Here is a 284,215-nt window from a genome sequence, read left to right on the forward strand (position 1 = left end):
GGGACTTGTCCTGTCTTGCACTTGTGCCTGATGCTCTTCCTGCCACAGGGATGTGCTGTTGGCCACTAACAACATGGAATCATTGATCCACCAGGGTTGGAAAAGACCTCCAAGATCACTGAGTCCAACCACCAACCCAGCACTGTCATGTTCACCGCTAAAACACGGCCCCAAGTGCCACACCCACACATTCATTGAACAACTCCAGGGATGGTGACTCCACCACTGCCCTGGGCAGCCTGTTCCAACGCCTGACCACCCTTTCCATGAAGAAATGTTCCCATTTTCCAGCTTAAACTGCTGTTTCCTTTCATTCTCTCTCTTGTTATTTGGGAGCAGAGCTCGACCCCCGCCCCAGCTCCCCCCTCCTGTCAGGGGGTTGCAGAGCCAGAAGGTCCCCCCTGAGTCTCCTTTTCTCCAGGTTGAGCTTCCCCAGCTCCCTCAGCTGTTCCTGCTGCTCCAGCCCCTTCCCAAGCTCCGTTCCCTTCTCTGGACATGCTCCAGCCCCTCAATGTCCTTCTTGTTGTGAGAGACCCAAAACTGAACTGTGAGGTGCCTCAGCAGTGCCCAGCACAGGGACAGGCACTGCCCTGGCCCTGCTGCCACACAATGGCTGGTACAGCCCAGGGGCCACTGGCCTTCTTGCCCACCTGGGCACACCTGGGCTCATGTTCAGCCACCATCAACCAGCACCTCCAAGTCCTTTTCTGCCCAGGCAGGTTTCCAGACCCTTTTCCCCAAGCCTGGAGCATTGCCTGGGGTTGTTGTGACCTGGATCCCCTGTTTCACCTGCCTTGGCCTTGAGTGGGCACAGGAAGGGAGAAGAAAATGCACCTGTGGCTTTGCAGTTGCAGGTGCTCCTGTCCCCAGTGCAGGGCTGCCCAGGATGACGCCCTTTCCCTCAGCATCTTCACTCACACCCGGGGACATTTGCAAACAGACACCCTGCCCAAAACACCCAGAAAGATTCCCACACATTCCTGTGGTTAAACATCACACACCCTTTCCTGTACACTGAGATGGTCACAGGCCTGAGTCCAGTTGGAATGTCCCAGCTTATGTTCATGTGGCTCTGCCCACAGGAGTGAGCTTCTGTATCTCCACTGAAGTGCTACAACATCCTTGGTGTGACCACCACTCCTGTAGAAATCCATGGAGCCAAGACCACATCGTTCTCTGCTCTTTTCACAGTTTCCTCCTCGTGACCTGGAGAAAAAAAGGACCCCAGGGATCCCAAGCAGGGCCTGGGATCAGGCGTGGGGCCATTTTTTAGCACATCAGGCTTTTGGTAAACCCAGGTAAGGGATCTTGCTCGTGGCAGATGGGCTCCTGAAAAGCCGTGGGAAAACCCCTGGACTGAAGAAGACAGATTTTCTGAGAGACACAGGGCATTTTCAGCCTTTGATGATACCAGTCGATAACTACAATGGTCATCAAACAGACAACTAAAGTGTGGACACTTCAGTGCTCAGCTTTGTTTTTATGGCATCCAAACACAGTCCCCTCAGCACATTCCCACCTCTTTTTTATGTTCTGCAGGCATCTCCAGCTGGCCTGTTGTGCATTTTGGGGGGTTGTCAGCCATTAAAGCCGTGTCAGAAGCGGGAAGCCATTTTAGAAGCATTTGTTTGGCAAAAGAGTCATTTGCCACCACCTTTCCCCTTTTAAATGGCTTCCACGGAGCCGACCAGAGCCTGGTAAGACACAGATTTGAAGCCACCTCCCAGAAGAGGTGAGGGGAGCAGGGGGTGTTTAGCTGTAGAACACGGGCTTGCGGAGCACACGCACCACATTGTAGGTGTTCAGCCCCGGGGCGTCAAAGCCAGGAGACAAACCCTTGCGGTCAAAGGGGTAGAAGTTAAAGAGCTGCCCATTTTGGGTCTCCAGGGAGATGGAGGCAGAGCCCAGGTGCAGGACACACGGGAACTCCTTGTCAAAAACAACTTGGAATACACGATCCTCCAGGTGGTGGAGTTTGATTGTCCGATACTTCTCAGGGATTAGTTCTTCTACGTGAGGCCCAAACTGCTGCATGATCAGCACCCCACCAATGCCAACTTTGATCTCATAGAAAGTCAGGTTGGAGTAGGTGTAGTAGCCAACATAAGGGATGGGGTTTGGAGGGGGGACCACGCTCTTCTCTGCCTCCCTGAAAGCCGTCTCCATGGCCGGAATGAGATACTCATAAGTCTGAGTCACAACATCCCCACCCTGAGGCCTGGGCCCTGACATGAGCACGATGAAGCTCAGGTGGAGCTTGGGGATTAGAGAGAAGGTGGCCGAGTAGCCATCGAGGTCCCCATCCTTCCTGATGACGTCGTAGCCCAGCTGCTCGTTGATCTCCCAGGGCGTGCCGGTCTTGTTGGCAAAGTAGTCGCTGGAGCACTTGAGCAGCGGGGTCAGCATGGTCTTCACCGTGTCGGGCTCCAGGAGCCGGCGGTGGTAGGTGCCCAAGAAGACCATGGCCAGCTTGGCCAGGTCAGCAGCCGTGGAGTACATCTGCCCCGAGGGTCTGTACCAGCCCAGGTCGTAGAGCGGGGCGGGCTGGCGGCTGCTGTAGAAGCCCACGGCCATCTGGGAGCGGATGGGCGGCGTGAGGTCGAACCCCGTGTCCTCCATGCCCAGGCGGTCCAGGATGTGCTCCGAGATCCAGCGCTGGTACTGCCCGTCGGCCCCGTGCTCGGCCAGCACGTGGGCCAGCAGGGAGAAGGCCAGGTTGCTGTAGTGGCACCTGGGAAGGAGGGAGAATATCTCGGGATCAGCTTTACCCGGTGTGGATGGGACAAAATGGGGGCTGTGGCTGTTTGTTTAGGGGGGGTTCACATTTTAGGGAATGATGTGCTAAAGAGAGGGGAGAGATGAAGGAGACCTCCTCACTCTCTACAACTCCCTGACAGGAGGGGGGACCCAGGTGGGGGTTGGTCTCTTTTCCCAGGTAACCATCAGCAAGACAAGAGGGCTGGGTCTTCAGCTGTGCCAGGGGAGGGTTAGGTTGGATATTAGGAAGAATTTCTTTGCAGAGAGGGTGCTCAGCCATTGGAATGGGCTGCCCAGGGAAGGGGTGGATTCTCCATCCCTGGAGATTTTTAAAAAGAGACTGGATGTGGCATCAGTGCCATGGGCTGGGAACCACAGCAGAAGTGGATCAGGGTTTGGACTTGATGATCTCAGAGGTTCCCTTCCAACCCAGCTGATTCTATGATTCTGTGAGAGACAGGGATACAGTGTGGATGTGGATATGAAAAAATAGTGGCTATGTGTCATTTAGGGAAGATTCACATTTTATGGAATGACATGGTAAAAAAAGATGAAGGAGAGACAGGGATACAACATGGATATGGATATGGGTATGAAAAAAACAATGGCTGTGACTCTTATTCAGGGGAAGAAGCACATTTTGTGGAATCACATGCTTAAAAGAGAGGAGAGATGAAGGAGAGACAGAGGAAAAACTCTGTGTTGTTTCCTTGTTGTTAAATCAAGAAAGAGAAATATTTTACAGCAACATCAGCAGAGTTGTAGAACTCTGATGGACAGAAAGACCTGGGGATGGAACAGGAGCACTCCTGTATATTTACATACCTTGACTTATTGTTTATAACAGCTCACAAAGAACACATCCATTCTTTTTAAGAGCAAATGGAGAGTTCCAGGTGTTTGCTGAGAGGTCTCAAAATCCCAGGCAAACCTCTTTGGGGATTGACTCTAGTTATAATCACTTAACCACCTAAGCAACCTTAAGATGGTAAAAGCACTTAAAGAGCACTTAAAAGCCCACAAAGCAGCAACCAGCACTGTGGAGGCATTAAAGAAGTGCTTCAGTCTTTAATATCCATCAAGTGATTTAAGTCTTTGTGCCTGAATGGAGTTTAATGGCATGAAGACATGAATGAGCAAGTTTTTTTAAACACATTTTCAAAATTAATTGAATTTTCAGCTTGGTTGTTTGGTTGGTTTTTTTTCAACTGTGGTTTTTTTTTCAACTGTTGTTTTTTTTCATCTGACTGAGGCCTGTTTAGGTCATAAATTTGGTACCACTTCAACCTTTTCCAGCCCATCTGGCTGAATAAAAGCATGATGAGCATATGTATTTATTACCCTAAGAATAAATACATTCTGGATCTAAAATTTGATGTCTGAAATGAAGCTGATCTTCAACATAGAAAAATATATTAAAATGTCTGCGTCAATAAATGGGAACTTCCCTTGGGAAGTATGTCCAGGAACAGGGAGAAAGTTAAAACTATCAACATGAAGTTGATATTCATTAAGTTATTAAGATGTTATGAGACTATGAGGGGATGTCCCCGTGTATCTTCGTGGGGAGCACAATATAAAGATACCAATAAAGATATAAAAATATCAAAGAAAATTATGGTGTTAAAGTCTTAAAATCCTTTAAGGAATATCTGTTGTAGACTCCTACATGGTATGAGAGAGAATTAACAGAAGTGAAGGAACCTCTGAGCTTTCCTCCTCCATGGCCATGGTAGATCCTCAGCCATCCTGGGCAAATTATTTCAGGATTTCACTCTGCAGACTTGGAAAAAATTTTGCCAAGTCATTTGTAATCCTTTCTCTCACCTGGTGTTCACTGGATGCTGTTTAAGGAAGTGTGGAAGTGTCCAAGGTTGGATGGAGCTTGAAGCAATCTGGTCTAGTGGAAGGGGGGTGGAACAGGATGATCTTTAAGGTCCCTTCCAACCCAAACCATTCTGGGATTCTGTGATTCTATGATATTTTTGAGTGTTTGCAACTCAGGTAATGGACTTTTAACAGGCCACAGAAATTATAAAAAGCATTCACAGACCTTATAGATAATTTAGAGACATACAAGTGACCACAGACACGATTTTAACTGAAATCTGTGATGTTTTAAACTGTTTAAATTAACATTTCCACTGTAGAAAACCTGCATTTAAGGCTTATTGGACCCAACTATGGCAGTTTAACTTGCCTCATCTAGACTTAAAAAATGAAAACCAGATTTACAGAATATTCTGAGTTGGAAGGGACCCACAAAGGTCATCAAGTCACTTCCAGCCTCAGACAGGTGTGTGGGGAGGTGGCTGAAGCTCCCTTTGGGAATGTTTATCCACTGGCCATGGAGGCTGCAGGTGGGGCTAAGAGTGAAGAACACACTCCTAAAAGCTCCTAAAATTAATCCATCTGATCTACTAAAGAGAGGAGAGATGAGGATACAATGTGGTTATGGATATGACAAAATAGTGGCTATGCCTCTTATTTAGGGGAAAATTCACATTTTGTGGAATGACATGGTAAAGAGAGGGGAGGGATGAAGGAGAGACAGGGATACAGTGTGAATATGGATGTGGATGTGACTGAAAGCTCCTAAATTAATCCATCTGACCTGGTTCCTGGATCAGCCACCAGCACATCATCCTTCAGGAGAGCCAGGGCGTCCTGCGTGGTGCCCTTCCACAGCAGGCTGGTGGATCTCAGCCTCCTGGGCAGACCTGTGCCAGGGAGAAGAGATTAATTCCAGAGAAAGCATGGAAATGCTGGGTCTGGTGAGGAGGGAACAGAAGCTGAGGCAGTTCCAAAGTGGAAGCAGCAACGAGGGACTCGAGTGCTTTGCAGACACAAGGACCTGTTCCCACCACACTGCAGGACCCCCCAGCCTGGGTGATGTGAGTCCTGCCCAGCATGAACTCGGGGTGCTACAGCTCAGTGAAAAGACCTCCATGAATGATCCATAACCTCCTGTACCCCCAGGGGTGATTTGGCTTGTTGGGTCTTGGGGAAATCCCTGCCCCCATTCCCATGGGACTCTATTCCCGTGACCACAAAGGGGTGTGACAGCCCCTATGACCAGAATTTCACTCTTCACATCTCACTTTGGAGGGCCTGTACTTCTCCAACTGGCTCCAAGTTTGGCCTAAAGTATTTTTGTCTTCCCCCTGGCCCATCTTTAGCAACATTTATTCAAGGGTTCTGAATGTAGGAAAAACCAAAATTCTTTTTACTGAATGTAGAAAATTCTAAGTTTTTTTAAACTTTTAGTTCCACACTGAGTATGGATTCCCTAAAATCTTTTGGCCAGTAGTTTTTAAATTGCCTCAGCTCCTCTGAACAGATTCTGTGGCTCTCCATGTCCAGAACTTGGATTATACCCAGAGTGGAGTCCTTGTGGCTGTTTCCAGCTCACTCTGATGTAGAAGTGAGGAGGAAATTGGGAAGTGTTTGTGACAGAAAAGCAACTTGTACTAGTCTGCTCAGTGATCATGGGCTTAATCATAGAACTATGGAATTGTTAATGTTGGAAAATCCCTCTAAGATGGAGTCCAACCATCAGCCCAGCACCAATCACCACCATGTCCACCACTAAACCACGTCCTCAGTGCCCCACCCAAACGTTGTTTGAACACTTCCAGGGATGGGGACTCCCCCACTGCCCTGGCCACCCTCTTCCAATGTTTTTCCAACCTTCCTGTGAAAATCCTTTTCCTAAAATCCGGTCTAAACCTTCCTTGGTGCAATGTGAGGGCTTTTCCTCTCCTCCTGAATCCTGGTAAAGCTGAAGGAGGCCCCACCCTTTTGGAGCAGCAACTCTTGCTTTTCTCGGTTGGCCTGACCTTGGGATCTGAGCTGGAATGAGAGCACTGTTTGTGCTCCTGGGCTGTGGTTGTTTGTGCAGCTGAATGACCAGGTAAGTGATGCACTGATCATCTTCCAGCTCCTCCAGCTCCTTCGTTTTCTACTTGCTGCAAAAGACAACGTTGGACCGCTGGGAGAGTTCCCCAGAGTCCTGACAGCAGTGCAATATCTCTCCTGAGGTTCATTAGGAATGATAAACCAGAGGATGTGTGAGCATAATATAACCCACAGCCATTGATTTATAGCCCACGGGCTGCTAATTGATGTGACAAGCACACTGTTAATAATTTACAATCTCATCCCATTCTGTCATTCAGATGTGTTTGAAAATCCTGGGCTTAACAAGCTGGAGCTTTCCCCCAGCAATGTGCTGAGTGCTGAGGAGAAAAACCTTTGGAGTTCCTTTTGTAATATGCAATGGAGAAGAGCCCAGATAATGAGAATCTATTAGAGATCACTTTCCACTGGAAGAATTCAGATGAAAACCACTTTACAATGTGTCATGCAGCGGCTTTGATCCTGGTGCCAAGCAGAACCTATTCCTTTTTGGGGTTTTGACAGACAGCAAATGTAATGTGGGACCTCAACATTCAATTGATTTTCAGTTGGGATTTTGAAACTGTGCTTTTGCTTCTACTAAATTGTCAGGGTCTGAGGCAGTTGGTGTGTCCTGCTGGTGCAGTCTGGGAAATTTGGGCCAAATTCTAAAAAAAAAAAAAAAAGGCATAGGAGCACAAAAGGAGCTGAGCAAGGGCACAAATCCAGGCAGTGATGGAAGCAATGGTGGGGCTGCACAGCACAAGCGACCAGGTGCACTTTTGACATGTGCTTCTCACAACATTTCTAGGGTGCACTTCACACCTCACTGGGTGACAGGAGCAGCCAGAGCAGCTCCAGATACTCCCGAGAGTCAGAGGGGACCAGGCAGGGTGGGTAATTCCTGGGGACAACATGTGGGTAGAGCCAGACCCTGCCTGCAGGGAAAGGGGCTGGGCAGGGATGTGGCCATTGGGTTGTTTGTGGGTTTGTTTCCAGATTTCATCCCCATCATTCCATTTCTGGGGAGCCCTTATTTTGATATTGGTTTGCTTCAGGGGATGCTGTGCCCCATCCTGCAATTTGCCTACCTGCTGTTTTGATCTTGGCTCCTAATTTTAGGGCATTTATTCCAACCTGGAATAGTGCAGAGGCTACAGAGATTAACCAAAATGCCACAAAAGATACCAGCACAGTCTCTTTGACCATTTTAAATTTTGGAATCTCTCAATCAAGTATTAGCAGCTTTATTTCGGAGAAAGGTTAAAGTTCTGAGTCCTGTGAGCTCCTTCTACCTTAATGTAACAGTTACCCAGTTCTGAAGCAGCAGCACATTAATACTTCTCTGCCAACAAGTGCAGAGCCATGAATAGCTCAGGAATCCCAGCTCAGGAGCCACACTGGCAGCTAAATTTAGCTCATCAGTCAAGGTCTTTCTATTCAAAGCAAAGAGGTTTGGTGCCTCTTTGACCTCCAGCTCTACATCTCAGAAAAAACAGAGCACTCTGGGCTGGAGCACAAGGCACTGTTATGCAATAAGAGCCTGGTTTCAGGATATTTCAGGAATAAGGTGGTGGGATGCACCAGGAATAAAATATTGTGGGGTGTTGGGATGTTTGGGGAATAAAATACTAGGGTGTGGTGGTAACATAATGATGGGATAAAATATGACAGGAATAAAATATTGGGATATGTGACAGGTAGAACCTTGTGATATGATGGAACTTAATGTTGGGATATGATGGGATTTAATGTTGGGAACATGCTGTGAATAAAGAATTGGGATATGTGAGGAACAGGACACTGGGAATGAAATGCTGGTGTGTGTGTTAAATCCAACCCTGGGATACCTGTGGTACCAAACTGTAAGGAATCTGAATCACTTTCCAGGGGAAAAACAACTCCCCAGTCCACAGGGCAGGTGGCCTGGAACAAGGGTTTCCTTCTAGCACTCCGGGAAGCTGCTCCCAGGAATCCTGCTGACCTCTGGGAAGGGCACAGGGCAGGGTCCATACTGGGAAACACCTTCTCAGCAGCCTTTTGTACCCCTGGAACTTAGGCTGTGGGCTCTGAGGTGGCCTAGAGCAGGGCTGTCTCACCTGAGAGCTGACTGGCCATCCTGCGCAGGGTGACGGGCGATGGCTTCGGTGGCATCGAGCCCTTCTCCAAGAACACCAGCCCATCTGCTGTGTATCTCTGCTCTGAGTCCTTCAGCCTTCCCAGGGGGTTCTTGATAACAAAGTTCTGGGCGTAACGCTCCAAGGGGTCATCCAGAGACGTGACCTTGCCTTCCTCCCACATCTTGTACAGCATAATGGTGGGGAAGATCTTGGAGACGCTGGCAATTCTGTGAACGGACAAACATGTGGAGAAATTAAACTTTAGGAAGCTCATGAATCAAGAGGAAAGATGGTACATGAGATCACTGTAGCTTCCATGGCACCAAGGCTGACAGAGCTCAAGGAGTGCTTGATCATCCAAGATGATCCTTTGGGGCACAGAGTGTGACTCCAAGGGATGGGCCTGTGCAGGGCTGAGGGTTGGACTGGATGATCCTTTTGGGTCCCTTCAAACTCAGTATATTCTCTGAGTCTGTGACACCTTTGCCTGTTCTGAAGGGAAGGGTTAAAATATAGGTAAGAAGCTTGAATTAATATCCTTAAATCTGAACCTTTATCAACCAACAACCTCTGTGCTCAGCAGTGCAGTGGCTGCAGATCTTTTCCTAGTCACTTAGTATTCATAAAATTACCTATTTTGTAAATGATTGGTCAGTAAATACCACAAAGGAAGGGCAGGCACTGATCTCTGCTCTGTGAGGACCAGGGACAGGGCACCAGGGAATGACCTGGAGTTGGGTCAGGGCAGGTTTAGGTTCTCAGGAAAAGGATCTCAGGAAAAGGTTCTTCCCCCAGAGGGTGGTTGGCACTGCCCAGGCTCCCCAGGGCAGTGGGCACAGCCCCAAGGCTGCCAGAGCTCCAGGAGGGTTTGGCTGATCCTCTGGGGCACAGGGGGTGACTCTTGGGGATGGTCCTCTGCAGGGCTGAGGGTTGGACTGGATGCTCCTGGTGGGTCCCTCCCAGCTCAGCACATTCTCTGATTTCGGCGACAAAAACTTACTGGTAGTTTATTGGAATTTTACGGTTAAAATCACAGACTTACAGAAGCCTTTAGGGTGGAAAAGACCTCTGAGATCATCGAGCCTCACCATTTACCCGGGGCCACCTCTAAACCTCGTCCCCAAATGCCAGATTGGCACATTTGGAGCTGCCTCCAGCCCGTCCCTGTGGCGTAACCGGGCAGCGCGTTCGGCTGTTAACCGAGAGGTTGGTGGTTCGAGCCCACCCAGGGACGTGGATCCTGATTCCAGGGGTTGGAACTACACCTTTAATGTTGGAACTTACACCTTTAATGTCCCTTCCAACCCAAACCATCTAATGGTTTTCTGGTAGAAAAATAGCAGCAGGTCATTTTACCTGTTGTTACAGGTGGGTAAGAAACAGAGGATCTGACACTTTCCAAAACTGTCTATTCTGAGAACAAAATTGACAGTCAGAGTGCAGCCCACGTGTTTCATAGATAACACAGGTAGAATTCACTGAAAATAGATCTTTAAATGAAATTCCTTATATTTTTTTTTGTTTTAGCACACACTAAGAGCTTGATTCTATATTCACCTGAAAAATAACAGCCAATATGACACTGGGAGGATGAATAAGTGTACAGGTCTATTTTATGTGTAGTAGAAACTCTCCCCAAACCCCAGTTTTTTCCTAGGCTGAAATTTATATTATTATTGTTATTATTGTTATTATTATTATTGCTTTAATTAATATTTTAACCCTCTGGCCCTGTCTCCTCTCTGTTCTCTTTTTTCAGTATCTGTGGCAGTTCTCAATCTTCAGATTTGTACCCTAGGCCTCCTCAAAATATGGAGCCACTCCTCTGATAGTTTTCAGGCTCTTCAGGATGGTAATTCAAAATATTATCAGATCGAATTAAGGAAAAAAAATCAATAAATACATCCTAAGTAACTCATTAAACCACCAGCAAGTGATAATTGCTGAAGTACCATCTCACAAAGTTTCAAGAGAGGTTCCTGCTCCCTGCAGGAGCCACGTGAGAGTGGCTCCATTTCCTGACTCCCTGCCTGTACCAGGGTTACACCCATCTGCCTTTTCCTGGCCCTCTGCCTGTGCCAGGGCTCTCACCTGTAAATGGTGTATTCGTTGGGCACAGCTGAGGAGGGGTCGGAGATGTTCTTCTTCCCAAAGTTTCCTGTCCAGAGCACTGTGTCGTTGTAGATGACGATGGCAGACATGGCTGGCAGCCCTGAGTTGTGCATCTTCTGCCTGAGCATCAAATCCACCTGGAGAACGAGGAGAGATCGGGAATTCCCAAATGAAAACTCTTGGAATGCATCCGGCCTGTACCAGACCACCAGCCTTCCTCACTCCTGAGCACTCCAGAGGGGTTCTGTGAAATGTATTTTGTCAAAAGAAAATGTTTTAACTGTTTAACAGTTTCTTAGAATTGCTTATGTTGAATTATCCAGTGTCTTCCTTTTGGTCTACATGTCAAAGAACATGTTGCTCATCCTTCTAATATTTAAGATTAAAACCAAATACCAACATGCAATAACTGTAAATGCTTCCTTTTTAAATTGTACCCTGCACATCTGTTCTCTGCACTAGTATTTTAGGGTCAAAGATGTACAAGAAGACGACTTTTCAAATATCCCATGGGACTTTTCACTCCATGAAACACCTTTGAGCTCAGGCTCCTGTTAAACTGCGACCTGAGAAACAACAGCAACCAAAGGGCTGTGACTGCCCTTTGCTGCCTGTTGTGCCAGGGCTGTGGAGGTCTCACCATCCAGCTGTGCTCCACCCACCTCCTGCAGGCAGAACACATTGATCTTGCCCTTTGGTGGCTTTTTCAAAGCTGTGTCATCACCTTGCATATGTTCTCATTTGGTTGAGATGTAAGAAATTCCTTTCCAGGCCCAGTATTTGAGGCAAGGAAGGCCAAGCTGAGCCATGTCCTCAGGGTCTCTTCCCTGGGTAGACTGGTGAGATGCACTGACAGCAGTGGAAACATCCAACCTGTGCCAAGTCCTTCTGTCAGAGGTTCTTTGCCCTCTGCTCCTCAGGTACCAGTGGCCCATCTGGGAGCACCAGCAACTCCTGACAATGGAGTGGTCTCCAGGGACCATGGAGAGGGACTTTTTATAAGGCCATGCAGTGATAGGACCGGGGGAATGGCCTTAAGCTGAAGGAGGCAAGGTTAGATGGGAATCCTTCCCTGTGAGGGTGAGGAGGCCCTGGCCCAGGTTGCCTGGAGAAGCTGTGGCTGCCCCATCACAAGGCCAGGTTGGACATGGCTTGGAGCAATCTGGGCTAGTGGAAGGTGTCCCTACCCATGGCAGGGGGTGGGATGAGTTGGTCTTTAAGGTCCCTGCCAACCCAAACCATTCTGGAATTCTATGATTCATTCAACAATCATGGTCCACCTTAGGGTTTTCTTAGAGAGTGACAAATAGACCTGCCTGGACCTGCAGAAAGTTGACAGAAGTATGTGATGCTCTTCAAGACTTGAGTGTCATTGACTCTGATACTTTGGATTTGGTCACTAGCAAAGCTCTTCTGAGGAAAACATGGACCTTTCTGCTAAACAGAACTATTTACCATTAGAAGAGAAATCTTTCCTCAATCCTCATACACGAGTGAAGGTCACTCTCCCATTTCAAGCTGCCATGGGCTGGGAAAAGGTCCTCCCCTGTGTGCAATATAACAGCATCTGGCACTGCCCAGATTCCCAGTTCCAAGTGCTGGCCTGGCACTGGATGATGACTTGTCTCAGGTACTGCAAGACCTTCAGTGTGTGTTTGTGTCCACAGGCTTAGGCAGAACCTGAGGGCCTCTGAAAATACACTTTTAAGGTGCTCATTCCTAAGCCCCCTTCAAACACCTGTGTCTTCCATTGTTGAAGTTCCCTGTGCCTTATTCAGGCTGCAAAATGGGAATGTTTTCACCAGCCTCTTCAGAGAAGTGCTTGGATACTTCATTTCCCAAGAGTGCAAAAGAGGAGACTGGATGACTCTGTGGTGGACACTCAATGTTCTGCACATCCCTCACCTCTCTGACTAATCCTAATTGAACAGCAAAACACTCTGCAGTAACCCCAGAGACAGGCAGAGACTTCCTAAGAGTGGATGTGAAGTGCTGGGAATTGAAATTCCGTGTGGATGTAGCTCTGTGTGTGCAGGAGAACAGCCCTGAGCACTCCCACCCACACCTGGCCTGAGAGCTGGTCCTGGGCTCCCAGCAACAAAACCTGGGGGCTCTGCTGGCTGCTCCTGGGAAAGCACCTGCTCAGTGCCTTAAGGTCAATCAGATGGGAAGGATTATGAGAGAAGTAGCATAAAATAAAATAGGAAAGCCATTTTTTTGTTGTAAATTCACTCGCATCATGAATGTTTAGTCAGTGCTGAATTCCTGCTACTTGTGAGAAAGAAAAAATGGAAGGGAATGGGATAAGGGGTATAGAAAATCAGGAGTGTCCTGTCCTGATGGTCCAGACAGTCCAGGCAGTGCTGCAGTGTTTCCCAGAGCCTGTCAGAAGTTCAGTCAGTGCTGAAATGTCAAAGACACTTTATGACTCCCAGGGAATCCTGATGTGACATCACACCAAGGGAATATTGATGGAACATCACATCAGGGGTGTCCCAATGGTACATCATCCAATCTCCTCTTTTGCACCCTTGGGAAATGAAGTATCCAAGCACTTCTCTGAAGAGGCTGGTGAAAACATTCCCATTTTGCAGCCTGAATAAGGCACAGGGAACTTCAACATGGAAGACACAGGTGTTTGAAGGGGGCTTAGGAATGAGCACCTTAAAAGTGTATCTTCATTCAGATGCAGGTCTTCTACCTCTTTCCCTTCCCCTCCACTCCCTCCCTTGTACCTACAAGTAGCTTTGTACTTCTTAAACATGGGGAAAGCCAGCAAAGCAAGAAAACAAGGAATTGGCAGTCACTTATAAAAAGGAACTAGTTACACAAATCAACTACTTTCCAGGATACATAATAGACCAGATGCCAGGAGCCATCATTTTGTGCTGATAAAAGCTCACCAGACCTTCCAATGGACAAGTGATCATGTTTCTCCATCACAACTTGCCCTGTGGGTGAGAGAACTGCTTGTTAACCTGTCCTGAATGTTCACTGAAGGAGTTTCATACACCCATTTCTGGGTTCACGTGTTCTCCACCTCCTCTATTCCCCACATCCTTCCCAGAGATGCTCAGGGGCAAAATACCCATTCCCCCCTCTACCCCTGCAGGAGAGCAGCCATGAGCTGTGCCTCCTTCTGTTCCCTTATCCCCCCAGACCTTCTCCAAGGCATCCTTCAGGATGGGGATGGGGTGGTCCAGCGGCACCGGCTCAGGGTAGCGGGGACACATCTGCACAGCTTCTGATCTCACTTCCATCACAGAGGGGCCTGGAAAACATTGCAGGGGGAGCACAAGTGACTTCAACAGGCACACCAACAAGGTTTAATCTCACCCACCAGTCACCATGAGATTTCTAGTGCTGTCCAAAGCTGAAGGACACTTCTGCACTGGAAAGGGATAATCCTGAGTTGTGTTTGTCTCACACAGAATAGGACTTGCAGGACCACCATGTTCTGTTATCACTTATTCCAACATAGGATGGACTTCAATTGACTCTTAAACCTGGAAGAGTAAAGGACTGGGACTACAGTCCCACCTGACAGTGGGTTTAACCCCCATGGAAGTGCCCTGCCCATGTCTGGAGGAAAGTCTGAGTTGGGGTTCAGGAGAACAGTGTTGGCCCTTGCATTTTGTAACCTCAGAAATGGGTATTGAAGTGTGAGTGTCCCCTGAGCTCCAGCACTGTCACAACAGCTGAAAGGTTGCACACCTGTGTTAGTTGTCCCCTGAATTCCCTGCATCCTGCCTGTGCCACAGAAACAGATGGAATTTTTGTGGTGAGCAAAGCTCTTTAAACTCACTGAGAGATGGGAACTGTCTCACTTGGAGGTACTATTTTTCCAGCTGATCCCAAGGTGTTCATAAACACAGCTCCTCTGCCCTGTGAGCTGCAAACAGATGCTTCTCTGTGTTCTTGCTTAGTAGGTGAACATGAAGCATCAGAACTAGAGATGAGGGGAGAAATGACACTAGGAAACCTTGGAGATGCATGGTATGGACACACAGGGAGCCCACAGGCAGCCTGGTACTCTGTGACAAAAATGTAGGGTCTGAAATGTTTTCCAGACCTTGGTCTGTGAAATACCTCTGAATTCACCATGAATTTTAGGTCACCTTTGGGCTACTTAAAACTCTGATTTAATCCTTTAATATTTAATCCTTGCACATACAGTGCTTTGAGACTATTGGTTGAGTTTTCTATAATCAATAGGCAATGGAGCTGCTCCAAGGGCTGGAGCCCCTCTGCTCTGGAGACAGACTGGGAGAGCTGGGGGGATTCACCTGGAGAAGGGAAATTCCAGGGAGACCTGAGAGCCCCTTCCAGTGCCTAAAGGGGCTCCAAAAGAACTGGGGAGGGACTCGGGACAAGGGATGGGGTGACAGGACAAGGGGGAGTGGATTCAGACTGCCAGAAGGCAGAAATAGATGGGATATTGGGAAGGAAATGTTGGCTGTGAGGGTGGGGAGGCCCTGGCACAGGTTGCCCAGAGAAGCTGTGGCTGTCCCATTCCTGGAAGTGTCCAAGGCCAGGTTGGACAGGGCTTGGAGCAACCTGGGCTAGTGGAAGGTGTCCCTGCCCATGGTAGGGGGTGGGACTGGATGGGTTTTAAGGTTCCTTCCAACCCAAACCAGTCTGGGATTCTATGATTCTACAAATTCAAGTGTGAACCAGGGGCTTAAGCCAGTTCAAAGGTCTAAGATTAGGGGAACAGCAAAGGAAGCACTTAGCAAGGTGTAAAAGAAACCTGTTCTAAGCTGGAGTGACTTTTACAACACAGAAAAGGTAAAGAATGTAAAATCAAATGTCTCCTCGGTGTATCAGTTAACCAAAGATGAGCAGCAGAAGTAATGGGGCTTCTCTGGACACCAGCAGAGTTATGTGGTCCTCCATCAATCCAGTGTTCATCTCCTCTGTGTCCTTGCACCAGCAAGGAGGAAGAAATTTATGTGTTATCTGGAGAAATGTGTGTGTTTGGGGAAATGCTCTTTGGGGGGAAATGGGGAGAAAGGGTTTTATTAGTGTCCCAGATTTCTGTGCCAGACTATGAGCAAGGTTCAGGTAGAGTACTCACCGGGCTCCACCTTGGGGAGGCTGTACTGCCACAGGAAGCAGCCTGTCATTGCCACAGACAGCAGGAAGAGGAAGACAACCAACACATGGATCCACTTCACCTCCATGGCAGTGAGTTTGAGGAAGCTCCGGCTGCTGGGAGCCTTCTGCGAGCAGAAAAGGGGTCAGAGAGAGAGAAAACACCTCTCCTGCACTTCAGCTGGTGAGAGAGGCCCCATGCACCAGAGAAGAAAGCTGCTGAAGGGACATGGATGGATTTGAGCCCCCTGGTCCAGTGGAAGGTGTCCCTACCCATGGCAGGGGTGGAACAAGATGAGTCTTAAGGTCCTTTCCAACCCAAACCAGTCTGGGATTCTGGAATAATTTCAGCACCAGAGCTGGGCATACCAGCCTGGGTTGGGATAACCCAGAACCAGAGATGACTTCTTGCCTTTCAGTGGGGTTTGTAATCCTTACCTTGTGGGTTCTTGTAGAAGAACACAACCACTCCTCCTGCCTTCCCCCTCCCTGCAGGTTAACACCCAGCAGACAGGATTCTCAGATACTGCTCTCAGTTCCACCCTTCTCAACCATCAGGACTTATTCCTGGATATCTTTCCAGTCCCTTTTTTTCCAGAGTCAGCATCTGTTCATGGCAGCCACCAGCCAGATCATCTGAGCAGATCCAGCTTTTCTAGATGAATGATGGAATTTTTTCCCCATTTGCTGCCCTCACCCTTCCATGTTGTGCCTGTAAATCCCATCCTATCACACACCATCTGTAAGTTTGGCGTTTACAGATGCCACGTTTTGGGAGACTGGCTGATATTTTGAGTGTGTGCAGCTCTCACAACACTGGAGACCATCCAGGTTGGGAATAGAACTAGATAAATGTTGAAGAAAAACAAGGAACAGATGACAAACGAGGAGGTGCCTGAGCCTGGGCTGTGCTCCTTCACTGCCTGCAGGAGGTCAGGAGGGTGCTTTTGAAAGTTTGGCAATTAATGATACAAAACATATGGGCTGCCATTTGCATCCAATATGGTCCACATTCCAAAGCTGTTTCAGGTTGTCTGGACTCACTTGTAGGATAGACAGATTGAAATATTCCCTTTAGATTTCCACATGGCCCTTTTCCCTTTTTTTTTTTGAGATACAGGAGGGTTCAGGCAAAAGCTTCTGCAAATCAGGTGAGCCTTGTCAGTCCCAACCAGGGAATTTCAGACTCCCACACGGCTCTGTGGCTCAGGAAGGATCCAGTTGATTTTTCCAGCCCCTGAGGAAACTCTAGGTTGCACTTCCTGCACAATAACAGGAACATATCACAGTTCTTTCTAAAGCTTTTCAGCCTGTTCAGACATTCCCACGGGAATTTCTGAAGGCAGGTTCTTCCATTACACGATTAAAACTTCAAGGGTGGCTTAAGAGCACACAGGTACCTGCAACCCACCCCAACCTGAGCCTGCCAGAGCACACGAGGTCCATATTCCACTCTGTGATGTTCTTCTAAACAGGGCAATGCCATTTTAGCACCAAACCCATTTTTGTTTGGGTGTCCCAACCTCCTGAAGTGCCTCAGTAGGTAGGAGATCACACTGCCCCAGGAGGAGCCTGTGTGTTGAGATCTCTTTAATCCCCCATCCTGTTATTGTTCAGTGTAGGCTGAAGGATGTCACCTAGAGCTGTTTTCCTGCAGCAAGGAGTGCCACAGGGCCCTCTTTGCCCTGCAGTGTTCATGGGATGACTTTTTTTGGGTTCAGTCCCATCGGAATAACGTGTTTCCCCCACTTATTTTCTCTGTTTTTCTGCCTCTTCCCTTGTTTCACTGAGAAACCCTGATTTCTGAGTCCTTCAGAGCAGAGTGAAGGGAAATACATTTTCTGGTATATTCCTCATCTCACAGATTCCAGACTCCCTGGATCACTAACTGAGGATCCAAAGATACCAACACTGAGCTCATCCTTTACTTCAAAGATCCTTCAGTCCTTCCCCTTTACCTCTTGTGGATCATGAGTGCCCTGAATGGCTCTTTTTTATTTTCTGCCCTATAATTTAGTAGGAATGCAAAGAAACCCTGACAATGCCATGGACTAGAGACATGGATCTGTAGCCAGTTGTAGTTGGCTTCCCATCAAACCCCACAGAACACAGCAGAAAAACTCCCAGAAGAAAGAAAGAAAAAAAAATGGAATAGCAAAAGCTATATAATATATATATATTTTACATATATCACAGATATACAATTAAGGTACTATATACATAGGAACACAGAAACCCCAAACTGCTCCCAAAAGGGAAAGAGGGGAAGGGAAAAGGAAAAAAAGGGACAAAAAGGGACAGAAACAAAACAGGCATGCACAAGTGAAAAACCCAGTAACCAGCAAAATAAAGAACTGGCAATAAAGAACTACTTCCCTTGAGAAAAGCAGGACAGCCAGACTTGGCCCAGCACTCTCCCCTCAGGGACCTACTGTTCCCAAACCTACTGTTCCCAAACCTCTCTGGAAGAGAGAGAAGAGAAGAGAAGAGAAGAGAAGAGAAGAGAAGAGAAGAGAAGAGAAGAGAAGAGAAGAGAAGAGAAGAGAAGAGAAGAGAAGAGAAGAGAAGAGAAGAGAAGAGAAGAGAAGAGAAGAGAAGAGAAGAGAAGAGAAGAGAAGAGAAGAGAAGAGAAGAGAAGAGAAGAGAAGAGAGGTCTCTCTGACCACCTTATATATAACTCAGTTTGTGTAAAGGAATAGCATGGAACACTTCTTGGTCACTTCCCAAGTTCCTTCCTGGTTACGAGCTGGTCTCCAGGAAGGTCTAGACTGAAACTATGTCAGGATCTCTCCTTTATTGATGGGACACCAGATATCCAAAAGTGTGAGAAATATTCATCCCTCTCAGGAGATGCTCTACCCTCTAAACCACCTTTCAGAAAAAACACTACTGTTTCCCAGTACCTGGGGGAGTGTGAGGGAAGCAGATGGATAAATCCCTATAAACAGACTCCTCACACCTCCCACTCCAGGGCCTGTCTGGTCTCACCTCCTTCTCGGCTGGTTTTATGTCGCTCAGTGACCGTCTCTGCTCACACACAAACACAGCCGGGCAGAGGGGGGCGAGGGGGGGCTTCCAAGCACTTAAACACATGCAAATAAATGCTAATACATGCAGAACAAGCTCACACGGCTCCCCAGGGGGGTAGGTTGTCAGCATGACACGTTTTTCCCCCCCTGAGCTTTGAAAAATTAGGATGGGGAGGGGTAAATATTTGGGATTCCCGTGGGCCACCCAGGTGTGCTGCCCACCCACCGTGGGCCATTCGGTCCAGGAACATCCCAACGCTGGTCAGGGAGAGGCAGAAGACCCCCAGCCCCCTCACATACCAGCAGCAGGAGTGTCTCAGTCCCAAAGGCTGTTGTTGTCCCACGTCCAGGGGTGTGAGGAGCACAACGACCCTACTCCTCCCGGGGCAGGGGGGAGCGCGGAGTCCCACCATCCCCGAAATTCAGCCGCAGCTCACCGCGGGTGCTGCTTCCCAAAAGTCCCGCTCCGAGTCTCCCCGTCCATTGGAGCCATCCAAGCCCTCCCGATGGTGCTGCCCAACACCCCCCCGGGCAGGGGGATTAAGGGACGGGGCGGGGGAATGGGGACGTGGGACCCAGAACGGCGTCGGCACTCAGGAAAAGTGCCCGAGGGATTGGATGGTGGATGTTAATTCTCCCTAATGCTTCTGTGCCATGTGTGTGAATCACGGCTGAAACCAAGAGGGCTTCACCATCTATTTATAGCGCTTTCATCTCCTCCTGACACCGGAGCACGAGGCGATTAAGCGGCAGAGGGACAGTCCCCGAGAGGCTCCGGGGCCAGGCTGCTCGGGGAAGGGGAGGTGGGAGATAAACCCGTAGTTCAGGCACTCTCTGGGCTTAATCCTGAGCAGCCTCCTGGAGTTTCCCCGCAGTGACAGACAAGGGAGTCATTCCCAGCTCACCAGACACAACTGGGATTTCTTTCCCTTTAACTCTGGAGGATGGTGGAGGGTTGTGGTCTGTAGGAGGGGAGCCTTACCCGCAGCTGTAACCCTTCCATGGCTGCTCAGGACTCTCTTCTCATCCCCCCGTGCTGCCTGTTTGCACAAATAAAAGGCTCATAAACCCCTGTAATGAAGAGAACCCAACAGTTAGTGCAGGAAAAAAGCAGAGTCAGAGCAAGGAGGGAAGTCCAGGGTAACAAAGCCCAGCTCAGGTCAGCAGAACAGCAGGGAGGGACTGGTTTTGGATGGGGAGATGGGGGTTGGAATGATGTGATTTTCCAGCCCAAATCACAGTAACCATGTGAGGTAGATCCCCAGTAACACCTTCCATGTCTCTCCCTCTGGTTTGGCAGCACCTTGTGTTTACCCTCAAAGAACCACTTGACTCTTTGGGTGATTTGAGGGCCATTCCCAGCTCTCTAAGGGCTCAGCTTCAGAAATTGTCCCTTCCTTCCCCCTTCAAAGAACCACTTGGACTCCTGGACTCCCTTAGGGCCATTCCCATCTCCCTGAGGGCACTGCCCAGTCCCCTCAGGCTGTACGGTGTGGTACAGACTTCTCACTTCCCAGGGCCATCCTCACCCCAACTCCAAACACAAGGAACTGGAGCTTGGAGACCTTCAGGACTCAGGACATTTTCACTGTACCTGCTCCACATGGTCCTTCCAGCCCCCCCTCTCCCTCTTCTCAGCCAACAACACCCCCCTTACACTTGGGACTCACAGACACAGCCAAGGAACTGTGTGACAGGTTTGGAAGTGCCAAGATAATGGCACTACCACCACCTTTCCCATGAAACCTCCCTCATCTTGCTACCTGACAGAGGCAGTTCAGTCACCAACCCTCCCTAAAAAAGAGCTCTTACCAGCCTTGCTGCTCCCTTCTGGCTTCCAGCTGATGAATTTGGGGCTGTCCTGCAGCTGCAGATGTCGAGAGCAGATGAAGCACTAATCCAACAGCCTCTCTGAGCACAGATTAATCAGCCAGGCCTCACCCCTCTGCAGCATCTGGCCAGGGATGCAGCCAGAGGAAGGATTGCTGGTGATTTCCTGGCTCCAGCAGCACAGCAGAGTTGAAAATGGGGAGCTGGGGGGCTGGGATGTGGGTGTCCATAACACCCTGTGAGCTGGAAATGTCAACCATGGGCTGTCACAGCATGGGAGATACACCAGAAATGCTCCCCAAAGAGGAGGGCATGGCCATGCCCTCACTTAGGCACCCAGTCCAGGGGGATTACACAGCTCAGTGCCATCCTATGGCCTTCCTCAGATCTTGCCAGGTACAGGTACCCTACTCATACCACCCCTTCATTTCAGCATCTCCAGGAGTGGCCCAGAATCTGAGAGTGCCCAAAACACTCTGGTGGAGCCTGTGCCCCTGAGCTGTGCCCAGATTTTGGTGAGTGGGGGCTGCAGATGACCTCCTCACTAATTAGAGTAGATCAAGCTCCTCGTAGGTTTGCTGCTCCTCATTTCTGGGAACTCCCAACATTCCCTATTATGGTCCTGTGCCCAATTATCCCATAATCCCAATAATCCATTTGTCCTGGGAACACAGTCTTTAGCTGATGTGTAAAGTGAATCTGTGCTGGTCAAACATCCTTCAAAGGTCTGCCAGGGCTCCCTCTCTAGTTGTAAATGGTTAATCTTCTCCTCAGGAAATATTCCTGTGCTTTCTTGACGGACTTGCTGCGCCAAAGATTTCTCTCCAATTTTGTGTTACCTCAGTCAAGGGCACCTCTTTCTCTGTGCTGGCTCTATTTCCCATCATTTTCAGGTACTAAGAGGGATTTGAATCCTATTCCACGTGTGCCTTGTGCTGATCAGGCAAATTGCAGCAGGAGAGGGACTCAACCCCACCCCAACATAGAGAAGGACTTAAACCCACTACAGGATTTTCACCAAATCTGCTCATGGAATTTTAACACTCGCCCTTCAGTGCCTCCCATTCCAAAAGGTCCCATGTGAACTCACACATTGCTGGCAATGGATGTTTGCAGATCCAGTGGTGGTGGTTTGGGGTCACCAAACTGTTAAAGAAATTTCTTCTCCCTCGGCTTCCTGCAGCAGAGTCTCAGATAGCCCATTCCAGGGGAAAAAAAATTAATGTTTGAGTGCTCCAGCAATAGAAACAACTTGACCTGGTGCCTTCAAACAGGGACCGGAGCAAAGAGATCCCTGGATTTTCTGCCCTTACAGTCTCTGCAGGTGCTCTTCACACACCTCTTGGTCCAATGGGGATTTTTGGTCTGGAGTCTTCTAATACCTTCTTGGATTCCCTCCCTGTGTCCACACAGATATTGACTTCTCTTATCTTATGGATCTGCAGCTTTGCTGGTGGCTGGAGCCTTCTTGTCTCCTGCTCTGTGCTAGTAGAGCATGGGAAATCCAAACGTCCCTGATTTAGGGTAAGCACTACTTAGCAACAACCCAAACACCAGTGTGTTCTCAGCATTACTCTCACACTGCATCCAAGACACAGCCTGCACCAGCTACCAGAAAAATTACTGAGGAAATAACTGTATTCCAGCCAAAGGCACATCTGAGTGAAAGTTCAGAGCTTGTGACCTCAGGCTTCAGCAAATCCAGCTACTCATGCTCAGCAAGGAAAGCCAAGAAAGCAGCCTGGTAAATCACACAGTGGTGTAACTCTAAGTGACTTATTCTTATTTAAAACTTACTTATTAAGCCAAGCAAGTAATATTTCTCAACCCTCTCCTTGCACTGGCTCAGTGTCCCAGTTTAGAGAAACCTCAGAACATGGCAGAAGGGGTGGGAAGAAGATATTGTGGTTCTCTGGGCAGCCTCTCCCTCCTGGGCTGCTCCCTCAGAGCATCCCCCTGTCCCAGGGAGCCTCAGCCAGGAAGGAACAGAGCAGTTCTCCTCCCTGCTGCCCCCTTCAAATGGGTTCTGCACAGCAGGGACTGCACACAAAGGATTTTGTGTTTCATAACAGCAAAGTGACACAGCTCAGGCTGCAGAGGTCAATCCATGACAGAATCAGAGAATATGCTGAGGTGGAAGGGACCTACAAGGATCAACCAGTCCAACCCTCAGCCATAAGACCATTTCCAAGAGTCACATCATGTGCCCCAGGGGATCATCCAAACACTCCTTGAGCTCTGGCAGCTTTGGTTCTGTGCCCACTGCTTGGGGGAGCCTGTTCAGTGCCCAACCACCCTCTGGGGAAAGAACCTTTTAAGGAAAACTCTCCCCTTTTTAAGAAAAAGCTTTCCCCAGCACTGTTCTTCAATATCTCTGCCTTGAAGGGTATTCCTGCCATTTTCCTGCCACAGGCAGGAGAAAAAGGTGCACCTGGAAGTCTTCAGGAAGGTCCCAGCTGCTGCCCAGCCACTGGTTGGGAGCAGATCCCTGCACAGGGAACACACCAAGGTTTGGTTTTTCTGGCTGGAGGTAACTGAGTGGATTTTTGTGCTCAGAGCTGTGTGGGCTCCTGGACTGGGAGGAAAAGCACCTCAAATGAAACAGTCTGAGAGGATGGATAAGGTACAGGTGTTTAAGCAGTGAAAGAAGGAATTAGGAAGTGACCAGGGCTGGCTCTGGGATGAAAGGTGCAGGAGAACACCTGAGACATGTCCCAGGGACAGGGCTCAGCTGCACTGTCACCTCCTTGCTGGGCTGGCAGTGACAAAGGGGGGAGGGAAGGCAATTGGCAGCTCTAATTGCCCCCCCTCCACCTCTGAACCAGCTCGAGGTGAGGGGGGTTCTCCCCCTTCCCCAGCCCCACATTGCACAGCTGAGCCAGTTCTCTGTTGTCCTCCTGGGTGTCCTTTGTGTGCTGTCAGGCCCCACTGTCAGCCTTTGTGTCCCAGTCCCAGCTGGTTCCTTTAATTGCTGGGTTTGTGTGGTTGAAGGGAGCTTTGAAAGTCCAAAGATGGAGCTGAGAGCCAAAGGGGCTCTGGCTGCACGTTTCTGTAGCCAGGATTGCTCCCAGCAGGGTGGGCTTGGATGGCAAGGGAGGGGGTGGCCACTGGCATTGCCCAGCTCAGGAATTCAGGAAGCAAATGAGAAGCCTCATTTGAGAGGAAATATTCCATATTGGAGACAGCTGGGACATATTTAGGTTTCTCCAAGATAAGTAGCACAGTAGCACATGGTTTTACTCTTTTGTTTGACATGTCATTAGCCCACGAGCCCAGGATTTGGGGTTTTATGGAAAAAAGGTTTAACAACAGATTGGTGATATAGAAATAATACATATATATTATCTGTGTACATAAATAGGATTTATATCATATATACATGATTTATATAGATACATATTGATACTCTCAGGCACAGGGTGTGACTCTTGGGGAAGGTTCTGTGCAGGGCTGAGGGTTGGACAGGATGATCCTTGTGGGTCCCTTCCAACTCAGCATCTTCTGTGATATCTATCTGTGATATCTGTGATATCTGTGATAAATATATAAACACTACATCCCAGTATGGGATATGCTGCACTATGTTCCATGAGGATTTGTCAGGGCTCTGAGGGCACCAATGGCCTGGGTCACCCTCACCTGGAGCCTCCTCCTTCCTGCCCTCCCTGTTGGCCCAAAGGGCTCCATTTGAGCTCAAGACTGAGCCTTTAGTCCTCACTTGAGATTTGCTGTAAGTCTGCTGGTCCCAGCCTAGCTGGGCCCGTTCCCTGGCTGGTTGGCAGGGGTGGGAGTGGGAGGCTTAGACAGAATTTTTTTAAAAGCCCTGTTGTTGAGTTCACAAGGTGTAGTAAGGATTCCTTAGAATTCTAAACCCCTTCTCAGAAGGAGTCTGGGTGTGGCTGTATCCAATCTTAGCCTTGGATTATGCCAACAGCTCAAATTTAAGGAATTATAGAATTGCCATTGAACCATTTTTGTTTTAATGATTGGTAAAATGAGAATAATCATATAAAAAGAATCATTTATTTATACAAATGATCAGACAAAAGATCTTAATCAGAATTATTTACTACACAATATAAAGGCTAAGACTACCAGTGGTATAGTATAAGATAGGCTGGTGCACTACATTGAAGAAATTATTGAAGCAATTATATAAAGTTGGCGAAAAGGAATAATTTTTTAAGTAGAGATTTGATGTAACTCACCCAGACTGAGGCTTGTGGGGAGATCTCTGCTCTCAGCCTCAAGGAGTGACCCCCCCCCCCCCCCAAGAAGGGTTCTGTTGGAAGAACCTGCCTGTGTAAAAGGGGACTGGGATTTTGTGGTATAAAGTGACAGTCACAAATTTTCCAGGCCACCTACAAACTTATCTGTCAAATCCTGCTTCAAAAGCATGGTGTGTATTCAAAGTCTGGTGAACCAGGATGGTTTTAGTATAATTAACACCAAGATAACACTCTGGGCCAGCAGTTGAACTCACATGATGCCTGCACAGTGTGCATTCTCTAGTAGAATTTACACTCTCCTGCCACACTGACCACGGACTCTGCTGATCCTGACCCTGACACGTGGATCTCAGGAGAAGGTTCTTCCCCCAGAGGGTGGCTGGGCACTGAACAGTCTCCCCAGAGCAGTGGGCAGTTTTTTTTTCATGGACTAGGTGAAGATAAGGGAATCTTCTGGGCTTTTTGGGAATTGAAAGGTGCATATCTTCCTTACAAACAAAGATGGGAAACCCAATTTCAATGACAGGGTTCATTTCACCTGATTTCCAATAGAGACTTTTGGTACCTTGTGCCTGTAGTTATTCACTTTCAAGTTGAAGTTTTCCTGTGTGTCCCAGTAAAGAATCATGGAGTCCTGGGGTGATTTGGGTTGGAAGGGACCTTAAAGACCATCTCATTTCATCCCTGCCATGGGCAGGGAAACCTTCCACTAGCCCAGGTTGCTCCAACCTGGCCTTGGACACTTCAAGGGATGGGGCAGCCACAGCTTCTCTGGGCAACCTGTGCCCATCTCTGCAGTCCTTTCCCTGCACACCCAGCCTGGCTCTGTCCTCTCTGCAGCCCCTCAGGCACTGGAAGGTGCTATGAAATCCCCCTCAGCCTTGGCTCCTCCCTGTGCTCCAGCTCCAACCATCTCAGTGACCCTCCTCTGGATCCATCAGGGTTCACCAATATCCCCAGGCACCTCAAACTCTGCCACCAGAGCACCCATCCCTTTCTGGGCACCTCAAAGTGCCATCAGAGCACCCATCCCTCCCCAGGGACCCCAAACTCTGCCACCAACACACCCATCCCTCTCCAGGCCCCCCAAACTGTGCCACAGGCACACCCATCTCTCCTGAGGCACCCCAAACTGCCATCAGAGCACCCAACTCTCTCCAGGGATCCAGAACTGTCACCAGAGCACTCATCCCTTCCAGGGCATCCCAAACTCTGCTATCAGAGCACCCATCCCTCCCCAGGCACCCTAAACTCTGCCACCAACACATATATCCCTTGCCAGGCACCCCAAACTCTGCCACTGGAGCACCCATCCCTTCCAGGGCACCCCAAACTCTACCACCAGAGCACCCATCCCTTTCTGGGCACCCCAAACTCTGCCACAGGCACACTCATCCCTCCCCAGGGACCCCAAACTCTGCCACAGGCACACTCATCCCTCCCCAGGGACCCCAAACTCTGCCATGAGCACACTCATCCCTCCTCAGGGACCCCAAACTGTGCCATCAGTGCATCCCCAGCCCAGAGCCTGAACAGGGTAAAGGAGGACGATGCTCTGAGCAGCACCAACGGCCTCAGAAGCACCAGCAGCACCACTTGCCTGCTTGCAGTGCCCAGACTGGGAGGTGTGGGTGCCCTGTTGCCCAAGGAGGTGCCCCAGGAAGCCCCCCTGCAGCCTGGCCCTGCCTGCTGTGGGCTGAGGCAGCAGCGACCTGCTCTGCCCTGCCTCGGGGTACTTAAAATAGGTCAGCAGCAGGTGCCTGGCTGAAATTACCCTTCATTTTCTTGTGAGGGAGCTGCAGAGAGGTCCTTCCCTGTGGATAACAGCGGGGATTGCCAGGGACAATGGAATGATTTGAATCCAGCAGTTTTTGTTAACTCCTCATGCTCCGTGTGCCTGTGTTAGCTCAGCCCTGCCCTGGAGCGTCACCAGCTGGGTCAGGGGGATGTCACTGCTCCTAAATGTGCACAGAAACGTGTCTCAGACAGCCCTGGGCACCACAGGGGTACAAACACATCACTGGGGGGTCAGTGTGATGCACAAAGTCCCTTTCTGTGCCCTCCAATCACTGCAGAATGGGGGGGTCTGGAACAGCAAAGTGCCAGTTTAGCCCTGGCATCGAAATCTCTCCATTTCTGGAGGTAAACACGGAACAGAACACAGAGAGCAGCACACAGAGAACAGAACACAGAGAACAGAGCACAGATCTTCATGTGACACCAGGTGCAAGTGGACTTTGGTTGTGTCAGAGAGGGAAGGGCATGAGTTGAACATCAGGGTGTGGACACAGGGCAGAGCAGGACCCCAGGGATGGAGTAGGGATGGAGCTGTGACAAAATGAAGTCTGATGGTGGGTGAACATGAGGGCAGGGATGTCTCAGTGGGAGAAAAGAGCAGGGTTGGGGATGAGCCCAGAGCTGGAACAGCATGGGGTGCCAGGGGTTCAGAAGGACAGAAGGACATTAAATCACAATAGCGGGAATGAAAGAGGACTGACTTGTCCTTATCCCCTGAGTTCTGGTGGTAAATCTACCTTCTCATTTTTCCAGCGTCCAGCAGACCCTCAGGAGGAGCAGGGTTGACACACAGAAGCATTTTAATGTCTATGGCTGAGGATAAACAAGGCCCACAGTGACTGTGCAGGGCCAGTGCAGAGCAGCCCAGCTTGGACTGGAAGCAGGGCCAGGGGGTGACAGTGTCTCCAGCCCAGGTGGCCCCAGTGCCAGAGCAGATCATGAGAACAGCTGTGCTTAGACAATCCACCACCAGGACACTCCAGACCCCAGTAGTTAACCCAGGAGGCAGAGAGGAAAGAGGATGGACAAGGACAGTTCACCCAGTTCAGCAGCTCCTGCCACTAAAAAGGGGAGGCATCCTCTCCTCTTGTTCCTCTTCCCACCTCCCCCAAGTCTTTCTTGACCCCAGTCCCTGTCCCCCCACTATCTCCTGTACTTGTCAACCTTTCTGCAAAGAGGTTCAGCTCCCCCCAGCACCTCCGAGGTGTCTGCTGAGCACCTCTGGAGCAGCAGAAGGTAAGGTAAGACCTCCCCCTTGTGCTGAGCTGTCACATCACCACAGATTTACAGCTGCAGCCTCAGACAAACACTGCAGGTGGGAAACCAGTAAAGGAATGTTTTAGTAAAGGAATTAGTCTTGCAGAATCCAGAGAAGAAAATTCCTTTTGCTTCAACAGGTAGGACAAACTTACTCAGGTCCTGTTACAGTGCAGGGCAGACACTGTCCCTCATCTGATGAGCTGTGCTTGGGTTTTCCCTGTTGTTTTTTTTTCCCATAGGATGTCCTTCAGGGTGGAAGGGACCACGGGAAGTGATTTGGTCCAAACTGCTACTCAACCAGGATCAGCTCTGAAGTCACACTAGACTACTTATGGCTTCTTCCTGTAAGGTCTTGGAAACCCCCAAAGTCTTCTGGACAATGTGGTGGATTCTTGGGGTTGTGCTGTTGGCCAGGAGTTGTACTCAAGGATCCTTGTGGGTCCCTTCCAGCTCAGGGCATTCCATGACTTTATGAACTGGGTGTGTGTCAGCAGCTCTTTGGAAGGTTCCTTAAGGAAGAAGAATTGCTGGATGAGGTAACCAGTGACTGCTGTTCCCCTTGGTTTCAGGTTTAGGGACACCACTGAAAATCTCAGCTTGTCCAGGTGTTTGAATGTGCTAATTGAACCCTGCAAACAGTGGCATCACTTGGCTCCAAAGCCAGGAACTATGTGCCCCCCACTGCCCCATGTTCATCCCTCTAAACACTGGGGAAACTGAGGCACAGAGGACAGGAGGACACACCCTGCTCCCACCGTGGCTTGAGAGTGGCTCAGCAGCCCAGGGACAGGGACTGGTTTTCTTCCTCCATCTTGCCATGGGGACAAGCAGGGTGTGTGCCCAGAAATCTCTGGAAGCAGGATGCAGGTGGCACAAACATTTATTAAAAATGAGGAAAGCCTCTGAGCAGCTGTTCTACCCCAGGATGGTCAAGCAGCAGGACTGAGACCCTGGGATACCTCCCACAGCTCCTAAAAAATCTTGGGCAAGGAATAGCTGGCACTTCTGAGCCAGCCTTGGCTCTGTTTGGGCTGCTCCCTGAGCTTCAGCATAGCCTGTTTAAGGCCAGGTTGGACAGGGCTTGGAGAAACCTGGGCTAGTGGAAGGTGTCCCTGCCCATGGCAGGGGGTGGAACAGGAGGAGCTTTCAACCCTTTCAACCCAAACCAGACCATCATTCTGTGATTAATGAGACTATCCTGATTAATGGCAATTATGGTCCTTTCCATTTTTTTTTTTTTTTACCATTTCCCCTTCCCCTGGGCATTTGCTCTGCCTGTGGCACATGGGAAGGAGACAAGGCCAGAACTCAGGCTGGCTGAGGGATGAGATGTTGAATGAAGAGCTGAGCTCCTCTGCAGCCTCTCAGAAGGTGCCACTGACAAGGCTGGGCTGTCCTTGCACCCTTAGCAGGGCTGTCCCCCCCTCTACAAGGATAATCAGGGTGTTAATCCCACCTCCAAACCCTCAGGAACAGCATCTGGAGTGTCAGTGAGGCTCTTCCTAATTCTTGTGCCTCACCAGTCTAACAGGGAAGGTGTGTGAGCTCAAAACATGTAAAACCAGATGCACATTATTCCTTTATTTGTGGAGCTTTTAAATGCATGACAATATACTTAATAAAAATATAGCCTTAAAAATATAATATATATAGGGCCATATAAAAATATAACCCTAAAAATGTGCTTTCTATTTTATAGAATCACAGAATCATTAAGGTTTGAAAAGACCTCCAAAGTCATTGAGTTCAACATTCAACTATAACTATAAATCTTGGCTTCTGCCCTGTGCTACTCCCAAAACTCTACAGATGAGCATCCCAACAGGCAAGGATGGGATGGTGGGAGGAATCAGGAAGATGTTCAGATGGTCACTCAGCCTTCAGAGCTGGGTGTTGGTTCTGACACTGCCCGAGCAGATGCCTCCTGGTGGAGTCATTGGTGTCCTCAGATGAGTAGCTTTATCATTTTAATACTTTGTTTTCCCAGGACAATTCATACCAAAAAAGCTTCAAAAATAATTCATGAGGAAGAAAAGAACTCCACACAAAACACCCTCAAAATTCACAATATTACAAGGAAAGGAGAGGATTAATCCAACTGTTTGGATGTCACATGCAAGGACCACTGGTCTCAGGAGATAACGATGAAGCCCACAGTGAAGAACACTCATAAATGTTTCATTCTGAGAGAATATTTAAAAAGAAGTGCTCTGGAAAGAAAAGCAAAGAATAAATAACTCCCAGCATTTCTTTCTGTGGGTGTAGGGAACGATGCTGACAAACAGAAGAGGGGAGTCCTGAAATACAGGGAGTGCAAAATACAGGGAAACCTGAGTGGGAGCTCTGCAAACACAGACACTTCAGAGAGGGGCTTGGAGGAGCCAAAATTTGGAACATTTCTGCTCACCCAGTGAAATTCTACTGCCCAGTGGTAAAATTATTGGAGGAAGGAGGACAATGACCAAGAAATTCAACTGCCTGTGTCAGTCCCAACTTGTTCCTCTGCCCAGGGGACCTGGTGCTCCTGTGCTGCCTGTGGGCAAGGTGAGGACATGTTGTTGGTCTTGGAGGGAGAAAAGGGAGCAGAAACACAGCCCTGACCTTCTCTGTGTCAGTGCAGCCCCTGTCCCAGGGCTGGGGATCCTCTGCAAGGTCCACAAGATTTATATTGTCACTTCTAACCTCCTCCTCAGGCTCCGCTCTGTCACTACTGCCACAGACTCTGGGAACTTGCCAAGAGACTCATGGTATGTGCTGATTTTCATGTGAATTTGCATGAATTTGCATACATCTCCCTCTCAGTTTGCATTCATTCCTTGTGATGCCTTTAAGAACAAGTAAAACATTGTCTGCTCTGAATGAGTCGAATTTTCTACTTCAATTTTCTCTTTTGCTGATACACAGATTGTGAAAAATTCAGCTACTGGCTGATTTTTTTTTTTCTCCTTTTCTACTGCTTTTCCCACCTCCCTTCCACCCTGAGATACCACATTGTTCTATTATTTTTATTTTACATTATATGAACTTTGTTATAAAGATGATTCCCTCAGTTCTCCACAAAACAGGCAAACTATGGCACTGACTGTCCCATTTGCACAGCACTGATGGTTCACAGGCTAATTTTAAGATGCTATTTCACTTTTCATTTCCTTCCCTGTGTAGTGTCTGAAATTTGCTTGGTGAGAACTCCGGGTCAGTAAAATTCCACACAATCAAATATTGAAGAAATATTATCCCAGGAGTTGCTGTGCTGTGCGGGATCACGGACTGGGAGTGTCCTGCATGGGGCACTGTGGGGATGTTTTGGGAAGTGTGGTGACTGTGGGACCCGGTGGGAGATCCAACCTCCCTGAACCCTTGTTGTTTCTTGGGCTTCATCCTCCAAGTATCTGTGGGCTGTGGTCTCCAGCCCCTCAGCACCTTCTTTGTCTGACAGCACAAACCAGCTCCTCCTCCCTGCCCTGGGGCCACATTTCTGACCCCTCAGCCACCTCTGCCAGACCTCCTGCGTCCCTTTTTGCCATCCCCTCCTCATTCTGGGTGGAGGGAGGGGGTTTGGGGGATGGACAAGCAGCGGGTGTCCAAGCACTGAGCTGAGGGATTGGTAACTCACAGCCCAGTTTGTGGTTTCCCTGCTTTACCATGAGAGTGCACTGTTGACTTATGTTCCATTTGTCCTCCTGGTCCTTCCCAGCAGGCCGAGCCATTGCTTCCCAGGCTACAGGGATGACAGGTTATCCTGTCCTCCTCCAGAGCAGCTGATCTGGGAGGCTGCTGGAGGCTCAGGCCTGCAGTTTGTTGAGGTCCCCCTGCACTGAAGCTCTGCCATTCACGTGCCAGCTGCTCCTTCATGTCTAGTGCTGGCTACAAAAGTGGTGAGGCTGCATCTGAATCATCACCCAGAAAGCACATGGAGATGTTGAACTACATGGAGATACATGGAGATTCATGGAGATATTGAAATACCCTGATTGTTACCCCAAATCAGTCAGACTTCTGTCTGACTGTACCCACTGGTCACCACCACCCTTCCACATGGATGGTCCATTGCTGAGCCTTCAGCTCCAGGTTTTTTGCTTTATTAGCTCAGTGGTGTCCAGGCTGTGCAGGGCAGGGTCAGGTTGGATCTCAGGAAAAGGTTCTTCCCCCAGAGGGTGGTTGGCACTGCCCAGGCTCCCCAGGGCAGTGGGCACAGCCCCAAGGCTGCCAGAGCTCCAGGAGGGTTTGGACAACGCTCTGAGGGACAGGGTGGGATTGTTGGGGTGTCTGTGCAGGGTCAGGGGTCGGACTTTGATGATTCTTGTGGGTCCCTTCCAGCTCAGGATATTCCATGATTTTACATGCTATGATTCCATATCTTTCCTGAAACTGGCCTTCCATTCTAACCCCCTCCTGCTGCCTCCAGTGCCTCCCATCCCACTGCTTCCCTTTGACTTTAGCTGGATGCACCTCTTGGCTTGAGTTTGACTCTTCCCACCCTGGGATCACTGAAAATGGTCTGTGGCTCTGGGCTCACTGCCTTTTCCTGTGATTTGGGATTCTTTGTCCTGGCAGGAGGTGGTTTGACCAGAATTCCCCTTCCTTCCTGGGTGCCCCCAGGTCAAGTCAGCTTTGGGGAGGTGTCTGGGGTGCATGGCTGAAGTTTGGGAAGCTGGAATCCATTCCCATGTGGGTCTGTTCTCCCTGGTGAGGCATCATCCCAGTTCTTTGCCATCTCAGTGCAGGGCAGGGTGTCCTTACATCCATTCACATGTGTCAGGGAAAAGGCAGGAACCTTTCCAAAGGTACTTGGCCTATCCATGACAACCAGTAAGATGGAAAATCTACTTCAGTGACCAGGAAGGGACAGTTTATAGTCAGTGGGACAGAGATGGGGATATTTTCAACTTTCCCCCCTTATATAACGTTGTTGTGCTTTTCCTGATTTTTTGGAGACAGTCCTTCCCTGGTTTTTAAGTTCCAGGTGAAATACATCATTATTTGTACCTGTTAAGTGTAAAGCATGAATCCAATCAAGTACCTGAAATCTATAACCAAATTCCTGAGGAAAACCTGAAGATTGCTCCAAGCTTGGCATATAAACAGATGCCACCAGAAGAAGGTGATGCTCTCTGAGACAGGAGCTCCTTCTGGTGTAGAGAACTTGGCACAGGGAATTCTGTGAAAGGTGTCACGTAGGGAGCTCAGACTCTGAGAGAATCCAAGTTGTTCTGTTGCCACAGAGGGAGGATGGATTGGGGATGATCCTGAAGGATGTAAAGCTGGAAGAGGAGCTCTTTAGCCAACTCCCATGGGGGGAGTGTACACGTCTGTAATGGAGAAGTGAGGAGAATATTCTGCAAATCAGCATTCATTACTCTCACCCTCCTTTATGGGGTAAGAACCAAACAAGGGGAACAGTTTTACTGACAGCACTGACACAGCCCAAAGTACAGCCAGGACTTGGTGCTCAGCAACACCTCCCTGTGTGCTAAGAAATATCTTTGACTTTATTTAAACCAACTGAGTAGGAAGAAAAGTGGAGAAATTTCTGTAGCAGGTAAATACAACTCTAGCTAACTACTCAAGTTTTAGCCACAGACAATATTTAACAGCTGTTTAGGGTCAGTTTTTTGAGTTATAGCTTTTAATTAGCAATTTGCTTTGCTGTTTTTAAAACTCCAGGAGGGCAAACTGTTAATGTGACCTGCATCCAAGACAGAAAAGATTATTTACAGCCCTACTCACTCCTCAAAATCATTCCTCCTTCTTCTCTGGAATCAGACTTTTTGGGATTTGGCCTTTTTTTTTCCTATTTAACTTGCAGAATTGCTCAGGTTATCAGTGATTTGATGTCTTTCCTTGTGCATCTCACAGTGAAGGGTTAAACCAGCCTGGGAGTGTGCAGGGGACGTGCTTGACTTTCATTACTGGTTGTGGCACATAAGACGGAGAACCCAGCATGTCCTCTTTAAAGGAAAATTGTGTTCCTCCTCCTGCTTTAAGTGTGTCAGCAAACCAGTTGTGAAAGATGCAATTTACTGAGTCTTTCAAAAGCCTTTGCCAAAGTTCCTCACTAAAGTCACTGAGGACCAAAAGCATCTTAGGAAACACCACTGTATGACAAACTCCAGCCAGGCAGCACCTGGAGGTCTTTTACAATGTAAATGATTCCATGTTTCTGTGAAACACCACCATCCCTGGTATCCATCCTGCCCTGGCTCACGGAATTGTCTTCAGGTGAGCACAGACTCGCTAAAAGGACCTGACAGAGAACAGCAAAAGAGAAAAGTGTTGCTTGTACAAAACCCACTGGCTCAGGTGACTCGTCAGGAAACCTGTCCCCCAGCAGCTTTGGCAGCCAAACACCACAGTGTCTGTGCCACTTATCCTCCTGTTATCCCAGCAAATGCACCAGATCCACCAGAGGCCCGAGACAAGGAAACATGAGCAACAGAAATAAATCTCACTTAAGACTTACTGAGGGTGAAGCAAGAAAAAAATCTAAAGCAAAAGATCAGACTGCAATAAATGTTGACTCCTGGGTCAAAACTACTGCCCAAAACCCCTCTTTTCCTTGAAAATCAGGAGCATCCAGGGAGAGGTTGTACAGCAGCTGAGACCCTTTCCAAATGCAGCATAGAAAGGGTGTCAGGTGCTGAGTCCTTACAATCCCTCCCTGGATGCTCTGGATTGGTGTGAAAAAAGGAGTTTTGGACATTAATTTATTGCAGTGTTCCCCACCTGGGCACACATTTCCTGGTGTTTGTAATGTGCATGTGGGGATGCAGGTGGGCAGAACGAGCTTCCCTGGGAATTAAATTAAATCAAATCAAATCCTTTACTGATTCCTTACAGTTTCTCATGGAGTTTACAGCAGTCAGTCAGTGCTGGGCTCCTTCCTCAGGACAGAGCTTTTCTCCTGCCTTCCTGCAAAGGCTCCTTGGGGCTGCTTTGCATTGGCTTTGGAGACATTTCCTGCACAAAGGACTCTGTCCCTCTCCCCTGAACCACCCGTGCCTGTTCCAGCATGCATGAGAATCTGCAGGAAGATGTATTTCTGCAGCTGTTTGCCGTGCAAAGCGAGGGGTGAGCAGCCCCAGAGCCTCCCAGGGGGTTAGGAAAAGGCCAGGCTGTCTGGGCTGCACAGCCCTGACAGCACAGGGAGGAGCACTCAGTCCCCAGGGGAAAAATAAACCCTCCTGCTTCCCAACTCCTCTGTGCCTTTCTTTGCCTGCAGACAGCAGATCTCTGATGGGAGAGATGAGAGGGAAGGACCTGGGGAGCAAGGAGAGAGGCAGAGGGCTTGGGAAGGGGGGGAAACGCTGCCAAAAATCTGTGTCTGCAGGCAGCAGGAGGGAGCAGTTGAGACCTGAGCACAACACATCATTTTCTATGATAAGTTGGCAGATCATCAATCACAGATTTCCCTTCCCTTCCCTTCCCTTCCCTTCCCTTCCCTTCCCTTCCCTTCCCTTCCCTTCCCTTCCCTTCCCTTCCCTTCCCTTCCCTTCCCTTCCCTCCCCTTCCCTCCCCTTCCCTCCCCTTCCCTCCCCAGACCTGGTGGTGTTTACCTGCACTTCCCAAAGCTCCTGCAGGGCTCAGTTCCTCAGAGTCCTTAGGCTGCTCACCCCAGGGTGCCCTCAGCACAGGCTGCACAGTGTCCACCACTGCAGAAAACCTGCCCTTGGCATTCCATGATGGCTTGGAATTCCACAAGGATCCACATGACTGCTCCTCTGTGCCCTCGAGCACATGGATTTGGACATTTGGACTCTCCTTCCTGCAAGATCCTGTGTGTTTTACACCTGTGGAAAGGACGTGGGACCTGTTAATGGGAGGAAAAGTCAACAGCAGCAGGGATGTGGTTAAATTATGAGTCAAATCCACGTTTGATTCCTGCTCTCCTCTGCCTTCCTTCAGCCTCAGGGCCAGAGGGACCCATGAGTCAATGTAGCTCAGCTTTGGACAAGCACAAACTGTTGCAAATGGCACACCCAGAGGCTCCAACTGTGCCTCCTCTTCTCCAGAGAGCAAATTCCTGGGCACCACAGATGGTAACAGGAACACATCAACATAAAACCAGCAGCCAAGGCCTCCTCAGAGCAGGGCAGCACTGAGAGAGACCTTCCTAGCTGAACCCAAAGGCAAGAGACAGTCTAGGAGGAGCTGACATGGCAAATACCTTCATTAGACCAGCATGGTTTGAAGGTACCATAGAGTCATGGAATCACATGGTTTGGGTTGGAAGGGACATTAAAACATCTCATTCCCACCCCCTGCCGTGGGCAGGGACACCTTCCACCAGCCCAGGTTGCTCCAAGCCCTGTCCAACCTGGCCTTGGACACTTCCAGAGATGGGGCAGCCACAGCTTCTCTGGGCAACCTGTGCCAGGGCCTGCCCACCCTCACAGCCAAGAATTCCTTCCCAATATCTCATCTAACCTGCCCTCTGGCAGTGGGAAGCCATTCCCTGTGTCCTGTCATTCCACCCCTTGTCCTGAGTCCCTCCCCAGTTCTGTTGGAGCCCCTTTAGGCACTGGAAGGGGCTCTAAGGTCTCCCTGGAGCTTTCTCTTCTCCAAGCCCAGCTCTCCCAGCCTTTCCTCATAGGAGAGGTGCTCCAGCCTTCACCTCACCTTCCCTGCCTCCCTCCTGCACTGCAGTTACTCCTTACTTATGGAGTAACCCCAGAAACCAGAACAAGGTGCCCAGTGCTCTGTGAAAGAGAAAGAAGGTGCTGACCAAAGCCCCAAACACATCCTTCATTGGGAGTGGTGGGAATTAACACAGCTGAGCCCCAGTCATCCCAGTTTCACCACTGAATCCTCCCACAATTGTGCAGAGCATGGAGGAGGGTGGAGGAGACAACCAGAGAATGTCAGTAGTGTCAGTCTGGCTGCACCTTGTGAGGGAATGTCACGTGGAATGTCCCCCCTCATGGCCCAGGTTGCCCAGAGAAGCTGTGGCTGCCCCATCCCTGGAAGTGTCCAAGGCCAGGTTGGACAAGGCTTGGAGCAACCTGGGATAGTGGAAGGTGTCCCTGCCCGTGGAGGGGATGGAACTGGATGAATTTTAATGTCCTTTCCAACCCAAACCATTCTGTGATTCCATGATTTTGTGATTTTGTACTTCAGCACAAAATACATCTTTTCTCCTTGCTGGGTGCTGCCTTTGGCACCTGGAGATGGTCGATCCCAGTTGGTCACCAACTGCTCCCCCAGCTCAATGGGAGCCAACACTGACTGTGCTGAGCTTCACCTGGTGTGGGAAAGCACTGGCTTTACCTGTCACATGGAGTCTGGGGCTTTCACCTTGGATTGAGGGATCTGGGAACTGCGTTTTCAGGATGGGTCAGAAAGACCACCTCAGCCTTTCCCACTGACTCAGATGCTCCTTGTTGTGAAACACTTCACTCTTGCCCAAAACTGCAGCCCCAGCCAAGATGATCATGCAAGAGCCAGGGAAGGCAACGAGGGGGAAACAGGGCGTAAATGAGTTTGTCTGAACAAGTTCCCAGCCCAAATCCCGAGCCCTCAGTTTAGTACCAGTGAAAAATAAAAGACACAATTTCCTGCAGAGGTGAAGGTGATGGTGAGAGGTGCTGTGCTCACCAGCTCGGTGAGATCTGCAGCAGGGAGGACAAATCCCTCGAGGGTGGGAGGAGAATGGCCAACAGATCAAATTTCAGCAGTTAGCAAAGACCAGGAGGCTCAGAACAAGGACCTGCAGTTTGGAACAGGTAAATATCTCCCCCTGCCATCACTGCTGCCAGGAGGGCTCAGCCACAGGGACCAGAGGCCAAAAATAATTTCTGTTTTCAGCAATAAAGTGCTTAGTGCTGAGGAAGGAGCTGCATCCACCCCCACGTGGCCTTCCCCCAGTGCCCAAGTGGGCCAGCTGATGGATATATTTTTTCCCAGCCAGCCCAGAAAAGCTGCTCAAAAACATTTTGATGTGTCCTCAATCCCTTTTGGAGTGAGTCAATGAGGACCCTGGGTCAGCTGTGGGAATTTTAACAGCACCACTGATGGCAGCAGAGGGGCTGGAGCCTCCACCATCTCCATGGATCTGCCACTGCTCTTCCTGACCCTTTCTGCTTCATTGTCAACCTGCACTGTCTTCCACAGGAACAGCTTTACTTTGAGATTCCCTTCCTCCTGCACAGGCCCTTTTAAACCTTTATTTAACCCTAAATACTCTTCCAGACCCCACTGTGCTTCTTATATCACCTGGTGTATACCTGTCTTGCATAAATACTAATATTCATCACAGAGCTTAGAAGTGCATTATGGTTTAATAAAACCTGTCTCAGCCAAGGGAAAAGATTTAGGCAGGAATCAGCTCACTCAGCAGAGGAAACTGTTCTCCTAACACACTCATCAAGCCATTTCCCAGAGGAAACCAGTTCCAAAGGCACACTGGCAAACAGCAGGCTGAGACAAAGGTAGATCAATTTGCTGGATGAATTGCACAATGCAGACAGCAGGATGACATAATTCTGGGTTTTCTTCTCGTGACAGGTGAATTTAGGACCCGGGGCACCTTAGAACATACAAAATCATTTGTTAAGGAAGTCAAGTTTTATCCTGGTTTACTGAGTCCTAAAGAGCAAGGGCAAAAGGGAATGGATTGGGTGTCAGATGTCTCAGAACTGCAAGGGGTTAATACATTTATAAGCACACTCTCTGCAAGGTACTCAGTCTCAGGTACCTCACAAATAATTCAACACAGAGCCTGGAGCTGCCCAACACATTCGAGTCCCCAGGGAAGCACTGAAGGATGAGAGTGTGGGGGGAATAATGATCTCACAGGGAACATGATGGAACTGGGGGAGCTGGGAAGCAGGGATTTTGCCAGCACTGGATTTCAGACCCTCTCCTTTGGTAGTTTGTAAACTGGTAATCAATATTAATGCTTCCTGGAGCTTTCTGTGGGTGGAGAGGCTGCTGAACCATCAGAGCTCCCTGTGGTCCTTCTCATGGCACAGTGTGAAGATCCTGGCTCTGCTTGGCTCATGCAGAGCCAGAGACTTCTCATAACTAAATGACTGTTTGTTGGTGAAGCTCATGAAAATACTGTATTTGGCACTGATTGTTTCTTTGGTTTTACATTTACAAGGAGTAAAAGGAACAGATTCATTGCCTGGAGAAGTTGTGACTGCTCCATCCCTGGAAGTGTCCCAGGCCAGGTTGGATGGGGCTTGGAGTAACCTGGGTTAGTGGAAGATATCCCTGCCCATAGCAGGGGGTGGAATGAGATGAGTTTTAGGGTTCCTTCCCACTCAACCCTTTCTATGATCCTGTGATTCTGTAATTACCTTATTTCCAGCCTTGTTGTCTCTCACATAATCAAATTGTAAGGTAAAGTCACTGCCAGAGTGAAGTTCTGAATAAGTGCCTGAAAATCAGGCACTTAACAAATTTCCCTTGTGGATTCCTGCTCCTGCTCTACCAGTGAAATATTCTATCCCTTCACCTTGAATATTGGGGAGGTTTTGGGCACCACAATATGAGGAAGACAGTGTCCAAATGAGGCAACAAAGATGGGGAAGGGCCTGTAAGGGAAGCCATGTGAGGACACTGAGGGTGCTTGGTGTGTTCAGCTGGAGGAAACAGAGGGGAGACCTGATTGCAGTCACAAATTCCTGGGGAAGGGCAGAGGAGGAGAAGGCCCTGAGCTCTGCTCTGGGGGGACCAGGGACAGGACCCCAGGGAATGGCCTGGAGTTGGGTCAGGGCAGGGTCAGGTTGGTTCTCAGGAAAAGGTCTTTCCCCCAGAGGCTTCCACCTCACCCCCCAAAGCTGCCAGCTGTGTGTTCTGGGTATCCATTAGCACCAAGGTGATGGGGATAAGTGGGAACAACAGCAGGATAAAAACGTGGCAGCAAAGCATCCCCAGGAGCCCCAGCCCAGGGACAGGGAAGTTCAAAAGTTCAGGAGCAGGGCTGACAGGGAAACGTGTTGGAAAATAAAGACCTTAATTACAGTGACCACGTGTGACCCTGTCATTGTCGGGACTCAGTGGCTGAGGTGCCACACTGAGCTGGGGTGGTGCCTGCGCCAGAAGCCCTGTCAGCAGGGATGGAGCAGGAGGAGCAGCACTGACAGGGCTGCAGGGCACAGCTCTGCACTAAAACCAGTTATTTGGGGCTCAAAGCTCCCCGGGTCTGTCTGTAGGGGCAGAGGGACCAGCAGGGGCTGTGCATGGGAGTGTCTCAGGGAAATCACAGAATCACAGGATATGCTGAGCTGGAAGGGAGGGATCATCCAATCCAACCCTCAGCCCTGCCCAGGGGCACAGGGGATGGGGATGGGCCTGTGCAGGGTTGAACTGGATGATCCTCGTGGGCCCCTTCCAGCACAACATATTCTGGGGTTCTCTGACTGCCAGAAGAAGCAAAGCCCAGCAGCTCCCTCTGCCTTCCACGCACACCGGGAGCCCCATCCTGCTTCCTGCCCGGGAATTCGCGGAGTGAGGAGGGGAGGTGACTCCCGAAGCTCCCTGCTCCTCACCCTTGGGTGTGCATGGCACTGGTGCCACCCAGCCCTTCCTCCAGCTCCTGCCTGGATTGAGACTGGCTTGCACAGAGCCGGCCTGACACTGAGCATCAGCAAAGCCACGTCTGGACGTGGCACCTCCGTGTGATTGTGACAGCCCTGGCTCCGTGGGACAGGTCCCACTCTCCCCTTTCATCAGGACGTGCCTGGGTCAGGGCTGTTTCTCACTGCTCAGGTTTTCAAAGGCTCCACATCAAAGCCAGCCCGTGGGTTCCTCAGCTTCTTTCATATTGCCCACAATGACCTTGTTAAATCACAGGAACCTTTGTGGCTTTTCTCCTTTCTTTTCTTTTCTTTTCTTTCTTTCTTTCTCTATTATTTTTTTTTTAATAATCTTTTCATTTGGGGAGAATTGATAAGGGAAAGTAGTTGTTGAGGGAAGGACATTTCTTCCATACCATTTTTATAAGTGTCTTGCTTATCAAAGCACTGGAAAAAAAGCATCAAGGAAAATGCAAGCAGGTGGATGAAATGCTTTCTTTATATATAAATACATAAAAAAAAATGTAGTTTTGGAGATGTGCCTTTGATTTTCTCATTCTTCTCCTGTTTGCCCCCACTTTGAGTCTACAAATCTGCAGCTGGGGAACCGACCAGAATCCCGTGGAATATCCCTTTCAGTTTTCTTGCCTTCAACTCCCACCTCACAGGCTCAGAGAAAACAGTTAAACCCCAAATTCCCATTTTTGTCCTGGGTCCCCCTGAGCCCACAGGAACCTGATGTAGCTCCAAGAAGGCCAAACTATCCAGGGACTCACACTCCTGGTGTGAAAGGTGTGAGTAATTCAGGCCAAACGGGGCATGTTGTGTTCTGTTGAGTCATCTGGGTGTCTGTCAGTAAATCCTGTCAGCCCCCTCCCACCCACAACAACCCAACCCATCTTCTCCAGGTACCATCTGCTTCCAGGCAGCTCTCTTTGGAATTTGCCATCCTTTTTTCACCTCCTCTGAAATTTCCTCCTTCCTGACATGAAACTGGGAGCTTCTCCAAGCTGTTCCTACCACTGCACCTTCCACCACCCCAAGTTTCCAGTCCAGACTTATCTGACCTGTGAATCCATCCCTATCTTTCCTTACACCACCACTATGTAGCTGCTTTAAAAGCTCCTCCCCTGCTGTTGAGTCCCCCCAAATGTTTACAGACAGTGATCTGATCTCCTCCAGACCATCATTTTTCTTCTGGGTGATGTCTTCCAGTCTGCTCCCCTGGCAGTTAGTCCTGCTCCTGGGACAGCCATCCTAAGGAATGTCTCTTGGGTGGGAGATGCAGTAGGATGGACTCCTGATGGACTAGACAGGTATCCTCACCAGCACTGGTGAGAGCTATGGACAGTTTGAGGGCACTCTGGTACAAGTGGGATGTCAAAAAAGCCTGCAGAGTCTGGTGAGGGCCCTGGGTCTCTTTAACCTGGCTGGGGAAGGTCTGCAGCAAAGGTGGGGTCAAAAATCTCTGGCCCTGGAGATTTTCAAAACTGGACTGGACAAGGTCATGAGAAACCACAGAATCATAGAAAGGCTTGGGTTGGAAGGGACCTTAAAGTTCATCCCATCCCACCCCCTGCCATGGGCAGGGACACCTTCCACTAGCCCAGGTTGCTCCAAGCCCTTTCCAACCTGGCCTTGGACACTTCCAGGGATGAGGCAGCCACTGCTTCTTTGGGGAATGTGCTATGACTTTGGTTAGCCCTGGGGACAGATCAGGAGGTTAGAGGTCCCCAGAGGGGTTTTCCACCTTCCTGTGGCTCCAAGAAAGCAAAAGCCAAGGTGCAGGACAGACTGCTCTCCTCAACCCCTGCAGGTGCATCCTCACAGCTCTTCCTCACAGCTGCTTCACCCAGAGTGTGTCTGACTGGGGGTGGAACACAACACTGCTCCAGAGGCTCCTGGTTCATTCCATGTGCATGTCCCTGGGCTGGCAGGAATGGGAGGATTGCACCAGTCTTGGTCATTTCTCGTACAAGTTCAGCCAAATGAAAGCACCAGGTGATCTCCCTCTGGGAGCATGATCCCCAAATTTCCTCTCCTGATGGCTTCCAGCTGTTCCTGCCAAGGTTCCTGTGCCAGCAGGAACTGCCATATCATGCAGGGACCATCCCTAATCCTGCCTACACACCACACCTCTGCCAGGGGCTCAGCCTGACCCTGTTTTTCTACCTTACAAAGAAGGCCGTGCTGGAAAAAACATTCATGTCTTCCTCTGGTTCCAGCTGGCAGGCCTTTGTAGGAGTGAAGTCCTAGAGAAGGAGCAGATGGAATGAAGAGCAGAGGTTGGAAGGGGAGTGACAAAAATGTGCTGTTTCTGTGCCACCTCAGATCAGTTTTTGGGTCTGTGTGCACAAAAACAGCTGCTGGGAGTTTGGGGCTGTGTTACCAGGGTGGGTGGGTGAAGGGTCTGGGTTTAAAATCAAATATCTCCCAAGCAGTGAGGCACTGCTGGATGGAGTGCTGGGAGCAGAACAGTGTCCAGAAGCTTGCAGGGAGTGGGAAGGGTGTTATGGTCTCTTCTCCTCATCCCGCCATCCCAAAGAACACACCAATGTTCTCCTCTGCAGGAACACAGCCCCTCACTCTCCCAGGCAGCCCCAGAGACTGGCCTGGATCCAGGATGGCTCTGTTTGCTCATATAAGCCCTTGAGTGATTGCTCAAACCTTATCTTGGCCAGGGATCAAGCCCTGTGACAGCTCATCCCAGTCTCCGAATCCCATCACAGGTCAAACCAGTCCAGGCAGAGACACCTCAGCCTCAACAACCTGCTCAACCCCTGCCATAAAACCTGACATGATCTCCTCCCGATGATCTGGTGGTGTCAGAGAAGATAAAGTGTCCTCAGATGAACACAAACTATTTCAAAGGTAATGAATCACAAGAGAAGGGCTCGGCAAGAATATCCCAGCCCTCCCAGCCCTTCCCTTCTCCAAGGGAGAAACAAAGCACTGTTCCCCTGTCCTGCTTGTGGCTGTTGTGGTCCCAGAGCTGCTGCCATTCCAGGGGTCTGACATGGGGTCTGCACCCACCCTCTGGGTGTGGTTACAGTGCCCCTGGTATTTCCTCAGCCCTGCAAGTGCTGATCCACAGGGTCCATCCCCAGTCTGCCATGGACAGCACAGAGCCAGGACAGGCACTTTCCCATCCTGAGGGTCCCTGAAGAGCCTACAAGAGCTGGAGAGGGACTTGGGACAAGGGCTTGGAGGGACAGGACAAGAGGGAATGGCTTCCCACTGCCAGAGGGTAGGGTTAGGTGGGATATTGGGAAGGAATTCTTGGCTGTGAGGGTCATGAGGCCCTGGCACAGGTTGCCCAGAGAAGCTGTGGCTGCCTCATCTCTGAAAGTGTCCAAGGCCAGGTTGGAAAGGGCTTGGAGCAACCTGGGCTAGTGGAAGGTGTCCCTGCCCATGGCAGGGGGTGGAATGGGATAATTTTTAAGGTCCCTCCAATCCCAACCATTCCATGATTCTCTGTTTCTATGACCCAGCACCTCAGGGAAAGTGAGTTGTGTGGGGTGGGATTCACAGGAGCCACATGGTGAGTGTGGGGATGGCACAATCTGCCAGTGATTGGCACAAACACATCTGAAATTCGTGTTTGCCTGGATTTATGACATCCTGCTGAAGCTGGAGCTCATGGGTGCCAGGGGCTGGCTCTGGGGCTCACTAAAGCTTAGCTGGAGGTGTGGCAGCACCACTGCCCTGTAGAAATGCCCAGTGGGTAGAAATGTGAAAAACCACCAAAAAGCTGCTTGAGATCCCCAAATCCAGAGCTGTCCTTCCTCAGGACAGCACCCCAGCTCCTAGGAGGGTGCTGTGATGGGGCTTGGTGGGGAGCAGAGCTGCCCTGCAAGTGCTTTGCTGTCAGACTGGGGAATTCACAGATGCAGGAGGATACAGGAAAACAACCCTGGGATGGGTGAAATACGAGCAAAATCCAGCATGGCTTGAAACCTTTGAGAAGCAGAGAGAAGAGGAAATGGCAGGGGGCTGGCAGAGCATGGGAGGGTGGAGGGGGGCTGCCTTTGAGGGAAGCTCATGTATAATTCCCTTCTCCAGAGCTGGAAAACAGCCTTCATCCTGGTCTCCCCTGCTGGTGAAGCAGACACAGCCACAGAGCAGAGGAGGCTCTCCTGCCCTCGGACACCTTCCTGGGGAGAGCACTATCAAAAGCAGGGGGTTTTTGTAGGGCTCAAATAGCATTTCCCATGAAAAAGGTTTCCTTGATTATTTCCCAGCTAACCTCCAAACTTTGCAGCAGCCCAAACATCACAGGAGGAGACAGAGGATGTGAGGACAGCACAGGGCAGTCCCATGTCCTCGATGCTGAGCTGAAATTGTTCCTCTCCCAGCACTGGTCCTCTCACCACTGCTGTGGCCAAGCAGGGCCGGGGCACTCATGAGTCCTTGTGAACCATCAAACATCCTTCACCCAGGGGCCTCCCTCTGATCCTGCTCCATCTGCCACCCAGCTGTGGATAACTCGTGCAGTGTGGACAACACAGGAATGTTTTGTGCTATTCTTTTGGCCATGGTGCCTCAGTTTCCCAATTTCTTCTGTGCTGAGAAACACCTTTCTGCTCCAGGAGATAAAAAGAAATGGTTTTTTGGCACACAGGTCTCCAAAGAAGGCACAGTCAGAAGTGGTGCTTGGCATCGGTACTGTGCTCCAAACCAGGGAACAGAAAACAGGGAACAGAGACTCTCCCCTGCCTTTCAGAGAATCATGGAATCATTTAGGTTGGAAAAGTCCTCGGAGATCTTCGAGTCCAACCATTCCCCCAGCACTGCCAGGGCCACCACTAAACCGTGTCCCCAGGTGTCACATCCACATGTTTTTGGAACACTTCCAGGGGTGGTAAATCCACCACCTCCCTGGGCAGCCCCTTTCAACGCCTGACCACCCTTTCCATGAAGGAATTTTCCCCAATATCCAATCTAAACCTGCCCTGGCACTACTTGAGGCCATTTCCTTGTCCCAGGAATGACTCCTGCCCTGGGCATCCAGAGGGAACCAAACCCAGGAACCAATTCTGCCTTAGGCATCCAGATGGAACCAAACCCAGGAACCAGTTCTGCCTTAGGCATCCAGAGGGAACCAAAAACAGGAACCAATTCTGCCTTAGGCATCCAGAGGGAACCAAAAACAGGAACCAATCCTACCCTGAGCATCCAGAGGGAACCAAGCCCTGGGCATCCAGAAGGAATCAAACCCAGGAACCAATCCTGCTCTGGGCATCCAGAGGGAACCAAGCCCTGGGCATCCAGAAGGAATCAAACCCAGGAACCACTCCTGCTCTGGGCATCCAGAGGGAACCAAAGCCCCAGAGCAGCACCAGCCCAGCCCCGTGTGTCTCTCCTGGCTGCCAGGACACCTGCAAGCACAGCCATGCAGGAAATCCATGTGTGCCCCTGGCGTGCCCCGATGCCCCACGTGTGGCCTGACAGCCCTGGCAGCCAGAGGTCAGCCCAGCCCAGTCCCAGGCTGACTCTGTTCCCAAGTGCCATGTCCACACATTTTTGGAACACTCCCAGGGGTGGTGACTCCACCACTGCCCTGGGCAGCCTGTGCCAGTGCCTGACCACCCTTTCCATCAGGAAATTTTCTCTAACATCCAGCCTAAACCTCTCCTGGTGCAACTTCCTGACACCTGTTATGGGTCCTGTGCAGTTTACAGCCTTTCCATGGAGTCCTCCCATCCAATCCAATGAAGGTATCAAACAAAGAGGAAACAGGAATTCAGATGAGATTTTTCACAGAGTCACTTATGTGGAAAAAGCCCTCTGAGACACTCAGGTCCAACCATTATCCCAGCACAGCCAACCCCCACACTAAGAACAGAAGACATAACCAACAGCCTAAAGTCTTCCACCTTCCAGTTGCAGGACTGTGCAAAGCTCTGGTGCTCTCTCACTCACTCTGTGACCAGGTTTTGAAGCAGACCTCTGAAATCCCCAGTGGGGACACATCGTTAGGCAAACCTAATTTATCCATTTGTAGGAGTTCTGGAGAGAGACCTGGGATGAAGAGAGAGAGCAGAAGGACCCACGTGCCATCATCAGTAGCTGTTGGGAAAGGCTGGAGAATGGATGGAATCACATTTATTCGCCATTCGCACTGACCATGCCACCTGAAAATTTAGAATCACCAGATTTGGAATGTGCTGAGCTGGAAGGGACCCACAGGGATCATGGAGTCCAGCTCCTGGCCCTGCACAGGACAACCCTAATTTGTCTGACTGGCATCTCGCCTGCTATTAAATGTCATTTTTTTTACCCTTATGGTGCCCTGTGATCCTTCCCTGAGGGGTGGAAGGAGCCATGGACAGAACCTGGCAGCTGTGTATGGAAATGCCAGTCCCACAAGCTGGCAGGAATTAGGGAACTGGAACAGTGTGGGCAAGGGATCAACCAGTGGCGAGACACACATAGGAGCAGACTGACAGAATGTGTAAGGAAAAATTCTGAGGAAAGATCCCGAGGAAAGATCCCTGGGAAGGAATCAGAAAACTTAATGTCTGGCCCGGAAAATGAGGGGGGGGAAAAGGAATAATTGGACAAGAAAGAAGGAAGGCTCAAAGTAAGGAGAGCCAGCCACCTGCTGGGCTCAGAAATCCAGGAAAATTGTGTTAGCTGGGGTCAATATTTCACACACAGCCCTAATCCCATCTGCTCCTGCTCTTCCAGCAGGAGCCTGGGCACAGCTCCGAGAATTCTGCATTTCTGATCAGAGAGGAGGCTGGGCTCTGCCCAGGTTGGGCTTTGCAGCTCATTATCTGTGCAGGGACAGAGGGAAGGGGAGGATGGCCAGGAGTCAGGGGTGGGAGCCCCTCTCCTGGTGCTGAGGCCACGGACTCGTCTGGGGAGGAATTACCTCACCCCGGGAGCGTGAGGTGTTTTCACACTTAATGTGCTTCCCCAAGGTCTCCTGTGAAGGTGTCAAGGTGAATATCAAGCAGACCTGAGGAGCCCCAGGAATTGGGCTAAGGATGCAGTTGCCATGGCAACAGAGTGGCTTATGGCCGACGATATTGAATGATATGTCACATCCATAAACTCACCGCTCCGAGGCAGAGCCTTGGAGGAGCTGTTAAAGCAAAGCCAGGATGAAGCAGAGCCAGCCTGGGACTGGGCTGGGCTGACCTCTGGCTGCCAGGGCTGTCAGGCCACACGTGGGGCATCGGGGCACGCCAGGGGCACACACGGATTTCCTGCATGGCTGTGCTTGCAGGTGTCCTGGCAGCCAGGAGAGACACACGGGGCTGGGCTGGTGCTGCTCTGGGGCTTTGGTTCCCTCTGGATGCCCAGGGCAGGAGTGGTTCCTGGGTTTGATTGCTTCTGGATGCCCAGGGCTTGGTTCCCTCTGGATGCTCAGGGTAGGAGTGGTTCCTGTTTTTGGTTCCATCTGGATGCCCAGGGCTTGGTTCCCTCTGGATGCCTAAGGCAGAATTGGTTCCTGGGTTTGGTTCCCTCTGGATGCTCAGGGCAGGATTGGTTCCTGGGTTTGGTTCCATCTGGATGCCCAGGGCTTGGTTCCCTCTGGATGCCTAAGGCAGAATTGGTTCCTGGGTTTGGTTCCCTCTGGATACCCAGGGCAGGAGTCATTCCTGGGACAAGGAAGTGGCCTCAAGTAGTGCCAGGGCAGGTTTAGATTGGATATTGGGGAAAATGCCTTCATGGAAAGGGTGGTCAGGCGTTGAAAGGGGCTGCCCAGGGAGGTGGTGGATTTACCACCCCTGGAAGTGTTCCAAAAACATGTGGATGTGACACCTGGGGACACGGTTTAGTGGTGGCCCTGGCAGTGCTGGGGGAATGGTTGGACTCGAAGATCTCCGAGGAGTTTTCCAACCTAAATGATTCCATGATTCTCTGAAAGGCAGGGGAGAGTTTCTGTTCCCTGTTTTCTGTTCCCTGGTTTGGAGCACAGCACCGATGCCAAGCACCACTTTTGATACCACGTTCACCACTCAACCCTGTTGGTTAAACCATGTTATGAAGTGCCACATTCCCCCTCCTGCCTGAGCAGGACTTTGAGTGGCTTCTCTTCCCTGTTTTTGGTGGACAGTGTTGTTAAGTCTGATGGGAAAGAACCAACTGAGGGAGGAGGGAATGGTGCTGCTGACTCAGGTGGTGCTTATTTCTGGGCACAGGTGGCAACAGGGCTGCTGCAGAGAAGAGAAAACTCCCTCAGTCCACATGAAAGCTGGCAATTTCCATTGGTATTCCTCTCTGTGGCATGGGGAGAGGCAGGGAAGTTCAAAAGCCAACAGATGGATCCAAACCCCAGTGTTGTATTTTACACTCATGCAATGACCTGGCTCAAGATTAACCTTTAGGATGAGCCTTACTGGGAAAGGCTGAGCAGGGGTGTTTTTTCTGTTAGCAGGAGGTGATACCTCAATGCACTCACAATGTTTGCATTTCCCCTTCGCTCCCAGAGGGATCAGGGATGGGTTCCCTCGACCTAAACTGGGCAGTTGGTGCTGCTGGGCACAGATCTGGGTGTGCAGAATGTGTCTTGCTGTCACCCTACAGCACAGAACTGAGCCAAGCTCACCCCAGACATAAGCTGTCTAACTGCTGTTGCTCTCTGGATCTTGGTTTTTATTTTAACTTATCCAACAAATGTCAGATGTAACACACCCAAGCAGAGTCAGAGCAGAACCTCCAGGCACAGTTTTTCCAGCAGGTTGCACATAAGAGGTTTCCTACCTGCCTGTTCCACACACCTGTGGGTTTTGGGCTCAATTTCAAAACACAGTTTATTTATGCTCCTTTCCCAATTTCGAGTCTTCACAGGGAGTGAGGGTGATGGGGGGAGCTACTTCTGTCCTCCCTTCCCCAAATGACTGCAGTTATCCCTATGGATTTCAGCTGGGAAGTGGAATTTGCCCTCTGTCTCTCAGGCAGGTGCTCTGACTGCCGGACACGACACGGTCGTACGTGTTTCATAAGAAGACAGAGGTCTAAGTGCCTAAACATGGGAAAACATGCTCCAAATCCCAATTTCACAAGTTGACTAAGTGCTGCTCTTGGATAGACACATGAACTCCTGTGGAAGAAACTCCACACAACCTGTGTCATTGTCATCTCCAGTGCAGGACTGTGGACATCCCTGTGCTCAGCATCATCCTTGTCACAAATCCTGCTCTCTGATCCTGCTTTTTCAATCCTCACCCTCATGTATGCAGAATTTCAAATTCCATTCCTGGAACTGGGCTGCTGCTCCTCAGTTCTGGAAGTGCTGCACCCCACATGTAAGTTGAGTCCGTGGTGAATTCAGCCAGAAGAACATTGTCATGATGAGGGATGAGTATGGAGGAAGAAGGAGTTGAACATTAATAACAGCGGACAAGACTTGTCTGTGCTGATGGATGGTTTTAGGACCAGGAAATCTAAACAGTTTGAGAGTGGATTTGGAAAAAATCTGTGAATTGGGCTAAACCAAATGAACCCAGGAGCACCTTTTTGTTTCTCTGAGCCCTCAAAACAGCTTTGCAGAGACAGACAAAGGAACCTTTTTTTCCCCACTCTGATTGCAAATAACTGTTTTGAAAGAGAGAGCCCCTTTTAACAGGTGTCTGAGTGGGTGTTTGTGGCAAGATTTTGGTGGCATGATGGGAGCTCTGTGGCAGAGTAGGTGTTCCCTGCATTCCATGGAGGACCTGCCCTGGAGCAGATGGATATTCCTGTCAGGAAATACAGCCTGGGGAGGAGCCACAGTGGAGCAGAGGTACAGAAGGAGAACTGCACTCCCAACCTGTGCTGCTGTTTTGTAATGAAGGGGTTGTGACCTTTGGTGACAACAACAGGGGCAGGGCAGGTGCTTAGAGTGAAGTCAGCCCTGGGAAAGGAGGGAAGAAAGGTTGTTTCCCTCTGTGGGTTAATATTTGTATTTTTTTATTCCAAATACCTGAATAAAAAATTATATGTATAAATATATATAAATTATATATATAGCTATATCTAATGTATATTTACATATAATTATATATAAAATACATAAAATATATAACATTATATATTTAATAACTGTATATTATATTAATATACAATGTATACATTTAAAAATATTTTATATATATTTATATTTATAATTTGGCACCAAATTAATGTCCCCAAGTCAAATCTGTTCAGTCCACAAGGATGAGGCCCTGAGCACCCTGGACTAGGGGGACATTCCTGCCCATGGTGGGGGTGTTGGATCTTGATGACCTTTGAGGTCTCTCCAATCCCAACCATTCCGTGATTTCTATGATGATTTCTATGATATCTGATAAGTGATTTTTGTCTTTATCTCAGCCCAAGAGTTTTGTCATTCCTGACCTTCCAAACCTGTCTCCCATCCTGCTGTGGGGAGCAGTGAAGGAGCAGCTGGGCAGGGGTTTGGCTGCTTACTGGGACCAGCACAGCAGTGTCCACTCTCCATCCCCAGGTGGGACCAACACACCAGTGTCCACTCTCCATCCCCAGGTGGGACCAACACATCAGTGTCCACTCTCCATCCCCAGGTGGGACCAACACATCAGTGTCCACTCTCCATCCCCAGGTGGGACCAACACATCAGTGTCCACTCTCCATCACCAGGTGGGTCTGAAAAACCTTTTCTCTGAGGTAGTGATGGTTTGCCCCACTGATCATACTGGACCAATCAATAGTCCACCTGCACCCTACGGAAATTACACACCCACAGAATGGAAGAGAAGGTGGTGAAGATGGTTTAGAAGGTAGGTAGCCATGATCTGAGCCACGAGGAGGCAGGGGGCCAGTGAGCCCGTCTGGGGGCCAAGGGCCCCCAGCCCCAGCTGAGGCTACGGGAGACCTGGGATAGTGTCAAAGCTGGACCGGGTCCCCTAATCAAGAGCTGGAAGAGTTTCCTTGCTGTCAGCAGCAGCAGAAGACATTGAAAAGCGGCAGTGGAGCAGCCCTGAACAGAGACAGTGATGGCTGAAAGCCAAAAGATAGCCAGGAGCAGTGAGATAACGTGAAGCCGGCTGAGAGACGCAGAGATGTTCCTGCAGGAGGGAGAGCTGGCAACAAAACAGAGGAAAACTCAACAGAGCTGGTTTGGGGTAAGACTATATTACTTTCCCAAAAACCAGAGACTTTCTGAAGAGGAGGAGTGGACTTCCAAACCCCTAGGGAGTCCCTAAATGCAGCAGCAGCTCGAGAGAGAGAAAAGGAGCTGAAAACCCAGAGTTGTCCTGAGAGCTGAGCCAGGACGGAATGGGGGGAGGTGGCCGTGCCCTCTGCTGATGCTGCTGCTGCTGCTGCTTCTATCATGCTACTGAGCTGAGACAGAGCAAAAGAGCTTTGGTAAGACTGAACTGAAAGCTGCCTTCAATGTTCTAACCCAAGAGGAGTGAAGATCTCCAAGGAAATCCCCCGAAGGCTTGGGGTTGGAATTTCCACAAAGTAAGAACAAAAATCCTGACTGCCACACTTAAATCTGCTGCCTCAGGAAAATGAAGAACACTAACCAGTGCCACAAAAAACTGAAATGAAGGAACTGTGGCCTGAGGAGTGACAGAAAGACTTTTCTCTTTTCTTCTTGGACTTTTATTGAAGAAAATGAGAAATTTAATTTAATGTAAATATATATGTGGGTGTAAATAAACCTTTGTAAATATTTTCCCCTTCCCCCAATAACGAATGGTTGTGTTTTGTCTGAAAACTCTCCACATGAGGTGAAAAAGATATCAAGTCCATATCATCACTAAACCCTCTCACAGGGGCAAACTGTGGGAGGGGGGCTTGAACTTAAAAATTAGATTCTTGAGAGTTTCAAACCACCACAGTGGGTAAGTTTGCCTACATAAAAAAGGGTTTTTACCAGACTTTGCCAAATGTTGTATCTTCCTTTCTGCTTGTGTCTGCTCATTGTTGTGTCATCACCACCCCAGCCTGGGGTCCACCCTGAGTGTTTTTGTGGTTGTTTTGTTTGTTTCTTTTTATTTTGTTTAGTGTTTTTGTTGACCTTGGTTTTTGTTTTTTTTTGTTTGGGTTTTTCATCCCTTTTTTTGTTACAGTCTCAGCTGTAACACCCCAGCGGCGTGGTTTTAGATCTCAGGTCCCAGAGCTGAGCCATGAATACATCCAGCAGAAACTCCTACACTTCCTTCATTGGAGAATTAGGCTTTGAAATGTCAGCTGGGTTTAAATCATAGAATCACAGGTGCTTTGGGTTGGAAGGGACCTTAAAGGTCATCCTGTCCACCCTCTGCCATGGGCAGGGACACTTTCCACCAGCCCAGGTTGCTCCAAGCCCAGTCCAACCTGGCCTAAGTCTAATGTGATTAAGATTTTGTTGATACCACATGCTGCAGGTTTTTCTGCCACCAAGGCTATTCATAAAAAAATCAGTTCTCTAAGAACTCTTTGTTAGACACATACAGTTCTCTTTACCGACAAAGTGATCTCATATACAAGATATCACTCTTTAGCCTGTTTTTTTCCAAAATATAGAACAAAACATGCACACAATACACTCTTTACTTCTTGCAGCCTCACTGAGCAAATCCCCATCTCGTATTGGATCTGTATCATCACCAGAATTTTGCCTTCTAATGTACTTGGAAAACAACTTTGCCCTATTGATTGCAGCTGTGGATTTTTCACTGTGGACCTTAAAACCCTTTATCAATTTTCTGCTCCCTTAAGTGTCTGCCTTGCAGAGATTGTTGGGTATTCCCCCTCTGCCTCCTGCTATTCACAGCTTTTCCTTTTCCAATAGTTCAGCCCAAGCCAACTGGGAGGCAGGGGGTCAAACAGCAGGAGCTCCTGTTGCTGGAAAGGAAAGAAGGGCCCTGAGGAAAGAGGAATGTGGGACAGGCAGATGGGACAGGATGAAGGGGGGGTGGCTCGACTTAGATACCTTGAGGGTCTGGGAGGAGAAGAAATGGATGGGTGCTGAGGAGATGAGATTACTCTTGGCAGCATCACAGCCTTCAGAGTGAGGAGCTGCGACAGGCAGTGTCCAAATGTGGTGATGTGTGGTCTCCCTGTGGTCTGCAGCTGTGCTGGAGCTGCTCTGGCCACAGCAGTTTATGGTATAAGTGACAAGTTGCCACTTCACTGATCAGGGCAACACCATCTGACTGCAGGGAAGGGAGGGGAAACACAGGGAATGGAGAAAGATGCTCAAGGTACAAAAAAATTGGTGTTGGATACAAAGAGAGGAGACAGGAAAAGAGAAAACACTCGTAAAAAGGAGAAATATCCGAAGATTAAAGAAGGTAAAGCGAAGGAAAAGCATCGTGATGTGTGATGGAGTCTGGGAGGAAGCACAGGACCAACCAGGGGGTCCTTCCCAGCTTCTTCAAATTGAGAATAATGAAAGCACCCATCCCACAGCACCAAGGCTGACATAGCTCAAGGAGTTTTTGGATGATCCTCTCAGGCACAGGGTGTGACAGGACCCCAGGGAATGGTCTAAAGTTGTGTCAGGGAAGGGTTAGGTTGGATCCCAGGAAAAGGTCTTTCCCTCAGAGAGTTGACCAGGCTCCCCAGGGCAGGGGGCACAGCACTAAGGCTGCCAGAGCTCCAGGAGAGTTTGGATGATCCTCTGGGGCACAGAATGTGACTCTTGGGGATGAGTGTTTGCAGGGCTGAGAATTGGACTGGATGACCCCTGTGGGTCCCTTCCAGCTCACCGTGTTCTGAGATTCTGTGATTCTGAGTTTCTGTGATCCTGATGATGGAATGAGGTAAGCAACTCCTGTACAACCCCCTTATTCCCACTGGGTTCCTGGTCCTTTCCCTGCCACACAAAGGAATTGTCTTTGCAGCCCACTGCAGAAGATCAAAAGCCACAACCCAAAGCCAGGGGTTCTTAGAGCTCCAATCCACCATGATCCCCAAGGGAAAGATGAGGTTTATGCTCTAAGGCCACCTATCTCCCCCAGTGTCTTCTTAGAATCACAGAATCCCAAACTAGTTTGCATTGGAAGGGACCTTAAAGCTCATCCAGTCCCACTCACTTCCCACTATCCCACGAGCCCAGGTTGCTCCAAGTCCCATCCAACCCGGCCTTGGGCACTTCCAGGGATGTTGCAGCCACAGCTGGTGGTGGTGTTTGTCCTAGACAGACACCTGTGGGCAGGAAATCCTGCTTGGAATGTGGTGTTCCTGAAACTGAGACAGAAATAGAGACTTGCAACCAAAAGCTGTGGGTTAAAAGTTGTTTCAGCTGCACTTACTGGCTGCCATGCCTGGTCCTGCACAGCTCCACAAAATGAATTAGACAAGTAACACCTCCAGCTCCTTCTTTTATGTTTTCAGACTGTTCATCCATAGCTTTAAGCATAAAAAGTGTGGAAATGGTAAATGGAAAGGTATCCTTTCGTTCATGTGAAATCTGGATTCTTGTACATGTTGCTTCACTCTCCTTTCTCAGGTAGAAGATGCACCCCAGGGAACAAGTGACAGGACAAGAGAAGTGGCCCCAGGAGGATTTTAGGAAAAATTTCTTCATGGAAAGGGTGGTCAGGCACTGGCACAGGCTGCCCAGGGTGGTGAAGGAGTCACCATCCCTGGAAGGGTTCAAAAAACATGTGGATGTGGCACTTGGGGACATTTAGTGACGAACCTGGCAGCGCTGGGTTAGGGGACTCGTTGGGCTTTTCCAACCTCAGTGATTCCATGATGCTGTAGATTCCAGAAGACAGCAAACACAAGGACAGCAAACCTTCCAGGTGGGAAAACCACGCACAGAAAGTCACATCCTGTCCAGTGGCAAGGGGGGTGTGCAGGGGCCTTGGGCTACCTTTGTTTTTTTAGGTATTTAGTTCCCCAAGCCTTGTGAAGTTTGAAAAGTGTGACAAGGAAGAGATTTCTCCCAACAAAAGGTGCACCTGAAGGTGAGAAGGTGAAGAAAAACATATAAAAAACCTATAAAAGAGTCACCCAGTCTATAGAAAGAATAATACAAAAAGTAATTGTACTTAGCAAGGAGAAGCCCTTTTTTTGACCTTTGTGTTGCTTATTTGGGGTATTTTTGTGGTGGTTTTGTTGGTTGGTTGGTTGGGTTTTGTTTGTTTAGTGGTTTTTGTTGACTTTAGTTTTGTTTTTTACTTGGTTTTGTCCTTTTTACTTGTTTGTTTTGTTTTGTTGGTTTTTTTGGTTTTGTTTTTTTTGTGGATTTTTTTTGCTCGGTTTTTTTTTGTGTGTGTGTTTTTCTTTGGTTGAGGTTTTTTTGTTTGGTTTACTTTGGGTTTTTTGGTTCAGAAAACAAGATTATGGCCTTGAAAGGACCTTCAGCCATTAAACCCAAAGCTATGGAGCTGTGAGAGGAGCTGCCAACCAGGTCCAAAAGGTATTTGCACACAGGTTTTAGTGTAGTTCCTGAGGCTGCTTTTTCAGTGGACTTTGCATCAGTCCCTCTGTTTGTACCAGCAGCAATTACTGAGAAGATTAGAAAGTTGCCCATTGGTGTCAGGAACACCAGTCCCAGAGAAACAGTCTAATTAAGAATCAAATAATACAACATTGACATAAACTCAGAGCAGCCTGATTGGGTCAAAGCATCAGAGCTTTTGAAGGGAGAAGTGTGTCTTGTTAACCTGGAAAACTTAACAAAATGGGAGAGCAAGGTGACCTCAGTGCAGGTCATTTACTTGGATTTTGAAAACACTTTATAAGGTCCCTCATAAAAGACTTAAGGAAATAAATAAGAGGAAGGGAAATGTTTCTTCATAACTGATTGCATTAAAAGATACAAACCAGGGAAACACAAAGGAAGTTTTTTCCCAGAGGTGAGAAAAGGGTTTTCTCAGGGAGCCAGTGTTGTTTTTTTATTGTTCTTAATTAAGTATTAAGAACTATGTTAATTAAATTGTCAATGCCAAACATAAATTTAGAATATAGGAAATACCAGATTGTCTCTTTTAACAAGGCTCTGAACTGTCCATAAGTTTCAAATGGATTTTCTCTTCCATAAACACCCAAAGAAACTGCTCTTAAAACCACCACCACCAAAAACTCCCACCCAAACAAAGAAAAAAACAAGCAAAATTTTACCTGAAAAGGTATAAGAACAAAGAGAACATTTTTTTTTTTCCAGTGTGCCTTCCAGATCCAACAACCTGATGATATTTTGGGCTGGAATCTCCCTGTTCAGGACATTCTGGGCTGGAATCCTCCTGTTCAGGAGAAGTCGTGGCAGTCACTAAGTCTGATGTCCCCTTCTGCCTCCAGGAGTCTGGGAAATGAGGACTGTCCATGATTTTGTGCTTTAAAAAGGTTTAAATACACACACAAATGTCCTTGGTGTTGCAATTTCTCGTGGCTCACCTGAGGCAACAGAACGTTCAGAATACTGGGAAAGGAGGAAAGGAGAGATGTGGGATTGTCTACACTGTAGTCACTCCCAAAGAAAAGCAGGATTCACTGAGGATCTGGCACACAATTGTTTCCTTTTACCTTCACCAGAGATGGGGAGATGTTGAGGCACAGCTTTTATGAAAAATTATGAAAGCCCAAGAGCCTGATTTATTTCAGGTGGGAATTCTTGGAGAAAAAAAAAAATAAACCAAAACCCAAAACATCAAAAAGAATTCCAGAATAGTTTAGATTGGAAGGGACCTTAAAGCCCATCCAGTTCCACCCCCTGCCATGGGCAGAGACACATAGAAAGCTGGGAAAAATCCTGCCCTGTTCCAAGCAAGAAGAGTCAGGAAAGACAAAAGCTCCCTAATTTTGTATCATGAAGCCAGACAATTGCAGTTAGTTTAGGAAATGGAAGCTGCCTTTCAGAGAGGATGGATTATTTCCAGGAAGATAAATGGACAGAAGGAGGCCTCGTTGCCTCAGACAAAGACCAACTCTGTGGACTGGGAAGATTTTTGGAGGAAGAACCTCTTCCCAAGGAGGGTGGCAGAGCACTGGAACAGCTGCCCAAGGAGGGGGTGGAGGCTCCCTCCCTGAAGATATTCCAAACCCACCTGGATGTCCCCTGCTCTGGGTGACCCTGCCTGGGCAGGGGGATTGGACTGGAGGATCTCCAGAGGTCCCTTCCAACCCAAACTGTCCTGTGATTCTGTGATTCCACCCAAACTATTCTGTGATTTGGACCTCCAGCACAAGAGCCCAGAAGTGCCCCCAACACCCAATGACTGTTAAAAGTGACAGAGATCTGGCACCTGGGGACAATGTAGGAAAGACCAAACTGTGAAGGACACTTTGAGCTGATCATATTCAGGACTCACAACAACCACAGTGCTGAACCACAGAGTGGGGAAGGTTAGAAGAGACTGCAGTGGGGTCATCTGGTCCAACCTCCCTGCTAAGCAGGGTCTTCCCAGAGCACATGGAACAGGATTGAGGCCCATGGAAGGGTGAAACAACCATGAAGGGCTCTGAGAAACCTCAGGGATGCTGGAAACTAGTGTGGATGGATGGATGGATGGATGGATGGATGGATGGATGGATGGGTAGATGGATGGATGGGTAGATGGATGGATGGATGGATGGATGGATGGATGGATGGATGGATGGATGGATGGATGGGTGGATGGATGGATGGATGGATGGGTAGATGGATGGATGGATGGATGGATGGATGGATGGATGGATGGATGGATGGATGGATGGATGGATGGATGGATGGGTAGATGGATGGATGGATGGATGGATGGATGGATGGATGGATGGATGGATGGATGGATGGATGGAAGGAAGGTGGTGCTTTGTGTTAGCAAAGAGTGTAGAGAAGTGGAATGTTGTGGCAGGGGCAAAGCAGTGCCAGGAAGGAGGGTTGGGAGGGGAACAAAGTCTCACCAGCCTCCTCTGCACCCCCAGGTCCAGCCTAACCATTAGACCAGGTCCAGCCTAACCACGATTAGTCTCAGTACAATTATCAAATGAATGAGCATTGATGGGAATTATGGGGGACTTTAACCTCTCAAAAATGGATTGAAAGTATAATTACTGCTTATATTGGCTCAGATATTTTAAGTGATGTATTTCTTTGCAAAAGGGAGTGTAACACTTGCTTTAAACCTCGCTCCTCGATGGGTATAAATGTAGTAAAATTTGAATAAAGTGCAATCCTGAGCCAACTTTTCTCACTTTAAATTTCAAAGTGGGCAAAAGTAGGTCTAGAAAGAAGGTTTGGAAGCTTAGAAAGGCAAACTTTGAAATCTAAGGAAATGAATTATTGAGTCTGACTAAGCAGCTCTGGGATCTCTGTGCAGAGAAGGCGCAGGTACTTAAAATTCAAAATTCAAAAGGGAGAGAGAGTGGTGAGAAGAGGCATTTTTGAGAGGCTACAAACTGAAAAGGAAACTCAGAATGACCAGAAACCTGCCTCACTCAGGAAATTAAAATTAATAATAGTAGATGGCACATGAGCCACAGAAACCAAGGGGAGCGAAGAGAAGATTAGGGCAGTTGCACACTTGAGGCAAAAATAGATCACAAGTTACCTGTCAGCAAGACTGAAAATCTTATTTACCACAATTAACAGCAGCAACAAGGGGATATCAAGGGCATTAACAGTGTAAATTAGGGTGGGGCATGAGGCAGGATGGCATCTGGGGAGAAGCCACTACTTAGGCTGATGGAAGTGAAAAATGAAATGCTGGTTTCTGTCTGAACCAACAGCATTGGCAAAACAACAGATCGAGAGGGAAGATGGAAAATAATTATACAAAGCAGAGACAGTCCCCATAATTGGAGGGTGATAGATATAACACCTCTGTCATGAAGAGGGTGAAGGATATTCAGACAAGTGTAGGCTGTCAGTTGGATGTCCAAGTTATGGAACAAGGATGGATAAAACCAAGGAAGCAGGAGAAACTGATAAAGTCTAAGATAATTTACCATAGCTAAATTGTTTCTGGATAATTTGGCAGCATTTCCTGGTAGGATCAGTGCTGCCATGCATAGGATATACATGGACTAAATCCATCTCACTTCCTGTGAGATTCTAATAAATTACCCATGGATTTGGGCTCTGGAGCTGAAACTGAATAAAAGGAGTCTACAAGTTTTCACTCCAAGGAGAAAATTCCCAGAAAAGGAGTCCTTACCTCTGGTGGTGCTCAGAGATAGTTCTGAAAGCAACAGAACTTGGACTCCTGGGGAAATGTGGGATCTCTGGAGAGAAAACCTCCTGCTGGATCAGAGCTGCCTGCAAAGGGAGGTTTGTTTAGTGGCAAAAGACTAAAAATTCTGTCTGAGCTTCATGACTGAAATGTGACACAAAACTGGGAGGTGCCACCAAGCCTAACAGAAGAACTGGATTTTTCTGTTGATGGGAACAGCTCAGATGAGGAGACATTTGATAACACAAAGCAGACTCATGTCCTTAGAGAGTCTCAGCCAAGGCTGCCGTTTTTGGTGCTTGCTGTGAGACAGGGGCCCAGGAGTTAAGGAATAAAAATGCATGAACTGCAGGCACAAGGAGGATGGAAAAGTTTTAAGCATTTATAGGTTGCATATGGCTTTTTATTTTTTTCCACTAAGAATACGCTGGACAGACCAGACCTGACACTCCTGTGAGACGTTGTAGAGCTGTAGAATCCCAGAATGGTTTGGGTTGGAGGGACCTTAAAGCTCATCTCCTTAAAATTCCACCTCCTGCCCTCCACCAGAGCAGCTTGTTCTGTCACTTGTGTTCACAATGACTTTAGAGGGAAATACTCCTGTGAGACAAGGAAGGTGTGTCCTGTGTAAGGATCAACAGGAACCAGGTCTGGGAGAGGGGTCTGTAAGGATGGCTGAAGGTGGATCATGAGCCAGTTTGGACTGGAAATGAGCAAGAACTTGCCATTTCAAGAGGAAAGTGCACCACGGGTCTGAAGTCAGCACTGACCTAAAATCCAGTGGCCGACTTGTACCTCACACAAACCACAGCAGTGACAAACACGTTGGGGTCCAGGGACAGGGAGAAGCATCTGAGGGTGTTCTGGCAGACAAGTCAGTCAAGGACATGGATATCTTGGACCACAGTCTTCATTACTGTAGCTAAAATGTTATCACATCATTGGCCAAGGGCTTGTACCAGGCAGAGTGTGGCCACAGGACCAGGGCAGTGACTGTCCCCCTGTGCTGGGCACTGCTGAGGTACCTCAAATCCTGAGGTCACCTCTGGGCCTCTCATGGCAAGAAGGACATTGAGGGGCTGGAGCGTGTCCAGGGAAGGGAACAGAGCTGGGAAGGGGCTGGAGCAGCAGGAGCAGCTGAGGGAGCTGGGGGGGCTCAGCCTGGAGCAAAGGAGGCTCAGGGGGGACCTTCTGGCTCTGCAACTCCCTGACAGGAGGGGGGAGCCGGGGGGGGTCGGGCTCTGCTCCCAGGGAACAAGGGACAGGAGGAGAGGGAACGGCCTCCAGCTGTGCCAGGGGAGGGTCAGGTTGGATATTGGGGAAAATTCCTTCCTGGAAAGGGTGATCAGGCCTTGGCATGGGCTGCCCAGAGCAGTGGTGGACTCCCCACCCCTGGAGGTGTTCAAAGGCTGTGCAGATGTGGCACTTGGGAACATGGATTATTGTTGAACATGATGGTGGTGGGTTTAATAGTTGGACTTGCTGATCTCAGAGGGCTTTTCCAAACTTAATGATTCTGTGATTAAGTTCCTCCTTTAGGGAAGCTGACAGAAATCCTGAAATCACCATGTCTTGTGGGATAGAGATGGTTTGATTGCCCCAGTCCATCTGCATCTCTCATCCTTCTGCCTAACCTGCCCTGTGTGGAACAATTGGTGCCTTTTCCATGGCTCAGTTGTCACCTGTGACACACGTGATGCCAGGGAAGCAGAGCTGTGGGTGAAGCTGCTGACAGAGCTGGTATGAAAAACGTTAGTATTGATATTGGAGCATTTTCTGAAGCTTTTAACATTCACCATCCCAGTAAGACTGGTTCTGGAGCTGTTTTCTGCTCAACCCACCAACCTGGAGAAAACCCTCTTGAGTCACATTTGGTGTCATGAAACAGCAGCAAATGTTTGACTGAAAATGCTCACAATAATGGAGAGGCATTTTATCTCCTAGGAAAAAGTACCAGGTGGTTAAGTCATTTTCAAATCTTTAATGTAAAAAATGCTTTAGATAGAAGGAAACTGGCAAAAATGGGGAAATTGGTCTTTATCAAGATTGTGAAATGCTTTCTGTTAACTGGATCCAGCATATGCTCCTTGTTCTACAAAATCTATCAGATTTTAGGGAAGATTTCTTCTAAAGCTAATAAAACAATTTTTGAAACATTCACCCTTTGCTCATTTGCATTTGCTTACAGAAAACTGTCTCTACTGTACAGACAGCAAAGCAGTAATTATTTAAATTAGTTTGATAGATGTTTAGCAATGCTTTGATTAAAATATCAATTTTAGATACCAGTACGTTTGTGAAAAGCAGAGTGTTTAAATGATAATGAATTTTTCTTCAAGAAATGGTTTCATTTTGTGCAAATGATTTGGAATGAAAAGCCCTTTTCATGTAAAAATTTCAGGCACTCAAACAATGGAGCCAGAGCAGAGCTGAGGTCAATGTGGTGACCCAGATGGATCATTATGAGACAGAAAAGGGGCATCTTTGTCAGATGAAATGTGGATGAATCCCCCTCCACAAGAGAACAGTTTTATTATGTGGGTGATGCCCAAGTAGCTCAAACTTGCCTGAAAAATTGTCAGTCCTGTAAGAATGACAGAAGCTTGGTTGGGGTGAAGCTGAAGGTCGTGGGCTTTTCCAGGCCAGGTTGGACGGGGCTTGGAGCAAGCTGGGATAGTGGAAGGTGTCCCTGCCTGTGGAAGGGGGTGGAATGAGATGGGCTTTAAGGTCCCTTCCAACCCAAACCAGTCTGGGATTCTGTGATTCTAAAAGGCAAAGCCAAACTAAGACAACCACATGAGCAACCGAGCCCAACACCAGCCCCAGGGCTCCTCATTTCAGCCCTGGAATCACAGGGTAGCAATTTGTGGCTGTCCCCAGCCTGTTTCTCTACCTCTAGTCATTTATCACTCCTGATAAATATTCATCTAATCTGTACATTAAAATATTCTCCCTGGTGACTCTGACCTAAATCCTGTTTTGCAAATGAAACTCAGTAGTTTCTGGTCTATCTATAATGGGTATGGAAGCAAAACCATTCCCTCCTTCTTCTCACAAGTCCCCTAAATCAGCTGTTCTTCTGGATAAACACCTCAAATCTGTTTTTCCCCCTCAGAGTTCTCTATCCAGTTGGTCTTCCTCTCTCTCAAAATGTAGTTCTTTAAAATGGCAATATTATTCCCACTGTGATCCTGCCCTTCCCAAGTACAACAAAATGATTGCTCCACATGCTAAAGAAAGGGAATTTAGATATTTGCCCAGAGAAGCTGTGGTTGCCCCATCCCTGGAAGTGTCCAAGGCCAGGTTGGGTGGGGCTTGGAGCAACCTGGGCTAGTGAAAGATGTCCCTGCCCATGGCAGGGGGTGGGACTGGATGATCTTTAGGGCTTCTGCAACTGAAATCATCCTGGGATTCTAAGATTCTATGAGATGTCAGCTCCACCACCATCACAAATGGCATCACAGAAAGGAATAAGAGATTAATCACTAGCGTTTCTCAGAGATCAACTCCCACTGAGTTGCTTTATATTTTTTCCTGGTGAGCTTTGCCTTCTCCAAAAAGATCTGTGGAGGTGTCTACTCGTGTGACTGAGGGCACAGTGTCTTTTACTGCAGTTGTTGTCTGAAAGGGGCAGAGAGGCTTTAACAGGCTCATTATCACAGCTAAGGAGAGGGAAGAGAGTACAGCTGCTGATGTTGGAACAGACAACATGTCTCTTCTTGACCTTCAGCCCCCTTCACCCCTTCGCCCTTTGTCCCTGGAAAACTCCCCAGCCCCTCGTGCCATGGTGTGAATCAGCACCTTTCTCTGGAGCTCTCCAATTAAGATTCAGCAGCGCTTGGAGAGCAGCAGTCGGCCCGCACTGGACTAATTAATTTTTCCTGCCTGAGTAATTACAGTCCAGAGGTGACCATGAAAGCCAAGCAAATCAATTTGTGTTTTACTGAGATCCTCATCAGTCACGGAGCACTAACCAGAAGAAGAAAAAAAAAAATGACCAGGGACAGAGCCTGAAAAACAACCGACAAAGGTTGCTCTGAAGCTGCTGAATAGACGTTCAGCTGGAGATGGCAAACACAGTCCTCAAAATCCTTCTCTTGGTGTTGTTTTTGGCCAAATCACTCAGCTGCTTGAACATTTAAACTTCAACTCCCTCACTGGCACTCACATCCACTGCAACTGGTTCGTATTCCAGCCAAAAACCCTTCAAAGCTCAGTTTACAAAGACGAGCAGGATCGTTTTGCAAATGTCTCGGCAAGTGTTGGGAGTGACTTTGCCACTTTCCAAACAGAGACAATCTGCTGCTCTGCTGCACCAGGGTGGTACCGTCAGCACCCCAACCTTCCTCCAGGAAAAACCTTCCCCAGTGTGCCAGGGATGCAAACAGGCAGCTGTCTCCACACAGCACTTGTTGACACACTCAGGAAATGTCTCAGCCTCAACAGAGAGAATCCCAGAGAAATACTGACTCCTGAAATCCAAATTTTCTTCCTCCCCCTGATTTTCTTCCTTCCCCCCCACAGAGTTCGTTCAATCCCAGATGAAGCAGCAGGTGGTTTTTCTGGTGGTATGATGGAGAAGATAAAGCTTTCCCTGCACTGCAAAGAACTGGGACACGTGGTTCTCCCAGAGGATTTGTGGGCAGGAGCTCTCTCACCTGGAAGGGTGGAGGTGGAATGGATCTCACTGTGGAAGTGCCATGGCATTGTGACCTTTGAGGTCCCTTCCAACCCAAACTATTCCAGGATTCTACGTGATTCCATGATTCTTCTGCCCAAGTCAAACTGGGTGGAATAGTCCTGTGGGGCACACGGGTCCCAAAGTCGCTCAGAAATGTCCATTCAGACTGAGTCCTCATGGCCAGCTGTTGGAATGACAATCCTGCACCACCATGTGTTTGGGCTGTCCTGAAGTCTGTCTCAGCTGCCTCATCCCTTGATGGCATCAAGGAGGGAATAACACCACCTCAGGTAGGGAGAGTCATTGTGGAAGTCAAATATTCCAGCTCTTCTCCGAAAGATTCACCACAGAACACAGAAGGAACATCCAACAAACCACCTTTTAATCCTGAAACAGCTGCAGACCTTCCACTGAACATTGTTCCAAGAAGATTAAGGGAGCCATGAATCCCCCCGAGGAGTCAAACCTGTGCCTGTCCTCCAGCCTACAACTTGTACCAGAACCAAGTGCAACCCTACAGCTCAGAAAGGGTTGTCTAAGGCACATCACAAAGACAACAAACATGGGCAAGGGTGCAGGGGGACACTCCTGGACCTGGAGAACTGGGTCTGCCTGGATGCAGAGATGTCCTTTACAAGCTGACAGGAGCTGAGATGAAGCCCACACCACATCCACGTTGCTGTGACGTTGGTGTCCATGAATGAATGTTTTTGCTCCTGAATGAGGGTTAATTTGGGCATATATCATGACCTGGAAATTCTTGTAGAAATTTAGAGATATGTTTATATCTCAGGAACTACATTGTCTAATCCTGTGCAGACAAGAATACTCCCAGAGGGACAAGGATTTAGATTAACACAAGGAAGCTGTTGAGTTCCCAGTCAGAACTCCTGTGATGGAAGGATGTGGGTGAAATTGCAGAGAGCAGAATAGAAATCCCTGTTTCTAGTGCAACAACTAAAGCACATTCACCTGGGTCTGGTATGTTAAAGAAAATGTGGTTGAAAAATGGGTCACAAACTGCAGAGTTAACAAGTTTAGAGCCACCAGGTCTGGGTGTCTGAGGAGGACTGCAAGTGGGTAGTTAGAAACAGAAGTGCAAAAGAGAAAATGGGATGAAATGGTAAATTGAGCACAAATGTGGGGGGTTTGAGTCTTCAGGGAGAAAGAGGGGGTCAGAATGGGAGTCAAAGTGTTCGAAGGAAGTGGTGGAACACGGAGATGCTTTGTCCCACCAGGTCTGTGAGGAGCCAAAAGAAGGTTTTGATGATCAAATAAAAATCTTTGCCTGTCATGGGGGTGCTGTGAGTCCCCATTCCCAGTGCAATGAAAGGACCTGTCCCAGAGCTGCATTTCTACTGATGTAGAAAGTCTAAACTGAACCACCCAGTTTGCAGTGTTTGTCTATTGCCCTTTATTATGGATGGCGAACTCGGACTCCATCCCCTTTGTAACTGCCTTCCAGGAGCTGCACCTGCTTTTAGATCCTCCTTCAAGGCCCTCTTCACCTGGTTAACACAACCCAACTCTCTTTGTTCCTTCTTGTGAGCCTGGAACCTGGGTCTGACCCTCCTCTGGCCTCTCTTTTTTTTTCCATATCCCTCCTTTAGCAGGAGAGAAGGACCCCAAAACTGGCCACAATAAGTCACGTTTGTCCTCCCCATCACTGATCAGAGAGGAAACTACTTTCCCTTGCTCTGCTGGGCACATCCTCTCGATGTTGCCCAGGGCATGGTTTGCCTTATCTGCACTGGGAGCGAGCTCTTGGCACACATTCCACCCCACATGCACAGATTCCTCCAGCAGGACCTGGGACTTTTCAGCGAGATTGAAAACCTCCAGCGCTGTCAGGTCTGGGCTGAATCAGACTGTGGAATGTTATGGTTGAAGGGCAGACCTGAGCAAGTGGAGAAGGCTGGTAAAGGCATCTGGCTTAGCCTTTCTCTTTAATATAACTGTGTGTGAACAGGAACACGTTCTTGGACACACGTGTCTGCGAGGATGGGGATGAGCCTCACCCCCAGCTGCTCCCTGCAAGGGCAGATGGTTGTCTCTCTAAGTTAGTTCAAGACTTTGAGAGTCCTCAGATGTGGCATTAGCCACATGTTTTGTTTGAACAGGAAGCTGAGTGGCTTGGGAGCTGTTGTGCACACAGGGCAGTGTGATTGCTGTCAGGGTGTTCCTGTCAGAAACACAATTCTGCTGCCTTTTCCAGACATTGCCATCAGGACTCACAAAAGGTCAGTGGCAGGGGCCTCAAAGCCAGGATCGATCAGGAGGAAAATGGGATGGAGTGAGAAGAGCATCTCTGCCCAAACACTGATCTCCACATCCCCCTTGTGCAACAGATACTCCACAGTGGGACAATGTTCCCCAGACAGATATCATTGGACAGTGACACCCTGGTTCATGGATAAAAGGCCTCCTCTCTGTGAAGGAGCCCCTGAGGTTTGTTGCTGAGGTCCCATAATGGGGCTGGGTGATGATCAAGGTGGTCATCAGTGGTTCTCTGACCAGTAGCTGAGTGACATGATGCTCTATTGCCCCATCCCTTGAAGTGTCCAAGGCTAGATTGGAAGGAACTTGGAGCAACCTGATCTAGTGGGAGGTGTCCCTGCCCATGGCAGGGGGTAGGACTGGATGATCTTTGAAGTCCCTTCCAACCCTAACCAGTTCGTGATTCTCTGATTCTATTTAAGTCCATGGTCCATCATCCAGAGAAACCATTTGCTATAAAAAGCTGATCTTTTTAACTACAGTGAAGTTGGCATTTGAGGTTTGGTTTTATTTTTTTTTGGTTTATTTTTCCCTGTGCATGGAAGGTGGTTTGGTTTTTTTTTTGTCCTCCCAAAACGATGGCCCTTTTCCAGAATGGACTTTCCCTGCCAACACATCTATTTTTAACCATGATTGCTTTTCACTCCCTCCAGATGAGCGTGCTCTAAGGAAACACCGCGCTTGGGAAGACCCAAGCCCTGAGTCTGGCAGGAACTTGGGGGAGAGGCCTGAAATCCTCGGGATTTTTCGCTTTGCTCTTTCTCCATGTTTCCTTCCCACCATTCCCCCCACCACCAAGTGAAAGACTTTGTGTTTTTGACTCTCTCAACCCCAGCGAAGCGGCAGCTGAGAGACCCCGAGGCGCTGCTCCCGCGATGAATGGCGCGCCAAGAGCTTTGTGTCCTTCGCGAGCGACTCGGGGCTTGGCAAAACCCACCCCATCGGGGCCTGGAGGTTCACAAAAACCCCACAAATAATAATTGATCAACACGGCCCTTTGAAAGCCAACGGTGGTGACAATCACCCCAACTTGCACCCCAGAATAATTTACATCTCCCTCTGCAAACTAAAAAAACTTCCCCAAAATTCTCCCGCCCCTCGTGCGATGGCGCCCAGAGGATGATTCCTCTTGACGCGCCTGAACTTTTGAACCCGACGAAAAAAATCTTTTTTTTTTTTTTTTTTTTTTACAAGAGAGTCATCCAAAGTTCATTGCCCTTTCTCACATTTGCACCACCAAAGGGACATAAGGAAAAACATCAAGTGTAATATCCGTCACTGTTAGTGAGGCATTCAGAACACATCACCGATGCATAAATAACCCACACGAAACTCCAGTGGCAGGAGGAGGTTCTGGAAGAACGGAGATACACAACAATATTTAATTATAAATTCCATCAAAATGATTGTCTTTACTCATCAAAGGACGTCTCACAAACATTCCTCCGGTTCAGATGTGAGCCTGAAAATCCTGGGTGCCCCCATCCAAAAGCTCAGGATTTTTCTTGGTTCACTGGCTACTTTTTCCTGCCAAAGCTCATAAAAATCCAGACACCAATTTACTTAACACGAGGGGTGTGAAATCCCCACTTAGGGAAGGTGAAGTTAATTGGAGAAGAAAAAAAAATCATAAATCCAGGCCACTGAGCAGTTTGAATTGGCAAGCTCTCCTGTGACCTTGATTCGTTGCGGTTTTATTTTCCTGAAATGTTTTTCCCAACACAAGTTGGGTGGAAAAATCCACTGGAATCACCAAACGTTGGTTTCTCCTACCCTTTGTACAGAGCAGTGGATGTGGACTCTTTGTGTGAGGCAAATACTGGTGGCAAAAGCTCTCTGGAAGGGCCTGAAGAAGAAGGAGGGCGTCCACCTCACACAGGTAGTCCATTAATGGGACCCAGGGGGCCGAGCAGCTGCTGCTGCCACCAAAAATATGTGGAATAAGATTCTCTGGAGCACCTTCTTTGCAGAAATTCAGTCAGGGATGACCCACGATGAAGAAGCTCGGGCTACACAGTCCTGAAGTTGTTCGCTGGTGGGAGACTCTGTGGAGACTCTCAGACAAAACTGCTGCAGTGACAAGGCCCACAGGGGCAGAGATGGAACAGAACTGGTGATCTTTGGTGTCCTTTCCAAACAAACCATCCCGTGATTCTCTGACACAGGCAGCCCAGTCACAGACACAACGCCAGCGAGGCTGAAGAAAGCACAGGAGGATGCTGAACATGGACTGCTCCTGCAGTAAGGGGGAGATGATCTTGACAGCCCCGAGTAAAAACTTGGCTGTGGGAGTTGTTAATTTGGAGAGAATGAAAGGTTTCCTGTCTGCAACCACGAGAGAAGCTCTCACATTCCTTTCAAACACACACCCATGAATTAACAGGGTTAAGGTTCTGTCACGTGAAACCTGAAGAAAGCTGGAAGTGCTGCACACCCCATTTTTGTAGCACTGCTTTGACTGCTTGGGGAGGGATCCTTTCTCTGCTTCCATGCACTCACTGCCAACCAGGTTCTACTCTTGCTGAGGAAGATGCACCTCTTTGTACAACTTCCTTCACATTGACCTGTGTGGAAAGAGAGGGGAGAGGGAAGAGAGGAACGAGACCATCCCAGCTGGAATATCACCACACACCCAGTTGTCAAACCCAATTCCAGCTCCTGTCAAAATCTAACTGGGTAGGGAACACAAAAGACAACGTGACTGTGGGAATCTTACCCACAAGGTGTGAATATTCCCCTCCCTGGGGGTCAACAAGGCCCTCTACGGCTTTGAGAGGGAGAGTGCCTGTAAAGGGGCAGGGAACAGCTCCAGGCACTGTTTCCTGGGGGATTATCAGTGTGTTGCTTGAGTAGAAATCATGGGGGGTCACTAAGAGCCTCCCTTTAGCCCGAGCTTTGTGTCATGTTAGACCAGGCAGCTCTGACAATGACCTGCTGTGGAAGAGCAGTGTGTCCATGGAGTCAGCCTGGGATTCCCAGCTGACAGTCACAGACCTGAATGACAGGTAATGGAAAAAAGGGGAAATATATGAGGATGCAAATGCAAAAGAAAGAAAGCTCAGGCTTAGTGTGGAAAACCAAATTATTTAGGGATTATTTGTCAGATATTCAATAAATAAATATAGATGTCAAACTCAGATAGGGATGACCAACATGTGGGAAAGGGGACAGAATAAACTGACTATTGGAATGTGATATAAGGAGCAAGGGTGACAAAAGCACCTTAAAGCATTATATCTGATTGAAAGTGGCAGAATGATTGATTTCCAGGAGGGAAAAACAGTATCTTTATGGGTGTTAGAGAATGAGACATCTCTTTTTTTGGTGTTTTGAAAAGTCACAGAGTTAAAGTTGGGGAGGAAACAAAGTCAGAGCAATATCTCCCCCAACCATCAAGGCAGCAGGAAAAAACAGAAATGTATGCAAATAATTATTTCCTCTCTTCAGGTGTTTTAGACATCTTTTGTTTATTGAAAACCAAGTGCAAATGCAAATTTTCTTTCCATGTGTCAGTGAAATAAATGAAGCTTACATTTTTTCCAGTGAAAGAAATTAATTACCATTAAATCTTTCTTCTCTTTCTCCCCCCTCCCTGATAAATATTTTTAATAAAGGAGATTTTAAACAGCAGAAATATTTAGTTCATCCTCCCATTTTCACTCCACCAGGCTGTGCTGTCCCTGGGTATTTATTGTCACGGAGACTTGCTGGCTGTTACCAGGGTTCTGAGCATGTTTTCTTTGTAATAAGCCATTGCAATTTCCTACACCAGCCCTGGATTTATGACATTATTTATTCTTTATAAATTCCCATTCGTTTTTTTTTTTTTTTTTTCTAATGGCAATTTTATCCTTTGTGTTGCTCCAACAACCATGAGCTAGGGGTGCCTGGGCTGATTGCACTCACTAAATGCAATTATACATCCTCCCCCACATACACACATCCATATGTGCCCCTGTTTTCTGCTAATAACAAATTTGCAAAGGAAAAAAAAGAAGAGTTCAGGAAGGATGGAAATGAGTAAAAAAAAAAAAAAAAAGAAAAAAAAATCTCCTTGTGTGGCAAATCTTTCCAACCAGAAAAATCCAGATTTTTTTGAAGTCCAAACAATTCTTGCACAAAGAATCACCTGCCTGACCAGTCAGACCAGTGAGTTGTGACATTTTCAAAACTGAAACCATCTTACCTTGGGTCAAGCATTTGCATTTGGAAAACGAAAAGAAGAAATGGCACTTGGTTGGGGAACCAAAAAAGAAGCCAAAAGGGTCATTTTCAGCCTTGTTAAATTCCGCAGGGATCGCGTGTGGGGTTTTATTTTTTTTAATTTTATTTAAGGAGAACAACAAAACACAGCGAAAGCTGATTTCATCTTGCTTTGGGCCTCCTGCCCCTTTCCCTTGCTTGGGTAAATGAACAATTGATTATTCCCTTCCTGCTGTACCACCACTGCATTTATTTCCCTCTCTGCAAATCCTCCCATTCAGAGCATTCCCAGCCCCATAAATTCCCATGAATAATGTACTAACCAGCATCAATGTGACACTTTCATATATGTGGCCTGATCTGATTAATTGAGATCCACAACATCCTATTATCTATGTTTTCTCATCCTGGCAGTTTATATATATTAGATTGACCTGAAATACACTTTTAATTGATTTTTATCAACAACTCCAAAGAGAGCTGTGGTTTGGTTTTTACTGTGCTTGTAGTGGGCCTGGATCTCCACTTAAGCCAAGCTGCATTTCATACTTGGATGGATTTTTCCATCAAGATTACAAGAAAGCACCTTATTTAGATATTAAAATGTTAAATAAAATATGGTATAAAGGAATAAGAGAGGAGAATGCAAAACAGGACTGCTAAAAGTCTTATTTAAATAGATTTATGTCAATGATGACAAAAAGAAGTTTGGTGCAGCAGAAAATACAATTAACAGTAGTCAGAACTGTGAAACAGCTTGGATTGGAATTAAACAAAAAAAAACAAGGAAAAAAGTCCAAATTCAGTGCTAATAATCAGTGAGAGTGTGGAAGGAACAGGGTTGATATAACACTGTAGTTCTTCATTTGAGTGGCTCTAAAGAAAGATATTTATCTTCTTCTGAAGGCCTGTGGCAAAGGAAGTGGAAGGCTCAGAGGCTCTGGTTGGACTTTGGGAAAAGCTCCTTTCTCAGGGGGTGCTGCAGCTCCAGGGGGGGGGGCAGGTCCCCATTTGGGGTTCCTGAGACTCATCTGCACTAAGCCCTGACTGTGCTGGGACAGTTCTGGGGTGAGAGGGAGGTTGGAGCAGAGACACCCGAGGTCCCTCCCACCACCCCCACTGGGATCTCTGAGTAACGGGAGGACTTGGAACACTGATGGCTTTTACCTGGGGGTTTCTTCTGCTCCTCTGTCACCACAGGAGGCCAAGAACTTGGCAAGACATATTTTCTATTATCAGATATTCCACCAGAAACACACCCAGGCCACCTTAGGCTGAGCATCCCTGATGGAGGACAGCTCAGCAGCAGCAGCTCAGCCCTTGCTCCCCAGTCCTATTCCAGTGTATCCCACAATACTGGGAACATATGGCAATCTGCACTGCAAATGTGCCTAGGAGGACCTGAGGACTCAAAGCTTTCACCATATTCTGCTACTAAAAGTGCCTTGGAAGGGAGTTACAGATCCTAAAGCTGTTGTAGGGTATAATGTGGGAAGTGCACTTGGTCTGTCTTCGAGCAGATGAATTCAAAAACATCATGAGAAGGGTGAGGTATTGGCAGCACTGGCCCAGTGATGAGCCAAGATGCTCATCACATTTGGTTTGGCTGCTGAATGCCCTGACAACAGTGAGCAAAGGATAAAAAAAGCCTTGATGAGAACAACCAAGGCTTTGATGAGAACGACCGAGGTCCTCCCTTCCTTCTCTTCGTGGCAGAGGGATGAACAAAGCACAGGGTAAACAAAGTGGAGCAGATCCAGAGGTGAGTGGGGAAAACAAGAAAATATTAGATATTAGGAAGAAAGTCTTGGCTGTGAGGGTGGGGAGGCCCTGGCACAGGTTGCCCAGAGAAGCTGTGGCTGCCCCATCCCTGGAATTGTCCAAGGCCAGGCTGGAGCAACCTGGGCTGGTGGAAGGTGTCCCTGCCCATGGCAGGGGGTGGGAATGGATGATCCTTAAGGTCCCTTCCCAAACCCAAACCATTCTGGGATTCTATGCAGCAAAAGTGTGTCAAAACTGTGTAAAGCAAGTACAGAAATGTAGCAGAGGGGAGATAAATATGCAAAGAAGGAGCAGTGCAGACAATGGATAAAATGCCTTAAGAAAAATGCCTCACAGTGGGCTTGTATCTAGTAATCATTGGCAGATCAATTATTACAGAGGAGTCTGCAGAGCAGAAAAAGCCAAGGAAAGAAAGCACAATGTGAGCAGAACCCCAAAATATCAGATTTTTTACATTTATGACACCAAAAAGGCAGACTTTTTTTTTTTTTTTTTACAGCTCTGACTAGCACCAGATAAGGAAAAAAGCTGGCAGAGGCACACAACCAACCAGGAAATTGAATGGGAAGTGGACTTCAATGATCTGTGAAGCTACAAAGACTTCAGTGCGTTGTGCTGAGGGAGAAAGCAAATCCAGAGCTGAGCGAAGAGAAATTAAAATTTCATGCAGGCTCGAAGGCAGGGTAAGACACAAACACACCAGAAAGGATATTTATCGGCCAAACAACACAGGAATCGTTACTGTCAGCAGTAAATTAAAGGGAGCTGACATGAAATCAGGGAGAAATATTCCATATAAACCCACAGGAGTGAAATGGATAAGCAAATATGAAATATTCAGTCAGTGTGAGGCGTCTGCCAGCGAGGGAGAAATCCCTTCTGATACCTAGGACTGCAGGGACTGGTGTCACTTCAGAGGCAGCAGCTCCAGTGTGGGCTGAGCTTCAGACACAACTCACCTCTGACACTTCCTTTTGCACAGAGAAGACCCTGACTGAGGATGGAAGGCCTCATGTCAACAGAAACATCAACCACATCACTTGAGTCCAGGTGTAGGGAGACCCTGGGAAGCCCAACAGACATTATCTGGGATTTTTTCAGGGAACTATAAGGGTGGTAAAACACTGGCACAGGTTGCCCAGAGAAGCTGTGGCTGCCCCATCCCTGGAAGTGTCCAAAGCCAAGTTGGATAGGGTTTGAAGGAACATGGGCTAGTGGAAGGTGTGGGATCTTTGGGATGTCCAATGGGACTAGAGGACTTTTAAAGTTCCCTCCCGGCCCAAACCATTCTGAGCTTCTCTGATTCTGTGACTATTCTGTGATTCTATGTCCCAGCACAAATATCAAGAGCTGCTGGTGGCTCATTGCTGGAATTGCAGACAAAAGCCAACAGATCCCCAGATCCTGGTGACTGGGGAAGAGGAGCTTGGTTGGGAGCACAGGAAAGCCCTTCAAAGTTGAAGGTTGTCTTTCAAGGTGGGCTTGACTGTGAAAGGTAAAACTGACCCCACAGATGGGTCCCTGGCCACCAGGCTTCATACTCGGTGGAGCTGAAGTCCAGCAAATCAAGGAGGCATCTTCACCTCCTGGGGCAGAAATGCAGGTGCTTAAATGACTGTGCCCAGTTTTAGAGATGAAGATTGAGCCCCTCAGGCCTGATCTCACACGTGGGTCTCCAGCAGATGGCATGTGCAGGGACTGCTGAGACCTGGAGATAGATCTCCCTATAATTCCCTCTTTATGTCTCAATAACTTTGGGAAATTGCAGCCCTACACACCCAGGATAGATTTTGATTACACAGCAGTTTCCCCTCAGTGTTTTTCCACTGCTTCCCACTGAGTTGTGCCTGACTTGCATCAGTGTGATGGGAGAGAAATCCAAACTACTCAACAGTCACCACTGTGTCTTCGTGGGGTGCAGCAGAGCAGCCTGGGGGGAATTTTGGGCTGCTATTTTCCTCACCAGCTGCCTTTCAAAGCAGAGCAGTGACTTGGGGAAGGGATGGTGGGAAGCAGACTGGAAGCAGCCCAGGGAAAAGCAGTTTCCTATTTGGACAGCAGCAAATCCCCTCCTCGGTGTTAGAGAATCACGGAATCACAGAATACCCTGAGCTGGAAGGGACCCACAAGGATCATCCAGTCCAACTCCTGGCCCTGCACAGGACACCCCAACAACCCCACCCTGTGCCTGAAAGCGTTGTCCAAAAACTCTCTGAGCTCCCTGCTGGATGTTTTCTGTTGTGAGATATTTTGCCTGCTGTTACATGAAGCTTTTTTTTATGACCAGCTTTGAGTCCAAGTGTTCCACCTCCCAGGACGCTCTGCAAAATGCCACCTGTATCACATTTGCAGGTGGTTTTGGGGTCAGGAACCTCCCTGGATTTTTTGCAGGTTCTTTATACACTCAGTTCAGATGGAAGGAGGTGTCTGGGGTCTCACAGCACTGGACATCACAAAGATTTGAGTGACCTGCTGGAGAAAGGAGGTCTGGGAGGAGAAACGGGGTTCTGAGAGGGCTCATGGTGCAATGGGAGAGTCAGGAGGAGATTGTTTGACCCAGCCTGGACCAATACTGCTGAACATGTGCCTTTCTTGGGAAGAATTTCAGGTGTGCCTAAAGCAGCCCCTGGGAGCTGATCCTGGCCTCACTGTCTGTTCAACAAGGTTTCCAAGAGAGATCAGGTCTGACCCCAGATGAAGACAACACTGTTCCCTCATAAACTGGAGTGGCCAGTGAGGTGGGAGGTGAGCCTTGATTTAATTTAATTTAATTTGAGGTAGTTATTGCCTTTGCTGCCTTCTAAGACCCTCCTCTGGGCTTGTTCTGCATGTGGGCTCAGGGTCAGTGTTGGGGGGGGGTGAGCACCAGCTGCACCCACTTCCATACAGGTCAGAACTACCTGGGCTCCCTCGAGGATCCCTTTTTTTACAGTCCTTTCCCCTTGTGACTTGTGCCCCTTGCTGCTCACCAGCCCTGGGCTCTTGGGAAGGGCTGTCACTGCAGGAAACAAGGCTCCCTCCCTCCCCAGACACCTTTAAGGCCTTTCCAGGACCCCCATGGAAAAGAGGAAAACTTCTGCCCTGCTCAGCTACACCCAGATTTGGAGTGCCAGGAGGGCTGGTGCTGGTTAACAGCCAAATGAAAGCCTTGCTGAGGTCACTGGTTTAGTCCAATGCTCCCATCAGGGTTTCTTGTGGACATTTCAGACCTGTGAGTGCTGATCATGAGCAGAGGTCAGAGTTGGCAGGTCCAGGCCTTGACCCAAAGGTTCAGGAGCACATCCAGCTCCTGCTCCAGCTGCACAGAACTGCCTTAGGACTGCAGAAATATTTGCCTCAGTTACAAGCTGAAGCTTCTTCTGACAAATCTGTGCAGAAATTCCTTTTTCCTTTGCAAAAGAAGTAGGAGGGTGACTGAACCAGACACCACGGATCTGTGATTATGAACTAAATTATTGATGTTCCCTTCTCATGAGTCAAAGTCTTTATTGCAGCTGGATGTTGGATTATGACAGCTAATGGTCTGTACAGACTCTGCACTGCATTATTGATATCAGTCATCTCATCTACACCTCGTTCTCTCAGTGTGTGGGACTTCTGGGTTGGGAGATTATTGCAGAGAAGAATTTGGGGTAATAATTGAAATAAAATCAAGTTCATTTCCATAGGACTTGATCCTTTCCCTGATTTACAATAATCCTTTAAAATGTGTGATTTTTCCATTATTTTTTTTTTTTAGTTTTTACACACAGGATTGTCAAGGGAACAAGATTCCCAGGAAAACAGCTGTAACTTACTTCCAACGTGGGGTCCCAGCTGGGAGGACTGAATTGCCTTGAGTTCCCTTCTCCTGTTTACAGTTGCTTGTCAATCCACTGGGCATTGATATCTTCTCTTGCTCCATGAATAATGAAGACCAAGGAAAATCAGCACAGAAGTTCTAAGTTCAAATACTCAAACACGTGCCCATTGAAATTTGCAGCATCTTTTTAACTGAAGAACAACTTAGTGACAAACAAAGTGTTCTCTTAGATAATTTATGGCTACATTTGTCAATTAATTATTCAGACTAAATGGTTTAAGCAGGGTAACAGTGATATCTCTTTATCTTGAAGTCATTTACCAGGCACTAAACAAGTTCTGGGCATGTTTTCCTCTCTTTAAGAAATCAATATCCCTCTTCTTTGTCTCCCATAATATTTACATCCAAGCAGGTTTATTTGGAAGGGGGAAAGTTGGACAAAGCATCTAGAAAGGAAAGCCACAAGCAAATGCTTCAAACTTTACAATTCACATTTATTTTGAAAAAATGTTTTGTTAAAAATACTCCTACAAAGGCATTGGAGCAGCGAGTTTTCTGTTTCCTTTATAAATACATCTGATTTCTTTATTTCTTTATTTTTTTTTTCTCAGTAACATTGAAAGACATCTGACGAAGCCAGGAAAGCCCTGGGCTGAATGGAAGACACATCCCTGTGTAACAAGGACCTGCACACTATCTCCCCATTCACAATTTAAAAAAAAATACAGACGCTGTCATGAAAAGTGTTATGTTGTCCATGGGGTCATGGAGAGTGGGAAATCAGGGTTGGGGACACCCTGGAGCCCAGCTGATGTGTCCTGGGACTGTTTAGGGGATGACTGGACACACTTGTCTTTGGGTGGTTGAAGGATACACCTCATTTCCCCATCCCACACTGCCAAAGCTGTGACAACGAGGGGAGAGCCCAGCAAAACCTCCCGTCCCTGAAAACCTTCCCTGTGACATCGGCAGCTCCTCCCCAAATCTTTGGGTGAAGGACATTTTCCAGCTGGGGGCTTCATCCCACGTCATGTTGGAGGAGCCCTGTGAGCAAACCACAGTGATCAACACCCTGGTGGACAAGGGAATTTGCTGCCACAGCACTCATCCAGCCCTCACTGCTGCCTCACAGCCACCTCCCACCTCACCTCCCACCCCAGCCTGGGGCTTCCTTCCCTCCAGGATCTTCTTGGGCTTTAGTGTCTGAGCAGGAAAGACCTTCCCTGCAAGGAGTCTTTTACAATGGGAACATGGACAGCTATGTTGGCCCTCTAGTTCCTCAAAAAGCCCTGGATGGACCCATCCAGTGCTCTGGGGGGCAGTTTGACTTCTTGTGCCCAGCTCACCCTGAGGTCTCTGAGTTCCCAAACTCACCCATGTCTTGCACCCCACTGGCTTGGGAAAGTGAGAGGGGTCACAGGTTTATCTGGGACACTGCTTGGAAACCTCAGGCTCATTCCTCCAGCAGGAACTGCTACTGCTTGGCTCTGGCTTCAGCTGCTTGAACACCCTCCCAAAACTGAAAGCAGGGCCTCAAAGCACTCCCTGGGCAGACTGACTTCACATCCAAAACAAACAGCACGGCAGGGAGGGACACAAGGTCAGCAAAGCCTTTCCAGAACAAACCTAGGAATAGAAAGCACGTCCCCAGACTGCTGGATGGGCTCATTCACCTGTGGGGAAGAGGTAGGGTTGGAGTCTTTTCCCTGACCTGTCCTGTGGGAACACTGACCAGGGATCCTGACACATCTTTCATACAACTTCCTACTGCTTTATCCAGGAAGATCTGGGATGTGTGTGTGGGGTGATAGTGCCAGAAGGAAAGGTATGTTTTCATGGGAAGAAATGTAGATAACCACAGGTTGTGCTGAGATCCAAGGAAGGGAATCCCTGGCAATTGCCCAAACCTAAAAAAATCCATCCAGCCCTCTCATACTGTGGGAGGGGCAGAGGGAAGAGAAACAGCACAGAGGACAGAGAGCTGAAGGTGGAAGACAAGCAATGGCAAAGACAAGGGTGCAAGAGTCACAGGATGGAAAATAGATGGGAAAGCCACTGGAAGAGGGCATCCAACCGAATGCCCCCTGATGCTGGGGGGCTATGGATCCACAAAAGAAACAGATGCAAGCTTCCATCCCTGATCCCTGATTTCTCCCCCTCCAGCTCCAGCGGGATACCAGGGGACGTGCTGGGATGTGGGGTCTTGGTTCAGAAGGACCATATGGAGAGGGGAGAAGTGAAGCCAGGACTTTGGCAGGAGAATCTGGATGATGCAGGAGGAGAACCACAGCCTTGCACCAGATGCTCCTTGTCAGGGCATCCACAAATTGCAGCTCACACTCCAACTCCCTCAACCCTCCAAGGAGTCTTTCCTTCCAGCCCTGCTCAAACCAGGGTTTTCACTGCTCAGATCTCCCTGTTGGATGGGCCAGGGATAATCAGACTTGCCTGTCACTGTGCCCATGGCCCATCCTGGGTAAGGGTGAGCTGGGCTTTCCCACTTCACTCTTGAATAGCTTGGAAGAAAACTCTGAAACGTGAAAGAAGAATGGTCAGTGCTCCTGCAGACCTGAGGGACCCACCCACAACCTGACTGTGGGACCCTGAGCAAGTTCTTACTACGGAGGCACAGCACTATTTTGGGAACTCCTGCAATTTGAACTTCATTTCCCTGCTCCTCAGACCTGTGGAAAGCCTTGGCTGGGCTCTAGGCCATGTTCTCTACAGACTGTGAGGTGCTCAGGGATGGGGGAGAACAGACACTGGGCACTAAAACTGGGATATGAAACCCCCAGTCCAGCCCTTTGGTTTTCTCACAAGGGAGTTGGGCCATCCTTCACTAAAAGCTGGGATTTTCCTATGACCCCAGTGCTCCTGAGATCATAAACATGGGAGTTGGGATTTTAAGACTAAAAGAACCATCAGAGAGCTCATAAAACCATTATCTAGAAATACACTGGTCCTCTCCCAGTCCCTACTGGAGACCAGAGGGGGCCAGGCAAGAAGCACAACTGTACCAAATGCTGTGTCCCTTCCCTGGTCTCCTGCAGCTCACAAGGGTCTGCAAGGGCCAGGAATACACAGTCAGGGACCCCTTCAGCTCCAGCCAGACCCTTCTCCCACATTCCTGGGCTACTCTGCAGAGGAAAACAAATCACTGCCTGTGTCAAACAGCTTTTCATTCCTGCCAAGGCAGAGTAAGCAACAGAAGGGATTTAATGTCTGGATCTAAGTTGTCCCCAGAACATAAAGAACAAATTCCTCTTCAGAGCTGGGCCAGCACACACAACTGCACCTTGCACTTAATCTCTGCCTGTATCTTGTCCTGAAGCCCCCAACACTCAGTGCCTGCTCTGAGGTCCCTCTGGGATTTCACTGCACTCACCCAGCCCAGCCCTGTAAAGCTCCATTGCAACAAGAGCTCTTTGCCCATTTTGGAAGCTTGTCTTAGGCTCCTTTCCTTCCTTTTTCTCCCTGAGACAGCTCTGATGGGTCCATTTGGACTCATGGTCAGATACCCAAACAACCAGCAGCTCACAGGGACAAGTCTCAATAGTCAGAATCCACACCAGAACAGAAGAAGGGAAGGACAGGGACCTCACCTTACTCCAGCACCCCATTAATGTTCTCTGAGTCATTAAAGAAGGTTTGAGGCATGGATGCTTCCACAGAGAACTTCCACATCCACCACATGATGGATCACCAAGTCAGTCTCCCTTTTTGTGCCTTTCCTGCTGCTTGAGGCACTGATGTCACTGAGCCCCAGGGATACCTTGGGATACACAGGGAATTGGGAGGAGGAAGCAAGGGGTTTGCTCTGACATGGGAAGCCCTCTGGCTCTGCACTGAAATCCTTCCCCAGACAGAGTGAAAAAGGAAAATCGATGATGCTTGATGGAGTATTTGGCTTTTAAGAGATGCAAAATGTGTCAGTCCCAAGAATATGAGGGTACAAAAGGAGTTTGGTAGGGATGCTGTTAAACACCCAGTGCCCCCAAGCACCCGTGACCCAGAAAAGACTGGAAGAGATATTTTTGTGTCAAGATTATTCGTTCACAAGTTTGTCCAGTCATCCTCTGAATCATAAAATCACAGAATGTTAGACTGGTTTGGGTTGGAAGGGACCAATTCCAACCCCTGCCATGGGCAGGGACACCTTCCACCAGCCCAGGTTGTTCCAAGCCCTGTCCAACCTGGCCTTGGACACTTCCAGGGATGGGGCAGCCACAGCTTCTCTGGGCAACCTGTGCCAGGGCCTCACCACCCTCACAGGGAAGGATTTCTTCCCAACATCCAATCTAAACTTACCCTCTTTTAGCCTGAAATCATTTCTCCTTTTCCTATCAATCCATCTAATGCTGGGTATCCACCTGCTCCAGCCACGAGTTCCACCCTTCAATCCCTGTGCTTTGTGCCAAAGAATGTTCTGCTTCACCTGACTTGGTGCTGCTCCTGTCAGCAACAGTGACTGCCCCTTTCTCACCCTTCTCACATCTTCCCTGGTTTAATGGCATGAAATTTTGATCATTTTTACCTCTGCCAGACCAAGAATCAACATCTATTTATCTTTTATACCTCCCAAAGACTTCTGGCAGTTCCAGAGGCAGCTCTCTATATTTCTTAATTCTTGTGTATCCCTTCTGAGTTGAGGAAAACAAAAGCACGACCAGCCTTTGAGGAGAATTTCCCTGGCTCAGTGTGAAGGCTCCTGAGTGCCAATATTTGATAGCCATCAAAGATTTCACATTTATTGTCCACCAGTAAAGCCAGGGGGTGGGTTTGCCACATCATCTGTCCCAGGCTGGTGCTGTTTGGGTCTGCTGCTTTTGCTGACCTCCCTCTCCCAAACCAGCTCACTCAGCACAACCTGGAGTCCTGAGCTGGAAGTGCAGACAAAAAGCAATTTGGGGATTTGACCCTCAGCTTAAGCCTCAGGTTAGATAAGTCCTCATAGAATCCCAGGATGGTTTGGGTTGGAAGGGACCTTAAAGATCATCTCATTCCCACCTCGTGGCCACGGACAGGACTTTGAACCCCTTCCACTGATTCTTGCTAACACAGCTGTTTGGCTGTTAAAGACCTGACAAAGTTCAATCCTTTCCTCCCAGACTTGCTTGGAATCATCAAAGGATACGGCACAACATCTGTGCAAGGACTCCAGACTGACCTCAGAGGGAGAAGGAGAAGCTACAGTTGAGGCAACTGAAACATTCCTGGAGTTTACTGGAAGGAAAGAGCTGGAAAAGGATCAACCAAGTTGTGTTTGTTTTTTGTTTTTTGTTTTTTTTTCCACCAGGGCAAAATAGGGCTCCTGACAAAAAAAGTGAAGTGCTGTGGTTTGTTTGCAGGGATGGCAATGGGAGCAGTGTGATAACCAACAGGGATACAGAGAGGGACACAGCTCAGGACCACACGGGGGAATTTCTGGCAGAATTAAAAAAAAAAAAAAAAAAAAAAAGAAGGGACAGAAGCTGCTGAATTGGTTGTAAGACAGGTGGGAACAGCCAGGAATGCAGATCCAGACAAAAGTTCTGCAAATAATATTTGTCAATGGAGTTGGTAGGAGCAGCAGAGGGAGAGAAAGAAGGTAAATTCCAGGAAATATCTGCAGAGTGCAGGGAGTTTTGTAGGAGAGCTGTGGAAGATTTTCCAGGAAATATTTGCAGAGTGCAGGGAGATTTCTAGGAGACCTATGGAAGACTGGAACACATATGAAAGCAAACAGAGACCAATGTTGTGTCCTGTCTCTGGGAAGGGTGAAGAATTAATTATAAGAAGCAAAGTCTGAACAAGTCTAAGAAAAAAGGCTAAAATGTGACTGTAGATAAAAAAAAAACACCTTATATTCTGCATAGTGGGAGGATTCCAGCAGCTCTTAGCAATGAGAAGGAGAAATCAGCAATATAGAAGAGAATTTTTGGTGGGAATTGCTCATGAGACAGTGGCAGAATTGCACAGAACTGGGACCAGAGTGGAACCAGCACCATGAGCAGGTGGGAGCAGTGCTTAAGTCACAAACCAGAGCTCCAGGAGAGAACTGAGGGGTGTTGACTGCAACAGGTAAAGCTCACACCATGGAACTCTGAGGACATGGCATTTGGCTCAATCAATTGATATAAAGGACTGTTGGTCCTACACCAGTTCCTTGGGGATTGCAGTGCAAAAGAAGGGGAACACAGCAAAGGAGACAATTGTTAGGATGCCATTAGTGGCACTGGATAACTGCCAGCAGGAGAGAAAAATGAAGCTAGTGCTGCACTAATTGTTCATATAATTTTGAGGGAGGAAAAGCTGAATCCTGAATGTGAAGAACTTGCACGTAAAATTTTTGAGGATGGAAAAAGACCTACATTAAGTCAGCTTTGAGTCAGACATGCAGGAAGGAAGGTGATTTACATTAAAACAATAAACTCCACTAAACCAAACCAGACAGCAGTGATACTTCCAGCACTCTGGATTATTCATACACCCAAGGCAGCGACAGATTTATTGCATCATCAGAAGATACAACTGTTAACAACGCAGCAGAGTTCAAGCCCTGACTCCAGGTTTCATATAAATCAGCCTGGAAAATACAACAAGAAGTTTCCTCAGCTGCTCACACCCTCCAAGAGGTTTTCTCTACAGGCCACTGCTAATCTGCAGCCTGGGTGATGATTCCTGGGAAAGAACCTTTCCTTTAACCCAAATTCAAAGAACAACTTCCAGGGCAGTGGGAAAAGCACCATGAGAAGAGATGCTGATGAAGCATCTCCTCCTTGGCTCGTGCCAGAGCAGGAGGGAACTGCACTGGGGAGAGCTCCAGCAGCTGGTGAAGAGAGCAGGATCTTGCTGCTGGGAAAGGGATAACAGGATCCAAGAACCCCTTTGTGGCAGATGCTCCAAGGCAGATCTCAGAGGCTGTAGCACTGTTTTCTCCCCAGCTACTTCAAACACTCCTCTTGCTGACCTCGAGATGTCCTGGCCAGTGATGCCAATGAGAGGACCCTGTGCCATGACTGGCACAGAGCTGTGGGATGGAAGTCCACATTGGAATTATAATACTAAAGGAATACTGCAGGAGTGGCAAACCCTGTGCCAACCCCACTGACCTGGATTGCTGCCTTTGGAAGCTCCTGCTCCATAGTGAGGATGCTACAGAGAGGAGAAGCTCCTCAGCTGCTGAAAACCACAAATGTCCACTCATTTAAGAAAGGCAGCTCTGAGGTTTTACTGGGGGGGAGGGCAGGTCATTTAGGAAGGGGATGTGCTGTTCACAGTGCTCTGTTTGTGTGTCCCCAGAACCACAGGGACAATTCCTCGTGGCACTGCTGTGTCTCACAGGTTTGTTTTTTCCTTCTCTTTCACATCACTGCGCTGCAACTGCAGGGAAAAGGCAACAGCTGGAAATGATCCTCTAACTATATTTTAACTTTTTACTATCCACGTGTGCTTTGCTTTCTCTGCTCTGCTCCCTGATGTTCTGCAAGGTTTGAACTCCTCACTGGCCAACCAACTGAGAACTTCCAGCCTGCTCAGCTTTCCCACCAGACACCACCCCCAGGGTGACCTGAGCAGGAGATGGCAGCGGGAAATGGAGGAGGAAGGCAGGTCTGGGAGGTAGCTTGAAAGGGAGAGGGAAAACGTGAAAATCGCAACAACAAGCTGCCTGCTCCCTTCTGTTCAGTCCCCACACATGCACACATGCACATGCACAACAGGATTTCACAGTGCCAGTGTCAGCAAGTGCCTTCTCCCCTTGGAACACACTGGATTTTGCCATTAGACTCCCATTCCGTAGCAGTGCATAGGAGACCCATGAAATAAATATGTTAAAGTCACTCCAGTGCCTGTGCCCTGCACTGCAGAGTGTGCCAGGGGTGTTCACAACTAAAGGACTTGACAGGAACTCAGCTCCTCGTGCTCCCAGCAGAGCTGAGGGATGCAGAAAATTGCAGTGCTTTTTGGACCATGTCTATTTTAGTTCTCCAGTAGTCCTACAAAACCAAACACAGATGTCACAGCGATGTCTGGTACAAACAGATGGGGATGTGCTCCTTTTAGAACCAGCATCATGTGATTTTTTGGTCAGAAGAAGAGACATGGATGTGCTTTCTCTGTCCTGCAGGCGGCTGCCACGGCTTTGGGGGGCTGTGGCACTGAGCTGGGTCCTGTCCTTCACAGTGGGCTGGGTCTGGCAGGTAGATGTGTCTGACAGCAGCCAGCGAGGAGATTCAGTGCATTAAGACAAAATGTCTCCAAATGAAGAAGACCTGAAGTGCCCTTCCAAGCCCTGAGTGGCTCTGAAGGGGTGCTGCTCCTCCTTAGTGTCTGCAGGAATGTGCAGGATGGCAGAGAACAGTCAGGAATTGTCTGGGGAGGACAACTGAAGGGCATCATGTGCTCCTTCCACATGGCTGCCCCACAGGAATCTGCTGGTTGGTTTTCTGGGCAGGCAGCTCTCCTTGCAAAGCTCTGGTACACAAGTCTCTGGTTGGCTGTGGTAGGACAGCTTGGCACAGCACCATCCTTCCCTCACCCTGGAGTGCCACCACACAGCTCCAGACACGCCTTTGGGAAAGACTGACCACTGCTCCTTGTTCAAACACGTGAGACAGAGGCACCAGGGGAGAGTCCTCCCTGCTCCCCACACGGGAGAAGCTCCTGGTTCCCTGTGTGCCCTCTGCAAGCACTTTGTGTGCTTTCATCAGCTCCAGGGATTTTTCTATGTTCTTTCAAAGTCCATTCCCTGACAAGGAGCAAGTACTTTTTGGACGCAAAGGCATCACCAGCATCCCTTTGGATACACAGGCAGGACAGACAGGTGACATGTCCAGGTACCACCTGCACACACCACGCCCAGAGCCCACTCCCCCCAAATTCTGCCACCTGAAAGCAATGCCATCAGAGTAGTGATGCCATCAGAGGGGCTGCCCTGGGGACACTGAGCTCAGAATATGTCCCTGGGTGCCCAGCACACACCTGGTGTTCACCTCCCCACAGGTGTGCTCTGATGCCAAGCCAGGGATGTGTGTTCAAATACCAACACAGCACTGCACTGGGGATTTTGGATGAGTAGATTTTTTGGATGAGTAGGGGCTGGAGGGACAGTTCATCCAGTTAAAGACCCTGCTGCTGGAGCACCAAACTTTGGGACAGTGCAGGAGCTCAGTAGAGAAGTGACTCGTGCCTGTAGGGAATGGTCTGATGCCACTTGCAAGGGCTTTGTTGTTGGATCTGGTCTGGAAGTGGAAAATGCTAAAAGTATTTTATAAATGGCCTCATATTTTACAAGCAGTCCAGGGAGATGATGTCTGGCCTCAGAGGTCTAGACAGCTCGGGATTTTCATCCACAGCAGACACACTTCCTCTTGGATCCAGCTCCTGGAAAATACAGCCAAGCAGCTCCCAATGAATGTGCCTTCAGCTGCTGAAAACGAGGAGAGGACCCCTGGAATGGCAGACAGGGGCCTGTAAACACCAGTTCTGCTGGCCATGGCCAGGGGGTGGGTGGAAAAATGCCACATGTGGCCACAGGAAGGTGGTGGTGGCAGGAGTGTTTCAGAGGATATGATGAACAACCTGATTCCCATTTGCACTCCCAGTGCTTGGTTGGTGCCATTTAAACATCCCAAAGACCTGTTCAGTAACTAAAGAATTTGTTTCAGTTATTTATAAACCCATGGATTGATCCTTCAGCTTCAGCCACAGCATTTTGCCTCCGGAGACCTGGGATGAGGTTTTTGCCTTTGTCGACCTGGGCTCCCCTCAAGGTGAAGGGCTGAGACTGAAGCTGCCTCAGAGCTCCCAGAGCATCATCTCTAAGTAAGGTACTGGTCCCCAAATGGCACAGAGCACACCTGCCCAAGTTTGGGAACTGCAGAGAACCAGATCACACAACTCACACTCCAAAACTACCAGCTCCTCTTGGAGGACTGGCCTTCCCCACCTTTCTGTGCTGCAGGCGCCAATCCAACACTTTTCCAAGCAGCCAGAGCTTTCCAAAGGGCTCTGACAATGGAGAGTCACAAAACCCAGCCACCCTCCCCTCTCTCCCTCCCCCAAACCCTCTGTTGGTGCTGGCTCAGCCCTGCATCAGTACCCCTGAATTGAACTGGGGGCCTTTTCATCTTGTCAAACAACTGGAAACCCCAAAGCCACAAACATCTGCCGTGCCACCACCAGTGGAAAAGAACAAATACTCAAACAGGAGGGAATGTGCATATAAAAAAACCTTTTTCTCCTGGCATATTGTCAATAAGCTGCAATTTTTCCTTCCCCGGGGAAGAGATTTTAAGTTCTTGGGTGATATGATGCTTGGAGATGTAATTTCTTTTTTGTCAAAAAAACCCCAAAAACCAAAACAACCAAACCCCAACCGACCAAACCGAAAAAATTTCCAACCCCCAAACTCACAAACTGGTGTTAACAAAACAATGGACAAAATCTCCCAACAATGACAACGGAAAAATAAAGGTACACGTCAGCGTTTGTAATCAAAAACTACTACATACTGTACTTGGGAAGTCCTCTGGGGAAAAGATCATTGGCATCTAGAAAAAGACATCACTAAAAGTCTTGTGCATATGATATGTATGAGACACGATGCCACTGGACGGTGCATGGACGGACCCTTTAGGAAACTGTCACTCACAAAACTGTTCCATGACAAGAGAAAATAAGAGATGTAAAAAAGGACTGGGTTTTCTTTTTCCCCCATCCCCACCCCATCCCCCCCCCCACACCCCAAGGCGTTACAGATTCCTTCTGGTTTGTTGGAAACAGCCTCCTCCAAGTCTTGGTTTATTTGTTGTGTGTGGTGGGGGTTTTTTTTTTAGAAAAAAAAAAAAAAAGTCTTCATCTTTTGAAGTTAAGTCCACCAGTTTCTGAGACGCACTTGGTTCCACAGCACCAAAGAGCTTCAGCTCTTCCCCCTCTGATTTGCTCACAGGGGCTTTTGGGGGAGGGCTGCACGACACTCCCAGAGCACAGCCCATGGGAGAGGAAAGGATGTGCTTCTGTGGCCTTCCTTTGCATTCCTCTTCCTGAAAAAGTCTCATCTCTCCAGAGGTGCCTGGGCCCAGCTGCAGCAGCCTTGTGCAAGGGGAAACATGAAGCTGCTCTTTTCTCTTCCTTTGGAGACTCCCATTGGTCTTGGAGCCCTTTTCAAGAATGCAATTGCTTTATTATTATTTAAAAATATTTCGTAGTTTGTTGTTTTGTTTTTGTTTTTGTTTTTTTTTTCAAAATAATTGTCTTTTTTTTTTTTGTTCCCTTTTTCCATTACTTAAATTCTAGAAGCTCTTGGTGACCTTTTTTTGAGGACAGGGTGTTCCTTCCTGCTGCCCTAATCCTCAGAGCAGCTGCCTGTCTCTGGTCCATGCAGAACACTCAAGAACTGGAGCTTGGACATCACAGGGGTGAAGGGGAGCAGGGCCTTGAGGAAGAGGAGGAGGAGGAGGACACGCAGCCATCAAACCTCCACAGACTGAATTTGGTTCATCTGTGCCCTCATCACCTGGATACTGTTCAGAATTTTCTTCTGGTGTCCTGCTAAAGTGACCCCAACTCGCAGAATGTCCCTTTGGGAGGAAAAGAAAACAAACACAAACATCAGAAGATATTTTCTCACAACAGGACAAGATCACAGATGATATTTCAGATGATCTTTAAGGTCCCTTTCAACCCAAACCATTCTGTAACTCTATGATTCCATGAGAAGGGAGCTGAAGTCTCCACAGATTTCTTCCATGAGTGCAACCAATGGATGCAAACCCCATGGAACCTCTACTCTTTCACTTTTTCTGGCTTATCCTCCAATCTTTGCATTTTCTACCCACCTGCAGCACCCTCAGAGTCCTGGAACCTCAACAGAGAGTGTGAAACCAAATGCCCTGGGCTCTGCTGAGTCAACTTGCCTTGAATTTTCTACTCTTGTGCCATTTTGTTTGGATTCTCTTTCAATTTGTGACACATTTTTTCCATCCCTGCAGACACAGGACCAGGGTGTCCTGTCCCTCATCAGTGTGGATCTCACTCCTCCTGTGCAGATGATGGGCTGTTCTTGATGCTTTTCCTTTCATCTGATAGGACCATGAAATGATCAACTTTTGTAACTTGTGCTCTGTGTTAAATCATGGTAATCTAATTTTTGGAGTGCTTCTGTTTTTTATAGATATTGGGCATCTGGGAGAAATAAAGGTCATGGCAAGAGAGTGAGTGTGACTCTAAATTGGTCCCATTTGTGGCTCCAGCTGTGTTTGTTCCCCTCTGCATTCTCCCTCCTGGTGGATAAACCTCAGTCAGGAATTCTTCAGCTGTTCTTCCCATCAGGGGATGGATGGACATGACCCACACCTGACTCTGAGGATTGCCAGGTGCCTTTTCTCCTCGAGTGTTAGGAACAGACTTTTAAGGGGAAGTGTGGCAAAGCCCTTGCCTGGTTTCGAGCGGAAGCCAATGGGCAAAGAAGAGCAAACAGGAGCTCCAAGGAAAGGTGAAAAAAATTCTTAACTCATTTCTGTAAACCAGGATAGGACTGTGGCTCTGCACAGCCCTGTGATTCCCAGCTTTCTGCCTTGGACATTAGATATTTGATTGTATACTGGGAAGCAATTCCTCCCTGAGAGGGTGGGGAGGCCCTGGCACAAGTTGCCCAGAGAAGCTGTGGCTGCCCCATCCCTGGAAGTGTCCAAGGCCAGGTTGGACGGGGCTTGGAGCAACCTGGGCCAGTGGAAGGTGTCCCTGCTCATGGCAGGGGGTGGGATGAGATGGGCTTTAAGATCCCTCCAACCCAAAGCATTCTGGGATTCTTGGCAGATAATTTAGTGGCCCAGGTGTCCCAGCCTGCAGACAACCAGTAAGAAACCTTTCTAGTGTTGAAACCATGTGGATTTGGGGAACCAAATCAGTCTTCAGGAAACATTTACCCTTTGCTGGCTGTCCAAGTCTGAACAAAACAGCAGCTCCACTTCCATGACTACGTACTTCTGCAAAGACCAGGTAAACATCAGGTGGTGGTGTCAAGTACAGTTGCACCATGATTTGCCAAGGAAAAAGGACTTGGACTGTCCTTCTCTGTTTAACATCCAGCCAAGCAGGTGAGGAATGGGGAAGGGAGGTTTGTCAAATCTGGTGGGACATGAGCTGAGGACACCCTTGTGATTGTGGTGAAGGCAGTTGGGGGGCATTGTGAGGGATGTAGTGGGGGACTGGGAGAAGTGGCTTTTAAGGGACACTGAGGATGTCTGTGAAAGAACAGGCTGCCTTGGCTGGGCTGCCTGCAGAACTGTTCACTGTTAGATACTCAAAATAGCACAACCCAGGCAGGGCTGAGTTGTAGTGTGGGTCTGATGTCTCTCTTTAGTCAAAGTTCTTCTTCTCTACCCTTCAGATTTTGTGGACCCTCTTTCTGTTGTATGAACACAGAAAACATTGTGCCAAAATCATCCCCTGGGTCTTGGGGTTGTACCACAGATGTGCTGAAACAGTCAGAAGTGCCACGGGATTTTCCCAGCAGCAAATAAGAACAAAAAGCCAGAAAAGGCTGTTTGTGTGAACAGATTCTGACTCATCAGTAGATTTAAAATCTGGATTAAGGCACCAACTCCAAAATCATTCCTGGTCACCAGGCTCAAAGACATCACAGCACTTGCAGATGGCTTTAATGCTTGGCCCTTTCTAAGGGTTTCTGCAGCAAAGTGCAACCAGCCACAGACCTTTCAGCAGAGGCATCAGAGCCCCAAGAGATTTCAAACCCACCACAAATGGATTTCAGCTGCTTTCTCCAAAGAGGTTGCTCAGAATTTGTCACTGCAGGATGTTTTTAGTGGATGCAGGACAATGCAGAACAAACTTGTCACCATCCCCCAAGAGGGGATCTTATCAAGGAATGGAAATATCTGAGGGGAGGTGTCAGGGGCTGGACCAGGCTCTGACTGAGGGTGCCAAGCCATGGCCCAAGAGGCAACTGGCAGAAACTGATGACCAGGAAGTTCCACCTGAACATGAGGAAGAACTTCTTTGATGTGCAGTCACCAAACAGGCTGTGCAGAGAGGGGGTGAAGTGCCCCCCACCCCGAGATATCCAAAAGCCATCTGGACACCACCCTGAGTAAGGCACTCTGGGGGATCCTGTTTGGCAGGAAGGTTGGACTGGGTGACCTCCAGCAGTCCCTTCCAACCTTTACCACCCTGTGATTCCATGATCTGGACTTTCAGACACCTTTGTCAGGCAGAACTTCATCGTCTCTATCCCTGAGACACCACACACCCAAGAGGACTGCAGAGTATAAATGTGCTCTTGAGTGGGTGGAGAACTGTCTGATGCCACCTGAACTCTCCATTTGTTCCCTGTTGGGGTTCTGGAGCCCCTTGGGGGGTGTTCATTCTCACAGTGGGGACGTGGAGTGTGATGAGGTGGAGATGAACTCTGCAAGTGCAGAGAGACAGAGGACACAAAGTCTGGAGCCTCCAGAAACCGAACAGACTAAAAGTGGCTCCACAAAGCAACAAATTCTACAGAAGTAAAACCATGAAACGCGAAAATAAAGCTAATTCAGTAAGAAACAATTGCTGTTAAACTGCTGAGACTTTCCCTGTGCTTTGGGCACTTACTCTACAGTCATCTGAGATACTACATCAAAGGTGGTGAAGCCAGCACTGGCAAAGCTCTCCTTGTACTGGCTCATCTTGATGGCATCCAGCCATTCATCCACAGTGTTGAAGCTGGAATAATCCGGGATTGTGCGGTCCAGGAGGGGGAGGTTCATCCTGGAACACAGAAACAGGGAATGAGCAGATGAAGAGCTGCAAACACAACTGTCCCAGCACCCTCCAGCAGCTGGAGGCACCTGGACCAGCACCATTCCCAGTGTATTATGAACTACCACAGACAACACTTTGTCCTGCTGAGGGATCCCAAAATACACCTGGGGGACCCCAAAAGTCCCCAGGAACTCCAAAATACCTCCAAAACACACCTGGAGGATGCAAAAATACACCTGGGAGACCCCAAAATACATCTGGGGGATCCCAGCCCCCCCCCCCCCAAACCCAAGGGACTCCCAGTTGGCTCCATGTGCATGTTTTGGGGGAAAAGGGGTTTTGGAAGAAAAATGGGGGGTTTGGGGAAAAAAAAGTGGAGATTTTTAGGAAGGAAAAGAGTTTTATTAGGAAAAAATGGTGGAGTTTATGTAAAAAAACCACAGTGTTTTTAGGAAAAATGGGATGTTTGGGGGAAAAAATGTGAGCATTCTTTGGAAAAATTGTGGGGTTTTGGGAAAAATGTTTTTTTTGGGGGGGGGAATTGTGGTGTCTTGAGAAACAAATGGGGTGAAAATGTCTTTTTTTTTTTAAATATAGGTTTTGGAGGGGCAAAAATGGATTTCTTTTAGGAAAATGTGGGGGTTTTTTAGAAAAAATATGGGGGTTTTGGTGAAAAGGTGTGGGGGTTTTGGAAAAATGGTTCTTTTGGGAAAAAAAATCTGTACAGAGCATCAGGATCAGTCTTTCTGGATCAGTTCATAGAGGAAAGGCAAGAGCCATCAGAGATTATGAGATGTAGCTCTAAAATCCCGGCTGCACAAGGGGAGAAAGTCCATTCTCATAACAGGAGCAGTGCTTCCAACCAACTGGGGAATCCCAGCCAGCCCTGGGAAGCATCAAACCCTCTCAGGAGGCTGATTTGGCTCCATGGAAGGTTAGTTAGGCTGCACCTTGAGTGTTATGGACAGTTCTGGGCCCCTCAGTTCAGGAAGGACATTGAGGGGCTGGAGCAGGTCCAGAGAAGGGCAATGAGGCTGGGGAAGGTCTGGAGCACAAGTCTCATGAGGAGAGGCTGAGGGAGCTGGGGGGGCTCAGCCTGGAGAAAAGGAGGCTCAGGGGGGATCTTCTGGCTCTCTGTAACTCCCTGACAGAAGTAGCCAGGTGGGGGTCGAGCTCTTCTCCCAGGAACCAGCAGTAGGACAAGAGGGCTCAGTCTTAAGCTGTGCCAGGGGAGGTTTAGCTTGGATATTAGGAAGAAATTCTTTACAGAGAGAGTGATCAGGCATTGGAATGGGCTGCCCAGGGAGATGGTGGAGTCATCATTCCTGGAGGTGTTTAAGAAGACACTGGATGTGGCATCAGTGCCATGGTCTGATAGGCAAAGTGGTGTTGGGTCAAAGGTTGGGCTCGATGATCTCAGAGGTCTTTTCCAACCTTGTTGATTCTGTGAATGTGAGATTGGACAAACAGAGCAACCACACTCCTCCAGCACCCACATGTACATGAACCCAAGATGCTCCTCTGTGTGCAGAGTCCACTGTCCACGAGCTGTCTGTGTCCACCAGACCCATCCAAGGAGAGGGACCAGAGTGACCTTGACATTTGCACAGACTGCCAGTCACAGGAATCTCTGGGATTCCAAGCTCTCTGCCCTGGACATCAGATATTTAATTAGATATTAAGGAAGGAATTCTTGGCTGTGAGGGTGGGGAGGCCCTGGCACAGGGTGCCCAGAGAAGCTGTGGCTGCCCCATCCCTGGAAGTGCCCAAGGCCAGGTTAGATGGGGCTTGGAGCAACCTGGGCCGGTGGAAGATGTCCCTGCCCATAGAAGGAGGGTGGAATGAGATGAGCTTTAAGGTCCCTTCCAACCCAAACTGTTCTGGGATTCTGTGATCTTTCAGTGCCCACCCTGTAAAGGACTAAACACAGGCCAAGCTGCCTCTAACACAGCTCCTAGAGAGATGCAGTGATGGTGCCCACCAAGACCCGAGGACAGCAGGACTGCACAGAGGAGCCAGAGAACAAGGGGAAGGCAGAGACATGTACCCAGAGGAGAGAGGTGCCATGGCTTTCAGGCTGTTTGGATTTCGGATCATTTTGTCCAAGGTGTTGACAATTTGCCCAAATTTGGGCCTGTGGTTTCGATCCTTCTGCCAACAGTCCAGCATTAGCTGGTGAAGGGCATTTGGGCAATCCATGGGCGGTGGCAGCCGATAGTCCTGCTCGATGGCATTTATCACCTGCAGGAGGGGAGAAAGAGATCAGTGCAGTTGTGATAAAACCTATTTAATTCACAGTGTTCCCTCTCTTGGATCCTGAAGGTGACTGGCATGACCAGCCCTGCTGCAGCCTGCACTGTCTGGTGCCCTCCAACCCCCTCCCACCAAACACTTAACTCACAGCCCTTGGCATTCCAGTGAGGCCTGTCCTGGGAGGTGACACCAGCCTTGCTCAGCTGACACCCAGCCTGGCTGGCTGCTCATGGTGGTCAGTCTGATCTAGGGATAGAGACCATCCCTGCCAGGATATGTGACCTCACAGCTCCAGCCACAAGGCAGGTGAGTCAGGGTGATGTGTTTGGACCCCGCCCAGCAGCTCACTGGGAGGAGAACGGCCCCATCCAGTGAGGGGTTGTGACCTACAGACAGGGAAGCTGCCCCTGTGTTTTCCTTCCTCCAGTGGTTTTCTACTCCTGTCAGCAATCAAGCCCAGCCAAGTGAGAGGGTTGTGCCAGGGGATGCAGCCCAGGCTGCAGATCTGGGCTGGCACAAGGCTTGGGTGTCTCCTCACTGCTCCACACGACCTGGGAAAATGCCCGGTCTTGCAACGTCCAGTGGAAACAGCAGAGGAACAAAGGCTAGAGGATCTTCTTCAAGGATCTCCCCATATCCCTGTTACCCTGCACCTGCAGCCCTCCATCCTCTCCTGGGTGATGAAGGAGGATGGAGCTGCTCCACCTTCCAGGAACATCCATTCCTCTCACAGAGGCAAGTGCAGGCAGGATCCTCCTGCCTTTAGGCCATGCACAGCACGGGCACTGAAGGATGAGGAGAAGGAGCCTTGGGCACCATAAATAGGCTTGTGCGGCAACAAAACCCTGGAGCGAGGATAAAAACCAGACCTGAGGATACTGCAGAAATCAGGATCAGCATTTTGAAATGACCAACTCCCTGTGGGAATGAGAGAAAAGGGGAGGAAGAGGGACAGAACTTCCCTCAGAGATCCAGAGGAAGGACCTGGATGTCTCTGGCTGCTCTCACCACGGGATCAAGGCTGCCATGACTTTGTCTGGCTATGTCTTGCACACTTCCAAGGACAGAGATCTGCCTGCTGGGATACCCCAGGGCTGTGTCCCCATCCTGGGGAAGGGCTGGACATACCCGTGGAGGTGAATATATTGTTGAGCAGGAAGGCTGCCTAGAGAAAATTAGGGATACTGCAGCTGGGAATGGGAAAGCGGCAGGGAAGGGTTGGTGGGGAGGAGGCACTGGAGGTGCTGTGGCAGTAGAAGGCTCCCTCCAAGGGAGGGTAGATGGCCAATCCATGCCAAGCAATCCAGAGTGTGAGGTGGGGGATCTGGCAGGGTTTAAGAAGGATGGTGACTTCAGGCAGGAAATGCACTGGGAGGTTCTCCAGACACTGCTGTGCGTGGCCAAGGTGCTGGGCAGGCTGACTTGAGACACGGGGGCTGGCACCACTGCTGCCAAAATGTGCCAGGTGGGAGGAATCCTCCCTGCCCTTCCCTGCCCTGGTTGGACATGGTGGTACCCCACAGGGCTTGTGATGGTCTGACCAGAGGCATCTCCTCTACAACTCCCTGATAGGAGGGTGGAGCCAGGTGGGGGTTGGTATCTTCTCACAGGTAACAAGCGACAGGACAAGAGGAAACAGCCTCAAGTTGTGCCAGGGGAGGTTTAGGTTGGTTATTAGGGAAAAATTCTTCATGGAAAAGTTGTCAAGCATTAGAACAGGGTGTGCAGGGAAGTGGTGGAGTCACCATCCCTGGAAGGGTTCAAAAGGTGTGTGGATGTGGCACCTGGGGACATGGTTTAGTGGTGAACATGGCAGTGCTGGGTTGATGGTTGGACTCCATGACCTTAGAGGTCTTTTCCAACTTCCATGATCCCATGACTGATGTGCTTTGTGCAGCTCTTGGCTCCTGCTCAGGGATTCTCCCAGGAGGTGCAAGTTGACCCCTCTCCCAGCTCTACATCTACCCAAGACAGAGGGGAGGGGAGGCACAGGGGGCACAGGGCTGGGCAGCAGCATCACACAAGGACCAAGTGTTTGTCTCTGGCACGGACTGAGCACTTTCTGGACGAGCTGCCTGCTGTGCTGCCACCAGACACATGCAGAGGCAGCACAGGCTGCTCTTTCCATCTCCTCTCCCACCAGACAGCACAGGCTGCTGTCTCCATCTCTCCTCCCCCAGCCTCCCCAGGCGCTCACACCCCAGGGTCAGGAGGCTAATCTGCACCCTCGGCGGGGAGGACCAGCTGGGCTTAAGTGGTGACAGCTTCTGGGCCACCATGTCACCATGGCCTGCAGCAGAAAAACTGGGAGAAGGGGCTGGGGACGGGAGACAGGCAGCAGGAGATGCCAAGGAGACAGGAGCAGGCTCTGCCATCCCCGGCGGGCGGACTGGTGCCGATGCAGCACTGGGGTTGTGGCAGGAGAAACCTTGGAGGGAAGGGGTTCAGGGAGGAGAAACTCTTTGCAGAGAGAGTGATCAGACACTGGAATGGGCTGCCTAGGTAGGGGGTGGAGCCACTGTCCCTGGAGGTGTTTAAGAAGAGACTGGATGTGGCATCAGTGCCATGGACTCGTAGGCAAGGTGGTGTTGGGTCAAAGGTTGGACTTGAAGATCTCAGAGGTGTTTTCCAACCTGGTTGATTCTGTGATTCTGTGGAGTACAAGGGAGAGGGAAGGCAGAGGGCTACAGGTGCAGTGACACCTGGCTGCAGGAAATGCTTGAAATTGAGGTGACAGTGAAACCTTAACAGGAAGGGAATTGTCTTTGCTGAGAGGGGCAGACCCCCAACTCCCCTCCCTCTGCCTTGAAGAACTGATGCAAAGATTTTTCTCGTATGGCAGGGGCTTGGGCAAGGCTGTGAACAAAGTTTGCTGAGGTATCATCTACCTGCTCCAGGCTTAGGGACTCACAGTTTCCCACCAGGCACTAAGGAGGGTGTAGTTCCACCCTGGAGAAACCTGACGTGGCCTGGATGGAGATCTACTGACATGGAAAAGGTCTGATCTGCCACAGGGGCAGGAGGAGAGGCAGGACTCAGGTGGGAGCCTGGCTCTCACTCTCCCCCTCTAAGGCAAGGTTGGTTTAGGAGCCCACAGGATGATGGAGATGTGAGTCTGAAGGCTTCCTATGGACTGCCCAGAGGCAGCTCTGAGACACACTGGAAGCCAGGTAGATACTGGCACAGGCAGGTGTGCAAGGCTCAGACTTGCAGCAGAAGGGGAGGACAAGCCTTGGGCTTACCAAGGGCCCACCTAGGACCTTGGCATTAGATCCTGAGGGTTCATGAGGCAAAGAAGGGCAAGAAGAAAGGGAGCTCTTCAGAGACAGTGTTAAAAGAGACCTTCTGGACCCACATGGGCAGGTGCAGCATCCTCATGGCACTCACTGCCACCAGACAGGTGGGCTTTGACTGCCCGGGTACCAGGGGAACACGGAGAATGGCATTGCTATGGTGAAGGTGTGGCTGCAGACACAGGTCATCGTTGCATGGAGGCAAGGAAACTGTCCCCCTGGGAGGAAGGAGTGCACAGAAATGCTCCAATTCAAGAGAAGAGTCATAAAGTATTTCAAAAATACTGAAATACCTTGTGGGTTTGTTTTTTAGCTGCGCATAAATTGCTTGGCTTCTTATAGACCCCAGTCCAAGTTTGCCAGGGGGGTTTAATGACCATCTAGTGGAAGGTGCCTCTGACCATGGAAGAGGGTTGGACAAGATGATCTTTAGAGGTCTCTTCCTTCCCAAACCATTCTTGTCTCTGTAGCAGGCTCCCACGGAATGCCTGTGACCCCTGCAGATGAAGCTCTGCTTACTGCTCCAGGAGCTCTCAGCTCAGTGACATTTCTTTTTCCACCCACCAGGTTCCTTTACCTTCTCAGCACCTGCTCACCTTAACCCTGTCCTACTGCAGTAGGTGCTGAGCAGTCCCCAACCTCTGCCACAGCAGCACGAGGCGACCAGACCAAATCCCAAAATTATCCCCATTACTTCTTCCAAAGGTGCCGACCTTGGACACATCTCCCTCAACAGAGAAGGCTCTGGGCATGCCACAGGCTATAGCCACGCTTTCACCTTGCAATTCCCCCAGTTTCAGTGTTTCTGCCCCTGGTTTCTTAACTCACATCTTGGTTGGTCATGTCCCAGTAGGGCCGCTCTCCGTAGGACATCACCTCCCACATGACAATTCCATAGCTCCACACGTCGCTGGCTGAGGTGAATTTGCGGTACTGAATTGCCTCAGGAGCTGTCCATCGTATGGGGATCTTCCCACCCTGCAGGGAGAAAACAGAGGATGGGAACAGAAGGAGCAAGAGCAACTGAAAACATGAGTGTCCATAATGTTTGCCTGTAATATTCTGGTAAAACCCCAGAAGGAAGAGAGCACAGGACTATCTCTCATGCTACTTCAGGATGGATGTGGAATGTCTAGCCAAGCTGGGAAGCCTTCAGTGATGATGGTTCTCCCCATTTGGTGACCTGTCCCACCATTCTCCTGTTATTCACCTCACAAGCCATATTTTTGTCTATTACTCCTTATTATATCATCTGGTGCCACTGCAAAAAGTCTGTCTTCTTCTTCCTCCAGGTCACTTAGAGGGTTCCCTCAGCCTCCTCTTCATCACATTAAACAAGACCAGCTCCTTCCACCTGCCTCCTGCTACAGTTTTCCTCGGCATGGAGAAATGCCCATGGTGCCAGTAGTGACTTGGGTAGAAAAATTAAGGTCTAGGAACACAGGAAAATCCAAACTGATCTCCCTCCACCCTTTTGCTGTCACCTCTCTACCTCCAGAGCAGGATATATGGAATTAGAACACCTTCCTCTTCAGCCTTCAACAGCTGTTGACTCCTTGAAGTCAATGGTACCTCATTTTTGAGCTGGAGTTCTCTTATCTCGGTCTGTTTGTGGATATACATGATCCAGAAGGATCTGTTTCTGGAGACCAGGATGGAGTGAACAGCTTCTGCTGGGTCACTGGTGGGAAATGGGATGGACTGGGTGGGCACTGGGGGCTCTGTCATCCAGCTCTGGAGAAATGAGGGCTCTCCACTCCCCACACAGGGGAGTCAACCCCTGAAGAACACAGGAGTGGCACACACAGAGCCACGCTCTGCTTAAGCCCTCCCATCCTCCTGATTTCCCTCCAGGAGCTTTGGGCTTGAGCCATTCACTCAAGGGACATTCTGAAGGGAAATTCTTCCCCTGTGCTGAAAACTAAGCAAAACTGTCTATGTTTTGTGGCTGGGAGAAGATTAAAGAACATTATATTTTGCCAATTAATAACTGGTATGTGTTATTAAGGGTCTCCTAGGACTTCCTAGGACTCAGCCCCAGTACATGCCAGAATAATGAAGAAAGATAATGTTCCTTAATCTTCTCACAGCTACAGATCTCAGACAAAATATTCTGTTTTCCACAAGAGAGGAAGACCAAGCATTCCCCACCAAGCATGATGCCCCCTCCATCAGGCAGACTCTTGACAGAGCTCATGGCAAGCAGTGGGTTTAAAAAATATATAAAAGAGAGGTTCTAAAGTAGAAATTACAGACTTTGGAGGCTCTTTGTAGAGGAATTCACTTCAGTGAGACCTCCCATGTCTGTGGTGATCTGACCCAGGGCTTCAGCCATGAACCTCCCATGCCACAGCTTGTGGCTGTTGCCACCCCTGGGCACCAGGGATGATGACAATAAAACCCACTTGTGCATCCCAGGACAGGGATTCTGCAGAGGAAGATCCTCCTAGTTCTCTGATGCAGCAGGTGCACATATTCTGTCACTATAGACAATCTACGTCCTGCCACAGTGCCCACAGTCCAAGATGAATAAATTAGGGATGACAAATTTATTATTAGAGAGAAAAGCTACAGGCATAATAACAGGGATAGAGAGCAGCAATAAATACCATGTATTTACTTAACATAGGGAAAGTTAATTGGCTGTGAGGAACATGTTATGAAAAATAAATATTATCAGTGTTTCTAAGGCTGCGTAAGATGGAAGAGTGGATGTTTGAAGCTACACAAGTTCAGAAGAAAATAACCCCCCACATTTTTGGTGTTTGTTTGGTATTCAGCTGCTGACACAATTCACTAAGAGCCATGCCAGGCAGCTTCAAAAGACCCAGGAGGGATGATTTCCTACAGTAATACCAACGCTAATTTCCAGGAATTCTTGTCTTAGGCATTGATCCTGTTGCACTGTTCCAGAGCCATGCTGTGTGATATTTATGAGAAATCCTGGCGACAGCCTCACTGAGCAACAAGTCTTCAAACAATCCTTTGGTCCCAAGGAACATTCTGTAGCCTGAGACAGGCCACGAGTCCTTGGTGGCACTTGTGTCACTGGCACTGGGGGTGTTCCTGGGAAGTTGTTACATGTTCATGAAGTCATTTCTAGGAATGTTTCTGTCTAATTTATACAGATTCTCTGGAGAAGCAGTATCTAGTACTGCTGGGATGAATGCCCAGCATGCATCCACACTTCAGTCTGTCGTTCCTGGGGCTGAGCCTGTGACATGACATGGGGAAGGATGACAGATTCCTGGACAGAAGGATGATGGATTCCTGGACAGCAGGGCAGCACAACTGGACAGTGATGACAAAAAAACCCCACACTCGCTGCCCTGGCAACAAATCTGTCAGGGCAGCATTTCAAAGGACCCCAGCTGGATCCCACTGAGTGGGTATAAGTGCATGATCCCAACTAAGGATTATATATCCCAACCAGGGATATGTATGTTTGGAAGAAGGCTCAGCTACCCCCAGGCATGACAGGACCTTGCGGGAGGGAATCTTCTTCCATTTATTTCATTGGTCTTTCCCATCTGGGACCTTATTTCCACCGCTGACACCCTGAAAAAGCGACCTCCCTCTTTTCCCTCTCCAGCTCCTTCCTTCGCCCTCCCACCCATCCCTCCCTCTGGAAGAGCAGCGTTACCAGGGCGCTGGTGTAGGTCGGATCAGAGGTGTCGTCCTCCAGGAAGCGGGAGAGGCCAAAGTCGGACACTTTGCAGACCAGGTTGCTGTTGACCAGGATGTTTCGGGCAGCCAGGTCCCGGTGCACGTAGTTCATGTCTGCCAGGTACTTCATGCCCGCGGCGATGCCCCTCAGCATCCCCACCAGCTGGATCACCGTGAACTGCCCGTCGTTTTGCTTGGGGAACAGAGGGGGAGACCATGTGAGAGGAGCAAATCCACAGCCTGGCACGGTCAGGCAAACAGCCAGGAGTGTCTTTCCACGCTCATGGCAAGACACAGCTCTGCCACGAATGTGTACATTCCCTCCAAAGGGGAGTGGAGAGCTCACAGGGGCTGGAATTCACCCCCACTCACCCCAAGGGCATCACCATGGTGGCTGCTGTCACCCAAAGGTGCACCCACCTTGCACAGGAGGGCTCAGAAGGGACCATCTATTCCTGTTATCTCCCTTCAACAGTCAATTTTCCACTTCAAGCTCAGAAGTAGAAATACTTGGACAGAGCAGCTGGAGGTGAAGTCCTGCTGTCTTAAAGCTCCGTCAGACTGTCCCTCTGTGCCAGTTTGTACAGGCACCTGTGGGTGTGCAGGAGGGCACAGCCTCTCCCTAGGATGAGATGTGTAACAGGTGGCACCTCCACCTCTGTTCCCAAACCACAGACCTCTGGACCATGCAGCAGCTGCTCCAGGGGACACTGGGCAGGGAAGGGCACTGGGAAGGGAACCTTCCCCCCAGTCCTCCTCCGTCCCAGCACAGTTTCTGGAGCTGCCCACTCCCAGGATCCTGTACCCGCAGGAAGGAGTCCAGGGAGCCGTTCTCCATGAACTCAGTGATGATCATGACTGGAGAGCTCTTGGTCACCACACCCTCCAGGTGGATGACATTGGGGTGGTCAAACTGGCCCATGATGCTGGCCTCGCTCAGGAAGTCCCGTCTCTGCTTCTCCGTGTAACCAGACTTGAGGGTCTTGATGGCCACAAAGATCTCCCTCTTGCCAGGAAGCTTGAGATGCCCACTGCACACCTCGCCAAACTCCCCTGTGGACAGACAGGTAGGGCTTGTCAGCTTCCCACAAGCTCCCACTGGTCCAGCCCTGTCTGCCCTGCACGTCCCTGAGCTGCCACCCACCACTTGATCTCTGCTTCCTCCCTCCTCCACACCAAAGACCCCCCCTTCAGGTGGACCCATCACTGTGAGGAGCACTGGATATGGGACTATTTGCACACGGGAACTGGGTGTTCATGTTTCTCCAGCACTGGACCCTGCTGCTCCTTCTAGTCCAGGCTGGGGCTAAGACATTAGTGACACCAGTCTTCCCAGTACAGGTAAGGCTAAATCCTCACCTGATCCTGGGGGAGCCAGCCATTCCCAGGTCACCTACCTGCCCCGATCACCTGCTCGATTTTGACACAAGAGATATCGATTTCTTTTGCAAACTCCCTGACAGCCTCGTTGGGATCTTCGTAGGTGAACGGATCGATGTAGATCTTCATCCCTGGAGTCACTGCACAAAGGTGAGGAGAGAGTCAGATTGGTGGATGCAACTGGAACAACAGATTGTTGGCATCAAGGAAAAGAGAAACTTGTTTGCTTGAGGGTCTTTCTGCCTCAGCAAGTTGCATAATCAAGGGCACAGAGCAGAAACAGAGAAACAGTTTGAGAAGGAACATGCAGAGTCATGTTTCACAGGACTATTAAAGCTGGATTTAATGAATATCAGTTCACAAATCATTGTTGGGGTAGTGAGGGGATATGTTGTGAGCTCAGAGTGCAAACTGCAGACTGACTCCTCCACGAGAAGTCTGTGACCCTTCCAGGGGCAGTGCAAGCAGAATGCACAGTCCAGTCTGTTCTCCTGACAGGTAACCCAAGGCTGGGTTTCCTCTTGGGAGCCCCAAAATGGCCAAGACAAGCTGTGGAGGACACAAGGAAAATTGCAAGCACCAAGTTCCTCCTGCTGGGCAGAGCAGAGGACACAGTGACATGTCCTGGGAAAGGCAATGGCCATGGGACCTGGTGAGGCTGGACTGCTGCTGCCACATCCCACACTACCTGTGGGACAGCTCTTACCTATGGGTCTCCTCTTTCTATACCCATTTTCTGGCCTCTGGCTCACTCCAAAATGGGGGTTATATGGAGAGCAGAGCTCACAGCTCACTAAACAAGAAGCCCAACACAGCACCAGAGCATGAGTCCCAACTCCAGGATGCTGGTTGGATTCAAGGGGGTTCTGCAATGCTCACAGGTTACCCAGGCTTTGGCAATTTGCTGCAGTCTCCCCACAGCAATCACTGCTGGGGAGTGAGCAGGGACTGAGCCTTGGACAGCTATGTTGAGTGTGGAAGTGGTTAAAAGGCACCTCAGGCCCTTTATCAGCTCATGTGCATCCCATGGCACCAAGTGGTACAGGCACAGCTATTAATGCCACCCCAGCCTGGAGCTGTCATGTCCCACACCAGACCCAGGAGAATGTGTGAATGTGTGTTTACAGCCTGGACTGACAAACACCTGAGAGCTGCATTTTCATAATCCCTCCTGAAAAGTGTCATTTCTCCTGGTAAGGGATAGTGAGGCAGCCAGCACAGGCTGCTGGGCCACAGGGCTGCAGCTCAGAGCTCTGCCTTTTGGGAGGTGTTTCCCAGATAAATGAGAAGCAACAGTGAGTCCTGAGCAGAAACACTACTGGTGTTTTCCATGCTCTGAGCAAGGTCTGGATTTGTACAGGAAAAGGTTATTAAAAGGGCAGAAATGCTGAAGCTACAAGTGGAACACAAGGAAAATAACAACTGAGACTGGAATAAAGCAAGATTAGAGCCACGTGTCTCTAGTGAGGGAGGAGAAAGGAATTTCAGGGACATGCAGGCAGGGATTAATCATAGAATCATGGAATGGCTTGGGTTGGAAGGGATCTTAAATGACCTCATCTCGTTCCACCCCCTGCCATGGGCAGAGACATCTTTCACTATCTCAGGTTTCTCCGAGCCCTGTCCAACCTGGCCTTGGACACTTCCTGGGATGGGGGAAGGAGGATGCACTGAGGTGAGGCAAAGGGTGTGCAGTGAGGCTGGGAGCAGGAATGCTGGATCGAGGGAGTGCCTTGCACTTGGATGTTGGAAGAGGGAGGCTGCAAGAGAGGGCATGTTAGGTATTGTATTATATACCTATACGTAGATACAGCTCCTATCTACTGGGAACTGGGAGCACTGGGATGGGCTCTAGCAAAGGGGTGTAGGCTCCTGCAGAGGACAGCACTCTGCAGGAGAGGGACAGGCCAGGGAAGGGGTCTCACTGCTGCCCAGCAGATGGGCAAAGCTGAGGAGTCAGAGGAGCAAGACATGGTGTGGTGGTAGGAGCTGCAGCACAGAAGAGGGTGAGGCTTCAGGGGGCGTGTTGGATGTCACAGGGGTTTGCAGAGCATCCCCAGGGGTTGGCTCCAGCCAGCACACAGGGCTGGGGATCAGGGCAGGGATCAGGGGGCTGGCTGAGGGGATGCTCCTGCCCGCACATGCACACCCCAGGAGGCCCCTGAGCCCCCCCCCCAAAACAAGGAATGAGTGAACAGGAACACAAACCGAAGAGCGAGCGGCCCCCCAGGGCGGGCGGGGACCCTCGGTACGTACTGTGGCCACTGGTGTAGTGCTGCAGCTTGTCGGTGTACTCGGAGTCCGCGCGCTCAAAGCCCCTTCTTCTGGAAAGGAAGGGAGACCTGAGCACAGCATGGGCCCTTCCCATCCCCACGCCCTGCCACCCTGTCCCCAGGGACCAGCTCCTGCCCAGCCCTGGTGTGCTCAGGTGACCTACCTGTTGCACACGATGCCGATGACGACCACGGCGATGAGGAACACCAGCCCCGCCGCCGAGGAGCCGATGATGAGCGGCAGCTTCTCCTGGACGCTGGTCTGGTATTCAGCTGGTGCACAGAGAAGAGGGAGTGGGTTAATGTGTCATCCCTCATGAGTTCCTCAAACTCAGAGCAAAGCCCATCACATCTGCATGGCTGTTGCTTCCTCTGGTCCGGGACAGGTGGTGCTGTTTCAGGACTGGGATGTGCCCCAGTAGGCAGGTTGGATGGAGCTGCCCCTTTTGGGAGGAAGACTTAGTCCCATGGATACGTGCTGTGCCTCGTCCTTGGCCTCAGGGCTGGAAAACTGGCTTGGCCTGTTTTATTTAGCAGCACGAATTTAGAAAATTAAGAGCTGGCTCTGCATTTGTCATCACCAGCTGGGCACACAGAAGACATAAAGTTTGCTTCCCCTAACTCCAGCTAAGCAGAGGCATCCCCATGGCAGGAAAGCTGGGCAGAAATCAGACCAAACCATGGGATTGTCTGCATGGACCACCATGGCCAAGCCTCTCTCCAGGTCTTGAATAAAAGCACGTGACTTGTCAACACACCCTTGAAGGGGCTGACAGCAAGAGGATCAGCACTTCTGCCAGTGCATCTCCATGGCTTTCTGGACCCTGTGTCACCTTCACCCAGAGGTGACAGACTCACCTTCAGTCATGGTCTGGAAGTACATCTTCCCACTGTAGCGGCCGTACCCGGCCACAGTCCGTGCCCGCACCTGGAACACGTAGATGGTGCCAGCTTTGAGGTTCTGCACTGCTACAGTGTTGGTGGGGCTCTTCACTGTGGTTGAGTTCAACTCGCTCAGATCCTGCCAAGAAAATACAAACCTGTCGTCAGAAAAACCCGTTCAGAATTGGGTGCTGTGTTTCTGGGGGGAGGAAGGGCAGGAGACCAGGGTGGTGTGGGCAGAGAGGCCACCCCGGGAGAACAAACAGGTCCTTCCTCCTGGCAGGGAGACACAGAAGCAGGGATGTGAGTATGGATATCCCTGGGCTGTCTGGCACCTCTCAGGAAAGGCTCTAAAGGAGGTTTTAGCTAGAAAACTTGAGTTGTTGCTCCAAGCCTTGAGCTCAGTGGGGATGGGAACTGCTTCCCTCTTCTGTGGCCACTTTCTCTTAGCACTGTCCTCCTTCCTCATCCCCTCTTCCTGTGCCTGATCCAGCCTCAGCACCCTCTCCATTTGCTCTTCACCATCTCCCTTTACCTGTGCTGGAGGCAAAGCCCACCTGAACACCGGGTTTTGGACCTCAGGAGAAGTATTTGGATTGCTACCACCCAGAGCCTGCTTCTCCAGGGGCCATGGCCAAGTTACCAAAGCTGGGGAACCCAAGAGCATATTTAAAAGTGATAATGAGACTATTTCCAAACTTTTGTCCTGCCCCTTGTCTGCAGTTCTTCTAGCTGAGGGCTGGAGCAGTCACACCATAATGATACAGGTGGCATTGCACTCGTGTCAGGGATGGATTCATTAGGAATTATGCCCTTAGCTGAGGATCCAGAAGCACTGGTGGACAGGCAGGACCTCCTTGTACAAGAGGACAGGCAGTCCCTGTCCCCCTCCATGGAGAAACCGGACAGCAGAGGAGGATGGGACCACATTCAGAGAGCCTTGAAGGTGGTCAGAGCAAGGTGGCTGGAAGCCTGGCAGGCATGAAGTCCCAAAAGTCAGAGCAAAGCAGTAATCTCTGCTTCTGGAAAACAGAGAGATCTTAGGAAAGCCAAGCTGTGGGCATGAGCCCTGAGAAAAGGAGGAGCAGGTACTGATTTTTGAACCCAGTGTCTGTGGTGATGTTGAAGGTGCTCATCCTTCCTGGCAGGTCAGGCTGCCTTGGCAGGATCACTGGTAAAACAGAGCAGCAGCTGACAGCTCAAAATCTGAGTTGGCAAGTTTACAAATGAGTCCCCTGAGATCTGTCCCTGCAAAGGGTTCAGCAAGCCCAAGGACCCCCCACCCTGCACCCCCATCACTGAGGAGGGGTAACCTCGGGATGCACTGGCAGAAAGTCAGACATGAGGTTTGTGGAACCCCATAAGTGGAAATGAGGGTGTGATCAAGGGACTGGCCTCTGTCCCAGTTCTGAAGTGTCACTGGGGTAGCAGGGAGGGATTTCTGCTTGTCCCACAGGAATGTGAGGTCAGAGTAAAACTCCCAGCAAGGAGAGAGCATCTGCTCCTCCTCACCAACTGCTGCAGTGGACTGCTGAAGGACAGACAGTAATGAAGGGGCAATTAGGAAGAAGGAAGGTCCCACAGAATCACAGAGTCATCAAGGTTGGAAAAGACCTCTGAGATCATTGAGTCCAACCTGTGACCAATCCCCACCTTGTCCCCCAGCCCAGAGCACTGAGTGCCACATCCAGTCACTCCTTGGACACCTCCATGGATGGGGACTCTACCTGGGCAGCCCCTTCCAAAGCCTGACAGCCCTTTCAGTGAAGATATTCCTCCTGATGCCTAACCTGATCCTCCCCTGGCACTGTCTGAGATGATGTCCTCTTGTCCTGTTGTTTGTTATCTGGAAGAAGAGACTGATCCCCACTTGGGTCCACCCTCCTGCCAGGGAGTTGCAGAGAATGATCTTGTGATCATAGAATCATGAAATAGTTTGGGTTGGAAGGGGGCTTGGAGCAATCCAGCCTAGGTGTCTCTGCCCTTGGCAGGGGTTGAAACAAGATGAGCTTCAAGGTCCTTTCCAACCCAAACCATTCTATGATTTTATGAAACACCTGAGAGACCTCCACTACTAACAGTTTTCTCTTCTAAAAGACTGCATCAGTTTTATCCATCTGGATCTGGTGCTGAAGGTTCCTGGTTATCACCAGGGTGTTTGGGAATCAGACTAATGACAAAGAAAAGCTGAAGTACAAATACACACAGATCAAGGGAAGATGAGCACACAGTAAACCCATGGCCTCGTTTGTCTGATCAGGCCCCAGCACTCCCTTGGACCTTTCCCAGGCAGGCCAGGAGAGAAATAGGTCAGGAAATGTTTACAGCTTTAGAGCTCAAGGGCTTGGATCAATCCTCCCAGGCCCTTGGATGGCACTAACAACATGGTAGTTTTAAAATCATTTTATCCAACTCTTTTGAAGAGCCTCATCCCTGCTCCTGGAGGACTTTAAATTGAACGTAAAGGGGCAGCCCACAAGCTGGTTGATAGCCTGGGAAATCGATGTGTGCCTGTCCCAGGAAGGAGTGCTCGTGACTGGGCTCTCCTTTAATCCCAGACCACAAGGAAAAAGCATTTACACCTCTCCACCTTCCCTTATCAAACCTATTCTTTCTCCTTGGCATCACCTCTCCAGAACCTGTACATTCACCTCAAACACTTCTTTCGTCCCTCTGGGCTTCTCCAGCAGGTCCAGGGCAACCAAGGTGGTTCAAAATCCAAGTCCAAGCTGTTTTGTTGCAGAGATTTGTGGTGTTTGGTTTTTTTTTTCCTGCTGATTTTGGTTTGTGTTTGTAATTCCCAATTCAAAATAACACACTTATTTCCTCTTAGGTTTGATTTTGAGTCCTCATCTGGTTCCCCTTCCCACGAGTCAAACTGAAGCTGAAACCAAAGTCTGATCAACAGAGAAAGAGTTTCTTGAAATCCTTTCAAGTAGGCTGTGAAACACCAAAAGGACTTGCAAAAACTGCTTCTAAAATGTCACATTTAAAAAAAATAAAAAAGCCAAGGAAAAATGTCAACTGGCTTAATTTGGCAGAGAGCTCCTGTGTGCCTGAACAGCCCAATCTGCCATGATCAGACCATCACACACAGCTGAACTTCAGCCCTCATGGCATGGGGGATGCTCAGGTGTGGGGAGAGGGTCCTGCCAGCCACTCTGGGGGTGGATCCGTGGGGTCTGCAGAGCCTTGGACTCTCATGGGGGCTTCACATCTCGAGAGCATTCGTCCTCTCAGCCAGGTATCCAGTCGTGTGGGGCAAGGGGAAATGGCCTCAAGCTGTGCCAGGGGAAGTTGGGGTTGGATATCAGGAAAAATTTCTTCATGGAAAGGGTGGTCAGGCGTTGGCATGGGCTGCCCAGGGCAGTGGTGGAGACACCAGCCATGAAATTGTTCAATAAAACAAGCAGATGTTGCACTTGGCAATATGGTTTAGTGGGCATCGGGGTGAAGGTAGGACTTAATGATCTTGGAGGTCTTTTCCAACCTTAAATATTCCCTGATTCCATGATACTAAGTGCTAAGAGTGTTTGGATGCCTCTCACAAGAAAACTGAGTCCTAGACAGTGGGCAGTCCAGGACAGTGGACAGGCCCAGTGTGGGCCCCAGGCAGGGACTGGGAATGCAGGAAAGCTATCCCAGGTCTCCCTGGCAAGGTTTCCTCTTCATCTCCTTGATCTCACAGTTTTCCCCAGACAGAGCCCACTCCAAGGATTTGGGTAGCATGAAGGGGGAATGGCCATCCCAGCTCTCACTCCATCCTGGGGACAGGTGGGAAATGCCAGGCAGCAGCTTTGGCTCTGAGCTCAGGGATTCTGGTGTCCAACGCTGCAGGATGGAATCAAAAAACTCAGAGAATCATGGAATGGTTTGGGTTGGAAGGGAACATCTCACTGCACCTCCCTGAAGTCCCCTGAGCCAGCCCAGGAGCAGCACTTCCAGCATCCTTGGTCCAAGCCCTGAGGACACCCCATCCTGGGGCTGTTGGGCTCTGACCAGAAGCTCCCAGGCACCACAAGAGCTCTGCTCCCACCTCCAGCTCCAGCTGGCACAGGTCACCTCTCCCAGCCAGCCCAGGAGACATCAAAGGGCTCCTTTGCCTCCTAAACTATTACACTGGTGACCAAACTGGGCTGAATGTCTTCAAACATTTACAAAATGAGTATAATCAAGCCCAATCATTTTGCATAACGAGGAGAGCTGATTACCCTTTGCAGTGCTTGACACCGCAGTGGGTCTCCAGTTCCCACACTCTGGGATGAGTTTGGCAACTTTGGCCAAAAAAATTGCTCTGCCCTTTCTACCTGAAGACAATACACACTTCTTTCAATAAGGCAAATGTTGGCAGGTACCTCTTGGAAGTGGAAAAAAGCCACATTAAAAAACACAGAGAGCAGCCACGTCAGGCAGGGTTCGCACAACAACCTGCACTGATTCGCTCCAACTCCACGTGAAAGCAACTCTTAATGTTGCCTTTGTACAGGCACCTTTAATAACACCTAAGAATAGCAATGTTGTAAATAATCTGTGAAAAGGGAAACAAAAATATGTCTTTGTTTCAGGTATTGTGAGCGGCTCTTTTCAGTCAATGCTAAAATAATTTCTTCCAATTTTTTTTTTTAATTTAATTTATGTCTTTACATAGAAGAGAATCGGTTCAAAATGAAGAGCCAAGGTACTTTTTATACAAAATGTGTGTGCTGCTATTCGTCACTGGAGCTATTTTCATGAAAATAAAACATAATTTTCTACTGGGGGAAAAAAAAAATTCCAGTGGAAACAACTTAAACAGCTCCAGAGATCTTTGCTGAGCATTCAGAAGCATGAGGGACAGTTTCCAGTGAAATATTCGGAAGGAAGTCACCTCTGCAGAGACTGGCAGTGGACTGAGAACACACCTGGGGTGTATCACACACCCCATCCAACTGCAAGATTGATGGGAAGTAGGGGAAGAGCACAGCAGAGCCAAAGCCCTGCATTTTGGGAGTGTTCCCAGGCATCCAGTAAATGGCTTTCAATTGCAAAACTCAGCCCTGCAGTGGCCAGACCAACCTGGGATTCAGGGACTAACCTGGGATTCAGGGACCAACCTGGGATTCAGGGACCAACCTGGGATTCAGGGATTAACCTGGGATTCAGGGATTAACCTGGGATTCAGGGACTAACCTCTGGCCCATCAGCCCGAGCAGGACAGAGTGTCCTTGTGTACATACACACATCCCTTGCTTGGGGAGGAGTCATAGCCCTCCTGTTCTTCAACCAAAGAAACAGAAAAAAAAGGTACCATGAGGTTTAGATGACTCTGCCCCTCTGCTCTGCTCAGGTGAGACTCCTCTGCAGAGCTGCCTCCAGCCCTGGGGGCCAAGCACAGGAGGGATGTGGAGCTGCTGAAGAGAGTCCAGAGGGGCCATGGAAATGCCCCAAGGGCTGCAGCCCCTCTGCTCTGGAGCCAGGCTGGGAGAGCTGGGGGTGATCAAATGGAGAAGGGAAACTCCAGGGAGACCTGAGAGCCCCTTGCAGGGCTGAAAGGGGCTCCAGGAGAGCTGGAGAGGGACTTGGGACAAGGGATGGAGGGACAGGACAAGGGGAAATGGCTTCCCACTGCCAGAGGGCAGGTTAGATGGGATATTGGGAAGAAATCCTTCCTTGTGAGGGTGGTGAGGCCCTGGCACAGGTTGCCCAGAGAAGCTGTGGCTGCCCCATCCCTGGGAGTTCAGGTTGGACAGGGCTTGGAGCAACATGGGATAGTGGAAAGTGTCCCTGCTCATGGCAGGGGGTGGGATAAGATGAGCTTTAAGATCCCTCCAACCCAAACTCATTCTGGGATGATTCCATAAGTCTATGAAATACCAGGACAGAGAGCACCCAGCACGTGGGGCTGCTTGTGTTGTCCTCTGTGCTCTCTCCCTGATGCCTGAGAGTGGCTTGAGCCACTTGTCCCTGTCATCAGGGACACAGTGCCCTAAGCTCTGACAACACTCACCTGTGGCTGCCTGCAAAGACTGACCAGCACCAGCAGCACAATGTTTTAGACAAAAATTCCCTTTATTTACAGCCTCCCCCAGAAAACAGAGGGGAGAGGGATGAAAGAAAGAGGGTGAGAGATTAAGAGAAAGTAAGAGGAGGAGAATGAACTCCTTGAGGTCCTCAGCTTCTACATTGAGGGTCCCCAGGGAACAGACCCCTCTTGCTTTCCAGATCTGTCTTGTTATCTACTCATCTATCTTGCCACATATTCTGGGATCGTTTCCAAGGGTCAAATAAATGGCTGTGATTTATGCAATATAGGTCAGGACCTATTTAACAGCTTACAAAGGAGCACCCCCTCCTCCCTGTTCTCCCTCTGGCTCTTGGTGATGAGAAAATAGGTCACAGGCAGGCAGTGGGGGGGATTAATCATTTCTTCCGGCAACTGCTGGGAAAAATATTTTCAGTTCCATTTAATCATAAAGCTTTTTAATTAGTTAGTTTGCAATTTATAACGTATAATGTTTATAAGCTCTTGTGTAAGGGGGCAGACTCCTGAAAGGAGAAATCTCCTGCTCCCCATCTCCCCTGGGTTGCACGGATGGAGTTCACCAGCAGAGCCTGGCAGGTCCTGGGACTAACACCTACGTGGTCTTCAGGTCTCTAAGCAGCCACACAACTCCAGCCCCATGGGATGGACACCCTGGCATAGTCCAGACTGAAATCCCTCTGCTCTTCTGAGTAGGGAGATGGTGGAAGGGGCACGTTCCTTTGGGATGAAAGAGCCAGAGCTGCAGGACCCCCTCACACCGACCCCATCATGCAGTGTGGAGCCTCCATGGGAGCATGGGACAGGTTCTCCCTGGTGCAACACCGAGGTTCAGGATGCTAAACATATGCCAAACTCACCTTTGGTGCAAATGCATCTAGGGACAGCATTCCATAAAACCTCCAAGATGCGACACCCAAAAAGTGCGCTCTGGCCCTGGACTGGATATTCCCACCAATCCCCATTCTTCCAATACAGGGAAGAGAAAAACCAGACTCTTGGCTACCCAACTCTCCCTGTAGTGGGTCCACCTGCCCCAAGTGCTGTGGAGGTGAAGGGAGAAGGGAGAAGCTCCTCCTGAATGACCAGCAGATTTTCCACACTTGGGTCACTGGGACTGGAGTCTGGAGGGCTGATGGCCACTGCCACCCACATGGCCAAGTGCAGCAAGAGAAGTAACCTGCTGATCAGCCAAGTGCTGTAGCTGGTGTTACACCCCTAAGCAGAGCTCTGTACCCCCTCCTCTCCCCAAAATCTGTGGGTGATCCCTGTGGTACCTTCTCGTAATACTGCAGCTCGTAGTCCAGGATGACTCCGTTGGGTTGGTCAGGCTGGGACCAGGAGAGGGTGATGCTGTCAACGGTGCGGCTCACCTGGTGCATGATGGACACAGCAGAAGGAGCTGGAAGAAAGAGAGCAAGAGAGGGACCTCAGTCAGACACCAGCACAGGTGGGACCCACAGCCCAGGCTGGAGGCAGGCAGGTGTTTGGTTACTGATGTTTGGAGCTCTGGAATTCACTCCCAGTTCAGTGGTCAGGAGATCCTGGATTTTGCTGTTTGTAGAGAACAGTTAGGGAAGGAAAAAAATGTTTCCACTGAGTTTGTAATTAGAAAACACATAGGGCAGTGTTTCCAGCAGGAAAACGCGTAATTTCAAGGCAAAACAAGCCCAGGGTTGGAGCAAGCACAGCATTGTTCCAGCTGGGAAAAGCCCCACCAGCCCAGTAACACGCAATCCTTCCCGCTTGCCATGGGGAAATCGGGGGCTTTGCACTTTGCCATTTGCATAGGGAAGCTTTCCAAGGCTTGGGAGGAGCTTCCCAAGTCTCTGGAGGGCCTGGGAAGCTCCTCCGCTGGGCGTGCGGGGTCTGCGAGCTGCACACGCCAATCACGGGAGGTGCATCCAGCACATCCAGCAGCGTGAGCAGGCAACACAAACCTGACCTGACACGCTGACAATGCAGAGCCGCCCGGCTGGTGCTGGCTCCTGCAAACAGCACCCCCCAGATGCCACTTGTCCCACGGGCACAAAGGGCCCTTCCCGGGCAGCTGCCACAGCGTGGCCCCCGCGTCGCCGCCGTGGCTTTGACACGGGGCCAGGTGGGAACAGGGCTGGTGCCACGCCGTGGGAAAGCTGTCCTGGGGAGCTGTTCTGACAGGCCCGTGGGGCAGGGACCACGGCGTGGAGCTGCCACCTCCCTGGGAAACTCCGACCAGCTCTGATCCTGCTGCGGAGCCTGGGGCAGGTGAGCCAACAGCCCGGGTTGCTTGTAATCCAGCTGGATCAGGAGGCTGCAGAGCTCATCGGGGCTGAAGGTGTGTCAGGGGAGGGTCAGGTTGGATCTCAGGAAAAGGTTCTTCCCCCAGAGGGTGGTTGGGCACTGAACAGGCTCCCCAGGGCAGTGGTCACTGCCCCGAGGTCGAGTTTGGACAACGCTTTCAGGGACACATTGGGATTGCTGGGGTGCCCTGTGAAGGGCCAGGAGTTGGACTGGATGATTCTTGGGGGTCCCTCCCAGCTCAGGATAACCTGTGATTCTCTGGTTCTAGGTACTGACAGCAGAGATGCCACAGCACTGCAGGATCAGCCACCCACCCTTGCTGGAGGGCTGACACACACATGGGTGCCTGTGCTGCCTCCTCTCCTCTGCACTGAGAGCAGCGAGCTGAGCACCTTGCCCACCCTGCCCACCTTGCCCACGGCACTGCTGACACATCCACATCAGTCCAAGGCCTTTCCAGACCTCACCCAGCGCCAGCCCTGCCCTGGAGAGTGTGAACTGCAGCCGAGCGTTAGCCCTGGCACGTCTGCCAGCACAGACTCACTGCTCCAGCAGCTCCAGGGCAGAGGGGAAGCCTCAGGGGTGGGAGAGGACTGGAGCAGGAGCATGAAAGCTTCCCCATCGCTTGTATGCTAGGCCTGGATACAAATGGATGCAGAGAGGTTTGCACTCAGATGGGCTTTTACCAAGTCCAACCCTTTCAATATTTCATGAAGAATAACTCATTTGACAGCTCTGAGACGCAGCTCAGAGGAGCAGCACATAAAGCAATGCCTCACACCTATCCCCAGGCTGGCTCCCCTTGGCATCCTGGGCAGCAACAGGAGCTGTGCCAGCTGGGATTGCAGCAGTAGGACCATGGTACTTGGACCAGTGTGGCTCCAGAGTGTTCCTGCACAGCACTGCAAGGAATTACTATGGAGCTGCTCCTCTCAAATACACCCACAAAAGCCAGTTTTCTGATCCACCATCTGCCTCTTCACTGCTGGTTTTCTGGACTCAGAGCATTGCAGCTCCCAGGATGTTCCATGTCTGTGTGCCAAGGGGCTGGGTATGGGTAAAGCCACCACACTGCTGCCTGGGTTTCCCTTCACCTGCCTGGGTTTTCCCACTCCTGAAGGAATCCTGATGTGTATTAGCTTCAGCAGTGTTGCCAGGACTTAGTAGTTTTGTCCAGAACTTAGTAAAACTGAAGGAGGGCAGAGGACTTCCATCATTGGAAATGTTCAAGGCCAGGTTGGAGCAAGCTGGTCTAGTGGTAGGTGTCCCTGCCCATGGTAGGGGGTGGAATGAGATGAGCTGTAAGCTCCCTTCCAACCCAAACAATTCTGGGATCCTAACAGATCCTGAGACTAATCCTTCCATCCATTCCTGGCGAAGCCAAGCCCCATTACCCACCAGTCTGAAACCTTCTGCATCACCTCAGCCCCCCCCTTGCTCCATGGACAAAGCATTGCCTCCCTCCTGTCCCACTGCTTCAGGCCACATCTTTACACACTCCTGGGAATAGCTTCTCATGCTGGTGCTAAGATAAAACACAGGTAACATTTCTGGAGCCTGTCAGCTCTTGCTGGAGCTTGCTGCTTCCCTGTCAACACAGATTTCATAGGACATCTGTGATTTTCAAGACATTTATCTCTCTCTGGAGCCAAGCCTTGGAAGGGAGATGTGACTACGCTCCAGGTGCCCTGCAGCTTGGAAGGGACTGGACTGAGGGGGGAGCACAGCCCGGGGTCTCTCTGGCATCTGCTCTGGGAACTGATCCCACACTCGTATGGGCCATCCCAGGACAGGGGCTGCACAGACCTGTCCCACTGGGATGTGGCAACATCCCATGATTTAGACAGGCTATTTCAGGACAGGGGCCACACACAGACAGACCTGTCCCACCACAGCAATTGGATGTGGCCACACCTCGTGATTTAGACATAGGTTCAATGGTCTTGCAGCTGGAGAAGCTCCTCAGCTTCAGGTTCCTCCTGGTGGGAGTGAGGTCTCTGGGATGTTGCTCTTCCAGTTCCATGCACTCCACAATCTGGGAGTACACGGATTCTGCAAGGGATCTCCTGCTTCTCCAGGCTGTGCTGAGGAAGCTGCACAAGGTATCCAACTCCAGGAAGACGTGTGTGACTCATTTGTGAGCAGCCAGGCCAGGCTGCTGTGTACCTGGGGAATCCGCCCCAGTCTGGCCCAGGAAAAGACCCAAATGGATGAGGTGGAGCTCATCTGATGAGCCTTAATGAGGCAAATGTGCTGCATGGTGGGAGGAGGCAGGTGAGATGAATGACTCCAGCATCTTCAGCGCTTTTACTACACCTGGGGCAAGGCAGTGTCTCTGGATGGGCAGGAACCTCCCCACTGTCTCCTCAGAAACCACTCCTGTTATCACAGACACCAGGGGAGTGCACAGGAGTAAAATCCCAGGAAGATTCAGGTCAGAAGTGACCCCTGGATGTTTCTGGTCCAAGTACATGGCAGAGTAATTTCAAAATCAGATCACTTTGCTCAGGACTGTGTCCAGCTGGGATCCAAACACATCCATGACAGTAAATCCCATGGGCTCTCTGAGCACCAGCCTCACTCTTGTGGGGAAGAAGCTTTTTCTCACATTCCACTGGAACTCTGCTCATTGTCCCTGGTGTCCCTTTCTACTGTCATCTTCACTGTGCACCTCTGGGGAAAATTGGGCTCTGTCTTCTCTTTAAACACCCTCAATTTAAACATCCTCAATTTTCACCAAGAGAGCACTGAACTCTGCAAAGCCACAAAACGTGGTCACACCTTGACCCCAGATGGGGACCTGGGGTGCAGAGAGAGGCTCCCAGTTCTGTGAGTCAGGGATGGGCTGGGACTGGGTGTCTGAGTTTGAAACCAGTTTATAGTGGAGTCAGCCAGACCTCAAGAGTGACTTTCCCAGGTGTAGTTGGGAGAAAAAGCTTCAGCTGGATCATGACACACGTCCAGAGAGGTGACTGTGCCCTGTGACACACAGAGGAGATCAGATATGGAGCGTCCCCACTCTCAGAGCCACAATCATCCTGAGACATCACCCATGAAGGTGTGAGCAGAGGCAGATTTATCCCAATGGTGTCTCCTGGTGTAGCAACACTGCAAAAAATAAACAGAGCTTCATTCCACAGAGGATGGAAACACTTCTCATGACTGAAGCCCTTGAGCCCCAACGTCATTTTGAGGCGAAACGATCATTTCAGCCCTTGAAAGGCACTTTTCTGCATCCTCTTTGTCAGGGTATGGCCTCAGATTCCTCTGAGTGGAGCCCTGTGGCTTCTTCAAATTGCTGGAGAAATAAACCAAGCCAAAACCACCTCTGGAGTGTAAAACAAGCTTAATGAAAATCCACTAAAGTCTCTCATGTGAGAGGAGGAATGTGAGGGACATTTCCATGGTCATCATCCCAAGCCCCCAGATGGCCACAGGACACTGATCACAGCCAGACCCTTGATGTATCCCCTCTCTATCAGTACCTTTCTTGTCTTTTTGATTAACTCCAGATATAAAATGACAATTTTTGACCATAAAGCAAAATCTTTCTCTGCCACATCCCCGTAAATGAGGTCCCCTCCTCTGTGTCCTGCCTCCCAGGTGTTGTAGCTGAGGCATATCCAGCATTTTAAAGCATGAATTCTGAAGGGAAAAAAAGGAGAAAAAAAAAGAGACCAAAAGTGATGCTCTGGGCCCTGATTATGAAGCTGAAGTCAACTCTATGAAATTCTACAAAAGAGCTTTTTCTTCTTTTAAGAAGAGCTTTTGCCAAAGATCCTAAACAGGCACATCTCTCTTTCCAGGCTTACGTCCTTGATGGAAAGTATGTCCAGGTTTTACTCTGAGTTGCTCCAAGAGGATGTTGTGACATGCAGGCCAACACGCCCCTGGGCAAGGACCCAGAGAGCTGCATGGCCACCAGCCCCATGGGCTACTTAAGCAGCCTCTGCTAAGAGAAACCAAAACCCCAGGTGGCCCAGATCCATCACCCAGAGGCAGCTTAACCAGAACTGATCCTCCACAAGAGGCTTTGGATTCTGTAACTAAGGATTTGCCTGATCTCCTGTAGGGACAAAGGGGTGTGTTGGTCACACAGTGAAGCCTCAGGCTTGCCATAGCCATAATTTTACTTTTGTACGAGGATTTAGTTCTTTTGAGCTTGCTGGAAATGATAAAAAAAAAGATTAAGGGAAAGAGGGAAATGGAAGAAAATAAGAAGGAAAGAAATGTGAGTTTTCCAGGAAAAACAGTCACTTCTCAATGACAGAAAAAGCTGAAAGAAGGTCACACCAGCTGCAAACCCCAGGGTGGAACGAAGAGTCAGTGCAAGAACATGGCAATTCAGGAGAAAATTGGGAAAAGCTTCCATAACACCCAGGTCTGAACATCCACATGAGACTGGCCACGGAGCCCAGGCAGAGTTAGAAACAGCTGAAATGCTTGTGGTTGACCCTGTGAGTATGTTTTGGACACAGACCCCACTTCTTCGAGGACTTCAGATGATGATGAGCCCACAGTGGCTCTGGGGAGTTTTCCTGAAGCTCTCTTTGAAAACACAACTATTATTCTCAGGTTGAAATTTATGGACTTCACTTTCCAACTGCTGGGACTTCTCTGGGTTTTGGAGCTAAATGGAGGAGGGACTAGAAACAGAATTTTGTCCTCATGGAAGAACTGAAAGATAATGAAAATATTTACTTTTTTTCCATGGCAGAAGGGATGGAACTGGATGATTTTTAGGTTCCCTTCCAACCCAAACCAGTCTATTATTCTATGATTCCCTTCTGTTACCAAAGTAGACTGAGTTTCTTGAGCACTTTCATCCGCCCACATATCTACCTAATGACTCTCTCCTCAACATTTTCCAATTTTTTGTTAACCCCCTTTTCAGACATAAAACTCAAAACTGAGCTCAATAGCCAGGATCTGCCTCTCAGCTCCAGAGACAGCATCCAACTCCTCGCTCAGGTTTGATATCCCTGGGTGTCCAAGATCACAGAATATGCTGAGGTGGAAGGGACCCACAAGGATCACCCAGTCCAATCCTCAGCCCTGCAAACATCCATCCCCAAGAGTCACACTCTGTCCCCCAGAGGATCATCCAAACACTCCTGAGCTCTGGCAGCCTTGGGGCTGTGCCCACTGCCCTGGGGAGCCTGGGCAGTGCCCAACCAGCCTCTGGGGGAAGAACCTTTTGCTGAGATCCAACCTAAAGCTCCCCTGATACAACTTCAGACCATTCCCTGGGGTCCTGTCTCTGGTCCCCACAGAGCAGAGCTCAGTCTCTTCCCCTCCTCTGCCCCTCCCCAGGAAGGTGGAACTGCACTGAGGTCTCCCCTCAGTCCCCTCTTCTCCAGCTGAACACCCCAAGTCCCCTCAGTGTCCTCACACGGCTTCAAATCAAGGCCCTTCCCCATCTCTGTTGCCTCCTTTGGACACTCTCTAATGGCTCAATCTCTCCCTTCCATTGTGTCCCCCCAGACTGCCCCAATATTGAGGTGAGGCCGCCCCAGGGCAGAGCAGAGCGGGACAATCCCCTCCCTGGCCCGGCTGGCAATGCTGGGCCTGGTGCCCCCAGGACAGGGTTGGCCCTCCTGGCTGCCAGGGCCACTTCCCTGGCTCAGCCCAGCCCTCAGCCAGCTCTGCAGAGCTGCTGTTCCCTCTCCACAGGGCACGTCCACTGTTTTTTTCAGCTGTGTCCACTGAGCTGGAGGGATGAGGTGGCTGCTGCTTCCTCACTCCTTGCCCCTCCCTGCAGCTCAGGGTCAGACCCAACCCCAGGGGACTGAGGCTGTTGCAGCATTCCTATCACACCCTGTGTCCTGCTGGGAGAGGGGTGAGAGACCCTCGATCCATCCAAAATTAGTGTAATTGGTAAAACTGCTCTGTAAAGCTTAGGCAATTCATTATGATAAAGCTGACAAAAAAGCAGCAGGGGGACATCACACAATGAAGAATTGTTTTGGGGCAATGGGAAAGAAATAGGCCCATTTTCCTCCTTGATTTATGCCTCTGAGTTGTTTTGAGGGTTCTTAGGCAGCTCCCACCCCAACCCACCCCACCACACCACAACTCTGAACAGGACCAGGAGCCTCGGGACATCTGCTGAGGCACCTTCCTCTTTTATTCAACAAGAGCTTCCATCTAGGAACTGTTCCTTTCTCCCAGACTTGCTTTTTCAATATCCTAAGGAGATCTCCCTCCTATCCCATCTCTACCTGCCCCATCCCTGGAAGTTGGACTTGGAGCAACCTGGTCTAGTGTAAGGTGTCCCTGTCCATGGCAGGGGTGGAACGAGAGGAGCTTTAAGGTACCTTCCAACCCAAACCAGTCTGGGATTCTGGGATTCTGGGATTCAGTATATTCTGGTTCACCCCATCCCAAGGCACACACCAGGGCTCCACACATCCTTATTGCTAACAGACTGATAGCAGGAGCCAATTTTCTGTGTCTTAGGCCACCACAACTGCCAGGGGCTGTGGCTGCCACCAGTTTTTAGGAGGTCTGGCTCCCAGTGAGGTGATGCTATGGAACAAGCCCACCTCCAGTTACACACTGGACAATGTCCATGGCACTCCAGGGTCACTTCCAAGCCTGTGGAAGGTCACAATGTGCAGGCTGGGAAGCTGGACTGCTGGTGTAAAGGGAATAAAATGGGAAAAGACAGTGCCATCAGCCAAGGATGCAGCCAGGGAGCAGCCCAGGGGCTCAGACTCCACTGGCAGCATCGTCTGCAAATGCTCCCTGGGAGTGCCTGTGGGACTGCGTGGCTCCAGCCTGCTGGGGGACACCAGGACCTTTCCACAGCTTCTCTTTCATCATCTCTATACCCATTTGAAACGCTGCCATGCAATCTGCCCCCCACTTTGCTGCCAGCCCCCCTTCACCTGCCAGTCCCAAGGCTCAGCCGCTCACTTCTTGCCAGACGGTCAGAGCTGTGGAGATCCCGGGAAAATCAAAGACTCCCCATTCCTCCGCTGGCTTAGCTGGGAGAGTCAGGTTACAGGCAGCAAACCCCTATCTCTGATCACACTAATACCACTAACCCATGTCATGTCAGACAGAGTCAACATTTGCTCTGGAAAACACTCACCACAGAGAGAGAGCAAAGCCAGCCCGGCCCGTGGCCTCTCCCCGGCAACACTTTGAAATCACCCAGGGGAAAACTGAGGTGAACAGCTGGAGTTTTCCAGCATCTCCTCAGAGCCCTCCTGACAGATCTTGGTCCCTGGAGTGTCAGGTTACCGGACTGGGGGAACTGCTTTTATTATAGGAGGGTCAGCAGGGAATTCTGGCATTTTCAATTACCCCCGAGCAGCAGCGGGCTGCGATCCGGGGTCAGATTAACTGCCTGACCCCCAGCTGAAGACAGAGTGGCAGGGAAATGCACCATGATGCTGCAAGGCACCAGCCAGTCCAGAGGCCATGGGACAGGGCCCTGAATGGGGAGATGTGGGGGGAGAAAGTTGTTCAGAGCATCTGGCAGGGATGCCTGTGACTGCCCTGCCAGTGTGGACTTGGAAAACCTTGGGGGAAGGGGGCAAGCTTCCCTCCCACTGCCTCCACCCAGGGACTCAGTCTGATTGGGTGACCCAGGTAGCTCCAACATGTGGGGAACAGGATTCTCTGGGAGTCTATTCCTCAGTACAAGGTTCTCAGAGCTCCTCCTGCACTTGGAGCCCGCTGCAGAGAGGCTGAAAGGTGACACTGTGCAGTGGTGCTGTGATCCCTCACGGAGCAAGGGCCTCCCTGACCTTGAAACCACAGGGCTTGGTGACATCTAGGCTGGGATCCAGACTCCAGCAGCACTTGAAAAACTGTGTTTGAAGTGGCAGGAGCACACAGGGCCTCTGTGCAAGGCTTCAGGAAGTTGAAGTAGGCACAGGGGGTATGGGGACTGACCTCTGTTTCCCCAGCAAGGGCAGAGTGGAAATCCACGACAACTCACTGCCCACTTTCCCAGAGACCTGGATGTCTTGCACCAGTATCTCACCTAAAGGACACCTAACCCAAAGCAGCCCTCCTTGCCCTACAGCACCCCAGTCCCCACAAGGTCCCCAGCAGGTGATTGGCACTGAGCATGGACCCACTCTCCCCAGTCCAGATCCTACCAAGGCTCCAGTTCTTTGTGCTCCTACCGAGCTCAGAGTCCAAGCACATCCAGGTACTGAATTGAAAATGATTTCTCTGATTAAAACCTTCCTTATGCTTTTCTCAGTCAAGTTCTCTCCTGCCATTGAAGCCTCGTGGGCTTTTGTGCCATGGGCCCTCCCGGGGAATGGATTTGAATTTGAGATGCCTTCCTCCAATGTGAGCACTGGAAGCACCATAGGGAGGAACATCTGGATGAGGAAGGGAGGAAGGGAAGCTTCTCCTGACCTGCCCTCCATGGGGACCCTGGTGACCCTGCTTTGTGTGTAAAGTCAGGCTGGAGACCTCCAGAAGCCCCACCACCAGCACTTGTGTGTGTGTGACTCTCTCCTGCTAAAGGGGTTCACTATTCCTTGGACTATTATAACATTTGACCACCCAATTCCTTACCCAGTCCCACCCCTGCGACGGCATTTCAGGAGCCACACACTTTTGGAATCAATACTCTCCAGCAGAAGCTGAGGAAAGCAGGGGGTGACAGACAGGACTGGGACTCTTAAATAAACAATATTTGCCCTTAAAGCAGCAAAATCCTCAGGTCTGGGGTATTCCTGGTCTTGCTGGAGCTCTGGAAGGCCGGTGCTTTGCAGAGTGTGAGGTTTTTGTCCCCGAGGTTCCTGGCAAGGTGGCCCCATCAGGCTGGTGCCCACACTGTGTCGAGTGTCTGGAAAACTTCCCAGTGGGCCCGGCCTCCAGCTCCTTGAGTCTGTAACTACAGAACGCTGGAAAATCTTAAGAACATGGCAAAGCTGGCCCTGGCTCTGGCCCCACTTGGATCAAGGCAGGCTTTGGTGTAGATTACAGACTTTAAAGCAGTTGTTAATGCCACAAGCCCAGCGACTTGGCCCAGGCAGCCGAAGGCTTTGGCTTGTCTTTGAGCTCTTTGTTTAATGGGGTTTGCAGTGCCCATTTGCCATGTGCCACTGGGCTGTGGAGGAGGGCAGGGCTTTGTTCCCACACTGAAGAGGTGCTCCAGAGGATCCTGGCACCCCCTCATGTGCTGATGGAGAGGGCTGGGTTTACCCAGTGCCAAGGTTGTTCCCACCTCCTGCCCCCTCTCCATCTGCTCTGGATCAGGGACGTGATGATCATCAGCAGAAGGGTAGCAGGAATGCTGGCAGGAGCCAGACCCCCACGCCTCCAACTTGCCCCCCAGATTTTTCCATAAAATGATACTTTTCCCAGAAAATGCCAATTAATTGCAATGAAAACTGTCCTCAGGAACAGCCTGATCAGAATTCAAATATAGAAAGCTCAGAGTAGAGGAAATATTTCTTGAAAGAGTCAGGCCTGTGCAGAGCATCCACAGAATCCCAGAATGGTTTGAGTTGGAAGGGATACTAAAGCCCATCTCATCCCACCCCCTGCCATGGGCAGGGATACCTTCCACTAGCCAGGTTGCTGCAGCCCCTGTCCAACCTGGCCTTGAACACTCCCAGGGATGGGGCAGCCACAGCTTCTCTGGGCAACCTATACCAGGGCCTCACAACCCTCACAGCCAAGAATTCCTTCCCAATATCCATCTAACCTGCCCTCTTGCAGTGGGAAGCCATTCCTCCTTGTCCTGTCCCTCCACTCCTTGTCCAAAGTCCCTCTCCAGCTCTCCTGGAGCCCCTTCAGGCCCTGCAAGGGGCTCTCAGGTCTCCCTGGAGCTTTCCTTCTCCAGGTGAACCCCCCCAGCTCTCCCAGCCTGGCTCCAGAGCAGAGGGGCTCCAGCCCTTGGAGCATCATTCCCTTAGACCCACTGAGTCTTGTTAATTTTTGACTGAACTTGTTCCCTTTCCCTCTTGTATAATAAATTCCACCAGGCCCTCTGTGTGTGGTGACAAAATTTTGAAGTATCAAGTTTTTTTCTCAGAAAGAGCATTTCCTGCCAGCCCTACAAATGCAGCTGCCTTCTGCACATCTGCCAGCATCAGGGATGGATATGGAATGGGCTTGGAGGGACAGGCACAGTGAGCCCCTTCCTGCCTGAGCAGTGCCAGGCAGAGACTCATCATTTCCCACAGACAGAGGGGAGCACTGAACCCCAGGGACCCTGAGAGGGACCAAGGACACCTGGCCAGGAGGCTGCAGGAACCTCTTTGCTACAACCACCCATTACAACCCAACAACGGCACCAGGGAGCAAGCATCACCCCCCCCCCCCAGGGAGTGCTCAGCTGTTCCAGACTGGAACCCTGGAACTGGCCTCCAGTGTGTCCCTGCCTCCAGTGTATCCCTGCACTTCTCTGTGTCCCTGCCTCTCCTGTGTCCCTGAATCTGTGAGTCCCTGCCTCTCATGTGGTTCCTGCATCCCGTGTGACCCTGCATTCTCTGTGTCCCTGAATCCTGTGAGTCCCTGCCTCTCCTGTGTCTCTGCCTTCAATGTGCCTCTGCATTTTGTGTGTCCCTGCCTCTCCTATGTCCCTTCCTCCAGTGTGTCTCTGTCCTCTCCGTGTCCCTCCTGTGTGTCCCTGTCTCCAGTGTGTCCCCTTCTCCAGTGTGTCCCTGCCTCTCCTGTGACCCTGCCTCCTGTGTGTCCCTGCCTCTCCTGTGTCCCTGCCTCCCGTATGTCCCTGTGTCCTGTGTGTCCCTGCATTCCGTGTGTCTCTGCCTCTGACACCCCCACCTGCCCCAGGGCTGGCACTCAGAACCTGCACAAGAAGCCACAGCCCATGGGCCATGTTTCCCAAGAGCAGCAGGAAAGGTAAATCACCCCCTCTGGAACACAGGAGCAAAAGGTGAGCTCTGGAGCCTCTCCATCAGCTCCCAGCACTGCACAGAAACAGAGATGGTGACACATTGGGAGAGGCCCTGGTTCACCAGAAGGGACTGTCCACCCCATCCATCATGGACAGGCTTTTGCTTTCTGCCTGAAGTCAGCTCCAGATGCACTGGAACAGGCTTCTGAAGCCCCAAGGCAGGTGTGGGAAAAAATGGAGTAAATTATGCAAAAGATTCATGGAGTACATTATGCAAAGGGAAGCCTGGGAGTCAGCAGGTGGTGGGAGGAGAAGGGCATCTGCCAGGGAAGGTACAGCAGTGCAGCCCAGCCCCTGCTCTGCCAACATTCCCCCCAACTGCCCACCACAGGAGCAGGGAGAGGATCCTGAAGAGCCAGCAGCTGGCAAAGCTCCTGCCATCTGCTGCAGATGGTCTCCAGTGGCAGGGAGAAGGGATTTGGGCATGGCAGGATCTCTCCTGGCACTGCAGGCTGGGGGGGGTGTGCAGTGAAGGCAACAGGCTGAGACAAGTGAGGGGAGGAGGGCAGCAATGGTCAAGCCACATCATGTTTTGGTGGCTGTCAGGGTGAAGGTGGGAGCTGCAGATGAGGGAAAAGAGAAGTGGGAAAGAAGGATGGTAGAACCAGGATGGTGACGTGGGTCCATGGAAGGGAAGGTCTGGATCTTCATTGGGATAAGAGAAGCAGCCACAGGGATGTCAAGGTTTCAGGAGGTTTGGATCCTGGGAGCACATTGGGCAAATTGGTCACATAAACACACCCAGTGAAGTCCCCAAAAGAAGAAGCCTGGGATTTAAGGGATCTCAGGACCTACAGTAGCCCAGCAGACACACTCCAGCTTGCTCTGTCACACGGGCAAACCCTGGCCCGGCTCCTCCATGTGTGAGATGGCTCCAAAGCTCAGAAAATTTCTGCTTTTCCAGCTTTTGTGACAGTTTTCTGCACAAGAAATACCCCACCAGATCTTGAAACATCAAGAAGTATGAGGCTACTTCTCATGGACCTCAGTTAAGTCCCCTCAGTTCAGCCTGATGCTTCCCCATCGGGTCACCCTGGTCTCCCATTCAGGCAGTTCCTGGACAGATTTCACAGAATCACTTCTGGCTTTAGCAGTAGTTTTCCAAATCAAATGTTTTCCTGGTGTCCTGACAGAGTCTACTGCATTTCCTTAGAAAATCAGTGATCTCCTTGGGAAAAGAAAAGGCAAGAACAAGCTCCACAACCTCGAGTACAAGGACCTGATGGGCCTCCTGTCTCTTGATGGCTCATGTCAAGACTAGTTGCCTTCTTGAAAGGTGTTTTAGCTGAGACAGGGCTGAATGTGAGGATAATTCCCATTCCTGGAAGTGTTCAAGGCCAGGTTGGCTGGGGCTTGGAGCAACCTGGGCCAGTGGAAAGTGTCCCTGCCCATGGCAGGGGGTGGAACAAGCTGAGCTTCAAGGGCCCTCCAACCCAAACCATCTTGGGATTCTGTGATTCTAACTGGTACTCAGGCTGATCTAAAACATCTCTGGGCTTGAACCTTTGAAACTTAGTACAAAAATGAGCAATGGCCATAAATCATAGCTTGGGTGGGTCAGGTTGGACATTGGAAAAAGTTCCCTCACCAGGGGGGTGGTGCAGATCTGGGACAAGCCAGTGGAAACATGGGGAGAGCTCTGCCTTCGAGGTTATCAATAACTATCCACCCAATCCATGCTCTGATGTAGCACTGGCAGGTCCTGCTGGCAGGTCCTGCTGTAGGTGGGAAGTTGGGTGAGAGATCTGAGGTGCTGAGATGCAACAATTTCCTCCTGCCTTTATTCTCGGAAGAAAAAATTTGGGCGTCCAAAACTTGTCAAGTTCAAGGTCAGTTGGATGGGGCTTGGAGCAACCTGGTCTAGTGGAAGGTGCCCTACCTGTGACAGAGGGGTGAAACTGGATGAGCTTTTAAGTCCCTTCCAGCCCAAACCATTCTGTGATTCTATGATAAACAGACATTCCCAGCTTTGAAGCTCTGGAAAGCTCATTCCGACCCTTCGAGGTAATTTCTGCAAACACTTTCCCAGGTCCTTGTTTCACAGCCAAACAATTCCTGACTGTAACCAGCACATACAGGGCATGGCTGAACAGCACGAGGGGGAACAGGAGGTGCCATGATTCCCTACTTATGTCCAGAGGACACTGCTGTGCATCCCTGGGAAGGAGGGAGCCAGTCAGATCTTCTGAGACACAGTGAAAGTGAGAAGATAAAAGCAAGACTCGCTGTGCCCCAGGCAGTACAACTCTCCCCTCCCTGCCCAGCCAGCAGCATAACTAATGTGACAAGCAAACAGCAACCTTGGAAGGCTGGTGAGAAGGTCTAGTCCTACCCACCTCATACCTACACCTTGTCTGCTCCCCAGGCCCCTCTGTGCTCCCTGCTGCGTTTGGCAGCAAAGCTCCTGGGCCGTGGCTGCAAGGGAATTGTTTTGGTTGAAGGTGAGGGAAAAATCCTCCTTTCTGGTGCTCTGCACTTCCCAGGATCTGTTTGGCTTCATTGCTCATGGTTGAATTCCTCAAAGTTTGCACCAGACTAGGCTGGACTCAGTCCAGTCCCTTGGCACCCAACAGAGCAGAGCAGAGCAGAGCCTTGCTTTGGACTGTTGAAACATTCATCTGTCCTTGAGCTCATGGCACCTCTGGGTCCTGTTGGACAGCCCTACCCAAAACGCCTTGCCTGGCTGGGACACAACCTGGGCTGTGACACAACGTGGGCTGGGACACAACCTGGTCTGGGACAGCCACCACGAAGCTGAAATTCAAACCCTTCTGATGCCTGGCATGAGTGTGGGGCAGAGGTATGAGGTGCCCATCTCCCTGGCCAAGGACACAGAGAATCATGGAATCATTAAGGCGGGAAAAGACCTCCAGATCAAGTCCAACCTTTGAGTGAATGCCACCATGCCCACTAACCCATCACCATGGCATGACATACTGCTGGATGTATTTTACTGCTGTAAAATGCCACCCAGAATAATTGCAAAAAATCATAACAAGTTTTCTGGATCCATGGAGAGGAGAAATTGTCCTGATGGTTTATCAGGACAGTGGATTGGTTTCCTGTCCACAATCCTGGTATTCCCACTCTGTGGGCTGCTCAAGCTCTCTGTGGCTCTGTTTGCAGCCAAGAGCCTCTGACATCAGCACTAATCCTCCCTTCTCATCCCCTGTCACAAGAGTTGCTCACGAAAAAGACACATTCCCAAAAACCTGGATGTTCTCTTTCCCCCGTCACTGGAGGTTTTGAATTAGTCTCTGGATACTCCAGAGCTTCTTCCTCATTTCTCAGGCCAGAGCAGCCACAGTTATCAAGAAGTGCCCTTCCCATATTTAACTCATCCCTGCCCACGGAGCCCTTTTCCTCGGCAGTTTTTCCTGGGACACTCAGCCTGCCCACGGTGGGGTGGAGCCTGTAAATCCTCACAGCACCAGAGCTCTCCCCACACCCCAACCCTCCCCAAAGAATGGCCACAATCATCAGTCAGGGCGTGTGTGCCACCAGCAAGAAGAGCTGGTGCCTCGCAGGGCTCTCAATTAGTCAAGTGTCATTATCCCAAGCACTGGGCCAGGCTCAGCTCCTTGACCCCTGGCTCCCCTTGGGATGCTGGCAAGCATCTCAGCCACCCTCTTGGCATGGATCTTTTGTTCAGGAATGGCTGGGAAAAGGCTTTTGGTGGCACCCCAAAAGCATGAGGGGCCACACCCTTAAGACATATGGTGAGTCCTGAATCTCCCTCCTGGAGGGATGCTGAGCTTTGGGTGCTGCTCAGCTGCAGTGTTTGACAGGCAGGGGAGTGGAGGTGAGTTGGGAGATGCACAGAACGGAGCTGGAGGTCAAGGAGAGGCTGCTGAGAGAAAACTCAGAGGTAACAGAAGGTACTTCCCAGGAAGGAAGTGAGATCATGCAAAGTTCGCTGGAATTTGAGTAGGCTGAGGACAGACCAGGGAGTAAGGAGGTGGTGGGAAGGGGATGTTTATTCCAAGCTCATCTTATTTCTGTTCTGCTGGGTCCTGGTCCTTTCTGATTTTCTGTACTTTGCAAAGGAAGCATCACACCTCCTGTTAGAGCAAACCTGCTCTTCTGGAGGTTAAACACCTTTGAGTTAAACACCTTTGAGTTAAACACTCACTGCAATAGAAACCCACCGCAGTCAAAGTAGGATTGACTGCAGCCCTTTCCCTCTGGGAGAACAAGGTGAATGGAGTGTCACCCTCTCGGATCTCAGGTTTCCCTTTGGGGTCACCAACTGTCCCACCCCCATGCCACTGCCCCAGGCCACACTCAGGACCTGCCCCTGGCTGCTCAGAAGGGGAGCTGCCCTAGGGGTTGTTTTTCTTCCTCTCTCACATGATCTTTTTCCTGGGTCATTGAATGGTTTTAGGTTGGAAGGGATACTAAAGCTCATCTCATCCCATCCCACCCCCCTCTGCCCACTGCCATGGGCAGAGACACCTTCCACTAGCCCAGGTTGCTTCGAGCCCTGTCCAACCTGGTCTTGGATGCTTTCAGGGCCAGGAGCTGCCACAGCTTCTCTGGGCAACCTGTGCCAGAGACTCACCACCCTCACAGCCAAGAATTCTTTCCCAATATCCCATCTAACCCTGTCCTCTGGCAGTGGGAGGCCATTCCTCCTTGCTCTGTCACTCCATGTCCTTATCAGTGTGGATGCTGAAGGATTTGTGATGCTGTTGGTGATGGGGCATCTCTGCTCATGCCCCACAGCACAGGTGGTGCCCAGCAGCAGCCCCTGTACCCCTGGGTGAACCAGGTGACTGTCCTTGCTCCCTGTAGGGCTGCAGGACCCTAGAGGCCGGTGTGGTGGGCACTTTGCAGGGAGCCCATCATCCAGGAGCACAACCCCACCACATATCCAGAGATGGAACCCCAGCTGGCTGCTCAATGCAGAGCCAGGGCTTCCACAGCTTCCCCAGGCTGATCCCTCCCTCTGCTGCCTCTCCTCTCCCCACAACACCCTCCATTCTCCTGTCCCAGCTCTGCCTTTGTGTCTGCAGCTTCTGTTACCAACTGCTAATGATCTACATCAAGGCTGCCAGGCGGTTCAGAGCTTAAGCAGAAGAATTCAGAGCCTCTAATTACAGAGGAATTAGCAAGCAGACAGTTAGTGTTTAGTGCTAATGAATAGATACATTAAGAGAGACATCACACAGGCTGAGAAGTGTGAGGCCTGATAATAAAGGAGTGTCAAACTAGGAAAACACAAGGAGGAGGATCCAGGGGGCTGAAAAGGATTCGCCTGCAACTCAGCTCACTGGTTTTTCTCAGGTGGAAGCAGCCACAGGTAACACATGAAGGTTCAAGAACACCCAGAACTGCAAAGTATGAGCATGAAATGATGAATCCATAGTGCAGGACCAGGGTGGGCAGGGGCAGAGCCCCTTCCCAGCCCCAGGTAGCATCATACCCACCCTATCTCCATCAGGGAAAGGAAGTTGAACTGGTCACTGTCCCAGACCTATTCCCTTCTCCTCTGTGTTCAGACCTGGCCCTGCTTGCCCCAAACCAGGGTTCAACACTCTCAGACCTGCCTTCAGGGCTTCAAACACACCCTGACCCTGCGATCCTGAGCTCACAGCAGGTCAGAGGTCACTCTGCTGGTTCACCTAGACATTTTTGCAGGTTCCCTCTATCCCCATGCTCTGAAAATGACGCCCCCAAGTGATGCCCACCTGCCTCACTGCTGCTTTACCCCAGCCCAAACACCCCATCCCCTGCAGCCAGCACGCACCAGTCTCCAGGCAATTCAGTGCAAACACAACCACCACCAACAGCTGCCAAATTCAGTCCTGAAGGTCAGGTAGTGTCCAGGGCAGGTTCAGAGGGACCACAGAGTCTCTCCTGCTCCCACCCAGGTCTGTGCCTCACTGGCAGGCTTCCAGCTTCATCCGATTAATCCGAGCCCCAGCCCGTGCCCAGCTCCAGATGGTTTCCAGGTGGCCCAGGAGAGCAGCCCCTGGCCAGCAGCTCAGTGGGACACCCTGCCACCAGCACAGCTGCCAGGGGGCTGCTGGGGACCCTCCCAGGAGCAGCACTACCAGCCACCCTGACACATCACTTCCCCCAAACCCCCTGCCCAGAGCTGGAGACCCCAGATGAAACCCTCCCAGCCCTCTCCTTCATCTGCCTCACCAAGGTGGCTCTGCACTGGCACTGGACCTGGAGCAGATTTCCAGATGGTTGTCCCATATATTCATCTCCCCCTCCCTCCTTTGCTTTCCCAGTCTGACCTGTCTCTCTCTAACGGTCTAAGCAGGAATTGCAGCTCATTCAAAATGCTGGAGCCAATCTCCACCGTCCCTCCCCAGGAACCAGAGCTGCCGCTGTGACTGCAACACTCTGACAATGCCTGCAATGGGTGCTTCAAGGAAAAGCTTCAGGAACAGTCCTACCCAGTGCCCCAGAGCAGTGTGGCACCAGGGGACAGTGGCACAAGCTGTTCCATTGTGGGGACAGGAGGGCAGCTCTGCTTGGGGCACGCGTCCAGCTTTTCACTGAAATAAGGGGGTATTCTCACAGCCGGGCTTGGATTTATCCAGGAATTGCCAGCTCTCTGGTCACCACCAATGTGACGTCTCACCACACCTCTTCTCCCCTTCCCCCTTCCAGCCCTGTTCACCCCAGCAGTGACCAGGAGATGCTGCACCACCCCTCCCCGCCCTGCTGGCAGCCAGGGAGTCCTCACCAGCCTGGTTGGTGGTGATGTTCACGGACGCAAACTGCGGGGAGAAGGGGCTCTGGTCGGTGACTCCGTTCACAGGCCTGATCTCGAAGGTGTACTGGTGTGGGCCAGCAGGTCGCTGATGTAGATCCGGGGCTCCGTCAGCCCCAGCTGGCGGGGGGCGAACTGCACGTTGTCCCCGCAGCGCGTGCAGGCCCCCCGGCCCGAGCCACAGCTCTTGCAGATGATGTTGTACACCAGGTCCTCCCGCCCTCCTGAGTCCCGGGGGGGGGTCCACTCCAGCATCAGGGAGGTCTCGTTCACGCTGGAGATGACGGCCTGGGGGGCGGATGGGATGGCTGTGGAGGGAACACACATAGAGGTGTAAGAGCCTCGCTGCAGGACCAGCTGCACCCCCCACTCCTGACCCCAGCAGGTACACGCTGAGCCGGTGCTTCTCTTGGTGTCAGGGAAGTGTGGAGGCGAGCTGGAGGGCAACGGCAAGAGTGGGAATAAAACCTGTCCTCTTATCCCAGGTAATTCAATTGTGTGACATCCCAAGGTTCTCGTCCAGTTTATCAGCCCGCAGAGTGAAGTCATCACACTGCCTAGAGCAGCACAAACCAACCCAGGTTTCTGTCCCCTCTGGCCCCAAGTACAACAGACCCACACCTGCAAAGCTCCTCTGGACAAGCCTCCCCCCAAATCCCACTGGGATAGATGCATTTGTCAAGCATCCCTTGATGAGCATTTCCCTTCCACCCCCAGTGCAGCCCCTCCCAGTTGCCCAGACACACATACTGGTGCAGGGCATGTCCACGGGGTCGGCGTCTGCCCGGTAATATCCATTCCTGCAGACACAGTTCGTGGCCCCTTCTGAGGTTGTCCGGCTGTTGATGGGACAGTGGACACATCCTTCATCCCCTTGGCTGGCCTTGAACGTCCCTGAGGGGCAGCCTGGAAGGGAATAGAGAGCAGTGGTGAGGAGGGGGCTGGTGGGGACACCCAGAGCCCAGCACCATTGCCAAAAACACCCCTTGGGGTTTTGCAGGTACCAAACCCAAATCCTGACAGCTGGAAGTGAACACAGTGGAGAAGGAGCAGCTGGTTTGAAGGCCCTGAGGACACACCTGCAGAGATGGGTGCCCATGCAGATATCTCTGCCCCCATCACAAGCACAGAACACAGGCTGCAGGAATGCAAAGGGGAGTTTTAGCCACTGTCATGTAAGAAGACACCAGTGGCTGTTCCAGGTCAGACCACGGTCACCAGAATCCTCTCCCCAACAGGCTGGTGATTGAAGGGGGGTTATCTTGGATCTCAGGAAAGGTTCTTTGCCCAGAGGGTGGTGGGGCACTGAACAGCCTCTCCAGGGCAGTGGGCACAGCACCAAGGCTGACAGGCTCAAGGAGTGTTTGGACAGTGCTCTCAGGGGACAGGGTGAGATTGTTGAGGTGTCTATGCAGGGCTGAGAGTTGGACTGGGTGATTGCTGTGGATGATCCCTTCCAACTCCGGAAATTCCATGATTCTGTGACCACCCAAGGAGCAGGACATGAGCCAGGCACACGTGTTTCCCTCAATACCTCCCCACCCTCCAATGATTTGTAGCTGTCTAAGGTGCAGGTTCTTCCCATTAGCATCCCATGTGGGGTGTTCTTCCACTAAGTTGCCCAGTCCTTTTTTATTCCCTACAAATGTTCTGCACCCACAGAGCCCTGTGATGCAACCACATGCTGCATGAACAAACTGCTGCCCTCTGCTTTGAAGCCACCAGCTGCCACTCCTGATGCCACCCCACACTTCCACTGGAAGGGACCCTCAGTCATCATCCACCTTCTCCATGACCCCAAGGGTCCAAACCTCTGTCGTGCCCCACGCCAGTGGCATAAACAACATTCACTATTTTATTCTCTTTTCCCATAATCAGCAGCACCCAAATTATTTTTAACCACCAATGTACCATGAGGGAAATAGGGCCAACTCCAGTCTATCTCTGTGCAGGTGGTGTGAACTGGTCTAGTGGAAGGTTGTCCCTGCCCAGGCAGGAGGTGGAACAAGACGCTCTCTCACCCCAAACCACTCTGGGATTCCAGGATTCCATGAAGCTGGGGCTGTTTTCTCCAACTTGTATCACCTCAAGTCTATTGAATTCCAACTGCCTCCTCATTCCCTGCTCACACCATCTCATAAGGTCCTTCTGCAGCTCTCTACACCCGGTCTTTGTCTTCATGACTTTTGTGGGTGTGGCACTTGGGGACATGGGTCAGTGGTGGCCATGGCAGTGTTGGGCTAATGATTGGATTTGATGATCTTACAGAGCTTTTCCAACCCTCATGATTTTATGGCTTGGTATCACAAGCAAATTGTGATCCTGAGTCACAGCAGCAGCCTGCTGGGTTTCTACCCCACAGGGGCTCAGACCTCTGAGCCCCCCACGGACAAAGAAGATGGTCCATGAGCAGCAGCCACGTGTGTTCAACCACGTGGCAGAGCAGGTGGCTGATGAAAGCTGGACCACTGTAAGACAGCACTGACAGATCCAGCACACGTGGCTAAAAACAGCACTGCAAAGCTTTCAACACCACAAAGCCCCTTCCAAGCCCAGGGATCACCCCTGCCCAAGGGAAAGCTTGGCTTGGAGCATTTCTCCGTGGTTACTCCTGGTGGTGACCTTCCCTGCTGCTAATTCTGGTGCAGCCTGAAGAGCCTGGGGGGTGGCAGGTGCTTTCTGTGCTGAAATGAGTTAAACAAACTTCTCCTTCAGAAGCCTGCCAAGCTTCCAGGAATGAGGCAGATCAGAACACAGCCTGGGAAAAACATACACTTGGGGTTGCTGTAAGCAAGAGCCATAGCTGGGAAGCAGCCCTTTTTTCGTTGGGAAAAAAAAAAAAAAAAGATTAAAAAAACAGGGTTGATTTTTTTTTTCCGTTTTCCTCTCCCTTCCTCCCCACAAAATGATTCTGGGTTTCCAATGAGAAAAGCTCTAAGGAAAAATTCCATCAGTCCCTCCTGTCTCCTACGGTCAAAGGAGCTGTGGGAAAAACTGGATTCCCCTCATGTTCCTGGATCTTTCCACCCTCTTCCTATGTGTTTGACTCCATTTCTGCCTCCGTCCCTCGGGACCAGCCCATCTCAGAGGTGTTGAGCTGTCAGGAGAGGTGATGGCTGGGCAGTTCTCCATTACCCAGGAGAGATGTGACTGTAGCTGAAATGATAACAGGGTCCTTGCAGTAATACCAATATTTGAAACACTGTGAGAACAACACACAAAATTGCTCCAGTCTGACATCCAGGGCAAAATACAGGATCATTTGATCCAAGATGGTTTAAGACAGGAGCATCTTCCACCTTCCTGAGGCTTATTCTAAAATAACAACTTTCCTGTAAGGCTTCTTCTGCATCAAGATAGAGAGACACCCAAAAATTGCCCATGCTGTGGAGACATAGTGGAGACTGACCCAAGGGATAAAAACATTCCCCACATTTGCCCTGGCACAGGTCATAGCTGGACAGGGATAAAAGTGGGCTGAAGGGTTGTTCCCCAAAATACCAAGCTGGGGTGCTGAAACTCTTTGCATGGGCCACCAACACAAAGCCAGAAGTTTTGGCAAGTCCCTTCCTCCCCAGGAGATCCCACTTGGGATGAAACAATCCTGGAAAAATCAGCACTTCTCCAAAGATGAATGTTCTGAAATCATGCAGAAAGACAGGAAGATCACTGAAATTTGATGCAAAGTCCCCTTTTATTTATTTATTTTTCTCAAGTAATGACAACCTCCAGAAGTAAAATAAATGAGCATTGTGTTCAAAACTGTTCTGCTCCCTCCAGGTCTTCCCCCGGGTGAGAAAACAGCTTTCTTTTGGAATCCACCCCATTTCTTGTTTGCAGAGTAAACAGCAAATCAGAAGGAAATCTTCACACAGTGGCTAAACCCCCTCCTGCCTGAACAATGTGAACGTTCTCACCATGTGCTGAAGGAATCATGGAATCACAGACTATCCTGAGCTGGAAGGGACCTACAGGGATCACCCAGTCCAACTCCTGGCCTGGCACAGGACACTCCAGCAATCCCACCCTGTGCCTAAGAGGATCATCCAAATACTCCTTGAGCCCTGGCAGCCTTGGGGCCATGGCCACTGCCCTGGGGAGCCTGATCCAGTGCCAGAGGAGAAACCTTTTCCTGATATCCAGCCTGACACAGACATGAGGACTCCCAGTTTTCTGCCCCAGGAGGTGACAGCAGCTTTGGGACATGCTGCTTCCCCTTAGGATTGCAGTGAGGGCAGGGACAGAGCATCCCTAGAAATTCCTGCTCGGAAAGAGGGAATTAAAACAGCAAAAGCACAGAAATTCCTACTTCATCCAAGAATCCTTTATCCCTGGAAGGTGATTATGGAGACAGTGGCTCTGGCCCCATCACTGAGCAGCTTCCCACGGGGTTCCCACAACTCCAGACCTACTTAGAGGATGCAAACAGGGGTTCACAGGGGAACATATGGACCTTTAATTGCTGCACCTATCCAGGATGGCTGCCTCGTTGAGACACAGCTCCAAGACAGCCTCAAGTCCTGGCTGTGGCCTCCCAAAGAGGATTTGGAATGCTGAGCACCACCATTGCTCTTGTTTCCCACTCACTCCTTCCCAGGACATGGAAAGGTGGTTTGTGCCTGGGCAGGCATGTGCTTTGGGAGTCATAGAATAACCTAACTTGGAAGGGACCCACCAGGATCATCGAGTCCCAGCTCCTGAAGGGAATGGAATGCCAGGGAGAAGGAGCCACGAGGGGCCCTGCCCTCCTCTGCAGAGGAACTTATTAGGATCTGGGAGGCAAGGCCACCTCTGCAGCATCTGCTGCTGGAGGCAGAGCTGGCACCAAGCTTCCAGCCCTCCTGTCCTGGGGCAGCTCAGCAGGAAAAGGCATCCCACGGCTGAGCCTGAAGGAAAAAACCTTCGGCCAAACAAGCAGGAGGGGCCCACAGAGGGGACCCCTGTTCCCTCATGTCTCACTGCCTCTCTCTAACCAGCTGTTTAATTAATCCAGCCTGAGCAGGGCAGGCTCCAAACAGGTATCCCAAACTGCCCTGGCCTCCAGAGCCCACCCCAGACCTCTCCTGCAAACAGCTCTGATTCATCAGCTCCTTCCTGCAATAAAAGCTCTAAAATGGCACCTTCAGCCGATGGCTCGGAGGGAGGGAGGGTCCTCCTCGGCCCCTCTGCCTGGCTCTGTTTCTCCTGGCACAAGGATCCCTCCACTCCAGTGAGGCATTTTAAAGGGCTGATGGAAACCAGGCAGTCCCAGCTCTGTCAGGATCCTCCAGAAGCCTTAAATCCCCGCCTTATCTCCCCTCTGCCTCCCTTCTCCCTGCGGGCCCGAGGTGGGGGGCAGTGGCACATCCTGCCTCTTCCCCCTCCTCCACAGACAGGACACACCAAATGGGGATATCATTGGGTTTTAAGAGTCCATAAGAACCTGGAAAGGCTTTTTGGGAGGAAAATCTTGGGGTTTTAAGAGTCTGTAGGACACCAGAGAGTCTTTTTTTTGGGGGGGCAATCGCTGGGTTTTATTGGTCCCTAGGAATCTTTCTGGGAGAAATCTTTTGAGTTTTCAGCATCTGTAAGACACAGAAGAATCTTTTTGGGGGAAAAATCTTTGTATTTAAATAATTTGAAGGACACTGGGAGGCTTTTTGGGGGTGAATCTTTGTGTTTTAACAATTTTGTAGGACACTGGAGGGGCTTTTGATGGGAAAATCATGAGTTTTAAGAGTAAGACCCTGGAGAGACGTTTTTTTGGGGGGGGAGGGAATCTTCGGGTTTTTAGAGTCTGTAGGACACAGAAGGTGTTTTTGGGGAAAACCTGATGATTTTTGGAGGTGTCCTCATGGGAATTCCTCCCTTGCCCCCCCCCAGACCAGCTGCTGTTCTGTATGACTGTGACTGTGGGTACCACATGTACTGCCTGACCCTTCTGGGTCTCTACTGTTTGTGGTGTGTGGGTGGTGTTTCCTACATTCTGCCCCTTGTGCCTTGATCCTTGTTTTCAGTTCTGCATCCAAATGGTCTCACTTTGGTTCACCTGTGAGTTTGTCCTTCTCTCCTTGTTCCTGTCCCACACAGGATGGTGTTTATGCCCTTAGTGAAAGGCTGAACTCTGGACAACCCAAAGGAGCAATGCTGCCCATTGCCTTTGGATCTGCTCCCACCTTCTGCCGTGGCCTCTCCAGCCTGGAGAGCACTGGAGGGAAGAGGATTCCTTGAGGAGGCAGGTGGTGACACTCAAGCCCCTTAGACATTGGAGTTGGCTGTCAGCTTGGAAAGGGCAAGGATCTGGGACCTGCAGGTGCCAGCTCTCTGCACTTGCCCTTTCTGGGGCCACACAGGTCCTCCAGTTTCCTTCCTGATAAATTTAATTAGCGGCCTGTGCTGTTACCTCATGCTCGAGATAAGCAATTAATGCCACTGCCAGGTGCTGTCACTGCCAACAGCTCTGACAGCATTTGGAGAGCAGAGGAGAGAAACACAGGAGGGAAAACAGGGTTAAATGAGATTAACTGGAGGGGAATGTGCTTAGGCACCTCTGTGATGTGGATTACAGAGTTTGTCAATAAAGGGAGAAGTCCCAATGCAAATGTTCCTGTTTAACCCCGTTATTCTCCTCAGGACAGGAATGCAAGCAGACAACACAGGCTGAAAAATCATCCTCCTGGATTTTAGACAGTCCCCATGCCACTGACTGGACCAGCATCCTGCACCTCACCAGCACCTCCAGGAGATCCCCTGGGTCCCATCTCCTGCCTAGCACAGGCACTGCTGCTCCAGCCTCCCAGCTGGAGTGCCAGGACTCCAAACCCCACATCCCCTATAATAGTGTTTCCCCTCCCAGCCTCCTCATCTGCCCCCAGCTTCATTCCAGGGCTCCTTCAGCCACAACTCCCTCAGAACTGCCCCGACAAGGACTTCCACGTTGCTCCCTGCCCATATGCAGCTCCTCACCAAGAGCTCACATCTTGTTCTCACTAACATTTCCCCCTTTCCTGTGGTCCACAGGCAGAGGGGCAGTGCTGGGGCAGCCAGGGACGTGGGACTGTGACAGGACCTCAGTGGTGGGGTGTCACAGGGGTTTGGAGAGGAGCAGGCAGAGCAGACCGAGGTCCTGCTCTGGGAGCTCCCCAGAAGACCACGCTGGAGGGTTCTGCAAGGGACAAATATACCCTGACCTTCCAGCCAGGCTGTCCTCAGCCCAAACAAGCTCCCAAGAGCAGGAAAACTGCACAGGCCAAGGATTCAGGACACCATGAGACAACTAACAGTGGTCATCACACCAAAGCCAGACAGTTACAGTCCTTTTGCTTTTCTGAGAGCATCCCAGGACAGCCTGAGGCAGAACCAGCCTCATCCCAACCCTGGTAGCTCTCTCCCAGTGCCACCAGCAGCAGGGCTGAGCCTTGGCTGGGAGAGGCTTCGTGCTGGGGCTTCCCAGTAAATTCCCCCCACAGGTTCCTCGGGGTTCACAAGGTCACCTCCCCAGCAGCACCACTCCCAGGCTGCAGCACCTGGGGAGCCCAGCACACCTGTGGGCACACACACACACACCTGAGAGCCCCCCCTGCTCTGGGGGCACATCCATCAGCACTGATGGGATTCAGCTGTCAGGGAGAAATGCCAGGAATTTCTTACCTGCCCGGTCAGCTCTTACATCATCAGCCTGGTTCAGCCTCTCCAGCCCCTCTTAAAGAGAAATGGAATTCTCTTAAAGAGAAATAATCCAGCACTTGTCCTGCCAGGGCTGTGTAGCACACACGCAAGGGGAGAGGACTTCTCTGTTCCTGGTTGGGGTCAGGCTCTGCTCCCAGGGAACAAGCAACAGGACGAGAGGAAATGGCCTCAAGTTGTGCCAGGGAAGGTTTAGATGGGATGTTAGGGAACATTTCTTCACAGAAAGGGTGGTCAGGCACTGGAACAGGCTGCCCAGGGCAGTGGTGGAGTCCCCATCCCTGGAAGCATTCCAAAACCATGTGGATGTGGCACTTGGGGACATGGGTTAGTGGTGGGCCTGGCAGTGTTGGAGGGATGGTTGCACTTGGTGGATCTTAGAGGGCTTTTCCAACCTAATGATTCCATGATTCTATGATTCTATCCAAAGGAGACAAGGATCTGGATATTCCATCATGCTACTGTAGATCACAGGTGGCTGCAGCCCAAAAGCTGAGCTCACAGCTCTCTTCCAGAGCCCACTGTCCCTGTGGGAAGCTGAAACCAGGTGCTGAGTTTAGAGGTCAGGAGCACAGGTGCCTTCAGAGCACCCCAGGATGTAGCTCCAAGACCAAGCTCAGCAGCCAAGCAGTGTTCTCCTGAAGCACAGCATTCCCACCCCTGGGATGCTGAGTGCTGCCTGCCCAGGAGCAATCCCAGTGCCAGACATGGGGTGATCAGGACACTGACAGTGCAACTTCAACCCCAAAAACCTTGTCTCGGTGGCTTGGCAGACACAGAGGGATCCAGAGCTTCAGGGGCTGAAAATGGCACTGCCTGGAAAGCCTGGGGTGATTCCCATGGAGCAGTGAAGCACTGCCTTCAGCTCTGGGGTCCTCGGCACAGGAAGGATGGGGAGCTGGTGGAGTGAATCCAGAGGAAGCCACGGAGATGCTCCAAGGGCTGCAGCCCCTCTGCTCTGGAGCCAGGCTGGGAGAGCTGGGGGTGGTCAAATGGAGAAGGGAAACTCCAGGGAGACCTGAGAGCCCCTTGCAGGGCCTAAAGGGGCTCCAGGAGAGCTGGAGAGGGACTGGGGACAAGGGATGGAGGGACAGGACAAGGGGGAATGGCTTCCCACTGCCAGAGGGCAGGGTTAGATGGGATACTGGGGAGAAATCCTTCCCAGTGAGGGTGGGGAGGCCTGGCACAGGTTGCCCAGAGAAGCTGTGGCTGCCCCATCCCTGAGAGTGTCCAGGGCCAGGTTGGACAGGGCTTGGAGCAACCTGGGCTGGTGGAAGGTGTCCCTACCTATGGGAGGGGGTGGGATGAGATGAGCTTTAAGGTCCCTTCCAACCCAAGCCATTCTGGGATTCTGTGATTTTATTTTGATATTTTAAAGATGCTTTCAGGCCACCAGCACATCCCTTTCCCTCAGCGTAAGCACTGTGGACCCACAGAGCGTTTGTTCAAACCCTGAGCCAGCTTTCTCCAAGAGCTCTCCAGAAGAATTTAGGACTTTCACATTTTGTTACTTTGTTTGGTCTTGTTTAAATGTTTCCCAAAGCTCCTGCCTGGGAGAGCTCTGCCCGGGGAGGGAGGTATGTTAACCATTATGGGAACAGCTCCCGCGGTTTTAACACAGGGAAAGGAGCAAACCAAGCAAGCAAGTGGTGACATCAAAGTTGCACTGATGGAAAAGCCCTAATCCTATAAACCCTTCCTGCTTTAATTGGTGTTAAAACAAAGATAATCTTATCTCAGCCCTATAAAAGAAGGGATAGGACGTTCTCTCTAAAAGCCTTTCTAAAAGCCCTCGTAAACTTGACAAACATTCCATGTTTCCAGCCCGAGGAGAATGGCTTTAATCCTAAAGAAACAGGAGAGTAAAAAGGGAGCTTTCCCTGGACAAGAGCCCTTCAAGTGGAGGGTGTCTCAACCCTCTTGGTCCTGGTGCAAATCCGAGTCACACCCCTGGCCCCATGGGGCTGCTGGGGACGGGCACAGACCCTCCCAGAACCAGACACAGACTTGGGGGACCAGAGCAGGCAGGGACCAAGTGATGTCTGCATGTCCCAGTGTGAACAGAGCAGGATAAGGCCCCAAATGGGTTTTTCCCTCCCCCTCCAGGGGCTCTAAGTGCTTCTGTGGCTGCTCAGTGTTTTCACTGTCTCCACTCCTCTGTCCAAGATATTGGAGGAGCAGGATTTAGGGTGGGGGACAGAGCCTGAGATGGAGCCTCTGGAGAAATCCCTACCTGACCCTGAGGCCCCAGCCCATGCAGACAATGGCACTATTCCCAAATTGCCCTGCCTTGACTTCCCCCAGCACGAGGAGCAGAGCCCTCCCACCCCAACACCCCCCTCCCCATCTCCAGCACTGCTCTGCAGACCCCTCCAGCTTCCCAGGGCAGCTTTCAGGTGGAGGTGGGGCAGCCAGGAGCCCTTCAGGGGGGTGGTGGGCATGTTCAATCATTACATTTTAACTTAGCACCCAGTTTGGACAAGTTTAAAGCACTGCCAGTTGGTTTGGCGCCAGCAGCCGCTGTCCAGATGATGACATTGTTCTGTGTCAGCCCTGGGTGCTGAGCAGGGCTGGCAAAGGGTGATTAGGAATGGTTTTTTACGGTGGTTTAAGTCACTGAGGCAGGGAAGGGAGGGGCAAGGAGCTGCACAGTAACTTTCCTTCCTGACCTGCAGTGAGCGAGAAGCTGTGGGGAGGTTAGCACGGCGTGGGAAGGGCGGTCACACATCATCCACCTCCACTCCCCAAAATGCCCTGAAGGATGAAGGTTCTGCCCCAAAACACAGGCAGAACCAGCCTTCCTCCAAAAAACATCTCCAAGTCCCAAACTGTTCCAGTTTGGGGTTCCCCAGTGCAAGAAAGGCACTGGAGTGACTCAGGGAAGGCCACCAGGACTGGAGCACAGGGTGGGAGAGGAGAAGGTTAGATGTGAGCCTGGAGGAGAGAAGGCAAAAGAGAGGGCCTTGCTGCTGCCTTCAGGGTGTAGGGAAGATGAGCCAGACCTCAAAGTAGGACAAGACTCAAGCTGGCACATGGGAAATTCCAGCTTGACACAACAAGAACATTTCACCACGGGGGAGGTCAAGTATGGGAAGGAGGGATCAGAAGTACAAGGATCTACATCCTCAGAGGCAGTCAAAGGCCTCTCCCTGGGAACTGAGACTCTCTGCTGTCCCTCCAGCTGCCTGCACCCAACAGAGCTTCCACTTTTCAAGGTGCAGGAATTGCTTGTAGGAGCAGTCTGGGAAAAAAATTCACTCTTCCCTTTGCTAAACCGTCCCAGTTGAAGCAAGTGGCCCTTCCCCAGAGCAGAGCCCCTCAGTGCTGTCCCCACGCTCGGCTCAGGGTGGCAGTGCCAGCCTGTGACTCAGCTCTGCCTCAGAACTCCATCTGGCCCTGCACCTCGGATTCCCTCACGTCCCAACAGCCACACTTCTGGTGCTCGGACGTTTTCAAGGCTTCCCCAACAACCTGAAGCAGCTTCACCCACCACGAGTTGCCATGGGTTTGAAATGCCAGCTTTGTTCTTGCAGAGGAAAAAGCAGGAATAAACCAAAATTGCCATTGTCTCCAGGCACCTGATCTGCCAAAAAGCTCAGGCTCCGTTGAAACAAGCCCCTCATGATTGGAATCATAAGGTTGCAAAAGCCCTCTAAGATCATCAAGTCCAACCATTCCCCCAGCACTGCCAGGTCCACCACTAACCCATGTCCCCAAGTGCCACATCCACAGGGATGGGGACTCCACCACTGCCCTGGGCAGCCTGTTCCAGTGCCTGACCATCCTTTCTGGGAAATATTTTTCATAATATTCCACCTAAACGTCCTCTGATGGAATTTGAGGCTGTTTCCTCTCATCCTGGCCCTTGTTCCCTGGGAGCAGAGCCTGATCCCCTCCTGTCAGGGAGTTGGAGAGAGTGAGAAGGTCCCCCCTGAGCCTCCTCTTCTCCAGGCTGAGCCCCTCCAGCTGCTTCAGCCACCCTTGGTGCTCCAGCCCCTGGGCCAACGAAGTCCAAGGAAGGAAGACACATCTCTGTAATCAACACATGGATTTTTGACAGCAAACAGGGAATATGATGTGGGGCCGTAGACCAAAATATGAGAAAATTACTGTAGCCTCCAACTCTTCCCAAACAGCAGGTCCTGCACATGAGAACCAGCAGCATGGCCATGCCAAGATCACCCCGTGCCAGGGACATGCATGTAAGGAAAATTAAAGTAGGGGTTTTATATATTATTTTCTAGGAAACCTTTTATAAATCCTCCCTGTGTTGCACAGCTGTAAGGACCTCCCGAATTCATGGCTGAGCACATATCCAGGAGCAATTCCCACCATCCACATTCCCTCTGCACTCAATGCCTCAACCCGGTCGTGCAGCACCGAGGGTTGAGGGGGATCAACATCAGAGGGAAAAGGCTGAGCCCTCAGTCCCCTGGCTCCCATTCCACTGATAACTTTCTCCAAAAGGATGCCCTGATGAGGGAAAACCAGCAGCAAATAATTATCTGTCTAAATCCATCGGGAGCGGTGCTGTGCAGCGGGATCTGAGAGCCGAGCGTGCCGGAAAACAGATGGGAAGAGGCAATTTCCAACAGCTCATAATTCCAGTAATTTGGGTGGGTTTTGCCTGCATCCATCAAAATGCACCTTCCACATTCGAATGCTTTTCTTCCAACCAGATTTCATACTTCTAAACTCCCAGATTTTCATACGCCCACTGGAAGGCACCACAAGCAACTCGAGGTGGAAAAGATGTTCTGACAGAAGGCTGGGAGATGCTGGCTGGTGTCAGCTCTGTGAAGGCTGAACTCAGCTCCTGCCTCTGTGCATTTAAAAGTACCTCTCAGTAAATCAGGGTCTTTCCCACTTCCTAGATTTCCAGGGCTCTCCCACCACGCTCGAGGGCTGGCTGCCATCCCTGGGCATGAGCACGGAACAGGTTTCCAGAGATGCCAGCAAAGCCACCAAGGACAGAGAGTACAAATTAACGACTGTGAATAATAATAATAACCAAAATAGCCTCAAATAAAGTTGCTGCTGCCCCCAGGAAAAGGCAATTCATTTTTTTTTTTTCAGTGAAAATTAATTCTGGACAAGAAATGACCGTGGAGGAGTAAAAGTACATCTTAAAAAATCATGAACTGGCAGCAGTGGCTTTAAATTAGTCAGCACGAAATACAGTAAAAGCAGAGAAAAAACAGGGCCTGTAAGAGTAACAGTAATGAGATGGAAATCAAGAACACAAGAAAAAAGAAGCCACAGAAAAGAGATGGGCCTGCCCCCAAAATATGGCAAAATCATCCATTGTGACACAGAAAGAAAGGGATACTTAGTCACATGGTACGTGAACAGAGAGGGATTGTTTCATAACCAGCACTTCCCCAAAATTTTCCATTGCTCCTGGAATATCAGCTCTGGGCTCCCCGTGTTGGGCAGGATTAGACAACTCGTACCCCAGACCTTTAGGACTCAGGCAAGGAAACTCTGTGATGCAACTGCTGGTGTTTATGAAATCAGGCACCGTGAGGCCATTCCAGACACACTGATCACACCAAGGATCTCCAGGGGTAGGAGGTACTCAGCTGTCCTGGCCAAGGTGATGGCACCACTGCCACGGGTGAAAAGTGGAACAAGTGACATGAAATAAAGTCCCCTGAGATATTTCCTCGGTGTTGTTTCACTCTGGAGGGTGGGATCAAGCACTGGGAGTGCTGGGGAGCCTCCCAGCCCCATTCTGCACAACGTGGACCTCAGCACCATGTGCTGCACAAAGAAACCAGGATGGAGAACAGGGAGGAGGCTGGAGGGAACAGGTAGAGTGGGATGGCCTGGCATGAAGCTGCAGCAATGGATCTGTGAGATCCTCAGGTGGAGAAGACTCTCCACTCTGCTCTGAGACCCCCCTGTAGTGCTGCATCCAGCTCTGGGGGTGCTCAGCACAGGAAGGATGGGGAGCTGCTGGAATGAGTCCAGAGGAGGCCACGGAGACGCTCCAAGGGCTGCAGCCTCCTCTGCTCTGGAGCCAGGCTGGGAGAGCTGGGGGGGCTCAGACTGGAGAACAGAAGGCTCCAGGGAGACCTGAGAGCCCCTTCCAGTGCCTGAAGGGACTCCAGGAGAGCTGGAGAGGGACTTGGGACACAGTACGGCCCAGAGTAACAGGACAAAGGGGAATGGCTTCCCACTGCCAGAGGACAGGGTTAGATGGGATACTGGGAAGGAATTCTTGGCTGTGAGGGTGGTGAGGCCCTGGCACAGGTTGCCCAGGGTAGTTGTGGCTGCCCCACCCCTGGAAGTGTCCAAGGCCAGGTTGGAGTAACCTGGTCTAGTGTAAAGTGTCCCTGCCAGGGGGATGGAACGAGATGGGCTTTAAGGTCCCTTCCAACCCAAACCATTCGGGGATCCTACAAAGGCAGAGAGAGCCCAACACATTGGGTCAGACCTGGATGTGATGTGAGAACTGCACACAGGCAGTGAGGTGCAACCAACAGTTTCCTGGTCCCTCTGCAGCCCTGTAAAAATACAGAGAGATCTGGGCTTTTAAATCCCAGTCACTGAGTTCACTTGGCTTAGAGGGATTCCAGGAATCATTCTCCAGGGACTTCACTGCATTTCCCCAAGGAAATGTGCAGCTCCCAAAGGCCAGGGCATGGCTGTGGTGCTGACACCAGGATTTCCTCTGTCTGCAGAGGAGAGAGGGAAGCAGCTGGGTTATTTGGAAAAGGGGCTGTGGTCCGAGAAGGGTTTTCTTCAAAGCACGAGGCTCCTGGAGCAGTTCCAGGCAGGGCTGGGGGCAGGACAGATGGCAGAGGCCCCGCTAATCCAGACAAGCAAGCCAAGCCCAGGACTGTGCAGCTCCCTGGGATGCTGCCAGGCCTGAGCTCCTGCTTTAAAGGCCCCACTAGCTCATACAGATTAACCCAGCCCCTGAGAAGGTCCTGTGTGGAGACACTCCTGTTTGGGAAGATTTGAGCCCTGATTGATGAAGGATGTGGGGCTGGAGCAGAGGGGGGAGACTGAAGCCAGGCTGCAGCAGGGAGTACCTGTCCCAACCCTCTCTTGCTCTAATCCTTACCAGTGGAGTGCAAACCACTGAAATTCCCCAGCCTGACACATTCTCATCTGTCATCCCAGCACAGCACATGCTGCAGAGCAGGGATGTTAACAAGGAATTGCCTTATTAGTAGGGAAGAACGTCATTGTTCTCTACAGCTATTTGTAAGGAGGTGGTTGTAAGGTGGGGTTGGGCTCTCCCAGGGAACAAGTGATGGGACAAGAGGAAACAGCCTCAAGTTGTGCAAGGGAAGGTTTAGATTGGATATTAGGGAAAATTTCTTCAGGGAAAGGGTATTGGCACAGGCTGCCCAGGGCAGTGGTGGAGTCACCATTGCTGGAAATGTTCAGAAAAGGTCTAGATGTGGCACTTGTGGACGTGGTTTAGTGGTGGCCCTGTCAGTGCTGGGTTAACAGATGGACTTGGTGATCTTAGAGGGCTTTTCCAACCTGCTCCTGCTCCTTTTGGCTCCATCTGCAATGTCACAGAGCCTAGTTTTCCACAGAAAGGCAATGTCATGGGCAAGGACACAGACTGATTGCAGTCAGCTTGCAAGGCAGAGAGCTCTGCTTGGCAGGACAGGACCCTGTTTTGCAATCAGCAGCTCTGCCAGGAATAAACACAAACTCCTCCAGCATCTTTAGGATGCTCTGGCTCTTCCTGCCTGGTGACAGGACAAGGAGGAATGGCTTCCCACTGCCAGAGGACAGGGTTAGATGGGATATTGGGAAAGATATGAGGATGGTGAGGTCCTGGCACAGGTTGCCCAGAGAAGCTGTGGCTGCCCCATCCCTGGAAGTGTCCAAGGCCAGGTTGGATGGAGATTGGAGCAACCTGGGCTAGTGGAAGGTGTCCCTGCCCATGGGAGGAGGTGGGATGAGATGGGCTTTAAGGTTCCTCCAACCCAAACCATTCTGGGATCCTGTGATTGATTCCTCCAGGCAATGAACAGCAAACCCAAGCAGGCACAGAAACTTTGCCCTCTCCCCCGCCCAGAACAGGGATTGACAGCTCCCCACACCAGGGAACACCCCCAAACCAGCACCATGAGAGGGCTTGGGGCAGCTCACAATGTGTCCCTCAGCTCTGTGATCCCCTGCCCTGCCAACACAACAATGTGGGGCCCAGCAGTTCCTCATCCCTGGGAAAGCACAAGCACATGGAGCTGGGCAGCCCTGCTTGCCCCCCTCCAGTCTGTCCCAGTACAGGCAGTGCCATGGTACTGGAACCCAGATGCTCACAGGACTGCCCTCGCTGGTCTAGAGCCGAAAATTAAATTTAAACCACGATAGGGACAGTTAATTAAAGCAGATTAGTGCGAGACTAATTAGGGACGCTGACACTGCAACCATCGAGCTCTGCGATGTTAATTAGCTGTTCATTAATGTCAGCTCCCTGTTCAGTACAGAAATATGAACCTGATCATCTCCTGGGCTTCACACACAGCAGAGCCCACGGGATCACCCAGTCACCTCCTCTGAGGGCACGTCCAGCCTCTGCCACCACCCTGAGAGACACTGTCACCATGATCTGTGAGACCCTCCCTGTCACCAACAGCCAGACCACTACCAGTGAAACCCTCACTCTCATCACCAACAACAGTGAGACCCTTTACCACCACCAACAGAGACCCTCGTTGTCACCACCACCAGTGAGACCTTCACTGTGACCAACAACGAGACCCTCACTGTCACCAACAGCCAGACCCTCACCACCAGCAACATCAAGACCCTCACTGCCACCACCAACAACAGTGAGACCCTTTACCACCAACAACAGAGACCCTCATTGTCACCACCAGTGAGAGCTGGTGGGGGCAGGCAGAGAGTTACACACAGCACAGGTAGAGCTACATGAAGCACAAAGGTTGTAGGGAACACACAGGCACTGCAGAGAGCACACACTGTAGGAACCCCAGACACGGTTGTAGGAACCCCACACCTGGCTGTGGGAAGCTCACACCTTGACCCCACACACAGTTGTAGGAACCCCACACCAGAGGAAATGCTCTGGTTGTAGGAACCCCAGACATAGTTGTAGGAACTCCAGACATGGTTGTAGGAACCCCAGACATGGTTGTAGGACCCCCAGACACGGTTGTAGGAACCCCACACACAGCTGTAGGAGCCCCACACCTGGTTGTGGGAAGCCCACATCTTGTTGTAGGAACCCCAGACATGGTTGTAGGAACCCCACACACAGTTGTAGGAACCCCACATCTTGTTGTAGGAACCCCACACCTAGTTGTAGGAACCCCACACACAGTTGTAGAAACCCCATACACAGTTGTAGGAACACCACATCTTGTTGCAGGAACCCCATACGCGATTGTAGGAACCCCACATCTGGTTGTAGGAACCCGAGACATGGTTATAGGAACCCCACACCCAGTTGTAGGAACCCTACACCTGGTTGTAGGAACCCCACACACAGTTGTAGGAACCCCCGACATGGTTGTAGGAACCCCACACCTGGTTGTAGGAACACCACATCTTGTTGTAGGAACCCCATACATGGTTGTAGGAACCCCATACCTGGTTGTAGGAACCCAAGACATGGTTGTAGGAACCCTACACCTCATTATAGGAACCCCACACCTGGTTGTGGGGAGCCCACAGTGACTGCACAGAGCACAACAGGGTTGTACAGGGCACACCCAGGGGTTGCAGGGAGCACACTCAGGGCTGTGGGGAGAACATACAGGCTGCAGGGAGCACACCCAGGGGTTGTGGGAAGAACACAGGTGCTGTAGAGAGCACAGCCACGCTGCAGGGATCTCCAACAGCTCACAGGGAGCACACACAGGGCTGTAGGGAGCACATATGGGTTGCATGGAACACACACAGGCTGTAGGGACTGTACACTCAGACTGCATAAAGACAAGCTGTAGGGAGCTCACACAGGTTGTAGGAAACACAGAGGGTGTAGGGAGCATACACAGGGTGTAGGGAGCACACATGGGGGTGTAGGGAGCACACACAGGGGTGTAGGGATAACACAGAGGGTGTAGGGAGCACACAGAGGGTGTAGGGAGCACACACAGGGGTGTAGGGATAACACAGAGGGGTGCAGGGAGAACAAAGGGGGCTGGGGGAACCCACCAGTGGCTCTCAGACTGGTCCCACTCAGTAGCACAGCACAGGCCATGGGTACTGTGCACACCACTGCACCCTCACCCTGCTGACCCCAGCCCACACACAGCCCTACAGCTGCCTGGGGTCTCCCCCACAGGACCTGCCTGCCCCACACAAGGCCCCCACAAGGGTCCCAGGGACACAGGACCCCTCCTGTGTCTGGTGAGAGTGGTGAGTGCTGAGCTGCCACCCAGAGGAAATGCTCCTGCAATGGAGCATCTCCCAGAGATATTCCAGCTGCCAGGCTGAACCAGCCCCAAACCCTTGCACATTCCTCAAAATCGGCCACATTTCCCACCACACACTCAGAACCAAGCTGCACCTTCACATCCCACCACAGAAAACACACGAGGATGCGCAAACCTTCTCTAACCCAGATTCTCCAGCACTGTAAAAACCCCTTTGGATGATGCATCCATCAGCAGCACCCTGGTCTAGTGGAAGGTGTTCCTGTCCATGGCAGGGGGTGAAATGAGATGAGATTTAAGGTCCCTTTCTACCCAAACCATTCTGGGATTCTGGGATTTAGCCAGCTCTGGAGGAAAAAGGTGTCTCCTGTGGCTGGTGCAAACTGGTGGTGGTGGGGTGGGAGATAAGTGGGGACCTCCTAATGGGAAGCAATCAGACTCCACTGCTCCTCCTCCCCCAGAGCGTATTTAGCGCTTTCAGAAAGAAACAAAACTTGTTTATCTTAACGCTAATCAATTTATAGCAATCAAAATAAAACCCATTAGGAGCCATTTTCCATTTGAATTTCAAAGAGGCTCCTGACCCCAGGAGGCTCCAGCTGATTGATTAGAAATTTCTGACACTAATGTGTGTCTTCGAAGGGTCCAGTGTGGCTTTAATTCCTCTCTCCCGAGACGCTGCTCGTGTGTTAACATCTGTCAGCCCCTTCCTGCACTTAGGGGAGGGGAAATTCATGAGCACATGGAGTTGCCTGGCACAGCTGGGGAGAAGGTGGCATTTGCTGGTTTAAACAGCTTCCAGGAATCCCTGGGGGCAAATCATTTGCATGATCCTTTTCTCCTTGGGCAAAAAAAAGGGCTGGAGTGCACCAAGAAATGAAAAGCAGCAATGCAGAGCGGGGACAGAGGGTGGAGGGTTAGAGCTCAGGGCTGGGATTTGGCTTTTGCATCCCAGCTTTACCCCTTGTGTCCCTCAAAACCACGGGAACCGCAGGATGGGTTGGGTTGGAAGAGTCCTTAAAGATCATCTAGTTCTAACCCCCCTGCCATGGGCAGGAACACCTTCCACTCATCCCTGACTTCCTCCAGAAAAATCCCAGATGGCATCTGGCACAAGGGAAAAAAAAAAAAATCTCAAACCTGAGACACATTCACATTGTTCCCAAGCTTTTCTTTTTAACCACATTCCCATTTAGGAAATCGTGACCTTCACTTTTGCTGGGCAGGAATTCATACCCTTCAAGGTGTTCTGTGACCCAAACTGGATTGGGTCAATCCTGGGCATTCCCTGGGCAAACCCTGGGCAATCCTGGTCCCCCTCTGCAAGAGGGAAACAGGGGAACACAAACAACAATGTGGAATATAAAGGAAAGGTGATTTTTGTCTGCAGCTGGAGACAGATGTAGGGAGGAGCCTTCATCCTCCAGAATGGAGCACACTTGGTCCAGTAGCAGTTTGTAACACGGTGACAACCACATCTGTCTCCACCTGGGGACACAGTTAAAGCACAGAACCCCCAGTCCTGGCACAGGGGACATTTCCTGCATGTGCAGGCACAGATGATGCCCTGCAAGACCTCCTGCCTTGAGGGCATCACCCTGCTGACCACAGCCCCCTTTGCTGGAGCTGGACACACATGGCTGGGCAAAAAAGATCATTTTTTTTGGTGGGGAAATTGAAATAATTGACCCAACAACGGAAGGATTCAACCCATTACCCCACATCTCTTTGTGATTTTCAGAAAAGCTGAGGGTGCCCAAACATTAAGGCTCAGGGTACATCCCTGGGGGTGATCCATGGGGGGACAGAACAGTGTAATCCCCTGCACACTTTTCCATCTGTACAAAGAAAAGGGGTGGAGAGGGGGTGGGAGGAGAAGGGGTAAATCTGTCCATGCAAGGAGGAAGCAGCAGGAGCAGCAGACAGAGCCTCCCTGCTGCCTCCACCCCCAATCCCAGTGACATCCATCCCCTCTGAGGGTTCCCAGGTGGGACCAACTGCCTCTCACTTTCAGCAGATTAAAGCAGCTAATCTAGCTAATGAAGGCAAATCAGTCCAGTGGTGCTGCCCTTCCCTGCAGCAGGGTCACTGGAGCAGAGCTCTCCACCCCTGCCTGGAGCCTGGAGCTCCTGGGGAGGATGCAGCACCCCAGTGTGCCAGGCTGGGGTGTCCCTGCCCCAGTGGGTGTGCAAGGTCAGTGGGTGTGTGAGGATGCCCTGGGACCAACAGGAGCCTTTGGCCTCTGCCTGATCCCATCCAGGAGGCAATCAGCTGGGATCACCCTGCTGGCCCTGGGTGCAGGATGATGAACCTGAGGGACATGGAAAATTGGTTTGGGGGTGGCTGGAGCAAAGCTCCTTGGGAAGGGGAGGGATGCAGCAGCAGGGCAAGGGGTGTCTCGGATGCTGCGGTGGGTGCTGTGGGGTTGTCTGGGGTGAATGCACTACAAACACCACCCAGGAGGGGGGAAGGTGTCCCTGACTGTGGCAGGGGGTAGAACAAGATGGTCTTTAAGGTGCCTTCCAACCCAAACCAGCCTATGATCCATAGGATGCTGTGCTGGGGACTCACTGCAACCCAGGAGGGAGGGGAAGGGAGTCTCTCCACGGCTGACACTGGTGGGAGGAACTGCTGCTGCCACAGCTACTGCACAGGTCAGTCACTCTGGACATCTCCCCCTTTTTCCACCAGTATCTCCAGCTGGGCAGCCCTGTGGTCACAGCTCCAGCATCCAATGCCCACGGTGCCAACAGGATGGGGGGCACGGGAAGGGCTGTTGGCAATGTCCCCTCAGCGGGAGCTGCCAGCAGGGACCAGGGTCCAGCTTCAGAGAGGACACTGCCCATATTCTCCCAGGCACTGCTGGGTCTTCTCAGCTCCCCTGGGGCTGGGCCCTCCACAGCCTTGCACAGATTTGAGCTCTCGGGGCCCTGCCCTTCATCCAGGTGTCCTTTGATGACCCTGATGGCTGCTCCTCAGCTAAAGCCCAACACTCAGCAAGGAACCAGCTTGTTTTACACGCTCCAAAACGTGGAGAAGTCCCTCACTGCATTAGCTTGCTCTAGTGGTTAATCACTAAGAAACACATGTCTAATTTTTTTAATTTGTTTAGCTTCAGTTTAACCCTACTAGTCCTTGTTATCCCTTCCTTTGGCAGATTAAAGAGCCCTTTAGAGGCTGAGGTTTCCTTTGGTAATCATCTCACCTCCTAATCTTCTTTGTGAGAAGCCACTGAGCTCTTTCAGTCTCTCGTGGAAGGGCATTTTCCACAGCTCTTGGGACCACATTTGTCTCTCCCTGCAGCATCCTCCAGGTTTATTTTCCATATCCCACTTGAGCCTGGCAGAGCAGGGAGGGCCGCTCACCTAGTGGCATTTTTCTGACCTCAGGCTACAGGACAGGCAAACTTTGCACTTAACTTCTTCATATGAAGCCTAGCATGACCTCCCAGACCTCCTCACTAGCTGCTTATGGTTTTATCAGCAGAGATTTCCCACTCCCTGCCAGGTGGAGGGCTGGCTCTGGATGCTCCTCTCCCCTCATGCACCTGAGGAGCATATTTAGAATCACAGAATAGAATCACAGAATTGCTCAGGTTGGAAAAGTCCTCTAAGATCATGGAGTCCAACCAGTAACCCAGCACTGCCATGTCCAGCACTAAACCATGTCCCTAAGTGCCACATCCACATGTCTTCTAAATCCCTCCAGAGGCAGGGACTCCACCAGTTCCCTGGGAAGACTGTTCCTGTGTTTGACAACCCTTGCAGTGATGAAATTTTTCCTAATATCCAATCTAAACCTCCCCTGGCACAACTTGAGGCCTTTCCCTCTCGTTCCATCACTTGTTGTTTGAGGAGCAATCCCAAGACCTCACATTGGCTTCAGCCCTGTCCCAGGGCCTCTCCATCCCTCTCCAGAGCAGAGGTGGTGCTCGGGTCAAGCTGGATCCATGGTCCTGGCATATGAGCATCCATGGCATCCCAGCAGGGATGGTGGGAGGGACCTCTGAGGTCTCCAGGCCACTCTCCAGCTCACAGAAGGGCTACTGCCCTAAATCAGGGCAGCTGCCTGCAGTCAAGCCTTTGAAATCCTTGGGATGGGGATCCTCAGCCTCTCTGGGGAACTGTCTCTGCTTTTCCAAAGCCCATTCTGAGCCTCTCAAGCTGCACCGTGTGGCTGCTGCTCCTTCCTACAGGATCTGGCACCACTGATGGGGGCTTGGCTCCATCCTTAACTGCCCCACACAGAGCTGTGCTGAGATCCTTTCTCAGGTTTCTCTTTACCAGGTTCTCTCCACCGCACTGAAATCAGCTCGTGCCAAGCTCCAGCTGCATCCCTCCACTGTTCCCCACTGCACATGATCCAACCCTGCTCTGCCAGCTGCTCAGGAGTTGGGAAAGAGCCCCCTGGGACATGAGATACAGAGCTCTGATGGCCTAAGAGTGCTCAGAGAAACTGCACTGAGATCTGGAACAGAGCTCAACACGTTCATAAAACTCCATCCAGCCCGAAAATCCCAGGAACTCAACACATTCCCTGTTGGCATCCAGAGCTCAGGCCCACCAAGGGTGAGCACAAAGCACGAGTGACATCCCAAAATTCAGATTCATCCCAGGTTCAGGTGGATGGTGAGGATGTTGATCACAGTGATGCTGAAACAAGGAGCTGCCCTGAGCACCCACCTGCAGGCTGGGGCAGGGGGTGACAAGTGACACGGCTCAGCCTCCTGATGCCCCCAGATAAGCAGGGTTTGCCAGGGCTGAACTCACTGGCAGAGAGTGACAGGAATATCTCCAGATGCTGAGTGACTGGGCAAGAACGTGGCAAATGAAATTCAGTGGTGACAAAAGGAAACTAATGCACTTGGGGGAGAAGAGCCCTAATTATACAAACACAATGATGGCACTAAATTAGCTATTAACATGCAGGGAGGGGATCTCGGCAGCACTAGAGATAATGCTCTGAAAACATCAGTTCAAAGCTCATCCATCATCAAAAAAAATGAGAAAATGTAAGAAATTATGAAGGAAGGAGCCCAGTGCAGGAATATCATTAAGCCATCCAAGGAGCCACGGCTTGAGCAGTGCTGGCAGTGGTGGTCACCCCCAGACAAGGGCATGAGGGAGCTGATAAAAATTATTAGGGACTCAGAGCAGCTTCCATATGGAGAATCAATCAACTCAGAGCTTCCATGTGAAAAGAGGCCACTCAGGGAGGGATATAAAGCCATCAGGAATACGAGAGACATGAATGGGAATACATTGCTTGCAATTTCTTACAGTGTGCAAGGACGTATTTTTTAACATGGTGCATAATTAAATTGCATAACTTGCTGTCACCAGGCACTGTGGGCACTGGAAACAGGAACAGCACGGCAGGAGACAGAAGGAAACACTGCTCTATCCACCACTTCTCTACTATCTGGGCAGTACAGAGCTCTGCAGACCAACAAACACCAGTGTGTTTCTGAGAAGGTCATGTTTTTCCATCACATGCATTTTGCCCAACACATGGGAATCTCTCTCTTGGACACCTCCTGGATGTGCTTCTGGGTGCCCATGGGACCTGCAGCTACCAAGAGCTTCTAGCTGACAGTTTCCAGGGGACAGGAGGGGGGGATGTCCATGCTCCAGCCCCAAAGACATTCCTCCTGGTGAGCCAGGTCAACAATGCCAGCACCTGGAACTGAAGGTGGAGGGGCTGCCAAACACAGGGACCATGGGGCCAAGGACAGTCACCGTGTCCCCGTGAGAGCAGCAGGACCCACAGCACTGTGGATGTCACACTCTGGACTGTGGACTGTGTGCCTGGAATCCCAGCATCCCATGATGTCACACTCTGGACCAGGGATTGTGTGCCTGGAATCCCAGCATCCCATGATGTGTCCCTGGGCTATGTCCCTGTCACCTCAGCATCCCACAGAGGTGACTGCAGCAGGACCAAGGGCTCTGGAGCCCCGGTCTTTGCCCTTGCCATGGGTGTCTAATCCTGCCCACCCACAGCACAGCACCTGCACGTGCATTAAACCTGTGCCAGGAGGCTGCTCCAGCTCCTCTGATGGCCTCCAAGAGCATTCTGTGCAACAAGAGACCCTCCCAAAACAGATCAAAGATGTCCACAGAGAGGCTGCTTAAGGGAAAAGAGCTTCTGGGCTTCCCATTTGAGGGGTATGTTTCCCTTCATGCTTAGCCCAGTGATTAATGCTCGCCGGGGAATTGGAGCTGCAAAATGAATTTGAGAAGACAGAGCAGTGTCAGGCTGTTAGAGGCTCAAAAAGGATCTTGGCTCCCCTGAGCCTCCAAGGCTGAGCACTTACCATTCAGATTTAACAACCAAACGCTTCCAAGGCAGGCAGGGGCCTCCCCTCTCGCCTCTCCCTCCCTGACCCCTCCCCGAGGACACCATTAGCACCTGAAAAGGGAGAAGCCACGGCCCTGGCGCAGCGTTTGGGGTTGGATCCGCACGAGAGCAGGGGCTCCGGGACGGCTTCACGCGCTGGGGCTCGTATTTTTGGAAACAGCATCCCAGAGGATGTTGCTTGTTCTCCTGCCAGCCTCGACTGTTTTGGAAAGTTTCTCTAAGCTCCGTTTCGCTGCCTCTGAGTTATTCAAGTGCAGAAAGGGGGGGTGATTGGTTACAGGAGGTTTCAGGGCTGTTCTCCGAGCGTGGTTTCGGCGAGGAAGCCCCGATTTGGGCTGCCCGGTGAGGAAATGAGCCTCTCCCACGAGCGTGCAGAGCCACGGCTCAGTCAGCAGAGGGTTATTGAAAAGGACATATTCAGAACTCCTGGGTCTGCTCAGTCCTGGGGCAAGAGGCACCTTCCCTGCAGTCCAAACACCTCCACATCCCCACTGACCCCCCTGCACTTCTCTCCACGCCTCCAGCAAAAGCTGCTCTTCTCTCTTCGCCAGGCAGGAAAAACTGGACAGGAGCAGGCAGGGCTGCTCCAGTCTGCACCTCGAACCACCCCGGGAGCCCGGGACGCCCCCTCCTCTTCCTCAGCTACTCGCCAGCCTCACGCTGATCATAAAGAAACCTCTGTGCGTCTCCAGGGAAGCGGGACTCGGAGAGGGGCACAAAGCCTCCCGCAGCTGTGTGTTTGCAAACAACCCAGCTGAGCTGTGAAGAGGGGCTGAAAGCAGTAATTGTCTTTAATTAAAGGAGGTTGGAGGCATCTCAAGCTTTGACAAAAGACATTTCCAGCCCGCCAGCAGCTCCAGCACTCGGTGCCGCCACAGCCGCAGCTCGGCCCGGGGGGTTCAAAGGCGGCAGGTGACAGTGGGGATGAGGGGACACTGGCCCCAGATGCAGGCACAGGGGTTCAAAGGAGGCAGGTGACAGTGGGGATGGGGGGACACCGGCCCCAGATGCAGGCAGGGCGGTGCCAGGGTAATGCCACACACCCGCAGGGCACGAGAGACAGACGGGCACACCTGCACTCTGAGGAACATGCAGGCAGCCAGCTCACAGCAGGATGAAATACCTGGGACCCCTACAAATCTCGTTGTGCCAGATGTGGGCCAGATGTGCCTGTGTTGGGACCCAGCAGCTGGCTGAGGTGTCCCACCCTCCTGCCGGACCTCCTGTGTACGAGGTGTCACCTCAGCCCTGCCAGTGTCTCACCCCTGTCTCGACCTGCCATCATCATCACAAAGGTGATGCTCAGAGCCAGAGGTCACAGACCAAACCTCAAGAGTGCTGCTGCTGCAGTTCCTCCCGGGCTATTTAATTAATCCTGCTCGTTAGTGAGCTACCTGGGCTGGTGTGGAGCTCTGTCAAGGTGCTGCATCCCTGCAAGCTTGTGCTGGGCTCTGCAGCCCTGCCTGCAGCTGGACACCCACACACATGAATCCTGTCCCCCCAAAGCCCTCAGCAGGGGTCACTCCCAGCCACACTCTGAGCTTCAGGGAGGTGACAATGTCTCCCTGAAGCTCAGGGTACCAAAGCTCCTTCCCTCCTCTCCTTCATCCTTCAGGGTCGAGGCTCCCTGAGGAGACACTGCTTCCTCCCTCCCTCCCTTCCTTTTGCTTTTGGTCTTCCAGCACATCAGTATGCAGGAAACCACTGCTCTGGTTTCCATGGAAACCCCATGGCGGGGGGCACCCCCCAGTCTATGCACCAGGGCCGGGCTGGCACAGCAGTGGTGGTCCCACGTGTCCTGCTACCCCCATCCCTGGCTTGGCAACCCCCTCCTGGGCTCCCCCGAAGCCTTTCTGAGCCCCGGGGTTGCAACCCAGGGTGGAGGGAGGAATTCTGCTGCCAGAGAAGCATCTCACACTCCCTCTCTACTTGTTTGCCCAGAGAAGCTGTGGCTGCTCCTGGATCCCTGGAAGTGTCCAAGGCCAGGTTGGACAGGGCTTGGAGCAACCTGGGCTAGTGGAAGATGTCCCTGCCTGTGGCACTGGATGAGCTTTAAGGTCCCTTCAACCCAAAGCAGTCTGGGATTCTTTAGGCAGGACTAAGCTGCAAACTAGCACCTGGGGCCAGTCAGCTTTGCACGTTATGCTCCATCTGGTTTCCCACGTGTGCCCCCTCATCCCACACTCTCACCCACTCCATATCTGCCTTGCAGCTGGAAATGCCAGAAAACCAGCCCCTGGACAAGGGTAAATCCCTACTGTGGCCCCTGCAAAGGTGCAGAGAGCCAAATACACCCAAACTCACGTCCTAGAGGACCCACTGTGCATGTTGGGCAGGTCCCCATGTGCCTATTTTTGCCTGGGAAATCCTGGAAAGAGCAGCCGCGCTCTAATTCAAGAGAAACAAAAACAAACTGGGATTGCTTCCATCTGTGCCAGACAGCAAAAACTTTCCAGAAGCAAAAAGAAAAAAAACAAACCAACAAAAAACCCCCGACCAGTTCTAATTATAGGGTATCCTGAAGATACACACGCTCAGATTTGTCACCCTATTTGCAAATTAGTCCTCAGTCATACCATGGTGACAATGAGAGTGAGCACCAGGCATGCTGGAGTTCCTCTCCTGGCTTCATAATCCCCTTTGGACAGCAAGAACACCACTGTAAGCAGTCACTGAGGGTGGGCCAGTGCATCCTGCCTTTCCCTTTTATGGAATCACTAAGGCTGAAAAAGCCCTATAAGAGCAAGTCCAATCACTAACCCAGCACCACTAACCCATGTCTCCAAGTGCCACATCTAGACCTTTTCTGAACACTTCCAGGGATGGGGACTCCACCACTGCCTGTTCCAATGCTTGACCACCCTTTCCATGATGGAATTTTCCCTAATATCCAACCTAAACCTCCTCTGGCACAACCTGAGGCTGTTTCCTCTTGTCCTGAGAACAGGGCCTGACCCCCACCTGGCTCCACCCTCTTGTCAGGGAGTTGGAGAGAGTGAGAAGGTCCTCCCAAGCCTCCTGTTCTCCAGGCTGAGCCCCCTCCCAGCTCCTTCAGTTGTTCTTTGTGCTGCAGACCCTTCTCCTGCTCCATTCCATGTCTCTGGACATGCTCCAGCAAGGTCCTAAGGCTGGGATTTGCCTGGCTGGAAAACCAAGCTGGAGAAAAGCTGGAGAATATTTTTCCTACAACATCTTCCTCATCTCTTATTCTTCAGTTAGTGTCATGGATTGACTCCCAGGGTGGAAACTGAGAGTAAAACACCCCCATTTCTGCTTGGATCAATGTGGGAGCTGATGCAGGTGATGGTACCTGGGAAGGTGATGGGATGACAGCACAGGCAGCGCTCACCATCCCCCTCAGTGCTGCAAACAGCACTGAGCTGGCAAACAAAGGCAGCTTTAAATCCATCACTGGGGTGCACTGTGGGGAAAGGTGAATGAGAAGCTTCTCTGGGTGTGAGTCATTCCCCAAATGTTTCTCCTAATCCTGTTTTCCCTGCTTTTCCTAGTTCTGTTTTATTAACAGGGCTGCGTGGAATCACAGAAAACACGGGTGCTCTGAAAGGCTCAGGATTAATTTTGCTCGTCGTGCTGCAAGGAAAAGCCTGCAGCAGGAGTATTCCCACTGGGATAAACCCTCCTAAGCTTCCTGCCTCCAGCTTCAGGAATGCTCAGGATGATGGCTGGCATGAGGGAGCAGCTCCAGCATCCTCTGCCTGGGCAGCCTGAGGAATCACCTCCTCTTCCTCCTTCCTCATCACAGATCCCTGAGAGCCAAAGATAGTTCTGCAGGATCCCAAACCATACAGGTGGGGATGAACGGGGAAGTTATCTGCCAAAATAATGCTCTGGGATCACGGTGACAGGAACATGGATGGACACTGAAGAATTGTCACCAGTACATGAAACTGGAGGGATAAAGAAAAAGGGAAGGGAGGGAAAAGGGCAGATGTCACTGAAATGTCTCAAGAGAGAGAGAGATCAGCACCTTGGAAATTCCCAGGTAAAACTCTGATGCCCAGCAACATCCTGTATTCCACCTGTGCCACGTGGGCACTTCAGGCCACTGCAGGGGGGACCAGCCCACATGCCAAGAGGATGCAGACACCCTGCCCAGGAACAGCTCTCCTGAAGGGCAGGGAAAAGGTGGAAGGGTGTGATGGGAACCACCCACTGCTGCCCAAGAGCAAACATATCCCTGATCCTGTGCAGACTCTTCCCATGTTCCCAAGGAAGGTCCCCAGAGAGCTCTTCCCATGTTCCCAAAGAAGGCCCCCGGAGAGCCCGGGCCATAAAAAGGCAGATCTGGGGCATTTAATGGACTGTGCTGTTCATGTTTGACAAACATTATCTGTTCCTGCAGCCGCTTCAGAAGTCACTATGATCTTTTCCAAAGCCATCCAGGCTGGAAAATGCCATTTGGAGCAAAGCATGCATGTTACTGCGCTTCAGGGGCTCCACTTCAGGCTGCACTTTAATTCTGACTGATCTGGAGGGTTTGGGCATTTTGATAGTTTGAAATGATAAAGCTTTTCTCTCGTGGCCGTTTATTGTTCACTCTGCTCCTGTTCCTGTCACAGCTCCAGGTGGAACAACCACGGGACTCCTGGGATCATGATATTTTGGAAGAAAATTGATAGCTGTGATTTCAGCCTTAAAAACAGTGTTCCTGAACACAGGGTCTATGTGAGCTCCTGACAACAGTCTGAAAGTGCCAAAAGACTCTAAAAGTAGGAGGTTGTCATTGTTGAAAACTGTCATATCCCGGAGATATTCCCTAAAAATGCATTTTGAATTTGCTTGTAGTCACAGGGGTTATTTCTAGGCTGTGGATCTCCAAGGGCACCCTCACTTCATGGTCCAGGGATGCCCATCACCTGCAGCATCACTGTGGTACCCACAGCCCTCCATGGAGGTGGGAGCCAGCCCGGGTGCCTGGGATGTGTTTGGGAGCAGAGCCCTACACTCCAGCATCAGAAGTCCCACTGGCCAACTGAAAACCTAAGTTTTTGCAAAGCTCTCTCAAGTTTCTGACACAAGGACCCCCGAGATCCCCACTTTGCCTCCAAGGCCTCTGGGAAGGTGTAACACCTTGGCAGGTGTCATTTCAACCTGCTGGGGAGAAGAGATCTCAGTCTTTGAAGACCTTGCTGCAGAGACCTGGAAAGGCTTCCCAGGAGGCACATTGTGTTCACACAGGTCCCCTTCTGGGAGCCTTTAAAAAAAGGATGTGGGAGGAGCACTGCACAGAGCTGGTGGCTCCAGGTCTGAGCAGCACCTTTCCCTGTCCCACCTTCACAAGCTGCTTTCCAGACCCAGGGACTCCCAGTTTCCTGCTCATGCTATACCCTGTTCCCCATTTTCCAGCCTTTAAGACCTGCCATCCCACAAATTACCAGTTTCTCACATACTACAACCAGTTTCCCCACTTCCTGGACTCCAGCAAAAGCATCTGACCCAGGTGGGTGTGGAGCTGCTGCTCACTGGGAGGAAGACTCCTGCTGAAGCTCACTGGTAGGGAGGAAGCCAAGGATGTGGTTCAGAGCCTCTTCTGTTAAAGCTCTTAGAAAGCATCCAAAGAAGGGCCATGAGGATGGTGAAGGGCCTGGAGGGGAAGGCACATGAGGAGCAGATGAGGCCACTGGGTGTGTTCAGCCTGGAGAAGAGGAGACTGAGGGCAGAGCTCATCAGGGTCTGTAGCTTCCTCAGGAGGAGCTCTGCTCTCTGTGAGCAGTGACAGGACCCAGGGAACGGCTGGAGCTGTGCCAGGGGAGGGTTAGGTTGGATCCCAGGGAAAAGCTCTTCCCCCAGAGCGTGGTGGGGCACTGCACAGGCTCCCCAGGGCAGTGGGCACAGCCCCAAGGCTGCCAGAGCTCCAGGAGCGTTTGGACAACGCTCTCAGGGACAGGGTGGGATTTTTGGGGTTGTCCAGGAACTGGACTGGATGATCCCTGTGGGTCCCTTCCAACTCAGGAGATTCTATAACTCTAAGAAACTGTAATCCTCACCACCCTCTCACCCGGTTCTGCTCCTCATTCTTCACCCAAGTCCTTCCTCACATTGTTTGAGCTCCAACATCTGCCCACGCCAGGACTGGGTGCCACAGACCAGTGTCACCAAACTTAAGGTCTCCTTCAAATGTGACAATATTGTGTATTTTGCTTGGCCAAACCTAATTTAACCTCCTTTGATGTTTGGTCTGTGTAAACAGAGCCATTGTGTGAGCTATGAACACTTTGATTCCACTTCCTAACCTTTATTGGGACTTTTCTGTACACTTCCCAGTGATATATGTTTCTAAGGCATATGGGGAACAATAACGAGTTTCCCTGGAGCTAATTAAGCTAATTATGGCTTCTAGATTAAATTTTCTGTACGATTTTTACCTTGTGTGGCTAAAATAAAAGAACTGTGCTCCTACCAAGCACATCTGACTCATCTGACATCAAAAAAACCTTAAATCTGTGCAGAGAACATCTCAGGGTATTTCCCAAAATTACATGTTCAAAACGATTTCTTGGCTTTGGCCCAACCTGGTGGAAAATCTCAAATGAAAAAGAAAAAATCCTCAAAAGCACCTTTTTCTCCCATTTTCCTCAAGTTACATATGACAAAGAATATTCTCCTCGTAAAAATTCAGCACTGTGAGGAATTCAAGGAAAAATCCTTCTTCTTCCCCCCCCAAGATCTCTGAGCTCTTTGAGTCAAAGGCAAAAAACTAATGGCAAAAAACACATTCCCTTCATTTTATGGCAATAACGAGTTAAAATTCTGGAATCCTGGGCCTGAATCCCAGCCATTCATTCCAGTTCCTATTAATGTTTACCACTTCTCTCAAAGAAAAAAAAAAAGGGAGGGGGTAAAGGGAGGCCAAGGAAGGAGAGGAGGGATGTTGCCAGAGCCCCCATTCCGTGCTCACATGGGTGTAGCAGGACCAGGAATGTGGTATTTGATCCAAAATGCTGTTTTCATCTGTAAAAAATAAGTCAGAGGGAGATTTTCTTGTGGATTCACGTGTCAGCTCCATGAAAGCACCCGTGTCACAGCACATCCCTGCACCCCTGGGGGTCCCAGGGGACACCACCCTCCAGGGATGCTCTCAACTAATCCCAACACAATGTAAGGAGTAAGGATGGGGGGAGCAGCCTGTCCCAGAGAGAGAAGGGGGTCAGAGACCATCCCTGTAGCTCTGCAGGAGAAGACCATATGATCTTTAAGGTGCCTTCCAACCCAAACCATTCTGAGACCCTGAGCACAGAGATGAAGGGGCTGGTGCAAAGGGACTGGGAGGCAGCAGCTGAGGCAGACAGTGGCAATGCAGAAGTCCACCATGTTTCTCTGAGAATTCCTGGGAATGGCCATCATTTCCACCAGGAAACTACTACTGGGTTTTGCTGAACCTGAGATCTCCATCCCTTCCTCCAACTCAAGGTACTCATGACCTGCCCCCACTGATAAATGAGAATATGCTGCTCCTCTGCAGCTTCCCTGGGCTGCTCTAAGGCCATCCTCTGCATCCTGCTGGGGTCTTTCATACACCATCACGACAGGGCTGGAAGTGCTCTGCAACACTCCTGATGCTTAAAATCCACTCTCACATCCTGGAAAAATCTCATCTCCTCTCTTCCTCTGTAGAGAAAATACTTTCATGGAAGGTCTCAGCCCATTCCTTGCCTTGAAAGCAAAATCAGAAAGCGATTCTCATTTCCTTTGTTTCCCCAAGAAGATCTAGTCCCTCAGAAGCTGCACTTCCTGCTCCAAGGTAAGTGGTCCATCTCCCTCCTCCAGCAGCACATCTTGCCCCATTCCTGTGACCTCCCTGCGAGGTCAGCATCTCTTAGGGCTTCACACCAACAGTAAATCAATCCCTCAACCCCCCATCTGACACCCCCTTGCTCTGCCAGGCTCCCCCTGGTCCCACTCCAACCTCCCGAAGCCCAAACTCCAACAGGAATGTGCCGAGGACAGGCTGGCATCTCCTCCCACCCCAGGGAGCACCAAGCAGGCGTGGAGAGGCTCCCAGAGCAGCTGCAGTCCCCACCACAGCCCTAATTGGATTCACAACATGGAGAGGTCAGCGAGAAGAATCGAAGCCGTGGAAAGAAAGACGCTGTATTCTTGCTTCCCAGACGGAGAGGGAGGAGAGGGAGAAGCCCCAAAAGCAGTATCCAACAATGCCACGGAGCCCTGGCCGGCTGGGAGCATTCAAATTGTCAACAAGCCTGTAGAAAAGGCAGACAAATTCCTGTTTTGTACTTGGGAAGCAGCCAGGTGATGTAATCATCTTTGAGGATGATGGTGGAATACTTTCCATTCCAGCAGTAACTCTAGATGTTAAATAGCAGCTACTAAAGTTAAACATTGCTAAATCAGTCTGTCAGGGCAGCACCTTCCTAAGGGGGTGTAAAAAGGGGGCTGATGGACCAGGGGACACTCAACGTTCATTTTCCACGCACCGTGAGAGGCAACAGGTTTTGGAGATGTAGGAAAAAGCTGTTTGCTAAATGAGGCAGTTGTGGCTATTTTAGGATTGCAACGTCAGTACCAGTCAAATAAGGCTGTGCCAGCCCCAAGACTGGATCAGGGAAGGATTAAAGGAAGGTAGGCATAGCAGTGCCAACCTCCTCGTATTTAGGGAAAACAGATTAAGGCAAATTAGCCTTGTAGGGGTTTTTGATGCAATTACAAGATCAGCTGTGGGGGTGGGGGTGGTTTACATTTTAATGCCACATACCGAAACCTCTGCAGAGCATTTCCCTTGCTAACATACATGATATTTTGATTCCAACATCAGCGGGTCCACCGACACCACGGGACATCCTTGATGCATTAAAACTTGGCTGACACTGCGGGGCCTGAGATCTGAGCAGGGAACGTGCAGCGAGCGGGTCTGTTTCCACTAGAGCCAACAAATTTGGTTCGTGCCTCTGGGCTGTTTAACATTTTTATCAATGACCCAGGAGAGAGCCCAAAGCGTTCCCAATAAAAGTTAGCTGATGACATGGAAGCTGTAGTGTGGTAAATACCGAGGATGACGGGTTCTTGATACAGTGACCCCCCGACGCCTCGGGGAGCCGGGCGCAAGCTGGGAATGTGCATTTCGGTACAAATACGTGTCAAATCACACCTCCAGGGGCAAGAAGGCCACAGTCTCAGTCTTCCCAGTCCCACAAGGATCCCTCAAAAGCACCCAGAGAAATGCCACTGCCCAAATGGTTAAGCAAGGGGGGGGGGGTGTAGGAAGAGGGAATCTCAGCGTCCCCCCTGGCACGCGGCTGATCACCACAAGCATCCTGTGCATGGAGAGCTGGATCTGCCAAGGGAGAGGCTAAAGCAGTGCCAAGGGCTGGGAAGAGCCAAAAAAGCTGGCTGAAAACCTTACCAGAGGAGTGGAGGCCAAGGATTACCCATAAACAGCCACAGAGACCACAGAGGTGTGGTGATAGACAAAGCTCCCAGCGCTAGGCACAGCAGGAGCGACGGCTGGAAGCGTTTAACGGGCAGCTCTCCATCTCTGGAAACATTTCCAGCACTATTGGCTGTATCTGCTCCAGTTCAACCAGGAATGCTTCCTGGAAGAACTCGATTACCCCTAGAGCCTTACAATTTATTGGCTGGGTCCAGCATTATCAGTGGAGGCCCAGACCTGAAACAGGCAGAGTGCCATAAATAGCCTCTTCTCATCAAAACATCACGTCCTGCTCGGACATGCCCTTCTCCGGCACCTTGGAAAGCTGTATGGCACTCCAAGCCCTTAGCACATACTTTGGCCCCCTCTGAATCCCAAGAAAAGCTTGTCTGGGAAAGACCCTCACTGCTTCCCACCCCTCTGGAAAGGAGGGATGGCTCTGGGTCCTCATGTACATGCACAGCATGATCTGCACCTGCATCCTCCACACGTGGTGGGATGGGGACAAATCTGCTGCCCTGGACACCAAAATAACATAAAGCACAGGCAGGGAAGGAGGCTCATCTCCACCTTGGGCTGGGGGATCACAGAATCCCCGAATGGTTTGGGTTGGGAGGGACCTTGAAGCTCATCTTGTTCCAACACCCCTGTCACGGGCAGGGACACCTTCCACTAGACCACACAGGTCCATCCAACCTGGCCTTGAACAATTCCAGATAGGGCAGTCACAGCTTCTCTGAGCAACCTGTGCCAGGGCCTCGCCACCCTCACAGGGAAGAATTTCCCCCCAGTATCCCATCTAACCCTGCCCTCTGGCAGTGGGAAGCCATTCCCTGTGTCCTGTCCCTCCAGGCCCTTGTCCGAAGTCCCTCTCCAGCTCTCTTGGAGCCCCTCTAGGCACTGGAAGGGGCTCTCAGGTCTCCCTGGAGTTTCCCTTCTCCAGGTGAACATCCCCAACTCTCCCAGCCTGAATCCAGAGCAGAGAGGCTCCAGCTCTTGGAGCATCTCCATGGCCTCCTCTGGACTCATTCCAACAGGTCCATGTCATTCTGTTGTTGGGGACCCCAGAGCTGGAGGCAGCACTGGAGGAGGGAGCTCTCACAAGACTGAAGTAGAGAGGCAAAGAGCAGAGAAGAGGGGCAAGGGGAAGACAGCTGGCAGCCTGAATCTGACCAGGTTTCTCCTCTTCCCATCAGGTCACCAGCTCCTCTCCTCCTCAGAAATGCTTGTGACCCCAAGGGATGACACCACATGCCTCTGATAGCCAGAGAGTGTCACCACCAGCTTCTGCAGGGCAAACCCATCCCTTGTCACCCCGGTAAGGCCAGGGGACTCCCCACGCTCAGCGCTGTACAGGGACAACAAAGAGAGAATTCTGGGATCAGAGGTGTCCTCCTGTGACGGAGAGGGGCTGGAGAAGGATGAAGGGCTGAATTGCTGGGACCAGCAGCCATCCCTGAGCAGGCAGAGCCCGTGCAGGCACCGTCCAGCCAGGCCAGGGAGAGCAGCAGCACAATGGTTCTGCCTCTGCCGTGGCTGAGCGGAGCCAATGGATACGAGAGGCACGGGGAGAAATGCGCTTAATATGCTGCATGGGAGGGACGGGGAGGGGGGGAGAGGGGGGAGGCGCAGACAAAGAACAGGGAGATGGAGAGAAAAGACGCAGGCAGGGAGCAGAAGGTGAAGTGGGGAGGACGGGGCTGGGGGAGGCGCGGCCCAGGAGCCGGGAAGCGAGCGGAGGAGCGGAGGGAAGTGGAGGGGAACGGGCAGCCAGCCCCTCTCAGGGCCCTGTGGGACAGGCGAGCGAGGCCCCGGCAAAATGAAAATCTCTTAACCACATAGAATTGTTAACTGCCCCCAAATCCTTTTGTGCTGGGGCTGCGAGCTTAGAAGAGCTTAAGCTGTTAGATGCATGAACTTCCTCCATAAATATCCCTGGAGCGCAGAGCCGCGAGCAGGCCGGCGCTGTCAGACGGCTGAGAAACCCAGCGCGGAAAATAAGCAGCTCCTTCCAGCTGCTGGCCATTCCTTGGGATGCCCTTCTCCACCTGGGCCCCTCAGAGGGGCAGGACCGTGTCCCCCCACAGTCCCTGCTGTGTCCTGTTGGGGCACCCGAGCCACGTGAGAACACTTCACCCCGAAAGTCAGCTCGGATTTGCTTTTGTTTTGCTTCTGGAAAGGGGCCCAGATTCCCTCCCACCCCTGGAAACACGAGCAAACCTGCCAGCCACATGTAGGAGTGAGTTCCCCGAGCCAGGCGGCTCCGACGCTGCCTCCGCAGGGACCAGGGCCAGGGCCAGGGTGGGAGGTGGGTAGGGATGCAGGGCTGCATCCCACAGGTCCTTCCCGAGCTGAGCTGGGGCCACCAGCCCCTTCCCCAGCCCTTTGGGGGGCTCACTGGGAGGGCTGGGAGTGGATGGGGGTGTCTTGGCTGTCCTGACAGCTCTGTGGCTGACTCCTGTCCCAGTCCCCACTCCGCTGCTGGGGGATACTGGGGGCAAATGGAGGGGGTCTCCCAGTCTAGCACAATCCTGGGGTCCCATCCAGCCCTGATCCAGCCCCACATGGGAAGGGGAAGGAAGGAGAAGGGGAAGGAAGGGGAAGGGAAAGACGGAAAGGGGAAGAAAAAGAGGAACGAGATGGGAAAGGGGAAAAGGAAGGAGGTGGGAAGAGGAAAAGGGAAAGAGGAAAGGGAAGGGGAAAGAGGAAAGGGAAGGGGAAGAAGAAAGGTAAAAGAAAGGGGAAAGGGGAGGGGAAAGGGAAAAGGAAGGGGAAAGGGAAGGAGAAAGGGACGGGGAAAAGGAAGGGGAATGGGAAAGAGAAAGGGGAAGGAGAAAGGGAAAGGGATGGGAAAGGGGAAGGGGAAGGCAGCCCCGGAGCCAGCTGCCCCACGCAGATGTCGGGCTGCGGCCACTGGGTGATTAATGAGGGCGGGGAGAGCGGGGCCGGGTGAGCGCCAGCACCGGCTGGAGAAACAGCTGCCGAGGCACCGGACCTCCCAAAATCCTGCTGCTGCTGCTGCGCAGACAAAGAGGGCCCGGCCTCTCCCTCCTGCTCGCTCCCTCCACCTTGGCCTCCCCTCCAGCCCTGCGGGCACAGGGCTCTGAGTGAGGAGTCCTGGGAGCCACGGGGCATGCGAAGGGACTGGCCCTTGGCCCGGCTGGCAGCGGGACCAGGGAGCCCCCCAGAAAGCCCAGTTGTGTCAGAGCAAAGCACTGCACAGGGCTGGGTCTGCTCTGAAAAAAAACAGGCTGAGACGGAAAAGTTGCCATGAATCATTGGGGCTTTCTGGTGTTGCTACAGATGCTTTGCTTGGGAGTTGTAAAACCCCCGTCTGCCCTTCGAGGCAGGGATTAGCCAGGCTCAGTTTCCAGCAGTATTTCCTTGCTGTCCCCATCCCCATCCCTGCTAAGGCTGGAAGACACTTGATCTCCCCAAGCTCAGTGGGAAGAGATGTTCAGTGGCCAATTGAGGAGTAGCTGAAATCATGGATATTAAGTGACCCCCAGAGCACATCAGGACCTAAAATTTTGGCATGTGATCAGCCCAGCCACCAGCAGCAGACATGGAGCCCTCTCCAAGGGGACTATACAGCCTGCAGTCCCTACTGAGCACAGCCAGACTGTCCATCCCCCTCTCCAGCCTGTGCATCTTCCACTACCAGCACCTTCCCCTTGCTTGGTGCTACCTGGCCACCCCTTCACAGCCAGAAGAGAGGAGACACAGGTCCTCCCTTGGCTCTGCAGTGCCCACCAATGTATCTATAACTGATCTCAGAGACTCTGCTTGGAGTGTGCTGATACTGTTGGAACTGCAACGGGATTTGGCTGTTCAGCCAGGACAGGGGGGAGAAGATCCCAAGTGCCAAACCCGGTTGTTTGCTCCATGTGTGGTACAGTTGCAGGGGCCCATCACACAGCTCTTGGGTCCCCACCTCTCTTCCAACAACCCCAGTAGTTCCTTTTCCAACCTTCCCAAGTGCAACTGGGGAGGAGCACAGAGGGAGGGTGGCGCAGAGCCTCTCACTTGCCTGGACCACATTGGCTCCATGGTGCTCAGCTGAGCTCAGCAGGCACTCATGGAGCCTGCTTTGAACACCTACAGGGGCAGGAGAACTCCTGTAGGGCAGGAGAACATCTATAGGGACAGGAGGATATCTATAGAACAGGTGAACATCTACAGGGGAGGAGAACATATACAAAACAGGAGAACATCTACAAAACAGGAGAACATCTACAGGGGAAGGGAGGCAGAACATCTACAGGGCAGGAAACCTCTGGCTGTTGAGGAGCCCAAGGGCCAGCTGAACAGCACATGTTCCACCCTGGGCCATTTGCACCTCACCAGGAAAATGCTGTAGACAACTTGTTCCCTCCCACTGCACCCCTTTTGGGAGCCTGCACTCCCACTGCCCTCATCCCAGAAGCAACTCAGCCCATGCCAAGGGCACAAACCAATGAGAAAACAGCCCCAGTATTTTGGGAGGCAACAGCTGATTGGTGACACGCACCACAGTCACACACATATCTCCCATCCAAGAGCATGGATGGCACCAGCAACAGGTGGTTGGGAACAGTGGCCCTGGGACCCAGAGGTCACATAGACCCTCTGCAATGGATGGATGAGCCCGGGGCAGGAATTGAGGAGCTGGGGAAAGAGTCACCCTCCACACATGCTCCTCTCCCACCCCTGCCGAAGGAGGTCACTCCCAGCTGGTTCATGCAGATCCCAGGAGCAAATCCCAACTGCCACCCCTGGCACACGGAGGCGGGTGCCCAGGGTGGGACCAAAGCATGTGGTTACCTCTGCAGACGGTCCCGTTCTCCACTGACTCGTATCCCGGCCGGCACATGCAGCGCCCGATGGGCACCAGCCACTCGCCGTCCCCGTTGCAGTAGAGCTTGATGGGCACGTCCACCTCCTCGGCGTTGGCGATGCACGTCCCCCGCGCCGCCACCAGCGAGGTGCTCTCTGCCCCTGAGAGGGTTTCCTGGAAGACGGCCCCGTTCTGGATCACACGGGGACACTTGCGGTAGAAGACACGCACGGCAATCAAGGACATGCAGCCTCCGTAGTCCTGGAAGGCCAGGTAGAAACCGTTCTTGGAGACGGGCCCAAAACTGCGCACCTCAGTGTTGATCTTCATCACCCGTCCACCCAGGTCCACCTGCGAGAAGCTCTCGTCGGCGGCAATTGTATCCACCTTCATCCAAGGATTCTCCATCCAGTTAGGAAAGGTCTTGGTGGCTGAGTCAAAGTCCGACTCAAAATAGTAGAGGTTAAAAGTCTCCTTACAGGAGCCTGGGACATTTGGGATGCTGCTGCAGTCCCGGACTGAGAATTTCATCTCCACGTGGATGCGGTGTGCTCCTCGCCTCCGGATGTACTTGGTCCGGAGCCAGTTGTTCTGGGAGGATTCGAAGACGTTGCACACCTGGTAGGTGCGAATTGTGTTCATGTTCTCGTCGTATCCACTCACCTCTTCCCACTGTGGGCAGGACACAGAAAGTCACGGGGCTGCACTGAGCAGATGCTCCCCACCCTCCTTGCCTCTTCCCAACCCCACTATGTGCCAAGCAGGCTCCACCAGCACCAGCTGCCCCACTCTGTGCCCATCCCACAGTGCCCAGCATCACACCCCTGCCTGGTGGGGTTTGACCCATACCCCACACTCTGCACTGTGGGGATAAGGTGGCCCAAGCCCTCAGCAGAGCTTGGGGCCACCTCGCTGCCACCAGCACTGTGCTCCATGCTTGGATTTAGGGTCAAGCCTCTCTGCTGGTGACAGGGACAGCAGGGTCTCCTCCACAGCAGGAATGGCTTTAGCAGGGACTCTGCCTGCACGGCTCAGCCTCCAGTAAAGGAACATGATGCCTTAAGCAGATGGATTCCCACTGGTGCCACTATGGTTACAGCTGTGGCAGGCAGGACCCACTTCCCCAGGAGCTGTAAAACCTCCTGGCCAGCTGCAGAGGCCAGTGGCCACTGCCTTTCCCAGCGGCATGAATGGACCATAGCCAATCCCACTGCATTCCCAGAAAGGGAGATGCTGGGTGGATCCCTCTGGAGCCCCCATTCCTGTCCCTTCGAGGGTCAATGTCTGCAGGTCCCAGCTCCAGCTGTCCTAAACTGGATCTATGGGATGTAGACATGCCTGCGAGCCGTGGAATGACAGCAGCATCCTTCTCAGCAAGACAGCTTGGAGCTGACAGATTTCCCCATGGGAAGCTCAGCCCGCTACCCCAGCTGACTGACTCTGCCATCTCTGGAGGAGGCTCCGTAGAGCTCATAGAATCACAGGATCATAGAATATCCTAAACTGGAAGGGACCCACAAGGATCAATGTGTCCCACTCTTGGCCTGCACAGCCCCAATAATCCCACCCTGTCCCTGAGAGTGTTGTCCAAATGCTCCTTGAGCTCTGGCAGCCTTGGTGCTGTGCCCACTGCCCTGGGGAGCCTGTTCAGTGCCCAACCACCCTCTGGGGGAAGGACCTTTTCCTGAAATCCAACCTAAACCTGCCCTGCCACAGCTCCAGCTGCTCCCTGGGTCCCCACAGAGCTCAGGGTTGCTGTGGCACCTCCTGGCCCTCTTCAGCTCCCTGCTTTTTTCCCAGGCTGTTTTTTCCCAAATCCTTCAGTGCTTGTTGTCTTCATTCTGTGCAGGATGGGGATACTTCAGAGTGGGGGATGCAGGGCACGAACTGCAGCCTGTAACAGGCTCCTCTGCACTGAGCACCAACAGGGAAGAGCCCGTGTGGGAGGAAAACCCCTGGCTCACAGAGCATCTCCTGCAGTCCAGACCCTGCTGGATTGTGCAGCATCTCCCTGCAGTCCCTCCCCATCCTGCTGGCAGCAGGGACCAGGGTCCTGCTGGCGTGTGACACAGCGCTGGCCAGCTGGAACAGCTCCTCCTGAACTTGTTCATAAACCTGCTCAAGTGGAAGCCGAGCTGTTTCCCACTTCTATAACATTCTGACCTCAACCCTACACATCCTGTCACAACACCCAGGGCAGGGCAGCAGCACAGTCCTGACCCAGCACCAGTGCCAGTACCGAGTCCACAGGGAAAATCCTGCAGGAGCAGAGCATTCCCAGCCCCTCGGGTTGCAAATGGCCTCACAAGGGCACCCAGGACTGGAGAGGGAGGCTCAGGAGATGGGAGACAGATTGCTCCTCGCACATCAAGGCTAACAGCCCAACAGAAGGCTGTCAGGGAAGATCCCTAACAGCTCCAACCACTTTGGATTGGCAGTGGCTGCAAATCTGCTGCCATGGCCGGGGGAGGAGAAGAGCAACCTCGCAAAATACAGTGGGAGCATTTGCTTTGTTTTCCAGAAATAAATTTGATGTGGTAGTGGAAAATTGCAGGATCTCCCCGTTTTTTAGGGCACTGGTTGGGAGGGGAGAGAGGGAATCAAGGACAAGGCACAGGGAAGCAATTCCTTCCCCTGCCCTGTCTCTGACGTGGCTCTCCCTCACCTGGGCCACTCCCGACACCCACCTTGTCAGCCACCAAGACCCAGGACCCCCAGTGCTGCTCCATCCCCATCCACACTTGCCCAGCCCCCAGGAAAGGTCAGAACACGAACCCAGAGAGCTCATCCTTAGTCAAGCAGGAGATGGAATGAGGGTCTCCACAGCTTGGGATGAACAGGAGACAGTGGAGACAGTGCCTGGGGGCACCTATGGGTGGCACAGGCAAAAAGCAACACTTTGGGCTTTTGGGTCTCTAATAATCCCCAAAGAGGAGCACACAGCAGCTTCTCTCTTCCAGGCAATGCTGGCTGCACCCAACCTGGCCAGTCACCCATGGGTGGGATGCCCTGCCTTGTCCTCCCCATGGCTGTGAAGGCACAACAGCATCACCACCCCTGATGTGCCCCACACTCCCTCAAGGGTCCTGCCTGGAGGTGGGGATGTAGGTCCACTGGGGCCACACTGGACCTCTTCATCCCGATGGGGGACACGGGAGCACCCCGGGGTCGAGGCTTAGGACCCCCAGCATCCTCCCGCATCCCCAGGGGGCTCCCAACTTCCCTCTTCCCAGCTGGGAGAGAAAGTCACCCCTGCGCACCAGTCCTGCGCTTCCTCGGCGCTTAATTAGAAGCCTCTCCCTTTCTCCTCGTTCTCTAATTAACATGCCGGGAGCTCAAAAGGAGGCAGCAGCACAATAACAGGGGGAGACGGCTTCCAGCCGGCCCGGGCCTCATTACGGGCGGGGGCTGGGGAGCGGGAGCAGGGCCTGCTTTACATATGGAAACACCGCAAACAAGAAAGGCTGGGCCGGGAGAGAAAAAGACTTGACCTCTGCTCCCCCCCATTGTGTGCCCATCATCCCCCCTTGGGGGGAAACTGGCCAGGCTGGGGGGACTCAGGCAACACCGGCTTTATCATGGTGATGGGGCCTGGGACCGGCATCGCCCGCGCCCGGCTGGACACACTGCTCAGAGCTGGGTTTAATCTCTCCACAAGAGGCTTCTCTTGGCTGTTTCTATTCTGCCAAGTCAGCTCGGGTCTAGGACTTGCTGTCAGCCTGGTGAGGTCCACAGAAACATCTTCATCCAGCCCCTGTGGAGGGTAGATGGAGGGCAGGATGGAGCCTGAGCCGCTGCCATGTACAGGCGTGGGAAGAAACTCCAGGCTTTGGCCAGGCTGGATTGGGCCACCCAAGTGCAAGGGAGCAGATCTGGGGTGTTGGGCACTGAGGTTGCTGCTGGCCCCCACAGCCAGAGCTGGGCAGGATGCTCTGAAGCATCTCAGTGCCCCATGTAGGACACGGAGGTGGCTCCACTCTGGTTTTCTGTCATGAGTGGAAGGGCCAGGGATCATAGAAACACAGAATACACTGGCTTGGAAGGGATCCACAAGGATGATCCAGTCCAACTGCTGGCCCTGCACACCTCAGAAATCCCACCCTGTCCCTGAGAGTGTTGTCCAAACACTCCTTGAGCTGTGGCAGCATTGATGCTGTGACCACTGCCCTGGGCAGCCTGTTCAGTGCCAGACCACCCTCTGGGGGAAGAACCTGATGCACTGCCCTGTCCAAGTTCTTCTTTAAAGGAGCTTGTGCTGGGTGGTCTTCAGGTGTGGCTCAGGGGACTCCTGGCACCAGTAAAGCAGAGAGACCATTGCTGCTGGGCCAGCAAATGACTCTCCACGGGATGCCAGGGATGCTGGACAGTCATTTCAGGCCCTGAGGCCAATGCCCTCATCCTGATACAAGTGACAGGTAATGGAACAACAAGTGAGACAGTGGGGACAAATGAGGGTGGCCTTGGCATTTTGTTTCTTCCCCTCTCTGATTTTTAGGTGGCTGCAGGCTGGCTTTACGGAGAGCATGAGTCCTTCAACACCCCACTGGCCTGATTCTGTGGGGTGAGAATTACATCCCTCCAGTACTGGGGTATTTTTTTGGAGCGTGATCTCCTAGAAAACTACTGGAAACCTCAACTGTCAGCCTTCTTTTGTCCTCTTCCCACCAGATACTTCAAGTGGCCAAGGCACTCTGCTCACTCTGCTTCAGTGCCTGACTTTTGTTGAGCCAACTCTCCTATGCTGAAGTACAGCAGGAGGCCACAGAGCAGCTCTGGAAGTGCTGATGACTTACCCCTGATGGAGGATGCACCGTCCAGCCCAGCTCTGCTGTTGCTGTTGTGGAGTCCATCAGTGTCTCTGCAGGAGGAAGGTGAAACAAGGAGTCATTGTAGGTTGTGAAAGGACTGAAGATGGAAACAGGGGGGAAAAAAGCAGAGAGGAGCCAGCCCAGGGCTGCAGGGATGGAGCCCAGCCCACAGTGAGCCTTCTGGCCACATCTCTGCCAGGGGGGAGCCAAGTAGTGGTCACTCTATCCACCTGCTCCCCTATCCATTGCCAACTGCTCCCTGGCCCCCATGGAGAATCATGGATTCACAGAACTGGTGAGGTTGGAAAACATCTCCAAGCTCATCAAGTCCAACCATCAGCCCAGCACCGAAACCATGTTCACCATTAAACCATGTCCCCAAGTGCCACGTCCACGTGCTTTTGAACTCTTCCAGGGATGAGGACTCCACCACTGCCCTTGGAAGTCTGTTCCAATGCCTCACCACCCTTTCCATGAAGGATTTTCTCCTAATATCCAATCTAAACCTCCCCTGGTGCAACTTGAGGCTATTTCCACTCATCCTGCCACTTGTTCCGGGGAGCAGAGCTCAACCCCCCCGGCTCCCCCCTCCTGTCAGGGAGTTGCAGAGAGCAAGAAGGTCCTCCCTTGAGCCTCCTTTTCTCCAGGCTGAGCCTCCTCAGCTCCCTCAGCCACTCTTTGTGCTTCAGACCCTTCCCCAGCTCCACTGCCCTTCTCTGGAAATGCTGCAGCCCCTCAATCTCTTTCTTTTCACGAGGAGCCCAGAATGGACCCTGAGGTGCCTCACCAGTGCCCAGCACAGGCAATGTTTCCTGCCACGCATGGGGGGGCTCTTCCACCCCTCAGCCCAGCTGGACCTTCCTCCTCTGAATCCCAAATCTGGGTACCCCCACCCCAGAGCATCTCTGCCTCTGCAGTGGAGGAGCAGCCTGAGCAGGGATCCTCCATCCCCTTCCAGTTCCCTTCGGAAAACAGGGTATTCTTTCCTCAGCACTTTGCACAGTTGGCAAATCCTCAGAGATGCAGCAGCACATGTGGAGGAACAGCACTTTTAGGACTTAAAAGTACTAAAAAATTAAACCAATGTTAAAACTGGTTTTCCAGATGATTTGGGTTGAAATAGGTCAGGTGATGCTACCACCGACCAGCAACAGACAAGTCTTCCGAAGCCAAACAACAGCAAAGCCTCCTCGCCCTCTCTGCAGCTCATCACACTTCCAGCACTGGGATTTCTTTCATCCCAAAGAGCTGCAAGTTGGTTTAACTCCACTGGTGGCATAAGAAGAGGTGTTCAGGTTATGGTACCCCAATACTTGGGCTAACATGACCCATCAGAAACACGACCCACTGGACACTCAGAGTCGTGGCATCGAGGCTGGAAAAGCCCCCAAGGTCACTGAGTCCAATCATTAACCCAGCACTGCCATGTTCACCACTAAACCATGTCTCTAACCACCACATGTTTTTAACACTTTCAGGGAGTGTTCAGCAGTGTTTTTTGAACACATTTTGGACGCTTCCAGGAGTGGTTTCCACAGTCCGAGCATCTCTCCCTCCTCCAGGCCTGCAGCTACATGCTCATTGCAACACAGGGATTTTTCTGCACCATTCCCAATGTTGACATTTTAAGAAAATAGGAAAATATTACAGAGTTTAGGAAATGGAGTTTAGAAATTCTGCCCAAAGGTCTCACCACAAGGAGGCTGGACATGAGGGAAGCGTGGTGGGACAGACTGCACAGGGCAGCACACGGTCAGTGATCCTGTGCTGAAACCAAGGTGATACACACAGAATAAATTCTGTCCCTCTGCAGGGAGAATGGGAATCTGTCCCTGATTTCAGCACATGCCCTGGGGATGCCAAATGCACTTGTAGGGATGCTGCAGAGCATCCATCCCACACACATGGAGTCACAGAACGGTTGGGGTTGGGAGGGACCTTCAAGACCATCCAGTTCCACCCCTGCCATGGGCGGGGACACCTTCCACTAGCCCAGGTTGCTCCAAGCCCTGTCCAACCTGGCCTTGGACACTTCCAGGGATGGGGCAGCCACAGCTTCTCTGGGCAACCTGTGCCAGGGCCTCCCCACCCTCACAGGGAAGAATTTCTTCCCAATATCCCATCTATCCCTGCCCTCTGGCACTGGGAAGCCATTCCTGTTGTCCTATCACTCCAGGCCCTTTTCTCATTCCATCCTCCTGCCATGGGCAGGGACACCTTCCAGTAGACCATGTTGCTCCAAATCCTGTCCAACCTGACCTCGAACACTTCCAGGGATGGTCTCACAACAGACACGGAGAGTTACTGGCTGTAACCAAGTCCTGCTGCTTCTCCCCACCGACAAACCAACCATCCTGCCACAAACAACCCAAAAGCATCTCCACCTTCTCCACTTTCACTCCACCAAACAAAAACAAAAGGAAGAAAAGTTCAGCCTCGAGCAGACCCATCACTGAAGAGACAGAGGTGGCTGCTCAGCACACAGAACCTCCCTTCTGCCACTGACACCCCAAGAACTGCCTCAACACCACTGTGCTCCTTGTGCCTACTCCTGGCAGTAAATCCTTCTCCGGCTGTGGGTTGTTCGTTACTCCTGGTCCGAGCCAGCGGTTTCGAGCTCACAGGAAACCAGGATTTCAAAATTTGGTTTTATTCCAAGAGCAAAAAAAAAAAAAAAAAAAAGGCAAGAAATAGATCTCTTCAATTTTTCCCACTAGGAAGAGCTCTGGAAAACAGCTAATCCCGAAATGTTGTGTGGGTCAGACTTGCGAAATTTCTTTTTAAACTGAGTATTTGTTTACACGGGGCAATAATAGTGTTTATTTTATCAGAGGATCTGGCCTTTTCATTAAAACACTAGTGGCGTTTGATCTGAAAGGAAAACAACATTTTTCACCCAGTGCTAGCAAGAAGCTTTAAAACACCCCTAAATTTGTTACTTTATCTTAACTAGCAATGACAGTGGTGCACAGTAAGTACATTAATAGCAGCAACTATAATGTAAAAGAAGATATATTCTAAACCATTACAAATAATACCCCAAATAAACCTCATACTTTGAAGCATTTTGCATTTTTAAAAGCCTTTTATTTAATGAAAACTCGGTGCAATGGAAATGTCATGCTCAGTGCACCACAGCTTCCAGCCTCTTATCCTGAGCTGAACAATCCCCTCGGAGCTCTGAATCCACCCTGGCTGGCCCAGGGGCAAGGAGGAGAAGAAATTTGCAGGCTTTAAGCAAGTTTTTCCAATGGTCAATTATCTTCTCGTAAAAACCACCAGATATTCCATTAATTTTAGTCTGGATTTACACCATTTGGCTGCCAGCTTTTGGATTTCCTTTTCCTTCTACAAAGACTCTGCTGTCCAAAACCTCCTTTCCCTCTTGTGATGTTCATGGGTGGCAAATGATTCTCCAAGACAGCAAAATTAGCTGAGCTTCCTTCTTCTTCCACCCTAAACCAGGTTCCTGTCTTTGAGGCTCCTGTTTATCAGCCTCCATTGTGTAGGAGGGGTCCCAAGGCCGTGGTCCCCATCAGACACAGTTGTAACATTCCAATGTGCCCCTTTTTGTGCAGCTTTTCCACCAGGTTGCTGCCCTGGCTCCCTTTGGAGGTGGGTCAGGGTGTTACACTGAGCAGGGGGCGCCTGAATTTCAGGGCACTGGGAATAACTGGTCCCTGTGATTCACAGTGACCCTGGTTTGCCACAGTTCCACAGGAGGTGTGATAAAGCCTCAAGCAATGGGAACCCACCACCCTCCCAAGGCAGCTCCTCCACCTGCAGTGTTCCCACTGGGCTGCCCTCAGCCCCTTCCTTGCCCCTTCTGCACCCACAGTGACCCGGGGTGGGCTGCCACAGCCATATCTCCTGGTCCTACCTGGGGCTGCCCCATGCTCATAATCCTCCCTGAGCACCCAACAAGACAAACTCCTGTGCTAGGGACAACAAAGACAGATCAGGGGAGACTTCATCACTCTCTACAACTCCCTGAAAGGAGGTTGTAGACAGGTGGGGGTTGGTCTCTTTTCCCAGGCAACCATCAGCAAGACAAGAGGGCTGGGTCTCAAGTTGTGCCAGGGGAGGTTTAGGTTAGATATTAGAAAGAATTTCTTTCCAGAGAGGGTGGTCAGACACTGGAATGGGCTGACCAGGGAAGTGGTGGATTCTCCGTCCCTGGAGATTTTTAAAAAGAGACTGGATGTGGCATCAGTGCCATGGTCTAGTAGCCACAGCAGTGCTGGATCAAGGGTTGGACTTGATGATCTCGAAGGTCCCGTCCAACCCAGCTGATTCTGTGATTCTGTGCTCAATTTCTGGATGGGCAACCCCGAGCCCAGCTGTTAATGCCTCACCAATCATCTCAGCAGCTTCACTCGCTGGCACAGCCAGTGCTTTCACGGTGCCATCCTGCTGGTTTGGCAGAACCAGATAACAGGGTGAGGGCTGATGCCTCGGCAGCCCCATAAAGACCCTCCTGGCACCCAGGACACGGATCAAACCCCTGTGGGAGCAGCAGGGGTGGGAGCCTGGCCCTTGGCCCACCTCTGGTGGCTGCGATAGCTGCAGCTCAGCGTGACGATTTCTCCACAGCAGCATTTCCTCGGTGTTGTTGTTTGTGCTCTTCCCTCCCTCATGTTTATCTGCAGCCTCCCATGCTGCCCACGGCATTATAAATAAATCTGCAGCTGCTCGAGACCAGCAGACGCGACTCTGGCCCGCTTCCCACCGGGAACTGCTGCTTCCCACGGGATGCTCCGAGATAAGTGCCTGTCCTTTTCACTTTGAAGATGTTCTCAATAAGCAGCCCCGTTGCCGGAGCTGCTGCTGGCTCCGAGGGCATGCCAGGGCTCTGGATGAACACTTGGCATCCCGAGATGCATCATCACCACCGCACCACCACCTCCAGATGCTCAACAGCCACGCTGAAACGCCGTCACGCCGATGATCTGCTGTGACAATGACCTGGGAGGGAGTTCCTGTGCTTCTGCTGGGGCTTCTTGCTGCTCAGCCACAAGTGAGATGAGTGTGGGGTTCTCGGCTGCACCAGCTTTTCTCATCTGGCCAGATCAGGACTGAGACTGGTGGGTAGAACTGGGAGGGGGGGAGGACAATTCTGGGTGCTGGTAGTGATGGGACACCAGCACAGGCTGTCCAGGAGTGGGGATGGAGAGTGGCAGGACCACAGGACAGTGGCAGAGGCTGGAGGTGCAAGAGATTAACAGAGGAACTGTGCATGTTGCAGACACACTTCTCTCTGTCCAGAAAAATAACTTCCATGGAGTTTTGCCAATTCAGACCAATTTAGAGCATCTGGCCCTGAGTTTCTCACAAGTCCTGGCAAATCCTTTACATTCAGAGGCTCCAAGCTCATCCAGATAAAGAAACAGCTGGACAAATAAATAGCCCCAGAGATAGCTGGAGCCTCCACCCTCATTTTTCCACCCACAACTTCTTCCCTTTCCTTTTCACTCCTCACACCAGCTCCTCTCTCAGGGTAGGACACTTGCCAGCATTTCAGTCCTGGTACAATATCATCAATACAGGGAGTGATCTTCTCAGGGACCCACGACTGCATCAGCTGTGGCCGGTGCTGGATGTGCAAAGCAGGCAAGAAATCGTCCAGCCCTCTGTGATGGGTTGGGAGAAAAGTCAGAGACACCAGGAGATCATTCCTTGTCACCATGTCCCAGACATAACCCGGAAGCCCAGCTAACACACCTCATCAGCTCCAGGCTGGAGGGATGCTCCGTGTCAGAGCCCAGCCAGGTGGAGCGAGACCAGGATCTGCACCGGAGACACCACAGCTTGGGATGAGCTCCTCCATGCAGGAACACGTGTTCCTGGAACCATGTTCCTATCCTGGCCTCAGGCACATCCACGGCATCCTGGGGTGGGAGGGGTGGCTAATGAGAAACCCGTCTGTCCCCCACCCGAGGAGCCCCCGCCGCAGATCTCTTTACCCTTCCCGAAGTTGAAAGGCCCCTCTCTGCCTCCCGAGCTTTACTGGAGCCTGATTATAATATTTTTGCCAGCACAAGCTGAGAGGGGCTGAGCAAACCTAGTGGCCCTTCCCTGCAGCCCCAAGCTTTGCTTTGCCTGGCCAGGGGCCAGCGGAACAAGCTGAAACCCAATCCCCCCCCTGGCTGAGCCGCTGGCGCGGGAACAGCGCGGTGCATTGTGAGCCGGAGGCTACAGGATATTCTGGATACTTCACTCAGGGATCCACTTAAACTCCAAGAGGGAGAGTGATTGATAGGGAGCGAGAAGAGGCAGTTGACTGAGCTGGGATGGGGAGCGCCCGGAGCTCCAAAGGCCACCCCGAGGGCAGCACAGCAGGTCATGCCCGTGGCCCTGGAGCTGCAGACCCAGTAGAGAGGTATCTGATGCACTTCCCTGAAAAATTAGGTCCAGCCAGCCTCAGAGATCTAAGAATTAGGATGATGTTCATCATCTCCATCCCCCAGAGTACCTCTGACCCACCAGCCAGGCCCCAGGGTGACAGTACATGGAGCAGGGAGGTCTGACCCCAGAGACACCACACCACACTGGCAAGGGAAAGGTGTCCCCACTTTTGGGGAGCCACGGGGCTTCCTGGACCTTCTGTTCATCTGGACATCAGCCACGCCCACCTACAAGCCCTGTGAGACAGGAGCCAGCCCAGGAGTCAGCAGGGGACAGTGCTGGGAGCTGGTGGGGCTCAGCAGCACCCACTGGGACACCCTCACCCAGCTACTGGGTGATCCTCAGCTGCTTGTGACACCCAGGGACAGGTGTCAAACTAAGGGATGGCCCCAACACCCTGCTCTCAGCACAGCAGTTCAGCAGCCCCAGGGAAAACTCCCCCTGCAGTTCCACACCTTGCTGGGGGAAATGCCATGAGCTGGGCTATGCTCTCCCATTCCCTGCCTAAATCCTCCCCTTCCTGTGATTCCACACACCTTTCTGACATCACTGGACCCATCCTCAGGGAACCAAGCCTGGGGCTGATGCTGCTCTGTAGAAAGAGATCACTGAGGCCCTTTGCTTCCAGCTCTTCCTAGACCAGGAAATAGGGAAAGCAGGGCTTGGAGCAGAGTTGCACCTGGCCCTCGGGTACATGGCCATGCCACTGGGTGAGCCAGGGCTGAGCACCACTGTGACCCAAATCCAGCAACTTCCCAGTTTCTCTTCTGAGCCTGTCCTCTCCCTCTGAAGGCCTCGTGCAGTTGCCCTGCACGGTGCCACCTGCTCCACTGCTGAAAGGCTCAGAACAAAGGGGAAAGCCCAGCTCAGCAGTCCTGGGGGTCCTGCAGGTCACCCAAGCACTTGTCCTGCTTTCTAAGCACCCATCAGCCCATCCAGGATTGTCCCTCTCACCTGTCTGGCTGGGAAGGGAGCAACAGCTCCAGCTTTCAGCAGGGAATTCTGATTTTGTGACCGTTCAGCCCCTGCTGAAGGAGCAAGTGAGGCTGGACGTGAGGCAGGACCACGCTCCATCCAACTGCCATGTCATCTCAGTTGTGGCTGCAGATACATCCTGTCTGCAGCCACACCATCTGCTCCAGTGGTCAGCAGAAACAGGATAACCCCACCAGGGACTCTGGGAAGCTGCTCCAGCAGCACTGGGACCCACTGGCAGCATCTGTCCCTAAAGGAGCCGGGACTTGTAGGTGGTCTGGGTTCAGGCGAGGGCAGGTTGCCGGGAAGAGACAATGCAGATGCCAAATGCCAGCGAGCAGAGGCCCTCCTGCTGCTGCCAGGAATGCAGGAGCCACACAGAGGAGACACAGATGCAGGCATTTAGCAGCTACTGTCACTGCTAATGACTTGTCCCCGCCGTGGCACCGACCCCACCTTAAGTGTCTCACCCAGTGAGACACCTTGAGGGAGGGAATCCCAGGGTAAAGTGTTGCCCTCACCTGCATCCAGTCTCATCCAGGCCCAGTAAAGACTAAATTCCCTACTAAGCCACCTTCCAAGGCAATGGAGCAGGGCCATGTCCCTCCCAAGAGCCTCCAGGTCTCTCTTCCTCACTGAGGGATGGACACAGGGGTGCTCTGGGAGGGCCTCCATGCCCATGAGCTCCTTCTAGACATGCCCCAGAGGAGCTGGCAGCCTTCACCACGCACTTCCCTGGTCCAACTGGGCCACTACACAGAGGATGGACCCTGGCTGTCACTGCTGGAGCCCAAACACAAAGCCACTGTCACCAGAGTGCAGCAGCACGTGCTGTGTATAGCTCCTGGCTGCAGCAACTGAGGAAAAAGTTGCTTTATAACATAATAACCTGCTCCCACCACCATACACAAGGGCCACCTGGAACCATGTGTAATGCCCAGGGTGCAGGGCAGCACTGCCCCGTCCCCTTTGATACCCCACAGCCACTCTCCTGTGTCCCAGGTACAGCATCCTGTATTCCCAGCCCCACTGTCCTGTATCCCCAGGCACAGGGGTAAGGTGACCTCAGGAGATTTGGGATGCAGAAGGAAGCCCGGAGGCTGCAGAGCATCACTGGGTAAGGAGCACATGCTTAGCTCTTGGGCAACATCCATCCCTTTCCCCACTAACCCCTGCCCATCATGGGGCACAGAAGGGACCAGGAGGAGTGACATGAGCCCAGGGCATGGCTTTGTGGCCAGCTCTGCCCCTCCTCCCCTTGAGGCCACTGCTCAGATGGTGTGTGCAGCCAGTGCCACCTCCCAGCACCGCTGGCACTGAATGGGGGTTTGTCACCCTCCATGGTGGCACAGGCTGCAAGCAACTAGTTCCCAGCAGGCTCTGGAGCCCTGCTCAGCATCCCAATTGAGCTATCCTTAATGGGCTTCAATTTTAATTTGCTTTTATTGGAAAACACAGATGGTGACCCCCCACCCCCCTCCCGGCCTGAACATATACAGGATAATGACATTTACTGGGGAAAGATGTTATCTCCAAACAGCCCAAGCTGCAGCAAAAGCCCCACCACCCCACGATGACACAGCCACAGCCCTGGGCCAGGGCCACTCAGTCACCAGTGAGGGGAGGCAGGGTCAGGACCCAGCAAAGGAGAATTAAAGAGCAGGATGAACCCCTTCCCAGCCAAGCCTGGCAGAGTGACCTTGGTCACCTCTCACATGACCGGGTCTCTGCAGAGCAGCTGGGGCACTGCCCAGGGTGGAGAGATGCCCAAAGCTGCTGCCCAGCACTGGTGCCCCCCTGTCCAGAGCCAGCCCCTGCCTGCAGCCCACACAGCTGCTCCCAGCACCCCTAACTCCAGCCATTCCCCTGCAACCAGTCCATGTCAGAGCTGCAGGAATGTGCAGGGACAGGCAGGGACAGGCAGTGCTACAGGCACCTGGCTACCCCCGCCACAGGGGTCCAGGGTTGGGGTCCCTTAACTTGTGCCACGTGCACCCAGGCACCCAAACGCTGGTGCCTGTGGATGCTCCTGCTTCCCTGGCACTGCTGGTGACATGTGGAGCCTCTGGACCCCCCTGTGCACCCCCCAAACCGAGCACGTGGGTGAGCGAGGAGCCCTCCAGCACACGTCTGCTCCATCTACCTACCTGACATTCCTGCTTTTCCCTGCTGTTACTGGCAGGCTGGAAATTTGCTTCTGGATGGCAGCTCCAAGCAGGAATAGCTTGGGAAGAACTGCTGCCCGTTTTCTGCCAAGCCAAAGAGGGACACCCCACACCCTGGGCAATGGGGGCTTCAGCCTCCAGGCCACAGGAAGCCTCTCCCCAGGACAGATGTAGGAAAATCCCTTCAAGAAGTTTGGCTTCCCTCTAGTCCCTCCAAAGGCCAAAGCATCTCCCTGCTGCCATCCTTTTGCTGTCTCCAGGGGTTTGCCAGGAATGCAAACCCTCTGTCCCCTCCAGTCCCCCCCTTCAGATAAAGCCCCAGCAGCTGCAGGCAGTGGGTATTTTTAGTAAGCTGGAAATGTTTCCCTCCTTGGGGAAACCCCATCTTCCATACCTCACCATGGAGGGGCCTTCCCTCCTTCCCTCTCACACACTAATTCCCCCTCACAGGCAGTGGGCTGAACTGAGGGGACGTTCCATCAGTCAGTGCCATCATGCTCCTGCTCACTGGTGGTCCTGCTTGGGCAAGGGATGTGCTGCATCCACCCCTCCCTTCCATCCATCCATCCATCCATCCATCCATCCATCCATCCATCCATCCCCTCACCAAGCAGCTGCTTTCCACTGGGAAAAAGCATCTCTGGAGCAGGCAGGAGGTGGGCTGTGGGGCCACAAGCAGAGAGAAGCCCCTCTGCCATCCCCCACAAGGGCTGCAGCGAGGAACTGGAGGATCAGGGACTGGCACAGGAGTGGGGAATGTCCACGCTGCAGCTCTGCAGCCTGGAGCAGGTGGCAGCAGCTTATGAACCAGCTGTGCTGCTCATGGGGCTGGAGGAGAGCACACACCGGGGTCCAGGAGACCCCAAGGCTTGAGGAGACTCATTTCCATCCCAAAACAACTGATGTGGGGAAACAGGGCAGAGCAGAGCTCACCGGTGCGCCGAGGGTTGCGCAGCCACAGACAACCCCAATCCAGTTCCACGGCTGCGGGAAGAGATTTTTGCATCCACCAAAAAGAAACCACACCCGGAGGCGGAAAAAGGGCAATTTCCAAAAGTTGAAAGGGATTATTAGCAAAAATTGATCGGGGCGGGGGGGGGGAGAATGTAAACAAAAACAATGAAGAGTAATTACGGCTTACGGCGGCTTTGCCAAAATCTCATAAATCTGCGATCATAAAAGAAGGCGTCTTGAGTTCAAAATTATCTTGGCTTGGAATAAAAGGAAAAAATTGCAGTAAAAATAAACATATTGTATAAATTAAACCCGGGGGAAGTTGGCAGCAGCGAATTAGCAGCTCTGAGATGCAGACAGTTGCAAAAGGACGTATCAATGAAAAAATCGACTGCCAGGAGACAGAAGAGGGGGGGAGAAAGGAATTTTTAAATACACCAAAAGCAAACACAACCGGAGCTGTGGAAAGGAGAGTCCACAGGAATGACTGAGTGTGAAGACAGGCAGCAAACACAGACATCCCAACCAAAACAAGGGCAGGAGGGATGAGCAGTGGTGGCTCCGGGGACCAGCAGTGCCCAGGAGATGCCAAGAGCCACGGATACACCTGAGACCCCTCACTGGCAGCCCCGGGTGGCTGCTCACCCTGCCCCATCCAGGAGCCAGGGCTGCGAGGTGTCAGGGTCAGGAAAACAACTTTGGAGTTGTTTTCTGGTGGCAACATCAGCCCCAAGACAACTATTTGCTCTCGAGCAGCTCCGTGGTGTGTTCAGCACCGCCCTGGGACCAACAGCTCCCCTTTCCCCTCCCAAGGCTTTGTGGTGGGCACCACGCAGGGACAGTGCAGTCCAAGGAGGGGCAGTGATTTTGTAGCATCCCAAAGGGATAGCAGAAAGGAGCTCTGGGGTCTCTGTCCAACCCCATCCCCACCAAGAGGCACGGGGCAACTCTGGGAGAGCTTCAGGGACGGAGATGTCCCAGTGCCCCAGGGACTTGCTGCAAAGTGATGTGGGCACATCCAGCTGCTCAGCAAACCCTTCCTGGACCAGGAGGATTCTAAAGCACCTGGTGCAGGTGTTGCCTGCAGAGTGACCATGGTGGCTCTACAAGCTCCGCTGCAGGAACCATCCTGGCCCCCCAGACACGATCACCAAATTCTGGGAGGAGAAACAGCCCACAAAAGCCACAACAGTCACCCAGACAGCTCAGCCAACATCTTGGCAGGAGTCAAACCAGAGAGATGACCAGGGCATTAGCCAGGATATAGGAAAGCAGAATGAGCATTGGAGAGGGTGAATCCAGTGCTGGACCTCTCCAGGCCAAAATCCAGGTGGTTTGGTCCTGCACCCCTCATGCTGCTCTACACCTCTGTACCTCCCTGCTCTGCACCTCAGATGCTCTGTGGAGGTGCAGCAACAGGGACCCCCCTGAGTAAGCTTTGAGGATAAAGCAGCAGAGGTATCAGATGCAGCCCTGAGCTTGTGGCTCCTCTGCATCCCTCTGCACAGCCAAGGCCACCTCCAGCCAGCACAGACACAGGATGGCAAGGACAAGCCATCAGGAGTGTCCTACAGGCAGGAGCAGAGGTGGGGAAGGACAGAGCAGTGTCACTGTGCAGTGGGCAAGGTCCCTATTTCGTTCCTCAGTGGAGAAGGTCCTTCTTTGGCTGTCTTTTTTCACTGTGGGTAAAACCCACATCTGTGCCAGGAGGAGAGACTGCTGTTCTCCAGGGAGCTGGGGGATCAGTGAGCACAGAGCACCCAGTCCCCTTGCCACCATCAGCACCGCCACAGCCTTCCAGCACAAGGTACTGAAGTGACACCACAGCAGCTGGCATTGCCTGTGCCAACCCAGAGACACACACCCAGCACCTGCAGACCCCAAGGGGATGACACATCCTTGAGCCAGGCTGTGTCTGCACCCCAGACCTCCAGTGCTCTTTGCATGGATGCACCTCAGGGGCCCTGGGTGGATCCTTCAGCTGCATCCCTACTCCCACCCCATCCTGCCAAGAGAGAGAGTCCCTGCATCCTGTGAGGATGCAAAGGATGCACAGACAACCTCTAACAGCTTTGTAGGGTTTAGGGTTTGCTGCCTGAGCCTCATAAAAGTATCACACTTCCAAAATTTAGGGTGACTGAGGTGTTACCTGACACCAGCCTTGACATGGGAAATCAGGCAAAAAGTCCTGTGCAGTGAATGCCCCATCCCCCAGATTCCCTACTCAGCATGAAGCAGCCTTTATAAATCAATGTCTGCAGGAGGAAAACACGTGAGGGAGCAGCAAGTTCATCCCTCCCTTGCTGCTGCACTCCCGGTGATCCCTGATTCCCACAAGTGTGATGGGATGGAATCTCTCCAGGGCTGATGTGCCCATCCACTGCTCAGGGAGGGACTGTGTGTGACCTGTGGGATGTGCCTGAGCACTCAGGGATGCCCCCAAACTTCAGGAAGCACTAAAACAAGAGGACACTTCTCCCACTTCCCAGCACTGTGCTCAGTCCTCCGGTACCCCAGCACCCCTCTCCTCTCCCATGCTTCCAGGACATGGAGCCCCCCAGGAACATCCCAGCAGGTCCTGCTGCTGCCATACAAGAGCCTGAGCCAGCCAGTGGCCACCCTGCACTGCTGTCAGTGACCCTGGAGCACAGGGATGCACAGGGAATTATGGCAGGAACATGTGTAGCCTGGGCCCAGAGTGGCCACACTGATGTCCCTGAGACCAGACCTGCCCACTGGGCAGAGCACAAGGTTCCACTCACAGCTCTGTGTGTGGGCCCCACGTCTCCAGAGCACCTCAGCACATCCCAAAAACACTGATGAGCCACCAGTGTCAAGGAGAGCCCAGAGGCTGCAATGTCACCACAGCACAGATGGGTCCCTCAGGTTACCTGTCCCTGAGGGGGGGTTATAACAAGGTGAGCACAGCCTGGGGCTGCCAGTGCTGCCGGGCCTACAGGAGGTTCCTCTTGCCAGAACACACACCCCAAATGCATAAGGCAAGGCTCCCCAAAGCCCATATGCTTGGTAGGCAGAGAAGGGAGAACCAGCCAGTCCCAGCCCTGACAGGAGGGCAGGGTTAGATTGGATATTGAGAAGGAATTCTTCCCTCTAAGGGTGGTGAGGCCCTGGCACAGGTTGCCCAGAGAAGCTGTGGCTGGCCCACCCCTAGAAGTGTTCAAGGTCAGGCTGGACAGGGCTTGGAGCAACCTGATCTAGCAGAAGGTGTCCCTGCCCATGGCAGGGGCTGGAACAAGATGAGCTTTAAGATCCCATCCAACCCAAACCATTCTGGGATACTCTGATTTAAAGAATTTGGTGAAACCTTAAAGCTGTCCCACTCCAAGCATGGGACACATTATAATATTCCCTGTATCACACCAGGGCAGTGCCAAGCCTGGCCTCAGCTCCACATGCTCACTGTCCCCATGCCATGATGTCCCCAGGCTGGGACTGATCCCAGGGATAGTGGGCAAGGAGCAAAGCCCTGCACCACAGAGCCTGGGAAAGAAGCCCTGGAGGGCTGGGAGAGGCTGGGGACAGGGGGGAGCATCCCTGCAGGAATCAGCTGTGCTGGCTGCCCATAGCCAGTTGCCTTTGCAGCTGGGTGTGAAGCAGGACGGTCAGACCTTTGGTGCCTTTCATCCCTGGTTACTTTTTTACCTGCAGATATCATGGATTTGCTCAAGGTCACTCTTGTGACAGAGCCCCCCAAAGCAAAATGTGGCATTGCAGAGGCACGGATGACAGGAGGGGGCACCCAAAGAGCTCTGCCACCCCCAACCAGGTGTGCCTTGTAAGGTGGCACTTGGGATGGGGCTGAGCAGGCGACGCTGTGCCCAGGAGCAGAGCCCTCCCCAGCATTCCCTACAGAGCACAAAGCTGGCAGCTTCTCACTCAGTTCTGGGGAAAGCACTTGCTTTGGCCAGCCCACCCCCACCAAAAACAAGATGTTTCTGCTCCTCACAGAGCAGAGAAAATCAGACCCTGGAAAACACCACGACGAAATAGCTTTGCCCCCTCTTTGCTGCAGGGGAAGGGGTGGGGAAGCCCCTGGGTGCTGACCCCCCCAGGCAGGGGGCAGTGGGACCCCCACCCTGCCCCTGGGCCAGGGGCTGTGGGTAGCAGGGCCAGCTGTCATGGTTGGGGGTGGGTGGCAGCCACAAGGACGGGGGAACAAAGGTCAGTTCACGGCTCCATCGATCCCGAGGTCAGACGGGTGAAGAGGGAACATCTGCTCTGGCCCTGCCCAGTGCTGGCACAAGGACCTCCTTGGGGTTGTACTGGCAAGGGCGAGTCTTTCAGAAGGAGGCAGCCAATGTTGCTGTCAAAGCCCCAGGAGTCCTGGTTTGTGCCCAGGAGCCCCACAGGGTAAGTGCCAGGCAATCCCACAGTGGCCATGATCCCTGTGGTCGTGTCCAGGTATCTCCAGCCTTACACATGAAGGGTACAAGGCCAGGTTGGACGGGGCTTGGAGCAGCCTGGTCTAGTGGTAGGTGTCACTGCCCATGGCAGGGGGTGGAACCCAGGCTACCTGGCCATCCCACCAGCCCAACACGTGCCCAGGATGGCTGGAGACAGGAGAGGAGCATTGGCTGGACAGAAGAGCCCCAGAGGTCAAAACCAGTTTATGAGAAATCAGTCATCTTTTGATCTACAGATTCGAGCAATAGCAAATCGACTCTATCCCTGGGTGAGCTGCTGCACAGTTAATTAGACATGTTATTAAAAACATGCTCCTCTACCAGGCCGAATTAGTCCAGCTTCCAAGCCATAGAATCCTGCCCTGTCTAATTAAACAGACCTTCCTGATTAACAACCCTTCCTGCAGGCTGGTACCAGCAGACAAGGCAGCAGACACTCCTCAATCTGCTGGATAAAGCCAACAATGGGCAGGTTTCCATACCTTGAGTCATGACCATTAAACCACTTTATTTTTATTTTGATTCTTCTTTGGCTTTGGACACCATAAACAGATCCAGAGGAACCCAGGGCTGGCCTCTGGATCAGAAGGATAGGACATCCAGGTATATCCTGGCTCACCAAGCAAGGATATGATCCTTTCACTCCAAGAATACCTGATTTCCAAGGTGTTGTCAGAGCCAGAGATTTCCTGATTGTCCTGGTTATGTCCCACAGCTGTGGATCACCCTGTCTGCTCCCAGATACAGTGTGGCCATACTCAGACCAACTTCTGTTCCCCTGATGCACCAAATTGCCTCAGGTGTAACCAATCCATCCCCTCTGGCCTTTACTGCTCCCCCAGCATCAGTAGTTGCTGCAGATGGGGAACTCCTTAGCAATGCTGCTCAAAAAGTGCTGATCACCCACTCAGGGTATTTTCCTCCGACCAGTCAATTTTAAGCCCTGTCAGTACACACCTGTAAATCCATTTCTTGCTGGAGCACTGTGGTATCCCCACCACCACTCCCTCCACTCCTAATGCTGCAGAATTGTACATAAAAGGTGTGAAAGCCGTGTTTACCTCTGCAACAACTCTTGGGGTGACTCATCTATCCCCCAGCTTGAAAGCATCAAGTGCTGCCCACGCTCTTCCCTCCATGCTGACACCCCGTTTATAACCACATATCCATGGACTTGCCATCCTTACAGCCAGCCTGGGCTGCAGGGCTGTCCTCAGGGCATCTTTGTGCCCCATGATGATGCAGAGCAAGTCCTGCTGCTGCCCTGTTCCCCCAAACCCCACATGTGAACCTGAGGGAACAGCTGGAGCTGTGTCAGGGGAGGGTCAGGTTGGGTCTCAGGAAAAGGTCCTTCCCCCAGAGGCTGCTTGGGCACTGCACAGGCTGCCCAGGGCAGTGGGCACAGCACCAAGGCTGCCAGAGCTCCAGGAGCATTTGCACAAACAGAGTGGGATTGTTGGGGTGTCCTGTGCAGGGCCAGGACTGGATGATCCTTGTGGGTCCCTTCCAGCTCAGGATATTCTGCGAATCTATGAACCCCACACTGAAGAGCATTGCTGGGAACTCCTTTCCTCTCTTTGCTCACATCCCCACGGGGTTCCACAGCTGACTGTTCCATACCCAGCTGTTTCACCCCACAAGAGCCACCCCAGCTGACCCAGGGCCTCGTGGGGACCGTGCAGGCTGGCAGTGGGACCCAGCCCTCCCCTCCATCCCGACCCCCCGCCGACTGGGAGCCTTTGCCTCGCTCCAGAGGTTTTTATTAGAAACACACAGTCACCAGAGGCTGCAAGTGGAACCCATTACACAGCATTTAGTTTGTATCATTTGTATTTCACAGCCAGAAATCCTCCTAATTTCACAGGGAAACGGCGATTAAAAACCCTGCTGCGGCCAGTGGGGAGGGATCAGATGGGAGAAGGGATGGAAGGAGCATTCCCAGTGCCAGGATGGACCTGCTCCCACACCTGGACATCCTTCACAGCCACAGCCTCTCCCGCCGCATCCTCCACACGTGAGATGCTGTTGGAATGCAGGAGGAGGCAGCTCTGCTACCTGCAAATAATCACCCTCCTCTGACTCAGGAGAAGCTGGGATAGGATTGCAAATTGCTGCTCCAAGGAAAAAGAATCCCAGAATGGTTTGGAAGGAATCTTAAAGCTGCCATGGGCAGGGACACCTTCCACTAGCCCAGGTTGCTCCAAGCCCCGTCCAACCTGACCTTGGACACTCCCAGGGATGGGACAGCCACAGCTTCTCTGGGCACCCTGTGCCAGGGCCTCCCCACCCTCACAGGGAAGAATTTCTTCCCAATATCCCATCTATCCGTGCCCTCTGTCAGTGGGAAGCCATTCCTGTCACTTCATGCCCTTGTGAGAAGAACCTCTGATGCTCTCCAGCGTTTAGTGTAGCACCATTCCAGTGAGGAATTCCAGATGTGTGCAGACATTTCTGGTTTGTGCACACAAAAACGTTGTGAGCCACGCCTTAGAGACAAGTCAACTTCTGGATTAGCTCCTTTCCCACCTCCTCCCTGGTGCTTCTTTCCCCAGAGCTCCAGGACAGGAGCAATGGGGGGCCGTGGCCAAATGGAATCAGCACCACCAGGCAATGTTATTTGTGCACCACCAGCTCTTGGGACAGAACAAGAAAAGGATCAAAAACAAAGACACAGTTTAAACCCTGAATGTGGCCATTCCCAGAAAGATGCAAAGCTCCTTTTCTTTCTTCTTTTAGAGAAAGAGCTGGAAGTAATGAAGGGAAAACGCAGCCCCCACCCACGCTCAGCTACGTAGAAGGGATCTCATCTCATAAAACAAGAAGTGACTCATCCCATAAAATGAGAACAGCAAGTCACTCCAGGATGGACATCTTGACCCACAAGAGACTTTTTAAAATAAAAATTCTGACTTGGGATGTTCAAGTTGGACATTAACAGATGATTTAGGACATTGTTTCCTCGGGAGGGCTCTCTGGGGACGTGGGGGATCTCCAGCACTGGAAGCTTCCAGGAACTGGCCCTCCAAATCCACAGTTACCCTGATCACTGCTACAGCTGGGGCAGAGAGACCTCGGGAACAGGAACACCAGAGCTAGACATCTGCTCTGATCACAGATGGAGCTGCCTTGTTTTACTGATGGACTGATGGAGCTGATAAATCTTTTTCTTCTAGAAGGTGAGACACAGCAGGACCCCAAATCATTCCTGTATAGTGATCCCAGCCACTATCTCATCCAAATCCCTGTTTGCCACCCCAGTGTTCACATTTTCTGGCAAGTGGAACTACAACATGCAGCTCTAAATTTTGCCCACAGGAAGGCTGGATGGAAACACAGGCTGGGAAACATCATCCAGACCCATCTCCATATTAACCACCTGAGGATGTGGGAGCCCCCTGAACCCACTGAAAACACACCCTCTACTCCAGCATGTTCATCTTTGTTGTGTTTTGGAGAACAAATCCAGCAGATGCACCAGGCCAGCAAGGCAGGAGGAAGGCAGGGTCTCCCTGGCCTAACACCAGGCTCATCGACACGAGACTGGTCCCCACTACAGGTCTGGAGCACAAGTCCAATGAGGAGCAGCTGAGGGAGCTGGGAGGGCTCAGCCTGGAGAAAAGGAGGCTCAGGGGGGATCTTCTGGCTCTCTGCAAATCCCTGACAGGAGGGGGGAGCCAGGGGGAAATCGGGCTCTGCTCCCAGGGAACAAGAGACAGAACAAGAGGAAACAGCCTCAAGTTGTGCCAGGGGAGGTTTAGCTTGGATATTTGGGAAAATTTCTTCTCTGACAGGGTGATCTGGTATTGGAAGAGGCTTCCCAGAGCAAAAATGTGTGGATGTGGCACGGGGGGGACGTGGTTTAGTGGCAAACATGGCAGTGCTGGGTTGACAGTTGAGCTCAATGTTCTTGGAGGCCCTTTTCCAACCTTAATGATTCTGTGATCCTATAAACTCATCACCAGGAAGTTCTGCAGAAGAGGATGCTGGAGAAGACATCTCAGTCCACCCTGGTTCAGCTGAGCCCCCCCTGCACGAATACAAATTCTAACCTGCTCAGGACATGCGTGTCAGGACATGTGCAGTGACACACACAGTGGAAAGGCAACACGTGACAACACAGAGCCAACAACCCAGCTCTCAGGGTAGGGTTTCTGCCTCTCTCCCTGGTGCCTGGTACCTGTCAATATCTGTCCCTGTCCTGCTGTATCACACCCTGTGATCAGTGAGGTCAGGCTCGTTACATAATTTTAATGCACAAAGTGCAGTAAAGACCCCGAGGTCTCCAATTTTGGACCTCCTAATGACACTGAACGAGGGCTGAATCACTGGAATGGAAGCATGGAATTGCCCCAGCACTGATGACCTCAACCTGTGTGGGCCAAAGGGAGGACAGGCCAAACCCTGAAATGGCTTTGCCTGTTGCTCCAAATGTATCAGTTTCCCATATCTCATAAAATTCACCACCAGAATCAACCAGGAAACAGGAGCAAAAAGCACAAATGAAAACCAGAGGGGTTTGGGACTAAATGATCTTTAAAGTCCCGTCCAACCCAAACCATTCTGTGATTCTGTAACTCAAAGAAAAGTTTAAACAACTGGTTTTTTATATCTAAAGGCAACCTAGGAAGACAAGAACTTCAACCCAAACCAGCCTCAGAGGAACAAAGTGCTCGTGACAATCACACGTGCAAAGGCGATGCATGAGAAATGGAAGGAGAATAAGCACAACCCCTATTTTATTGTGACTGGCAGGAAGTGAACAAGAGAAACCTACGGAAAAAATCCCTGTCTGAAGAGAAGAAAAAGTTATGGTGATGTTATTCCTTTCAGCACATAGACAAAATGCTACATAAAAAATGTTAATATTCATAGAAACACAGAAAAAAGCATTGAGACAGCTCAGGGCTGGTGGTACTGTCACCGTTCTCACTCCTGCTCCCCTCCCAAGGTTGATTAACAGGATTTTTACTCTCCATCAGTAGTTTTTTACTCTCCATCAGTAGTTTTTTACTCTCAGTTAGACCTTCCCTCGCTGTGGTTCCTGGTAACCGTGTGTGAAGGATGGCTGTGGTCAGCCAGTTTGTGTCTTTATTAGGAAAGTGGGATGTTATTCCACAGCCCTCCGGAGGACAGGGCTGCTTCCTCCCCTGAGCAGCCAGGATTCCTTAGCTCATACATAACTAACAACCCAGGGAACGTCTGGCTGTAATTCCTTAAAAATCACACACGTTTGCAGGCGTTCAGCAAATAACTGAGACTTTGGAACGGATGCATCGGGACCATGAGGGGGCCAAACAACTCGGCTCTTTTCTCCACAGACAACGGCCTCGTGGAGGTGGGAGAACCCACAGCCTTCATTTATCTTCATTTCTGGCCGCTTCGGTGATGACACTTTTATAAACAAGGCCAAGGAACCATGACCACATCAAATTCCTGTGCGACACCTCCACAACAGATCTGACAAAATCAAATTCTGGGATGAGCCATTAAGAGCAAACTGGGAGAAAGCCAAAAGAAGGCTCCCAGGCCTGGTTCCTGTGCTGGTCAAGGTTTGTAGGAGTAACTGGGCGGTGCAGCAAACCTAGGCAGCTCTCTCCAGCACTGTGTTTCCAGAGAGTGTCCCCATTCCCTTTGTCACCTCTCCTGTCTAAGTGATCACCACAAAAGGTAGAGCCCGAAGTCATGGACCTAATGAACCCAGTGGACATTTTGTGGACATGTGTGGACATTTTATGGACATTTTACAGGGGATGGTCCATAGACTAAGGGATCATAGAACAACTAAGGTTGGCAAACCCCACAAGATCATGGATTCTAACTGTTAGGCCAGGACTGCCCTATTCACCACTAAACCACATCCCCAGGTGCCACATCCACAGGCCTCAGAGCACTTCCAGGGATGGCAACTCCACCACTACCCTGGGCAGCCCATTCCAGGGAATATCTGTGTATTGTATCCGTGTGGAGCCGAGCTGCCAGCTGGGGTTAAACCACGGCAACAGGGAGAGGCAGAACTAAGAAAATCAAACACATTTCACAGCGACAGACCCAACAGGCTCCAAGAATTAACAAGCAAGAGCCCATGAGGGGATGCCATGAGGGAGAAGAAGAAAGCTGGGAAGTCCTTGAAGACACTAATGCAGAGCATCTCAGAGCAGAAGGATCACGTCTGGTGGATGCACTAGGATTACAACGTGAGGGAATGGCAGGCACTCAAGGTCTCGCTCGGTTTGAAATCACTTCTGGAAAAATAATGAAAAAGCTGATGTAATTCCAATCATAAAGAATTAAAGAACAGGAATATAATTAACACCAGTCAACATACTTCGAACAGGAAACAGCTCTTGTCAAACAAATCTGATTTCATTCTTCACTGAGATTACAAGCTGGATTGGTGAGAGGAGCCGTGTACAAGGCAGGAGAGCATCATGAATGCTGAAACCAGGAGGCACGAGGGCAGCACAGGGAGCAGAGCCGCTGTGCCAGGCGCAGCCTGGGCCCCACATCATCAAAAACCATCCTAAATAGATGAAGAACTCATTAGCAGGCAGGTTCCAAGTAACAGTTCCCAGCGCTGGACCTCGGTGGCCTCTGCAGGAACCAGCCCCAGGTTCATTTTTGCCTTTACAGTCAGCAGGGATGGAGAGGGGTGAAGGAAAGCACTGCTGAGGTATGTAATGCCCTTGCAGAGCATCCTCAGGTGAAGGATATGGGATTCACCCTTGGCGTTCACCACATTAAAAAATAACGCTCTCACTTTAATGCAGTTGTTCATTTTCTCCAGACAGTAACAACAGAGAGAAAAGGGCCTCCAAGGACAGGCTGATGATCGACACCAGCCAGGCAGGTGGGCTGAATTGCCTTCAGCAGGGTACTGAGGCAGGGGGGGCTTGCTTCCAGCTTACATTAGAAATCTCATTTTTGTGATGATGATTAAATTGATCAAATCATCCTCGAAGAAAATTTAGGGGTTGTACAAACCTTAAAATAAATTAAACTCTGTTGGGTTTAAACTCAGCGTTGGAAAGCCTGGTCTCCTCCAGCAACCACCCCTGGAGCTGGTGTGGCTCAGCACATGTAAGCACCAGGAAAAGCTCCAGATGATCCCAGTGACATGGTGGCACTGATTAGGGACAGCCCTCTGTGCCCAGCTCTGGCACCACAGCACGGATGCTGTTCCCACCTGACAGACGTTGGTTGTGTGTGAAACAATGGGATGGCTTCAGTCCCCTTCCAAGCAGGCAGGTGTCACCCACAGGACTGTCACCACAGCTGGGAACCCCTGGCAGCCAGGAGGATTAGGGCTCTTCCTTCCCCTCCATAGCATAACTGTGGTTTTAAGGTTTCCAGGAGATGACTGTCCCAGGCAGGAGCATCAACAGTGTCCCAGAGATGAGCAGCCCCAAAAGACAATCAAGGTGTGCACCCTTGCCTCAAGGATGCAGCAATCAGGATAAGGAACAGCCTCAGCATCACCCTGGGCATCCATCCATTCCCTTCCCCTTTGGCTCCCCAAAGGATGAACAAAAACCACCTCAAGAAAGTCCCATCAATGCTATTAAACTAGGAGCTCTTCCATGGCAGGCATCACACGTGAAGGGGAAGGTGAAGGCACACCCATGGCTAGGAAAGACCATCTGGTCCCCAGACCAAGCTTTAGAATTTTCAGAAAGTTTGGGGAGCTTTCTGAAAGCTCAGGAGCACTACTCAGCTACAGCAGAGACAAGACAGATCTATAGCATGCTGGGAGATGGGAGGAGAGTCCCAGGTCCTTGCCTGCCCCAAGGTTAGGGAAAACTCTCAGGCAAACAGCAAATCCCTATGGAAAAAGCCCTCAGCAGTGGGGAGGGAGCAGCTGCTGTTGTCAGTGCCTCCTGGGCTTGTCACGGCTGCCTCTCACCCAGCGCCTCCCCAGCCAGATCCTCTGACATCCAACACCACCTCTTGCCAAGCCAGCCCAGTTGGGTTCCCCCACTAATGCAAGCAGAAAACCCATCCTTTGGGGGCTCCTTTATATCACTGCCTCCCCCCAGAAAGGGCTTAGTCAAAGCAAATGCCAGATCCATTAAGTGCGAAGGACCTCACAGCCAACACAGGAATGCTGGGGCTTGATGGACTGTTTATAGAGTCTTTTATAGGAAGGATGGGTAACCTAATCCCAACTACAACATTTTTTATGCTGCTCTGTGAGGGTTCAGCTGTGATTAAACTGTTGGCACGGTCCCATGGCACATAAAACCATGGAGACTGGCAAGTCTCATCCCCACCAGAGCCCTGTGAACGCAGGCGGCAAAAGTATTCCAAGTATTAAAGGCTGGCGAGCCCCACTGTGGGACATCCCAGCTCCCACCTCCACCAGAGCCTGGGAGACCAAAATAAAACATCTCTAGTGAGTATTTACTCCTGCTGCAGCCCAGAGCAGGGCAAAGGATAACCACCCCACCAGGACTCTATCTGGAGATGCAACAAAGCCACGCTTTCAGCAATGGAATTCAACATCCTTCACCCCTAGAAGCAGCCCAGAATCAGCACAGAGCCCTCCACCATCCCCTTAAAAGACCAAATAAAACCCACAGCAACATTTTCCGCTCAGTTAAAACACTTGATTTTGAGCCAGCCTCGCTAAACTGAGATGATCCAAGTTGTGGATCACCCGCTGTCTCTAGCAGGCTGATGCTCCATGGCTGTAGCTCAGACCATGGTCCCCAGCATGGGCAAAGTCCTCCTGCAGAGAGGGTATCCAAATGCTCCAGCAGATGTTGACCCAGACAACCAGGCCCACCTGGGCCAAACCACTGCCAGGGTGCTCAAATTTGACTGTCTGAGAAGGAAATCAAGATTAGGAGGGGGGGAGATTGAAAGGGCGGGTACTCCCAGCTCAGGCTTGTCACAGGGTCACACCAACCCAGCGCTTGGTGCAGCCAAGCCAAGCTCCACTCCAGTCTCAGCTTAGCAGGAAATGGGAAGAAGGGCTGGGGCAGGGACATCAGACCAGCAGGGTCTCCCCCAGTGCTACTGGCGGGTGAACATGATGTTTGTTTCGTTTTATTGTTATAGAATTGGAACTGAAACAAGGTTTTCCTTTTTTTTAATTTACGTTTTTTGGCTCTGTTGATTCATCCATCAGCTTGTCTGCTCACCCTCATCATGCTTCCCTGGCACGGTGCATCATCTCCCTCCTGGCCACCACACACTCAGCCCAGGTGGGCTCCCACCATCCCCGTTAGCCCATGGCCATGCGAGGTGGTCCCTCAGAGCTCCAGCTCTGGAGCACACAGAGCACAAGAGCAGACCATTGACTTCAACCCCTTCTTCTGCATCGAATAAAAGCCACCAGCACCTCAGAAACCCTTGCTGAGCATCCCCACCACAGCAGCCAGGAGAGGAACATGTCCCCCCAGGGCTTTTTCTGTGGGATGGGAGTTTGCCAGCAGTTTTATTTTAGCCCTGTGTGAGTGTAGGGTACATTCCTGCCACTGAAGGGAAGGAGAGCCCGAGGTGGTTTTGGGTGCCATCACCCAAGCCCATGCCCCTAATGGGGTTTCTCCCTCCAGCACAGGCAGCACACTGACACACGATGCACGAGCACCTTGATGGTGACACACAGGGGTGGGCACATCACCATGGCATGATGAGCTGTCAGAACCCCTGGGAGACCCAGAGAGGGGCTAAGCCCTTCTCCACCCCTCTGGCCACCAAGTAATTCAGGGCTGGTGGACACCACACCCAGGGCTGACCTCATAAATCCCATTTTTTTTTCCTTTCCCCTCCGTAGCCCACACACCAAGGACCTCCCAAACACACAGTAAAATGCCGGGTCAGCCTTCCAAGGGCTCAGCACCCACAAGCAGAAGCCCAGGTCATATTTAGGACACTCAAATTACAGGGCAAGGTTTCTTCTTGAGGGTGACCTGCTTGGCTTCCCCCAGCACGAAGCCACATGGGTAGCCCCTGCCATCCCACCCAGAATGCCATGGGGACATGTGGGCTCCACTGGTCCCTCCTGTTGGTCACAAACGTGCTACTCCCAAACCTACTGCAGGCCCTGGCAGTGCCCCTACACATCCCCTGCTTTCCAGTCCAAAATTCAACCCCTCTCCCTGCAGCCCCACCTTTCCTTGCCCAGGGACTAACAGAAACTGGAAGCATCAAAGCAACACCGTGGGACACAACAGGGAGAGGTTGAACTTCACCCCCAGCCCCACAGATAAGGAAGGATGGGCTCCTGCAACGGCCAGGAATGAAAGGGAAGCCGCAACGGTCGAGTTGGCTTGCTCAGTTTTTGGCATGAGCTCCTTTTCCCGCCTTGAGCACACCCATGAACTCCGTCCCACCGGGATGGAGACAGCTCAGCGGCCCAGAGGGAACATCCTGGATGCACCCTCTGGCAAAGCCTCACCTGCACATGTCTGCATCTCCTGCCTGTCCCACAGTTCATAAACCAGTGGAGCCCAGGAGACCCCCCAGCAACCTTCTGAGTGGAGCAAGGTTTAGCCAAACCTGGGAAGAGAGACCAGCAGATACACAGGAGCAGCTGCCAGTAAATTCAGCATTTCCAGAGGATGTTTGTATCAAAAGCTGCTGCTCTGTAGCCAGAACAGGTGTCAGTAACAGCAAAATTTTATGGTAGCTATTCAGGGTGATGGCATAAGAGTTTGACAGCAGACCAAAAAAAAACCCAAAAGCAATGTGAGCAGCTCCTCTACTCTCCAGTGCACCTACAGCCATGGAAAAAAGAGAGGTGAAGAGCCAAAAGAAGGAGAACAACACCAGGTGTGCCAGCACTGGCTCCGAGCAGCAGCAGTGCAGCCACACGATGTAGGCAGCTCCCCTGCACTGGTGATGCTCCGAGCAGTCCCATGGCAGCGACATCACTGTCTGTCACCCAGCTGCCACGGGTGGACTCAAAGCTGCACCCACCTACCCCAGGATGGCTCCATCACTCCTGAACTGGCCTTGTCCCCCCTGCAGACTCACAACCTGCCTCCTGCCCCGAGCTTTACATTGAACATGACACAGAGCAGATCCTGTTCAACATCTCCCACCAGCCAGAAACTGACCCCTAATTAGCCAACATCCTAATTAGCACCTTCCCTGCACCAACCCTGCTCCCGACTGCTCTGCAGCTGTCGAGGACTCTCTGAGGTCCTCCAAAGGTGACAGGGGATGGGGACAAGCCCTGGGGCGCTGGGCACTCTGTCCCCTCCAGAGCAGCTGGCACAGCAGCTCCCCAGCCCATGCCAGTCCCACTGCTCTGCCATGAGTCTGATGTCAAGGCATTTCCACACAGCATCACACAAACTCCCCTCCTGAGCCTCCAGAGCGGGGCTGACATGCAGGCAGGATGGGAGAAGCCCAGGAGGGTCCTTGTTACACAGGGAGTATCCATCTCTCTGCAAAAGGAGTGGGGCTTTGTCCCAGTGTCATAGAATTACAGGATGGTTTGGATTGGAACGGACCATAAAGACCATCTCCATGGGCAGGGACACCTTCCACTAACCCAGGTTGCTCCAAGCCCCATCCAGCCTGGCCTTGGACACTTACAGGGAGTTCTTGCACGGACAGGGTGGCTCCAGGAATGCATTTGCCCATCTTGACTGGAAACTGCCCCTGGTGGGGCTGCCCTGCTCTGCCTGCCTTGATCCACTGCCTCAGCACTGTGCCCCATGCCAGGCAGCACAGCCAGTTCGGGGAGATGGCACCTCCATCCCACCACCAGGCAACCAACACCGGGTGATCAATACCCTGCCACAAGCCATTCGCCACATCCAGGCACCTGCTGCTCTCTGCTCCCTCGGGAATGAAAATACAACATCCCCACCTTGCTTTCCCTGCCAGAGAGATGCCCAGGGAGCCACGTGCCTGCTCCCATCTACCACACAGGTGCCACAACGTGGCTGGGGACACGGAACCAGCGCTCAGTGACCTGCGAGGGCACTCTGCAAACAGCCTTGAAGCTGTCGGGATCCTGCAGGAGAGATCCCGGAGAAGGGATCCGCGGAAAATGCTTTCCCAAAGCTGGCACGCTGCAGTTAAGTCCCTGCAGCCTGGCCAGCCCCCATCCCTGCAGGCAGCCCGGACACCTTGTTCCATTCCATCCACGCTGCCCCTCGGGTCACGCATTTCTCCCGCTCGCTTTGTCCCCTGATACCAGACGGGCTTAAAAGTAAAACAAGGCCGAGATTTATGAAGTGAGGCTCCCGGTAAAGGTTTCCGAGTCGCAGTTGTGGGGCCTGGAAACAGGATTACAAGCAAAGCAAATCATGAAACGCGACCGTAACCTCGGCACGGCGAGACGTGACCCCTCACGTGCTCCAGCCCAGCTCCCCCTCCAAGTCTGTGGTGTGCACCAGCTGGGGCTGCCTGACTACCACGACCCTCCCTGTGATGGCCCAGGGCTTCCTCAGCTCCCCTCTGCTGCTCCCCGCTCATCTGGGTGGCCCAACCCTGATCCTCAGCAGACTTTCTGCTGTACCTCGCCTCACACCAGCTGCACAGGTGTTTGTCAGCCCAGAGCACTCCTAGATCTCGTTCAACACCACAAACAGCTTCTTTGGACACACCCTCAGAATTCCATGGTGACCTTATTGTGCCTTCCACTGCCTAAAGGGGCTCCAAGAGAGCTCGAGAGGGACCTTTTACAAGGGCACTTTTCACAAGTGACAGGACAAGGGGGAATGGCTTCCCACTGACAGAGGGCAGGGTAGGATGGAATACTGGGCAGAAATTCTTGGCTGTGGCACAGGCCCTGGCACAGGTTGCCCAGGGAAGCTGTGGCTGCTCCACCCAAGTGTTCAAGGCCAGGTTAGATGGGACTTGGAGCAACTTGGGCTAGTGGAAGGTGTCCCTGCCCATGGCAGGGGGATGGAACTGGATGAGCTTTAAGGTCCCTTCCAATCCCAATCATTCCATAATTCTATGATTCTAGGATCAAACCCTGCTGGCTGAATCTTCAGTCCCAGCCAAAAGTCTGGACATACACTGGACATACAAAAAGCAAAGCTGGCAAGAAAGATGCATCTCATGAGGAAGGATTGAAGTCAAACTCACGGAGGCATCACCCTGTCCATACCTGGGGAGCCAGAAGCAGGGAAGGATGATGCCAGCTACACCCAGGAGCACCAGCCATGGCCACCAGCATGTGCCTGGAAGGAGCGGAGAGCAGTGGGTGCAGGCAGATCTAGGTCGTGGTAGGACACACACACGTCAGCCTTGAAACCAACCACACACCTGGAGGCACCTGAACAGCCCATTCCTGCCTGGTTTGTCCTTGGACACATCGTGTCCAACCCTCCAGTCTCAGTGAGCAACCCAAACCAAAGTGCTTGGGTTCAGTGGCCACTCTGCAGGAACTAGTGGCCTCCCGGGAGGCTCAAAGAGCAGGACCTCCTCTGGAGGCCCAAAAGCAACTGAGGACTCCCTGTCCCCTGCTCCAAGGCAGAGTCCTCCGATTATCCTCTCTTGCCCCAAGACACTCTAGGACAGGCAGAACCTGCATTGTCACACCATAGTGAAGCACCAGATGCTTCTCATCTACAGCCTGTGCATGAGGACTGTGGAGGATGGAGACCCCTTCTCTCTCCTGCCTCCCTCTGCTGAAGTTGTCCAGGCTCAGAGAGGGTTTTGACATGAGGTCCAGAGAGTCCATCCCCTGTTTGACCCTGCTCACCCTCCCTGGTTCCCCTCTCCTCTGCCTCCCAGCAAAGCAGTGCTGCAGCAGCCCCCCTACATGGGTCCCTGCAAGCCATGACAAGGACACTCAACCAGAGCTCACCAGGCTCCAGCAGAGCCTCACACACTTTGGGACACATTTTGGGAGCTGGGGTGACACTTCCCTCGGTGAGGACTCAGCCCTCTGCCAGACAGACAGACTCCCAGCTGGGCACAGGCTGCCCCACATGTGATAACTCTCACTGGGGATGTCCTCCAGCCTGCTGCAGACTGGGTGTCCCTGTGTCCCCCAACACCTGAGTGGGAGCAGAGGGGATCCCAGACCTCTGCAGTCATCCCCACTGCCTCCCCCTCCCCTCCCAGGCCGGGGGCTCGGCAGCCAGAGCCCATTGTTCCCTTTGTCTGGCCCTTGGAGCAGGAGCTCGAGGCGTCACCTGCACCGCTGGGACGTTCACACGCTTGGCCGCCCTCGCCACCCTTGACCTGCTCAGCCAAGCACCTCCCCTGACCCAGCCTTTGCCCCCCCAAGGTGAACCCTGGGCTGAGGGCAGCTCCTCTCCTCCCCGCAGCTCCGGCCAGATGCTCTTGGTCTCCAAAACTCCAAGCAAGGTGAAGATGAGTGCCCGCAAGCGTTTTCCAGGGGATGTCACCCTTGCCTGGCCGTCCTGCCAAAATCAAGAGCCTAAAGGTGTTCCCAGACCCAGAGAGTTCACCATCATGGTTCACCAAGGCCATGAGCACCCAGAGCAATGTGGACCTCCCCAGCACTTTGCCTCAAAACCTGCAGATGGTCTTGAAAGCCAAACTGGGAGCTGGGGGGCAACAGGACCCCATTGAGCCTGGAGAAGGCACCTTTCCCTTGGGACTGACCTCAAACACCACACCTGCCAAGGGAGGGTGAACCAAAGGAATTCCTGGTTTCCATCCCACCTCCAGCAGTGCACCAGGATGCTCAGGGAGGAGGTGTAACAAGCACCCCAGCACCAAGGGCTTCCTGATGCCCCCCAGGACCCAAGGATGGGCAGGGGTGGGGCTTCACCCTCCATTGCTCCTGAGTGAGGGGAAAAATATAAAATAAAGCATCATCACCCCTTTGTCACCGTCTTCTTCACACCTCCCATGGTCCAGTGCACCTCTGTGCCCCCCCCCGAGCCCGAGCTGCATCTTTCCTGGAGCATCCCTCCCCTGTACCCCTCCTGTACAAGCATCTTCACCCCCATTCCCAGTCTTTCCCGGCTCCGAGTCGATGCTTTCAAAGAGCCATCCACAATGACTTTAAGATCTCTTTCTTAAAATGCTAATAAGTAATTTAAAGACTGCCACTGTGCATGCATGGGTTTAGGGTAATTTTTTCCATGTGAATCCCTTTTCATTCATCCCTGACTACATTTAATCTACCACTTTATAGCCTGGCTATCCAGTGTCATGAGAGCCTTTTGCAATATTTTCAAGACAACTGTTGTTTTTATCATCCTGAATAATTCTGTATAATCTGCAAACACTCTGGCCTTCCCATTCCCACCCCTCTCTCATTTATGAATACATCACCCAGTGCAAGTCTCATGCCGACCCCATCCAGTGGGAAAACTGACTCTTTGTTTCCCATTCTTTAAGCAGATTTTAATCCATAAGAGAGCCCTTCCTCTAAAATTACTGCTCTGGAGTCTCTCGGATCACCCAGGGAGATCATCTTAAAGGATGCTCGTCCCATTTACTCTGCCCCAAATATTCTCCTGCCATGGCTCCAGAGCAGTCTCCCAGCCCTGCCCTGGGAAGGAAAGCTCCTTGGCAGGAGGCCCCTTGGCCATGGCCTTTTGGGGGGGACACTGAAGTCAGTCCCCACCTTCCCCAGGGCTCCATCCTGCAGGTTTAACCTCCCAATACTCATTTGTCGTAGGGAAACTTGGGGGGATAAATAATTTCTTCTCTCAAGTTATTTTTCAAACTCCTCTCAGCCTGCCTTATATGGCTTCACATTCACCACACCACAGTTTCTGATTTTTTTTCTATTTTCTCCTTTTAGATGCCACTTCCACTTTCCAAAGAACATCTTTTTACCTCCGTTGACCTCCTCCAATTTGCCATTTAATCAAGTTTGCTTTCTTTTTTTTTAGAAAACTCATGTTAAATGGCTGTGTGAATTTATTCTGAGCTTTAATTTAATTTCCTACATCATGGGCAAGTACTTCCCTATTTCAGCTTCTCCCTTTGGCCAGCTCCTTCACTTTGCCTCACTTACAGACCATTACTGTGTGGTGGTTTTAAGTGCTGGTTGTTTTATGGATGTGATGGTCTGACTCTAAGAGACATAAGGTGGAAAGAACATCATTTATTGGATCAACTGATAAAGCTTCAGCAACTTTTGGAGCTCTCCAGACCCTTTTTGTGCCCACTGGGAGACTGAACCTGCTCCCACGCAGTCAACCCCACGTCCTGCACATTGTGTTCGGGTCTGATTCAGAGATCCTCCTCCTGTGGGCTCTCCAAAGAGCCACAACTGTTCCCAGCCACTAAAACTATCATTTCTGAATGATAGGGAGGCACAGACCAGCCACAATTATAGTTGTGTTTTCTGCCCTCGTGGCCCATTTCATCTTCTTTTATGGCTTGGCAAACAGTGCCACACATCCTGTCAGGGGGCATCACACCTGGTGCTGCTCCCTTCATCCTGAGCAAAGAAATTCAGGGATGGGCAAACAGCATGGTATGATTTTCACTTACTCCTTCACCTCATCCTGTTTTCCTGAGCGGGCTGGCACATCTTGAACAGCCACCCCTGTGCCTGCACCCCGGCACAACTTGCCATGCATCCAGCACGTTCCTGAAACACCTGACACTGATGTAAAGTCCGTATGGATATATCCCTGCACATCTCCCAGCCCCTCACACACTCCTTCCTGCTGCCACTTGGCCCCCAAGGGGCCTGCCCCCAGCATTCCCAGTGATTCCCCTGTGCTCCTGCAACCCTGGGCACCAGACACAGACACCTGCGTGCTCCTGCATCCCTGGGTACCTGGCAGTGATCCCCTGTGCTCCTGCATCCCCGGGTACCTGGCAGTGATCCCCTGTGCTCCTGCATCCCTGGGTACCTGGCAGTGATCCCCTGTGCTCCTGCATCCCTGGGTACCTGGCAGTGATCCCCTGTGCTCCTGCATCCCTGGGTACCTGGCAGGGATACCCCTGTGCTCCTGCATCCCCGGGTACCTGGCAGTGATCCCCTGTGCTCCTGCATCCCCGGGTACCTGGCAGTGATCCCCTGTGCTCCTGCATCCCCGGGTACCTGGCAGTGATCCCCTGTGCTCCTGCATCCCCAGGTACCTGGCAGTGATCCCCTGTGCTCCTGCATTCCTGGGTACCTGGCAGTGATCCCCTGTGCTCCTGCATCCCCGGGTACCTGGCAGTGATCCCCTGTGCTCCTGCATCCCCAGGTACCTGGCAGTGATCCCCTGTGCTCCTGCATCCCTGGGTACCTGGCAGTGATCCCCTGTGCTCCTGCATTCCTGGGTACCTGGCAGTGATCCCCTGTGCTCCTGCATCCCTGGCTACCAGGCACAGATACACACATGCTCCTGCATCCCCCGGTACCTGGCAGTGATCCCCTGAGCTCCTGCATCCCTGGCTACCAGGCATGGATACACACATGCTCCTGCATCCCCAGGTACCCGCAGTGATCCCCTGTGCTCCTGCATCCTTGTCTACCAGGCAGGGATACCTCATGCTCCTGCATCCCTGGGTACCGGGCAGGGTACAGTGATCCCCTGTGCTCCTGCATCCCTGGGTACCAGGCAGGGATACCCCTGTGCTCCTGGGTACCAGGCAGGGATACCCCTGTGCTCCTGGGTACCAGGCAGGGCAGAGCCCTCTCCCAACCCCCCCGCCGTGGTGCCTCTCCCTCCCTCCCTCCCTCTCGTGCCGCCCGTCAGCTCCTTATCGCGGGAGGCCCCGTGTTACCCCTTATCTAAGGGCTGAACTTTTGCCTCCAAGGATCTCCCCGCTCCCCCCATCCCAACGAGATCCAACACTTCGCCCCGGCCGCTCTGCAAACCAGCTCCAGGTTTGGGAGGGATTGCAAACCAGAGCGGGAGCCGACAGGGATCTTCCTCGGTAAAAATGGGCTTTTGGTGGGATGGGAACTGCATTCCCAGACAGACTCACGCCCAGCACCCATCTCAGCAGGGCCAGTGTGCCGGGAGGGGCCCGTGCAGGAGCGGGGGGGGCGAGTCAGACTCTCCTTTATCCCTCCCTTCAAAGCTCTCAGGCCTTGGGAGCTGTTGCAGCATCCACTATTTACCCAGCTCCTCGGGAGGGTTTTGTGGGTGCCCACTCCTCTCTCCAGCCAGCTCAGGTATGTGTACACAAACGGCCACGACTAGTGCAGGCAGGCCCTCAGCCTGTCTCCAAGGGAATTGCTGCTCCCATCCTGGGGGACAGCCCCAACCCCTTGGAAGCATCTTCGAGGCACAGACACACCCCCTTCACAGCCCCACATCCCCCTGTATGGTGCCCCGAGGAGCTGGGGGACAGTGGTGGCCATGCCAACCCCAAGCCCTCGTCTCCTACCACCCTGTCCCCTCCAGCATCTGCTCCCTACGCTTTTGTCACCCAGAGAAGCTGGAAATTCAGCAGGGGTTGAGTGAATTGCTGCTCCCGCCTGGAAAAGCCACGGAGCAGACTGGCAATGGCTGCAACACGGACATTTAAATGAGGTACCGGTTTATTTGTTCTCCAAAAGGAGTTTTCCCTGTAATGCAAAGGGCAGGTGGGTGCAAGGAATGTGCCTCGTCAAAAATTAACCCGGGAAATGGAGGGGAGGGGAGGCAGCAGCAGGGAGGCACAGGGCTGACCTGAAACCACAGGCTCTGCTCTGCTCCTCAGTCCCATTAGTTCAAAAAAAATTTGTTCCCAGCCTGGTCTCAGGACAGCGTCTGCAGATCTGAAGTTAAATCACACAGGAGGAATCAGCTTCTTGACAGATCCTGGGTTTTTCCCCAGACCTGCTGCTCTGCCATGTCCCTCTGGAGTGTGCTGGGCTTGCCAGGATGCTCCTGCAGCTCCTGTGGTCCTGGCACACCTGGAATATGCCACCTCCCTGGAGCACCTAGGTCAATGCCCTGGTGTGACTGTAACTCTGAAGGGGATGGCTCAACTCTTCCCCCACAGAGACCACAAAGCCACATACGAGGAGATACAAACCAACCCTGTGTCCACTGGCATCCCCCTGCACCCCCAGGGCCTGAAGGAGGCTGTGGGGTGCTCAGCAGCAGGTCATGATCATGGGTACAGAAGAGGAGACCATGTCTGAACACTAAAATATGTCATAGTAGACATGAAATTAAATATACCGTATATTACAGAACCACAGAATGTCTCACGTTGGGAAGGACCCACAAAGCTCACCCAGTCCAACTCCTGGCCCTGCAGAGGACACCTCAACAATCCCACCACGTGCCTGAGAGCGTAAGACATATTATGTACATTATAATTAACTATAAACTGAAAAGTCCTGTCTCCAGCTTGCTCAGAGGACGAGCAGGGACGTCCATGTCCAGCACCTCAGCCACAGCATGCCCCGGGAATACCCACCCGGGGAGTGGATAACAGCCCTCCCACCCCAGCATTCCTCTCCAAGCCCAAAGCTGGGCTCATGATTAGGATTGCCAGGCACAGCTGATTTTCCATATCGAGTCCCCTCTCCTGTGATGCTGCTTCCCAGCAAAACTCGTGGTGGGCAATGGAGAACCGTCGAGTTGGAGCCCGGCGCTGCCTCTGTGTTGTCGGCCCCAGGCTGCCCAGAGCCTCTCTGACAGCAGGGCAATCTCGTGTCTCCTCTCGCATTTTTGGCACAAGGCTGGCTCTCCTCCAGCCCTCGGGAAAGTTGCCAGCACCGCAAGGTTTATGAAAAGTTAACTCCAACAGGGCAAAGAGTGCCGGCGGTTTGGTTTTCCCCCCCCTCTCCGCACGTGAGTTGGACGGGCTGTTGATTTTAAAATGCCTCGGTGTCCTTCCCAGCTCCCCCCAAAACACCTCGGCAGAGTCAGAGCTGCGATCCGTGCGCAGCACACGCGGCAGGAATACAAAGCGGGGCCGTTAGCGATAGCAGCACTACCAACCGGTGTGGGATCCAGACCCTTCCAGGACTCCTTTGTTCTTGACTTTCTGGTTTGGGGTTGGTTTTTTTTTTCTTTTTTTCTTTTTTTTTTTAAAAAAAAAAAACACACAAAAAAACTTTCCTTTGAGAAGCCTGAACTTTCTCAGCTGCAGACACATTACCTTCCAACTGCCTTCACAACTATAGGCAATTCCTAACCTCTGCTTTATGTACGTTGTCATCCACCTCCCTGTTTTCCATATTGATTTATGTTTTACGTTCTTTTCACATTTCCTTTTAACAGAGCCGGTTTTAACCAAACAGCCTTCCCTCCCGAGCCCAAGCCACGCATTCTGCTGGCCAGTGAGTAATCAACTTCCAATTTCCATGCACACTCCTGTTTATATTTCCTTCCCTATCGGCTTTGTTTCTAATTAAGGTTTGTTAAATGCAAGTGAATATATAGCGTACAGAGAAATATAAAGCATGTAGATAAATAAACACCCCACACACAGCCACACTGACTAAGGCTATGCTTTCAACCACGGATCCCAAAGCACTTTGTCATGTTCATTAACAAAACCTCGCAGCTCCCTTGGGAAAGACGCTTGGATTATTTTACGCCTTGTAATTAGGAAAACTGAGGCACAGAGGAGACAAGTAAAATTACCAGCAGTACAGAAACGTTCTGTGGCAGAGCTGAAAACAGGACTCAAGAGGCAGGATCCTCCAGCATTGTGGTTTTTCCCTCAACAAGCCTTTTTGCCCCCATTTTGGCCCTGGGAATTTGCTGGAGCTGGTGATGGCAGCGTGGAAGGCATCGCCACCGCGGAGGTGCCTGCGGCCGGGGGGATGTGGTGGGGTCCAGCCAACACCTCCATGGGCAGCAGCTGCTGTTGGGTCAGTCTGCCCACACACCACAGGGATCCAGAGCATCCAGAGGTGCAGGGGGACACCACATCCAAGCGCCGTGGGAAGAGGCGGCTCCCAAAAGGAAGGAGCAGAGGCACACCTGGGACCTGCATCCCACACGCCTTCACCTTGCTGGCTCTCCATCTGCCTTTTCCAGGAAGGCTGGGCGTGGGAGCTGGCTGCCCACACCAACACTGCGAGTGACCAGCATAACCCCACAGCACACACAGGGCGAGAGGCAACAGCGGGGGCATGAGGGGACCCCCCGAACCCAAATCCACACAGTTGGCTCCAGCTGGGAATGGCTGCTGGAAGCACAGTGCAGGGTGCCCATTGACCACCTCCACGGGCACGTCTCCATCCACGTAGGAGCACACCTTACGGAGACCATCTCCGGTGGGCAAAACACCCCACCGGCAACGGCCACCCCCTTGCTCCCAGATATTTTCCCCATCCCTTGGGATGTGCCCTGGCACTCGTGCATCCAGTGCCCGCTGCTCCTGCCATGACAGTGGAACAGTCATTCACGTCTCAAGCACGCGCGGAGGAGCCCCCAGGAGCCGGTCACTGACCCCCAGCACTGCCCAACAACCTCTCCTGCAGTGCAGGACGGGCAGGGTGGGGTGGCCGTGTCACCCCGTCCCCGCACAAGGCACCTGGCTCTGTCCCCGCTGCAGTTGGCAGTGTTGGCTGGGCACGGCCAAGCCCCGCTGGCCAAGCCCAGACCCCGCTGGAAGTGTCAAGGCCACTAGCTGATCGGGCCAGACATCCTGCATGGACACATACGCTCCCAAAAACACACTCATCACCCCAAACCTTCCCCCCCCCATAATTAAAACCATGCTGGGCTCATTTGAATACCAGAGCTGGCGAGCGCTCTCCGCTGCAACGTAAATAGTCCTATTTATGCCAAGCTCCCATATTGTAAATATCACGATGTATAGCTGGCCAACCCATGAGTCATCTCCCAAAACTCCAACTTAATAAATGGTGCCTCATCCACGTTCCAGACAAACACTGTCCATGCGGCTCCCACCGCCCGGCGCGCCCAGGGAGGCCAGCAGTGGCCACCCAGCCTGCCCACGGAGCCCAACAGAGGAAGAGGGACAGTGGAGCCACCCAACCCCTCAGACACGACCCTTCCACAACGAACCCATGGACCGCGCTGCTCCGGGATGAGCCCGTTTTTGGCCTGACACCTTGCCCTCGCCCCTGCCCAGCCCAGGTCTCCGCCGCTTCCCAGGGTGTCCACGCAGCGGGCGGGCAGGAGGAAGGAAGGAATAGCTGGGATGGTTTCGGAGATGGGAAAACGAGTCGTCCCCTTGCCCAGACCCCAGCGCGGGGCTCCCACCCAGCGCCGTCCCCACGCACCCAGCCCTGGAGCTCCCACCTGCCGCCTCGCTCTGCTTTGTCTGAGCACCGGGGACCTCGGCGGGGAGCTCGGCTCCTCCCGGGGACGCCGGGAACGCCACGGCGCCAACGGGGAGCCGGCCACCAGCTCCAGGATGCCGGCGAGGCCTGGTTGAGGGGCGCCCCAAAGACTCTCCCAAGAGCAGCGGTGGGGCGGCGAATCCCGGGCATCCCTGGGGGACGCTCCGTGGTACCCAGGGATGCCCACCGCGGCGAAGGGATGGCGGGGAGAAGCGCGGCGGGCCGTCGGGAGGGTCCGGGGATGGCGGGGGGCACACGCGACACACCGGGGCTCCGCCGGCGACACCTCCAGCTGGGGCAGCACTTCCCCAAAACTTCGCCTCCCTTCCGAAGGGTGGGGGGGTGTGCGGCGGAGAGTGGGGAGGGGGGGGTGGGGGGGGCAAGTGCCACCTCCCCAAAAAACGGGGAAAACGCGGAAGGGGGCTCGCCGTACACACAGGGCCCCCCGCGCCCCTCGTCGCCCCCCCCCACACCCCCTCCTACCTTCCACGGCGGCGAGCAGGGGCAGGAGGGCGAGGGGGAGGCAGCAGAGCCATAGCGGCCCCATGGTGCGCGCCGGGCCGGGCATCAGAGGCGGCGCGGCCGGCGCTCCATGGAGGCGGCGGAGCGCAGAGCCCAGGAGCCCCTCGCTGGGGCCGGCGCGGGCACGGCCGCGGGCACGGAGCGCTCCGCCGGCCCCGCCGCCGCGGCCGGGCCGAGCCACCGCCGCCGCCGCGCGGGGGACGCCCCGCGCCGCCCGCCCCGCCCCGCCCCGGGGCCGCGCTGCCCGCGGGGGGACGCGGGGGCGGCGGGAGAGGGGGCGGCCGCGCCGGGCCGGGGGGCGGCGGGGACCGGCGGGCCCCGGGCGGGCGAGGGTGGGAGGCGGGCGGGCGGGAGGTTCCCCCCGACCCGCCCGATGGTTTCTCCCGGAGCTGTCGATCATCCAGAGAAAGCCGTGATTTCAGCCCAAATCCGCCTCGCTGCGCCGCCGGCACCGGGCAAAGGGGCGGAGGGGCAGCTGGAGGGGAGGGGGGGGTTGTCCCCCGGGGATGCCCCCGCCGCCCTTCGCACCGCCCGCGGTCGCCGCGGGCCACGAGCTGAGCATCCCTCCCGCGGGGCTGAGCCCACGCCGCTGCCCGGCGGGGCGGTGAGGAGATTCCCGGCCGGAGAAGGGGATGTATCCAGCAGGATAAAAAAGAAAAAAAGGAAACAAGAATCCGAGGAGTTGTTAAAGCCGTGGCTTGTTGCTGGCAGCCCTGAGCAGCCCTCCCCTCCCCACCCCAGCCCCCTGAGACCAGCCCAGGTGGAGATGGAGCAGGAATTCCCCCCCACTTCAAGCGTGGAGGAGTTGTGAGCTGGTCACAAGCCCCACTGACACCACTGGGGTCAAGCAGGACCTTCCTAGAAAGTGCAAGATGAGACCCAGCTCCACCTCTGCATCCCAGCACTCAACAGCCCCAACTCCCCTCGGTGCCTGGGAGCCACATCTGCCCTGGGGGCATCTCTGGAGCCAAACCCTCTTCAGGACATAGCAGGAGGGTTGGGATCAGATGGTCTTTAAGGTCCCTTCCAACCCAAACCATTCTGTGGATCTATGACGTACGTGACTGCTACCAGGACAGTTTGCCCCACAAGGTCCCTCTACCACCACCCTGACATCTCCTCCTCCCCCCGTCCAACCCTCCAGCATCCATGTTGTACCCAGCAGTGCCCTCTGCTCACCCCCCAGAGCTGTGTCCCAGTTTCTGCTGGCTGGGAAGTAGGGTCAGATGTGTCCTGCGAGAACCATTTCTGTCCTGGAGATTCTTCTCAGGGAGGTCACACCCTGAACACGGAGCTCTGCACAAGCTGTGCCAGGCTTGTAGGCAGGGCCTGAAGACCCACTGGACTTCCAGGATGGACTTCTGTCCTTCAACTCACCGAAGTGTCTAAGACATGGAAAAGACAGTACAGGCTTCACTGTGCTCTTCCTTGTCCCTTTGCTGCACCAGCAGCTTGAGCACCTTGTCTTCCATGCCTTGACCCATCATTTCTGGCTGCAGGAAATGATTCCACAGGAGTGTTTAGAGGAGGTCACAGCTCCCTGAGGGTGTTGGCCATACATGTGAGCCAAATGTGCTTCCTCAGCTCCGTGTGGACAACTGCAGGCTCTGATCTGCTTTGGGAGCTCCTGTCACTGCAGATGTTGCTGCTTATCCAGGTTGGCCCCGTGTTCAACACATCAACCTCTGGAGAGTCCTGTGGCCCAGCTCCATTGTGTGTGGAGAAGCTTTCATCAGCCTCTGTAGGGAACATTCTTGCATGGAAGAAGGAGGCTGAAGGCCAGGGACAGTCAGTGACCTTGCTGCTCCTGCCTCCAGAGGTTTTCCTCTCCAGGGCTAGAATCCCAAGGATCCTCAGCAGTTATTTACCCATTCCAGCACTGCCCCAGCCTCCCCCATTTCCCAAGCTCTTTCCTCACTCTCTGTTGCGCTGGAGCAGTCAGCAATGTCCATCAGATGTTTGAAAACACTCACCACTTCTAAACTCTTCCAACTCTTCTTCATCCCAGGGCTGTTGTTGTGTCCTGCAGTGCTCTGAATAGCCATATCCCTGAGGATCCACCAGTTCTCCAAATTATGAGCCCAAGAGCAGCATTCCTGTCCATTTGACACTCAGACCCTCTGGATTTTCTTGCAGCACTCTCCAGTGCTGCACTGCCAGACACAATGGGAATTTTGTTCCGAAGGAATGACCACTGGAGACCTCCTCTCTTCTCCTTTAGCATTCCCTTAGGCTGTTGCTGATGGAGATGGATCTTGGACTATGCAGACATTGTCTGGCTGCTGCACTGACTTTGAAGTTCTTATGTTGCTCCTTGGAATCTGTTTTCTGCCCTGAAGATGCTCTTCAGGGTCAGTCATGAACTGTGAGCACTGGTCCCGCCTCATGCCTTCTCTCTGCTCCCGGGAAGGGCATTCTATGACTGTTGCAACATTTTGGAATCCATGTGAAGGCCTGCCAAGGTTTCCAGTCACTGTCACAAACTTGCTGTTCCCCAGGCGATGCCACCAGTATCCACCTTCTGACCTGAAGCCACAAGCCCCTCCGGTCACCAAGCCACTAGCTCTGAGCAGACCAGCAAGTGCCACAAAGCCCCACGCTGTGACAAGCGACTCCAGACCTCCTCCAATGCCCTTCCCTGCACCTTTCACTCACTCTGCACCAGGTCACGGATTAGGGAGCACTGTGTGTCCTCAGCCAGCCACCACACTGGGAGCTGATGATGCTCTCCTTGCTGCCATCTGGTGACAAGTGGACGAGGGACTGTGTCACATGGATGTGGCCACCTTGGGAGTCAAGCTCCATAGGTTTTACTGGTACTTGCTGCCCACAACTAACCCTTGGGCAGCACTACAGCTGCAGGAGACTCAAACCCTGCTGCAGAGAGCATTAGGTAAAGCCTTGATGGGGTCACAAAGAGGGGACAGCCACCCCTCCAGCTGTACCTAAGTGTTAGTTTACATCAAAAGATGGTTCTCTGGTAGACAGAGCCAGCAGAGATGCCATCTCTGGGACATTAAAGTGGGTTTGATGGTGACGCATTTAATGCAGCATTTTCAGTTCCTGGTGCAGGAAGAACAGGTTCCATTTGCACATGAAGCCCTTGGCTCATCACACCTGGAGGAGGTGACTCCCTCTCACCCTCTGCAAGGTTAAAGTCCAACCTTTGACCCAACACCACGTTTCCTACTATACCATGGCACTCAGTGCCACATCCAATATCTTCTTAAACACCTCCAGGGACGGTGACTCCACCACCTCCCTGGGCAGCCCATTCCAGTTCCTGATCACTCCCTCTGTAAAGAATTTCTTTCTAATGTCCAACCTAAACCTCCCCTGGCACAGCTTAAGACTGTGCCCTCTTGTCCTGCTGCTGGTTGCCTTGGTCATCCTTGGTGATGCCAAGGAGCCTCAGCTACCAGAGACATTCAGGAGAGGCTCTTGTGGTCCAGGGAAGATACTTGGTCAATCTCAGCGCCCCAGTCGAGGGAGAGGACAGTTTATTTGGGATGGGAGAGATGGGGAGTGAGTCCCAGGGTGGCACCTGGAGCAATAAATCTGTCTGTGAAGTCCCACCAAGAGCAGGCAGGGAGCTGGTCTGGGGCCACTGAGAGACACCCTGCAGGGAACCAGCACCCTTGGTCATAAACCAGCTCCCTTGGTCACGTCTCTGCATGCAGGAGGAAAGCTCTCCACCTCTTGGCTGAATCCCTTGAGCTCCAAGGAGCCTCGAGCTTCCAGGAGCAGGCTGGGAGGAGGAAAATATGAGCATATTTTTACAGAAATTGGAGTCTCCCTGCAGCAGCAAATCCCGTAAAAGCAAAACCCAAGTGAAAAGCAACTTCAGCTGTTCTGGCTCTGCCTGTGATGGGCTTGGCCCTAGGCCAGTGAGTTAATTCTGCCTATTAACTAATAGTATAGTATTGTCGGTAAAGATTCATTGCTAAACTTATGTTTTTAAGATATCACTTATCATTTAAACACTTAACTCTTGATCCTCGAACATGTACAGGCACCATGTAGCCCTGCAGCCATGCTGCAGATAACCAAAGCCACCGCTGGCTGGGGAGGCTGGGCAGTATTTAACCCTTTTTCCCCCTCTTTGTTTGAATGATAAATTGTCTGAAGTAGCACTATCCAGAGGAGAGCAGGCCCTCCCGCTCAGGGACCGCATATTATCACCTACTTAATGTTCCCCAGCTCAGCAGGGGTGGAGGAATTGTTCCCAATAGCCAGTTTTTCTAACCTCTGAGAAGGGTGTGTGAACAGCAAGAAACCCCACGGATATCTGTGACTGCAGCCTGTCACCACCACCAGAGGTGACCACCTGTCACCTCCGTCCTTCCTTGCCTTTCCCCGGCACCTTGAGCACTCTGCAGACTGAGGGAGGAGCAGGTCTGGTCCTTTGGGGGGGAAGGGTGGGAGCGGGAGGGGCTCCCCACCGCCAGGCTGAGCCTTGGGTGCTGCCCAACACCTCACAGCTCGACATCCCCGCTCTGACCTGTCCCATAAAACCACAGCTTTCAAGGATCTCAGACCTCTCCCTCGTCAGCCCAGAACAAACCAGCACCTTCACCAGGTATAACCAGTCACTGGCCACCACCCAAGCAGGCGTTGGCTGCAGCCCACTGCCCTCCCCACCCCACTGGGGTCACTGTGGTGAGGTTTCTCTGCACACAGTTAAATCAAGATAAAGCTTTTACATCCCTTTCTGCTTGGTGAGGGCACCTGGCCCTGGATGACTCCTGCTGAAACACGACACTGGACAGCCCACCTCACTCAACCTGTTTTGCTTGTTGCAGGGACCTGTGGAGGGGGGAACCAGCAGCTCCCTCTCCCCTTCAGCTCTTTCCTCCGGCATTTCTCAGCTCATCTTTTGCTACCTGAGGGATTCGTGTGTGTAGGAACTTGGCACCAGGGAAGGGGGAAGGTAAGAGGACGGCACTGGGCAGCTGAGCATCGCCTGCACTGGGACCCCCAGGAAGGAGGCAGAGCCACCGAAAAGCTTCAAGCGAGGATTTCATCTCTTTGGGGGGACAAGGGTGGCTGCAGCGAGGAATCCAGGACCAAGGAGTGGAAGGTAACACCGTTCCTGTTGCTGTTGCAATGTTTGAGGTCTGAGGGTTTGGCTAAATTAGGAAGGGAAAGTCAACTGGTAGACTGCAGCAATGGTTTGGAGAGTTCTCCACTCCGAAAATGAATGAAACTTTTGAATGGTAGCCATGGGAACAAATTAAAAGAGAAGAGGTGCTTTTGAAGCATTTAAAATAGATTTAGAACTGTAGAATCGAGCGGGAAATTTGGGATATTTTGTTCAACAGCTAATGTGGAGCCGCGTTCAAAATTAAAAGCGGATTTTGGAAAAATAAAGTTTGTAAAAGTGTCTCGTGGGGGACTGCAAAGATGTCAGGTCTTCTTGAAAAACATTATTTTGGTAAATAAGCAGGACTTTAGAGAGACACAAAGGGAAAAAATGGTGAAAAGTAGGCAAATTTAAATAAAACATTGTGTTACATATTTATTTTTAAATAAAACCAAGGATTTCCTGATTTGTAGAATCATATGACCATTAAGGTTGGAAAAGACCTCCAAGATTATCGAGTCTAACCTTCAACCAAGTACCACCACCTTTCCAGAATGTAGAGAAATGCAATCATCAAGAATATAAAGTATCACTCTGTTTTAAAAAATACATTTAAAAACCAGTATTTAGATATACTGCAAAGAATAGGTGGAACCATCACCAGAATATCATGTTATATATATAAACCTAATCCCAAATACTTTACAGCAATGAGGCATGACTGGCAGAAGGTGGGGTTTGTATTCTGGAAGATATTTTCATTTTAGTCCTTGATTATAGCCAGAAATAGCAATGTTAAGAGAATAAATCTGCCCAGTGGGTAACCTCTGATGAAAAACTGCCAGGCATTACCTACTGACAGGGGTAACAACATAAAAGGGTGCTCGATTTAATTGCTGTCATTTGTAAAGACTTTTTTTAAAAAAAGGATGTAACTCAAGCTAGTTTGTAGCAGGGAACCCAAGGCCCAGAAGTCTTCAAGAAAATAGTTTTAAAGTCATTGAAAGGAAGGTAAAAAAGCTGAAAAGTCAGACTCAGGTCTATGTTTAATACTATAAAATTACAGGGTGGCATCTTTGAAATTGAAAATGCTGAAATGGCGTTTAATAGGAAACCAGGGAGAAAACTACCTGGTATTTGTCAATGCTGGTGTTAAAAGTAGGAGCTCTGCAAATGCATATGAACACTATGAAAAAATGCAACATTATGTGTTACGTTGAAGGCACTTGAGAGCAAAGTGCTCTGGTGCCTCGAGACAGTAGCAGTTTATGGGAAGGCAAATACAGGATCAGAGGCAACAGCCTGGTGAGAAATTGCTCTTTCCTCCTAAGAGGTGATTGCTGTAGAAATACAGACCTGAAGGAGGCAGCCACATCTGGAAAAGAGACAGGTTATCATAGCCAGGCTGGATGGGGCCCTGAGCAAGCTGGTCTAGAGGAAGGTGTCCCTGCCCATGGCAGGGGGGTAGAACTCGCTGATCTTTAGGGTTCCTTCCAGTCCAAACCTTTCTACAGTTCTATCCATGTCTTTCCAAAGGGAAGCAAGCTACAGGAGATGTGGTGGGGCAGAGAAAGCAGAGCAGTGTGCAGGCAAACAGGCAAACCCCCCCCCCACCAGGAGGTCTGGAGATGAAAGGTCAGGAGTCAGCGGGAATGGGGCTCGTGCTGCATGATTGGCATTTCCCATTTTCCCTTTGGGTCTCGGAATACCCATGTCATTAAGGCCTGGACTGAGATGTGACTGAACTGGAACAATTCCTACAGAGTAAGATGGATGGCAAGTGCATGCACAGGCTCCTCATGCTGATATTGACTGGCTTACCATTTTTTTATTGACAATTCATCAGAATAATAATCTCTAGCATTGAGTTATCATAGAATTATAGAAGGGGTTGGGTTGGAAGGGTCCTTAAACTACATCGAGTTCCAGCCCCCTGAAGTGGGCAGGGACATCTTCCACTATCCTGGGTTGCTCCAAGCCCCGTCCAACCTGACCTTGGACCCTGAGGATGGGGCAGCCACAGCTTCTCTGGGCAACCTGTGCCAGGATCTCCCCACCCTCCCAGGGAAGAATTTCTTCCCAATATCCCATCTAACCCTACCCTCTGGCAGTGGGAAGCCATTCCCTGTGTCCTGTCACTCCAGGCCCTTGTCTGTAGAGGGAGGGGAAGCAGGAGGAGTGTTGGCTGTGCTGCGGGAGCAGGGACCTGCTCTGAGCCTGTCTGTGTCTCTGGCAGGGAATGGAAGGAAGCACTGCCCAATTAACCAAGATGGATGGAGCATGGCTGCCCCTGGAACAGCCCCTCCACCCACTCTTTGGGTTGCTGCCCTGGCAAGCCTCCCGAGGGGCCTGCCAGCAAAAACGTTCTCAGGTGACTCCTGGCACCTTGACACGGTGCCACAGCACCGCTGGGACAGGGGCAGAGCGGGTGGAGAGGCCATGGCAGAGGTTCCTGCCCTGAACACCGAGCACAGGGGGCAGCAATGGTCACAAAACTCATGGGTTCATCCTTTCCTCGAGCCTTCAGTGTGGCCAGTGGAGGAGGCTCTTTACTGTTTTCCATCCAGGACTTGGTCCTTGCAGCTCCTGGGATCCCCTCGGCCCATTGGCATCAGCGTCCTGCCTGGACTCTGTGGAACTTCTCTTTGAGTCCTCCTCTGGGGACTCTCATGAGCACCTGGGGCTGCTGACTCCTCCTGCACCCATCGAGGTGTCCCTGCTCCTGCACGGCCATGGCATCAGGGCTGAGTCTCTCACAACCATTCCTGGCACCAGGAGTGTACAGGGTGCCTTGATGGGTACTGTGGTGGCCATAAGAAAAGTCCCTGGAAGACACAAAAAGCATGTATCAGAGGACAGTTGAAGACCTCAGGGTAAGTGCTATCTGCCAGGGGAGAGTCCATGGGGCTTCTCCAAAGGGGAATCTTGCTCCACAGCTCCTCAGAGCCCTTCAGCGTGGCAAAACACACGTGGTCAGTGCAATCTGTCCCTGGCATGTGCTGGGAGTTCCAAAGGCTTTCCATTAAGTCCTTCCCCAAAGTTTTTTTAAAGAAAACAAGGAGTCAAGAGTATCAAGGGGGTTCCTTGTTGTTGTAGTTGCTTAAGCAGAGAGGAGTAAGCAGAGGGAGGTCACCAGTCTGAGCTGGACCCAGCAACAACAGCCCCAGAAGTGGCAGGAGTAGGAATGAGCAGGGAGGTGACAAAGGATAGGTGATGTCATGGGGAAAACAACCACAGCTTCACTTGCACAGTGATGAGGCTGCTCTCTGTCTTTTCCCATCAAGATCATCAAACGACACCTGTGTGAGGTCCAGGGCCAGGGTCTAAAAGATTGGGGTTTGGGAATAAAGGAGGTTGTTCTTCACACAGGTGGGAGATGAATGGGAGACCTCCTCAGCAGAGCTGTGGATACACAAAACTTGTAGGGATTCAAGTGGAGGCTGGAGAAGCTCTTGGAAGGAAAAGTCAGGAATCAATAACACACAGGGAATTAAAATAGTTTGGAGGTAAGGGAGAGCAGGGGGGGATATGGAGGCAGGGATGTGCCAGGTTGGCTCCGTGCTGAATGCATTGCTTAGCAGGAATACTGAGGAGGAAATAAATCAGCCCCTGATTTACCTGGGAGGACAGATACTTCTCAACTGGTTTTTAATTTGGACTCAATTTCCAAGCCCGGCTGTTCAGATGTCTCTGAGATAAGTGATCTGTGTAACGTCTCAGTCAAACAGGATTTTCCTTCTTTTCAGACAGCAAAGCTGTGCTCTGTAAGTGGATGTTCCAGCTAATGAGGTGTTAAGTGTAGAGAGAATCACAAGTACTTGAGGGCAGATCCAGCTGGTAGTAAAACCAACAACCAGCACCAAGATTGTCCTCAACTTCCAGGCACAACTTCAGACAAAGATACTGTCCTAAGGGCAGGACCGAGGGAAAACTTGGGAAACAGAACCACAAAAATATGGCCGTATTTCATGTCGGCTGCATCGTGTGGCTCCACGTGTTCCCTTTCCTTGGGCCAAAGGAGGAGGCTGATGACAAGGGACAGACAGAAACAGTGACTTTCATCTTGCAACAAGGGGCCAATCAGGAACAGCCCCCAGAGTCCTGAAATACCAAAGTTTGCTGAAGAAATGTCCGCAGAAGATGCAGTGGATTCTGTCAGGGAGGTTTAGCACAGGTATCTGCTCCCAGGAGAAGGGAGCTGTCTGAGCCTGAGCTACGTGCCTTGGCTGCTCATCAACCAGGCATCCTCAGCAGTATCCTCAGCACTGCAGAGGAACAGGGTGAACCTTCAAGCCAAATTTATCATCTGCCCACTTTGTTTGCCTTTGGAGCAGCCCAAAAGCCCAGCTGCACCCACACTGGGTAGCCCTGGTCTCCATCCCTCCAGAGTGGAGGGCCCAGCCACCTCCATCTGTCCTCTTGCTCTGTGCACAACAGGCCCAGGAGCAGCAGGACCGCCTGGCACAGGGACAGGGGGGATGCACAGGCTCTGAAGTGACCTGGTCTTCAGGACACTTCCACACCACAGAGTCAAAAAATCACAATGGTATTTTCTGAAAGGGACTTTCTTAATATTACTCTGTGGACGCAGGCTCAGCTGGGACATCAGATGGACATCAGGATTAGGGAGGAAGCCCTTGAGGAGGCTGGAGGAGACCAGATGGGGCAGAGCAGTGTAAATGTCCTACAAATGCAATGTCAGGACACGCATAGATGTCTTAGCAAGGGACCTGAGCATGGGGGATGGAGGAGCAGAAAGAGGTAGGAGAAACACAGCAGGTTAGCTCCAAGAGCAGCCTGTGGCAGATGTCCTGCTGGTGGATGTTCCAAGTGGTGCTGAGAGTCCACAGTGCCTCAGGGTGGGTGATAGGACACTGCCAGCTCCAAGACTCACCCTGGGGTTGCAGGAAATCCCTTGGAGCGTTTCCAGGATCTGGCCAGACACAGCCATGTCTACCCTGACCTAGTGGGTCACATGGGTTTCCGTGGGTATATCCTGAACTGACCTTCTCTGGGACACAGCTCATAAACAGCAGCAAAAGGAACAGCTAATTATCCCTGCAGTGCCTGAAGCCATATGGATATGGACATGGATATGGTTTAGTGGCCATGGTGTTTGATGGAAGTTTGGACTTGATCTTGGAGGTCTTTCCCAGCTGTAATGATTCTGTCACTCTGTGATTCTATTGCTGTCCCACTGCTGCAGGTGAATGAAGACACATCTCTGGATTGGGACAGACCTCAGGGGTAGAGGTGGGAGAGCTGGGAGAAAGGCTCCAGCACCAGGAGCCTCACTGCTACCCAGCATGGGACAGCACTTGGCATCGGCTGAGCAAGGTCACCAGTGGATGGAGCCCTGGGAATAACACAGGACTGGCAGAGTGCCAGCACCTCTCACAGCACTGGGGCTTATCTTTAACAATAACAACCGCAGCAGCCCCACCTTGCTGGAAAATACCTGCCCGGTGCTGGAATCCTGCATCCTTAGACAGAGCCAGGAATCCTGCAGGAGCTGAGCCGTGTTATCTGCCGGAGGGGGATTACGCTGGGAAAATGGCTCGTTGGGGATTGTATATTAACAGGATATGCTCGGCTAGTTGACAGGAAGCAATAAAGTAATTTGAAGGAGACTGGGAGAGAGTGTGTGAGTTCCTGCGTCTGTGTTAAATCACGGCACTAGATAAGCAAACAGCGCGGCCCCGGGGCGGGGGGAGCACTGCCAACAGGGACACTGCCGGTGCCAGAAACCTCCGGGAGCTGCCGCGAGTCCAGCTCCAAGGCAGCGTGGCAGTCAGTGGGATTGCAATTACAGCTCTCCCACCCCTGCGGGATCCCGTCCCTGTCACCGCAGCACCGCGAGGATGCAGGAGTGGAAGGAGAGCATCACTCAGCAGCCCAGAGACCTCGGTGGCTGCCTGTAGGAGCCCATCCCACCCGCCTTTAGGGGCTCCAGGAAGGAGCTGCTCCTCCCAGCAGATCCAGGCCTGCCGGAGGAAGGGGAGGAGAGCCAAGACAAGAAATATGTGCAACTGCGGGGAGCGACGCTGCACGAGCTGCTGAGTGAAGGGCGAGCCAGAGTCTGCCGTGAGGATGAGGGGAGAAGGGGCTGTCGGAAAACATCAGGCGCTTCGTATTTGGCGACTGGCGTGGATCTGAGCGCCCGGCTCGGATCCTGCCCGGGGGAAGCGGAGCCTGCCGGCTGTGCCAGCCAGCACAGCACCTGGCACTCAGCCTCCCGTGTCCTGCTGGAATCACACACAGCAAAACGTCAGCAGCGTTTCTCGCTCTCGTGGAGGCTTTGCCGGCCTCCAGGAGGGGATGTTCGGTGCCTTCTGATGCAATCTCTGATCCTTTTCGTCGGGGATATTACTTTCACACGCCTGGGAGCTCGCTGCCACAGGATGTGAGCTCCACGGGATCAACAAAAGCCTGTCTGCATTTGGTGGGGGCTGAAGACACTCAAAGTGCTCTCTTCAGAATAAGGGAAATAAAAAATCCCATATGCTGCCTTCCACCAGAGGCACAGAAATCCACCCCTGACTCTGGATCAGTGCCAAATCTTTTTCCCCATGTGCCAAGGGCTCCTAGCCAGGCTGATGTGCAGGAAGTGGAATAGGGCTTGGAGCAACCTGGTCTGGTGGAAGGTGCCCCTGTCCATGGCAGGGGGGTTGGAATAAGATGGCCTTTAAGGTCGCTTCTAACCCAAACCATTCTGTGATTCTACGAAAGTACCCTTGGCAACAGTTTATGTCAAAAACTGCATCTCACCAGGAAGTGCCTCACACTGCCCTTCTCAGAGCTGGCCTCTTGGTGCATGGAGCACTGTCCAGTGGGCATCAGGCACTCCTGAACCTGACCAGTATGTTCTACAGGGCTTGAGCAGTCACTCTGCTGCAGCTCTGCTATGAGGAGGCTTCCCTGGAAGCTTGAGGGCATGATGCAGGTGGAAATCTGCAAGCACTGGAAAATAAGTCCATGACAGCACTTCTCATGAGCATGTTGGTTGCATTCCATGGGGCATCATAAGCCCTTCCTGCTAAGGAGGCAGTGGTGACTCGGATAAGGGTGGAGGTCACTGGAGCAGAAATGGTTGGTCAGACACAGTGAGGTAGGGCCACTACCACGTTCCTCATTTTCTTTTTCAGCATTCCCTCCCTGATCCCTGCACTGATGTTGGATCACCAGTGCAAAGAGTCACCGACGATGTTCTTGCACCCCTCCTTCCTCCCACGCACCTCACAAAATTTTTGGAATAGTCAGGCGGGACAAACACAACTTGTTCCCCTGCCTGTGGAAGAACTGCTCCAGTTGGCTCTTTCAAATGCAGCCAGGCCAGCCAGAGCTCAAAGTTATCTGATGGTCACGCTCAGCAGCCAAACCCCCGAGTCCTTCCCACAGACCTTTCCTGACACAATCTGGATGGCCCAGGCTGTGCCAGTGAGCCAGCTGGCTCCCTGGAAGGGTGTGTAGGTAGTGCCCAGAGCCTGAGATGACAGCAGGAGCTCAGGTGAGGTGCTGTGCAGACCTTCCCATGGGTGTCACTCAGCAGACTGGTGTGGGTGGCCCGTGGTGCCCTCTGAGAGGCGGTGCCCTCCAACATCCCCCCCCTCTCCCTCAGTCTGTCGCTGTTTGTGTCTCTCACTGTCTCACCTGGGAGAGCCTCACACAGACTGTCTGACCTTCATCACCAGCTTGGCACCAGGAGTTACCCAACCTGCTCCTGAGTCATCTCTGCAGGCAGCAGAGAACAGAAGCCTCCAGATAATGGATGTACCCGTTGTCATCCACCCTGATCACAGGGCTTGGGAGCTGCTTTGGAGGTCCCCAGGTGGGAATGAGCTGTGCTCCTGCATTCCTGCTTCACTCCTGAATGCTTTCCTCAGCCATGTGGCTGGAAGCCTGAGGTACCCTGATGGGACAGCCCAAAGCAGTCACATCCCAACCTCAGTCTTGCTCTTGCCTCCTGAAGAGACCTGGGGCATCCTGATTTTCTTTACCTCTCCAACATTTTATCCTCGTTCCCTGATATCCCCACCCAGCTGCAGGAAAGAGATGTTCTCCCAGAGCACGACCCAACCACCTCCTGGCAGAATTGGAAGGGCTCGTGGGTCACTGGCTCCAGGCCACCAGAGAGGAAGGACCACTCCCTGGACTGGACTGGCTCCAGGCTAGAAGGATGGACAAGCTGCCTTGGCTGCAGAAATTAAATTCTTCACCCAAACGAGAGAGAGAACATCCCATCCTCCACACTTTCACCACAGTGCTGCAATGTGCAAGTCCCTGCCATCACTAGGCAAGCACATCAGTCATCCCCCAGGGGACTTAGGCTGGACTTAGGTCACTTGGGCTCCGTCCTCGCTGTGTCCAAGCCTAGGCAGGGCTCCCAGCTTCTCTGGGTCAACTGTCCAAAACCACCCATCACTCTGGCCTAACCTTTCGGATCTGCTTACCCATGTCTGAGCATCTCAGCGTGGCTGCCCTGAGCCTGGGGGAGCAGGGAGCAAATTCCTGGTATAGACTGACCTGGTTTAGACACGTCCTTGGGCTCACCAATGCACAAAGGCTGCAGGGTGAGCAGGAAAAAGAAGAGGCAAACCCAGGGGAGACAGGACGTTTGCTGTCCTGCAGCACCAAGAAGTGGGTATCAATGTGTGTCATTTACGGAGTCAACACCTGCTTCTAGGAAGGGACAGGTGTTTTCTCCAGGCCAGACTAAAAGTATTCCTGGCTTTCCCCCTATCTTGGGAAGGAACATAAGTCCTATTAGCCTGGCTCTGCTTGTGTGGGATCAAGCACCATTATGAGCCCACTGGCTCCCCACCTGGCCAGGTCACTTCCATCCTCCTGCAGCTCCACCAGTTCCCAGCAGGTCTCCACTGGTCAAGGCACCATTAAACCCACGGAGGGTGTTCCTCTGTGCCCAGGGACCATTAAACCCACGGAGGGTGTTCCTCTGTGCCCAGGGACCAATAAACCCACGGAGGGTGTTTCTCTGTGCCCAGGGAGCCATCACGGCTCTTCTGTCCAGAGGCACCAGGCTCTCTCCATGCCCACCTCGCTCCCATCTCATCCCCGGGGTCCAAGAGTGGTCGGAGGGGGGTGGGGGTGGGTGTCGGCACTCCCACATTCCCCACCACATCTGCCTCCCCCTCCCCCTGTAAGCCAACCCCCCGCCTCCTCGGCAGAGCTGTATTTCCAGCCCAGCTCTGCACTGGCGTGGCTCGGCCTTTCTTCCTTTTCATCCCTTTCTCCCTCCCTGAATGCGCTTTGGTTGCTTTGGCGGCGCGGGGCAGGGAGAGCCCCGCTCCCCCCTCGCTCCCGGGGATCCCCCCGGCAGATGGGGCCGGGATATGAATGTGCACACAGTGAAGCCCCTAAGAGGATTTGCTGGCGCCCCTTTCATTACGAGCCTTTGTGTGCTGCTCCGCTGCGGTGGGACGCCCCCGAGTTCTCCCCCGGCTCCTCTCTCTTCCACTCCAGAAGAAAAGAAAGTGCCTATAAAGGCCTTGTTTGTCCGACTTGTTTGAGGGGACCATATTGCTGTAGGTGCCGCGGGTCCCGGCGTGACAGCGTCGCCCCTTTGAGAGCGGGTGACGTGCGGCTCCCTCCTGGGAGGGTCCGAGCGGGCGGCTTAGCCAGGCGCTGGGAAAAAAGGTTTCAGTTGCATTTCAATGTCCATTGAACTCTGAATCCCCGGCGATGGTTTTTCCAGAGGGTCTGCAGACAGACAAAGCCACGGAGGAGGAGGAGGAGGAGGAGGCTGGGAAGATGCTTCACGTCCGGCGGTGGGCGAAGGACCTGTTAACCCCCCAAAATCCCATCCCGGCGAGCCGAGCAGGGCTGGCGATGTTGCTTTTCCAATGACATCTAGTGGTAAAGACAGGGAAGGAGGAAAACGTCGGCTGGGTTTTCCTGGCTCGAGCACGGCATCTCCCGCTGCGGCATTTTGCCCTTTGTATGGCAGCAGACAGCCCCCAGTGAAGAGGGAAGCAAAAACAAGCTGCACAATAGCCTCGGCGGCCCCGAGATGTCAAACAGCCCACCCCGAAACGTGCTCTGCTCCCTGGGCTTCGTCTCGGATTTTCAGGGGCCCCAGAGCAGATGTCTGGGCTGGAAATGGAAGCAAACACGGGCGCATCTATTGCCTTCCCACTCGGTCTGTGCTCCAACACGTTCCCCTGTTTGCTGCCAGCTGCTCAGAGGCAGGTATGTGGCATAGATGTCAGGCCTGGGAATATCTCCAGTACAAGCAGAGTGTTCACACTGCATCAGCCACAGGTGAAGTGGCCCTGCACCATGGAATGTGGCTCCGAGGATGCTCACAGAGCATCTCATCCCAGCTGAGGTGGCCCCCAGGAGCTAAGGTGGCCCTGGCAGGGTGATGATAGGTTGGTTGAGGTTAAATAACAGCCTGGGCCGCTCAGTGTTTAACTAAGGTGTTGGCAAGAGTTTCCATACCTCACCAGACAATGGAAAACCCACTCTGGGGAGCACACACGGGAGAGGTTGGTCATTAATGTCCCCACTACAGGGTTTCAGTGCAATTTCTTACTGTTTACTACGCACCAGACCATCCACACTGCTGGACCATGAGCTGCTGGATGTTGTCCCCTGGCCTAAATTCCCTCTGGCACAGCCTGCCTTCTGCTGCAGATCACCTTGGCTTCCCAGGGAAGCTGTGGCTGCCCCATCCCTGGAAGTGTCCAAGGACAGGTTGGATGGGGCTTGGAGCAACCTGGGATAGCGGAAGGTGTCCCTGCCCATGGCAAGGACGTGGAACAAGGTGGATTTTAAGGTGCCCCCAACCCAAATCATTCTGGGATCCTATGACTGGGCACACAGGGCATATGGGAAGGATACACCTGTAGATGCACCAGGGGAATGAGGACTTCAGGACCACACTGACAGCAGGGCAAAGAGACCAGAAATACAGATGCAGGGTGTGGCTTTGGTGGTCCTCCACGGAGACAGAGCAGCTGTAACCTCCACTGAATCTCTCAGCCCGTGCCAAGTGGTTGTGCCAAGTGGTTGTGCCACACTGTGAGCAGCCAGACGTGCAGCTGAACCCGACGCATTGAGCTGGATGTTGATCTTCAGCTGGAGTCTGAAAATCGCGACAGGAAACCTGGGATGACATTCCTTGTCTCCTGTGACAGTAACTTCAGTCCCTATGAGCACTCCTAGGCACGAGCAGTGCCACAGCAAAACCAGGATCAAGGAAAAACCCACCCGCATTTTAATGTTGGCAGGAAGAAAAATTGAGCAAAACCCAGCACCAAAACTGCCTTTAAAAATGAAATACACTGAATCCAGAGTCACAGAGACCAAAATGTGTTAATAATAAATTGGACATGCTTCCTTCTGCCAAGGCTCACGGTGCTCAGATGCTCTGGGTAGAGATCCTTGGGGTCACCAATGCACAATGTTCAGGCACATCCAATGTTCCTGTAATTAATTTTACTAGAGGGGGAAAAAGAAGGGGGAAAGGCTGACAAAATAGAGACAGAGCCACACAGAACATGTGAGAACATGAAGAAACCTGTCCAAAGGAGGAGGACAAGCCTCCTGGATAACCCTCAACTCACCTTTTCCTTCTCACTCATGCTCTGTATCCTCTCCTGAGGTCCCAGTCTGGCAAATGGCAGGAGCATCCACCTCCATTGCCTTTTGGGACAGCCATTGGTGGCTGCTTGTTGGAACTGGGAAGGCAAAAGGTTCCACAGCATTTCCCAAACTATCCTGGCATTTGTTTCTCCTCCAAAAAGGCTTTTCTTTCCCTTCTTTCCCTGCTCAGTGAGGATGCAGGTATGAACTGCTGTCAGTAAAACACCTACAACTTCAGCTCCTTGCTTTCCACGGGCCTGAGGGACACATGTGATGGAGGAGGAGACTGAAGGACAAAGGCAGAACTGCCCAACCTCATCCTGAGCCTGAGGACAGAGTTGGAGCAGTTGTAGTGGATCCACTTGGATGTTAAAGACAGCAGGTCACCTGCTCCTGGCCACCCAGCCTGCCACAGGAGAGCATCCAGGACCAGGAAGGGCCAGCTGATCCTTGCCTTTCTCCAGGGAGGAGGCATCCAGGGTGACCCATGCTCTTCCCCCACATCCTGAGGGACCATGCTCCACTGCAGGCAGCTGGTGACACCAGTGGCAGGACCACCCTGGTGCTCTGCAGTTCTCAGGCATCGTGGCAGGAGCAGAGTCCAGGTCTCAGTGGATGCTGGGGTCTTCCGACTGCTGCTGCCTGGTGCCAGGTACAGCTTGGGGCTCTGCAGGAGATAAAACTGTGCACAAACCCCTCGTGTTCCCAAAGCCTGACCCTCTGCCCAGCCCTCATGGACACCCCTCATGGACACACATCCAGGCTGCAGGGCTGGATGTGTGACACAGGGTCACCTCACACAGCAGAGGACACCAGGCTGTGCAGTCTGTGGTGGGTGTGCATCCACAAGAGTCACTCACTCAGGGACGTGCAGGGCTGCCCAGCTCCCTCTCAGGATGTGCAGGGCTGTCCAGTTCCCTCCCAGGATGTTCAGGGGTGTCCAGCTCTCTCCCAGCTCCTCTGGAAGTGCTGCCCATGACCCGCCGCTGTTCCCGTCACCGTGGTGACTGCCCACGCCAACATCCCCAGACAAAAGCTATCCTGGCACACAATGGGAACAGAAGGGAGCACTGGGTAGCACCACACAGCCCTGGGGAGCTGCCACCCAAGCACTCATCCCCGAGCTCCAGCCCCTGCTCATTCCCAGGTAGCCAGGACTGCAGGCTCACAGATATTTCTTGTTCACAAACCAGATGGGAATTCCAGGTATGTGTCCGTGCCTGCTGCATGCAGTTACCCAGGGACCCTCCTTATGCACATGTCCACATCTTGCTGTGCTGTGGGCTTCAAGCTACCTTGCTTCAGTTTTTTTCCCCCTCTATGTGTAAATGCAAGATTTAAGGGCAGCATGAGGTTATTGAGGGCAACCCCTGTCTCCTCCCCGCTGGTACTGCCTGCCCAGCCCGGGCATGGCTCTGGCCCTGAGTGCTGGAGGAGTGTTGTGCTCTGTTTGTGTGGTCTGTGCTGGTGCCTGTGCCTGCCCTGCTTGATAATTCATGGGAGCTGAGCCTCGGGTGAGGCACATGGGTCCACACGCGATGGGATGGGGCTGGGGGCTTGTCTCAGCCTCACATGGGTGAGGTCATGGCAGATCGAGGGCTGAAACCCTCACACCCCTCCAGCAAGGAGGGTAGAACAGGATACAGAACAGAGCAGGGCTGTTCTCCCTGTGGGGAAACTGAGGTATTTGGGGAGGGGTGTGTGTGACTGATTTGTCCCCAGTCTCAGTTACTGCCAGGAGCCAGTAGTGGAAGAAAAAAAAGTGCCTTTCCTTTTTCTTGCAGAACAGAGAAAACCTCTGGGGAGGAGAGCAGGACTGTGTGGGGCTCTCCCAGACCTGCGTTGTCAACATCTCCAGCATTGCTTTTGGGATTTTGCCAAGAACCTGGTCCTGCATCACAGCAGAGCATCCTCATCACGGCAGAGCATCCCCATCACGGCAGAGCATCCCCGCAGGCACCCGGTCTCAATGGGTGGGGCACAAAACACTTTGGATTAACCATTGAGCTGAGTTCATTGCGGTGCATCCCCCAAGGGGTTAAGGACATGTAGTGGACCAGGCAGGGCCAAGCCGTGCTCCCGCCGCTCCCTCCCGCATCCCCTCCCGCATCCCCTCCCGCATCCCCTCCCGCATCCCCTCCCGCATCCCCTCCCACCGCCGCGCCGGGCGCAGGAGGGCAGGAGGCAGCGGGAAGCGGAGCGGAAGGAGCCGAGCCCCGACATCCAGGAGAGCTGTGCCTGGAGCTGAACCAGGCCAGGCTTCCCATCCCGCACATCCCCATGGCAACCTCGGCCCCGCCGCCCCGCCTCGCACCCGTGCCCGATTGTAGGTCACCGATGGCCGCGCCGGTCCAGGGGGGCGAGGAGGGGGGAGCTCCCCGACACCCAGGGGCTCCTGCCGAGGCTTCCAAAGCTGCGAAGGGGAGAGGGATTGAGCCCTTCCCACGGTCCCCGCCCACGTCCACCCCACTGAGCAGCGTTAGGGGTCCCCGGCAGCATCCTCGCAGCTCTGGCAGCATCCCAGCCCCTCCGTGGACCCCGAGGTGCGTTGGGTGCCCCAGCGCGGGGGTTTGCAGCCGCAGGACCGCCCCCCCCCCCCCCGGTTCTGCTGGTCCTTCCCCTCCTGCGCTCCCCTCCCAGCACGAGTCCCCTGAATGCTCCATTTGAAGCTAATTCCGGCTGAAATCTGGTTCGCTTTCGAACGTTGCTGCTTTAAATTGGAGAGATTGACCTTGTAGCAGGAGGTGACATGCAGATGCACATCAGCAGCCCGTCAGAGCGGCGGCGGGGGCTGGGGGGGTGCGGAGCCGCCTCGGGGACAGGCCAACTATTTTATGAGTAATTTAATATCTGGAACACAGACTTTTCATTCCCAGAGATCTGCTGGGGAAAGAAAGAGCCTTTCTGCAGCCCTGCGAAGGCTGTTCCTCATAAGGAGGCAGAGCAGAAAAAACAGGGCTGGGATTTAACCCCTTGGTGTCCAGTCCAGCGCGGAGGCTCCCAGCTCCCGGTCCCTGCAGAGGGACCAGGAAAAGCAGGAGTTCCCTGCACAGCTCAGAGTGGAGACAAGCCAGGCTGTGCTGCTCCAGGCAAAAGAAGTAATTGCTCCTTCCCATTCAAATTCAAATCCAAGCCTGAGTGAGGATGGGGGAAACAAACAACAGCCCTGAGGTGAGATTTGGGGTAGTAGCTGGTGTCTGAACACTCTTCCCTGTCCCAGACTGGTCCCTGCTGTATCAAACTCCACAGGAGTCCCTCTGGGGTTGGGACCACCCTCCAGTGGAACCAGTGCACCCAGAGGATCCATGGAGGGAGCTCCTGCCCTGCTGACAATGAAGCCACCATGTGTGACCCCAGTAACCACCAAACCTGAGTTGGTGCTGCTGTGTCCTGTTGCTGTCTGCAACATCCCAGCAGGCACAGTCCAGTGCCTGTCCCAGTAATGCCTCTGCCAAAAGCATTCCAGCATCCTGGTACAGCACTGAACCCATACAGATCTTCCCATACTCCCACACAGCTCCTGCTTGATATTATGGTTTGGAGAATGGGAGGGAAGGAAAAACACAATCCCTTCTCCCCTGTATTTCACTACACAGTCTGGCCCAAGGGGAGAGGAGGCTGTGCCTTGGAGCTGGCTTTTCAGGAGGGAGCTGCTGGCAAGGGAAAAGCTTCCCTGCATCTGGGAGCAGCGTCACAAGCTGCATGGGAGAAGGGCTGGTTGGAGGGCCTTGCATGGGGGAGTGCTCCAGGAGGCCCTGCTGGGCAGCCTGGCTGTGGCTGATGCTTCCAGCAAGGACCAAGGCCAAGCAAGGATGGTTTAGGAAGGGCTCTTCCTTGGGCAGCAGGCACTGGGAACTCATGGGCTCAAGTGCAAACAGATCAACACCTTTGCAGGCTCCCCAGCCTTTACTGGTGGTGTTAGACCAGACCGTGGGACTGACATCACTGCCTCAATCTCACTGACAAACAACACAGTTGTGCTTTCATGTGTCCAGCTCGGCTTCATTTCCACAAATATTGACAGGCACAATGGATTCTCCACTGCATCAGATCCTGCCAAAGTCCTGCCTCTGGAGCTTTGGCACAGAGGAAACTTCCAAGCCCCCACAGATGATGCAGGAGAAACCTCCACCTGGTTTTCTTGCTGGTCTCTGTTGCTGATCCTTGATGCTCTGTGCCTGGAAACAGGAAGATTTTATTTTAAAACCCTGGCAGCTCTACCAGTCTGTGCTCCTGCTTCCCTCTCTGTTCCCCTCCAGCACTGACGGACCAAAGCACCCCACAGCTGCTTGGCAAAACACTGACAAACCCTAAAACTCCCCAAGTCACCTTGAAATACCTCCTGCCCCGACTTCAGCATCTGCTGAGCATCTGGTGGCCTCAGCCTGGGCACAGGTGAGGGTCACGGCACCTCCTCGTGACAGGCTGTGGCTGGGCCATGGGGTCACCCTGAAAATAAACTCCAAAGGGAGCGAGGAGGAGCAGAATGGGCGTGTCAGGGCAGAGCTGCAGAGCACACACAGAGCAGAGGGGGCGTTTGAGGGGCGGGGGGAGCGTGTACAGCGGGGAGGGTGCATCGTGTGAGCACACCCAGAGCAACGTGGATGTGCAGGAACGTGTGTACGCGGAGCACAAGTCCTGGGAGGAGCAGCCAACGGAGCTGGGGGGGTTCAGCCTGGAGAGGAGGAGGCTCAGGGGAGACCTTCTCTCTCTCTACAAGTCCCTGACAGGAGGGGGGAGCTGGGTGGGGTCGGGCTCTACTTCCAGGCAACCAGCAGCAGGACAAGAGGGCACAGCCTTAAGCTGCACTAGGGGAGGTTTAGGCTGGACATTAGGAAGAAATTCTTTACAGAGAGGGTGATCAGACACTGGAATGGGCTGCCCGGGGAGGTGGTGGAGTCACCATTTCTGGAGGTGTTTAAGAGGAATCTGGATGTGGCATTTAGTGCCCTGGTCAAGTTGACAAGGTGGTGTTGGGTCAAAGGTTGGACTCGATGATCTCAGAGGTCTTCTCCAACACAGTTGACTCTGTAATTCTGTGTTTCTGTAAGGACAGACACTGCAGGTCTATTCCCGTGGTGCAGCTGTGCGGGGTTGAAGTGTGCTGGGCTCAGATGCTCGTGGGGAAGGTGTAAGGAATTAATTAAATATGTAAATTGTCCCTTTCCTGAGGATCAGTGGGGAAGGTGTAAGGAATTAATTAAATACATAAATTGCCCCTTTCCTGAGGATCAGTGACCGTTGCACTGCCCTGATCTGCCCTTATCACCCACCACACCTGACCCTGCACAGGTTTTTCTCCAGCTCTCCTGTTAATGGTTGTGTTGCTGTTCCAAGGTTGCTCCATGTTCTATGAATGAATTCTGGACCTCAAAGCAGGGTGGGGAGCAGACCTGGATCAAAGTTTTGGTGTCCAACAGCATCCCAGATGAAGCTTCCTCTTGCCCACACCTGTCCTATTACGTGGGGTTATCCCATGCCAGAAGACAGACATTGCATTTACTTCCATTAAATGTCAGTGGGCTCCTGCCAGCTCATTTTCCAGCCTCTTAGGGCTCTTGGAATGGCAGTGCATCCCCTGTACATCCACTGCTCCTCGGTTCAGTGTCTCCTGGCAGGAGATGGAGCTGGTGTTCAATGTAGCCCAGCTCGGTTTTGGGGGTTGCTCTTGTCCTTCTTACCACGTCCTGCTGTCCCGATTTTTGGTGGGATGCTACAGCTCCAGCTGTGAAACACCCTGAGTGTTGTGGCTGCGTTTTAAAAGCCACCAGGGCTCTGGCACCGAGAGAACTTCGGGTCGTGACACCCGACACCTCTGCCCCGACCTTCTGAGAGGAGCACAGGTCTGGGGACACGGGTGGCTGCACAGCCGGGGACAAAAGCCTCAAATTTTGCTGCAGGAAGGATGAAGCAGCGATGTGGTGAGGAGGAGGAGGAGGTATGGACTGGGCTGGAAAGGGGAGACCCCCTAATCCCACCCGCTGCCTCCTCCCAGACCTTACGGGCAGAGCTGAGCGTCTCACTGCTTCCCGGCCCCTGGAGCTGTGCCCGCCCCGCCGAGCACGGTCCCGCTGCTGGGCGAGGGCTGAGCCAGTCTCCAGTGCCACCTGCCGGCAAATCACCCCGGCCACGAGCAGGAGCCTCTAAGCTGGTCACAACAGCGTCAGTCACTGTCTTGCGCTGGTAGAGGGACACCTGAGCATCCCAGAGCTGCGGGGGCCCCTCTGGACATACAAGCAGACGCGGAGAGCTCCACAAATCCGGTCCATATCGCACCCACCTCCCTAAGACCTTTTATCATCATCCTCTCCATCCACCCCCACGCTCCCACAAAAATTCTCTTTTCTACTTCCTGAATGTCCCGTGTCCACCGTGAGCTGGGGTGAGGTCTGCAGACAACTCACCACCCAGGTACAACACTGGGTGTCACCGGGGATGTCGTTGAGTTCCTCAGCTTTAATTCATTTGGATGTCTTCGAGTCCATCAGCTCTACTCTTAATGAGGAGATCTCAGGGAGGACTTGGCTGTGCTGCAGGACGTGTGTGTCGGTTCTCTGCTGGGATTTTGGGGCTGTGTGGGTGTAGCTGTGTGTTCCACACCTCTCCCATCATGGCATAAAAATGCCTTCCCTTGTGACACACACATTATCACAAGCTTTGACAAATTCCTGTGGATACTTTTGTCACCACCACCCGAAAAAAAAGTCTAAGAGAAGTTGGGTTCCCAGATCCTGCCACTGTCAGGAGTCTCCAGTACAGCACCATCTCCAGTATTTTCCCATCTACCATCAGTGCCCAGTGGCCCCAGTTATGTCATGTGTCCTGTCCCCTGCTAGAGGCCAGGTTGCCTCTCCATGCTTTCCTAACCCTAGGCTGGGACTCTCTGGGTGTCTTGGAAGGTGATCCTCAGCCTGGTGTGCAGCAGGAACTGCATGAGTTGTCTGGCTCTGCTCAGCAGTAATGAGATCCTGATAAGCCTGGGCTGCACCAGGAGGATGGGAAGCAATGCCCTGGGTATGTGAACATTATGTGGGGGGAAAAAAGGGACCAACAACGCAAAAAGCTGTCATTTAATGGGCGAGAATGGCAGCAATGCACTTGGGGCACCGATTTGGGAGCCGAGAGTCATTTGCAGGGGAGTCCTCAGCCCTGCAGAGGGGGCTGCAGAGGCACCGCCAGTGGGCTAAGCCTCGGGGAAGATGAGGAAGCCGGAGAAGATGCTGTCGGACCCCTCGATCCCCACCAGCGAGTTCTTCTCCGTCGGCTCCAGCCAGACAGACTCGTTCGTTGCCATCCTGAGGACCACGCCGCCCGTGGTGACCTGGAAACTGCTGTGCACGAAGTCACAGAAGGTCACCACCTTCTCACCCCTGCTGCCGCCCCGTCCCTTTTTGAAGCTGAGGCACAGGTTGCCCCTGGAGGTGACGTGGTAGGTGAAGTAGTAGATGCCGGGGACGCGGCAGATGAAGCGGCCGTAGCGGTTCTCGTAGTGCCCCCTCTCGTTGGTGACGACGCGGTCGAAGCGGACGGGCTGCTCCCGGCGGGGGTAGGTGCTGATGCTCCTGGCAGCGGAGAAGGCAGACTTGAGGGTGGCCTGGTAGTCTCCAGAGTCCCCCGGCGGGCCGGGTAATCCGCGGAGACCTGGTAATCCCCTGGCGCCTGGTGGGCCCCTGGGGCCGACCTTCCCCGGGTACCCTGGCTCTCCCGGGTCTCCCTTCTCCCCCAGCTCTCCTTCGTGCTCCGCCCGACCAGGAGGTCCTAGGAAGCAGGAAGAAGAGTCATTGTGGTCACAGTTGAGCCCCACAGGTCTGCAGAGGGATCTGGGGAAGGAAACCCGCCCGTGATGCGGGTCAGACCCCTGCCCAACTGGCAGGTGTGACGGGATGAAAATCTACCTCCAGTAATCTGTCAAGATGTAGAAAATCTACAGAAATTTGTGAAAGAGCAAAAACAAGTCCAGGAAGAAATTAGTGGGATGTCCTCTAAACAATGCTTAAAGTAGAAGAAGACATTAAAGCTTTGAAACAGCTTCTGTCTGTAGTTGCCAGTGAAACACTCTTAATATCGACAAGCTGAAATTGGAAACTGCACAGGAGCTAAAGAATGCAAAAATAGCATTGCAAACACTGAAAACTTGCTGTTGTTCACCCTCCCTCCCCAGGTCCCTAAGTGTGCTCCAGTCTGTCCAGTCCCTTCAGTCCCTGAGCATCACCCCCACCTGACAACACCTCAGAGGAACTGGTGAAAATGGATTGCTTTCCCAGGGCCATGTACCTGGCTCTGCTTTTTTCCTGCTCTTGGCATTCACAAGATGATTGTCTTCCCCACCTGCAGCCTCCTCCTTACCTTGCTCGCCCTTTGGGCCATTCTGCCCATCTCTGCCATTGCTGCCAGGTTGTCCTGGTGACCCTGGGATGCCTGGGATGGTGCCGTAGGTCTTGCAGAGTGTGGCACTGGCAAGCTGCCCTTCAGCCAGACAGATCAGCATCACCCACATGATCCACATCTACAGAGGCACAGAAGGGTGTGGAGGGGCTTGCCTGGGTGGTGGGAGGGTTGGGGAGGGCACTCTATGCTACCCTGAAGGATGGTGGCTGGAAGCACATCTGGGTAACATCATCAGGGAGGGAAAACATCCTGCTGTGGAGCCAAATCTGCTGTCCTGATGGCCTTGGAGGGAAGGACCAGTCCCTTTGGGCGAGGCAGAGATTGTCAGTCTCTAGTCATCTTAAATTCCCAGTTTGCAAGTGCCCACAACTTCAGCCACATGAATATCTGGGAAAGGTTATCCCAGAGGTCTGATGTCCAGCCTGGCCATGCTGCTCCCTCAGGGGAAGAAATCCCTCATCCCATCTCAGGACCACACCTGCAGGGGACAATCTTTCCTCCAGCCAGGGCAGTTTCATCATCTGCAAGGGGAAGGCTTTTGCCTTCCACCAGCAGGTCTGAGGGACAGCGTTGGTCCTCGAAGATGGCAATGAATCCCTAAACCTTCCCCTGCACCCTGCAGCTTCCCCTTGTGTCCTGCCACATGGCTGCTCCATCCCAGAGGCATTTCTGTACCTAAACAATATTACTGGGACAGTCATTTGGGTTTCCAGTCCCCGAGGTCTCACATTCCTTCTACCCTCCCTGTATCCCACAACTCAGCTCCTTCCCCCAGGTCCTGCTGTGGATGCCTGTGGATGAGCACCTGGCATTTGGGGGCTGTATCTGGACATCACATCACCCCAACCACGCCCTCCAGCCTCAGGTGGACTTTCCCAGCACTGAAACTCTGGTGCTAGCAGGACAAGAGGTTGGTGAGTTGGATTCTCCAGCCATGGCAGGTCCAATTTGGATGTGACAGGATGAATTCACAGGCTCCTAGCCCAGGTCTATCACATGACCAGAGCATCTAAGAGCAGGAGACCACACCCAGGGCACCTTTCAGACTGATGCCCACTCCCTGGTCACCCCTCTGGGACTTTGCAATCTCCCCTTTCATGTTCTCCTTTCTCCCAGGTGGAGCAGGAGAGGTTGGGGTCCCACCAGAAATCTCCACCATCCCCACCCAGCATCCCCACCACCCCTTTTCTCTACTGCCCCAAGCCACAGGGAAGTGCCAGGGGTGCAGGTGACTGTCACCCTCCTGGGACCAGGTGTTCCACGTGCTCCTGCCTGTGTGGGGGGCTGGGGCTCAGCCTTGCTCTTACCTTGAGCTCCTTGTTGCTTGGGTGGGGAGATGGAGTGGGACACACCAGCGTCCTGGTTGGAAATGGCTGAGAGGAGAAGCAGAAGTTGGCTGCAGGAGTTATTGTGAAAGGATGTGGGACACATCCCATTTTTTTATCTTTAGCTCCTGCCCTTTTGTCCGTGGCAGTTTCACATCCTCCACGAATGCTCTCTGCCAGCTCAGCAGAACAAGCCACCCCCAAACAACACCTCAGCCCCCCCAGAGTACAGCTCTGTCCTACAGGGTCCCTGGGTTCTGCTCAGATCCCCCCACCTACTCAGAAGAACACTGACCTGAGCTCCAGACAGGTTTGGGGGAACCCATCGGTGCTGCAGAGTTGTGCGTGCGTTCAGCCAACCTCCCTCAGGCTGCTCCGCACCTTCCCGGCTCTGCTGGGAGGTTCTGGCAGACCCAGGGGATGCTGCAGGGTCTTGGCATCCATCATCTTGAACATGTGCCCCAGGCTCTCCTAAATGTTGTGTGTGGGAAGTGATTTTACCCTGCGGGAAAAGCATTCCCAGGCCTGCTTTCCCCTGCTGCCTTGAGAAGGTGAAGCGCAGGACACTGGGATATGACCTGTTCCACCCCACAATGTGTGCCACCAGGAGGAGTCCCCACTGAGTTTTGGTGGACTCTGCAGCCTCCACAGCCATGAACTCCTTTGGTCTGGGTCAGGGAAGCAGAGCTCTGTCCCCGCCAGGGCTGGGACCCCCAGGATATCCCACCCTCAGTGGTGTCTCAGTGGGGTTTGCTGCGTGGTCTGTGCTGGATTGCAGCTGGATTGCTTCCACTTTGATGGGGAAGGGGAGAAGCAGGAGCCCTACTTGGAGGAGTCTTGGTCCTCCCTTGGTGGGGCCTGCATGGGGGCAGAGGGACCATCCTGTTCTTGCAGGTAGTGCAGCCAGGGGTCGTACCCTCACCCCACCCCGAGCCAGGGTGTGGATGGTGTGTGGTGTCACTGATGCTGAGCACAGCAAGGGCTCAGGGACTTGCTGATGCCACACAGATGTCCAGATGTCACACACACATCCATCACCATATCCATCAGGCTCTGCCTGCAGAAAGGTAAGTCATGGAGGACACAACACACTATACCAGGCGCACTGGGGAAGGATTTATTGACACTTTCCAAAGCCAGATCATGGCAAAGGGGCTGCTGCAGCCCCAGGACACCTGGCTGAACCTGGGGCAACCAAGGTGGGGAGGGGAGAGAGGCAGAGAGACCCCTGAGGTAATGTCGGGTTATCGGGTGGGGTTACAAGGCAGTGCCAGTGGGACAGGGGGCTCAGCACCATCACTCTGGGTGCAGATGCATCCAGATGTGCCTGTTCCCCCTGTTCAGCAGCTGCCAATGCTCAGTCCCCACACTGAGGGATTGTGTCTGGCTGCTGGGGGTGATGCCCTCGTTGGGGCTTCCCACTCAGCAGAGAAACTGGGAGTGCCAGCAGCAGCCTGGCAGTGAGCAGTGTGTTTGGGGCAGGATGAAGCAGTCAGGGTGCTGGTGTGGACTCTGGTGACCCTCTAGTCTGGGAAGAGCAGGAACCCTGAGAAGATGCTGTCAGAGTTGGCGATGCCCACCATGCCGTTGTAGTCATTCACTCCCAGCCAGACCTGGTCCTCAGCATCCAGGTGGAGCAGGAGCCCCCCCGAGCTGACCTGCATGGTGTTGGTCTTGTGGTCACAGAAGCTGGCCATCCTCCTCTGGTTCTTGTGCAGGATGGTGCAGAGGTTGGCTGTCTGCGAGGTGTGGAAGACGAAGTAGTAGAGCCCAGGGAGTTTGCAGGTGAACTTGCCCGTGGTGGTGTTGTAGTCGTTGTTGGTGTTGGTGATGACGTGGTTGAAAATCACAGGGACGTTCTTCAAGGGGTGCTCCTTGGTCTGCCTCGTCACTGAGAACGCTGACTGGTGCTTCTGCTTGTAGCTGCCTGGCATTCCTGGCTCTCCAGGCAGGCCTATCACCCCAGGGTCTCCAGCAGGACCAGGAAGGCCACTGGGACCCTTCTTGCCTGGCAAGCCAGGGCTGCCCGGTTCCCCTTTCATGCCCTTGGGCCCTTGCACTGCAGGAGGAGCTGGGATACCTGTGGGGTGGTGGGGAGTGAAAGGGAGTCGGTGTCAATAGCAGGATGTGGGTAGAGGCTTCTTCTCCCTTGGGCAGGAGAGTGCTGTTGCCTCCTTCCAGCCTGACCACAGAGGGTCCTCTCCCCAGCCTGCAAACCAAGGCAGACCAGCCATGGAGGTCTCAATGCTCCCCACTGCAACAGCCCTGTGTTTTCCCTCATTTCTCACTCACCTGGCTCCCCTTTGGCTCCCTTCAGCCCATCCCGGCCATCCTTGCCTGGCACACCCGGCATTCCTGGCAGGCCTGGAGCTCCATAGCAGTTGAGAGGGGCATCTCCATTCACAGCAGAGCCCACATTCAGGAGGAGGAAGGTGAGGGCCAGACTGAGCTGCTCCCAGAATCTCTGCTCCATTTTGGTTCTGCAGCATGCAAAGGGAAAGAAATGCTGGAGTGAGGGTCCATGGCAGGGTGGCTTCCAGGGCATGGAGAAAAGGAGGCTGGCTGCATCAGGAGCTCCTGGGCCCCATGTGTGTGCCCTCAGTGTCCCACCCCTACCAACTGCCAGGCAGTGGGGAGGTGGATAGGTGGAGATGGGCCCTGTGTTCATTGCCAACCCCAGGGCAGTCACTGATGGCACAAGTTGGGTTGGACTTTCAGTCTGGATGAAGACATGAGGTCTGTGGTACCCACGGCCAGCTCCAAGTCCTCCCAGTCCAGTGTCCAAGCCCCTGGTGATGCACACACCACTGTGGACTGCCACACTGTGCTGCACCAAGGCTGGAGCTCCCTGGACCCAGCTGATCTCATTCCCCCTCCAGCAGCAGCTTCACTGTCTTGGCTCTGTCCCTCGGGTTGATTATTTCCATCTGCTGGTGCATCCATGACATGTGTGCAGCCCAGCAGTGCCTGTCTCCTTCCCCTCCTCCTCCTCCTCCTCCTCCTCCTCCTCTTCTCACATCCACGTCCTCCTCACAGCACTGGGCCACACTACTGGACCCCCAGGCCCCCTGCAGCCCACCCTGGACACACGGACCCTGCAGCGCCTCTTACCTCTGGTGGGGAGCGGGGGACAGGACCCTGTGCTGCTGGTCCCTCTGGTCGTGGCAGTCACTGCACAGGGACAGACTCTGTCACCCCCACGGAGGAAGTTGCAGATTTGGGAAAGGCCCTTGGGGACCCAGAACCCCCAGCTGTCCCCAGCAGAGTTTCACATCCTTCAGCCTGGTTGTTTCTGCTGAGTGAGCACTTTCTTGGCTGTCTAGCAAGACCTACACTCATGCCACTGCAACAGGAAGGGCTGGAAGGACAGAAGTGGGACAAAGCTCTGCCAAAAGATGTACCACCACCCTCAGAAGCCTCCATGGGGACTAGCCCCCCCAAAATCACCTGCTTTTCCCTTTACTTCACTTGTTTCTGAGCAAAAGGGCAGCATGGAGAGTAGAGCCTCAGGCCAACTCTGTTGGGCTTAGAGATGCCTGTGACACTGAAGGGCTGATGTGAGGTCGCTGCTGGGCTCTGATGGAAGATGCTGCACCCCTAAATGGGACTGGAGGGTGTTTCTCCTTGAGAGTTTCTGACCTGCACCTTCCACTGTGCTCCACCAGTTCTGCTGGGTGCTGGACTTTGTGAGGCCCCAGCATCCCTCGTCAGGATGTTGCTCCACTCAGTGACCTGGCTTCCTCCTCACAGCTCCAGGAACGGAGACATTTGAGTGCCCAATGTGTGTGCAGTAGCTCCCCTGAGGAGCAGACCCAGGGTATGGCACCTATGTGTCTTCCCTGATGATTCCCAGCTGTCTGATTCGTGCCCAGCTTATTGTACCTCCCATTCATCTCACCCCAAGGCCCTCACAACTCCACCACCAACACCCCACAACCCCATCAGTCACCCCGATATCCCTGTCCCTCCTTGCTGTAAGGCCAGAGGACCACAGCTGCCTTTCCTCTTCCTAGGAGAGTTTGGGTACTAACAGGAGCCACGTTGGTGAGGTGCACGACCTGCTGCCTGTCTTTTCCCTTGCAGGACAGCTGCCTTGGGCTCAGCAGAGAAGGGTACACACAGTCTAATCTCAGCATTCCTCCCTGTAAGTGTCAACTCCGACTGGACACTCCATTCCCTCCTGTCCTTCTCCCTCTGCAGTGCCAGGGACAAGCTGGGATCACTTCTCTCCCTGGACAGCTTGGGGAAGCATCCAGGACATTCGTGGTTTGGGGAAGATTGCATGAGTAGAAAAGAAAACTCAAAGAGATATGGTGAAAGAAGGGTTTATTTATACTGATGGGGAGGATGTGAGAGAATGTGTGCCAGTGCCAGGAAGGTATTTATAGTGGTTAGTGTAGCAGAAGCAGTGGCAGGCAGTGATTTCCCACTCAGGAGCAGAGAGCCACAGCCAGTGACAACTGGGACCCTCCGGAGTGAGGTATGAATGCCCAGGAGGAGAAAGGGATGAGAGTCCACTGCCTCCAGGATGGAGTGGGCAGGCTCAGCACAGAGGTGACCCATGGCCTGGCCAGTTGTGACATTGGTGGAAGCACAGGACCCGTCTGCACACTCAGTTTGGGGCCGTCCCCGTGTGCTGTGGCACTAAACCACCCCACACCCACAGGGGGATCACCCACGCAGACAGACACCCCACAGTGCCCTGGGGGCCCCTCAGCCTGTCTGTGGGAAGAGCATGAAGCCGCTGAAGACGCTGTCAGCCTCGGAGCCGCTGTAGATGGAGCTGCCCCGGGCGGGGTTGGTGGTCACGGACACCTGGTCGCCCGGGGCCAGGCTGAGGACGCTGCTGCCCGAGTTCACCTGCAGGACGCCGACGCTGTTGTTGTCGCAGAAGCTGACGACATTCTCCCTGTTCTTGGTGATGCTCAGGCACAGGTCCCCGCTGGAGACCACCTGGTAGGCGAAGTAGTAGAGCCCGGGGAAGCGGCAGGTGAACTGCCCCGTCTGGGGGCTGTAGGAGTTCTCCTCATTGGTGATGACGTTGTCGAACACCACTGTCCTGCCCATGGATGGTGGGGACCTCCGCGAGGCGGAGAAGGCAGGGCGCGGCTGCTCCAGGGTATTGCCGGGTACCCCCTTCTCCCCCTTGAACCCTGGCAGCCCTGGCATCCCAATGAAGCCAGGGAGGCCAGGGAGGCCGCGGTTCCCTGGAATGCCAGGAGGGCCGGGTTCGCCTGCATCCCCTTTGGGTCCCTGGATGCCCGTCCTTGGCGCTGGTCTCCCTGGGGAGAGGTGATGAAGAGGAGCAGTTGGTGCACATCCAGCGTCTCCCAAGCTGCTCCCACAGCCTGCGATGCTCCTATCAAGAGGTTCCCAGGCTCCCCACACTGGGCATTTCAGGCTTCCCCTTACCTGGCTCTCCCATGTCACCCTTCTGCCCTGGCCTCCCATCGCGGCCAGGGACTCCAGGGAAGCCATCCTTGCCATCTGGTGCCCGGCAGACTCCATTCTCCAGCAGGGCCGTGCTCAGCACTGCTGCCAGGGTGCTGATCCCCAGCCAAAATTCAGGTTGCATCCTGCCTCCTACAAGCAAAAGGGTGGGGAATTGGGGATGGAGGCAAACACACAAATCTTGGACACAGACATGCAAGTGCTCTCATCACTTGTTTGATACTATTCACCAGACACCACATGCAGTGGTGGAAACAGCTTCCTAGAAGGGTTTTGGCGGTGTTTCCTTGTGTGATCAGAAATAACAGAAGTCAATGAAAATCTCTGACATGCCCATGGTAGGACTGTGGGATTAGAAAGCCTGAGATGTAGATGACAGCAAAAACCCAGGATGTAGAGGACAGCTGCATGTCCTGGGGATGGGTCGTGGCACCTCAGATGCATGTAGAGGATGTTTATTGCAGTTTTGAGGGAGAAGCAGTGATGTACAGGGCCGTGGTTCCATGGGATAGAGAACACAAGGGAAGAAAGGATGCAAAGAGACATGACAGGGAGGGGAAAACAGGAAAATGGGATCCGAATCTCCAACACACAGAGCTGGGAGAACGGAGAGGCGCCCTGAGCACACAACATCTATCTCAAAACCTGAGGTACTCAGCCTGGGACAAGCCTGCAGAGCCCAGTGATGTCCACAACCACACAGCAAGGACAGATTCTTGCAGCTCCCCCCACCCTTGTGTTGTCTCCTCCCATTTTCCTACTTTAAACTCCTGTGGAGGGGGAATGTGAAGAAAGAATGAGGACAGGGAGCAAGGCCAGGAGAGTGGTGGCAGAGGAGGAGTGTGTCCCCTGCTCTTTGGGGTGACTTACCTCAGTGCAGGGGGTCAAGAAAGACCAGAGTGAGCAGCAGCTCAGTTTGCTGGAAGCTCTTCCCTGGGAAGAGGGAGGAAGAGGAGCAGGGTGGGAGGATGTCTTTGTGCGCACAGTGGTTTGCCCGGTCAGGGAAGGGACGTGCTGAGTTTCACTTTCTCTGTACAAGAAAGAAGTTTGTTCCCCTTTCTGCTCTTGACTCTGGTTGTGCTGGAAACAGCTTGGTCAGCAAGAGTGCAGGACTGCTGGGTGCCGAGCCTGGCCCAGCAGCACAGCTCCCACAGCAGGGACTGGTGGACACTGGGCACAAAGCAACATGACAGTGGAGGGTGCCCAGAGGCTGCCCAGGGCAACAGCACAGCTCTGTCCCTGCAGGAGGGGACAGGTGATCACAGCACCGGGTGTCACAGGAATGTTCAGAGGGGGCCCAGGGATCACTTTTGAAGGCTCCTGGTCTGGGTGATGAGCAGAGTGTGTCTGCCACTGGTACCCAGCCTTGTCATAGTGGCTGCTGGGGGCTGACCCCTCCAGATGCCCACCTGGGCACTGCAGCCTGATGGAGCAGGGAATGTCAGTGCCTGTGTGGCTCAGCAGGACCTTGAGCATTTATGCTGGAGATTAGGAAAAAGTTCGTCTTCCAGAGGATGATTGGGCACTGACCAGGCTCCCCAGGGTGGTGATCATGGCCCCAAGGCTGCCAGAGCTCAAGGAGTGTTTGGACAATGCTCTCAGGCACAGAGTGGGATTGTTGGGGTATCTGTGCAGGGCCAAGCAGTTGGACTGATGATCCTTGTGGTTCTGTTGCAGCTCAGGATATTCTGTGATCCTATGGTCTCCTTCCCACTGCCTTCTCTTCAGTGCTTTGAGGACCTTGTGCCTGTAGTAGAGGGGGTGTCTGGCACTGCTCTCAGTTCCCTTTGGGTGGCTGTGCCTTGCACCAACCAGATCTGGGCAACCCCTGGAACTGTGTGGCCTCATGAGGCTGGACAAATGAAACACCAACATTTCATCCCACTGAGTGCAGGGAAAGAGCCCAGGGATGTGCCTTCAGCTCTGCTAAAAATGAGCCCCGAAATGCCACAAGTGCCCAAGCCCCATCGTGCCAGGGAGCGAGTGGTGAGAGGTGCCACAATGATCCCAGCAGGGACCGTGGGGTCCTTGGGACCCTGGGGACCAGCCAGGGGAGACACAGTGGGTTGTGAGGAGGGGCTTTCTGATCCATATCCACCTGGAGTGTCTTTTCAGGTGTCCTATGGCAGCTGCACTGACCTTCATGACAAAGAGACATTGGGGTCCCCAAAGCTGGAGCTGGGGTTCAGAGGAGAATGTCCAAGGAAAGAGGGCAGTGAGCAGGCCTGGGATTAGGGTGGCTCTAAAGCCCAGGGGTGCTGGCAACCCTCCCTTTCCCCCCTGCCTGCCACCTCTAGCAGTCCCAAGGAAGGTGTTGCATCATGTCTAATACAGCTGAAAAAGGGAATGACCAAAGCTCAACGCCGAGACCATTGCCACCAGAGATCTGTCACTGAGCTGGTCTTTAATTCATTGAATAGATGCCCTCTTAATGTAATATAATACATATTTTTAATCAAAATGTCATCCCATAATAAATCAGATGCCCAGAAGAAATGCAATTTTATTTTATCAACAGAGTTCCTCTATCAACCAGACCTGTAACCGTGTCAAGACAAGATGACAGGTGAGTTTGAAAGGACCTACCTTCCACCAAACGATGCTTCTGGACAGTAATTGTATTTCTGCCCCATTGCCCTTTCTTAATATACAGCCCAAATGAGACCACTCCATCATTTCATCCAGGATTGATTGATGGCTGGTCCTTGTGCTCCCGTGTACTTTGTGTCCTGTTGTCCCTTTAACCCCATTTAAATGCTGAATTACAGGGGCTGCTTGTGGGTCTCCAGTATCTCCTTGAAGCTGTGCTTGTTCCAGGTGTTCCCTCCTCCAGACTCCTGAGCAGTGTTTAGCCCCACTTGTGTGACTTTCAGAGTTGCTGTGGTCAAGCCAAGCTTTCTTCTCCCATCCTCTATCTCCTCCTCCTCCTCCAGATCGGCAGCTGGGACATCACAGGCTGGTTTGTTTTGGAAGGGACCTTAAAGCTCATCTCGTTCCATGGGCAGGGACACCTTCCACTATCCCAGGTTGCTCCAAGCCCCGTCCAACCTGTCCTTGGACACTCCCAGGGATGGGGCAGCCACAGCTTCTCTGGGCAACCTGTGCCAGGGCCTCCCCACCCTCACAGTGAAGGATTTCTTCCCAACATCCCATCTAACCCTAACCCCGTCCTCCGGCAGTGGGAAGTCACTCGAACTGCCTCCCGTGGATCCAGAGGTGCCGGCTGCGGGGAGCCGGGGATGAGCGCTGCACGGTGCCACCCCGAAGGCTGCCGCGGACCACAGATGCCAGCACAAGAACCCTCGTCCTCCCGATTCCCGCAGGGCTGTCCGTGGGAGCGGGAGGTGGCCGGGGGGCCGCGGGCAGGGTCGGCTCGGCAGCGACGGGACGCGCCACGAGATGGCAGCGCTGCCTCAGCCGTGCTCGGTGCCACCCGCTCCTCTGCCCGAAGTAGGGGCGGGGAGACCCCCCCGGGGGTCCCCCTGTCCCCAGGTGTCCTGCAGGATGTCCAGGTGCGGAGTGAGAGCGCGGACACCTCTGCGCTGGGAGGTGGGATATCCTGTTGGGAGCCAGGATAACCCACCCCCTCCACACGGCCACAAAAGCCCTTTCCCGGGGGCGGGGGCACTTCGGTACCCCCCGAGACTGGGGGAGAAGGGGAGTTTTCCTCAGTGGGGAAAGGAACTCCGTGGCGGGGCGCGTGAACCCTGCCAGGTTCTCCCGGCTGAGGTGGATCCAGCAGCACCATCACTCCATCACGGAGAAGGGGCCACGTCGATACGTGGGACCCCCGGGTGATATGGAATGGGGCCAAGCCCAAGACAGAGGGGACAGTGGGTGTACCTGGAAGAGCCAGGGGATGCAGATGCTATTCAGAGCTCCAGGTGTCACAAAATCATCCCCAAAGAGGATGGTGCCCTAGGTTTTGGGAACCCGACCACTCAGGTGAGCATCCCCATGATTTAGGGCACCCTTCGTGGCCTCCTGGCTCTGCTGCACACCAAGCAACTCTGCTCCAGAGGATTTTACCCTGAGCAACCCTCCTCCTTTCAGAATGGGTTCAGGATGGGCCATGGGGCAACACCTTCACCTCTTGCTGCCCTCCCAGCTGGTGCTGACAGGCAAGATCAGTCAGTGCCATCCCAGCCTTGCAGCCTTTCGTGGAAGAGCAGTGACCCTTGTGGAGCCTCCCCACATGTCCCCAGTGCCTGCAGGCACACGCGAGCTGCCTGACAGCAGACAACAGGGAGAGATGCTCCTTCCCTGCTGGGGATCCCCAGGGTGATGAGCTGACAGGCAGGAGCTGCCAGAGGAGGAGAAATCTGGCAGCTGGCACCTCCCTGTCACTGTGCAGGAGGCAGAGATGGAGATCAGCAGTGCTGTCAGGTACCACACACACCTCTGCTGCCAGTCACAGCATCCCAGGGCAGACCTGCACCCACTGGGAGGTCAGGGCAGCTGCGAGCATGCACCCTGCTGCAGCCACTGGGGGGTTAATGGTGCCTGGATAACCACACAGATGGATGTTAGAGCTGTTGAGCTGGGCTGTCCCAAAGTAGCATCACAGAGTCGTGGAATTATTAGGGTTGGAAAAGCCCTCTAAGATCATGGAGTTCCGCCATTAACTCAGCACTGCCAGGGCCACCCCCAAACCATGTCCCCAAGTGCCACATCCACGTGTTCTTTGAACTCTTTGGGTGAGGGTGACTCCATCACTGCCCTGGGCAGCCTGTTCCAATACCTGACAACCCTTTTAGTGAAGGAATTGTTCCCAATATCCAACCTAAACCTCCCCTGGCACAAATTGAGGTCATTTTCTCTGTCCCATCACTTGTTATCTGGGAGGAGAAACCTACCCCCACCTGGCTCCACCCTCCTGTCAGGGGGTTGTGGAGAGTGATGGTGCCCTGGAAGGATTTCCTGACATGTCAGGTGAAAATCAGGCTGCAAGGCCACTTGCCACACTGTGTAGCAGCCACACACGTCTGAAATATTTAAATTGCTGTCCCAGGGAATGTGTTACTCCTATGAAAAATCCTTGTAGAAAGCAGATGTGAGGAATAAAGACAGGTATGTGGTTTAAAAGGCAGGATTTCAGGCTCCAGCCCTTGCTCACTGTCATTGATGCACATCCCTGTCGGCTCATGGGGTGAGAGGAGATAGATGAGTGCTGAGCAGCCCTGGGCAATGTTGGGAAAGCTTGTCCCATCCTTCCCTCTTTTGTCCCCTGTTAAGAATGTCAGGGCTTGTCATTATTCGACATATATTGGTTAATTTGGCTGATTGTTACCCATTCTTTAATGTAACCGTTATTTATTTATTCTCTGGTGTAACAAGCAGTTCCAGATTGATCACTTTGGCATGTAAATGAGCTGCTCTAGTGCTTGTCACTGAAATTTGTACATTGGGAGAATTTGCAATCAAACACAGCCGGAATCTAAATTACAACATTTCAGGCAGTAATAGCAGGGAGAAGACAGGAAGGATGTGCCATAAATAAGATGGGATCAAGACGGGGTGCCCAGAGCTGTGCTGACAACACGCCAGGAGCCCCATGGCAAGCAACAGGAGTCCCCACTGTGCAGAGACATGGTCCTGGCAGACCTGGTTTGTTCCCCCAGCAGAGAAGGTCCTTGCTCATGGCAAGAATATTCCCAACCCTAGGTCAGCGTGGATATGGCTTTGCCTACCTGAGCCTTGAAACCCCTCCCAGGACAGAGATCACCCATCGCTCTGGTGACCTGTCTGAGGGCTGGACCACACTCAGCTAAAGAAGCACTTCCTAATGCCCATCTCAAATCTCTGAAGGTCCACTCTGTGACCACCATCCTGTGTGACATCATTTGGCATTAGTGAGATGTCCTGGACTCTATTTCCTTGCAATAGCTCCCAAGCAGCTGCAGCAGTGATCAGCCACCACCACATCCCAGCGGGGTGGCTCCTCCACCGCTGATCATAAGGATGAATAATTTTTCTTGACTTGGCCACAATCCCCCTAATATAGCAGTTTAGCTCATCTGTGTTTTGCTCACATTCAGTCTGGTGCCCACTGATTCCCACCCCAGCCGTTCCCCTACTCCAGCAGTGAGTCCCCAGCCTGTTCACCCCACGAGGAAAGCCCACAGTATCTCCTAAACATCCCAAGGGTTTAAAGAAATGGCTTGAAATGCCATTTCTAGAAGGCAACTGAAAAAAAAAAAGACAAATTCTGTTCCTTCTTTCCTTCCCCTCCTGGCTTTATGCTGTGGGCTCAGGAGATAAGGCTCTGAAATACACCCTGGACATAGTGAGATTCCCTTCAAATCCCAAGTGATGGTCGCACTGGGGGGAGGCACAAGGTCCTCCTGTCTGGTCTGTATGTTTTGACATCTCAGTTCGGGGTATGTGAGGTTTGCACTCTTTGGGGCCATCAGGCCATGGCAAGACCATGGGGAATCCCTCCCCCTGACAGGGATGTGCTCATCCCAGTGGAGTGTGAACTGCCATGCACTGGTTTGTAGTAACATAGTGCTTCCCATGGGGCTGAGATGACCAGCACAGATCCTTCCTGCACCCTCTGCACATCCTGGCGGCTGCCAGGGCCTCGTCTCCCCTTCCCAGGCTGATATCCACACCATTTCCCTGACATTAAGGCCTTGAAAACGGAGTGGAAGTTTCCTGCAGGTGAGTGTCAGCGTTAACTAGGTCATGGCAGCTGGAGGTCCATGCTGGCTGCAGCCCTATTACACCTCATTTTTATTACAGCTTGCTTTCCACAGTGCCTCCTCCAGGAACTCGGCTTCCCTCTGACTGACCTTGGCTGCCGGATCGATCCGAGCTCACAACCCCCCTCCTCACATCTGCCCAATTTGGAGGGTCTGATTGCTGCTCCCGAGGCTCTGATTGCCTTTGCTCCCGGGCGCCAGAACCCCAGCGGGGGCCTCACAGGCTCCATCAGCCAACCTTCCACTGAGCAGATTTCCGAGGAATATCCCAGGAATGTGCCGTGCAAAGCCAGGCCAGGCATTTTCGAGGCATCCAGACTGTGTTAAGCTGGAGGTCACGGTGCCTCTCCACCCCTGTGGTGTGAAAGCTGGACATCTCCAGTGGAAGGTGTCCCTGCCCATGGCAGGGGCTTGGAATGAGGTGGTCTTTAAGGTCCCTTCCAAACCAAACCATTCTGGGATCTGATGATCTATGTCTAGTGAGCATGGAATTTCAGGAGCTCTGTTTTTTGCTGCTCTTTGGGCCCTGGTTCCCCAAGCAGAGGGCAGTGATACCTGGTGTGGTCCACACGCCTCCAACATCCTCTCAGGTGCTTCCATCAGCTCGGCACCTCACAACGCTCCATGGGCTTGTTCCAACCTCTCCCCTTCTGCTGTGCTCCCTGTGACTTCACCCTCCTCAGCCACCTCCACTGCTTTCTGAAAAGAACACAGCCCCTTTCCAGCAGGGATGAACACTTTTCCCCTTGCAGTGGCTTGAGCCACTCAGGGTCTCCTGTTGAAGTCCTCTCAGCAGACAGAGGTCAAACCCATGTCCTTGCTGCCAACTCAGAAGCAAATCAATCAACATTTCTGAGGCAATTGCAGCCCTCCTCAAGTCTCTGTGTGGCAGCCCCAGCACCGACTCCCTGGCCTGGAGTTATTCTTCACTTGGATTTTAATTTCCAAGCTTGCACTGAGGGATGGGAAGAATCCCAGCTTCTAATTAATTACTGAGTTTTCCGTAATGGAAAATGCTGCCAGTGTGTCTGGTTTATTGCACTGTGGAGAAGGTCACTCTGAACACTATTTTTCCAAACATCCCAGTGAGTGGCCTTAAGCCCTGAAACAGCTGGACTCTCCAGATCCAGGGGGAAGTTTGCACTGAGTGGCAGAAGAAGACCATGGTCCTGTGTCCTGTGTGTGTGACCAGAATGGGGAAGCACACTGGAGGACAAGGAATGTTGGAAGGTGGCTGCCTCTGGACAGTGGGTCCTGGTCCTCTGGATATGTAGGAAGAAATTGTTCCCTGTGAGGGTGGTGGAGCTGCCCCATCCCTGAAAGTGTCCAAGGCCAGGTTGGATGGGGCTTGGAGCAACCTGGGCTACTGGAAGGTGTCCCTGCCCATGACAGGCAGTGGAACAGGATGAGCTTTAAGGTCCCTTCCAACCCAAACCATTCTGGGATTCTATGATTCCATCATCTCCTCTGGTGAACACAGTGGTCCCAGCAGGAGGACAAGCACAAGCTGGCACATGCAGGACCCTACAGTGGGGCTTCATATGGCGTTTTGCAGGACGAAAAGCAGGCATTTTAATTTCCAGTGCAGATTCGTCCTGCAATGGGACATATTTGTTTGCATCAGCCTCCATGAGGAGGTTTCAGGAGCCTTGGGATGAGCAGTGGGATTTCTAAGGAACTTTAATCCCTTCAGTAATCCCTGAATTTTTCAGCTTAATTTATTTGGGGAAGTCAAATGAAGCTTCTCATTTGCCTCAATGCTACAATGAGATTACAGTTTCTGCCTCCCATTCTCAGTCCTGAGCTGGATGGATCCCCCTAATGCCTTAAAGCCCATATTGTTAGGATCTATATCTCTTCCCAGGTGTCTCTTATGCTGCTCTGATGCACCATTCTCTGGGCAGGGCCATGTCTTTCCCCTCGGAGCGGTGCTGATGGGCCTTGTTGAGGATTATGAGGGGATTTCCTGAGCCCTTCAAATTGTCTCCCTCACTAATTAATGATCGGGTTTCAGATTCGGAACATGCAGTTAAATATACTGCAAAAGTGCATTTCATTAATCTCAATTAAGCATTTAAATACTCTGAAGCCTCTGCTCAGGCCCTGTGATTGATGGCAGCTCTGTCACCCTGCTTTGGTCCCTTGACATCTCTGCCTCTACAGTGGGGATGTGAGCACCCACCTTCCCTGCTTTCCCTTTGCCTGTTGCCTCCAGATCCAGGCTGGGCACAATTTTGGAAGGCTTTAGGTGCTTGATAAGAAAGTGTATGAGTGACAATTCTTGTGCTAGACAGGACATCTTCCCTGAATTTAAACTCTTTGTGTCCTGGTGTGCAACTCTAGCATCAGAGCACGTCAGTAGCGAGGGCTGGTGGAAATCAGACTTTGCAGACCACTGAAGGGAACAACTGGGCAAACTGGTCCAGAAATTACACTTCATTCCCCTGCAAAGCAGTATACAAACCCCTTCAGGGCTTGACAGCCCATGGGACACAAAGCAAGCTATGTGCCACCCCAGACATCCAGTTCTGTTGGTATGGATGAAGCACTCGTTTGTGCCTGCTGGGAACACACATATTCAGCCTCACTACTTGTTGGACCTGGGCACAGGCAGCTGCAGCACCTCATGTCACTAACAAAAATTACTGAAACCAACAATCTAATGAAAAAGAGATTGGGAAACAGCACAGGAACCACCCACACTTGTCTCTGCTGTGGTTACAAGGATCCCGCTGCAGACCCCGATGTGCTGCATCTCTGGATATACAGAAGGGGAGAAAAAAACCCCTTTTTTGGAGACAAGACCAAGATACTCTGCCAGTGATGTTGTTCTTCCAGAAGCTGCTCATCCTGCTGCTCCTCTGGGATCCCACCAGCTCAGTGCGTGACACACAAAGCCTCTCTCTCAGCATCCCACTTCCTTTGTGGTTTGGATCTGGAGATGAGACATCATTGTCTGCAGCCCTAGTGGTACCTGCTCGATTTTTCATTGAGACCTGGCGCCTCAACAGCAAAATTCTTGTTCTCTCTCTGGCCATTACCTTCTCCCAGAGGAGAATCAGGAGGGGATGCTCCCTTGCTTTCACAAACTCTGATAAAAATGTATTTTTTAAAGCCCTACTTCCCTCAGTGATAGGATTAAGCATAATACTCAGTTTCTGCCTGAAACAAGCATATTTTTGCCCATCTGCTGAAGGAAGAGTCTCAAAACCACTATGAAAAGGCTGCTGTCAGTTTAGACATCAAAAGCTGAGGGTGACAATCCAAAAATCAATAATGGTTTTTAAGTAAGGCCTGATTTGAAGTCTGGAAGAGGTTTAGGACAGAGCAGGGGCTTTACCAGCACCCCCAGGGTGACACTGAGAAGCATTTCTAAATGTCTGGAAGATTTAGAGACACCATACTATAGACATGACATGGGATGGCAGCATCTCCCCTGTGTCTCTGAGGTTCAGACGTGTCCTGACCAGCAGCCACGGCCTCCTGCCAGCCCTGTGTGCTGCAGCTGTGTGGGGATGGGGACTCTGCTGTGCCCAAGGCTGTGGATCTGACAGGCTGGCCCTTGGGCTCTGCTGCATCTCCTCACCCTTTATTAAATATCACACTTGGCTTTGTGGGCTGATTAATTTCTAATCAACCTGTGTTTGCCAGTGGCTGTCTCCAAGCCCCCAGGGCTGCACTGCTGAGGACTCCTGTGTTTCTGGCACCTCTGAAGCAGCATTTGTGCCTTCCTGTCTCAGCTCAGAGCTGATCACAGAGTCATAGAATCCCAGAACGGTTTGGGTTGGAAGAAATCAATCATAAATCCATCAATCAGTTAATCTATCTCTTCTTTCACCCCCTGCCATGGGCAGGGTCACCTTCCACTAGACCAGTTCCTAGTCCATCCACCTGGCCTTGGATGCTTCCAGGGATGGGGTAGCCACATCTTCTTTGGGCAGCCTGTGCCAGGGCCTCACCACTCTCACAGGAAACAATTCCTACCCAATGTCCCATCTAACCCTGTCCTCTGGCAATGGGAAGCCATTTCCCTCTTTCCTGTCCCTCCATCCCTTGTCAAAAATCCCTCTCCAGCTCTCCTGGAGCCCCTTTAGGCCCTGGAAGGGGCTTGAAGGTCTCCCTTCTCTTCTCCAGGTGAACAAGCCCAGCTCTCTCAGCCTGATTATGATGATCCCATGATCTTCTTATGGGATCATCTCATGAAGGACCATTTAGGACCAGAGCCTTCTAGCAGGGTTCTGGGGGCCCCATCCCTGGAAGTGTCCATGGCCAGGTTTGACAGGGCTTGGAGCCATCTGGTCTAGTGGAAGGTGTCCCTGCCCATGGCAGGGGGTGGGATGGGATGTCTTTAATGTCTCTTCCAAACCAAACAATTCCAGGATTCTGTGATCCCTATGAGTACAACCTCTCACACTGGTGTCCTAGAAGCAGGCTCTGGGAGGAGGAGCTGCTGCTGCCTGATTGTGCTCAGGGGGTGTATTTGGATCAGACTGAGGACAGATAAATCATCTGTATGCAAAGTGCACAGCTGGCTCACATGTCAGAGATGGGAATCAGGGAGCCAGGGAGGTTTATTATACCTGAGATTATAGAGGTGTCTGACAAGTGCTCTCTGTAAGTCAGAGAGAAGTAAAGGATCCCCATGTGAGTGAGCAGCCCTGGGACCTGATTCCCTTGTGGACCTCAGGACTTGGCAGCATCAGGGGGTCTGTGGACAGGTAGGAGAGCAGGGGGCTTCTGGAGGATGAGGATGGTGCCTGCACAGACCTTCACAGAGCTCCCAGCCTGGATGGGCTGTGCTGGTGATGCTGTTTGGTGACAGGGGTGACAGGGCTGTGATCCCTTTCTGTGAACATTGAACATGTGAACATGTGAACATTCTCATTGAGCACCTTTTCCTGGCTGTCCCAAACTTTCTCACCTGTGCCCTGCACCACTCCCTGCCTCCCTTCCCTGAGCAGTAACTCCTGTGACAGAAGCAGAAGACACCAGCCAGGGAGGAGAGCCAGCTCCAGCTGGGTGGAGGAGCTGGAAATAGCCTTTTGTGGGCCATTTTTAGCAGTTCATTTGGAGATGTGTTTTGCCAGCAAAAACTTCAGCATGCTGTTTGTCCCTGTTAGGGGAAGGCTGTTATTAGTGCAAAATGAGGCAGTGTGGGTCTGGCTCCTCCACAGCTCTGAGGCAGTGATGCAGGAAGCCCAGAGAGAGGCTTTAAAGTGCCATTATGAATTCATGCTCACATTCATTGCAATGACACCTTCATTTTTGGCAAATTCAGCTGGTTTAGCAACTTGGTGTAAGCGAGGGGCTTACCAGGGGCAGGGGTTTTGTGGGAAGGAGTACATTGTCTTAGTGAGTGCAGGTCCAGGCTTGATCAACAAAGCCAGAGTGAAATACTACTGGTTTGGGACCCTGGCAGTGATGGTGGCTTTGTAATATTCACATCCCACAGTTTCCAGTTAGTGTGCACAGAGGGGGAGTCATTGTGACCCTGTAGACAGAGGTGGCCTCTGGACATGGATATTCACAGAACATTCCAGATCATCCCTTCCAGCCTTTCAGCCTCCCTCAGCTCTCAATTCACGGATTGCACCACGGGCACAGTTTTCTTTTTTAGCAAGGAAAGGGTTCTTTAAAATCCTTGCGCCTTTCAGCCCATTTTTTGGAGGCTGCATAGAGATTCCCACTCCATAGGTAGGGCATCCCTGGTACCATGGGTGGGTCCTGGTCCTGTGCTGGTCCAAATCCCATGACTAAGGGACTAGTGCAGGGCACAGCAGGAAGGTTGCACATGTGTGTTGGCACATGTGTGATGGGAACATGAAATGTAGGAGGAGCTGTGGTGTCCAGATACACACAGGAGCACAAACATACTATATAAATACAGGCACAGCAAGGACAGGCACACACTCTCATGTACATCACAAACCTTTCTCTAAATCTGTGACTGAGAATTATAACTCAAAATAGAGTGTTTTTTTTAATTTCTAAAGTGTTACACTGGGGGAAAATATGCCTGTGACAGTGGGGGTGTTTGGCACAGGTATGTCTGCAGCTGACACACAGCTCATCTCCATGCCTAATTCCTGGCCCTTCTGCCAACAGCAGAGGGTGAGGAGAAAAAGTCTTGGGAGAGAAAACATCATGGCAGCCCTGGGATGCAGGTTTCATGGCACTGGGAATGCCTCTTGCCTGCAACAGGGACAGGATTTTGGACAGTAGCATGCCCTCCCTCCCCAGGCCAGCCATGGGAGACACCTCCCCTGTGCCCCAAGCTTTGCTCTCTTTGCCTGGATTATCACCCCAACAGCACCAGCAATGACCCATCCTGGTCTCCCACTGCCAGCAGCAACACCAGCTGCACATGGAAGGGGAGAAGTTTTGGAATATTTTCCAAAGTCATGGTGCCCAACAGGAGCAGGGTTGGTGATCTTACACCTGAGCTGTCACAGGGGAGGGACAGGACATCCCAGCCAGGAGAAAAGTGATGGAGGAAGGAGGGAGGAGAAGGAGGAGGGATTGGGAAGTATCCTGCATTCATTCCCTGAGGGGTTAAACATGCAGCCCCATGGACAAAGGGGTTTGGGAACATGCATGAGCCACATTGGGGGTGGGAGGGGTGGTCCAAGGAGGGGGGGATTTGGTCTGAGTCCCCAGAAAGGCTCAGATTCGTGGCTGTGCAGAGATGGGCACACGGAGATGCTCTGGACACAGTCCAGCCAGGCGGGGACAGCAAATCCTTCCGAAAGCACTGACTGACTGGAATATTTGCATTGTTTTTCTGGCCTTTTCTGATGTACTAAATGAAGTGCTTTGAGGCATAGCAGGAGAGAAAGCGTCTCCTCAGCACGGTGGTGGCTGTTGGAGGAACTGAGTGCTCAGTCATTGAGATACATTATTTAGAGGAGAGAGCCAGACGTGTGCTGGGTGATGTCAGTGCAGTGCTGGGTAAGGTGGGCTCAATTCACAGGCATGCATTTTAGCAAGGCCAGAGGGCAGGTCACACACAAGGAGGGGAGGTCACAGTTATCAGAGGGGCTGCATCCCGGACAGAAGGGCCCTTGGAGGTTGGTTGCAGGTCGCAGAAGACAAAAAAGAGCTGTTCACTGTGGCTAATGGGGCAAATGAGGGGCTCGTGTGAGCAAGAGGTGCCATGGAGGGGGGTCACCCACCTGTCCTTGTGCCTGAGCCCTTGCAAAGATGTGATTTGGCCATTGGCTGTGTCAGGGTCAAGCAGAGGATGTTTATGGAGCCTGTGCTGGGTGCTGCATGCAGATGGGCTGGTGAAGGCAAGGCATGACCAACTTTGCCAAGGGAAGGCAAAGAAATCCTTCCCTGTGAGGGTGGGGAGGCCCTGGCACAGGCTGTCCAGAGAAGCTGTGGCTGCCCCATCCCTGGAAGTGTCCAAGGCCAGGTTGGACAGGGCTTGGAGCAACCTGGGATCATGGAAGGTGTCCTTGCTCATGACACAGAGAGTGGAATGAGAGGAGTTTTAAGGTCCCTCTCAAACTAAACCATTTGTGATTCTGTGATTCCTGTCCCAGGTCAAAGCATAGGGTGGAGAGGATGGGTGAGGGGAGGCCGAAGAGGAAGGGGTGAGGGGAGGGAATGAGGGCAAGGGACAGCATCACTTGATCCCCGTGGCTGGATGGATGAAGGGACACAGGGCATGCAGAAGATAATCCTATATTTTCCATGTACAGCTGGAGGCCACTTGCTGTGCGGGGTGGAAGGGAAACAAACCATCAGTGTGGCCATTTGAGCATGGAGCCAGCCCTCAGGATCAGGGTGTCACCTCCAGGGAGACGTGGCTGATGCAGATCAGGGACTGGGAAGCTCTGGCTTGGCTCAAGTGTACTTGTTCATGTAGAGGTGCTTTGCTGTGGTGAAATTCCTCTTCTGCCACCAAGGAGGTTCTGCATTCTTTCCCTCATGTGACACCCATGTGCAGGTGTCCCTCAGACCTCTGTTTCTTGCTGCCCAAGCTCTGCAGAGCTCCAGGTCTCGCTGCACAGAGAGAGAGTAGAGCTCTGCAGATGCAATAGAGGGGGCTTTCATGGCGAGCTAATTCCAGAGTCACTAATTTAATGATGATTAATGACAGGTACACCACCCCTTCCTTCCTTTTTCTATCGATTGGGGAAAAAAAAACCTGGAGCAGAGCCGGAGATTAATTAATCCTCTCAAGTGAAGGGGAAAGTAATCAGACTGAAATCAGATTGAATTTAGGAGTTGTGGGTGAGCAGGAAGATGTGTCGAGTGACATGGAAAGGAGAGATGCCCCAGCCTCTGTCGGGTTGGCACGGACACAGCTGCTGAGCAGATTCCCCTGGAAAGGGCTGGGAAAAGTGGATGTAAGGGACAGGTATCCAGGTTGGACCTGCCCACCTGGGGCACTCAGCCAGGTCCCACACTGGACCGGAGAGGGGATATCATGAATTCATTGCAAACCCTGGCATTAGCTTGGCCAGGGTGCTCAGGGCTTCTTGCCTTCACCTTGTCTCCACTTTGACTCCAGAGCTGTGTTTCTCTTTGCTATAATGCTGCATTACAGCACGACATTTTCATCTCCCTGGAAGTGTCCAAGGCCAGGTTGGACAGGACTTGAAGCAACCTGGTCCAGTGGAAGGTGTCCCTGCCCATGGCAGTGGGTGGAATGAGATGCATTTTAAGGTCTCTTCCAACCCAAATCATTCCAGGATTTTGTGATTCTATTAGCATCAGAACTGGTTAAACTCTCACAAAAAGCCTCATTTTGCAAATCTCTATGACTGTAGATTGTTTAATTTTTGCTTTTCATGTTTGCTTCACCTGGGAAACACAGGGTAGGGCTAATCAAGGCTGTGGGGTTAATATGCCAGTTAATACCTGGGTTAAAACCACGTATCCTCCAGGAACTTCCATTTCACCTTGAGAAAATATCTCTTTCCCTCTTTCCCTCTGATTCAGTTCATTAGCAGGGCATGGCTGTATCTCTCAGCTCTCTGAGGCTTGGAGCTCCAGCAATCTCCCAAGTATTTAAGCATGACTAATTTGCTTGTGCCTACCATACAAGGGATTTAAAACCTGTACCCTATTCAAGCACCGGTCAGATTCACAACTGCTTCATTTCTAACAGCATGAACACCAAGCCATCAGACAGGAGATATTCCAGAGTGCCTTTCCCTTTGCAGTCCAGTTCAGTGTCAGCTCACATTAAAAATGGAACCATTATTCCTAAACCTGTGACCCTGGTGAAGCAGTCAGTGACACCATGTCAAAAATCTTTTGATGTGATGCTTCGAGAAAGAGTCCTAAAGAAAATTAACCGTCTTAAATAAATGCAATTAATCAGTCATCTTTTTCACCCTGAAGAGAGCTTACCAACTGGGTCCACTCCAGGATGGGAGCCTTGACAGGTTCATAAAGGATCAGAGAAATTTTTCTGGTGAAATGTCCAATTTGGTCAAGGCTGTGTGGGTCAGGTCAGTTTGGACTGAGTCAGCAATGCACCCTTCACTGAGCAGGGCTGTCCTCAGGTGGGCTACACTGACCCAGCATGTCAAGGAAAGTCATTTTCCTCCCTACTCAACACTCAAGGAGCCACAAAAGAGACTGTTTTGGTCCCTCTGCTGCATGAGATGCAGATCCAGAGGAGGACACCAAGGTGGTCAGGAGCTGGAACATGGGGCCAAAAGAGACCAAAAGGACATCTGTTCAGCCTCCAGAAGGGAGAGATGGGTGAGACCTCTGCCTTATGTGGAGGCTTTAAAGGAGGTAGAGCCAGAGGTGTAGAATGAAAGAGCAGGAGGACACAGGGACAGAGCACGATGGCACAAAATGAAACACTTCCTCCCTGTGGGAGTGTTGTAAGTCTAGAAGGGGCTTGTGTCCCTGAGGCTGCTTGAAACCCACCTCCAAGAGCTCACCTCGACCCAGCCGTGACCAGTGCAGCTCTCTGAGGTGGCCCATCCCTCCCCAGCTGGCTCTGCCCAGCCCTGTGGCTGCAGGCAGGGCTGCCTTCCTCAGAGCCTCAGGGCAGGAACAGCAATGGCTTGTCACAGCTCCTGCCTGCCTGTGCTCCATGGGGCTCCAGCAGAGATGAGCAGCATCTTCCAGAATCCTGGTGGGAGCAAACCCTGCCCGTCCAAGCAGCCCAGATGTTTCTCCTCCGTGGGCTCGGCTCCCTGGGACTTGGCACAGGAGCCTTGGCCCTGCTCAGGAGGGGGGTGAATTTATAATTTATTATTGATTGTCAGGAGTGGGGAGTGCTCTGCACGACCCAGAGGACGCAGAGAGGCGTGAGAGGCATGGTTCCTCTCCCCATGCTCCTGCAGCAGGGCTGCTTTTTTGATAAAAGTTTAATAAATTGAAAGACACAGTTTCCATTCCATTGGTAATTAACTTCTGCTGCTGTGTTTCCTCCTAATTGTCTCTATTACTCCAGATAAAACTTAGATCAATAGAAACCAAAGTCTAGAGGCTGGGAAAGTTGCAATTAATTAATTATCTCTCTCTTGCATTTATCTTCCATCTGCTGGTAATCAAACGAGACTGACTGGTCCTCACGCAGATCCTGGGCCCTCTGTGGCTGCTGATGTCCTGTGGGGACTTTGCAGTGGGCTGAGCAGTGTGTCTTAGGAAGGAGAAGGCAAAGGGCAGCTCTTACTGTGCCACTGCATCCCTCCCTTTGCCTCTCCAAGAGGGATTCCACGAGGGACCACTTATCAGAGGGTGGTGGCTGCTTGTGGTTCCCTCAGGCTCTGCAGTTTGTGCTGGGACACGAACACTGGGAAACACCTGGAAGGCAACACTGCCTCTGACACATCTGCTGTCAAGGCTCATCACTGCCACTGGGCTGTGGCTGTGAACAGGGCTGAGAAGAGCCAGAATGTCTCTCCCTAAGTGTCTGAGCCTCTGTCGAACTTTGCATGGACTGAACCACCTTGCTGCCAGTCCCAGGAGACAGCTGACCTCTGGATCCTCTTTAAATGCTGGAGTATTTTTCCCACTCCTCCTAATTGCTGCAGGCAGAAAGTGCTTCTGTGAGATGCAGCCAGATTTCCAGCCAAAGCTGTGTGTGCTGGAGCTTGTCCAGAGAACAGAAAGAAGCTGGGGAAGAGTCTGGAGCACCAGGAGTGGTTGAGGGAGCTGGAGGGGCTCATCCTGGAGAAAAGGAGGCTCAGGGGGGACCTTCTTGCTCTCCTCAACTGCCTGACAGGAGGGGGGAGCCGGGTGGGGGTCAGGCTCTGCTCCCAGGGAACCAGGGACAGGACCAGAGGAAGCGACCTCGAGTAGTGCCAGGGGAGGTTTAGACTGGATGTTAGAGAAAATTTCTTCCAAGAAAGGGTGGTCAGGCATTGGAACAGGCTGCCCAGGGCAGTGGTGGAGTCACCATCACTGGAAGTCTTCAAGACTTGGATGTGGCCCTTGGGGACGTGGTTTAGTGGTGACAATCATCATACTGAGTTAATGGTTGGACTCAATGACCTTAGAGGGCTTCTCCAGCCTTAGTGATTCTCTGTTCTATAGGATTTTATAGTCATCAATGCCCTGTTGTAAGCAAGGACAGCAGCAAGTCTGATCTGCAGCTTGTGCTGACATGGTCACCAGAGCTCTCCTGTTTCCTGGAGGCTCTCACAGGAGGAGGACTTGGGGACAGCTGCTATTAAAGGTGGACACTTGGCAAAGATTTGTTTCAATTTATATCAGTGTTCAGAGAAAATAATGCCTTCCCCATGAAGAGGTGAACGTGGCAAACTTACAGAAGAGCCAAGCCATGGCCACCATCCATCCATCAGTGGGGCTGAGTCGTGCTGCCCCACTGCCAGGCACTCCTTGAAAGCTGGAGGGTTTCTTCCCATCCTGTACTGGTAGGTGCTGTCACATTTGCAGTGTCCCTTCCCATGGCAGGAGGGGGGAATGAGATGGTCTTTAAGGTCCCTTCCAACCCAAACCTGTCTGAGATTCTCTCATTCTTTTTCTTCATGCTATGAGCTCTCCATGGCTCAGGATGGACAGGGAATTCCTGCTGGAGGGTTGGTGTATGTTTCCCAATGTCCTGACATCCCATCTATATTCTCCTTGCAGAACTGCTCTCTGTGCTTTCCATATCATTTGCTTGGATGCGGGTGCTGCTAAATTGAGACTTTAAAAAGAAGGACTCAGGTGTGTTGTGCTGAATTTCAACACAGCCTTCCCCTTCCACCACGTGCCAAGGACCTGCCTCATCCCACTCTCAGCCCTCCTCCATCAGAGGAACCTTTGCAGGAGGTGCCTGGCACAAAGTGGTTCAGCTCCACTGTGAGCTGTGAGACCTTTCCAAGCACAGCAGCTCCACGCCTGGACCATACCCAGGGGTGAGGAGAAATGTTCAGGACCTCCTTGAATTCCATCAGTCTCCACAGGGGCAATCTGTGATCTTGTCCTGTGCTTGGTGCGGACCCTTTCAGACAAAGTGGGTCTCTAGGTCACCTTGATCTCTCAACTTTCCTTTGGCAATGTTTTCCCAGCATTATCAAAGGGATCTTTTCTGGTCTCGTGTGCTTATTTTGGTCTGTAACGAAGATGTGGAGCTGGCTGGAGCTTCAGTGTGACCAGCCAAGTCCTGCACTTTTCCAGCTTCTTCTATGGCAGGTTCTTCTTTAGTCCTTAAACACCTTCAGCATTTTAGATTGCAAAGGACACTGGCTGCAGCTCTACCCTATGCCATCTGTGGATGTGATTTCTTCCATTCTGTTATCCACCTATTCATCCTTGATTGCTTCATCCAGGTTTCCTAAAGTCATCCTTTGCCCTCAGAGATTTCTACATCAAAAACTACTCTCTCAGAAGAAAACAATGTACCAGGGGTCAAGGAGAGACTACACCACCTGAGCTAAGCCCAGCTCTGAGCAGTCACAGTAATCAAAGAATCCCAGACTAGTTTGTGTTGGATGGGGCCTTAAAGCTCATCTCATTCCACCCCTGCCATGGGCAGAGACACCTTCCACAAGACCAGGTTACTGATCATGAATGTTTGCTCCAAAAGCAAGTTCACTGATTGTGGACTGGTAAGATATTAAGGCAAAGACAGAATGTTTTTTTAATGCTTGACAGGTATCAAGGGAGACAACTGACAGCAGACAGTTTCTCGGGGGAAAATTCCGGCTAATACTGGGAGAAAGTGGACAAAAACTATAGTACAGAGGGAAAAAACCAGCATCTCTGGCTGGGGGAGCTTCATCCTGACCTCAGTTATGGTAACAGATGTGCCAGGCCTGACTGACCTTAACCCGGACATCAGTCCAGCTGTTTCACTGCTCTGGCAGGGAAACCAAGAACCAAGAGAATGAGCAACGGGAAGGAAAAAAATTCTAAACGAGAAAAATGGTTTCTGGCCCTGCAGGTGGCCAGCAGGACCTGACAAAGGGATGCTGGCAGGCAGTGATGGACCATCCCTTTCAGCCTCTCCAGGGGATGCTGTTATTCTGTCTGCAATGCAGACCTGCATTTCCAGCGCCAGGTTGACTCCTTCCTTGACCCTTTGCTATGGAACTAATCCCAAACGCCTTTGTCCCCTTCCCCCCTGCTTGAGAACCCCTTCCCCTTTGTGTGCTTGTGAATCTCTTAATTTTCCGTGTCACGGTGGTCGCAGGCAGTTTATGCAGATTTTATGTGCTGACAGAATTGGCCGTGAAATGGGATAATCCCTTTCCATATTTAAGAGATCGCGAGCTCCTTTCTCGACCCTGGTTGCGTCAGGCCAAGGTCCCTGTGCTCCTCCACTCCCCAAATCCTCCCAGCACTGCTGCCAGAGCTGGAGATAATGATGTAAGTAAGATCTTAACACCGCCTTGTACGTCCCTGTCTCTGCTGCAAACGCTCTGTCTGGTGCATTGTGTGCCCGCATTAGCCACAGACTATTGGGAATCAAATTAGATTAGAGGAAAAAAGAGATATCAACTACCCTTGATCTCTGAGGTTTGAGACCAATTGTTTGTGACTAAGATCTTCACTAAGCCTGATTTGAGAGGCACAAATAATTTGCCTGGAGTGAAACAAATTAATGGAAAAGCCTCTCAAATGAGGTAAATCCATTTTGGGGTCTTGGTCACGCTTGTTAGTCCATAACTGCCTCTTCTATCTTCCAGTATGATAAACCACACTTTTACAGCAGCACCGTGCTACTTTATAAAACCTAGAGATGTAAGCAGTGCTTAAAAATCTGTTAAACTTCTACATCGCTGTATGTTAAGGTGGAGAAATGCTCTTTTAAACACTGAACATTAGCACTGATTGGTTTTAAATGTCTGCAATGGTTACACTGCAAAGTGAACCAGTTTCTCAGAAATTAAAAAAAAAAAGTACTGTTCAAATGCAGAAAAGAAAAATGTGTCCATACCCAGGCAAATTAAGTGTCAAATCGCAATGTAGCTGATTAAAAATTCTTAAGAGCAACTTATTAGCAGCTTAAAAGCTGAGAATGCAATTTCTCCCACCCTTCAGGAGGTCAGGTGGTCAGGAGGCAGTCACCACTCGTAGGTTACAGTGTATTAAAAGAGGACAGGAGCAGCACATGGCTGCACAGAAAAACAAAATTAAACCTTTGCGTGATGTTCTGAACATCTCCTGTCAAGGAGATTCCCAAGGGATAAATGTGAGAAGTTGCCTCAAAAATTTGTCAGAGGAGCAAAACGTGCCTGAAGAGTCCCAAAGAGCCAGGACTACATGTGACTCAGAAAAGACTTCCAGAAGAATCAAATCAGCTGCAAACTCCAATATGCAACCTCAGATCGGTGTGGAGGGTGACAGATGTGACACTGAACCACACAAAAAACTGGACAGCAAATGGCCAGTGGGTCTCAATGCCACACCAAGCAGTTGGGACAACTTCAGTGAGGGACAGACATAATAGACACCTCGATGAACAAAATTTATCAAGAAGTTGCCCTGGGATTTTCTGTGGAGGGGAGTCAGTTCTATCAGACCCCAGAGAGATCTTTGAAGAGGTGAAAAAGGACAAGGAGAAGGACTATATCACCAACACAAGCTCCTTTGAACTCAAAAGGCTGTGCTAAGGTACCTCAGAAAAGGCTCCTGTGCTGAGGTGTAGGGGTTCAGCCCTGTGGACCAGCTCAAAAAAGAGAAAAACAAAGCTGGGAAGAGTTGCATGATGGAAGAGCTCATCATCAGAGGCCCAGGAACTCTGGCAGAGTCCAAGGCTTGATAGCATGTTTGTAACAGCCAAAGGAGATGGTGAAAGCTGTCTGTATTCAGAATTCAGAATGCAACTGTATTCAGAATGTTCAGATCTCAAAAGGAACAAAAAAAAAAAGTCAAAATGATAACCAGCAGGGAGACAAAATGGCCCTGAGTCCATGCTCTTGACACAAAGTCACTCAGACGGAAAAGAAAGCCAAGCTGTACATGACAACAGACTCCAAATTAGCAACACACAGAAAGGATCTTGCAGCAACATGGAGCTCCCTCATAGCACCTTGAAGTTATGTCCAGCAGCAAAGGGAAAGGCAAATTGGTTCAGTAAAATACTGAGATCAGTGTGAAAACTTTGATATGGAACAGGCAGTTCTGGCCTTGGCACCCAAAAACTAAGTTCTTACAACCAGAATCAGGGCCACAGGGGAGACGTGGCTTGGTGGGAGAGGCAGAACAGGTATACAAAGATGTGGAATGGATGGGAAGATGGGAAAGAGATGCTTTGGAGATCTGCTGCATGTAGAATAACGGAGGGCTGGCAGCTGGAAATGGGTAGGGATGTGTTTCTGGAGGACAGCTCTGCCAGAGGTGGTGGGCTGGTTCTGGGGGTCCTTGTCCTGCAGGACTGATGTGATGCTTTGTGTACCTACAGTGTGGGCCACCAGTCCCCATGCCAGGCAGAGCCCTGTTGGCTCTGTGCTGGTCCTGGACTCGACCTGCAGCACTGCTGCATGTGAGACAGCTTGGGCTGGCAGCTACAGCCTCCACAGTGCCCCACCATGAGCTGGAAAGGGACTGGGAAAACACACAACATGGACAGGTAGCAATCCAGCCAAATCCATCCATGAGTTTGCTGGAAAATTGATTCCCTGAATTGCTCCTTTGCTGCAGATAATGAAAATTAGAGAAGGGATTGTAAATCACTAACAAGAGAGAAGGTCTGATTTTCTCCTGCACTGGGTTTGATGAAGCTTGCCAAGGCCACACAACCCCTCTCTGGGTAACACTGGGGTGCATTGGCTCCATCCCGGGCTGGCAAATGCTGCTGACACAGGACAACCTCTCACAGGTTGGGAATAGATCCCTCAAAAACCTTCTTCAGGGATCCTGATCTCTCCTGGGGCCAGGGCCCACCCCACTGGGACACAAACCAGGAAGACACACCCTGTCACTGCTGTGCCTACAGACCCTGAGCTGCCCAGGATGAGGTGCCAGTGTGGCACAGGAGGTGCTCCCAAGTTTGGACATCTCCAATGGTCTGTACAAACCTGCCTTCATCTCTGGCTCTGTGCACCCAGGTGAGCAGCAGCTCTTTGTCTTCAGATTTAAGACATGGTCGTGAGTGCTATTTTAATTCCTGATTTGAAATCCTGCATCTTTAGTGCTCCTTGTTTCAATCCCTTCTGTCAGCTGTACCCCATCCCCACCCAGTCTCTCTGCTCTCCTGAATAGATGATGCTGTTGTCTGGCTGTTCCTGTGACCCCTGGTTTGCTTTGTCCAACACCCCACCTCATCCTTGCAGGTACTTCACCTTCTCTAAGGCAGTGCAGAAATTCACTGTCACAGCCATTTTCAAGCCTGTTGTACCTGTGTCCTCCTTTGCTGCTCCTCTGGTTCTCCCCTTCCTGCCTTTGCACTAACCCCCTCCTGCCCATCTGCTGCCAGGCTCTGAATTCCTCCTTGTTCTCTGTTCCCCCAACCCCTATGGACATTCCCCTCCTTTTGCCTCACACCTGAATCACAAGCCCCTAATTACTCCCACTGTGCTCCCCTCCTCTGATCTTGCTGTACAGAGCCCTACCCATGTCTTCTTCTCTTTCTTCCTAACACTTTCTCCTTCTCTTCTCATACTCTTCCTCCCCACTGCCCCTGAAAAATATTCCCTTCAGATCCTGGAGGTTCTGAAGGCTTTGCTTGGCCTTGACTCACCCATCCTCCCCATCTCTTTGGGACCACCTCCCTCCCAGCTGCCCCGTGGGTAACAGGGCTGTGGCTCATTAAAGCAAGAGAATTACAGCCCTGTCAAGAAATACCACATAAAGAACAGGCCAGAATCCTGGCAGCTGCTCTGCTGGCAAATACACAGCAGATTCTGGAAACGGCAAAGCCCTTTGTTTTGCTTCAGTGCCATAAATTGATTTCAGTTTAGGGGCTTTTTGTGCTCTTCTCTCTTCCCCACTGCCCAACCAGTGTGTCCCACAGTGCTTGTGACACTACCAGGGGTGGGGTCCTGTGGAGCAACGTGGTTACTGACCCGTGTGGGGATGGCACAGCATCCCGTGAGGACCCGAGGCCGTGGGCTCTGTGCCAGCTTAGAACGAAGCAATACATTTTCACAGCTGAAAACTCTTCACATCTCATCTCGTTTCGCAAAAAAAAAAAAAAAAAAAAAAAAAAAAGTGCTGATAAAGCCACAAATTCCACAAGGAAAAGGGTTACCTTGACAGTCAGCCTTGTTTGCTCTCCTCCCAAGCAACCCTCCCAGTTGTGAGAGGGCAGAGCTGCATCTCCCCTTGCACAGCATTTCCAGCCCAGAGGATGCTGAGGACGTGCCTGTGGGAAGCAGTGCCTGGTCCCATCATGCCCTGACAGCATTGGTGACATTTCCCCTCTGTGCTGGAGAACTGCAGCTCACCCAGCCAAGCCCTCCTGTGCTGCAGGGGAGACGAAACCTCTGCAGCAAAACCAGGGCTGTTTGTTCACAAATACCCTGTTTTGCACAGGAGCTGAGCGGGGAGGTGGGGAAGGGAGCACTTGAAAAGCAAATGAACTTATGTTTTATGCTTTTTAAGATGTCTAACAGAGTACAAAAGTTCATCTTTAATAGGGGGGCAACACAGAGTGCTTAGAGCTGCGGTTTGACACAGATATAGAGCTCAAATGCCTTTGAAGTATCTTCTGATTCCTCATTCTGCCTGAAGTAACTTTAGATTTATGCAGCAGATGGGAAATAGTCCCTCGTTACGTGGCTCTGCTTCAGCGCTGACTCCGAGATAAGGCAGTCTCGCTGCATCTGCACTCCTCAGAAGAGCTCTTAGTGCTTTAGTCTTCAGGGGCCTGAGTCTGTAGTTTGCATATTTTTTTTCTGTTTTTTCTCTAAAATTAGTCTTGATAAGTCCAGCATGTTGTGAGCATCTTCAAAGGAGAATTAGGAGGAGAAAAAGTTTGTCTGTGGAGTAGAGGTGATTCATTTCAACGTGTTTGAAAACAGCTCTGTGTGTTTTGGGGGAAGAGCTTTACGGGGGAGTGCCGGGGAACGGCCTCGCGGTGACCCCGGCCCCGCACGCGCCGGCTTTGAAGGAGTCACGAAAAAAGCTTTTTCTGTGACTCTCCCCACTGCAAAACACACCCTCGGCCTCACTGAGGTCCCTGAGAGGGGGGACACTCCCCGAGGGGGCTGCAGGGAGAGGGCAGCGTGTGCTGCACGTGCTCAGGATGAGGCTGGGACTGGGGATGGGGTGGAGATGGAGATGGGGCTGGAAATGGGGATGGGGGTGGAGATGGGGATGGGGATGGACATGGAGATGGGGGTGGAGGTGGGGGTGAGGATGGAGGTGGGAGTGGGGGTGGGGCTGGAGATGGGAATGGGGCTGGAGATGGGGATGGGGGTGGAAGTGGGGATGGGGGTGGAGGTGGGGGTGAGGATGGAGGTGGGAATGGGGCTGGAGATGGGAATGGAAATGGGGCTGGAGATGGGAATGGGAATGGGGATGGGAATGGGGATGGAGGTGGGAATGGGGATGGAGATGGGAATGGGGGTGGAGATGGGGATGGGGTGGAGATGGGGATGGGGCTGGAGATGACAATGGGGATGGAGTTGGAGATAGGGATGGGGCTGGGGAGAGATATGGGAGTGAGAATGAAGAGGGGATAGGGATGAATGAGGCAGCAGAGGAGATGGTGCCTTCAGCTCCGAGGAGCCACGTGCCCGGTTGGCAGAGGCAGAGGCTGCAGGCAGAGGCTGCTCATCAGTGCCAAATTCCAGCTTGCTTCTCTCCAAGGGCAGGTGGGATCACCAAGACATGCATCATTTTTTGGCCTTTGTTTCTCCACTGGACCTGACCCCAGCCTTTCTCCAGGGCCTTCAACCCTCCCAGCCTCACGTCCCTTCCTTGGAAGGTGAGGCAAAGCCCCTCAGTCTCTGCTGCACCTTGCACGTGCTGCCTCCCCTGTTTGAACCTGGTCCCTGTAGTATAATCTGGAGAAAAGGAGGCTCAAGGGGACCTTCTTGCTCTCTACAACTCCTTTACAGGAGGGTGGAGCCAGGTGGAGGTCAGGCTCTGCTCCCAGGGGAGAGGAGAAGAGGACATGGCCGCAAGTTGCACCAGGGGAGGTTTAGGTTGGATATTACGGATTTTTTTTTCACAGACAGGATTGTAGAGCATTGGCACAGGGTGCCCAGGGCAGTGGTGGAGTCCCCATCCCTGGAACTGTTCAAAAAACTGTGTATATGGACTTGAGTTTTAATGGTGAACATGGTCGTGGTTCTGGGTTGACGGTTGGACTTGATGTTCTTAAAGGTCTTTTCCAGCCTTAACAACTCTATGATCCTATGATTTTCATGCCCTGAAGCACTTCTTGGTTCATTCAGCATGGTCAGGATAAGGCTGATCAGTCCTAAGGGCTGGTCTCCTGGCAACTGGTCCCAGCAAAGCCCAGGCCAGCCTGACTCAGGGTGCCCCCCCCTCCCATAGGGTGCTCAGTGCTCCCAGAAATGGTTTAGGACACTCGAGTGCTCTCCTAGTGCTTGGATTGGGTTGTGCCTGGAGGGTGCTGGATGGAGCCAGAGCAATGATGCCATGCCAGTTGTCACCAGGAAACCTTGTATATTATATCACAAATTAACTGAAGTAATTGAGGTTGTGCAAACTCCATTTATCCTGGCAGGACTCACAGCTGTGATGGAATTGGCTTTGTTTCCAGCTTTGAAGTTTTCCCTACTGACCAGATGCTGAGGGTTGTGTTGTTTGCCCTCCTGCAGAAAGGCATCTTTTCACAGGCAGCTTGGCATTTCTCCTTCTTGCAAGATTCCCTGGAATACTCAGTGCTGTAGCATTGCCCTCCTCAGATCCTGCCCAGAAACTTTTGAAGTCTCCCAGCTCCTTGCTCCTGCAGGGACCCATCCAGGAATGTAATTCCTGCTCCCTGAGATGGTGCTGAAGGACCCACTCAGCCTGGGCAGCCAAAGGTCTCTCACTGCCTCCTGAGGTCCTGAGGTTCAGTCACCACTCCAGGAGGCAAGAGGTGCTGTTTAGGAAGAGACTACCTGACACCCCCCTGGGGCATCCACTGCTCACTCTTCTCCTGGGCTGCCCTGAAAAAAGTCCAGGATATCTATCTATCTATCCATCTATCCATCTATCTATCTATCTATCTATCTATCTATCTATCTATCTATCTATCTATATGGCACAACATGGTGCTCAGCTGCATGCCCAGGGCTGCAGGATCAACCATACAATCTCAGAATAGGTTGGGTTGGAAAGGACCTTAAAGCTCCTCTCATTCCACACCCAGGGACACCTTCCACTAGCCCAGGTTGCTCCAAGCCCCGTCCAACCTGGCCTCAGACAATTCCAGGGATCCAGGGGCAGCCACAGCTTCTCTGGGCAACCTGTGCCAGGGCCTCACCACCCTCACAGGGAACAATTTCTTCCTAATATCTAGTCCTAATATCCTAATATCTGGCCTAATACCTAACATTCTAATTGCTAATATCTGGGATGGGTCCTCTGCATATTCACTGCTGCCCTGTTCCACCCAGACCTTTCCTCCTCCTGCCCTTGAGTCTCACACTGGAATCCTGCTCAGGTATCCCACTGGCATTCCTGAAAAGGCTTGTGTGAGTGGGGAGAGGATGAGGATGGCTCACATAATTGGAACAATTCCTCTCTCAATCCATCTCCTGCGACGTTTATGCCTCTCTCTTTGTCTCGGCTGTTCAGAGCAGGTTGATCGACACAGTATTTATGACTTGTTTGTACAATAATTGCTGCTTAAGATAAATGATTCATAAAGTCCTACCATAGTCTTGGATATGGTGTAAACAGGGAGAGCAGCTGGAGGACAACAGTGGGATGCTAATGAGGGACCACCAAGGGGAAGTAAATGTAAAAAGACTGGGGGGGAGGGGGATTAATCCAGCCTGTCATGCTGGAGAGCATCCTGCTTCCAGTCCTCACCCGCAGCAAAGGGCAGAGCCCAGGCTGCCCAGCCAAGCAGGACACCAGTCCTGAAACAAGGGGTCTGCAGGAGACACTGGAAACCCTGAGGGCAGGAAGGATCTGAGCGCTAGAGCCGGGAGACAAGGAGCTGGGAGAGGCTGAGGCAAAGGCATTTGGTTTCAGGGTGCTCTGCCCTGTGCCCAGCTGAACGTGCAGGATTCTGAGAACGTCCAGGGAACAAGTGACAGGACAAGAGGATACGGCTCAAATTGCACTGGGGGAGGTTTAAGTTGGACACTAGGGATATTTCTTCCTGGGAAGGGTGGGCACAGCTGCCCAGGGCAGTGGAGTCACTGTCCTGGAAGTGTTCAAAAAACCTCTGGATGTGGCACCTGGGGACGTGGGTTAGTGGTGACGTGGCATTAGCAGTTGGACTCGGTGATCTTTGGGGGCTTTTCCAGCATTAACAATTCCATGATTCTGAGAAGGCAACCACAGGCTGCATCCCCCTGCCACCACCAGCCCTCTGTGCCTGCAGAGAGAGTATTGGGAGAGCACAGGAGGTGGCAGCAGCCCTTTCCACTGCCAGCATCCCTGTGGGAAGGCCACGTATCCAAGTCCCAGGTTCTCCCAGCCCCCTCCAGCCTGGGGCAAAGGTGGGAGGTGAGAGGGAACACACTGCTGGGGGTACCTGATGCAGGCAGTCATGGGGGCACCGTCACATCCCTGTGCCTAGTGTAGAGTTTCTCTTTGAATGACTGGAGCTGATGCTGAGCTAGAAGAGCATCCGTTATCCCAAGGCGACACTGGCCCTCAAACCCAGGACTTAGCTGTGCTTCCAGGGAAATGGAGAGCCCAGCCAGCCACCAGGATTTAGCCTGAGGAGAAGGGACTAAGCATCATGCCTAGTGCTGGCTCTGCTGAACCCCAGGAGCCGTGGGACAAATGAAGAAAATGACAGACTAGAGGGAAATTAATAGAGCAGAAAATTTGAAATGATGTGGAAATAATTTCCCCAGCTTAAGGAGAGCTCCTTGTATGCTTAATTCCAGAATGCAACTGTTTTCACGTTGCTAAATTACAGTATCAAAGCGAGGGGCCCTGCCTGGAGCTGATGGGACATGGGGGCATTCCCATGCCTGTGGTGAGCTCTCCCACCTGGAGCAAAGGAAGGGCTGTGGTGCCCCAGGTTTGCCACAGAGCGGAGGGCAAGGGCTGTTTTGGAGAAGCCCATGTCCTGCTTTTTGCCTTCATGAAGTTTTGTCCTGTTAGCCTTTCATCTCTAATTTGGGGGCTGCCATAAGCAGCTGAGGGGGAGGGCAAGGGGCTGGGGGGGCTGGGAGGGGTCTGATGACTCCTTCCCACTGCTTCCAGACTCTGCTTCCCCTCTCTGTGGGAATTTTTCTCCACTCTGCTATGCACAGCCAAGGTTGGGAGGTGGAGTAACCAAGAGGGATGGAGGGAACAGCTGCACTGGGAAGGGAGGAGAGGGACACTCCTGTTCCGTGGAAGCCTCCTGGATCCACCCACTGTGCAGGGTCTGGCCCCAGCTGTGGGGATGCTGCAATGTCCTGACCTGCAAAGCTCTCCCAGCACCTGCAGCCATCTGCAGGCTCATCCTATGTGGCTCAGCCAAAGGGGGGACAGCACCAGAGACCTGGCTCTGCCCCTGCAGCACCTCTAGGACTGGAATGAGACTCTCCCTGGGCACATTCCCAGCCTGGGTGTACGAGGACACTTGGGCAGGTACCACAGAGAGTAGAGACTGAAAGAGCCCTGTGAAAAAACATGGATCCATGAAAATGGTGCTCCCTGCACCCCAGCCCAGCCTGAGGACCCCCTGATCAGGCTGGGTGGCAGTCCATGAACATGCACTGCCAACGGGTGCCAGAGGAAGTGGGCACAGGGAAGATGCTTTCTCGGAGGCTGGAAATCTGCTGGGAAGTCCCTAAGGAGCCTCAGGGAGTGAGGAATCAGCTTCTTTCCTGACAAAAGAAGTTTTCAAGGTGTCCTTTAGGCTTCAGAGCGCAGAGTGAGATTGATCTGTGCTCAGCCCCCCAGAGAAAATCACCAGTCTGGATTTTCTCTTTCCTCACACATAAATGGGCAGGAGCTGCCCACATGTCCCTGCCAGCAGAGCTGGGAGCAGGCAGCCCAGGAAGTGGGGAGAAAGGAGTCAGATGGGGCATCAGAGCCACATCCAGCTCTGTCCCAAAGCAAGGGCTTGGTTCTCCCTCTCTCTGCAGCAAATACAACTGGCTACAAGCTCCTGATGTGCAGGGTGTGAGGGGCATGGACAGGGAGAGACAAAGCCCTGGGATGTGGGCAGGTGGGGTGTCCCATCTGGACTCATGGCCCCAAACTTCATTGGGAGCTGGGAAGAGGGAAAGCAGCTTTTTGTTGCTAAAGCCCTGCAGGCCTGCCCTGTGCATGCTCCAGTGCAGCCTCCACTGCACACGTGATCCCACAGACCTGTATCCCTGATGGGACACTCCCAGTCAGGAAACTGAAGTGGTAGCTACTCTGCTGCCCTGTACTGGGCATCTGAGCAGCACATTTGCCTGGAAAACATCCGTGTATCACAGGGATGCTGCAAAAAGCTCCAACTCACATGGGTGATGCTGGAAGAACCAACTGGTGTGGTTTCCCTCTTCCTACTGCTGAGTTACAATGCTCCAGGCACTCTTTCTAATCAAGCTGAGTGGAGATTTCAGTCTTCCTGGGAAATACCTGGGATTCCCAAGGCTACATCCACAGCCCAGTTCATCCCTGCCTGCCCTAGTTTCCTCCTGCTCAGTGCTGCATGTTCCCTCAGCACAGGCAGCACGGTGCAAGTCGCAGAAATTCCACTTTTGTTACAGCAGATGGAGTCGGAAGCCTGAAGGCTGGGAGGAGAGGAGTATGCCCACCATCCTGTGCAGCCACAATCTGCCAGACACCCCTAGACCACACCAGGGCACAGAGGGACCATCCTTCTGCACAGCTCCAGGGTAAACATGTCTGCTCTGGTAGCTTGGACACAGGCAACCAAAGTCACCCCAGTCACTCCCTTGCACACACCAGCTGCTCACCCTTTGGTACACGAATCTCAGCCACATGGGATAGTGCTTCCTCTCTGGTTAGAACACTCCCAGTTCCAAACCCCTTGAATTTCCCACCTGGACTGGACCCTCTGGGGCATCTCCTGTGCTGGGATGGCTACAGCTGGCATTGCTTCACCAGTGTGTCTGCTGTCCTTCCCTTCCAGCACTTGTAGCATGGACAGATGGCCTGCTGGCAGAGTCACTCACTCTGTCCTCAAGGGCCCCTGTCTCTCTTCCCTGGAGTTCTGAGCCCCAAATTGAGCTTCTCAGGGAGCCCTGGCTGAGTGTGGTGCATGGCCAACATAACAGCAGATGAATTGCATGAACTGCACAACAAATGCACAGAGGGAAAAAACCCGCACAGTGAACCCTCTGTGCATGTAAATGAAGTGCAGGAGATGGAAAAACAGCCTGGGATGTAGGAACACCTGGAGGTATTATCACCACCCCATGACAGACATAGAGTCTTGTCACCCCTGAGGTTGGGTTTGGGGGAAGATGTAAGGGACAGGAGAAGCTGCAGTTTTCAGGGCAGGACCACTCTATCCAGCACAGGAAGGGTCTGGATTTGCACCATGGTTCTTGGCCCAGAGGAATGCTCATCACTGTCAGCTTGAACTGGAAAAAGGCAGGTAGACCCTAAAGCCTGGCCACAAGATCCAAGAACGACAAATTCAAATTGAAAAACAATCTCTGAACCACACTGGTGAGATGGGTAATAGCTTGTTGTGGCTGGGACAGTCATCTTCCACCAATGACTCCAGATGTTGCAGGGGGAAAGCCATCTCCACCCCCACAAAGTCTTCACCAGTGGCCTGGGGCAGCCAGGCAGTGAGGGCTGGAGGGGCAGAAGAAGCAGAGGCAGAGTGAGGAACCTGCTCTGCCACAGTTCCCCGAGGAGCACAAACCCTCCTGCTGCCCAAGCAGCGCTCGGCGGCGACAGGATCCCGGCTGAGAGAAGGTGTGGGAGCTGCAGCGAGAGCGTGTGTGTGTGTGTGTGTGTGTGCCAGAGAAACCCCTGGCCGCTCGCTGTGTTGTGCCAACAATAGCGTGTAAAGCGCTGTCTGTGCGAGAGGAATCGCGTGTCAAGTGCTCCCCAGGGCCGCGGGATCGCTGCCGCCTCCTCCAGCCCGGCCCTCCCCGTGCGGGAGCCGGAGGCAGAGCGGCGGAAAGGGTCTGGAAGCGGCAGCCCAGCAGGCAGCCCAGCCACCCACTGGGTAGGGAGGCAGCGAGGGCTGCGATCCCGGGCACAGCCCCTACTCCCCCGGAGGGCTCGATGTGCTCCCAAAAACAGCCCCGCCAAGATAGGGAGGCATTGGAATTCAGGGGTAAGAAGTGGGTCAGTGCGTTTGGGCTGCTCGTCTCGGCTCTCATCCTGCCGTGACTCCGTTTATTCCAGCTGACTGGCTCATACCTGTCCGTGTGTTGGAGGTCATTCCTGATCCAGCTCGTTGCCTCCCCTCGCAGCACGGGCACGAGGTCAGGGAAACCCCTGTGCCCTCAGCTAAGGGGCACAGAGAGCTGGCAGGCGTGACCCACCCGTCCCACTGCCATGTCTTGAGCTGCATCCAAGCAGTCACAGTGCTAAAAATCATTCCTGGAGCCACCTGCACCATCTCTGAACGGCACCTGCTGGAGATCAAGGAGTGCAGCTGTGAGAATGGGCAGAGCTTTTCCCAGAGCAAAACAACACTCAAGAGGATGCTCTGGGTTGTTCCAGCAGTGAAAGAGCAAAAGTCCACAGCCCTGAGGGTTTGAGGTGCTGGAGCTGTCACGAAACAAGGTTCAGCCAAGGATTTTTGTTGGAAGGGCTGGAGATCCACAGTACAGCCCCCAGCTGCAAGCATATCCACTTCAAAGTCAGATCAGGTTGCCCTTGGCCAACTGAGAGCTGAAAATCTTCATCGGTGAAGATTTTTTGGCCTCCACCAGCACTTCCTTGGAAACTTTATGCAGGCACACGATTAAGAGCACAGGTGCAATTCAGGGGGTCAAAAGGCAGAGGGAAAGTTTTCAGCTGCAGAATTATCCACCCCTCTCCAGACACCTGAGCACTTGAATTTGTGCAAAGTTCTGGTGCCTCTAATGCCTCCTGCAGCTGGTTGTTTGGGAAGGAGACAACCAAGATCTTGCTGAGTGTGAGCCACGTTATCACACGTGTGGATGGAGCCGGGGGGAATGGCTCCTGCCATTCCTAGGATTTCCTGCACAAGGAAAGCTGAGGAGAGTTGGATGCACAGAGTCTCAAAGCCAGTGGCACATATCAACTCCAAGGTTACCCTAGGAAAGCAGAGGGACAAAGAGAGACGCAGAGGCACTGCTGTGTCCCCTTCTCCTGCCCCACAGAGCAGCTCTGGGAAGCCTGTGAGCTCTCACATCCCAGATAACTGAAAATCTGAATGGTAGGAACGTCCTTGCTAGGCACAATTAGCTGCCTGAAATAGCCCAGTGAAATTCTCTGGAGCTGGGCCTGGTCATTAGGAAAATCATCAGGATTTTGCTGAAGAGAGGATTTATCAGCCTGATTGGGAACCAACCCTATGTCCCTGTAGCAGGAGCTCTGTCCCTGGTGCAGGAGGTACCTGGTTGCACACCTTGAACCGTACCCTTCAGACCAGGCAGTGTCCGATCCCCTCTTCCCTGAGCCGAGCTGCTCCACCTCCAGTCATGCCCAGTCCCAACACATGGGGAAAACCACTCTGCATTTGGCATGGGAATGACCCACGGGAATGCCAGCTTAGGGAGAAGGAGGAAGGCAGATGCCAGCTAGAGTGGTAGGGAAAGGCAGGAGACAGCGGCGGCAGGGACAGGAGGGAGGGCGAGGCCGGGTGGCTGCAGGCAGGAGCAGCAGGCAGGAGCAGCAGGCAGGAGCAGGGGCAGGCAGTGGGTGGTTAATCAGCCGTCTGCTTCCGTGACTGAGCCCGGCATTCGCGGCAAAGAGCTCCGGAGAGGAGAAAGCCTCTCGCTCATGAAAGAAACATCAGGGCTAATCGAATCCGGGTCCGGCCCGGCAGCACGCGACAGGTCACGGCGCCTCATCCATATTTCATGCCCTGCCCCACTTCGGCAACATAAAGGCCGGTGCAAAGGGTGGGGGAGCCCTGCCTGGTGTGGGGAGGACCCCAGGACCGGGGTGGGGGGAGGCCAGAGGAGAGGGGAACCAAGGCCTGAGCCACACGTGGGCTGGGTCCAGGCTGTGAGAGCTGGCGGGGACTCAGTGGTGTCCCAGGTAAGCTCAAGTCAGGGCTCACTGGTTTCAGCTTCTGGCTTCTGAAGGTCAGCAGAGTAAGTGGGTTGTATGGGACTCCATGGCTGCTGGAGGCTTTTCCTGGCCCCTGGGTTTGGGCAGTTGCTCCTCAGTGCTGCCAGGGGTAGGTGAGCACCCAGGGAAGTCCAAGCTGGTCCTGGCTGGCAAGATGAAGAGAAGACAACACCCGTGGCAGACAGTCACTAAGGTCTGTTTGCCCCCAAAAAGCATCTCTTTTGGGGCTTTACCCTTGTCTGCAAGAGACTCTGAGGACCCTGCTGCTGTGAGGTGAGGGTGTGAGGCACAGATCCCAGCAGCAGGGCTACTACTGGTGTTGCAGAGGCAGATTGCAGGCAGGATCCTCAGCCCGTGGCAGGAGCTGAACCAACGTGCTGGAGCATATCCAGAGAAGGGTAATGGAGCTGGGAAAGGGGCTGGAGCACAAGTCTGATGAGAAATGGCTAGGAGCTGGTGGGGCTCAGCCTGGAGAAAGGGAGACTCAGGGGGATCTCATCACCCTTTCCACACCTGAAAGGAGTTTGGAGCCAGGAGAGGTCGGTCTCTTCTCCCACGTAGCTGTGCCAGGGGAGGTTTAGAATGGATTTTAAAGAAAATTTCTTCACAGAAGGGGTGATCAGGCATTGGAACAGGATGCTCAGGGCAGTGGTGGAGTCACTATCCCTGGAAGTGTTCAAAAACCTTGCAGATGTGGCACTTGGGGTCATGGTTTAGTGGCGGCCCTGGAAGTGCTGGGTTAATGGTTGGACTTGATGATCTCAGAGGGCTTTTCCAGGCTGAATGATTCTGTGATTCTAAGGTGTCTGCTGCACAGTGAGGGATGTGAGCAGCTGTGGGGGGACTTGGCTGCAAACTCCCAGCAGGAATGGCAGAGGGAGGAGTGGAGGGAAGGGAAGGCTGATGGAGCCCATGATCAAGGCTGACAAGGCAGGAAGAGAGAAAAAACAGGATTAAAGGACAGGAAAGCTGGAATTTACACAAATGGGCAGGCAGCCATCCCCACTCCTCATGGAGCTCTGCCAAGAGGCACAGAGGACCAAGATAGGAAACTCCCATTTTAGCTCCACTTAGCCCTTTCCTGGTGCTCATCCCCAGCGTGCCCAGAGCAGCACAGTAGCTGGTGGCAGCTGGTGAGCCTGTCACTGGGGAGAGCCTGCTGACTTTCCCTTCCCTGTGCCAGGTTTCCATCTCCAAGCACTTTCTGCTTTGGCCTTTCATAGAATCATTAAGATTGTAGAAGCCTTCTAAGATCATCAAGTCCAATCATTAACCCAGTACTCCACCACAAAACCATGTCCCCATGTGCCACAACCACACATCTTCTAAACCTCTCCAGGGATTGTGACTCCACCATTGCCCTGGGCAGCTTGTGCCACTGCCTGACCACCCTTCAGTGAAGAAATAGTTCCTAATATCCAAACTAAACTCCCCCAGTGCAACCTGAAGCCATTTCCTCTTGTCCTCTCTTATTCTTCTATGTGGCTCAGGAATGCCATGGAGGTTGCATGGTAGAGCAACTGGTTTTGGTGGAAATATCACTGGTGCTGGCTCAGAGCAACCTATGGTTGTCTGCAGGATGTTCCAACCATGCCACCACCCTTCTCTCCCTGCCTTTCTTCCATCCCTCCTCTGAGACATTGCCAGGAGCACAAAAAACAGTGACAGTTCAGAGATCCTGTTGTGATGCAGTGGCAGCTGGTGGGTCCTGCACTCCACAGAGCATGTTTTGACCACAAGCCACCTGTCCTGACCCTGTGGGCTGTGCTCTGGCAGGCACTGGGCTGCCTGCTCAGCCAGGCTGGTGGTGAAGGCTCCAGGAGCAGAGTGCAGGCATATGACAGTAAAAAATCTGGGGACCCCTCCACGGCACTGCTGTCTGCCTGGGACTGCACCCTCCTCTCAGCCAGGAGCCATCTCCTGGGCTCCCAAAACTTTCCATTAAAAACTGGTAAGTCATTTCAGCATCACATAAAGAGGTCCAAAGGCATTCCCAGGCAGCTTCATCCAGCTCTGTGGTGCTGGGAGTCATTAGCAGGGAAGTCACCTTCTCCCCAAAGCAGATCAGTCTTCCCCCAGGAAGATGTTGAGGCAGGAACTTTGCTAATCCAGGCTCAGGGGTAATGAAGCCATGCAGGAGCAGAGCAATGCCACCAGAGAGGAAGAGCAAAGAAAGGACTGGCAGCAGCAGCTGCTGGGGCTGGGGCTTGTCAGGGATTGCCATGAAGCTGTGGGACCCCTCACCCTCCTCCCAGGGCAACAGAGGATGCTAAAATGCTCTGGGGTAGTGACTGAAAGGGTGATTGAACCTTCCAGACTGCAGGTCTCACACAGGTCTGTGGTATAAGGCAGCATCCCACAGTGGGACCTGTGCACAGGGAGAGGTCTGGACCAGCATCCCCACACACAGCCTGCAGCCCCACTTGAGGGCAAACCCAACCAGGGAGGTGACACAGGGCAGGGTGTACCTGTCTTGGCCCCACCTCTGCCTCACAGAGAAGATGCTGAAACTGCAACAGGGAAAAGAAGGGTTTGGGCAAACCAACAAAAATACCTGCAATTTCCTGCAGGGTGTCTGCAGATGGAGCCTTCCCCACCTTCTCCTACCACTGAGTGTAAACTCAAGACGTGTCTGCTGCATCTGCTCTCTTGTCCCACGCCCCAGCTTCCAAAGCCCACACAAAGACACAGGCTCAGTGAGAGAGAGCCACAGCAAGATCTGTGGGCAGTCATCACAGATGCCTCCCATGGACACTGAATATTCTTAAAAGCCAAGGAATGTCGCCCTCAGCTCTAATGTTGGCCCTTGAAAACCTGTCCCAGTGCCAACCCTGTGTAGTGTGAGTGGTGTGTGCTGTTGAGCCCCTTTCAACTGCTCTTAAACTCTACACCCCACCCCCCCCCCATCTCCTTGCAAAGCACTGGGATTTTAGGGAGGCTGAAAAGTAAATGTGAATATAGACATAGGAGACCTGGAAAACTGAGAATGGGAGGATGCAGGACACTGGAGAGGAGCAGCTGGCACAGACCCACTTGTCTTCCCAAGGCTGTTTCAAAAGGGTGGGGGAGAACTGGGGGTGGGCCTTGTGCAGCTCTTCCTTGAGTTCCTTCTTTTCATTCCAACAGCTTTTTTCCTCAGCCTGGGCTGTCCTCAGAGAATCACAGAACCACAGGAAGGTTTGGGTTGGAAGGGACCTTCAAGATCATCTTGTTTCACCCCCTGCCATGGGCTGGGACACCTTCCACTAGCCCAGGTTGCTCCAAGCCCCATCCAACCTGGCTTTGGACACTTTCAGGGATGGGGCAGCCACAGCTTCTCTGGGCAACCTGTGCCAGGGCCTCACCACCCTCCCAGGGAAGGATTTATTCCTGATATCTAGAATCAACCTCCTCTATTTCAATTTGAAGTCATTTCCCTCATCCTGTCACTCTCTGCCCATGTAAAAAGTCACTCTCCCTTGTTTTTATAAATTCCCCCTTAAGTACTGGAAGGCCACAGTGAGATTCCCACAATTACATGCTGTGAAAATAAAGTTTTTGTCAGCTGCACCAGAGCCCTGAGACGGAGCAGGACCAGCAGCCTGGGGATGCTCAGCAAGGGCAGGGCAGGCGAGGAGAGCTCTGTCCTGAGGGCAGGATGGAACCCTGTGCCAAAGGAGCCGTGTCAGGGGCTCGGCTGCTGGAACGAGGACGTGTAAAAGCCGAGGAAGAGCCTTTGTCAGTGGTGGGAGCAATCCTGGGAGAGGATGAAACTGAAGGCACAGCTTTGCAGCTGTCAGCACCAGCGCTGGAGGGCTCATCAAAGCTCGGGGAGCTCCCACAGCCCACCCTGAGCATTGCTCAGCCCAGCCACGTCCGTCCGTCCATCCTGTCCTCCCAGAGGTGGGCGTCTCTGACAGGCTCTCTGCAGAGAGAAAACAAAACCCAGCTCCCCCCAGCCCAGTGTCCCTGCTGACTCCCTGGGATACGTGTGTGAGGAATTTCAAAGAGGCTGCAGCTCTGCTCTGCCCAGGAGGGAGCTCTGTGTGCCATCCTCTTGCAGACAATGCATCGTCCCATCACAACTGTCCTCGGGCACTGCCCTGCTCAAAGGACATCAGCAGGGAGGTGAAATCTGTTGGAATCATAGAATCTGAGGCTGGGAAAGATCCTACCGTGGGCTGGGACACCTTCCACTGTCCCAGGTTGCTCCAAGCCCTGTCCAACCTGGCTTTGGACACTTTCAGGGATGGGGCAGCCACAGCTTCTCTGGGTAACCTGTGCCAGGGCCTCCCCACCCTCACAGGAAAGGATTTCTTCCTAATATTCCATCTAAGCCTTTCGGTTTAAAGCCATTCCCTCCTTGCCCTATGAGCACCTGAGCACCATGAGATCCCTGACCAGCACAGATGCTTCATCACCCTGCTGAGTGCCCTCAGCAGGCTGGGAGGAAGGTGAAGGAGACATGGTGGGAGGCTTTCAGGGAGCAGCTGAACACGAAGTGCCAGCAGAGCAGGGGACAAGGGAAGAGTACAGAGCAGGAGAGCTACAAAACACCTCGGGGTCCCTTTCCCCCAAGACAGTGCCTCCAGGCTCATTGCAAGCTGGAAGCAAAGCTTTGCCTGCAGGAAACAGTCACAGGTCCCTCGACCATGCCTTCTCCTGGACATGTGCAGACACAAGCTGAGGCTGCCACCGTCTTGTCTGCGGGGGCACTGCTGCCTCACATGCTTGCCGGCTGTCAGCTCTCTCCACAAACGCTGGGGGAACAGCAGCTCCTCGTGCTGGCTGCCCTCTGCATCCAGGAGATGCCAGATAGGTACAGATGGGGGGGAGAGGGATGCTGCCTATGGCTGCAGGACCAAGCCCTTGCTGGTAAAAAAGGTGGAAGGTATGGAAATGTCCTGGAGAGCTGTATGATAACGTTTTTGAGTGCTCTATGTACAGCATTTATCAACGAGTTCTGCTGCTTAGAGATGTTTCACTGCCTGGAAATTTCACAGGATCCACCAGGCCTGGTGAGAGGGACCTCCAGGTTCTCCTGTCCAGTATCATATGGTGGGGCTGTCACCTGTCACAGGGCAGGCTGTCCTGTAGCACCGTGTTCCCTCTCCCACCCAGGGATGTGGCACGTCCTTGCTGAGCATGGCTGGGGTCCTGAGAGCCTCTCCTGATTACAGGCCCTTCTGCTGCCTCCCCCCCCCCGGCCCAGCAATAGCCCCTGGGGCTCTCTGAACAGGTAATTCCAGGCACACACAGATGTGTGGTGGCACCTGCACAGACACAGCGTGGGCACAGGACCTGTGGCATGGAGGGGTGAGAGCTGAGCCTCTGGCTCAGGTGTAGGAGCAGAACTAAGAAAGCATGAGGGAAACTGAGGCAGGAACCTCACTGAGGACACCCATAGCTCCTGTCAGGCTGGATGTCCCCAAAGCCTGAGGAACACAGGCTTTGTGTTCCCTGTGCTGGGAACACAAGCCATGTCTGTTCCTACTCCCTGAAGTCTCAGAGCATTGATAAAGAAGTGAACTGAAATCAAAGTGCCTGGAAAAACAAGGATTCAGGGAGGAAGGTCACATTTTGGTTGGAGCAAAGGGTGGGGTTTTTTTGCATGGTGAGAACATGCACAGAAATGTGCCCATGGCCAGAGAAGGAGCCACACACCAGCAAGTTCCATCCTCTTTTCACCTCTCTCAGCAGAGAAGGCAAAGATCTCACTAGAGCTTTTGTTCCCTTTGCAAAGCCTCAATAACCTTTTGCCTCTAGATATGAAAAGCCCTTTTCCACACCAGGCACAGCTTGCCCTCATCTCTTATTTCAGCTACTGCCCCACTCAGACCTACCTTGACTTCCCTGTGCTCCTCAGATCTAGTTCATCCTCCTTCCTCAGCTCTTCCCAAGTCTCTCAGCCATATCCTACTTCACCCAAACCTGTCCTAGCAACTTTACCTTTCCCACCACCCATCCCTCCACCTCTCCTGAAGAGCTCTATTGCTTGCACAAGGTGCTCCTGTGTGATGTCCACACCTCTCAGTGGTGGAACTGTATCGATGGATCCAGCAGTCATCTCTCCTCTAAAGCATCCAGAGTCAAGGAGCCTTTGCTCCTGAGACCCTGCAGAGCCCCAAGATTTCCAGGTCCCCCTTCCCACACCCCAGAAG

At 52.1% G+C, this 284,215-nt stretch overlaps 5 protein-coding genes and 1 non-coding gene across 9 annotated transcripts; 1 reads left to right on the forward strand and 5 right to left on the reverse strand.

The window, feature by feature from the left end:
* Window positions 1-421: 421 nt before the first annotated feature.
* On the reverse strand, window positions 422-26,897 carry LACTBL1 (lactamase beta like 1). Of its 4 annotated transcripts, XM_032709224.1 has the most exons (9): window positions 26,843-26,897; window positions 21,888-22,028; window positions 19,992-20,080; window positions 15,964-16,108; window positions 14,048-14,157; window positions 10,866-11,023; window positions 8,754-9,001; window positions 5,372-5,477; window positions 422-2,731 (listed from the first exon to the last, which is right to left on the reverse strand). In XM_032709224.1, exons 3-9 carry the CDS (start codon window positions 20,010-20,012, stop codon window positions 1,753-1,755), a joined length of 1,767 nt encoding a protein of 588 aa, XP_032565115.1. In that variant the 5' UTR covers window positions 20,013-20,080; window positions 21,888-22,028; window positions 26,843-26,897; the 3' UTR covers window positions 422-1,752. The 4 variants fall into 4 exon arrangements, with proteins under 4 accessions (XP_032565115.1, XP_032565114.1, XP_032565116.1 ...); XM_032709223.1 differs by lacking the exon at window positions 26,843-26,897 and having other exon boundaries at window positions 21,888-22,546; XM_032709225.1 differs by lacking the exons at window positions 21,888-22,028; window positions 26,843-26,897 and adding an exon at window positions 20,822-21,793.
* TRNAN-GUU lies at window positions 9,935-10,008 on the forward strand. The gene has a single exon. It is a non-coding gene; the product is annotated as a tRNA-Asn (tRNA).
* Window positions 26,898-87,251: 60,354 nt separating the features above from the next.
* Window positions 87,252-211,959, reverse strand: EPHB2 (EPH receptor B2). The gene is given in 17 exon segments (XM_032709081.1): window positions 87,252-87,995; window positions 91,030-91,185; window positions 93,227-93,420; window positions 97,554-97,703; window positions 100,369-100,584; window positions 101,197-101,444; window positions 101,789-101,911; window positions 103,980-104,095; window positions 104,209-104,317; window positions 104,903-105,065; window positions 112,223-112,347; window positions 130,829-130,927; window positions 130,930-131,163; window positions 131,606-131,761; window positions 169,466-170,150; window positions 174,272-174,336; window positions 211,795-211,959. Coding segments are annotated over 17 exon segments (3,033 nt in total). The 5' UTR covers window positions 211,880-211,959; the 3' UTR covers window positions 87,252-87,886.
* A 23,604-nt stretch (window positions 211,960-235,563) lies between these two features.
* Window positions 235,564-238,348, reverse strand: C1QB (complement C1q B chain). The gene is made up of 3 exons (XM_032709088.1): window positions 238,216-238,348; window positions 236,867-237,026; window positions 235,564-236,278 (listed from the first exon to the last, which is right to left on the reverse strand). Exons 1-3 carry the CDS (start codon window positions 238,342-238,344, stop codon window positions 235,704-235,706), a joined length of 864 nt encoding a protein of 287 aa, XP_032564979.1. The 5' UTR covers window positions 238,345-238,348; the 3' UTR covers window positions 235,564-235,703.
* A 987-nt stretch (window positions 238,349-239,335) lies between these two features.
* LOC116797485 (complement C1q subcomponent subunit C-like) lies at window positions 239,336-241,492 on the reverse strand. The gene is made up of 3 exons (XM_032709068.1): window positions 241,345-241,492; window positions 240,526-240,713; window positions 239,336-240,313 (listed from the first exon to the last, which is right to left on the reverse strand). Exons 2-3 carry the CDS (start codon window positions 240,704-240,706, stop codon window positions 239,757-239,759), a joined length of 738 nt encoding a protein of 245 aa, XP_032564959.1. The 5' UTR covers window positions 240,707-240,713; window positions 241,345-241,492; the 3' UTR covers window positions 239,336-239,756.
* Window positions 241,493-242,542: 1,050 nt separating this feature from the next.
* Window positions 242,543-244,635, reverse strand: C1QA (complement C1q A chain). The gene is made up of 3 exons (XM_032709089.1): window positions 244,555-244,635; window positions 243,646-243,816; window positions 242,543-243,515 (listed from the first exon to the last, which is right to left on the reverse strand). Exons 2-3 carry the CDS (start codon window positions 243,806-243,808, stop codon window positions 242,947-242,949), a joined length of 732 nt encoding a protein of 243 aa, XP_032564980.1. The 5' UTR covers window positions 243,809-243,816; window positions 244,555-244,635; the 3' UTR covers window positions 242,543-242,946.
* Between the last annotated feature and the right edge of the window lie 39,580 nt (window positions 244,636-284,215).

This window comes from Chiroxiphia lanceolata, chromosome 22 (assembly GCF_009829145.1).
Source record: "Chiroxiphia lanceolata isolate bChiLan1 chromosome 22, bChiLan1.pri, whole genome shotgun sequence".
NCBI lineage: Eukaryota > Metazoa > Chordata > Aves > Passeriformes > Pipridae > Chiroxiphia > Chiroxiphia lanceolata.

What these genes read in the sequence shown, in the direction of transcription:
- LACTBL1 (XM_032709224.1), bottom strand. Translation starts at nt 20,012, where the DNA reads ATGGAAGGGTTACAGCTGCGG. An exon ending in CCTCCCCAAGGTGGAGCCCG is followed by an intron (nt 14,158 to 15,963) that starts GTGAGTACTCTA and finishes AATGTTTTCCAG; the next exon opens with GCCCCTCTGTGATGGAAGTG. An exon ending in TGAAGGATGCCTTGGAGAAG is followed by an intron (nt 11,024 to 14,047) that starts GTCTGGGGGGAT and finishes CTCGTTCTCCAG; the next exon opens with GTGGATTTGATGCTCAGGCA.
- C1QB (XM_032709088.1), bottom strand. Translation starts at nt 238,344, where the DNA reads ATGGGATGTGTCCCACATCCTTTCACAATAACTCCTGCAGCCAACTTC. An exon ending in CAAGCAACAAGGAGCTCAAG is followed by an intron (nt 237,027 to 238,215) that starts GTAAGAGCAAGG and finishes GTGCCTCTGTAG; the next exon opens with ATGTGGATCATGTGGGTGAT. An exon ending in TGGCCCAAAGGGCGAGCAAG is followed by an intron (nt 236,279 to 236,866) that starts GTAAGGAGGAGG and finishes CCTGCTTCCTAG; the next exon opens with GACCTCCTGGTCGGGCGGAG.
- LOC116797485 (XM_032709068.1), bottom strand. Translation starts at nt 240,706, where the DNA reads ATGGAGCAGAGATTCTGGGAGCAGCTCAGTCTGGCCCTCACCTTCCTC. An exon ending in GGGAGCCAAAGGGGAGCCAG is followed by an intron (nt 240,314 to 240,525) that starts GTGAGTGAGAAA and finishes ACCACCCCACAG; the next exon opens with GTATCCCAGCTCCTCCTGCA.
- C1QA (XM_032709089.1), bottom strand. Translation starts at nt 243,808, where the DNA reads ATGCAACCTGAATTTTGGCTGGGGATCAGCACCCTGGCAGCAGTGCTG. An exon ending in GGGTGACATGGGAGAGCCAG is followed by an intron (nt 243,516 to 243,645) that starts GTAAGGGGAAGC and finishes ACCTCTCCCCAG; the next exon opens with GGAGACCAGCGCCAAGGACG.